Raw genomic sequence first — 243,793 nt, forward strand, 5'->3', positions numbered from 1 at the left:
TTGAGCCTCAGGACCACAGGTAAGACCAACTTTTGTGCTGCAAGTGACCTGCCTGGTGAACTCAAGACACAGGCCCACAGGAACAGCTGAAGACCTGTAGATAGGAAAAACTACACGCCCGAAAACAGAACACTCTGTTCCCATAACTGGCTGAAAGAAAAGAGGAAAACAGGTCTACAGCACTCCAGACAGTAAGGCTTATAGGACAGTCTAGCCACTGTCAGAAATAGCAGAACAAAGTAACACTAGAGATAATCTGATGGCGAGAGGCAAGCGCAGGAACCCAAGCAACAGAAACCAAGACTACATGGCATCATCGGAGCCCAATTCTCCCATCAAAACAAACATGGAATATCCAAACACACCAGAAAAGCAAGATCTAGTTTCAAAATCATATTTGATCATGATGCTGGAGGACTTCAAGAAAGATGTGAAGAACTCCCTTAGAGAACAAGTAGAAGCCTACAGAGAGGAATCGCAAAAATGCCTGAAAGAATTCCAGGAAAAAATAAATGAACAAGTAGAAGCCCATAGAGAGGAGACACAAAAATCCCTGAAAGAATTCCAGGAAAACACAATCAAACAGTTGAAGGAATTAAAAATGGAAATAGAAGCAATCAAGAAAAAACACATGGAAACAACCCTGGATATAGAAAATGAAAAGAAGAGACAAGGAGCTGTAGATACGAGGTTCACCAAGAGAATACAAGAGATGGAAGAGAGAATCTCAGGAGCAGAAGATTCCATAGAAATCATTGACTCAACTGTCAAAGATAATGTAAAGCAGAAAAAGTTACTGGTCCAAAACATACAGGAAATCCAGGACTCAATGAGAAGATCAAACCTAAGGATAATAGGTATAGAAGAGAGTGAAGACCCCCAGCTCAAAGGACCAGTAAATATCTTCAACAAAATCATAGAAGAAAACTTCCCTAACCTAAAGAAAGAGATACCCATAGGCATACAAGAAGCCCAGAGAACTACAAATAGATTGGACCAGAAAAGAAACACCTCCCATCACATAATAGTCAAAACACCAAACGCACAAAATAAAGAAAGAATATTAAAAGCAGTAAGGGAAAAAGGTCAAGTAACATATAAAGGCAGACCTATCAGAATCACACCAGACTTTTCGCCAGAAACAATGAAGGCCAGAAGATCTTGGACTGATGTCATACAGACCCTAAGAGAACACAAATGCCAGCCCAGGTTACTGTATCCTGCAAAACTCTCAATTAACATAGATGGAGAAACCAAGATATTCCATGACAAAACCAAATTTACACAATATCTTTCTACAAATCCAGCACTACAAAGGATAACAAATGGTAAAGCCCAACATAAGGAGGCAAGCTATACCCTAGAAAAAGCAAGAAACTAATCGTCTAGGCAACAAAACAAAGAGAAGAAAAGCACACAAACATAACCTCACATCCAAATATGAATATAACAGGAAGCAATAATCACTATTCCTTAATATCTCTCAATATCAATGGCCTCAACTCCCCAATAAAAAGACATAGATTAACAAACTGGATACGGAACAAGGACTCTGCATTCTGCTCCCTACAGGAAAAACACCTCAGAGACAAAGACATACACTACCTCAGAGTGAAAGGCTGGAAAACAACTTTCCAAGCAAATGGTCGGAAGAAGCAAGCTGGAGTAGCCATTCTAATATCAAATAAAATCAATTTTCAACTAAAAGTCATCAAAAAAGATAAGGAAGCACACTTCATATTCATCAAAGGAAAAATCCACCAAGATGAACTCTCAATCCTAAATATCTATGCCCCAAATACAAGGGCACCTACATACGTAAAAGAAACCTTACTGAAGCTCAAAACACACATTGCACCTCACACAAAAATAGTAGGAGATTTAAACACCCCACTCTCATCAATGGACAGATCATGGAAACAGAAATTAAACAGAGACGTAGACAGCCTAAGAGAAGTCATGAGCCAAATGGACTTAACAGATATTTATAGAACATTATATCCTAAAGCAAAAGGATATACCTTCTTCTCAGCTCCTCATGGTACTTTCTCCAAAATTGACCATATAATTGGTCAAAAAACGGGCCTCAACAGGTACAGAAAGATAGAAATAATCCCATGCGTGCTATCAGACCACCACGGTCTAAAACTGGTCTTCAATAACAATAAGGGAAGAATGCCCACATATACGTGGAAATTGAACAATGCTCTACTCAATGATAACCTGGTCAAGGAAGAAATAAAGAAAGAAATTAAAACTTTTTAGAATTTAATGAAAATGAAGGTACAACATACCCAAACTTATGGGACACAATGAAAGCTGTGCTAAGAGGAAAACACATAGCTCTGAGTGCCTGCAGAAAGAAACAGGAAAGAGCATATGTCAGCAGCTTGACAGCACACCTAAAAGCTCTAGAACAAAAAGAAGCAAATACACCCAGGAGGAGTAGAAGGCAGGAAATAATCAAACTCAGAGCTGAAATCAACCAAGTAGAAACAAAAAGGACCATAGAAAGAATCAACAGAACCAAAAGTTGGTTCTTTGAGAAAATCAACAAGATAGATAAACCCTTAGCCAGAGTAACGAGAGGACGCAGAGAGTGTGTCCAAATTAACAAAATCAGAAATGAAAAGGGAGACATAACTACTGATTCAGAGGAAATTCAAAAAATCATCAGATCTTACTATAAAAGCCTATATTCAACAAAACTTGAAAATCTACAGGAAGTGGAGAGTTTCCTAGACAGATACCAGGTACCAAAGTTAAATCAGGAACAGATAAAGCAGTTAAACAACCCCATAACTACTAAGGAAATAGAAGCAGTCATTGAAGGTCTCCCAACCAAAAAGAGCCCAGGTCCAGACAGGTTTAGTGCAGATTTCTATCAAACCTTCATAGAAGACCTCATACCAATATTATCCAAACTATTCCACAAAATTGAAACAGATGGATCACTACCGAATTCCTTCTACGAAGCCACAATGACTCTTATACCTAAACTACACAAAGACCCAACAAAGAAAGAGAACTTCAGACCAATTTCCCTTATGAATATCGACGCAAAAATACTCAATAAAATTCTGGCAAACCGAATCCAAGAGCATATCAAAACAATCATCCACCATGATCAACTAGGCTTCATCCCAGGCATGCAGGGATGGTTTAATATACGGAAAATCATCAACGTGATCCATTATATAAACAAACTGAAATAACAAAACCACATGATCATTTCATTAGATGCTGAGAAAGCATTTGACAAAATTCAACACCCCTTCATGATAAAAGTCCTGGAAAGAATAGGAATTCAAGGCCCATACCTAAATATAGTAAAAGCCATATACAGCAAACCAGTTGCTAACATTAAACTAAATGGAGAGAAACTTGAAGCAATCCCACTAAAATCAGGGACTAGACAAGGCTGCCCACTCTCTCCCTACTCATTCAGTATAGTTCTTGAAGTTCTAGCCAGAGCAATCAGACAACAAAAGGAGGTCAAGGGGATACAGATCGGAAAAGAAAAAGTCAAAATATCACTATTTGCAGATGAAATGATAGTATATTCACGTGATCCCAAAAGTTCCACCAGAGAACTACTAAAGCGTATAAACAACTTCAGCAAAGTAGCTGGGTATAAAATTAACTCAAATAAATCAGTAGCCTTCCTCTACACAAAAGAGAAACAAGCCGAGAAAGAAATTAGGGAAACGACACCCTTCATAATAGACCCAAATAATATAAAGTACCTCAGGTGACTTTAACAAAGCAAGTAAAAGATCTGTACAATAAGAACTTCAAGACACTGAAGAAAGAAATTGAAGAAGACCTCAGAAAATGGAAAGATCTCCCATGCTCATGGATTGGCAGGATTAATATAGTAAAGATGGCCATTGTACCAAAAGTGATCTACAGATTCAATGCCATCCCCATCAAAATACCAATCCAATTCTTCAAAGAGTTAGACAGAACAATTTGCAAATTCATCTGGAATAACAAAAAACCCAGGATAGCTCTGACTATCCTCAACAATAAAAGGACTTCAGGGGGAATCACTATCCCTGAACTCAAGCAGTATTACAGAGCAATAGTGATAAAAACTGCATGGTATTGGTACAGAGACAGACAGATAGACCAATGGAATAGAAGTGAAGACCCAGAAATGAACCCACACAGCTATGCTCACTTGATTTTTGACAAAGGAGCCAAAACCATCCAATGGAAAAAAGATAGCATTTTCAGCAAATGGTGCTGGTTCAACTGGAGGTCAACATGTAGAAGAATGCAGATCAATCCATGTTTATCACCCTGTACAAAGCTTAAGTCCAAGTGGATCAAGGACCTCCACATCAAACCAGACACACTCAAACTAATAGAAGAAAAACTAGGGAAATATCTGGATCACATGGGCACTGGAAAAAATTTCCTGAACAAAACACCAATGGCTTATGCTCTAAGATCAAGAATCGACAAATGGGATCTCATAAAACTGCAAAGCTTCTGTAAGGCAAAGGACACTGTGGTTAGGACAAAACGGCAACCGAGAGATTGGGAAAAGATCTTTACCAATCCTACAACAGATAGAAGCCTTATATCCAAAATATACAAAGAACTCAAGAAGTTAGACCGCAGGGAGACAAATAACCCTATTTAAACATGGTGTTCAGAGCTAAACAAAGAATTCACAGTTGAGGAATGCCGAATGGCTGAGAAACACCTAAAGAAATGTTCAACATCTTTAGTCATAAGGGAAATGCAAATCAAAACAACCCTGAGATTTCACCTCACACCAGTGAGAATGGCTAAGATCAAAAACTCAGGTGACAGCAGATGCTGGCGAGGATGCGGAGAAAGAGGAACACTCCTCCATTGTTGGTGGGATTGCAGACTGGTACAACCATTCTGGAAATCAGTCTGGAGGTTCCTCAGAAAATTGGACATTGAACTGCCTGAGGATCCAGCTATACCTCTCTTGGGCATATACCCAAAAGATGCCTCAACATATAAAAAAGACACGTGCCCCACTATGTTCATCGCAGCCTTATTTATAATAGCCAGAAGCTGGAAAGAACCCAGATGCCCTTCAACAGAGGAATGGATACAGAAAATGTGGTACATCTACACAATGGAATATTACTCAGCTATCAAAAACAACGAGTTTATGAAATTCGTAGGCAAATGGTTGGAACTGGAAAATATCATCCTGAGTGAGCTAACCCAATCACAGAAAACATACATGGTATGCACTCATTGATAAGTGGCTATTAGCCCAAATGCTTGAATTACCCTAGATGCCTAGAACAAATGAAACTCAAGACAGATGATCAAAATGTGAATGCTTCACTCCTTCTTTAAAAGGGGAACAAGAATACACTTGGCAGGGAAGAGAGAGGCAAAGATTAAAACAGAGACTGAAAGAACACCCATTCAGAGCCTGCCCCACATGTGGCCCATACATATACAGCCACCCAATTAGACAAGATGGATGAAGCAAAGAAGTGCAGACCGACAGGATCCGGATGTAGATCGTTCCTGAGAGACACAGCCAGAATACAGCAAATACAGAGGCGAATGCCAGCAGCAAACCACTGAACTGAGAATAGGACCCCCGTTGAAGGAATCAGAGAAAGAACTGGAAGAGCTTGAGGGGCCTCGATACCCCATATGAACAACAATGCCAAGCAACCAGAGCTTCCAGGGACTAAGCCACTACCTAAAGACTATACATGGACTGACCTTGGACTCTGACCTCATAGGTATCAATGAATATCCTAGTAATAGCACCAGTGGAAGGGCTAAGATTGAACCCCCAGTGAACTAGACTGTTGGGGGGAGGGCGTCATTGGGGGGCGGTTGGGACGGGAACCCCCATAAGGAAGGGAAGGGGGTAGGGGGATGTTTGCCCGGAAACCGGGAAAGGGAATAACACTCGAAATGTATATAAGAAATACTCAAGTTAATAAAAAAATTTAATTATCACACAAACACTTATAATAAAACATGAGATATGTGAAATATTACTGGAGCACAGAAGTATTCACTTCTCCTTCTTCTTCTTCTTCTTCTTCTTCTTCTTCTTCTTCTTCTTCTTCTTCTTCTTCTTCTTCTTCTTCTTCTTCTTCTTCTTCTTTGAAAGAACAAGGATGCTAAACTGGTAAAATCATTCTGGAAATCAGTCTAAAGATTCCTCAGAAAATTGGATATTCTACTACCTGAGGACCCAGCTATACCTCTCCTGGTCATATACCCACACGATGCTCCAACATACAACAAAGACCATTCTCCAGTATGGTCATGGTAGCCATATTTATAAAAGCCAGAAGCTGGAAAGAATTCAGATGCCCTTCAAAAGAGAAATGGATACAGAAAATATGGTACATCTACACAATGGAGTATTACTCAGCTATCAAGAACAATAGGCAAATGGAATGAACTAGAAAATATCATCCCGAAGCACGCGCGCGCGCACCCACCCACCCACCCACCCCACCCCCCCCACACACACACAGAAAACAAACATACTAGGGATGCACTCATTGATAAGTGGCTATTAGCTCAAAAGCTCGAATTACCCAAAATAAAATCCACAGACCAAATGAAGCTCAAGAAGAAGGCCAACCAAGGGGGCAGATGCTTCACTCTTTCTTAAAACAGGGAACAAAAATATTCATGAGAGGGGATAAGCAGGCAAAGTTTGTAGCAAAGACTGAAGGAACAGCTGCTCAGAGCCTGCCCCACATGGGTATACAGCCACAGATAGATAGATAGATAGATAGATAGATAGATAGATAGATAGATAGATAGATAGATAGATAGATAGATAGACAGATAGGTAGATAGATAGGTAGATAGATATACAGATACAGATACAGATATAGATAGATATAGATGAAGATTAATGAGGCTAAGAAGTGCTGACAGGAGCCTGATATAGTTATCTCTTGAAGTCACAGCCAGAGAATGTCAAATACAGAGGCAAATGCTAGCAGCAAACCATTGCATTGAGAATGGGATCTGTGTTGGAGGAATTAAAGAACAGATTGAAAGAGCTGAAAGGGGTTGCAACCCATAAGAACAGCAATGCCAACGAACCAGAGCTTCCAAGGCCTAAACTACCCAAATACTATATACATGTACTGACCCATGGCTCCAGCTGCATATGTAGCACAGGAAGGACTTGTTGGGCAAAAATGGAAGGAGAATCCTTTGGTCCTGTAAGGCTGGAATCCCCAGTGTAGAGGTATGTGGAAAAGGGGGTTGATTGAAGAGGGGGAAACCCTTATGGAATAAGGGGAGGGGGTGGGAAAACTGGAAAAGGGAATAACATTTGAAATGAAAATTTTAAAAATCCAATAAGAGAAATAAGAAAGAAAGAACAGGGAAATGAGTGGTGTATTCGATAGATATGCTTTGTAGGCGTTTTGTTAGTCATATGTAACCATTGAACACACAGCTCTGTTTGCCCTCTTATAACTCTTTGTCAATAAAATATGTTGAAATGTATTACTTCAAGTTCAAAGACAAACTGCAGCCTCACTGGTAGCATTTTTTCCCTAATGACCACATGTTCTTCACATCAGCTTAGACTCTCGCTATCGTTGTCATATGAGAAGCTTTTTATTCACCTTGTTCTATCTTCAGCTTCCAGCAGTTGAATGTTCAAATGGCTATACCTTATTGGTTTTGTTATAGTTGTATATAATTTATTCATTTTTTTACTTTTTCTTTTATTGGATATTTTTATTTGCATTTCAAATGTTATCCCTTTCTGGGTATCCCTTCGATAAATCAGCTATCTCCCCCTGTTTCTATGTGGGTGCTCCCTTACCTATCCACCCACTCTTTCCCACCTCCCCACCCTGACATTCCCAAGCACTGTGGCATCTAGCCTTCATAGGACCAAGGGCCTCTCCTTCCATTGATGCTTGAAAAGGCCATCCTCTGCTACATACACTGCTGGAGCTATAGGTCCATCCCTGTGTACTCTGGGAATGGTGATTTACTCCCTGAGAGATCTGAGTGGTCTTGTTGGTTGATATTGTTGTTATTCTTTTGAGGTTGCAAACCCCTTCAGCTCCTTCAGTCCAGTCTCTCTCTCCTCTATATTCATAACTTTTAATTGTGACATTCTTAACTCTAGAATCAGTTACAAGTAACATATATATTCTCTTTGCTCAAGCATCACAACACTCAGCGCTTATTACATTTAATGACATTATCTAATATCGCAGGTACAATCATGACTAAATGCTATGAAGAACATGGTCAGGTTTAGAATAAACCTTTAAATCATAACATGGAAACCTATTCCGTCATTGTGACATAGCAAGAATGGTAAATAAGAAATTCTGGTTATCAATCAAATGGGAAACTAAAGTGAATACAGTCAAAGTTACCATTTAATTCCACTCTGAGTGAGGAAAATAATCCAAAAAAAATTAATTAACAAAAAGATTGTAGAATCTCTAAGAATGAATTTGTAAAAATTAAAAGATAAGCAATAAGTAAAATTTAATGACCCAATAAGTCATAAGAATTCTAAACTTGAAAAATACATAATTGTACTGTATTTAATTGTCCCAATATTGATATGGTACAGTTGAATATGGCATTTTTCTTCCCAGCGTAGAAAGTATGAAGAGGAAAAAAAATGCAACAATGACAACATCACCTTCATGGTGAAATTCTTCAGTGATTATGTAATAACATCTACTGATATTAAAGACAAAAGCAAAGACATATTTGAGAATCTGCAAGATCCAGAATATAAAAATCCAGGTGAAAATCCCATTATTACATGAGTCTGCTTGATGCAGAACACACAGTGTGCAGTACATATTTGCTTGGTTCATGTTTTTGTGACCATGTATATTTTGAGTTTGTTGATGATTCAATCTGTCACAATAAACATTCCAAAGGATTGGGAATCCCATTTTGAATTTTGAAACTATCCCTTCCCTTGGACTCTGCTGCTGAGGCCCTCTATTCACATGAAAAACAAGTTGACAAATATTTTTGTTCATATTCTTCACTAGCCAAATGCAATATGACTTCAGCAAAGACTACAAACAACAAGGACTCAGGGTTGTTTTCTCCTGGGATGAATTGACTAAACAGATGAATCAAGAAACTTTTAATATGAAAAACAATTTAAGCAGATCCCTACAGTTTATATTAGAGGAAAGCAACTCAGTGAAAAAGGAAAAGGCTAAAAAGAAATCATTGGCGGTACAAACTCTCAAATTAATGTTTTGGAGAGCTTTTGGTGGCAACTAACAAGTGTTAGCTATGGGAAACAACTTTCAAGCCATTTAGAGAATATGCATTCATATAGTTTATCCCAACATTTACTACTTATAGTCCAATAAAGGGGCTTTATCTCTAATATCTGTAAATTTTACACAATAAAAATTATGAGAACTCTCAAGGTAAGAATCATTATTACAATGTCCAGTTCCTTTGAATTTAACAACTTTAAACAAAGTATTTCGGTACTCTTTCCTATCTTGTTGAGTCCAAAGTTCTGTAGGGGTTTTGTGTCAAATGAACATGATGAACAGTGGATTTAAAGTTTATACTTACAAGGAAATCAAAGAAAATTTTAGTTGTGGGGTTTGAGAGTATGATTTTATTATCAGAACTTCACTGATTAATATTAAGCTCTGGACTTATGAAGTTTACAGTTAATCTAGATTTCAAACCCATCAATGACCTGAGAGGTATACATTTAACCTGAATAAGCATGGTGTGCATACCAAGGAGCTTCTGTGTTAAATAAAATGACAGAGATTTACTGGCTTCTTAGAAGAGTCAACCAAAGTTTATCCATAAAAGTGGGAACATCCATCTTTAACACCCAAGCCCAGAAGTTCTGGGAGACGTAACCTTGAAGCAGAAAGTTTGGAAGTACATCCTATATTGTCTAGGAAACATCAGGCAATGACTACCCAGTAGGGGACATAGTGCATAAGAAGAGAGACCACTTAACTGACAATGAGAATAGACACAATGAAGAAACCAATACAATCACTCCATAGGTTAAAGGAAAAGGACTCATTCAAATTTGACAAAGCTGTCTTCTAGAAGATAGTTAAGAAGTCCTAGTAGCCAGTATTAACCTTCACATGGCAATAGATACCAATCTTATATTACTGGAAGACACACAAGTTTCTCTTCCCTGAGATGAGGAAAATTACTCCCTATTTAGCAAGCAGGTACCTTACTCAAACTTCTGATGGATTGGGGCTTTTGTATAAATCACTGTCCTTGTGAAAGGAATGTCTTGGGAACCAAAAAACTTATGTTGTTACCTATCTAAATTATTTAACAGCTTGGTAATATGCACTTCGCAAATACATAAGTAGTTAGACATACATCTTAAGTTAATTATTGTTAATCAAATTAGATCTTTATAACATTACATTTTCAATTTTCTTCCAAAAAATCCTTACCAATCTAAGATATTCCAGACTTTTCTCACTGTTTTTATTCTAAAAAGAGATACAATATTCTTCACTGCTTTTCCTTTTCACAAATCCCCAGTTTTGTGACCTAACACTAGACAGAAGAGAAAGAAGAGAGGATACAGAGAAAGAGATCCTTGAATATATTTTTTTTCTTTCATCCCTGAGCATTAACAACCTGCAACTAACCTTCCTATATGACCAAAAACTGACAACAGCAACCTTCCAACCCACCTCTCAAAGGAAAGAGAGAATTGTTCTCTATAGAAAGCTTCATTTTGTGTGGCAGCAACAACATGTTTAGAGACTGTACTGGCTTGTTTAGTGTGTCAACTTGACACAAGCTGGAGTTATCGCAGAGAAAGGAGTTTCAATTGAGAAAATGCTTCCATAAGTCCCAGCATTAATGCATTTTCTCAACTAGTATTCTTGGGGGGAGGACCCATCCCATTGTGGGTGGTGCAGTTCATGTGTTCATATTCTATAAGAGAGCAAGCTGAGCAAGCCAGGGAAAGCAAGCCAGTAACTAGCATCTCTCCATGGCCTCTGCAAAACCTCCTGCCTCCTACCCTATGTGACTTCTAGTCCTGACTTCATATGTTAATTTACAATGTGGAAGTGTGAGCAGAATAAACCCTTTTCTTCCCATCTTGCTTCTTTCTTGTGATGTTTGTGCAGGAATAGAAACCTGGATTAAGAGAAATTGTTCCAGGAATGGGGTATTCCTGTGACTGGAAGGACTTTGGAATGTTGAGCTAAAGAGCCCCTGGGATGTTCTGTAGGAGCTTGAAAGAATGTGAATTTTGGGACTTTTGGAAAGAAATGGAATGCTTTAAATGGGGTTTAATGGGCTATCCTAGTAGGATTACAGAAGACTATGTTACTGAGAGTTTTGAACTGTACAGACCTGGCACAGGAGGTTTCAGTGAAAAAGAATTTAAGTATGAGGCCTACAGACAGTTTTATGGTATTTTGGGGAAAAATGTGGCTGCTTTTCACCATTGTCCAAACAGTGTGCCTAGGTTAAGGTGAAGAGATTTAGATTAATTGCTTTGAAGAAGGAAGTCTCAACATTGAACTGCCTGAGGATCCAGCTATATGTCTCTTGGGCATATACCCAAAAGATGCCCCAACATATAAAACAGACATGTGCTCCACTATGTTCATAGCAGCCTTATTTATAATAGCCAGAAGCTGGAAAGAACCCAGATGCCCTTCAACAGAGGAATGGATAGAGAAAATATGGTACATCTACACAATGGAATATTACTTGGCTATCAAAAACAATGACTTTATGAAATTCGTAGGCAAATGGTTGGAACTGGAAAATATCATCCTGAGTGAGGTAACCCAATCACAGAAAAACACACATGGTATGCACTGATTGATAAGTGGCTATTAGCCCAAATGCTTGAATTACCCTAGACGCCTAGAACACATGAAACTCAAGACGGATGATCAAAATGCGAATGCTCCACTCCTTCTTTAAAAGGGGAACAAGAATACCCTTGGCAGGGAATAGAGAGGCAAAGATTAAAACAGAGACTGAAGGAACACCCATTCAGAGCCTGCCCCACATGTGGCCCATACATATACAGCCACCCAATTAGACAAGATGAATGAAACAAAGAAGTGCAGGCAGACAGGAGCTGGATGTAGATCTCTTCTGAGAGACACAGCCAGAATACAGCAAATACAGAGGCAAATGCCAGCAGCAAAGCACTGAACTGAGAACAGGACCCCCATTGAAGGAATCAGAGAAAGAACTGGAAAGCTTGAAGGGGCTCGAGACCCCATATGAACAACAATGCCAAGCAACCAGAGCTTCCAGGGACTAAGCCACTACCTAAAGACTATACATGGATTGACCCTGGACTCTGACCTCATAGGTAGCATTGAATATCCTAGTAAGATCACCAGTGTAAGGGGAAGCCCTGGGTCCTGCAAAGACTGAACCCCCAGTGAACATGATTATTGGGGGGAGGGCGGCAATGGGGGGAGGATGGGGAGGGGAACACCCATAAAGAAGGGGGGGGGTTAGGGGGATGTTGGCCCGTAAACTGGGAAAGGGAATGACACTCGAAATGTAAATAAGAAATACTCAAGTCAATAAAAAAAATAAAAAAAATAAAAAAGAAAAAAAAGATTTAGGAGGTATGGCTTGCAAAAAAAAAAAAAAGAAGTATGCTGCTTGGGAGATGGCTTTGAGATTAAATTGCTTCCCCTTCTTTCCAGTGTGTTCTTCTGCTTCGGCTTTTTTGACAATGTGAGTTCTCAGCATCCTGCTATTCCGTAGCCACTCCTGTCTCTTACCCCAGCATTTATTCAATGCAATGAGCTCTTATAACCCTGGAACCCTAAACCAAAATAAACTCTTCTCTATCTTGTTTTTGGTCAGCGAGTTTTATCAAAGCAAGAGTAAAGCAAGTCATGCATGGATTCACTAGCATTTTTTACTGGGTTGAATGTGCTATTTCTAACCAGATCTGTTTTTTCTGTCCAGCACCATTATATCAACAATGTATCCCAATATTGAGAAATATCGTTCTCCACTACAGCGGTCCAATGGTCATCAATAATTTTAGTGATGCTGATTAATAAAGTTTGTGTCATTGATGATAAATAAAATAAAAAAAAAGTCTCAAAACAGCCTGATGCAAATTCTGATGTGTGGTTACTAAAATTCACTTTTTTTTTGAGTTAGAAAGGGTTCTTATTTCTAATTATTGAATTTATGTAATGATATAATTAAATGTATATAATTTTTATGAGTAGATTTGATAGAAATTTATTTGAGGGGATATTCGTTATAGGCCTTTTGGCTTTTCTATTTTTCTATTTTCATTTTTTATTAGATATATTTCTTTACTTACATTTCAAACATTATCAACTTTCCCGGTTTCCAGTCCATTATTCCCCATTCAGTCCTCCTAACCCAGATGGGTATTCCACCTATACACACCCTTAATGCCCCCACCCCCAAATTCCACTACCCTCGGTGTACAACCTTGGCAGGACCAAGGGCTTCCCTATCAACTGGTGCCCCAACAAGGCTATTCTCTGCAACATATGAAATTGGAGCCCTGAGTCAGTCCATGTATAACTTTCAGTAGTGGTTTAGTCCCTGTAAGCCCTGGTTGGTTGGCATTATTGTTCTTTTTTTTCTTTTATCTTTATTAACTTGAGTATTTCTTATTTACATTTCGATTGTTATTCCCTTTCCTGGTTTCCAGAACAACATCACCCTAACCCTTCCCTCTCCCCTTCTATATAGGTGTTTCCCTTCCCATCCTCACACCATTACCGCCCTTCCCCCAACAAATCACGTTCACTGGGGGTTCAGTCTTGGCAGGACCAAGAGCTTCCCCTTCCACTGGTGCTCTTACTAGGCTATTCATTGCTACCTATGAGGTTGGAGCCCAGGGTCAGTACAGATACAGTCTTTGGGTAGTGGCATAGTCCCTGGAAGATCTGGTTGGTTGGCATTGTTGTTTATATGGTGTCTCGAGCCCCTTCAAGCTCTTCCAGTCCTTTCTCTGATTCCTAAAACAGGGGTCTCGTTGTCAGTTCAGTGGGTTGCTGCTGGCATTCGCCTCTGTATTTTCTGTACTCTGGCTGTGTCTCGCAGGAGAGACCTACATCCGGTTCCTGTCGGCCTGCACTTCTTTGCTTCATTCATCTAACCTAATTGGGTGGCTGTATATGTATGGGCCACATGTGGGGCAGGCTCTGAATGGGTGTTCCTACTACCTCTGTTCTAAACTTTGCCTTCCTATTCCCTCCCAAGGGCATTCTTGTTCCCTCTTTTAAAGAAGGAGTGAAGCATTCACATTTTGATCATCCGTCTTGAGTTTCATGTGTTCTATGCATCTAGGGCAATTCAAGCATTTGGGCTAATAGCCACTTATCAATGAGTGCATACCATGTGTGTTTTTCTGTGATTGGGTTACCTCACTCAGGATGATATTTTCCAGTTCCATCCGTTTGCCTATGAATTTCATAAAGTCATTGTTTTTGATATCTGAGTAATATTCCATTGTATAGATGTACCACATTTTCTCTATCCATTCCTCTGTTGAAGGGCATCTGGGTTCTTTCCAGCTTCTGGCTATTATAAATAAGAATGTTATGAACATAGTGGACCATGTGTCTTTGTTATATGTTGGGGCATCTTTTGAATACATGCCCAAGAGTGATATAGCTGGGTCCTCAGGTAGTTCAATGTCCAACTTTCTGAAGAACCTCCAACTGATATCCAGAATGGTTGTACCAGTCTGCAATCCCACCAACAATGGAGGAGAATCCCTCTTTCTCCACATCCTCACCAGCATCTGCTGTCCCCTGAGATTTTGATCTTAGCCATTCTCACTGGGGTGAGGTGAAAGCTCAGGGTTGTTTTGATTTGCATTTCCCTTATGACATTTCTTTAGCTTGTTTCTCAGCCATACGGCATTCCTCAGCTATGAATTCTTTGTTTAGCTCTGAAACCGATTTTTTTAAAAGGGTTATTTGTCTCCCTGTGGTATAACTTCTTGTGTTCTTTGTTTATTTTGGATATAACCCCTCTATATGTTGTAGGATTGGTACAGATCTTTTCCCAATCTATTGCTTGCCATTTTGTACTAACAAGAGTGTGCTTTGCCTTAAAGAAGCTTTGCAGTTTTTTGAGATTCCATTGGTCAATACTTGATCTTAGAGCATAAGCCATTGATGTTTTGTTCAGGAAATTTTTTCCAGTGCCCATGTGTTTGAGATGCTTCCCCACCTTTTTTCTATTAGTTTGAGTATATGTGGTTTAATGTGGAGGTCCTGGATCCACTTGGACTTAAGCATTGTACAGAGTGATAAGCATGGATCGATCTGCATTCTTCTACAGGTTGAGGTCCAGTTGAACCAGGACCATTTGCTGAAAATGTTATCTTTTTTACATTGGATGATTTTGGCACCTTTATCAAAAATCAAGTGACTGTAGGTGTGTTGGTTCATTTCTGGTTCTTCAATTCTATTCCACTGGTCTGTCTATCTGTCTCTGCACCAATAACATGCAGTTTTTATCACTATTGCTCTGTTATACTGCTTGAGTTCACGGATAGTGATTCCCCTTGAAGACTTTTGTTGTTGAGGATAGTTTTACACTATCCTGGGTTTTTTGTTATTCCAGACGAATTTGCAAATTGTTCTGTCTAGCTTGCTGAAGAATTGGATTGGTGTTTTGATGGGGATTGCATTGAATCTGTAGATCGCTTTTGGTAAAATGGCCATTTTTACTATATTAAACCTGCCAATCCATGAGCATGGGAGATCTTTCCATCTTCTGAGGTCTTCTTCAATTTCTTTCTTCAGAGTCTTGAAGTTCTTTTTGTACAGATCTTTTACTTGCTTGGTTAAAGTCACATCGAGGATTTTTATATTTTTTGGGACTCTTATGAAGAGTGTCATTTCCCTAATTTCTTTCTCAGCTTGTTTCTCTTTTGTGTAGAGGAAGGCTACTGATTTATTTGAGTAAATTTTATACCCAACAACTTTGCTGAAGTTGTTTATCAGGTTCAGTAGTTCTCTGGTGGAACTTTTGGGATCACGTAAATATACTATCATATCTTCTGCAAATAGTGATATTTTGACTTATTCTTTTCCAATCTGTATCCCTTTGATCTCCTTTTGTTTTGCTCTGGCTAGAACTTCAAGAACTATATTGAATAAGTAGAGAGAGAGTGGACAGCCTTGTCTAGTCCTTGATTTTAGTGGGATTGCTTCAAGTTTCTCTCCATTTAGTTTAATGTTAGCGACTGGTTTGCTGTATATGGCTTTTACTATGTTTAGGTATGGGCCTTGAATTCCTATTCTTTCCAGGACTTTTATCATGAAGGGGTGTTGAATTTTGTCAAATGCTTTCTCAGCATCTAATGAAAAGATCATGAGGTTTGTTCTTTCAGTTTGTTTATATAATGGATCACGTTGATGATTTTCCGTTTATTAAACCATCCCTGCATGGCTGGAATGAAGCCTACTTGATCATGGTGGATGATTGTTGTGATCTGCTCTTGGATTCGGTTTGCCATAATTTTATAGAGTAATTTTGTGTTGATATTCATAAGGGAAATTGGTCTGAAGTTCTCTTTCTTTCTTTCTTTCTTTTTTTTTTATTAACTTGAGTATTTCTTATATACATTTCAAGTGTTATTCCCTTTCCCGGTTTCCGGGCAAACATCCCCCTCCCCCCTCCCCTTCCTTATGGGTGTTCCCCTCCCAACCCTCCCCCCATTGCCGCCCTCCCCCCATAGTCTAGTTCACTGGGGGTTCAGACTTAGCAGGACCCAGGGCTTCCCCTTCCACTGGTGCTCTTACTAGGATATTCATTGCTACCTATGGGGTCAGAGTCCAGGGTCAGTCCATGTATAGTATTTAGGTAGTGGCTTAGTCCCTGGAAGCTCTGGTTGCTTGACATTGTTGTACTTTTGGGGTCTCGAGCCCCTTCAAGCTCTTCCAGTTCTTTCTCTGATTCCTTCAACGGGGGACTTATTCTCAGTTCAGTGGTTTGCTGCTGGCATTCGCCTCTGTATTTGCTGTATTCTGGCTGTGTCTCTCAGGAGCGATCTACATCCGGCTCCTGTCGGTCTACACTTCTTTGCTTCATCCATCTTGTCTAATTGGGTGGCTGTATATGTATGGGCCACATGTGGGGCAGGCTCTGAATGGGTGTTCCTTCAGTCTCTGTTTTAATCTTTGCCTCTCCCTTCCCTGCCAAGGGTATTCTTTTTCCTCATTTAAAGAAGGAGTGAAGCATTCGCATTTTGATCATCCGTCTTGAGATTCGTTTGTTCTAGGGATCTAGGGTAATTCAAGCATTTGGGCTAAAAGCCACTTATCAATGAGTGCATACCATGTATGTCTTTCTGTGATTGGGTTAGCTCACTCAGGATGATATTTTCCAGTTCCAACCATTTGCCTACGAATTTCATAAACTCGTTGTTTTTGATAGCTGAGTAATATTCCATTGTGTAGATGTACCACATTTTCTGTATCCATTCCTCTGTTGAAGGGCATCTGGGTTCTTTCCAGTTTCTGGCTATTATAAATAAGGCTGCGATGAACATAGTGGAGCACGTGTCTTTTTATATGTTGAGGCATCTTTTGGGTATATGCCCAAGAGAGGTATAGCTGGATCCTCAGGCAGTTCAATGTCCAATTTTCTGAGGAACCTCCAGACTGATTTCCAGAATGGTTTTACCAGTCTGCAATCCCACCAACAATGGAGGAGTGTTCCTCTTTCTCCACATCCTTGCCAGCATCTGCTGTCACCTGAGTTTTTGATCTTAGCCATTCTCACTGGTGTGAGGTGAAATCTCAGGGTTGTTTTGATTTGCATTTCCCTTATGACTAAAGATGTTGAACATTTCTTTAGGTGTTTCTCAGCCATTCGGCATTCCTCAGCTGTGAATTCTTTGTTTAGCTCTGAACCCCATTTTTTAATAGGGTTATTTGTTTCCCTGCGGTCTAACTTCTTGAGTTCTTTGTATATTTTGGATATAAGGCCTCTATCTGTTGTAGGATTGGTAAAGATCTTTTCCCAATCTGTTGGTTGCCGTTTTGTCCTAACCACCGTGTCCTTTGCCTTACAGAAGCTTTGCAGTTTTATGAGATCCCATTTGTCGATTCTTGATCTTAGAGCATAAGCCATTGGTGTTTTGTTCAGGAAATTTTTTCCAGTGCCAATGTGTTCCAGATGCTTCCCTAGTTTTTCTTCTATTAGTTTGAGTGTGTCTGGTTTGATGAGGAGGTCCTTGATCCACTTGGACTTAAGCTTTGTACAGGGTGATAAAGATGGATCGATCTGCATTCTTCTACATGTTGACCTCCAGTTGAACCAGCACCATTTGCTGAAAATGCTATCTTTTTTCCATTGGACGGTTTTGGCTCCTTTGTCAAAAATCAAGTAACCATAGGTGTGTGGGTTCATTTCTGAGTCTTCAATTCTATTCCATTGGTCTATCTGTCTGTCTCTGTACCAATACCATGTAGTTTTTATCACTATTGGTCTGTAATACTGCTTGAGTTCAGGGATAATGATTCCCCCTGAAGTCCTTTCATTGTTGAGGATAGCTTTAGCTATCGTGGGTTTTTTGTTATCCCAGATGAATTTGCAAATTGTTCTGTCTAACTCTTTGAAGAATTGGATTGGTATTTTGATGGGGATTGCATTGAATCTGTAGATTGCTTTTGGTTAAATGGCCATTTTTACTATATTAATCCTGTAATCCATGAGCATGGGAGATCTTTCCATCTTCTGAGGTCTTCTTCAATTTCTTTCCTCAGTGTCTTGAAGTTCTTATTGTACAGATCTTTTACTTGCTTGGTTATAGTCACACCGAGGTACTTTATATTATTTGGGTCTATTATGAAGGGTGTCGTTTCCCTAATTTCTTTCTCGGCTTGTTTCTCTTTTGTATAGAGGAAGGCAACTGATTTATTTGAGTTAATTTTATACCCAGCCACTTTGCTGAAGTTGTTTATCAGCTTTAGTAGTTCTCTGGTGGAACTTTTGGGATCACTTAAATATACTATCATGTCATCTGCAAATAGTGATATTTTGACTTCTTCTTTTCCGATCTGTATCCCCTTGATCTCCTTTTGTTGTCTGATTGCTCTGGCTAGAACTTCAAGAACTATATTGAATAAGTAGGGAGAGAGTGGGCAGCCTTGTCTAGTCCCTGATTTTAGTGGGATTGCTTCAAGTTTCTCTCCATTTAGTTTAATGTTAGCAACTGGTTTGCTGTATATGGCTTTTACTATGTTTAGGTATGGGCCTTGAATTCCTATTCTTTCCAGGACTTTTATCATGAAGGGGTGTTGAATTTTGTCAAATGCTTTCTCAGCATCTAATGAAATGATCATGTGGTTCTGTTCTTTCAGTTTGTTTATATGATGGATCACGTTGATGGTTTTCCGTATATTAATCCATCCCTGCATGCATGGGATGAAGCCTACTTGATCATGGTGGATGATTGTTTTGATGTGCTCTTGAATTCGGTTTGCCAGAATTTTATTGAGTATTTTTGCGTCGATATTCATAAGGGAAATTGGTCTGAAGTTCTCTTTCTTTGTTGTGTCTTTGTGTGGTTTAGGTATAAGAGTAATTGTGGCTTCGTAGAAGGAATTCGGTAGTGCTTCATCTGTTTCAATTTTGTGGAATAGTTTGGATAATATTGGTATGAGGTCTTCTATGAAGGTTTGATAGAATTCTGCACTAAACCCGTCTGGACCTGGGCTCTTTTTGGTTGGGAGACCTTTAATGACTGCTTCTATTTCCTTAGGAGTTATGGGGTTGTTTAACTGCTTTATCTCTTCCTGATTTAACTTCGATACCTGGTATCTGTCTAGGAAATTGTCCATTTCCTGAAGATTTTCAAGTTTTGTTGAATATAGGTTTTTATAGTAAGATCTGATGATTTTTTGAATATCCTCTGAATCTGTAGTTATGTCTCCCTTTTCATTTCTGATTTTGTTAATTTGGACGCACTCTCTGTGTCCTCTCGTTAGTCTGGCTAAGGGTTTATCTATCTTGTTGATTTTCTCAAAGAACCAACTTTTGGTTCTGTTGATTCTTTCTATGGTCCTTTTTGTTTCTACTTGGTTGATTTCAGCTCTGAGTTTGATTATTTCCTGCCTTCTACTCCTCCTGGGTGTATTTGCTTCTTTTTGTTCTAGAGCTTTTAGGTGTGCTGTCAAGCTGCTGACATATGCTCTTTCTTGTTTCTTTCTGCAGGCACTCAGCGCTATGAGTTTTCCTCTTAGCACAGCTTTCATTGTGTCCCATAAGTTTGGGTATGTTGTATCTTCATTTTCATTAAATTCTAAAAAGTTTTTAATTTCTTTCTTTATTTCTTCCTTGGCCAGGTTATCATTGAGTAGAGCATTGTTCAATTTCCACGTATATGTGGGCATTCTTCCCTGATTGTTATTGAAGACCAGTTTTAGGCCGTGGTGGTCCGATAGCACGCTTGGGATTATTTCTATCTTTCTGTACCTGTTGAGGCCCGTTTTTTGACCAATTATATGGTCAATTTTGGAGAAAGTACCATGAGGAGCTGAGAATAAGGTATATCCTTTTGCTTTAGGATAGAATGTTCTATAAATATCTGTTAAGTCCATTTGGCTCATGACTTCTCTTAGTCTGTCGACATCACTGTTTAATTTCTGTTTCCATGATCTGTCCATTGATGAGAGTGGGGTGTTGAAATCTCCCACTATTATTGTGTGAGGTGCAATGTGTGTTTTGAGCTTTAGTAAGGTTTCTTTTACATATGTAGGTGCCCTTGTATTTGGGGCATAGATATTTAGGATTGAGAGTTCATCTTGGTGGATTTTTCCTTTGATGAACATGAAGTGTCCTTCCTTATCTTTTTTGATGACTTTTAGTTGGAAATTGATTTTATTTGATATTAGAATGGCTACTCCAGCTTGCTTCTTCTGACCATTTGCTTGGAAAGTTGTTTTCCAGCCTTTCACTCTGAGGTAGTGTCTGTCTTTGTCTCTGAGGTGTGTTTCCTGTAGGCAGCAGAATGCAGGGTCCTCGTTGCGTATCCAGTTTGTTAATCTATGTCTTTTTATTGGGGAGTTGAGGCCATTGATATTGAGAGATATTAAGGAATAGTGATTATTGCTTCCAGTTATATTCATATTTGGATGTGAGGTTATGTTTGTGTGCTTTCATTCTCTTTGTTTTGTTGCCAAGACGATTAGTTTCTTGCTTCTTCTAGGGTATAGCTTGCCAAGTTCTCTTTCTTTGTTGGGTCTTTGTGTGGTTTAGATATAAGAGTAATTGTGGCTTCATAGAAGGAATTCGGTAGTGCTACAACTGTTTCAATTTTGTTGAATAGTTTGGATAGTATTGGTATGAGGTCTTCTATGAAGGTCTGATAGAATTCTGCACTAACCCTAAGTGGACCTGGGCTCTTTTTGTTGGTAGACCTTTAATGACTGCTTCTATTTCTTTAGGAGTTATGGGGTTGTTTGACTGGTTTATCTGTCCCTGATTTAACTTCAGTACCTGGTATCTGTCTAGGAAATTGTCCATTTCCTGCAGATTTTCAAGTTTTGTTGAATATAGGCTTTTATACTAAGATCTGATGATTTTTTGAATTTCCTCTGATTTTGTAGGTATGTCTCCCTTTTCATTTTTGATTTTGTTAATTTGGACACACTCTCTGTGTCCTCCCATTAGTCTGGCTAAAGGTTTATCTATCTTGTTGATTTTCTCAAAGAACCACCTTTTGGTTCTGTTGATTCTTTCTGTTGTCCTTTTTGTTTCTACTTGGTTGATTTTGTCTCAGAGTTTGATTATTTCCTGCCTTCTACTCCTCCTGGGTGTATTTGCTTCTTTTTGTTCTAGAGCTTTTAGGTGTGCTGTCAAGCTGCTGACATATGCTCTTTCCTGTTTCTTTCTGCAGGCACTCAGAGCTATGAGTTTTCCTCTTAGCACAACTTACGGTGTGTCCCATAAGTTTGTGTATGTTGCACCTTCATTTTCATTAAATTCTAAGAAGTCTTTATTTTCCTTCCTTATTTCTTCCTTGACCAGGTTATCGTTGAGTAGAGCATTGTTCAACTTCCACGTATATGTGGACGTTCTTCCCTTATTGTTATTGAAGACCAGCTTTAGGCCGTGGTAGTCTGATAGCATGCATGGGATTATTTCTATGTTTCTGTACCTGTTGAGGCCCGTTTTTTGACCAATTATTTGGTCAATTTTGGAGAAAGTACAATGAGGTTCTGAGAAGAATGTATATCCTTTTGCTTTAGGATAGAATGTTCTATAAATATCTGGTAAGTCCATTTGGTTCATGACTTCTCTTAGTCTGTCTTTGTCTCTGTTTAATTTCTGTTTCTATGATCTGTCCATTGTTGAGTGTGGGGTGTTGAAATCTCCTACTATTATTGTGTGAGGGGCAATGTGTGTTTTGAGCTTTAGTAAGGTTTCTTTTACGTATGTAGGTGCCCTTGTATTTGGGGCATAGATATTTAGGATTGAGAGTTCATCGTGGTGGATTTTTCCTTTGATGAACATGAAGTGTCCTTCCTTATCTTTTTTGATGACTTTTAGTTGAAAATTGACTTTATTTGATATTAGAATGGCTACTCCAGCTTGCTTCTTCCGACCATTTGCTTGGAAAGTTGTTTTCCAGCATTTCACTCTGAGGTAGTGTCTGTCTTTGTCTCTGAGGTGTGTTTCCTGTAGGCAGCAGAATGCAGGGTCCTCGTTGCGTATCCAGTTTGGTAATCTATGTCTTTTTATTGGGGAGTTGAGGCCATTGATATTGAGAGATATTAAGGAATAGTGATTATTGCTTCCTGTTATATTCATATTTGGATGTGAGGTTATGTTTGTGTGCTTTTCTTCTCTTTGTTTTGTTGCCTAGACGATTAGTTTCTTGCTTTTTCTAGGGTGTAGCTTGCCTCCTTATGTTGGGCTTTACCATTTATTATCCTTTGCATTGCTGGATTTGTAGAAAGATATTTGTAAATTTGGTTTTGTCATGGAATATCTTGATTTCTCCATCTATGTTAATTTAGAGTTTTGCAGGATACAGTAACCTGGGCCCGCATTTGTGTTCTCTTAGGGTCTGTATTACATCTGTCCAGGATCTCCTGTCTTTCATAGTTTCTGGCGAAAAGTCTGGTGTGATTCTGATAGGTCTGACTTTATATGTCACTTGAACTTTTTCCCTTACTGCTTTTAATATTCTTTCTTTATTTTGTGCATTTGGTGTTTTGACTATTATGTGACAGGAGGTGTTTCTTTTCTGGTCCAATTTATTTGGAGTTCTGTAGGCTTCTTGTATGCTTATGGATATCTCTTTCTTTAGGTTAGGGAAGTTTTCTTCTATGATTTTGTTGAAGATGTTTACTGGTCCTTTGAGTTGGGAGTCATCACTCTCTTCTATACCTATTATCCTTAGGTTTGATGTTCTAATTGAGTCCTGGATTTCCTGTATGTTTTGGACCAGTAGCTTTTTCTGGTTTACATTATCCTTGACAGTTGGGTCGATGATTTCTATGGAATCTTCTGCTCCTGAGATTCTCTCTTCTATATCTTGTATTCTGTTGGTGAAGTTTATATCTACAGCTCCTTGTCTCTCCTTTTGGTTTTCTATATCCAGGTTTGTTTCCATGTGTTCTTTCTTGATTGCTTCTATTTCCATTTTTAATTCTTTCAACTGTTTGATTGTGTTTCCTGGAATTCTTTCAGGGATTTTTGTGATTCCTCTCTGTAGGCTTCCACTTGTTTATTTATTTTTTCCTGTGTTTCTCTAAGAGAGTTCTTCATGTCTTTCTTGAAGTCCTCCAGCATCATGATCAAATATGATTTTGAAACTAGATCTTGCTTTTCTGGTGTGTTTGGATATTCCGTGTTTGCTTTGTTGGGAGAATTGGGGTCCAATGATGCCATGTAGTCTTGGTTTCTGTTGTTTCGGTTCCTGAGCTTGCCTCTTGCCATCAGACTATCTCTAGTGTTACTTTGTTCTGCTATTCCTGACAGTGGCTAGACTGTCCTATAAGCCTATGTGTCAGCAGTGCTGTAGACCTGTTTTCCTGTTTTCTTTCAGCCAGTTTTGGGAACAGAGAGTTCTGCTTTCGGGCATGTAGTTTTTCCTATCTACAGGTCTTTAGCTGTTCCTGTGGGCCTGTGTCTTGAGTTCACCAGGCAGGTCACTTGGAGCAGGAAGGTTTGTCTTACCTGTGGTCCCGAGGTTCAAGTTTGCTCGTGGGGTGTTGCTTTTGAGTTCTCCGAGGCTGTAGCAACCAGGAAGATCTCACCGCCGTTTCCGGGAGCTTCCGTGTACCAGGGTTCCAGATGGTGTTTGGTGTTTTCCTCTGGAATCAGTAATGTGTGCAGAGTGTAGTCTCTTCTGGTTTCCCAGGCATGTCTGCCTCTTTGAAGGTTTAGCTCTCCTTCCCACAGGATTTGGGTGCAGAGAACTGTTTATCTGTTCGGTCCCTTCAGGTTCGGGTGGTGTCTCAGACGCAGGGGACCTGCTCCTCCTGGCTTTTATCTCCAGGAACCCAGAGGCCATATACAGTTTCCTCTTGGGCCAGGGATGTGGGCAGGGTTGTGCAGTGTTGATGGTCTCTTCTGCTTTGCAGTCTCAGGAGTGCCCACCTGTCAGGGCGGTGAGCTCTCTCTCCCACAGGGTTTGGGAGCAGTGAGCTGCTGTGGGCAGGGATCCAAGTGTTTGGGAATCCTGGTAAAAACCAGAAGTGTCCGGTCCTAGAGGAATTTTGCCTCTGTGTGTCCTGAGTTCACCAGGCAGGTCGCTTGGAGCAGGAAGGTTTGTCTTACCTGTGGTCCTGAGGTCAGGTTTGCTCATGGGGTGTTGCTTATGAGCTCTTCGTGGGGGCAGCAACCAGGAAGATATGTACCGCCCTTTCTGGGAGCTTCTGTGCACCAGGGTTCCAGATGGCGTTTGGTGTTTTCCTCTGAAATCAGTAATATGGGCAGAGTGTAGTCTCTTCTGGTTTCCCAGGTGTGTCTGCCTCTCTGAAGGTTTAGTTCTCCCTCCCACAGGATTTGGGTGCAGAGAACTGTTTATCTGGTTGGTCCGTTCAGGTTCCGGAGGTGTCTCAGACACAGGGGACCTGCTGCTCTTGGCCCTTATCTCCAGGAACCCAGAGGCAGCATATAGTTTCCTCTGGGGCCAGGGATGTGGGCAGGGGTCGGCAGTGTTGGTGGTCTCTTCTGCTCTGCAGTCTCCTAATTGTACATTCTTATAACTACCTTGATTCATATTGTGTCAGATAAGAATCTGCTTACATGGGATTATTAAATGAGAAGATTCACAACAGCAAGTAATATTTTTGTTTTAAAGAAATATTTGAAAAGCAAGCAATATTTTTTTAAAGAAATATTTGAAAAGCAGTGGTCATAAGGGAGGTAAGAAGACAGCTGTGTGTATTCACAAATAAAGACTATGTCTAGATTGCAAGGATTTTGTGTAGTTGTACAGGTATATATATATATATATATATATATATATATATATATATATATATATATATATGTACATATATATATATATATATAGAGAGAGAGAGAGAGAGGTAGGGAGAGAGAGGATTTCAGGAGATTCCAATTTCAATTAACAATACATTTTTTGTATGAGGAGGACCTTAATAGAATTCTCCAGGCAAAACTCATCATGTAGAAATCAAATAACACAATACTTTATATGATATAATGTTCTAGCTGGTAATCCTTATTGTCACTGATACACTTACTATAGGATAAGTTTGGAGAGACACAAAGTATTAAGATTATCAAACGCACAAACGTGCGTGCGCGCGTGCACACACACTCACCACACACACACACACACACACACACACACAGAGAGAGAGAGAGAGAGAGAGAGAGAGAGAGAGAGAGAGAGAGAATTTCTTTTATTTTTTAAACCTATGGTGTTGTCAGTAGTTGAGCAAATTCTTGTGTGGTGTTCAGGCTTTAAACTCTGTGCTGGCTAGTTTCTTATCAATTTGAGACAAGATAAGACCACCTGGAAAAAAATCTTAATCAGGCTTATACCATTATCAGATTAGCTTTTGGGTAAGACAGATGCATTCTCTTTTTGAATGTGAGAATTCCCAAACAACAGTGATATATGCTCAGGGCAGGGTTATATAAGAAACCAGCAGAGAAAACCAGGAATTTTAATTCAGTAATCAGTGTTTGTCCATTGCTTCTGACATCGAGATTAATATATCAAAGAGATTACTTGGCAGAATAAGACTGGGATATTTGCCCTATATGCAACAAGTGAAAGATGTCCAAATAAAGAGCACAATACCACGATATGGGAGAGTTTGGTGCTGTGTAACTGATCTATAAGGAAACACAGTAACACAAACCAGCAGTGTGCATTTTGAGTGAACTGTCTCTGCTCCTAACACAACCACTCCTTTTCTGGAGATCACTTTCAGTTTTAAAACACCCTTTCTTTATTTTCTCTAATCTCATATCTTTGCTACAATTCTTCCCCCTTGTATTAAAAAACAAATAAACTGGTGGCTTTATAACACAGGTAATCAGAAATCTTTTAATTACAATTACCAATCTACAACATATTTAATAAAAATGAATTGAATCAGAATGGTGCCAGTAGAGATGCTTGTGTTAATGTGGAAAGCCATTAAGGGCAACTAAGAAATGCTAAGAGCTGCAAAAATTATTCTTCCCAGGAAGGACACTTTAAATTTTTTTTTCAGTACCAAATTGTTCAGTCCAGAAAGCACATATTCAACCCACAATATATAGATTGAGCAGGTTAGCAGGTTGTAATTGGGAATATATATATATATATATATATATATATATACATATATATATATATATAATGTAATAACAATGAAAATAGAGACATGATATTTAAAAACAACATTTGGTAATGTCAAATGTTTTGGAGTTAAGAAGTGGAAAGTTTAAATGATGTTTACATTATAATCTCAAAATGAAAGACATTAATACATAATTAACACCATAATTACCAGAAGTGTTTAACTAACAAGTGCCACCTTGTTCCCATTTATCATTTTCTAATGCAATTTCATATATTAATACAGTATAATGTAGAACAATTCACACACATGTAAAATGTTCCAACAAAAAGAATTTTTTGATTTCATATACTGTATGCTATCATAGCTTGGCTTGCTATATTTATTTCTTGCTATCACTAATAGATTTTTAGTATTAGAAAGGTAGTACACACATAAAGGTGTAAAGAGAGAACTGCCTCCAAAAATCACCCTTTGACACCATTCTATGCACAGTATGCGTTACCCACACCAATTTTGTCTTTCTATGTCTTTGTTTCTCTCTCTGTCTGGTCTCCATCCCTCTCCCTTCCCCTCCCTCTCTCCTTCTCCCTTTTCATCCCCTCTCTTTCCATATGTGTGTCTCTCACACAATAAGACATAAATGAATAACTAAGTAATTAATGAATGAAAGATTTGTTATATCCAATAAACAATAAAAGCAATGTTTCTGGCTTTCACATTTGGACTTGACTGTTACAGAAAAGAGTGACATGTAATGTATGAGTTCAGAGTCTTCTGGCATAGTATATTATATTAAATATCAAAGACTGTACCTTTATGATGTTTGGCCACCTCATCTAAGTATTACAGTAACTGGCTTACAAACAACAGAAATTCTCCCAGTTTAGAAATTTGTTTTCTGAAACTAAAAGAACATTGAGTAATGGGGAGGAATTTTGCGTGTTATAGGATAATCTTCTGAGATATTTTAAGGGTGGTTCTTCCCAGCTATACATTGCTTCTTGTCATGGCAGAGTCTAGGATGATAAAAAATTCTGACATCCATTTTCAAATATTCATTCTACTCATGAAACATTCCTCAAGACAGCATTACTGAGTCCCAAAATTATTAAAAAGTGTGAAACAAGCAGAAATTTTACATAGCATCTTTTATGTGCTAGGTGCTCCTCGAAAAGTTATAAATACAAAAACTCAGCATATCCCAGACAATGGAATGTGATAAAGATTCTAACTCTCTTATCTGACTGCTGATAACAATGTCAAATGGAAACATAAAATGAATCTCAAAAAAAGGGCAAAAATATGGTAATTGACAGTGCCATTTAATCTAGCATTCCAGGACCTAATAGGAATATTTAACACTATTTTATGTAGAAGACAGGATTCTATGTGTCCCTAAGCTGTGAAATGATTTTGATCTCTCTTAGCTAGTAGCCCATAATATTCTTTATGGAAAAGAAACAATCTTGTTACAAAAGATGAACTGGATAAAACAATCAAGCAGATAATCCTGAGACCTGAGAATGATGCAGTGAGTAGTTAAAAAGAGAGCAAGAAAAAAGAGGCAATGAGAGACAACATAAAAAAGGAGGGGAGAAATTCAAATTTAAAAGTAAGCCTTGTGAAGATATTCTACATAGAATGTGGATGTTTTGTCTTGGGATGTGATAAACGTGGTAGAATTCTTAGAAATTTTTACATGATATGGTTGGATACCATGGATGAATGTTTATCACCACTTGAACTGGGAGTCGTGAAACATTTCTTTAACCCCATCATTCAGAAGACAGATATTAAGATGACCCAGAAATTCAGGATCATCCCAGGATAAATAGTAAGACTGAGGTTGGCCTAGGCACGAGATCCCAGTTTAAAAGTAAAGCAAACAGACATCTCCCTATTACAAATATTTCTGACGGATTTTCTTAATAAAATGGCCTAGAATTATTTCCATGAAACAGAAATTGATGAAAAAATGTACTTTTTCTCTGCTTTTGAGTCTCATTTCAGAACTCACACGCTTGTTTACACTGAATGTTTTGGTCAGATAATAAACATCATATTTCCATTTTTAATATTTATTTTCATTATGTATTTGTGGTGTGTGTGGGGGGGGAGGTTATGGTGCTATTTTTAACAGGCAGATGGGTACATGAGGTTATCTTTATGTCAAGTTACTGGAAGTTGTGAACTGCCACACATACGGGGCTTTGAACATATGGATATTCTACAAGATCAGGAACAACTCTAAACTGCTGAGCCATCTCTTCATTCCCCTTTATCCTATTTTAGCTAGGGCAAAAAATGAAGCACAGTTGTGGGAAAATGACTTAGTGTTAAAGAGTACTTTCTATTTTTTTCAGAGAAACTAAGTGCAGTTTTCAGCTCTCAAACCAGACAAGTCAAAATTGCCTATAACATCAGATCCAGCGTATCAGACACTTTCCTGTTGTTGAAGTCATGGTTCTAATAAGCCCATATAAAACACGTAATCCAGATATTTTATTTAAAATTCAATGCCTAGACTGGGTGTATCTGAGGATTTTTTACTTATTGCATGGCTATAAAGCCCCTTTTTGTTTCCTGTGTTTCCTGGTTGTGCAGTTTTAGTCCGCTGCAGCTTCCTCCTCTATATCCATCCTCTCTCTCTCACTGCCTACACCCTCCCTTTAAACTCAGAATATTCCCTCCAGTATATAAGCATAGCGATTTCTTCACCAATTAAATTGAGGAGAAGATTCATATGTCATTACTTGAGTATGCTCATCAAGGGCAACCATTTCTTGAGAAGCCAGTCTACCTATAGGATACAAGCAGCAGTATCAGACCAACCAAATATACCTTTTTCATCTGCTGCCATATATATATATATATATATATATACACACACACACACACACACACACACACACACACGTGTGTGTGTGTGTATGTTTATGTGTATGTTTATGTGTATACATACAGTCAATGTAAAGGAGCTCATTTTCTCTCATGTGGTTGGGTGAGATAAAAGAAACTAGGCGTACTAAATTTTAGTAAGATAGTTGACAGGTCTGTTGGTTTGTTCAGAATTTTATTATGATAGCTGGAGTGTGAGTATGTGTGCATATTTTTTTATTTGTGTGTGTGTGTGTGTGTGTGTGTGTGCATTTCCAAGATAACAAACATACGTTTGTTAAGTGTAGAAACCATGCAAAACATATTAGGAATACCATATCCATACAGACTGGTGGACATAGAGTTATATCAACCAACAGAGGCATACTGTGATACAACCTGTCACCTGCTGTTTTACTGTGCTTACAAGCTCTGGAACAAAAGAAGGAAATACACCCCGTAGGTGTCAAAAGAAGGAATTAATCAAACTCAGAGCTGAAGTCAACCAAGTAGAAACAAAAAGGACCATAGAAAGAATCAACAGAACCAAAAGTTGGTTCTTTGAGAAAATCAACAAGATAGATAAACCCTTAGCCAGACTAATGGGAGGACACAGAGAGTGCATCCAAATTAACAAAATCAGAAATGAAAAGGGAGACATAACTACAGAATCAGAGGAAATTAAAAAATCATCAGATCCTACTACAAAAACCTATTTTCAAGAAAGCTTGAAAATCTGCAGGAAATGGACAATTTCCTAGACAGATACCAGGTACAGATGTTAAATCAGGAACAGATAAACCATTTAAACAACCTCATAAATCCTAAAGAATTAGAAGCAGTCATTAAAGTTCTCCCAAACAAAAAGAGCCCAGTTCCAGACGGGTTTAGCGCAGAATTCTATCAGACCTTCATAGAAGACCTCAAACCAATACTATGCAAACTATTCCACAAAATTGAAACAGATGGAGCACTACCGAATTTCTTCTATGAAGCCACAATTACTCTTTTACCTAAAGCACACAAAGACCCAACAAAGAAAGAAAACTTCAGACCAATTTCCCTTATGAATATCGACACAAAAATACTCAATAAATTCTGGCAAACCAAATCCAAGAGCAGATCAAAACAATCATTCACCATCATCAAGTAGGCTTCATCCCAGGCATGCAGGGATGGTTTAATATATGGAAAACCATCAATGTGATCCATTATATAAACAAACTGAAAGAACAAAACCACATGATCATTTCATTAGATGCTGAGAAAGCATTTGACAAAATTCAACACCCCTTCATGATAAAAGTCCTGGAAAGAATAGGAATTCAAGGCCCATACCTAAACATAGTAAAAGCCATATACAGCAAACTAGTAGCTAACATTAAACTAAATGGAGAGAAACTTGAAGCAATCCCATTAAAATCAGGGACTATACAAGGCTGGCCACTCTCTCTCTACTTATTCAATATAGTTCTTGAAATTCTGGCCAGGGCAATCAGACCACAAAGGGAGATCAAGTTGATCACATTGGAAAAGAAGAAGTCAAAATATCACTATTGCAGATGATATGATAATATATTTAAGTGATCCCAAAAGATCCAACAGAGAACTACTAAAGCTGATAAACAATTTCAGCAAAGTGGCTGGGTATAAAATTAACTCAAATAAATCAATAGCCTTCCTCTACACCAAAGAGAAACAAGCTGAGAAAGAAATAAAGGAAAAGACACCACACATAATAGTCCCAAATAATATAAAATACCTCGATGTGACTTTAACCAAGCAAGTAAAAAATCTGTGCAATAAGAACTTCAAGTCTCTGAAGAAAGAAATTGAAGAAGACCTCAGATGATGGAAAGATCTCCCATGCTCATGGATTGGCAGGATTAATATAGTAAAAATGTCCATTTTACCACAAGCAAACTACAGATCCCCATCAAAATACCAATCCAATTCTTAAAAGAGTTAGACAGAACAATTTGCAAATTCATCTGGAATAACAAAAAACCCTGGATAGCTAAATCTATCCTCAACAATAAAAGGACTTCAGGGGGAATCACTATCCCTGAACTGAAGCAGCATTACAGAGCAATAGTGATAAAAACTGCATGGTTTTGGTACAGAGTCAGACAGGTAGACGAATGGAACAGAATTGAAGACCCAGAAATGAACCCACACACCTATGGTCACTTGATTTTTGACAAAGGAGCCAAAACCATCCAATGGAAAAAAGATAGCATTTTCAGCAAATGGTGCTGGTTCAACTGGAGGTCAACATGTAGAAGATTGCAGAGCGATCCATGCTTATCACCCTGTACAAAGCTTAAGTCCAAGTGGATCATGGACCTCCATATCAAACCAGATACACTCAAACTAATAGAAGAGAAATTAGGGCAGCATCTCAAACACAGGGGCACTGGAAAAAATTTCCTGAACAAAACACCAATGGCTTATGCTCTAAGATCAAGAATCGACAAATGGGATCTCATAAAACTGCAAAGCTTCTGTAAGGCAAAGGGCACTGTGGTTAGCACAAAACGGCAACCAACAGATTGGGAAAAGATCTTCACCAATCCTACAACAGATAGAGGCCTTATATCCAAAATATACAAAGAACTCAAGAAGTTAGACCACAGGGAGACAAATAACCCTATTAAAAATGGGGTTCAGAGCTAAACAAAGAATCACAGCTGAGGAATGCCAAATGGCTGAGAAACACCTAAAGAAATGTTCAACATCTTTAGTCATAAGGGAAATGCAAATCAAAACAACCCTGAGATTTCACCTCACACCAGTGAGAATGGCTAAGATCAAAAACTCAGGTGACAATAAATGCTGGTGAGGATGTGGGAAAAGAGGATCACTCCTCATTGTTGGTGGGATTGCGGACTGGTACAAGCTTTGTGGAAATCAGTCTGGAGTTCCTTAGAAAATTGGACATTGAACTACTTGAGGACCCAGCTATACCTCTCTTGGGCATACACCCAAACGATGCCCCAACATATAACAAAGACACATGCTTTACTATATTCATAGCAGCCTTATTTATAATAGCCAGAAGCTGTAAAGGACTGGAAAATATCATCCTGAGTGAGGTAAGCCAATCACAGAAAAACACACATGGTATGCACTCATTGGTAAGTGGTATTAGCCCAAATGCTTGAATTGCTCTAGATGCACAGAACACATGAAACTCAAGATGGATGATCAAAATGCGAATGCTTCACTCCTTCTTTAAAAGGGGAACAAGAATACCCTTGGGAGGGAATAGGGAGGCAAAGATTAATACAGGGGCAGAAGGAACACCCATTCAGAGCCTGCCGCACATGTGTCCCATACATATACAGCCACCGAATTAGACAAGGTGGATGAAGTAAATAATTGCAGACCGAAAGGAACCAGATGTAGACCTCTCCTGAGAGCCAGAGCCAGAATACAGCAAATACATCGGCGAATGCCATTAGCAAACCACTGAACTGAGAACGGGACCCCTGTTTTAGGAATCAGAGAAAGGACTGGAAGAGCTTGAAGGGGCTGGAGACCCCATATGAATAACAATGCCAACCAACCAGAGCTTCCAGGGACTAAGCCACCACCCAAAGAATATACATGGACAGACCCTGGGCTCCAACGTCATAGGTAGCAATCAATAGTGTAGTAAGATCTCCAGTGGAAGTGGAAGCCCTAGGTCCTGGTAAGACTGAACCTCCAGTGAACGTGATTGTTGGGGTGAGGATGGTAATAGGTGGAGGTTGGGGAAGGGAACACCCATATAGAAGGGGAGGGGAAGGGTTAAGGAGATGTTGGCCGGAAACCGGGAATGGGAATAACAATCGAAATGTAAATAAGAAATACTCAAGTTAATAAAGAAAAAAAAAAGAGCACTTAAAGACAAAAAAAAAAAAATGAAAACTTAGTTATCAAGTTCATCTACAAAGTTAATTCATATGAAAATTTCACGTTGTTTGCTTTGTCCAAATTGACAATATTTAAAATTTTCCTACTTAAATTATAAATTAAATAGACCAGGTAATATTTTATAAAAGATTTTGTAACTTCCGTACTTTCTAATAATAAACTTACTTACAAATAGCAAAAAAAATTACTTGAATAGGAAAAAAAAAGTGAAATCTATTACAATGAGCTACCCCTAAAATACAAAAAGAGTTGATAAGTGGGTTAATAAAGAGTGAAAATGAATTAATAGTAAGTTAATAATAAGCAAACATTGTTTGGTCTCACAATATTTAAGGCTTCATTCTGTTTAAACCTTCAATAGTGTGTACTATTGCAAAATTCAATGAATAACTTTAAAAATTGTGTAAAAATTTCATTGTTGATATTAAGTTTTCAAGATATTAAAGGTAAAATTTTTTGGAGAATAAAGGAGAGAAAAAAAACCCCTGAGTTCCTGAGTACAAAAGCACTCCAATCCCTAAAGAGGAAAATGCAAGCTCTGTAATTGAAATTCCACCAATCTGACCTTAGAAACAAATGTCCACCCCGAAAATGTCTTCCCTCCAAGAAATGGAAAATAAACTTTTCCTTCTGCTTATTTTCCTGTTGATTCTTTCCTGAGTAGAAGTAGCCACTCTCCTGGAAAGTTCCCTTCTAATAAATGTCTTGTGTGTGTTTTGTAGTCTCTCTTGTAGTAGTGTTAACGCCACTTGCAACCTATTAATCACCTCTGCACAGACTCACCTGTATTGTTCACTGATTGTTCAGCACCCCATCAACCAGAGACAATTAGGTAAATTTTCCCCAAGCTTCACTGGGTCAGCAGATGTGGCTAATAATTATCTGGCACCCCTCTACTATTCTTGGGCTAAAAGGTTCCCACAGTCGCGGTCTTTAAGACTAAGGCTGAAACTCGATATTTGACCCAATCCTCCCACCCTTGGAGCTAAATTGCCGAAATTTCCCTAGGGCCAACTGGGCTATTGTAATCCGTCCTTCACTCATACCCTACATTCACTTTAGAGCTGCCTATAAATTCCACAGATCCTCTAGACCCCTGTGAATTTTTAGACCTTATATCCTAAAATTTTTCTATGGAGAGAACTTGTTCCGTTTTTGTCCTTGCTTACTTTGTTCTAGTAAATTCCTGTTAATAGGTCAGAAGTCTTTGTGATGTTAAGACCTCAATGTCCTCATAGCAGCTATTGAATAATGTTCTACCTAACTGTGTTGGTGAATGTTGCTTGTGTATCTCTCCTGGGCCGAACTCATGGCTCCCAAATGTAGCCTAATCCATTGTATTATTAGACACTATTCCTCACCATTCATTAATTTTTCTAAGGAAAATATTGCTAGCACTCCACATCCATCTCTTTATTATCATAGTCTGCTTTAATTGCTCAGGAATATGCTTTGTGGACACACTGTATTCTGAAGATTGAAGAAATTCATTAATCCTTAGTACTACCATGCCCACACTCTCCAAATATTCACAATGCCTAAATTTATCTGCTACACATAAATATACAGTTGTCTATCCTCTGGGTGTCTGGTACTCTGTCCTTGTGTTTATTTTTCCAAATTTAGGGGTGATACCTGTTGAAGAACCTGTGCTAATTATCATTACCAGATTAAAGTGGTAGTATGATAAATGAACAATTCTGGTCATAACTTTTCTGGTAGTCCTGGACATAAATGCTGATATTACCATTGGAAGATAATGACTGATTATTTCTCTAATTATTTCCCATATGGTTATGTCTCAGGTCATCCATGATTTCCAAATGGTGAGTCTGACCACCCTTACCTTCCAAGGTCAAATAGAGTCACTGATCATAGCAGTATTAAAATGTCAGCAATGATTAGATTTACTAACAACTGAGAAACCTGTCTATTTCTTAGGGGAAGAATAGTGCTTCCACATTAACCAATTGAGTAAACAAGAAGACAAGATCCAATAATTCCAGGCTGATCTACTGAAATTTAAGAAATAGCTTGATGTTTCTGTCCAGTGGATTACCAAAGTCCAGTATGAAATGTGATACTACCCTTTTTAATCCCAGTATTTCTTAATACTCCCAATTGCAACCTGCATTATAAATACCTTGTCTTGGTTTCCTCATCAAATGTGTGAGGTGACAGATGGTTTCAGGCAAATAGAAAATATAAAAAATGAAAATTCCTAAATCTTAATAAAGTTATTAAACATCCATATAGAGCAGGCATTTAGAATTTCAAATAAACACAAGCAAAAAGCATCTCTTCCCAGAATATTACATTAAAGTCATTAACAGTACAGAATATTAAAGTAGTTAAGAGAATAGGACTAGGACATATAGGGAAACCTGTCAAAACTGCGACAAACCTTATGGCAGAGAATCTGAAATCATGATATTGGATACTGTGTGTCAAGACATGAAAGTAAGGAGCTCTCTGTCATTGTCTCTATATCCAACTAAATTACCTTTGAAAACCAGGGGAAAATACCAACACAGGAAAAAGCACTCCATGAAAAGCAAAGACATTCATTTGAAGACACTTAATAAAATCCTTCATGCAGACGATATGCTTCATTTCTTGCTGGGGAAAACATAGTAACATAGTGGTCTACATCCTTAAATTTCTAACTACATGCAACCAACACTCTGGGAAAAATGATGAAGAAAAATTAAAACCAGACCTGCCAGTCATGAAAAAAAGCTAGATAAAAATTTGAAAGCAGTTTTTTTTTATGAGATAACAAAAAGTATAAGGGAAAATATTTACTACACAAAGTTATCAAAAAATACCTTTAATGCTTCACTCCTTCTTTAAAAGGGGAACAAGAATACACATAGGAGGGGATAGGGAGGCAGAGATTAAAACAGAGACAGAAGGAACACCCATTCAGAGCCTGCCCCATACATATACAGCCACCCAATTAGACAAGATGGATGAAGCAAAGAAGTGCAGGCCAACAGGAGCCGGATGTAGATCTCTCCTGAGAGACACAGCCAGAATATGGCAAATATATAGGCAAATGCCAGCAGCAAACCACTGAACTGAGAATGGGACCCAGCTGAAGGAATCAGAGAAAGGACTGAAAGAACCCCATATGAGACCCCATATGAACAACAGTGCCAACCAACCAGAGCTTTCAGGGACTAAGCCACTACCCAAGGACTATATATGGACTGACCCTGGGCTCCAAATTCATAGGTAGCAATGAATAGTCTAGTAAGGGCACCAGCGGAAAGGGAAGCCCTTGGTTCTGCCAAGACTGGACCCCCAGTTGACGGGATTATTGAGGGGAGGGTGGTAATGGGGGTGGATGGGGAAGGGAACACCCATATAGAAGGGGAGGGGGAGGAGTTAGGGGATGTTGGCCTGGAAACCGGGATAGGGAATAACATTTGAAATGTAAGTAAGAAATACCCAATGTAATAAAGATGGAAAATTTTAATTGGTAGTTCGAGAAGCAGTAGCTGTATTAATACATTGAAAGGAAAAAATACCAATAAATTTAAATTAAAACAAACCTTCGAACCAAATTCATTCTGTTCATGAGTATGCTATTTTGCCATGATAAATTGCTGGAATTTTAACAAATTTAACATGGAAACACTAAATTTGGAATCTTAGCATATGACACTGAAGGAAAACACAGTCATTCCATTCTTTGCACTGATGTGTAAGTATGTCACATGAAGAAGAGAGAAAAGCTGGGTCTGCAGAATTAAGGATGAGGACTCAAGTGTAGAGAACAGGCTAATGATAATTTAGACCTGTATACCTATCACACTGCTAAGGCACCCAACACTGTTCAGTTTTGGACTAGTTCTTTTTTCCTGAAGCCTTACAAAAGGAGGTACATGATTCTCAGTAATGTTCACACCTATATCTTGGAGTCATAGTATGATCTGTGAAGAGAAATTCATAGTAAACATGACATTGATGTGACTATCCCCCCAAAAAGATCCATAGACTTGCCATGCTGATTAATTTGTGTTCTGTTGTTTTCTCTAACATTGTAAACACTAACAGAAAATGAGAATATAATTAATTTAATTTTGTATTAATCAATTTATTTATTAATTCAGTTTACATCATGATCACCTCTCCTGCTCTCATCCCAGGCTCTACCTCACATTTCTTCTTCCTTATCTCCTCTCTCTACCTTTGAGAAAAAGGAGTGCCCTCCACCCCCATGTAACAATTTGCCCTTTCACATCAATAAACTCCAGGAATAGGCACGTCCTCTCCCATTGAAGACAAACAAGGCTGCCCAGTTAGGGGAACAGAATCTATAAGCAGACAAGAGAGTGAGTGGCAGCCCCTGCTGTAGGTTTTGTGGCACCTGCATGAAGACCAACCTGCACATCTGCAACATATATTGTGGGCCTAGGTTCAGCTCATGTGGGCTCTTGATTTTTGGTCAGTCTCTTTGAGCCTTGAGCATCAAGGTTCGTTGACTCATTTGGTCCTCCTGTGTCCTCTGTATTCCCTCAAGGTCCCTCAATCTTTCCCTCAACAATTCCACAAGATTTTCGAAGCTCCATCTAGTGTTTGGTTGTGGCCTCTGCACCTGTTTTACCCAGCTGCTGGTTGGAACCGCTCAGAGTACAGTTATGCTAGGCTCCTCTCTACAATCATAACAGACTATCACTAATAGTGTTGGGGGTTGGTTCTGGTCTATGGGAAGAGTCTCAGTTTGGGACAGTCACAGGTGTGCCATTATTTCAGTCTCTACTCCTTTTTTTGTCCCTACACCTTCTTCCCCCCGCAGGACAAGTTTGGAGTTAAACGTTTTGTGGTGGGTTATATCATTATCCCCACAATGGTTGTCTTGCCTGACTACAGAACATAGCCATTTCTGGTGCTGTATTCTCCATTGCTAGACGTGTTATCAAAAATCACTCTCGTAGACTCCTAGGAGTCTCCCACATCTCAGGTGTCTGGAATATCCTAAAGATGCCCCCTCCCCCCAACAATTTCAATTTAGCCTCTCAGCCCAGTCTCCCTACCTGTTTCCCTTCACATCCCCTCTCCCACTTATTTCTGTTCCTCCATGTGTGACATCTAAGCTCCTTAACTCAAGCCCTTGTTACACACACACACACACACACACACACACACACACACACACACACATATTCTTTGGTTCTATTGATTGTAGCCTTGTTATCTTTTAATTTATGGAAAACATCAATTTATAAGAGAATATATTATTATTTACCCATTTCTGTGTCTGAGTTACCTCACTCAGGATCCATCCTTTTGCCTGCAAATTTCATGATGTTCTTGTTTTCAATAGCTGATTAGTATTCCACTGAGCATGAACCACTTTATCTATATTCACTCTTCAGCTGAGAGGCAAGAGGGCTTTTTTTAATTTAGGCCATTAAAAATTAAGCTACTAAGAACATATTTGAGAAACTGTCCTTGTGGTATGATAGAACATCTTTGGGTATATGCTGTGGAATTATGTAGCTGGGTTTTAATGTAGAACTAATGCCAATTTTCAGAGAAACTCCCAAATTGATTTCCAAAATGGTTGTACAAATTTGTACTCCCACCACCAATGCAGGAGCATTCACCTTGTTCCACATTTTCACTAGCATTTGCCATTGCTTGAATCTACATTAGCTACCCTGGTTGGTATAAAGTAGAATCTCAGAGTTGTTTTGATTTGTATTTCACTGATGACTAAGTATGTTGAACATTTTCTTACATGTTTCCTGAACATTAATGATACCTTTGTTGAGAAATTTTTGGCTCTTTACCTCATTTTTAATAGAACCATGTGGTTTGCTTTTTAAGTTATTTTTTAAATGTATTTCATGTGGTTTAGATATTGGCCCTCTGTTGGATGTAGGGTCTGTGAAGATGCTTTATTTTATGGGATTTTATAAACAATATTTTGATTTTTAAGATAATTTCTAAATACATTTAGTGAAGAATTATTCTTTCTATCTATAACATTCTAATTGGTGAGCTTGGAATGACAAGACAGAAAATAAACATGGTGATTGTCAACTTTTGTCATAACAACTGGTCAGTTGTGCCACCACTGGGTGGATAGGAGACTTGAACACATCAGTCCATGTTTTCCCAGTTCTTTTTCCCTGACTTTGCTTTGAATGTGAGGGAATGTTTCTTCAAGGCATGAGTTGTGCTGTGTTTGTATTTCCCCAAGTGTTACTGCAGACTTTCATATTTATGAAAATGGAATAAATCTCCAAATGAAAAGACCATCAGAATATCAAAAAAAAGTACATGTAGACCTGCTTATAAGGGTCAAGAAGACTTCATCAGTTTGAATAGATGAGGAAATGAAAACAGATATGATTGGAGAGTTTATATCAGAAGGTATACACAGGCAGTTCTTTTACTTGGTATCAGTAGAGTATTAGAAACTCCTTTTTGAATGTGCACAGAAAACACACACATGTCTCACAGGAAATGGACTTGTTTTATTTAATGAAAAAGGGAGTTAAAGGGGAGAGAATATATAAATGGGGATGAACTTGTGGCACAGGGAAAGGATGGTGATAAATTTGAAGGGGTGAACAATTAAGATAGAAGCATATGTGAAGGTATTCCCATAAAGTCTAACTGACATTACTGCCATTCTGACATTACGTGATCAGAAAAAGTTAAACAATGAGTATTCCAAGCTTGAAAAGAAATATTCCTGAGGTTTCAACCCTACCAAACACTACAAACAGCACCACATATCTGGGAGCAGGATACATGGTGTTCCCCATGCAAGAAATTCTCTGAACTTTGCCATACAGTCAACCATGAAATCATACATTCAGATAATATTATATGGACTTAGGTACTGTATAGCTTGTCATAATTTTATTATGACATGTATTACATATGTACATTATAATTTCAAAACATACAATGCATCAATTTTCTTTTCTAAATTTTTAACTATTGTTAGCTTGTCTGTGTTGTATCCTGTGTGATTATGTTTACATGTCCCAGAGAAGGTCAATCCATAGGCTTAACAGGTATATAGTGTACAATTAGCGTCTACTTATGACTCTATTATAGGGAAGAGAATTCAAACCTCATCCAGAGAGTCTCCAAAATAAAAAATAAAGGACAAAAGAATTTAAGTAGATTTTCATTGAGATGAATATGAGTCTAGAATTTGTCATGCCTGACACAAACTTATTACTCTGGATTCAGGAAGGAGAAACTGTATGGACAGTTTCCTGAAGGAAAGATCTTAGTAATAGCTTTTGTGGTGTTTGTGTACAAATCTGGCTTATTGGTTGTTCTAAGGCTGAAACATGGCCAGGAGCTTTCAGAGCAAAGGAGGAATTTAAAACAATCTTTTCTGCCTGCAGAATTGATTCATGATTCCTTTTAAGTTGTGCTACACAACAGTAAAGAATAAAAAAAGCAATGCCACAAACCAAAAAGAACACATAACAGTGTAACTGTAGTTTATCAAATTACATCAATTACTTGGTTTAGCTATTTAGGTCAAGAAAACAGAGAAACTCTCCCTCTCTTACCCATACCCTCTTTTTCTCTCTTTTGTGTGTGTGTGTGTGTGTGTGTGTGTTTGTGTGAGTATTTGTGAGTGTGAATCTCTCTCTGTGTGTGTAGGGGGGCATATCCATGTAAGTGTATGTCGGGGGCATATCCATATAAGTTCTAAGAAAAGTGTTTACAACCCTCCAATTATACATTCCTGCTAAATTTTGGACACCGGAATGTTACTTACACCAAAAAAGTAGTATATGTCATGGAAAAACATCCCAGCTGAAAAACAACATAAAAGAAGAATAGAATAAAAATTAGACCCCTGTAACCAGAGCATATGCATCCCAACCCATTGCAAAATGCTAATTAACTCCTATAGTCCAAGTGAAGTCTTGTTGAATCCTAAGCCAAAAGCACTGTCCTATCTTCTAGTTGACTTGCACATAAATATCCAACTGGAGCTGTCTGTCACCTGAGCACACAAAGATTTGCCTGTAAATATAAGGCATCTGGAGGAAAACTGTTATATGTCTGAGATTGTCTGAATTCATCTCTACACCATGAGCTGCAAATTTCTCATGAATTAGAAGATACTGATTCCTTCTGCTAAGGGGTCATGTTGTACCTGGAAAGTAACATTTAATAATATCCCAGAAATTGTCAGAAGATCATGGGTGCTATTATAACATACACTGATTGAGATGAGTATAAATGCTTTGTGATTTTTAGTGAGTGATATCTAAGGGAGAAGTGTGTACACAGGACATTCTAAAGACTGCACTGTACAATAGAGTCACTGAGAGCATGACATAGACAGAAAGCCAATACTGTAAGGTAAGTCAGTGAAAAGAGTGATCTCTACACTTAGTATCCCAGGAATCAGATTTGGCATATTTACATTAAACCACAAATTTAAGTTTCAATATGGAAGACATGGCCACTATTCTGAAGTTGTTTTTAACAATGCTGGGAAAGTCTGGAAATGTACAGCTTTCACATTCTAGTTGAAGGCCTAGGAAAGCATATTCCATTCACCATGAACCCAGAAAAATAATTTTCCTCTTTCCCTATTCTGAGTGCAAGATATCAAATGCTGAAATGTTTGAATATAGCATTTTTTAAAATCTTTTGTTTGATTTTTGTCCTACATGGCAGATGATTCCTAAACTTATGACCAGCAATAGCTAGTATTGTTTTATTTATACCTTTTCTTTATGGCTGCTCACTCATAACTTGGAATAGTCTTCAATCACATACATATGGAATATAGAAAGTTATACTTTGACATTGCTTACTTTTATTTTGCTGACATGTTCATATCATATTACTTGGAACCTGTTCTGTTTATGTTAGCATTAAGATTATTATTGCTTCTGGTCTGCTTAACTACCCAGGCCAGATCAGTGGACCTATACTCACCCACATGCTACAGCATACATGCCTCCCAGAATGGATGAAGTAACCAAAGACACAGATGGGAATATCACCCAAATATCCAAACAAGCTGGGACATCCACAGAGAGCAGTTGACATGGTGTCTCCCCTCCACCTTTCTTGATGGACTCCACATTTTTCTGATCTGCTCCTCCTCCTGCCCTAATACGGTCCCACACCCTATAGGTTGTCTGCCTCCCAGGAAATCTGAAATAACCAGAGACACAGGAGGGAGCAGCTCTAGTCAGAGACACCCAGCCTAGTTAACACTAGAAATAATCCTGATGACCAGGTGCAAGCACAGGATCATAAGTGACATAAAGCAATGCAATTTGGCACCATCAGAACCCAGTTCTTCCACCACAGCATGCCTAGGTGTGAAAACACACCTGAAAGCAAATTAATGACCTAAAATCCCTTCTCACAAAGATGATAGAGGCATTTAAAGAGGATATCTATAACTCCATTAAAGAGTGACAGGAAAACACAGCCGAACAGGTAGAAGACTTTAAAGAAGAAACAAATAAATCCTTTAAAGAAATAAAGAAAAATACAAACAGACAGATAAAGGAAATGAACAAAGCAGCAAAAGAATTGAAAATGGAAATAGAATGAAGGAAACTCAAAGGTAGAAAACCCTGGACATGAAGAACTAAGGAAAGAGATCAGCAGCTACAATAGAAGAATCATCAACACAATACGAGATGCAGAAGAGAGAATTTCAGGCATAGAAGATACCATAGAAAATATTGAAAGACCATTCAAAGAAAATGCAAAGGGCAAAAAGATCCTAACCCAAAATGTCCAGGGAATTCAGGACATTATGAAAGGATCAAACTTAAGAATATTAAGAATAGAAGAATGTGAAGAATATTGTAGTGTGAAATGAAAATATATTAGGGATATCTATTCTCCATATCTACTCAATATAGAACACAACATATTATCTATAGCAATGAGAGAGGACTGTGGGAGATCCAGTGTATATAAACTGTAAAGTGAGAGAGTTAAATTATTTTTTTACTCTCAGATGATATTATTTTATACAAAACATATAAAACCTAAATCAAATTCTAGAGCTGATGAACACTTATAAAAGAGAGATTAAAAAATAATGTTGCTTAAAAGTCAATAATTTTCCATACAAAAATGATGAACTAAAATAGAAATCAAGGAAACTGGACCATTCAAAGTAGCCTCAAAGCAAACCTTGGGATAAACCTTTCTTTGCAAATTAGAAATAAAAGTAAGGGTTGGGGATTTAGCTCAGTGGTAGAGCGCTTGCCTAGCAAGCGCAAGGCCCTGGGTTCGGTCCCCAGCTCTGAAAAAAAGAAAAGAAAAAAAAAAAGAAATAAAAATAAGATAAAATTACTGATAAAACAGAAAGAAATGTCTAACCTGCTTAATTCTTAGAGAACTGCAAAACAAAGCAACTTCATACCTCCATCTCTACCCATTAAGAGTGGCATTGAACAGGAGAAAGTATATAGGGGAGGATATGAAAAGGGAACACATATCCCTAGCTGGTGAGAGTGAAAATTTGCATAACCAGTATTGATATCAGTGTTGCAGTTCTACAAAAGTGTGGGAAGAGTACTACAACAAGATCCCAATATAATATTATCACACTTCTACCATAGGACATTGCAAACTATGACAGAAATACTTAATCATCCAGATACATTGCATCTTATATATTCATATTAACCCATAATTAGAAAAAGACTACATTTGTAGCAACTGATGAATGAAAAGTAAAAGTTAGTTACAATTATTAAATGTAATGTGTTATGTGTGTAAAAGATGAAATTACTAAGTTAATAAGTGGAATACTGGGGGTAGCTTATGTAGACTATCATATTATATACTTTTCAATTTGTATCCTGTGGATCTTCTCCTCTTTTGGTTTAATTGCTCTAGCTAGAACTTAGAGTACTATATTGAATAGATAGGGAGAGAGTGTGCAACCTTGTCTTTTCCTATATTTTTAGGATTGCTTCTACTTTCTCTCCATTTAACTAATTTTGACTGTTGATTTGCTATTTATGGCTTTTATTATGTTTAGTTATGTGACAATAACTCCTGATGTCTCCAAGATATTTAATATATTTAAAATGAAGGAGCATTGTATTTTGTCAAAGGTTTTACTGCATCTAATGAGATGACCATGTGTCTTTTTCCCTTAAGTTTGTTTTATAGTTTATGATGCTGATGAATTTCATATATTAAACCATCCCTGTATCTCAGGGATGAAGCCTACTTGATTGTGCTGAATGATGTTTTGATGTGTTCCTAGATTCACTTTGTGAGAATTTTATTGAGAATTTTTGCATCAATATTCATAAGTGAAATTGACCTGAAGTTTTCTTTCTTTGTTGTTTATTTGTGTGGTTTAGGTATCAGAGTAACTATAACTTCATAGAAAGAATTATTATTGCTTCAACTTATATTTTGTGGAATAATTTGAGGAGTATTAGTATTAGCTCTTCTTTGAAAGTCTGCACTAAAGTCATCTAAACAGGGACTTTTGTTGGTTCTGAGCTTTTTGTTTTGTTTATTTTGTTTTCCTCCTTCTCTGCTCTTTTATTCTTAATCATTTTATTCATTTGTATTTTAAATGATAGACCCTTCCTGGTTTCCTGTCCACAAACGTATACCACAACCTCCCTCTTCCTTCTGCCGTTTGTCTAGGAGAGGGCTTCCTCACCCACTCACCATTCTGCCTTATTGCTCTAGCATCCCCCTACTTTGCAGCACCAATCCTCAACAGAACCAAGGGTGTCTCCTCCCATTGATGCCAGATAATTTCATCCTCTGCTACACATGTAGCTGGAAACATGAATCCCTTCATGTATACTCTTTGGTTGTTTAGTCCCTGGGAGCTGTGGGTGGTCAGTTAGTTGATATTGTTCTTCTAATGATGGTTGCAACCCCTTTCAGCTTCTTTCACTCCTTCCTTCATATCCTTGAAGTCTTCCCCTAGATCTCAGACCTTTTTAATGACTTTTTTTATCTCATTAGGAATTACAGGACTGTTTAGATAGTTTACCTGATCTTGGTTTAACTTTTGTCCATAGTATCTGTCCAGAAAATCATCCATTTCATCTAGATTTTCCAGTTTTGTAGAATATAGGCTTTTTTCTTTTTCTTTTTTTAAAGGAAGAATCAATTAAATAGTCTATTAAAGGAATAATAGTCCTCCCATGGCATATCTTATCTTCACTTGGATAAGACTTTCTGCCTCAAAGCCAGATTATTAACAGTCCCACCTGATTCAACTCTTTATAATAATTTTTATTATTATTTGAGTTTCTTTAAACTGGATATATTTATTTATTATATTTCAAATGTTATTCAATTCCCCGGCTTCGTGTCCATAAGCACCCTATGCCCTCTGACACCCCCACAAGTGTTTTCCCCCATACATCCCCCCTTATATGTGTGTGTGTGTGTGTGTGTGTGTGTGTGTGTGTGCGTGCAAGGGCATCCACATTTGTAAACAAATGTTAATAAAGCTCAAAACAAACATTTAACCTCACACAATATTTGTGGGAGACTTCAATATTTTATTCATTTGTATTTTGTGTGTTTTAGTGGGTGCAATTGTTTTCCGTATCAGGATGAGAGAGGCCTTGTAAAAAGAGTAAGGAAATCTTTTTATAGTTTGCATTTTTCAGAATAATATTGTGAATATGGGCATTATTTGTTGTTTGGAGTTATAGTGGAGTCCTGGGATGATGTAACTATATGGTGCCATTAGTTGGTTCGGAAAATATTGATTTTTTTTTTGGAGGGGTGTTCCAACTCTTCATTGCTTTGATGCTTTCTATTTTTCTTTACACTTCATTTTGTTTAGTTGTTAGTTTGATTATTTCTTGCTATCTTTTAATTTTATGTGTTATTTCTTCATATTGGTCTAGAGTTTGCAATGCTTTCAGTAAGGTATGAATATGAGATCTTTTGACATTCTGTATTTGTGTATTCAATATAACGAACTGCTTCTTGGAATTGCCTTGATGTTTTCTCTGATGCTTGAATATTGTTTGCCTAATCTAATTCTAAGTACTTCTCAATTTCCTTCTTGTTGTGTGTCTTGATAAAGGTTTTATAAAGTAATGACTTGTTCAGCTTGACTTAACATTAATACCTTCAACTGTTTTTGCCTTGTTAAAATCCACCTTTAATTCATGGTGGTCAAATTGGATACAGGACATATTTTAAAACTCTTATATAAGTTAAGGTTTATTTGTGTATGTATTCAATATTTAATATTACTCACTCAGCTTCTACGATAAATATATTCTGTTCTTTTGGAAAGAAATGTTTCATAGTTATTTCCTATGTACATTTGCTTTGTGATATTATTTAACTTTGGTTTCTTTCAGTTTATTTTTTTTCTAAATGACCTGCACATTGATATGAGTGGGAAGTTGAAGCCACCAACTATTGCTTTGTGAGAATCATCATGTGATTTTACCAATATTAATGTTTTTATAAACTTATGTGCCCTAGTTATATAGTGCATAAATATTAAGACTTATAATGTCCTCTTAGGAGATTTCTCCTTGAATGAATATGTAAAATATTTTTGATTTCTGTTTTATCAGTTATTAAAATAGGTAAACTTGCCTGATTCTTGGCTTCCTTTGTTTGGTATATCATTTACACTTAAGTGGTGTATATCCTTGTAGGTGTTATGTGACATTTAAATGTAGTAGAAAAATGAATCTAATTTTCTAATAAGGTATTTAGTCTGTGTATTTACTGAGTTTTTGGAAAAAATTACACTGACAATTCTCATTGAGAAGAGTTTATTATGTAGTTTTTGTTATTTGTTGTTATGGTTTGCAATTTCCTTCTTTTGTTTTTATTTATTCTTCTGGTAATGCACATTTTTTGTATCTTCCTGTTCATGATTAACCTCTTCAGAGTGATGATTTCCTTCTAGAAATAATCTATAGAGCAGTACTGGTAGGTAGGTATTCAGTAAATTATACTTTATCTGGAATATCTTCTATGTCTATTGTTATTGGAAGTTCTGTTGGGTATTTTAGTCTGAGTTAGGATCTGAGTTTCTAAAACTTTGGATGAAGTCTATTCTGACTTTCAAAACCTCCAGTGAAAAATCAGGTATTATTTGGGCCTGCTTTTATAAATTCCTCATCAATTTTTCTTTGAAGGTATTAGTAACCACTTTTACTCTGTTGTTCTCTGTATTTAGAATTTTGATTATATATTATATGGGTTTTCTTATCTGGTCCTGTCCACGTGGTGTTTTACCATGATAGCCATTGATGTCTCTATGATGTTGAGTTTTTATTATTTTGTTGTTACTTTTTTTTCTTTTGGTTGTGGCAATGACCTGTGATTCTTCACTTTCTTCTAATTCTAGCACTGACAGATTAAATTATTTCTTCATATCACATTGTTTGTGAAAATTTGGTTACATTTTGGCAGGTTAACATTTCTTTTGACCGATGTGTCAATTTTTACTATACTGTTTTAATACCTTAGATTCTTTCTTGCATGTCTTGTAGTTTTTTATTTTAATTACAGCTATGATTTTTTTGATATCTTAATTTTTTTAAGTTCGATTTTATTTCATATCAAGTTTTCTTTAGTGAATTTATTTCTACTTTTACATCTTAAATTGCTTTTGTTTTTACATTAAGTCGTCTTTGTTTCTTCAATTTTCCTTAAGGAAATTATATTTGTCCTTATTTTGATCCTTAAACATAATAATTGCTATATTGTATTCTTCATCATATGCTTCATTTATACTGAACTTCTCATGTCATGCATATTGTCCTTAATGTTGTAGTTGTTAAAATACAATGAAAGGAAAATAAATAAAAAGAAACAGACCCACACATCAATAAGTCTAGTGTAATGACTTTTTTATTCATTTATTATTTATATTTAATCACTTTAAGTCCATATTACTGCCCTCCTGCCATTCATGCAGTCCCACAGTCCTTCCTGCTATACCCCCTCTCCTTCTCCAGTGAGAGAGTGAAGGACCCCTTGGCTATCCTCCCAACCTGGTATACCAAATCTCTGTTTGGGTGTGGGCATCATCTCCAACAGAGGCCAGACAAGACAGCGCAGCTAGAAGAATATATCCTACAGATAGGCAAAAACCTTTTTGATTGCCCTTCTTCACTTCTTTTAAAACCTTATGAAGACTAAGCTGGAGGTATGCTACATGTGTGCAGGGGTCTATGTCCAGACCAGTATGTTCTTTGATTGTTGGTCCTGTCTATGAAATCTCCAAGGATCCAGGTTAGTTTACTCTGTTCATCTTCCTGTGGAGTTTCTATTCCCTGAAGTGTCCTAAAGAGTTTCTGAGTTCTATGCACTGTTTAGCTGTGGGTGTCTTGATCTGAGTCAGCTGCTGGGTAGAGCTACAAGCACAACAGAGTATCGTTAATAGTATCTGGGATTGGTGTTCACACATTAGATGGGACTCTAGTAGGGTTGATTACTGCTTGGCCATTTCCTCAGTCGCTACTCCATCCCTTATCCATGCATTTTGTGTAGAGAGTATAAATTTTGTTGATTTTTTTCTTTTTTTAAAACTTTATTGGATACATTTTTATTTATTTTTTTAATTTTTATTGTATATTTCTTTACTTGCATCTCAAAGGTTATTCCCCTTCCCAGTTTCCTGTCCATAAGCCCCCATTCCCTCTCCTCCCACTCCCCCATATGGGTATTCCTCATATACATCCCCCTTACTTCCCTCCCCATATTCCCCTGCACTGGGGGTCCAACCTTCACAAAACTAAGGGCTTTCCCTTCCACTGGTCGCACCCGATCTTGACTGATATTTTTTATTCACATTTCAAATTGTATTCCCTTTCCTGGTTTCTGGGCCATAAGCCCCTTATCCTTTCCCCCTTCCCTTCTTCTGGAAGGGCGTTCCACTACCCTTCCACACCCTCTAACCACTACCTGACATTCCCCTACACTGGGGGTCCAACCTTGGCAGGAACAAAGGGCTTGTCCTTCCTTTGGTGCACAACAAGGCCATCCTCTGCTACATATGCAGCTGGAGCCATGGGTCAGTCCATGTACAGTATTTCGGTAGTGGTTTAGTCCCTGAGAGCTTTGGTTGGTTGGCATTGTTGTTCTTATGGGATTGTAATCCCTTCCTTTTTTTTTTTTTATTAACTTGAGTATTTCTTATATACATTTCAAGTGTTATTCCCTTTCCCAGTATCCGGGCAAACATCCCCCTCCCACCTCCCCTTCCTTATGGGTGTTCCCCTCCCAACCCTCCCCCCATTGCCGCCCTCCCCCCATAGTCTAGTTCACTGGGCGTTCAGTCTTAGCAGGACCCAGGGCTTCCCCTTCCACTGGTGCTCTTACTAGGATATTCATTGCTACCTATGGGGTCAGAGTCCAGGGTCAGTCCATGTATAGTCTTTAGGTAGTGGCTTAGTCCCTGGAAGCTCTGGTTGTTTGGCATTGTTGTACATATGGGGTATCGAGCCCCTTCGAGCTCTTCCAGTTCTTTCTCTGATTCTTACAACGGGGGTCCTATTCTCAGTTCAGTGGTTTGCTGCTGGCATTCACCTCTGTATTTGCTGTATTCTAGCTGTGTCTCTCAGGAGCAATCTACATCCGGCTCCTGTCGGTCTGCACTTCTTTGCTTCATCCATCTTGTCTAATTGGGTGGCTGTATATGTATGGGCCACATGTGGGGCAGGCTCTGAATGGGTGTTCCTTCAGTCTCTGTTTTAATCTTTGCCTCTCCCTTCCCTGCCAAGGGTATTCTTTTTCCTCATTTAAAGAAGGAGTGAAGCATTCACCTTTTGATCATCCGTCTTGAGTTTCGTTTGTTCTAGGGATCTAGGGTAATTCAAGCATTTGGGCTAATAGCCACTTATCAAAGAGTGCATACCATGTATGTCTTTCTGTGATTGGGTTAGCTCACTCAGGATGATATTTTCCAGTTCCAACCATTTGCCTACGAATTTCATAAACTCGTTGTTTTTGATAGCTGAGTAATATTCCATTGTGTAGATGTACCACATTTTCTGTATCCATTCCTCTGTTGAAGGGCATCTGGGTTCTTTCCATCTTCTGGCTATTATAAATAAGGCTGCGTTGAACATAGTGGAGCACGTGTCTCTTTTATATGTTGAGGCATCTTTTGGGTATATGCCCAAGAGAGGTATAGCTGGATCCTCAGGCAGTTCAATGTCCAATTTTCTGAGGAACCTCCAGACTGATTTCCAGAATGGTTTTACCAGTCTGCAATCCCACCAACAATGGAGGAGTGTTCCTCTTTCTCCACATCCTCGCCAGCATCTGCTGTCACCTGAGTTTTTGATCTTAGCCATTCTCACTAGTGTGAGGTGAAATCTCAGGGTTGTTTTGATTTGCATTTCCCTTATGAATAAAGATGTTGAACATTTCTTTAGGTGTTTCTCAGCCATTTGGCATTCCTCAGCTGTGAATTCTTTGTTTAGCTCTGAACCCCATTTTTTAATAGGGTTATTTGTTTCCCTGCGGTCTAACTTCTTGAGTTCTTTGTATATTTTGGATATAAGGCCTCTATCTGTTGTAGGATTGGTAAAGATCTTTTCCCAATCTGTTGGTTGCCGTTTTTTCCTAACCACAGTGTCCTTTGCCTTACAGAAGCTTTGCAGTTTTATGAGATCCCATTTGTCGATTCTTGATCTTAGAGCATAAGCCATTGGTGTTTTGTTCAGGAAATTTTTTCCAGTGCCCATGTGTTCCAGATGCTTCCCTAGTTTTTCTTCTATTAGTTTGAGTGTGTCTGCTTTGATGTGGAGGTCCTTGATCCACTTGAACTTAAGCTTTGTACAGGGTGATAAGGATGGATCAATCTGTATTCTTCTACATGTTGCCCTCCAGTTGAACCAGCACCATTTGCTGAAAATGCTATCTTTTTCCATTGGATGGTTTTGACTCCTTTGTCAAAAATCAAGTGACCATAGGTGTGTGGGTTCATTTCTGGGTCTTCAATTCTATTCCATTGGTCTATCTGTCTGTCTCTGTACCAATACCATGCAGTTTTTATCACTATTGCTCTGTAATACTGCTTGAGTTCAGGGATAGTGATTCCCCCTGAAGTCCTTTTATTGTTGAGGATAGCTTTAGCTATCCTGGGTTTTTTGTTATTCCAGATGAATTTGCAAATTGTTCTGTCTAACTCTTTGAAGAATTGGATTGGTATTTTGATGGGGATTGCATTGAATCTGTAGATTGCTTTTGGTAAAATGGCCATTTTTCTATATTAATCCTGCCAATCAATGAGCATGGGAGATCTTGCCATCTTCTGAGGTCTTCTTCAATTTCTTTCCTCAGTGTCTTGAAGTTCTTATTGTACAGATCTTTTACTTTCTTGGTTAAAGTCACACCGAGGTACTTTATATTATTTGGGTCTATTATGAAGGGTGTCGTTTCCCTAATTTCTTTCTTGGCTTGTTTCTCTTTTGTATAGAGGAAGGCAACTGATTTATTTGAGTTAATTTTATACCCAGCCACTTTGCTGAAGTTGTTTATCAGCTTTAGTAGTTCTCTGGTGGAACTTTTGGGATCACTTAAATATACTATCATGTCATCTGCATATAGTGATATTTTGACCTCTTCTTTTCTGATCTGTATCCCCTTGATCTCCTTTTGTTGTCTGATTGCTCTGGCTAGAACTTCAAGAACTATATTGAATAAGTAGGGAGAGAGTGGGCAGCCTTGTCTAGTCCCTGATTTTAGTGGGATTGCTTCAAGTTTCTCTCCATTTAGTTTAATGTTAGCAACTGGTTTGCTGTATATGGCTTTTACTATGTTTAGGTATGGGCCTTGAATTCCTATTCTTTCCAGGACTTTTATCATGAAGGGGTGTTGAATTTTGTCAAATGCTTTCTCAGCATCTAATAAAAAGATCATGTGGTTCTGTTCTTTCAGTTTGTTTATATAATGGATCACGTTGATGGTTTTCCGTATATTAAACCATCCCTGCATGACTGGGATGAAGCCTACTTGATCATGGTGGATGATTGTTTTGATGTGCTCTTGGATTCGGTTTGCCAGAATTTTATTGAGTATTTTTGCGTCGATATTCATAAGGGAAATTGGTCTGAAGTTCTCTTTCTTTGTTGTGTCTTTGTGTGGTTTAGGTATAAGAGTAATTGTGGCTTTGTAGAAGGAATTCGGTAGTGCTCCATCTGTTTCAATTTTGTGGAATAGTTTGGATAATATTGGTATGAGGTCTTCTATGAAGGTTTGATAGAATTCTGCACTAAACCCGTCTGGACCTGGGCTCTTTTTGGTTGGGAGACCTTTAATGACTCCTTCTATTTCCTTAGGAGTTATGGGGTTGTTTAACTGGTTTATCTGTTCCTGATTTAACTTCGATACCTGGTATCTGTCTAGGAAATTGTCCATTTCCTGAAGATTTTCAAATTTTGTTGTATATAGGTTTTTATAGTAAGATCTGATGATTTTTTGAATTTCCTCTGAATCTGTAGTTATGTCTCCCTTTTCATTTCTGATTTTGTTAATTTGGACACACTCTCTGCGTCCTCTCGTTACTCTGGCTAAGGGTTTATCTATCTTGTTGATTTTCTCAAAGAACCAACTTTTGGTTTTGTTGATTCTTAATATGGTCCTTTTTGTTTCTACTTGGTTGATTTCAGCTCTGAGTTTGATTATTTCCTGCCTTCTACTCCTCCTGGGTGTATTTGCTTCTTTTTGTTCTAGAGCTTTTAGGTGTGGTGTCAAGCTGCTGACATATGCTCTTTCCTGTTTCTTTCTGCAGGCACTCAGCGCTATGAGTTTTCCTCTTAGCACAGCTTTCATTGTTTCCCATAAGTTTGGGTATGTTGTACCTTCATTTTCATTAAATTCTAAAAAGTTTTTAATTTCTTTTTTTATTTCTTCCTTTACCAGGTTATCATTAAGTAGAGCATTGTTCAATTTCCACGTATATGTGGGCATTCTTCCCTTATTGTTATTGAAGACCAGTTTTAGGCCGTGGTGGTCCGATAGCACGCATGGGATGATTTCTATCTTTCTGTACCTCTTGAGGCCCGTTTTTTGACCAATTATATGGTCAATTTTGGAGAAAGTACCATGAGGAGCTGAGAAGAAGGTATATCCTTTTGCTTTAGGATAGAATGTTTTATAAATATCCGTTAAGTCCATTTGGCTCATGACTTCTCTTAGTCTGTCGACATCACTGTTTAATTTCTGTTTCCATGATCTGTACATTGATGAGAGTGGGGTGTTGAAATCTCCCACTATTATTGTGTGAGGTGCAATGTGTGTTTTGAGCTTTAGTAAGGTTTCTTTTATGTATGTAGGTGTAGATATTTCGGATTGAGAGTTCATCTTGGTGGATTTTTCCTCTGATGAATATGAAGTGTCCTTCCTTATCTTTTTTGATGACTTTTAGTTGGAAATTGATTTTATTTGATATTAGAATGGCTACTCCAGCTTGCTTCTTCTGACCATTTGCTTGGAAACTTGTTTTCCAGCCTTTCACTCTGAGGTAGTGTCTGTCTTTGTCTCTGAGGTGTGTTTCCTGTATGCAGCAGAATGCAGGGTCCTCGTTGCATATCCAGTTTGTTAATCTATATCTTTTTATTGGGGAGTTGAGGCCATTGATATTGAGAGATATTAAGGAATAGTAATTATTGCTTCCCGTTATATTCATATTTGGATGTGAGGTTATGTTTGTGTGCTTTCATTCTTTGTTTTGTTGCCAAGACGATTAGTTTCTTGCTTCTTCTAGGGTATAGCTTGCCTCCTTATGTTGGGCTTTACCATTTATTATCCTTTGTAGTGCTGGATTTGTAGAAAGATATTGTGTAAATTTGGTTTTGTCATGGAATATCTTGGTTTCTCCATCAATGTTAATTGAGAGTTTTGCTGGATACAGTAACCTGGGCTGGCATTTGTGTTCTCTTAGGGTCTGTATGACATCAGTCCAGGATCTTCTGGCCTTCATAGTTTTTTGGCGAGAAGTCTGGTGTGATACTGATAGGTCTGCCTTTATATGTTACTTGACCTTTTTCCCTTACTGCTTTTAATATTCTTTCTTTATTTTGTGTGTTTGGTCTTTTGACAATTATGTGACGGGAGGTGTTTCTTTTCTGGTCCAATCTATTTGGAGTTCTGTAGGCTTCTTGTATGCCTATGGGTATCTCTTTTTTTAGGTTAGGGAAGTTTTCTTCTATGATTTTGTTGAAGATATTTACTGGTCCTTTGAGCTGGGAGTCTTCACTCTCTTCTATACCTATTATCCTTAGGTTTGATCTTCTCATTGAGTCCTGGATTTCCTGTATGTTTTGGACCAGTATCTTTTTCCGCTTTACATTATCTTTGACAGTTGAGTCAATGATTTCTATGGAATCTTCTGCTCCTGAGATTCTCTCTTCCATCTCTTGCATTCTGTTGGTGAAGCTTGTATCTACAGCTCCTTGTCTCTTCTTTTGGTTTTCTATATCCAGGGTTGTTTCCATGTGTTCTTTCTTGATTGCTTCTATTTCCATTTTTAATTCCTTCAATTGTTTGATTGTGTTTTCCTGGAATTCTTTCAGGGATTTTTGTGTCTCCTCTCTATGGGCTTCTACTTGTTTATTTATGTTTTCCTGGAATTCTTTCAGGGATTTTTGTGTCTCCTCTCTATGGGCTTCTACTTGTTTATTTATGTTTTCCGGGAATTCTTTCAGGGATTTTTGTATCTCCTCTCTATGGGCTTCTACTTGTTTATTTATGTTTTCCTGGAATTCTTTCAGGCATTTTTGCGATTCCTCTCTGTAGGCTTCTACTTGTTCTCTAAGGGAGTTCTTTACGTCTTTCTTGAAGTCCTCCAGCATCATGATCAAAAATGATTTTGAGAGAGCTGCTCCGCGGGTGTGGGACTTCCGGTAAACACAGAACGTGCCCGGTCCTAGAGGAATTCTGTTGCCGTGTGTCCCAAGCTCACCACAGCCTGCATTTCTTTGCTTCATCCATCTTGTCTAATTGGTAGGATGTATATGTATGGGCCACATGTGGGGCAGGCTCTGAATGGCTGTTCTTTCTGCCTCTGTTCTAAACTTTGCCTCCCTATTCCCTGCCAAGGGGTTTCTTTTTCCCCTTTAAAGGAGTGAAGCATTCACATTTTGGTCATCCTTCTTGAGTTTCAAGTGTTCTGTGCATCTAGCTTTATTCTAGTATTTGGGCTAATAGCCACTCATTAAGGAGTGCACACCATGTGTGTTTTTCTGTGATTGTCTTACCTCACTCAGGATGATATTTCCAGTTCCATCCATTTGCCTATGAATTTCAGGAAGTCATTGTTTTTGATAGCTGAATAATATTCCATTGTACCATATTTTCTGTATCCATTCCTCTGTTGAAGGGCATCTGGATTCTTTCCAGCTTCTGGCTATTATAAATAAGGTTGCTATGAACATAGTGCAGCTGTGTCTTTGATATATGTTGGGGCACCTTTTGGTTATATGCCCAAGAGAGGTATACCTCGGTCCTCGGGTAGTGCACTGTCCAATTTTCTGAGGAAATTTCAGAATGATTTCCACAAAGCTTGTACCAGTCTGCAATCCCACCAACAATGAAGGAGTGATCCTCTTTCCCACATCCTCGCCAGCATTTGCTGTCACCTGAGTTTTTGATCTTAGCCATTCTCACTGGTGTGAGGTGAAATCTCAGGGTTGTTTTGATTTGCATTTCCCTTATGACTAAAAATGTTGAACATTTCTTTAGGTGTTTCTTAGCCATTCGGCATTCCTCAGCTGTGAATTCTTTGTTTAGCTTTGAACCCCATTATTAATAGGATTATTTGTCTCCCTGTGGTCTAACTTCTTGAGTTCTTTGTATACTTTGGATATAGGCCCTCTATCTGTTGTAGGATTTGTAAAGATCTTTTCCCAATCTGTTGGTTGCCATTTTGTCTTAACAACAGTGTCCTTTGCCTTACGGAACCTTTGCAGTTTTATGAGATCCCATTTGTCGATTCTTATTCTTAGATCATAAGCCATTGGTGTTTTGTTCAGGAAATTTTTTTCCAGTGCCCATGTGTTCGAGATGCTGCCCTAGTTTTTCTTCTATTAGTTTGAGTGTATCTGGTTTGATGTGGAGGTCTTTGATCCACTTGGATTTAAGCTTTGTACAGGGTGATAAGCATGGATCAATCTGCATTCTTCTACATGTTGACCTCCAGTTGAACCAGCACCATTTGCTGAAAAGGCTATCTTTTTTCCATTGGATGGTTTTGGCTCCTTTGTCAAAAACAGGTGACCATAGGTGTATGGGTACATTTCTGGGTCTTCAGTTCTATTTCACTGTTCTATCTGTCTGACTCTGTACCAATACCATGCAGTTTCTACCACTATTGCTCTGTAATACTGCTTGAACTCAGGGATAGTGAATCTCCCAGAAGTCCTTTTATTGCTAAGTATAGTTTTAGCTATCCTGGATTTTTTCTTATTCCACAGAAATTTGAAAATTGTTCTCTCTACCTCTCTGAAGAATTGGAATGGTATTTCTATGGGTATTGCATTGAATCTGTAGATCGCTTTTGGTAAAAATGGCCATTTTTACAATATTAATCTTGTCAATCCGAGAGCAGGGGAGATTTTTCCAACTTCTGAGGACTTCTTCACTTTCTTTCTTCAGAGGCTTGAAGTTCTTATCATACAAATATTTTACTTGCTTGGTTAAAGTCACACATGGGTATTTTATATTAATTGGGACTATTATGAAAGGTGTCATTTCCCTGATTTCGTTCTCGGCTTGTTTCTCTTTAGTGTACAGGAAGGCTACTGATTTATTTGAGTTAATTTTATACCCAGCCAATTTGCTGAAGGTGTTTATCAGGTTTAGTAGTTCTCTGGTGGAACTTTTGGGATCACTTAAATATACTATCATGTTATCTGCAAATAGTGATATTTTGACTTCTTCTTTTCCGATCTATATCCCCTTGATCTCCTTTTGTTGTCTGATTGCTCTGGCTAGAACTTCAAGAACTATATTGAATAAGTAGGGAGAGAGTGGGCAACCTTGTCTAGTCCCTGATTTTAGTGGGATTGCTTCAAGTTTCTCTCCATTTAGTTTAATGTTAGCAACTGGTTTGCTGTATATGGCTTTTACTATGTTTAGGTATGGGCCTTGAATTCCTATTCTTTCCAGGACTTTTATCATGAAGGGGTGTTGAATTTTGTCAAATGCTTTCTCAGCATCTAATGAAATAATCAGGTGGTTTTGTTCTTTCAGTTTGTTTATATAATGGATCACGTTGATGGCTTTCCGTTTATTAAACCATCCCTGCATGCCTGGGATGAAGCCTACTTGATCGTGGTGAATGCTTGTTTTGATGTGCTCTTGGATTCGGTTTGCCCGAATTTTATTGAGTAGTTTTGCGTCGATATTCATAAGGGAAATTGGTCTGAAGTTCTCTTTCTTTGTTGGATCTTTGTGTGCTTTAGGTAAAAGAATAATTGTGGCCTCGAAGAAGGAATTCAGTCGCACTCCATCTGTTTCAATTTGGTGGAATAGTTTGCATAGTATTGGTATTATGTCTTCTATGAAGGTCTGATATAATTCTGAACTGAACCTGTCTGGACCTAGGCTCTTTTTGGTTGGGAGACCTTTAATGACTATTTCTATTTCGTTAGGAGTTATGGGGTTGTTTAAATGGATTATCTGTTCCTGATTTAACTTTGGCACCTGGTGTCTGGCTAGGAACTTGTCCATTTCCTCCAAATTTTCAAGTTTTGTTGAATATAGGCTTTTGTAGTAGGATCTGATGATTTTTTGAATTTCCTCTGATTCTGTAGTTATGTCTCCCTTTTCATTTCTGATTTTGTTAATTTGGACACACTCTCTGTGTCCTCTCGTTAGTCTGGCTAAGGGTTTATCTATCTTGTTGATTTTCTCAAAGAACCAACTTTTGGTTCTGTTGACTCTTTCTATGGTCCTTTTTGTTTCTACTTGTTTGATTTCAGCTCTGAGTTTCATTACTGCCTTCTGCTCCTCCTGGGTGTATTTGCTTCTTTTGTTATAGAGCTTTTAGGTTTGCTGTCAAGCTGCTGATATATGCTCTCTGCTGTTTCTTTCTGCAGGCACTCAGAGCTATGAATTTTCCTTGTAGCACAGCTTTCATTGCGTTCCATAAGTATGGTATGTTGTACCTTCATTTTCTTTAAATTCTAAGAAGTCTTTAATTTCTTTCCTTATTTCTTCCTTGACCAGGTTATCATTGAGTACAGTATTGTTCATCTTTATTGTACATGTGGGCATTCTTCCCTTATTGTTATTGAAGACCAGCTTTAGCCCATGGTGGTCCGATAGGACACATGGATTATTTCTATCTTTCTGTATCTTTTGAGACCTATTTTATGATCAATTATATGGTCAATTTTCGAGAAAGTACAATGAGGAGCTGAGAAGAAGGTATATCCTCTTGCTTTAGGATAGAATGTTCTATAAATATCTGTTAAGTCCATTTGGCTCATGACTTCTCTTAGTCTGTCTACGTCTCTGTTTAATTTCTGTTTCTTGATCTGTCCATTGATGAGAGTGGGGTGTTGAAATCTCCTACTATTATTGTGTGAGGAGCAAAGTGTGCTTTGAGCTTTAGTAAGGTTTCTTTTATGTGTGTAGTTGCCCTTGTATTTGGGGCATAGATATTTAGGATTGAGAGTTCATCTTGGTGGATTTTTTCTGTGATGAATATGAAGTGTCCTTCCTTATCTTTTTTGATGACTTTTAGTTGAAAATAGATTTTATTCGATATTAGAATGGATACTCTAGCTTGCTTCTTCATTTGCTTAGAAATTTGTTTTCCAGCCTTTCAATTGAGTAGTGTCTGTCTTTGTCTCTGAGGTGTGTTTCCTGTAGGCAGCAGAATGCAGGGTCCTCATTGTGTATCTTGTTTGTTAATCTATGTCTTTTTATTGGGGAGTTGAGACCATTGATGCTGAGAGATATTAAGGAATAGTGATTATTGCTTCCTGTTGCATTCATATTTGGATGTGAGATTATGTTTCTGTGCTTTTCTTCTCTTTGTTTTTTTGACAAGACAATTAGTTTCTTGCTTTTTCTAGGGTGTAGCTTGCCTCCTTATGTTGGGCTTTACCATTTATTATCCTTTGTAGCGCTGGATTTGTAGAAAGATATTGTGTAAATTTGGTTTTGTCATGGAATATATTGGTTCTCCATCTATGTTAATTGAGAGTTTTGCAGAATACAGTAACCTGGGCTAGGATTTGTGTTCTCTTAGGTTCTGTATGACATCTGTCCAGGATCTTCTGGCTTTCATAGTCTCTGGTGAGAAGTATGGTGTGATTCTGATAGGTCTGCCTTTATATGTTACTTGATATCTTTCCCTTACTGCTTTTAATATTTTTTCTTTGTTTTGTGCATTTGGTGTTTTGACTATTATGTGACCGGAGGAGTTTCTTTTCTGGTCCAATCTATTTGGAGTTCTGTAGGCTTCTTGTATGTTTATGGCATCTCTTTCTTTAGGTTAGGGAAATTTTTTCTTTGATTTTGTTGAAGTTTTTTTTTGTTGTTGTTGTTTACTGGTCCTTTGAGCTGGAAGTCTTCACAGTCTTCTATACCTATTATCATTAGGTTTGAACTTCTCATTGAGTCCTGGATTTCCTGTATGTTTTGGACCAGTAGCTTTTTCTGTTTTACATTTTCTTTGACCGTTCTGTCAATGATTTCTATGGAATCTTCTGCTCCAGGGATTCTCTCTTCTATCTCTTGTATTCTGTTTGTGAGGCTTGTATCTATGGCTCCTTGTCTCTTCCTTTGGTTTTCTATATCCAGGGTTGTTTCCCTGTGGTTTTTCTTTATTGTTTCTATTTCAATTTTTATCTCCTTCACCTGTTTGATTATGTTTTCCTGGAATTCTTTCACGGATTTTTGTGATTCCTCTCTGTAGGCTTCTACTTGTTTAGCTATGTTTTCCTGCGTTTCTCTAAGGGAGTTCTTCATGTCTTTCTTGAAGTGCTCCACCATCATGATCAAATGTGATTTTAAATCTAGATCTTGCTTTTCTGGTGTGTTTGGATATTCGGTGTTTTCCTTTGGTGGGAGAATTGGGCTCTACTGATGCCATGTAGTCTTGGTTTCTGTTGCTTGGGTTCCTGTGCCTGCCTCTCACCATCAGGTTGTCTCTAGTTTACCTTGTTCTGCTATTTCTGACAGTGGCTAGACCTTCCTATTGGCCTGTGTGTCAGGAGTGCTGTAGACCTGTTTTCCTGTTTTCTTTCAGCCAGTTATAGGAACAGAGTGTTTTGCTTTTGGGCGTGTAGTCTTTCCTGTCTACTGGTCTCCAGCTGTTTCTGTGGGCCTGTGTCCTGAATCCACCAGGCAAGTCGCTTGGAGCAAAAATGTTGACCTTACCTGTGGTCCCTAGGTTGAAGTTCCTCATGGGGGGCTGCTTTTGAGCTCTTGGTGAGGGTAGCAACCAGGTGGGTTTGTGCTGCCTTTTCCCAGTGTCCTGGTGCACAGGGGTTCCGGATGGTGTTAGGTGTTTTTCTCTGGAGTCAGAAATGTTGGCATAGTGTAGTCTCTTCTGGCTTCCCAGGCGGGTCTGCCCCTTTGAAGATTTAGCTCTCCCTCCCACGGGATTTGGGTGCAGAGAACTGTTGTCCGATTCCCTTCAGGTCCGGGCGGTGTCTGGACTGCCTCTACCACACCTTTTTTTTTCTTTTTTCTTTTTTTTTTTTTTCGGAGCTGAGGACCAAAACCCAGGCCCTTGCGGTTACTAGGCAAGTGCTCTACCACTGAGCTAAATCCCCAACACCAGAGTTTTTTTTTTTTTTTTTAGATTTATTCATTTATTGTATATAAGTACACTGTAGCTGTCTTCAGATACACCAGAAGAGGGCATCTGATCTCTTTACAGATGGTTGTGAGCCACCACGTGGTTGCTGGGAATTGAACTCAGGACCTCTGGAAGAGTAGTCAGGTGCTCTTAACCGCTGAGCCATCTCTCCAGCCCTCTACCACACCTTAAATGATAAGAAAATATCAATACTCCTCAAATTATTAATCAAAATCCAAACAGAATAATCATTGACAAAATTATTTTATAAAGTCACAGGCACCCATATACTTAAATCATGCAAAGACAACAAGAACGAGAATGTTAGACAAATATCCCTCATGAGCATTGATGTAAAAATACTCAGTATATAAGTCCAACTGTATCAAGGACCTCCACATCAAACCAGATACACTCAAACTAATAGAACAAAAAGTGCAGAAGCATCTCGAACACATGGGCACTGGCGAAAATTTCCTGAACAAACATCAATGGCTTATGCTCTAAGATCAAGAATAGACAAATGGGATCTCATAAAACTGCAAAGCTTCTGTAAGGCAAACAACACTGTGGTTAGGAAAAAACGACAACCAACAGATTGGGAAAAGATCTTTACCAATCCTACAACAGATAGAGGACTTAAATCCAAAATATACAAAGAACTCAAGAAGTTAGACCACAGGGAGACAAATAACCGTATTAAAAAATGGAGTTCAGAGCTAAACAAAGAATTCACAGCTGAGGAATGCCAAATGGCTGAGAAACACCTAAGGAAATGTTCAACATCTTTAGTCATAAGGGAAATGCAAATCAAAACAACCCTGAGATTTCACCTCACACCAGTGAGAATGGCTAAGATCAAAAACTCAGGTGACAGTAAATGCTGGTGAGGATGTGGGAAAAGAGGATCACTCCTTCATTGTTGGTGGGATTGCAGACTGGTACAAGCTTTGTGGAAATCAGTCTGGAGGTTCCTCAGAAAATTGGACATTGAGCTACTTGAGGATCCAGCTATACCTCTCTTGGGCATATACCCAAAAGATGCCCCAACATATAACAAAGATACATGCTCCACTATGTTCATAGCAGCCTTATGTATAATAGCCAGAAGCTGGAAAGAACCCAGATGCCCTTCAACAGAGGAATGGATACAGAAAATGTGGTACAACTACACAATGGAATATTACTCAGCTATTAAAAACAATGAGTTTATGAAATTCATAGGCAAATGGATGGATCCGGAAAATATCCTGAGTGAGGTAAGCCAATCACAGAAAAACACACACGGTATGCACTCATTGATAATGCTTGAATTGCTCTAGATGCACAGAACACATGAAACTCAGGACGGATGATCAAAATGCGAATGTTTCACTCCTTCTTTAAAATGGGAACAAGAATACCCTTGGCAGGAAATAGGGAGGCAAAGATTAAAACAGAGGCAGAAGGAACACCCATTCAGAGCCTGCCCCACATGTGGCCCATACATATACAGCCACCCAATTAGGTTAGATGGATGAAGCAAAGAAATGCATGCCGACAGAAACCGGATGTAGATCTCTCCTGAGAGACACAGCCAGAATACAGCAAATACATTGGCAAATGCCAGCAGCAAACCACTGATCTGAGAACTGGACTCCCGTTGAAGGAATCAGAGAAAGTACTGAAAAAGCTTGAAGGGGCTTGAGACCCCATATAAACAACAATGCCAACCAACCAGAGCTTCCAGGGACTAAGCCACTACCCAAAGACTATACATGGACTGTCCCTGGACTCCAACCTCATAGGTAGCAATGAATAGCCTAGTAAGAGCACCAGTGGAAGGGGTAGCCCTTGGTCTTGCCAAGACTGAATCCCCAGTGAACATGATTGTTGCGGGGAGTGCGGTAATGGGAGGGTGGGGAAGGGAACACCCATATAGAAGAGGTTGGGGAGGGGTTAGGGGGATGTTGGCCCTGAAACCAGGAAAGGGAATAATAATCGAAATGTAAATAAGAAATACTCAAGTTAATAAAGATAAAAAATACTCAGTATAATATATAGAAACATAATTCAAGAACATATAAAAACGTTCAGTCAGCATGATCAAATAGATTTAATCTTAGAGATGTAGGGATGGGTCTACATGCAAAATCTGACAATATAATTTATCATATCAAAAAAACTAAAAGAAAAACACATGACCATCTCATGAGCTACTGGAATTTTTTTGACAAAATTCGTCACTCCTTCATTATAAAAGCCTTGATACAATCAGGGATACAATTCACATACTTAAACACAATAAATTTAATATAAGGCAAGCTGATAGCCAACATCAAATTAAATGAAGAGAAACTTAAATCCATTCTACTTAAATTAGGGGCAGGACAAGTCTTTTTGCCCTTTTTTTCTTTTCTTTCTTTTTATTAATTTGTTTAATTTAACTGTAATAAAATACGTTTTCAATTAATCTAGTAATTTATTCAATTGACATCCTGATCCCGAGTACCTCCCTCATCTCCTTCTAGTCATATTCTCAGTGCCCTCTCCCAATTTCCAACTCCCCTTTTCCTTTTAAGATGAAAGACCTACCATCAGTATCAATCCTCCAGGCTATATTAAGTGGTTTAAAGCCTAATTACATCCTCTAATATTTTGCCTGACAAGGTAGCTAAGATAGGAAAAAGGTATTCAAAGGGAGGCAAAAGGGTCAGGGGCATCCTCTGCTTCAATTTTTAGAAAACCCACTTGGAAACCAACCTGCATATCTGCTATAAAATTGTGGGTACTTAGGTGTAACACATCCATGCTTTTTGACTGATGATTCAGTCTCTATGAGTACCCATGAAGCTAGGTTACTTAACTCTTCATGTGTTCTTATCCTTTCCTAAACCTCCTTTGGTTCACTCAATCTTTTATCCCAACCTTCAGTGAAATACCTCAAGCTATGACTATTGCTTGCTTGTGGGTGTCTGCAACTGTTTCGATCAGGTGCTGTATGAAGCTTCTATAGGATGACGTTTAAACTGGGCTCTTGCATGGCAGCATAGCATTTTCATAAATAGACAGCATAGCATTTTCATAATTTTCAGGAATTAGGGCATGCACATGTGATGTAAATTGGGGCAGTCATTAGTTGGCCATCCCTGAAATCTCTGTTCCATCTTTATCACTGCCCATCTTGTAGGCAGGAAAATTACTTTTGTTAAAAGTTTTGTGATTGGGTTTGTGTCCCCTGCCCTCCACTAAAAGTTCTGTATGGCTAGAGGAGATGGTCATAGCACCTTTTATATTACATGCAGCTAGGAGTCTCAGCTAGACTCATCATATAGACTTCCAAACAAGGTCTCTGGCTTGTCCAGAGATGCCCCTCCCATGAATGTCTTTTCTCTTAGCATTTACAGCCACCCTTCTTCTCTCCCTGTACTTGATTTCCTTCTTGTTACCCTCCCCACTTCTTTTCTCACACAGATTTCTCCCTCCATCTTCCTCAGGTGTCTATTTTATTTGAATTTCATAGCAAAATCCAAGTGTCTATAATTAGGCCCTCCTTGTTGTGACTAGATTGTTACATGTTTATCTTGTACTTAGTGGTTAATGTCCATTTACATATGACTATATACCATGAGTGTATTTTTGGGGTTGGGTTATCTTACTCAGAATAATATAGTTTAGTTATATCCCTTTGTGTGAAAAATCTAGGAGGCCCATTTTTGGAATAGCTGAGTAGTATTAATTTTTGTAAATACACTATCATTTTTTAAATCTGCTTTTTTTTGGTTGAGGGACATCTAGTTTGCTTCCAGATCCTGGGTCTTATGAATAACCTCCTATGAACACTGTTGAACAAGTGTCCTTGTGTTAGTGTAGAACATCATTTAGTTGCATGCCAGTAATGATGTAGCTTAGTCTTGAGATAAAGTTATCCACAATTTTCAATTGATTTCCAAAGTGGCTAAGTTTGTATTCCCTGAAGCAATTGAAGAGTGGACTACATAAATGCTGAGCAACTGAGAGAGGATCTCTAGAACAACACTAATGTTGAGATAAGAACAAAACCTGAAAAGCTTGTCCTGAGATTGGTAATAGTAGGAGTGCTTCTTCTTTGCTCTGAGTCTCAAAGTCCCAGGGCATGTAAGCCTTATTACCATTACCTCCATACCTTCAATAGTCATGTAGCCAGGTGGCCAAATTACATACTAAACTTTCTATATTCTTATAAGAATGTTTCCAGCATGCACCTGGAATGCCTCCTAATTAAAATGAAGAATTCACTGCACCTTATCAACAGACGATATTATATAACCAGCTTCAAAATTCCTTCCCATTCCTTCCCATTTTGAGATATTTATATTTCTCTTGTTCTCCCAATGAATTCAGTTGCTTGCCTGAAAAAAGAAAAAAAATTCCAGAGAAGACTATTTCTCTTGCAATCACACTGATTGAGATCCTGCTAAACGTCCCACTAATCTAAGCTTAATGCCTTCTAGGCCAGCCTAGTGTACAACAGTGCCTGGATATACCAAAAGGAAAAGTAGAATTTGTCTAGACACTAGTATGTAACATGGTTTCAACTTGACCTCTGATTTGAGAAGGAAAAAGAAAAAAGGAAAGAAAAAAATAATACCAAATTATTACTGAGACTATGGAGTGCTCACAAAATGGACCTATCATGACTGCCCTCTCTAAGATCCAAAAAGGAGCTGAAAGAGTTAGGTGCAGATATGTGCACCCTACCAATGAACAGAAGCTGCTGCCCCCTGTGGTTGAATTAGGGAAAAGTTAGAAGCCAAAGAGGAAGGCAACCCTGTAGGAGGACCAGCAGTCTCAACCTGGACCCTTGAGATCTCTCAGACATTGGATCACCAACCAGGCAGGATACACCAGCTGATATGAGGACCTGATACATATAAGGCAGAGGACTGCTGGGTCTGAATTCAGTCAGAGAAGATACCCCTAACAATCAAGAGTCTGGAGGCCCCATGAAGTTTAGAAGTCTGGTAGGGTGGGTGGGGTGGGTAGGGTGGGTGGGGTGGGAACATCCGATAGATGGGGAGGTGAGGAGGCATGGGATGTAGAACAGTTGGAGAGTAGACGAGAAGTAGAATAAAGTCTGGAGTGTAAGAGAAAAAATTTAATGATGATGATGATGATGATGATGATGATGATGATGATGATAATAATAATAGTAAGGAAACAAACTTAAAAGGTATTAACAGAATCTTTCATCCAACTGCAATAGGATATAACTTCTTCACAGCCCTTAATCCAACCATCTTGAAAACTGAAACATATAATGTGTCACAAAGCAAGCCTCAACAGATACAAGAAGACTAAAATAGTCTCTTGAATTCTATAATACCACCATGGATTAAGGCTGGAGTGCAATAGCAGAAACAACAGAAAGCCTAAAGAATCATGTCAATTGAAGAAACCTTTACACAGTTATTGCCAATCTGAATACCAGGCACTATCTGAGGGGATCTTTGCCTGGAGAAGCCAAAGAGATGTGTTGGGAGCAATCCCCTTGAAGCCTTCCATTATTGATGTTATTATTATGGTTAGCATTAAGTATGACTGTGTTCATGAAAAATCCCCAGCCAGCTGCAGAAGACTAATACAAATCTGGTGGCCAAGATGAATAATAATATCTCTTGCTGAGAAATACATCTGACATCAAGATGCCCAATGTGATGACCTGTAACCTTTCTGAAAAAACGATATCCTGCTGACTAATAGATATGACAAACCTGTGACCTTTCTGACATCCTGTCAATATCAGCCTATTCCCTGACTGCACGAATATTGTGTCCTTGACCTGACCTGCATAAATGTTTCTTACTTCCCCCTACCTTTGTTACCCCTGTTATGGTATAAATTCAGCCTTGGAGAAAAATATAACTGTTGCCTTGATCAGACTCTTGTCTTGGCATCCTTCTTCATGTCCCCATTCTCTTCCAGGTAGCCTCAGCAACCCCGTCGTTGACAGAGTTGCAGCATTAGGAGGGGGAGCTAGAGGAACGAGGGCTGCAGTGTCTCTTCCAGGCCCCCAGATGCCCTAAAGTCAGTGGCAGGTGGTGGGATACAGAGCACAGAGAGGAGACAAGATTGCTGCCCCAGAGTTGTTTGCGGATGTCAGTATGCAGCAGGTGGCTAGGAGCTAAGGAAGTGACCACCAAGCAGCAATTGGCTGCAGTAGGGTCTAGTAGCTACCAGAAATTAATGCTTTTAAAGAGAATACTTTTCTCATCGGGTGTTACAGCTCAATAAAATAGGCACTCTCAGATGGTCTTTGATGAAATAAGGACACTTTATTCCTTGCAGAAAGGATCTTATATACATTTGGGTGGGTTGGGGTATAACGGTTGATGCTTTCTACTGACTTGGTCTGATATGATAGGGATGTCACATCTGCATGTAGAAATGCTTCTGGAGTTGCCCCTACACGACTGATTATCATAGTTCTCTCCATGGGTGTTGTGGTCACATGTTTGAGAACAGGAACCTAGTAGGCAGTGTATTTAAACTCCTACCATCTCAATTATATGAATTGCCACTGATGCTGAATCCATTCAACCTTACCAGGTTTTCTGTCCAGAGTCACAATCCACTGCCACACAAATGATAAATTGTCAGGAAGGAAATAAAAAAATAAGTTAAATTTTCTAGAATTCAATAAACCTGATGGCACAACATACACAAATATGTGTGCCACAATAAAAGCAGTTTTAAGAGGAAAGTTCATAGCACTATGGGCCTTCATAAAGAAATTGGAGAGTCCTCACACTAACAACTTAACAGCATGTACTGGCTGGTTTTATGTGCCAACTTGACACAAGCTGAAGTTATCACAGAGAAAGGTGCCTCATTTGAGAAAATGCCTCCATGAGACACAGTTGTAAGGCATTTTCTCAACTAGAGATCAAGTGGCAAAGACAAGCCTATTGGGAGTGGTGCCATTTCTGGGATGGTAGTCTTGGGTTCTATATGAGAGCAAGCTGAACAAGTCAGGGAAAGCAAGCCAGTAAGAAACATCCCTTCATGGCCTATGCATCAGCTCCTACTTCCTGACCTGCTTGAGTTCCAGTCCTGACTTCCTTTGCTAATGAACAGCAACACAGAAGTATAAGCAAAATAAACCCTTTTCCTTCCCAATTTGCTTCTTGGTCATGATGTTTGGGCAGGATTAAAAACTCTGACTAAGACATAGCACATCTGAAAACTCTAGAACAAAGTGAAGCGTATACACTAAGGAGAAGTAGGTGCTGGGAAACAGTCAAATTCCATGCTGAAAACTATTGACTATACCCAAGAGAATACAAAGAATCAACAAAATCAAGAGTTTGTTGTTTTCAGAAAATCAACAAGATAGACAAACCCTTAGCCAAACTAATTAAAATGTACAGAGACTATATCCAAATTAACAAAATACAAAATTAAAAGGAAGACATGAAAATAGAAACAAGAAAATTAAAATAAAATACAACCAAGATCAGGTAAGCTATCTAAACAGACCTATAAACCTTATGGCAATGAAAGCAGTTAGTAAGTCTCCCAACCAAAAAAAAAATCCCAAAAGAAGATGGTTTTAGTCTAGAATTTTACCCAACTTTCAAAGAAGAACTAGTATCAATACTTCGCACACTAGTCCAGTAAACAGAATAAAATAAACAAAAATAAAAACATTGCTAACATCATTTTATGAGATGATAATCACCCTTATACCTAAGTCACACAAATAATAAAGAAAGAAAAATTCAGGCAAATTTCTGTTATGAACAACAATGCAAAAATACTCAATAAAATTTTCACAAAACTGAGTCCAAGGATAAAAAAAAATATCATTCACCATATTAAGTAGGCATCATCCCAGGGATGCAGAGTATATGAAAATCCATCAGCATCATCTGCTATATAAAAAAATTGAAAAAAATCAAATGATCATCTCATTACACATTGAAAAAAGTCTTTGGAAAAAATCTAACCCAATTTCATGTTAAAATACTTGGTGTTATCAAGTATAAAATGTACATTTCTAAACATAATAAAAGCAATATACAGCAAGTCAATAACCAACATCAGATTAAATGGAGCGAAAAATCTGCCAATTCCACTAAAATTATGGATGATAAAAGGGTGATCACTCTTTCCCCATCTATTCAGTAAAACAAGAAAAGAAGATCAAGGTGAAATAAATTTGAACATAAGAAGTTGAAGTATTGCTATTTGATACTGATGATTGTATGCATAAATTACCCCAAAATTCTTCCAGAAATTTCCTCCAGCTGATAAACTCCTTCAGTAAAGTGGCTGGTTAAAAAATAATTAAAGAAATTTGTAGTCATCATTTATATGGAGAAAAAATGGGCTGAGATAAAAATTAGGGAAACAAACCCCTTTACAACAATAGCCACACATAATTTAAAATATCTTGTTAGAATTCTGTCCAAGTATTTAGCAGTATCAAAAGAATATCAAGTTCCTGAAGAAAGAAATTGAAGAAGATATCATAAGATGGAAATGTCTACTATGCTTATGGATCAGTAGAATTAAAATAATGAAAACAGCCATTTTACCCAAAACAAATTACAGATGCAATGCAATTCCCATCAAATTCTAATGGAGTTCTTTACAGACCTTGCCTACACAATCTTCAAATTCATATGGAAAAAAGAAATGACTAGAAAATATTATCCTGAGTAAGTTAACTTGGAACTAAAAGAATATGCATGATATGTACTCATTTACAAGTGAATATTATCCATAAAGTATAGGATATATAAGACACTCTTCATAAACTACAGGAAGCTAAACAAGAAGGAAATCCCAAGCAAGGAGCTTGGATTTCACTTAGTAGGGGGAATAAAATTGTCATAGAATGGAGATGGAGGAAAGGACCTGGGAGGGAGAAGGGATGGAGAGAGGAATGAGGGCGATCAAGTTCAAGGTCAGATGTGGAGAGAGACTGGTGGCATGTACAGAGGGACGGGAAAGGAAATCTATAGCTAGCAGTGTTTCAGTATGAGATTCTGTCTATGATGTGCCACAGCCTTGAGATTTGAGAGGCTTCCAGGAGTTAACACATGTGACCTTATGTGAGATAAATACCAGTGGAAATATGTCCCTTCCTGCAGGACAGTCAATGAGGGTCCAGAGGGTACCTGGAAGAGAATGGGAGACAAGAGACATGAAGAAGGACACCAAGACAAGAGTCTCATCAAGGTGACAAGTTTAATACTAGCCGGCTCTGGTTATATACAGTAGCAAGGCAGGGGGAGGAGGAAGTCTTCAGGGGACTGGGAGACCTTGATGTACTAGCCAATAGTGTAGTTGGCTCACTCCTCTGGGATGTTGGCCTAGGATGTGTAGGAAGTTGGCCCCTTGCAGAAGGTCACAATCTGTAGGAAATTGCCTCTTAGCAAAAGGTCACAAGCCCTAGATCTGTAGGGATCTATAGGAAGCTGGCTTTTTTGAAAAGGTCATGATTCCTAGGTCTGTATGAATCTAGCTCCCAACAAAAGGTCTGGAACCTCCACTTGGCAAACGTATTGGACCACCAGATTTGTACCAGCACTTCTGGCAAGCCTTGTTACTGAGCACTGCTGACCACCAGATTGGTATTGGCACTTTAACTAGAACATTGGGTTTTTTTCCACTGAGCTTGTCCTTTAGGTGAACTTTCATATGTTCTTTTTCTGTCCTAATTAGCTCAATGTTGGGGTCTCAGGCAAGTCGGCTCCCCACAGAAATATGGAACCTGAAGAAGACACCTGCTATAGCGAGGTAGGACCCCCCCCATGCCAGTAGAGGGATAAGGACACAAAATAGCCTACAATTTTTTGTCCCAATGTTTGTGCTGTCAACAATTTATGCATGGACAATGATGGAACAGAGACTCAAGGAATGGCCAACATGAGAATCTTTCCATGAGCAAGCACTATAAATAATACTTTGTTATGATTGCAGAAAGAAGCCTAGCATAACTTTGCTCTGAGAAGATCCACTCAGATGACTGAAACAAATGCAGAGACCTAGAATCAAAAACTGGACATAGCTTGGAGATTCTTAAGTGTAGGGAAAAGAATGAGGGCACTGAAGGGGTTCGGATTTTCACAGGAAGACAACAGAGTGGACTAAGCTTGACTCTTGGTGGATCTCAGAACTGAGCCAAAAACCAAACAGGGAATGAACCAAGGTCCCAGCACAGATTTAGCAAATGTGTAACTCAGTCTACATGTGAGTCTCCTAACAACTAGAATGAGGCCTGTCCCTAAAACTTTTATCCCTCTTAAGAATCTATTCTACCCCATCCTCTGTTTCATCACAGCAGTCTAAAAGAACTAACCCTGGGTTTGCCTCAGAGGTAAAGGCCAAAGAGAATGCTGATCATTTCTAAAATGTTATTCCTTGTCCCAGCAAACACTTCCTAGTTTTATAACTAACACCAGTATACACCTGCTTGCTCAGCCCAGAATCCAGGAATAATGTTGGATTCATCGTTTAGTCTTTCATGTTACAGTCAGTCCACTAACAGGTTCTACTCCACGATCAAGGTACATCTAATCTATGGTCATCATCTTTACAGCCCCATGTCTTGACCCTCCAGTTGCCACCCGTCCCCCAGCAAACACAAATAGACGTCCCTCCTGTTTCCTCCCACAGTCTTCTTGATGTTACTCCAGCACCTTTCCTTATAGCTTAGGATGAAATCCAATGTCTATTTTGATTTACAGCACCATACAGCATGGGCTTTCCCACCTCCTCCCTACAGATCATCCACGTGCTCACCTCCTCCCACACACATAGGTCTCTTCATTCCTAAAATCCTCAAGATGGCTCTCACTTCAGAATTTCCTATCCCCTTTACACAGAAGGCTCTTCCCCAAATGCTTTGACTCTTCGCTCAGATACCACTACCTTGTGGAGGCCTTTGCCAAGCCGACCTGTGATAGGCAAAACTTGTGAGCAAAGAAGTGTGGACAAAAGGGTATTCTGTGAGACACACCGTGACACATTACAGCTTACACAATGAGATTCTCTCTCTCTCTCTCTGTTGGTGGGGAGAGGTTGCAAGGGTGGAGGGCAGATACCAAGGGAGGGGGCCATGAGTGGGATTGGAATGCATGATGTGAAATTCACACAGAACCAATAAAAAGGTTTTTTAAAGACCAAAAAAAAAAAAAAAAGAATCTATTCTACAACTGGGTTCCCTTGTTTGGCCTCACTGTGAGAGGAAATTCTCACCAACCCTGCTGACCTGGTTGTGAAGAGGGGACCATGAGTCAGGGCAACAATCTGGATATAATATCAGTAAATAAATAACATAATGAAAAAAATAACAGGAGACACAAGTCATTCACTCAGATACAGAACTCAGTTGTATTTTGATATTTTTTGGTCTTCTAAAATTTATCACCCTGCTACATGTTATTACCCTCAAAATGATACTTTTTTTTAATGTTACAAAATAACAATTGTGAAATTTTGAGTGCTTACAAATATAGAAAGATTAAAAATGAATGGTTTAAATATCCGTTTGTGTCTCCTTTTCGATTAAGAAAGCAAAATTTCCAATAATTTACAGAGCTATGTATTTTTGATGATAATAGGACTTCAGCAATCTTTGTGCCTAATATAGCTGTCTCTTAAGAGGCATAACAGAGCATGTCAAATACTGAGGCAAATCCTAGCAGCAAACCATTGAACTGAGAACATAGTCCCCAGTGGAGGAATTAGAAAATGAACTGAAGGATCAGAAAGGGATTACACAGAGAGAGAGACCTCACCGCCTGGTCAGGTGGGCACTCCTGAGGCTGCAGAGCTGAAGAGACCACCAACACTGCTCACCCCTGCCCACATCCCTGGCCCAAGAGGAAACTGTATAAGGCCTCTGGGCTCCCGTGGGGGAGGGCCCAGGAGCAGCAGGACCCCTGCCTGAGACACCGCCTGAACCTGAAGGAAACAGACTGGATAAACAGTTCTCTGCACCCAAATCCCATGGGAGGGAGAGCTAAACCCTCAGAGAGGCAGACACGCCTGGGAAACCAGAAGAGACTGCACTCTGCATACACATCTCGGACGCCAGAGGAAAACGCCAAAGGCCATCTGGAACCCTGGTGCACTGAAGCTCCCGGAAACGGCGGCACAGGTCTTCCTGGTTGCTGCTGCTGCAGAGAGCCCGAGGGCAGCACCCCACTAGCGAACTTGAGCCTCGGGACCACAGGTAAGACCAACTTTTCTGCTGCAAGAAAGCTGCCTGGTGAGCTTGGGACACACGGAAGCAGAATTCCTCTAGGACCGGGCACGTTCTGTGTTTACCAGAGGTCCCACACCCGCGGATCCCGGCCCACAGCAGCTCTCTGCTCCCAGACCCCGTGAGAGAGAGAGACCTCACCGCCTGGTCAGGTGGGCACTCGTGAGGCTGAAGAGTGGAAGAGACCACCAACACTGCTCACCCCTGCCCACATCCCTGGCCCAAGAGGAAACTGTATAAGGCCTCTGGGCTCCCGTGGGGGAGGGCCCAGGAGCGGCAGGACCCCTGCCTGAGACACCACCGGAACCTGAAGGAAACAGACCTGATAAACAGTTCTCTGCACCCAAATCCCGTGGGAGGGAGAGCTAAACCTTCAGGGAGGCAGACAAGCCTGGGAAACCAGAAGAGACTGCTCTCTGCACACACATCTCGGACACCAGAGGAAAAAGCCAAAGACCATCTGGAACCCTGGTGCACTGAAGCTCCCGGAAACGGCGGCACAGGTCTTCCTGGTTGCTGCCGCTACAGAGAGCACGTGGGCAGCACCCCACGAGCGAACTTGAGCCTCGGGACCACAGGTAAGACCAAATTTTCTGCTGCAAGAAAGCTGCCTGGTGAACTCAAGATACAGGCCCACAGGAACAGCTGAAGACCTGTAGAGAGGAAAAACTACACGCCCGAAAGCAGGACACTCTGTCCCCATAACTGACTGAAAGAGAGGAAAACAGGTCTACAGCACTTCTGACACACAGGCTTATAGGACAGTCTAGCCACTGTCAGAAATAGCAGAACAAAGTAACACTAGAGATAATCTGATGGCAAGAGGCAAGCACAGGAACACAAGCAACAGAAACCAAGACTACATGGCTCCATCAGAGCCCAATTCTCCCATCAAAACAAACATGGAATATCCAAACACACCAGAAAAGCAATATCCAGTTTCAAAATCATTTTTGATCATGATGCTGGAGGACTTCAAGAAAGACGTAAAGAACTCCCTTAGAGAACAAGTAGAAGCCTACAGAGAGGAATCGCAAAAATGCCTGAAAGAATTCCAGGAAAACATAAATAAACAAGTAGAAGCCCATAGAGAGGAGACACAAAAATCCCTGAAAGAATTCCCGGAAAACATAAATAAACAAGTAGAAGCCCATAGAGAGGAGACACAAAATCCCTGAAAGAATTCCAGGAAAACATAAATAAACAAGTAGAAGCCCATAGAGAGGAGTCACAAAAATCCCTGAAAGAATTCCAGGAAAACAAAATCAAAGAGTTGAAGGAATTAAAAATGGAAATAGAAGCAATCAAGAAAGAACACATGGAAACAACCCTGGATATAGAAAACCAAAAGAAGAGACAAGGAGCTGTAGATACAAGCTTCACCAACAGAATGCAAGAGATGGAAGAGAGAATCTCAGGAGCAGAAGATTCCATAGAAATCATTGACTCAACTGTCAAAGATAATGTAAAGCGGAAAAAGATACTGGTCCAAAACATACAGGAAATCCAGGACTCAATGTGAAGATCAAACCTAAGGATAATAGGTATAGAAGAGAGTGAAGACTCCCAGCTCAAAGGACCAGTAAATATCTTCAACAAAATCATAGAAGAAAACTTCCCTAACCTAAAAAAAGAGATACCCATAGGCATACAAGAAGCCTACAGAACTCCAAATAGATTGGACCAGAAAAGAAACACCTCCCGTCACATAATTGTCAAAACACCAAACGCACAAAATAAAGAAAGAATATTAAAAGCAGTAAGGGAAAAAGGTCAAGTAACATATAAAGGCAGACCTATCAGAATCACACCAGACTTCTCGCCAGAAACTATGAAGGCCAGAAGATCCTGGACTGATGTCATACAGACCCTAAGAGAACACAAATGCCAGCCCAGGTTACTGTATCCAGCAAAACTCTCAATTAACATTGATGGAGAACCAAGATATTCCATGACAAAACCAAATTTACACAATATCTTTCTACAAATCCAGCACTACAAAGGATAATAAATGGTAAAGCCCAACATAAGGAGGCAAGCTATACCCTAGAAGAAGCAAAAACTAATCGTCTTGGCAACAAAACAAAGAGAATGAAATCACACAAACATAACCTCACATCCAAATATGAATATAACTGGAAGCAATAATCACTATTCCTTAATATCTCTCAATATCAATGGCCTCAACCCCCCAATAAAAAGACATAGATTAACAAACTGGATACGCAACGAGGACCCTGCATTCTGCTGCCTACAGGAAACACACCTCAGAGACAAAGACAGACACTACCTCAGAGTGAAAGGCTGGAAAACAACTTTCCAAGCAAATGGTCAGAAGAAGCAAGCTGGAGTAGCCATTCTAATATCAAATAAAATCAATTTCCAACTAAAAGTCATCAAAAAAGATAAGGAAGGACACTTCATATTCATCAAAGGAAAAATCCACCAAGATGAACTCTCAATCCTAAATATCTATGCCCCAAATGCAAGGGCACCTACATACGTAAAAGAAACCTTACTAAAGCTCAAAACACACATTGCACCTCACACAATAATAGTGGGAGATTTCAACACCCCACTCTCATCAATGGACAGATCATGGAAACAGAAATTAAACAGTGATGTCGACAGACTAAGAGAAGTCATGAGCCAAACGGACTTAACAGATATTTATAGAACATTCTATCCTAAAGCAAAAGGTTATACCTTCTTCTCAGCTCCTCATGGTACTTTCTGCAAAATTGACCTTATAATTGGTCAAAAAACGGGACTCAACAGGTACAGAAAGATAGAAATAATCCCATGCGTGCTATCGGACCACCACGGCCTAAAACTGGTCTTCAATAACAATAAGGGAAGAATGCCCACATATACGTGGAAATTGAACAATGCTCTACTCAATGATAACCTGGTCAAGGAAGAAATAAAGAAAGAAATTAAAAACTTTTTAGAATTTAATGAAAATGAAGGTACAACATACCCAAACTTATGTGACACAATGAAAGCAGTGCTAAGAGGAAAACTCATAGCGCTGAGTGCCTGCAGAAAGAAACAGGAAAAAGCATATGTCAGCAGCTTGACAGCACACCTAAAAGCTCTAGAACAAAAAGAAGCAAATACACCCAGGAGGAGTAGAAGGCAGGAAATAATCAAACTCAGAGCTGAAATCAACCAAGTAGAAACAAAAAGGACCATAGAAAGAATCAACAGAACCAAAAGTTGGTTCTTTGAGAAAATCAACAAGATAGATAAACCCTTAGCCAGACTAACGAGAGGACACAGAGAGTGCGTCCAAATTAACAAAATCAGAAATGAAAAGGGAGACATAACTACAGATTCAGAGGAAATTCAAAAAATCATAAGATCTTACTATAAAAACCTATATTCAACAAAACTTGAAAATCTTCAGGAAATGGACAATTTCCTAGACAGATACCAGGTATCGAAGTTAAATCAGGAACAGATAAACCAGTTAAACAACCCCATAACTCCTAAGGAAATAGAAGCAGTCATTAAAGGTCTCCCAACCAAAAAGAGCCCAGGTCCAGACGGGTTTAGTGCAGAATTCTATCAAACCTTCGTAGAAGACCTCATACCAATATTATCCAAACTATTCCACAAAATTGAAACAGATGGAGCACTACCAAATTCCTTCTACAAAGCCACAATTACTCTTATACCTAAACCACACAAAGACACAACAAAGAAAGAGAACTTCAGGCCAATTTCCCTTATGAATATCGACGCAAAAATATTCAATAAAATTCTGGCAAACCGAATTCAAGAGCACATCAAAACAATCATCTACCATGATCAAGTAGGCTTCATCCCAGGCATGCAGGGATGGTTTAATATACGGAAAACCATCAACGTGATCCATTATATAAACAAACTGAAAGAACAGAACCACATGATCATTTCATTAGATGCTGAGAAAGCATTTGACAAAATTCAACACCCCTTCATGATAAAAGTCCTGGAAAGAATAGGAATTCAAGGCCCATACCTAAACATAGTAAAAGCCATATACAGCAAACCAGTTGCTAACATTAAACTAAATGGAGAGAAACTTGAAGCAATCCCACTAAAATCAGGGACTAGACAAGGCTGCCCACTCTCTCCCTACTTATTCAATATAGTTCTTGAAGTTCTAGCCAGAGCAATCAGACAACAAAAGGAGATCAAGGGGATACAGATCGGAAAAGAAGAGGTCAAAATATCACTATTTGCAGATGACATGATAGTATATTTAAGTGATCCCAAATGTTCCACCAGAGAACTACTAAAGCTGATAAACAACTTCAGCAAAGTGCCTGGGTATAAAATTAACTCAAATAAATCAGTTGCCTTCCTCTATACAAAAGAGAAACTAGCCGAGAAAAAAATTAGGGAAACGACACCCTTCATAATAGACCCAAATAATATAAAGTACCTCGGTGTGACTTTAACCAAGCAAGTAAAAGATCTGTACAATAAGAACTTCAAGACACTGAGGAAAGAAATTGAAGAAGACCTCAGAAGATGGCAAGATCTCCCATGCTCATTGATTGGCAGGATTAATATAGTAAAAATGGCCAGTTTACCAAAAGCGATCTACAGATTCAATGCAATCCCCATCAAAATACCAATCCAATTCTTCAAAGAGTTAGACAGAACAATTTGCAAATTCATCTGGAATAACAAAAAACCCAGGATAGCTAAAGTTATCCTCAACAATAAAAGGACTTAAGGGGAATCACTATCCCTAAACTCAAGCAGTATTACAGAGCAATAGTGATAAAAACTGCATGGTATTGGTACAGAGACAGACAGATAGACCAATGGAATAGAATTGAAGACCCAGAAATGAACCCACACACCTATGGTCACTTGATTTTTGACAAAGGAGCCAAAACCATCAAATGAAAAAAAGATAGCATTTTCAGCAAATGGTGCTGGTTCAACTGGAGGGCAACATGTAGAAGAATGCAGATCAATCCATCCTTATCACCCTGTACAAAGCTTAAGTCCGAGTGGATCAAGGACCTCCACATCAAACCAGACACACTCAAACTAATTGAAGAAAAACTAGGGAAGCATCTGGAACACATGGGCACTGGAAAAAATTTCCTGAACAAAACACCAATGGCTTATGCTCTAAGATCAAGAATCGACAAATGGGATCTCATAAAACTGCAAAGCTTCTGTAAGGCAAAGGGCACTGTGGTTAGCACAAAACGGCAACCAACAGATTGGGAAAAGATCTTCACCAATCCTACAACAGATAGAGGCCTTATATCCAAAATATACAAAGAACTCAAGAAGTTAGACCACAGGGAGACAAATAACCCTATTAAAAATGGGGTTCAGAGCTAAACAAAGAATCACAGCTGAGGAATGCCAAATGGCTGAGAAACACCTAAAGAAATGTTCAACATCTTTAGTCATAAGGGAAATGCAAATCAAAACAACCCTGAGATTTCACCTCACACCAGTGAGAATGGCTAAGATCAAAAACTTAGGTGACAGCAGATGCTGGCGAGGATGTGGAGAAAGAGGAACACTCCTCCATTGTTGGTGGGATTGCAGACTGGTAAAACCATTCTGGAAATCAGTTTGGAGGTTCCTCAGAAAATTGGACATTGAACTGCCTGAGGATCCAGCTATACCTCTCTTGGGCATATACCCAAAAGATGCCTCAACATATAAAAGAGACACGTGCTCCACTATGTTCATCGCAGCCTTATTTATAATAGCCAGAAACTGGAAAGAACCCAGATGCCCTTCAACAGAGGAATGGATACAGAAAATGTGGTACATCTACACAATGGAATATTACTCAGCTATCAAAAACAACGACTTTATGAAATTCGTAGGCAAATGGTTGGAACTGGAAAATATCATCCTGAGTGAGCTAACCCAATCACAGAAAGACATACATGGTATGCACTCATTGATAAGTGGCTATTAGCCCAAATGCTTGAATTACCCTAGACCCCTAGAACAAACGAAACTCAAGACGGATGATCAAAAGGTGAATGCTTCACTCCTTCTTTAAATGAGGAAAAAGAATACCCTTGGCAGGGAAGGGAGAGGCAAAGATTAAAACAGAGATTGAAGGAACACCCATTCAGAGCCTGCCCCACATGTGGCCCATACATATACAGCCACGAAATTAGGCAAGATGGATGAAGCAAAGAAGTGCAGACCGACAGGAGCCGGATGTAGATCGCTCCTGAGGGATACAGCCAGAATACAGCAAATACAGAGGCGAATGCCAGCAGCAAACCACTGAACTGCGAATAGGACCCCCGTTGAAGGAATCAGAGAAAGAACTGGAAGAGCTTGAAGGGGCTCGAGACCCCATATGTACAACAATGCCAAGCAACCAGAGCTTCCAGGGACTAAGCCACTACCTAAAGACTATACATGGACTGACCCTGGACTCTGACCCCATAGGTAGCAATGAATATCCTAGTAAGAGCACCAGTGGAAGGGGAAGCCCTGGGTCCTGCTAAGAGTGAACCCCCAGTGAACTAGACTATGGGGGGAGGGCAGCAATGGGGGGAGGGTTGGGAGGGGAACACCCATAAGGAAGGGGAGGGGGGAGGGGGATGTTTGCCCGGAAACCGGGAAAGGGAATAACACTTGAAATGTATATAAGAAATACTCAAGTTAATAAAAAAAAAATCAAAAAAAAAAAAAAAAAGAAATGCAGGCTGACAGGAACTGGATGTAGATCTCTCCTGAGAGACATGTGCAGAATACAGCAAATACATAGACAAATGCCAGCAGCAATCCACTGAACTGAGATCAGGACCCCTATTGAAGGAATCAGAGAAACGTCTGGTAATGCTTGAAGGGGCTTGAGACCTCATATAAACAACAATGCCAACCAATCAGAGCTTCCAGATACTAAGCCACTACCCAAAGACTAAACATGGAGTGACCCTGGACTCCATCCTCATCTGTAGCAATGAATAGCGTAGTAAGAGCCCCAGTGGAAGAGGAAGCCCTTGTTCCTGCCAAGACTGGACCCCCAGTGAAGGTGATTGTTGGGTGTAGGGTGGTAATGGGGAGAGGATGGGGAGGGGAAGCTCATTTGGAAGGGGAGGGGGAGGGGCTAGGGGGATATTGGCCGGGAAACCGGGAAGGGGAATAATAATTGAAATGTAAATAAATACTCAATTAATAAAGATTAAAAAAAGATATACAAAAAATAAAGTGTGGTTGATTTCTATGTTAATACCACGTGGCCCTAAGGAAGTGTGTTTGTGTGTGTGTGTGTGTGTGTGTGTGTGTGTGTGTGTGGTCTTTCATGATGACTTCTCTCCTTCCTTTTCCTAAATATATAAAGTTTTATTTAGGTTGCTTATTTGATCTTGATTTAATTTTGGTAAATAGTATACATCTTGAAAATACTACATTGCTTTTAGATTTCCTCTTTTTGGGGAGTCGGCTAAAGGTTTCTTTATGTAAGGCTGAAAGGTTCTTCGGATTTCTTTTATGTCTGTTATGTCCCCCTTTCATGTCTAATTTTGTTAATTAGGATAGTCTCTCTGTACTTTTTATTTAGTTGGCTAAGGTTTTGTGTATGTTCATGATTTTTTTCAAAGAACCATCTTCTTGTTTCATTGGTTTGTTTTGTTTTGTTTTGTTTTTTGTATTTTGTCCTCTTAAGTTGATAACTTGTTTTCTCATTAATTCCTTTCTGCTTGTCCTTAGTGTTATGAACTTTACTCTTTACCTTGCTTTTACAGAGTTTCCTAAGTTTGGGAGTGTTTTACATTCCTTTTCATTACATTCTAGAGAGTCTTTACTTTTTGTGTTTATTTATTTCTTAATCTAGTGGTCATTTAGTAGAGAGTTTTTAAGTTTGGATGTGTTTGTAGTTATTCTAATGTTTCTGTTGTTGAGATCCAACTGTAATCATGATCTGATAAGATGCAATGTGTTATTTCAATGTTCTTGTATCTATTAAGGCTTGCTTTGTGACTAAAAATATCTTCACGTTTGGAGAATCTTCTCTGAGGGGTTGAGAAGAAGTTATGTTCTTTGGTGCTTCAGTGAAAGGATCTTTAGTTATATTTTCTGTCCACTTGAGATACAATCTCTGTTAGTACCATTAATTTTCTGTTTATTGTTTGTCAGGGTGGCCTGTCAATTGGAGAGAACTGGTTGTTGCAATCTCCAACTGTTAATCTTCAGGGATGATGTGAAACTTAAGCTTTAGTAGTGTTTCTTTTACAATGTTAGTGTTTTTACATTTGGTTCTATCTATTCAGAATTGTGATTTCATCTAGGTGGATACTTACTCTGATGAGTATGAAGTGTTGTTTCCCATCTCTTGTGATTAATTTTGATGGAAATGTATTTTGGGAAATATTAGCATGGCTGCATCTATTTGGTTCTTTGGTTTCTTTGAATGGAAAATATTTTTCCAGCCCTTTACTCTGGGGAAATGTGCGCCATTGATATTTAGTTATGTTTCTTGAATGCAGCAGAATGATGAATCCTGCTTTACAATCCATTGTTATTCTCTTTTTTATTGAGCAGTTTGGGCAACTGGGGTTGAGAAATATTAATGACATGTGATTTTTAAATCTTGTTACATTCATGCCAATATTGGTAGAGTAAATTTGAGTGTGTGTGTGTGTGTGTGTGTGTGTGTGTGTGTGTGTTTGTGTGTTTTTCACTTCTCTTTTTTTTGGTGCTGTGCAATTATATATGTATTTGGTGGAGTTAAACTTGGGATGGAGTTTTCCTTCCACTATCATCTTTGTGTGTTGATTACTGGAGGAATATTATTTAAATTTTGTTTTGTTATCAAATATCTGGATTCTCTGTCATGGTGATTAAAAGATTTCCAGGGTATGGTAGCCTAGAATGACATTTGTGGTCTCCTAGAATCTGAAAAACATCTGTTCAGGACCATTCCTTCTGATTTTTGAAGTCTTTCAAAAGAAATTATATGAAATTATTTAAAAATTTTTAATTGTCTCAATTATTTACCTTGCAAATATTATCCCTACATTCTCCATTCCCCCAACAAGAGTTTTTCACTTCCTCTTCTTTACCTCTGAGAGAGTGCTCCCCACTACAGCCCCCTACCCTCTCACCTTCCTCACCTATCCACACTCAGCTCACTCACCTCTTAGTCTTCTTTCCCAGGCTCATCCTCTCTCATTGAGACTAGACAAAATAGTCCTCTGCTACATGTTTTCCAGGGGCCATGGGCTAGCCCATATGTTTTCTTTGGTTGTAGGCTTAGTATCTGGGAGTTCTTATGGTTTCAGGTTAGATGACACTGTTGGTCTTCCTATGGGTTGTCTTCCCCTTCAGCTCTGTCAATTCCTTTCCTTACTCTTGCTTAGGGGTCCCTGACCTCAGTTTAATGGTTAGCCATAAACATCTGAATTTGCCTCAGTTAGCTGTGGCTTGAGTTTCTCAGAGGACAGTCATGCTAATCTCCTGTCTTCAAGCACAACATGGTATCAGTAATAGTGCCAAGTTTGGTGACTGCCCATGGGATAAATCTCAAGTTTGGCTAGTCACTGAATGGCCTTTCCTTCGATCCCTGTTCCACTTTTGTCTCTTTATTTTCTTTAGTCAGGAACAATTTTGCGTTAAAATTTTTGAAGGTAGGTTGGTGACTTCTTCCCTCCACTGGGGACCCTGTACAACAACTTTAGGTTGTCTTTTCAGTTTCCATCTCCTCACTGTTGGGAATATCAGTTGAGGTTATCACCATTGAGTCTTGGTAGACTTTCATCTTCCAGTTCTCTGGGATTTCCTAGAGGTTTCCCCTGTCCCCATCCCATTCAGCTGCATATCTCCAGGCATTCTCCTGATGCCCCTGGAGTTTTCTCCTGTCTCCACCCACACCTGATCTTGTCCCTCAGGTCCCTCCATTCCTTTGCTTCCCATGATTATTTACTTCCCCTTCTTAATGTGATTGAAGCATTCTCACTTGGGTGTTTCTTCTTGTTAATCTTCGTAAAGTCTGTGGTTTGGAAATTTTTCTTCAATGATTTTGTTTATACTATGTTCTGTGCCCTAGAGTTGAAATGCTTCTCCTTCTTCTACTCTTATTACTCTTAGGTTTTGTTTTTTCAAAGTGGCACAGTTTTCTGTATGTTTTGTGTATCTTTATAGATTTAATTTTTTTTGAGCAATGTAACAATTTCTTCAATTGTTTCTTCTATACCTTTGACTTTCTCTGCATTCTCCTGTGTTCTATTGGTGACACTTTCCTATTGGAGTTCCTGTTGATCTAATTAGATGTTCCATTTTCAGTATTCTCTCACATACTGTTTTCTTTATTGCTTTTATTTCCATTGCAGGTCTTGAACTATTTTAGTAATTTCATTCACAGGATTGGCTATTTTTCATTCATTACTTTATCCATTTTGTGTTTAAAACTATCAATCATATGAGATTAGTTTTAAGGTAATTTTTCTAATTTCTCAGCTCCTTTAATAGGATAGCTTTGCTCTTCTGATTCCACCTGACTTGCTTGGCTGCTGTTAAATGTGTTCTTATGCTCCCCTGTAGTGAACTGGGTTTAAGGTTATAGATTTATGTGCTCTTTTCTGAGTTTATCTAGGTAGGTATTTTTTGCAAGTTTTATCTGGGTTTCTATTTCTTCTGTCTCTGTCTGTGTCTTTGTGTCTCTGTTTCTCTGTTTCTCTGTTTCTCTGTTTCTCTGTTTCTCTCTCTCTCTCTCTCTCTCTCTCTCTCTCTCTCTCTCTCTCTCTCTCTCTCTCCCCTTTTGCCTGACAATCCTGGGCTTGTGGTTACCACTGTGTCTCCAGGTCCAGTATGGTACTTCATATGGGATTTATTTATTTATCTTTTTATTTTTAGTTTACATGCCCTCTCAATGCTGCCTCTGGGTTCCATAGGTTTGGTGTATCCTCCTGGAATACATAGGGTTTCTGATAAAGATGTAAGCAAAATATGGAGCTCAAGTGATAGGGGTTCACCTTAGGACTGTTGAGTGTACATTGAAGGTGAGCTGTTGTGTAGAGAACAGAGTTTTACCTTGGGTTTCTGGTGTTGATGAGGCTTATGGGAAAGCAATTGGAATTGTCAACTTAAATATAAAGTCCAGGTAATAGATAGCAGTTTCTGGTTGTTTTGTGTAGTTCAAGGTAAGATTGCTTACAAAAGGCATTTACCTGTGGTCTATAGTGTAAGCCTGGCCTCCAGAAAAGCACCTAGTTTTGTGGGCTGAAACAAGGAGTCCAAGAATTAGAACCCATTAATTCATTTTAACACTTTAACAAAAATTTCATTGTGTAAATATATTGCATTTTATTTTTTATTCAAATATTTATGAATATCTACTCTGGCCCTCATTTGTTTATTCATAAGTAGAAATATTATAGCAACATACATTATCCAATTTATGTAGTTGGATAAGAGTCCTTTGGATATATACCCAGAAATTATAAAGCTGGTGATCCTGTTTTATATTTTTAGGACATCCCACACAGATTTCTTCAGAGATTCTTTAGTTATTTAGGTCATAAAGAGCAAATAAGTGTTCTTCTTTTCAAAAAACCTACTATTCATGTTTTTATTGGATTATATGATATATTAAAATGCTTTTTAATTCACTTTTATTTAATAGCTATATATGTTGGGTAGACAAAAATATCTATTGACCTTTGTGTTTCTTCTTTTGAGACTGTCTTATTATTTAATTAGACCATTTATTGACTGGCAAGCTTGTTTATAAGGTGTTTGCTTGTATATTTCATTATACATTCTTGATATCCAACACTGTCTTGGATATACTTTGCAATGATTTTCTCCAATACCATTTACTGCTTGGTCTCCTTGAGAACAGTTTCTTGTGCTGCAAAGAAACTCACTTCATATAGTCTCAATTGTTGATGGTTTGAAAATTTTGATATCTTCATTGTAGAATTTATTTTTAATTCAAGGGCACTTTATTTGTTTTCTTCTCAAATTTTCAATGTTACAGGTTTTGAATGAATTCCTGTAATACAATTAGAATTTTTGTAGGTATTGTGCAAGAGATACACCAGTGATTTCATTCTGCAGGTGGATGAACAGTTGCCAGTTACTGTAGAACAGAGACGTTCCAGCACTGTCTCTTCCTTATTTCTTCATAAAAACATGGTGACTGGATCTGCTCACAAGTATTTTGGGATAGGGTCTCTCAATGAAAGTTTGCTTAGTTAGCAATTCCCTGGTAGACACGTGGTACAATATTGAACAGTGGAGAATTTATCTAGTTTGGAGACGAGGAGCAGAGTCCCTGAATTCCAGAAAACTATATTTCTCAAGAATATATCTTAAGAATTAGAGCAGGAGGAACTGTGGATAATTAAGTTAGTAATTCTTTGTGAAATCCTTAAAGGATGTAGAGATAAAATGAGGTGTTTAAAAGCTCTACTTGGAACTCTGGGTCACATAGATGTTCTAGAAATTTTATCCTGGAAGCAGGGATGATATCATAGAATCCCAAACATGATCTAGAAGAAAAGGGCTCTTATCAGTGACAGGATGTATGATTCTTTTCATAATCTGTTGAACTCCTTTCGTAACTCTGGAAGAAAATGTGTGCTGCTGAACAAAGTTGGTATTTTTTGATTAGTCTCTGGGACAGAAAATTCTATAGAAAAATATTTGCTTGTACCATGAATATTGCATCCATGCCAGACATCTGAAGACTCAGAAAGAAACAGTGAACAGATCTTTAAGAAAAGATACAGGAATCCTAGATGAAGTACTTGTTCTCTGACTTGCTGTTGACAGAATCTGTGGTATTTCTAAGTCAAATGAGCCATGTAGAGGTGCAAAATCTATGCCTACATCATACTTACATTTCATTCTGCATAAATCTCCATGATATGTCTTTTTGACTGTGTGCACAGGACACACTTAGAAGTTAATTGACAATGATGTTGATACTAGTATCTTCCTAGATGCTTATATGGGCTCTGTGGGTAGAACCCAACTTTTCCAACTTTCATATTAAGGACCTCAACTGATGGAACACATCCAGAGCATTCATGTTACATTATTGGATAGGTTACTGTGCATGCAGCTCTTGTCCTGAAAAGCCTTATGACATTGAACTCCAAACAATTGAAAAAGGAACTAACAAATCAAGCACTATAGACAGATAATGATTGCTGCTGACTGTTCTTATTCAGTACTACAGACAAAGGAAATAAATGGCCATGAATGGCAAAAATACAGAAAAGTGATGAGAAAAAGAAAGCGAAGAATTTCAGAATTGCAAGCAATGTTTCTGTCAAATCACTTTTGAATGTGACAGAAATTGACACCACTTAAAAAATTATATTGTTCAAGGGGAGGTCCCAAGGCCTGGCACTATGACAGAAGTTACAGAGTTCTCACAAAATGGACCTATCATGCCTATCTTCTGAAAGACCCAAAAAGCAGCTGAAAGAGTCAGATGCAGATATTTAGACCCAAGCAATGGGCAGAAGCTGCTGACCCTGGTGGTTGAATTAGGGAAAAACTGAAAGAAGAAAATGATGATGAGGGTAACGCTGTAGAAGGAACAGCAATCTAGATTAACCTGGACTCCTGAGATATCTCAGATACTGGACCACCAACCAGACAGCATACACCAGCTGGTATGAGGCCCCCAACATGTATGCAGCAGAGGACTGCTGGGTCTGGGTTTAGTCAGAGAAGATGCACCTAACTCTGGGAGTGACAGGAAGTCAAGAGGTCTGGTGGGGTGTGGGCTGTGGGGGTGGGGATATCCTTATAGAGACAAGGGATAGGGAGGAGGTATGGAATAAGGAACATTCAGAGGGTAGACTAAGAGGGGGATAAATTCTGGAGTGTAAAATAAGATATAAAAATTAAAATATAATCATATTAAATATAGGGTCATTAGCAAATGCCCTATGATGGTAGACCACCACACATTGAATGCTCAAGAAAGTAAAAATCCACTTTCTTAAAAGAAGAGTGTAAGAACTAAATGATGATTAAAGGCTAACTTTCTTGGGAAAAGTAATGAAGAATATATTTTTATGGATTGTCACAAACAATCCACAGCAAATTTAGTGCACAACATCAGGCATGGTTTGAATTGCCAGAAGTTTTGGAAAGAATTTCATCAAGGTGGTAGTCGACAGTAGTAAATGAGGTCATATTGAGAGGAATATGGATGGTAAATCAGGATATCTGAGTGATACTCTTTCAGGTAATATGTGTGAAATATATATGCCTAAAAGTGTTCTTGATAGACATGCCATGTAGGCAATGTTCATCTGAGGAAAACAGTATGTAAGAATGAATATTGATCATGAGAGATGTACTATTTTATGTAATAAAGGGGATAATTAGGGATGTGAAATGAAGCCTCTCTTTGCTAGTTTTATATGCCCTGATACGTGCTGTATTTTCTGCCCTTAAGTCATCATTGTCTCCAACATTTGTCACTATTTAAAATTATATAGAAATTTTGAGAGATTAGACTGTTGGTTGGAAGTGAAATCATTAGTCATAAACCTTTGACACTTTAAATACTCTTGGTTGTATCGTATATTATCTACTCACTTATTCCTTATTATTTGAGGAGTAGAAATACTCTCATTACTGTGATCCTGCTATTATTTGGTTTTGGCCATAATAGACTTAAATCTACCTAAAACCATTGAAAAATAATACTCCAAATAATACTTATTTCTTTTAAGTGTTTCATCTAAGAACCATTCTCACAACCAAGACTATAGTAAGTAATGAAAATATAGAACAATTAATTCATTCTTGGGAAACTCATTTGAACCTCCATTGATATAGTAACTGAATTTTATTACAATAATGATATAATTATACAGAATATACATATATATATATACATATATATATTTGTGTGTGTGTTTGTATATTTTCCAACTTAGCGTTCAAACAACATTTTAGTGTCAAAGAATTAGTAACTTTATCTCTCAGCTATATGTCTTATGCTCCAATATATCAATAGGGGGAACACAAAAAAAGAGATAAATGGTAGTGTGTGATATATAAATAATATAAAAGAGATTGATAAAATAGGTATTAAATATATTGGACAATTATGTAGGTGACAGATATTAATATATATTTTCTTGTCTCTCTCCATATATATATGCATATATATTTGTATATATATATATATTTCTCAGCATTCTTTAGGGTTTTTTGTAGTTCTTAGAGTAGGGTAAATGCCTCATGAGCTGTTGCCATTGACATCAGCATGCATATATTGCTGCTCTTCTTGAGGTCATGTTTAAGCAGTCATGCTGGTAAGATGTTATAGGTATTTATGGGTAGTTACTTGCAGACCAGAATCATTATACCTCAGCAAATTCCTTTATTAAATGGCTTTTAAAGTTTTCTGTCTTCTTTTTGCCAATCAACCCTCAGCATTTGGTTGGTAACCTGTGAGTTTCAACTGATCTCCACAATACTGGATTTTGATTGAGTTTGGATCACTTTAATAACTTCTATCTGTTGCAAAGAGAAGTTTCCTTGATGAAGGCTGGGACAAGAATTATGTTTGTTTATGAGCATAACTATTTAGAATGTTTACGGGATATGTTGTGAAAAGGTCCAACACCAGTGGTTGAGATATTCCAGAGAGGAGGTAAGGATTAGACAAATAAGTAGTGAGTCAGGCAACGTGGTCAATAGAATCTTGTAACTTTCTATGACTGGCAGTCATAGTGCTTTTTATTCATATAGATCTTAGTTAGCAGGGATAAAATAAGGTTTTAAATAGCATAGGTGATATATTTTCTCTCATAAGATATGTGATTTAACTTCTTCTTCATCATATACACACCACCAGTAATAAACCATGACAAAACAGTTATCCTTTACAGAGATGTATGGGGTTATAGATTTTGTCATCATTAATAATAGATAGAACAGAGATATCTTTTTTAAAACTTTTTTCTCATCCCCAAAGTTGAAATTTTAAGGACCTAGAAGCATATTTTGCCAAAGCAAGACAATCCATCAACAGGCTGGCAACTCTTGCAGTTTCAAGTTTATGAGACCAAAAATCTCTGAGAATGCCTGGGATGATGACATATCCCAATCAACTGTTATTGGTCAGAAATCCAATTGTCATTAAGATCAAGACAAATTTACAAGCCAAAGGTGCTACACTTTTTATTCAATCTCTGATATAATGATATATGATGCTTAAATTTTATATCTTAATAGAATTTATTTGTATGCCTAATTTCTGTGTTCTTTTGTTCCTTGCTCAACAGATACCACAGTGACCCTGTACAAGCAACCATTTCTAAGAAAGAGGAGTTGTGATACTTCTTTCCTTCATCATTCTTTCACTGCATTATTTGTTCCTTGGTAAAGCCCTATTAAGGGCAGAGATAATTCTAATAAATTTACATTTGTTGCTGTATTTTTTTCCTTGAGGAACATAGCATATGTGGCCCCCAATCCGCTAAGTGTACAGGAGTATATACTAGAAGAACCTTGTAATAAGATCTGCTGCCAACTCATCTAGCACAAAATATCTTAATGATTTTTTAAAAGTTTTCTTTGTTCTGATTATCTTGTCTCTTTGTAAATACAGGGGCAGAACTTCCAAAAATATCCTGGAGACAGACCCTCATAGGGAGAATTCTGGTATCTTCATGTGTACAGATAATGACATTTTTCTAAAAGCAGGAGGGGAAATATCCTCAGGACAGACCTGCAGAACATTATAAAAAGTATTCTGAAAAGAAGTCATAATTGATACATCAGAAATTTCCCATCCTTCCAATATCCTCATGTTTTAGAAATATTAATTTTTCCCCAAACCTGCAATACCAGGAGATCAAGATAAAATTTTGAAGAGAATATAAGGGTAATTTTAACATGCAATTCAGATTTGCTGGATCTTTGTTAAAAAAATATGCTGGTTTTATGACATTTGCTGTTCCTATAAGATATCACTGTACCAATATTCTTTCAGTTTACTGGTAATTGTGTACTTCTTTCCAAGACCCAATACATTTAAAAGGAGGGGCACCAAGGCCAGATAATCTTACTGATGCTATTATGTTCTTATATAAAGGAGCCTAGCCTGGCTGCCCTCTGAGAGGCCGTATCAACATCTGCCCCAATGGGCAGGGCAGTCAGAGGAGGTTGGGAACTACCTAGGAGAGAATGGAGGACAAGAGACACGAAGAAGGACTCCAAGACAGGAGTCTGATCAAGCCGACCAATTTTATTTTTTCCCAAGACTGAATTTAGCAGGGGTAATAGAGGGAGGCGGGAAAAATTTACACAAGCCAAGGACACTGTGCTCTTGTTGTCAGGTAATCAGCTGACGTCAACAGGATGTTGGTTTCTCAGAAATGTTACAAGTTTATCATATCATTAGGCAACCTGACCACCATATTTGTATTAGCATCTGCAGCTGACTGGGGATTTTCCATTGTCCTGACCTCTTAATGAACCCAGTCATCATATTTTCATTTTAGCACCTTTCCATTTTATCTTATTTAACTCTAACTATAATGTTAACATAAATAATGGAGGGTTTTAAAAGCATAGCTCCCAACAAACATCTGAATGAAGAAGATGTAGTTACTTATACCCAACTATTGGACTGAAGTTGGGGATCCCTATGGTTGAATTAAGTCAAGGATTGAAGAAGCTAAAGGAGAGGGCAACCCCAAAGGAAGACCTGTACTCTCAACTAACCTTGACCCATGGGATATCCCAGAGACTGAGTTACCAGCCAGGCTGGTCTGAGGCCTCTGGTACATTTATAGCAGGGGATTGTCTGGTCTGAACCTCAGTGGGAAAAGATGCATCTAATTCTTGATAGACTTGGGGCCCTAGGGTACAAGAAAACCTAAGGGGGCATGAAGGGGGTCATTCTTTCAGAGGTAAGGCTGAGGACGAATAGGATGAGAAAGTATGGGAGGGGGAACTGGGAAAAGGGCAATGGCTAGAATGTTACAAATAAAAAAATAAAAAAATGATATTCCAATTCTGTTTCTAATTCAGGTAGAGAAAAACTATCTATCAAATTCAAAGGCAAATAAAAAAAGTGAAAAGAAAGTTTATATCAAAGAAAGACACAGAAATTCAACATGTTCCAATATGACACCACCAATTTGTAGACTAGAAACAGTGGAGGCTTGGAAAGTAGATGTGGTTTTCAAAACTAGAAAACAAAACAAAACAAAAAGGCTCTCATACAAGAACATTGTAATACAATTGGATAAAGAAAATAACCTAACAGAATTTAATGCACATTATAATTTTAGAGCACATTCTTAGAAAAATATATGGAATGCAATAAAACCTTTATAAAGCTATTAACATGAAAGTTAATTTGTTTTTGGAACTATGTTTTAAAAGACTTGTTTCTTCTAGAATTCATTTTGTCTCTGATATAATTAAATGTATTCTCATCTGGTGTGAAACAGATAATGTAACACTTAGGGGCAAATGTGAAGCAAAGGAGTGCTGTGCTGGAAGCCAAGATAAAGAATATTTCTGTAGCAACCATGAATTTTCCCATAGTGCTATGGTAGACGGGAAGAAAGGTGATCCAGACACAAAAGAACACCAGCAAGCTGAATGACAGAAATTTGGATTCGTTGAATGTATGAGGCAGAATTCTAGACAAAAAGGCCATGGTATAACCCCCAAGTGCCAAGAGGCAGAGTTATTCCAGCGTACAGTGGAAGGCAACAGATGAACGCTGGTTACAAAATATGACGATGTGCCCATGTTCAGTATGAAAATATTTGTTGATAAATGGAGGAGAGTTTGCCATCCTTATTCCACAAAAAATCCCCACTTGGATTAGGGTGCAGATAGGAATGATGTAGTTTGGGGCTATCGATTTCATTAGCCACCTTATCATTCTCACTGGAAAAGTGGCCTTGAATGCAATGACCACAGTAATAGCTTTGGCTAACACAGTGGCAAGAGCCACAGTGAATACAACTCAAAATATGATCTGCTGCAGGATGCAGGTGTCTTTGTTTGGCTGGCCAATGAAAGTCAAAGAAAAAAGAAAACTGAAAGTAACTACGATAAGCAAAATGGAACTGAGAGTTTGGTTATTGGTTTCACAATAGGAGTATCTCTGTATTTCACAAAAATGCCAATAACAAAGGCTGTGAGTGTAGATAAACACAGAGCTATGCTGGCAAGAGTCATCCCCAAGGGATCTTGATAGGCCAGAAAGCTCACAGCTTTCTGGAGGCAATGGGTCTTCTCCGTACTTGCGAAATGACTTTCTGGACACTTCAGACACTGATCCACATCTGGTCAGAAATATAGGATATCATGAGACTATTAATTCAGGCTGGATTGATGCTTTATTTCTGAGACATTGTTTAATACCTGCACTCTTACTGATGTTACTTTTCTTTGCTCTCTCAGAGACAAAGTAATAAGCACATTGTTGTATCCAATTGCATATTCATAAGTAACCCTCCTTTCTTATATATTTCTTTTCATATTTATGTTCACATAAAATGTTTTGATCCAATCCATCTCTCTTTTCTATTGTTAATGTTTATTCCTTCCCTCATTTTTTCCTCCCAACATAGTGTGTTCTCTGTCTATCTCTGTCTGTCTTTGTCGCTCTCTGTATTTCTCTCTCTCTCTCTCTCTCTCTCTCTCTCTCTCTTACTAGTGGATATATTGCTGGGTATGGCTTCAGTTGGACAACAGACATTCAGGGTCTACACTGTTAAAGAAATGTGATGCTTCCCTTTGTATTGCAAGTACTTCCAGGAACTTCTTCAATAATCCATGTTCATTACAGTTATTTAAATTGAACTAGCCTAATGGTATTCCTCTCTTACAAATTTTCTCTGCCTCTCCTGAGATTGGTATATACCTTTTGGAAGTAACTAGAATAGTAAGTTATATTGAATAAATGTACCCAGATATGACCTCATAAATAAAATAGGCTTTTTTAATTATACATGCAAAACTTATTACAGAGACAGTATTTTTGCAGTACTTTTTAATTAATGCTTTTTAAAAAATATATATGAGTCTTAAATTCACTTTTCTTCTTAAAATTCTTTGTTTTGTTTTTAATTGTTTTTATTCTCTGCTGGAGTTTATTCAAGAGAGCCTATTCCATTACATTTAATATCACATTAGTAAAAGCTCAAAAAGCACTCAATATAATGATTTCATCACATTTTAGAAAAGGAGCTTTTTCAAATGAATAGGAAATTATTACATGATTTGAAAGACTTTAGAAAACAGTTTTATCATTCTATGCTCTTCTAATTTTGTAAAAATGATGATTAACATAAAATATATATGCCAAGACTTGTGCGTCACATTATCACTAGCTCCAAATGTCTCTAAAGTCCTTATGTGAATTGATCAATAGACTTTAAATTTTATTTTACTAATATCAATTTACTTTAATAATATTATATCTCAACTTTTAAAAAGTATTACTTTAATGTATATTTGTTAATCAGCAATATTTTTAAGTATGCAGTGCTTTGCATTTCTTTGAGCTGTGTAATGATGTACAGTAGAGTTATTAAACACAACTCCTGTCTGATTTGGTCTTTTTGAGTGATACACTGTTATTATCTATACACAGAATACATTCCCAAACTGACTTGGTAACACACATGACTACATATATACACACACAACCCAAAAATGATACATAAATATGTGTGTATTTGTATAGATTTGTGTATTTATATGAATATTTAGTCACATTATTTACTATATGTATAATACATATGCATTTTTGGCTAAAGGTTGATAGTAAGATTTACTATTAAAGAATGATGGTATTTATAAAAGACAGTGTAGAAACTTCATAATAATCAGGAACCTACGAAAACTAAAGAATCAGTATTATCCAAAAACTTCATGACACTTCTACATACAAACTTATGGCTGTGACAGCATATACATGATAGGTACAAGCTCATGTATGACAAATAATCATAATGGATGGAAGATTAACATGAAGTCTCACCTTTACCTGAGGAGCTATAATAATTTATTTTTTGGTAAAAATGGGAGAATCAATATTCTTCATAATTGTGACCAATAGAAAGTATAGGTTTCTATAGTTCAGGTATCACATTCAAACATATATGTAGGACAAATTGGAGAGAAAAAATTAAAAATTAGTAGAGAAAAGAAAACTTAAAATAAGTGAAGAGGTAGAGTTGTGGTCCTTATGATTTTGTGGACATGAATATTATCAAATATAACATATTGGATTATGACAAAAATAAATAGAATTTGAAATTTTTCCATATTAATACAAACAAGACTTAGTTTTACTAGATATAGAAACACAGAATGCTAATTTGTGTGTGTGTGTTGAAAATGCCATAAATTTGCTCATTATATATTCTTCTTGGTCCAGATTATAAATTCCATAACATCTCTTAAAACTTGGTACATTTCTATATTAAAGACTGTTCATGATGCCTTGAGATTATAGTTGCAAATAATATTTTTACTACATATAGCTGGGGAACACGAAAGGAATCTTACACATTAAGAAAATGTAAATATTCAATTAGAGTAGAAAGTAAATATAATGGAGAAATCACACATTTGGGTCCTTGTATTGAAATGGGATAGATTTATTTATTTCATATATGTGCATACACTGTCACTGTCTTCAGAAACACAAGAAGACAGCATTGGATGTCCATTAGGAATGGTTGTGAGCCAACAGATGGTTGCTGGGAATTGAACTCAGGACTTCTGGAAGAGCTCTCAGTGCTCTTAACCACTGAACCATCTCTCCAGCCTCTTAAAAGCAATATACAGAAAACCAGTAACAAACATCAAACCAAATGAAGAAAACCTTGAAGCAATACTACTAAAATCAGGGACTAGACAATGCTGCCCATTCTCTTACTACTTATTCAATATAGAACTCAAAGTCCTAGTGAAAGGAATCAAACAACAAAAGGAGGTCAAAGAATACAAACTGAAAAGGAAGAAGTCAAAATATCACTAGCGGAAGATGATATGATAGTATCTGACCACCACGGCCTAAAGCTGGTCTTCAATAACAATAAGGAAAGAATGCCCACATATACATGGAAATTGAACAATGCTCTACTCAGCGATAACCTGGTCAAGGACGGAATAAAGAAAGAAATTAAAGACGTTTTAGAATTTAATGAAAATGAAGGTACAACATACCCAAACATATGGGACACAATGAAAGCTGTGCTAAGAGGAAAACTCAGAGCTCTGAGTGCCTGCAGAAAGAAAGGGGAAAGAGCATATGTCACCAGCTTGACAGCACACCTAAAAGCTCTAGAACAAAAAGAAGCAAATACACCCAGGAGGAGTAGAAGGCAGGAAATAATCAAACTCACAGCTGAAATCAAACAAGTAGAAATAAAAAGGACAATAGAAAGAATCAACAGAACCAAAAGTTGGTTCTTTGAGAAAATCAACAAGATAGATAAACCCTTAGCCAGACTAATGAGAAGACACTGAGAGTGTGTCCAAATTAACAAAATCAGAAATGAAAAGGGAGACATAAGTATAGATTCATAGGAAATTCAAAAAATCATCAGATCTTACTATAAAAGCCTATATTCAACAAAACTTGAAAATCTGCAGGAAATGGACAATTTCCTAGACAGATACAAGGTACCGAAGTTAAATCAGGAACAGATAAAGCAGTTAAACAACCCCAAAACTCCTAAGGAAATAGAAGCAGTCATTAAAGGTCTCCCAACCAAAAAGAGCTCAGGTCCAGACGGGTTTAGTGCAGAATTCTATCAAACCTTCATAGAAGAACTCATACCAATATTATCCAAACTATTCCACAAAATTGAAACAGATGGAGCACTACCAAATTCCTTCTATGAAGCCACAATTCCTCTTATACCTAAACCACACAAAGACCCAACAAAGAAAGAAAACTTCAGACCAATTTCCCTTATGAATATCGACACAAAAATACTCAAAAAAAATTCTGGCAAACTGAATCCTAGAGCACATCAAAACAATCATCCACCATGATCAAGTAGGCTTCATCCCAGGCATGCAGGGATGGTTTAAACGGAAAACCAACAACGTGACCCATTACATAAACAAACTGAAAGAACAAAACCACAGGATCATTTCATTAGACGCTGAGAAAGCATTTGAGAAAATTCAACACCCCTTCATGATAAAAGTCCTGGAAAGAATAGGAATTCAAGGCCCATACCTAAACATAGTAAAAGCCATATACAGCAAACCAGTTGCTAACATTAAACTAAATGGAGAGAAACTTGAAGCAATCCCACTAAAATCAGGAACTAGACAAGGCTGCCCACTGTCTCCCTACTTATTCAATATAGTTCTTGAAGTTCTAGCCAGAGCAATCAGACAACAAAAGGAGGTCAAGGGAATATAGATTGGAAAAGAAGAAGTCAAAATATCACTATTTGCAGATGATATGATAGTATATTTAAGTGATCCCAAAATAACATAAAGTACCTTGGTGTGACTTTAACCAAGCAAGTAAAAGATCTGTACAATAAGAACTTCAAGACTCTGAAGGAAGAAATTGAAGAAGACCTCAGAAGATGGAAAGATCTCCCATGCTCATGGATTGGCAGGATTAATAGAGTAAAAATCGCCATTTTACCAAAAATGATCTACAGATTCAGTGCAATCCCCATCAAAATACCAATCCATTTCTCCAAAGAGTTAGACAGAACAGTTTGCAAATTCATCTGGAATAACAAAAAACCCAGGATAGCTAAAACTATCCTCAACAATAAAAGGACTTCAGGGGGAATCACTATATCTGAACTCAAGCAGTATTACAGAGCAATAGTGATAAAAACTGCATGATATTGGTACAGAGACAGACAGATAGACCAATGGAATAGAATTGAAGACCCAGAAATGAACCCACACACCTATGGGCACTTGATTTTTGACAAAGGAGCCAAAACCATCCAATGGAAAAAAGATAGCATTTTCAGCAAATGGTGCTGATTCAACTGCATGCCAACATGTAGAAGAATGTAGATCGAAATCAGTCTGGAGGTTCCTCAGAAAATTGGACATTGAACTGCCTGAGGATCCAGCTATACCTCTCTTGGGCATATACCCAAAAGATGCCTCAACATATAAAAGAGACACGTGCTCCACTATGTTCATTGCAGCCTTATTTATAATAGCCAGAAACTGGAAAGAACCCAGATGCCCTTCAACAGAGGATTGGATACAGAAAATGTGGTACATCTACACAATGGAATATTACTCAGCTATCAAAAACAACGAGTTTATGAAATTCGTAGGCAAATGGTTGGAACTGGAAAATATCATCCTGAGTGAGCTAACCCAATCACAGAAAGACATACATGGTATGCACTCATTGATAAGTGGCTTTTAGCCCAAATGCTTGAATTACCCTAGATCCCTAGAACAAACGAAACTCAAGACGGATGATCAAAATGTGAATGCTTCACTCCTTCGTTAAATGAGGAAAAAGAATACCCTTGGCAGGGAAGGGAGAGGCAAAGATTAAAACAGAGACTGAAGGAACACCCATTCAGAGCCTGCCCCACATGTGGCCCATACATATACAGCCACCCAATTAGACAAGATGGATGAAGCAAAGAAGTGCAGACCGACAGGAGCCGGATGTAGATCGCTCCTGAGAGACACAGCCAGAATACAGCAAATACAGAGGCGAATGCCAGCAGCAAACCACTGAACTGAGAATAAGTCCCCCGTTGAAGGAATCAGAGAAAGAACTGGAAGAGCTTGAAGGGGCTCGAGACCCCAAAAGTACAACAATGTCAAGCAACCAGAGCTTCCAGGGACTAAGCCACTACCTAAAGACTATACATGGACTGACCCTGGACTCTGACCCCATAGGTAGCAATGGATATCCTAGTAAGAGCACCAGTGGAAGGGAAGCCCTGGGTCCTGCTAAGTCTGAACCCCCAGTGAACTAGACTATGGGGGGAGGGCGGCAATGGGGGGAGGGTTGGGAGGGGAACACCCATAAGGAAGGGGAGGGGGGAGGGGGATGTTTGCCCAGAAACCGGGAAAGGGAATAACACTTGAAATGTATATAAGAAATACTCAAGTTAATAAAAAAAATAAATAAATAACAAAAAAAAAAAAGAATGCAGATCGATCCATGCTTATCACCCTGTACAAAGCTTAAGTCCAAGTGGATCAAGGACCTCCACATCAAACCAGATACACTCAACCTAAGAGATGAAAAACTAGGGCAGCATCTCGAACACATGGGCACTGGAAAAAATTTCCTAAACAAAACACCAATGGCTTATGCTCTAAGATCAAGAATTGACAAATGGGATCTCATAAAACTGCAAAGCTTCTGTACGGCAAAGGACACTGTGGTTAGGACAAAATGGCAACCAACAGATTGGGAAAAGATCTTTACCGATTCTACAACAGATAGAGGCCTTTTATCCAAAATATACAAAGAACTCAAGCAGTTAGACTGAAGGGAGACAAATAACCCTATTAAAAAATGGGGTTCAGAACTAAACACAGAATTCACTGCTGAGGAAGGCCGAATGGTGAGAAACACCCAAAGAAATGTTCAACATCTTTAGTCATAAGGGAAATGCAAATTAAAACAACCCTGAGATTTCACCTCACACCAGTGAGAATGGCTAAGATCAAAAACTCAGGTGACAGCAAATGCTGGTGAGGATGTGGAGAAAGAGGAACTCTCCTCCATTGTTAGTGGGATTGAAGACTGGTACAACCATTCTGGAAATCAGTCTGGAGGTTCCTCAGAAAATTGGACATTGAACTGCCTGAGGATCCAGCTATACCTCTCTTGGGCATATACCCAAAAGATGCCTCAACATATAAAAGAGACACGTGCTCCACTATGTTCATAACAGCCTTATTTATAATAGCCAGAAGCTGGAAAGAACCCAGATGCCCTTCAACAGAGGAATGGATACAGAAAACGTGGTACATCTACACAATGGAATATTACTCAGCTATCAAAAACAACGACTTTATTAAATTTGTAGGCAAATGTTTGGAACTGGAAAATATCATCCTGAGTGAGGTAATCCAATCACAGAAAAATACACATGGTATGCACTCATTGATAAGTGGTATTAGCCCAAATGCTTGAATTACCCTAGATGCCTTGAATACATGAAACTCTAGACGGATGCTCAAAATGTGAATGCTTCACTCCTTCTTTAAAAGGGGAACAAGAATACACTTGGCAGGGAATAGAGAGGCAAAGATTAAAACAGAGACAGAAGGAACACCCATTCGAGCCTGCCCCACATGTGGCCCATACATATACAGCCACCCAATTAGACAAGATGGATGACGCAAAGAAGTGCAGGCAGACAGGAGCTGGATGTAGATCTCTCCTGAGAGATACAGCCAGAATACAGCAAATACAGAGGCGAATGCCAGCAGCAAACCACCGAACTGAGAACAGGACCCTCATTGAAGGAATCAGAGAAAGAACTGGAAAGCTTGAAGGGGCTCGAGACCCCATGTGAACAACAATGCCAAGCAACCAGAGCTTCCAGGGACTAAGCCACTACCTAAAGACTATACATGGACTGAACCTGGACTCTGACCTCATAGGTAGCACTGAATATCCTAGTAAAATCACCAGTGTAAGGGGAAGCCCTGGGTCCTGCTAACACTGAACCTTCAGTGAACATGATTGTTGGAGGGAGGGCGACAATGGGGGGAGGATGGGGAGAGAAACACCCATAAAGAAGGGAGGGGGAGGGGTTAGGGGGATGTTGGCCCAGAAACCAGGAAAGGAAATAACATTCGAAAAGTAAATAAGAAGTACTCAAGTTAATAATAAAAAAAAGAAAAAAGAAAAAAAAACCAAAAAAAAAAAAGTCCATCTTGCCAAAAGCAATGTAAATATTGAATGCAATCCCTATCAAAATTCCAATTCAATTCTACATTGAGTTAGATTGAGCAATTGGCAAATTCATTTGGAATAAAAAAAGCTCAGGAAAAGGAAAACTATCCTCAACAATAAAAAAACTAGGGGAATTACCATCCCTGACCTCAAGCAATATTACAGAGTAATACTGATTAAAAAAACTGTATTATATTTGAATAGAAACAGCCAGGAAGATCAGTGGAATAGAATCGAAGACCCAGAAATGAACCCACACAACTATGGGTTCATTGATGAAGCTGCTAAAACCATCAAGGGGGGAAAAGACAGCATTTTCAACAGATGATCCTTGTTCAACTTGACTTCAGTATATAGAAGAATGCAAATCAATCCATTCTTATCACCCTGTACAAAGCTAAAAAACAAGTGGGTCAAAGACCTCCACATAAAATCAGATACACTCAAACTAATAGAAGAAAAAGTGGGGAAGAGCCTCGAAAACAGTGGCACTGGGCAAAATTTCCTGAACAGAACACCAAATAGCTTATGCTCTGAGATCAAGAATTGACTAATGGGACCTCCTAAAATTGCAAAGCATCTGTAAGGCAAAGGACACTGTCATTATGACAAAATGGCAACCAACAGATTGGAAAAAGATCTTTACAATCCTACATCCAATAAAGGGTTTATATTCAATACATACAAAGAACACAAGAAAGTAGACTTCTGAGAACCAAATATCCCTATTAAAAAGTGTGGTACAGATCTAAAGAATTTTCAACTGAGTAATTGCAAATGGCTGAGAAGCACCTAAAGAAATGTTCAACATCCTTAGTCATCAGGGAAATGCAAATCAAAACAACCCTAAGATTCCATGTCACACCACAGAATGGCTAAGATCAAAAACTCTGGTGACCACAGATGCTGGCGAAGATGTGGCGACAGAGGGACTCCATTGTTGGTGGGATTACAAGCTGGTGTGACCACTCTGGGCATAAGTCTGTAGTTTCCTGAAAATTAGACATAGTACTAACTGCAGACCCAGCTATACCACTCCTGGGCATATACCCACAAAGATGCTCTAACATATAACTAGTATGCATGCTCCATTATGTTCATAGCAGTCTTATTTATAATAGCCAGAAGCTGGAAAGAACCCAGATGCCTTTCATCAGAGGAACGGATACAGGAAATGTGGTAAATCTAATACAATGGAGTACTATTCACCTATTAAAAACAATTACTTCATGGAATTCATGAAGTAACCAATTCACAGGAAACCACCTATGGTATGCACTTATTGATAAGTGGATATGTACCCAATAGCTCAGATTACCTTAGATACAATCCACAGATCACATGAACCTCAAGAAGGAGGATGAACAAAGTGCAGATATTTCAGTCCTTCTTAGAAGGGGGAGCAAAATTATTCATAGGAGATATGGAGACAAATTTTGGGGCAGAGACTGACGAAATGGCCATTCAGAGCCTGCCCCATCTGGAGATCCAGCCCTCATAACTACAGCTACCAAATCCTGACAATATTCCTGATGCCAAGAAGTGCATGATGTCAGGAGCCTGATATAGCTGTCTCCTGAAAAGATCTGCCCAAGCAAGCAAAACACAGAGGCGAATGCTAACAGCAAACCACTGAACTGAGGACTGGGTCCCTATTGGAGGAGGTAGAGAAAGAATTAAAGGAAATCCTAGTGTTTGCAACCCCATAAGAACAACAATTCCAACCAACCATAGCTCCCAGGGACTAAATCACCATCCAAAGAGTACACGTGGACAGACCCATGGCTCCAGTTACATATGTAGCAGAGGATGGCCTTTTGGGGCACCAATGGGAGGACAAGCCCTTGGTTTTGACAAAGCTGGACCCCACAGTATAGGGGAATGACAGGGTGGGGAGGAAAGAAGGGGTGGTTCATTGTGTGATGGAACACCCTCGTAGAAGAAAGAGGTGGGGTATGGGGTAGGGACTTTATGAAAAAGGTTGGAAAAAAGGTATAACATTTGAAATGTAAGTTAAAAATCAAATAAAGATAGAAAAAAAAGAATTTATAAAGAAAAAAGAAATGAGATAGAAATTAATGTAGTTAAGTTTACAACTGCTAGAGCATTAAATTAATAATTATTCATTATCCAAGTTCACTTAAGAATGTTAGAATATCACTTCTTTGTAGTGTTTTGTATTAAAACACTAGATATTGAACTTAAGGCAAGTTAGGTGACATTCTTGAAATATTGTATCCTAATATCTTCTGCATAAAAAATTTTAGGTATTATGCAAGGATCAAATACATTCATCTGCTATACCTTGGACGTCTTTGGCTAATTTTTCAGCTTTTTAAAATTAGTTACTTTACTTATTTACATTTCAGAACTCATCCTTTATTCTCATCCCCCCTTCCACAATTCCCCTTCCCATTTCTCCTCCCCTTTGCTCCTCAGAGGATGCTCTTCCTGGTATCCCCCTTCCCTGGGATCTCATGTCTTTATTAGTCACATCCTTGCCCACTGAGGCCAGACAAGGCAGTTCTCTGCTATACATGAGTGTTGGTGTAGAATCAGATCAGTGCCTGTATGCTCCCTCATTTTAGGCTCAGTCTCTGGGAACTCCTAGGCTTCAGAATCTGTTGAGACAGCTGGTTTTCTATTACTGTGGGCTAGTAATCCCGTTCCTCCACTTGAGGCCCTCTCTATTATCTGTAGGTGGTTTCTTCATTTTCCCTCTTCCTCTTGGTGCATTTTGGCTAAGGTCATCCCTTTTGAGCCCTGGAGTATCTCATATCCTGGGATTCTGGGACTTTTTAGATGGTCCACCAGTTCCCATCCCCAGAATCTGCATATTTCCATTCATTCTCCTGTACCTCTGGGCTTGTCTCATATTTCCCAACTTGAGAACTAGGTTTCTGAAACCTAGTTCTGCTCCCCATTTTTCCTCTCCTTCCCCTCTTCCACCCAGATCTCTTCCTCAATATGCCTCCTGTGATCATTTTTCTCACTCTTTGAAGTGGGTTTGAAGCATTGTCACTTGGGTGTTTTCTCCTCTTAAACTTCTTAAAGTCTGTGGGTTGATAAACTTGTTACAGCTTGGTTATTCTGTACTGTTTATCTAATTATCAGTGAGTACATCCCATGCATGTTTTTATGTCTGGGTTACCGAACTCAGGATGATTATTTTCTAGTTCCATCTATTTGTATGCCAAATTCATGATATCCTCATTTTTAATAGTTGGATAGTATTCTATTGTGTAAATAGCCTAAATTTTTAGTACCCATATTTTGGTGGAGGGACATCTGAGTTGTTTCTAGCTTCTGGCTGCTACCACTAAGGGTGCTAGGAATGTAGTGGAGCATGTGCCTTTTTGATGTGGTGGAGCATCTATTGGGTATATGCCCAGGAGTGGTATTAGCTGGTTCTTTAGGTAGAACTATTTCCAGTTTTCTGAGAAAATTCCAGATTGATTTCCACAGTGGTTGTCACAGTATACAATCACACCAAAAACGAAGGAGTGTTGTTCTGCCTTCATATCCTCATTAGCAAGTGATGTCACTTGAGGTTTTGATCTCAGACATTCTCTTGGTGTAAGGTGAAATCTCAGGGTCGTTTTGATTTGCATATTCCTAATGACTAGGGACTTTGAACATTTCATTAGTTACTTCTTGGTCATTCAAGATTCCTCTGTTAAGATTCTCTGTTTAGATCCCTATCCCATTTTTAATTAGTTTATTTGGTTTTTGGGGATTCTAACTGCTTTAGATTTTAAATATTTTGTAGGTTGTCAATTTGTTCTTTTTAATATTTATTTTATTTTATTTTATCTTATTTTATCTGAAAGGAGCTTTTAAGTTTCATGACATTCCATTAAACAACTGTTGATTTTATAGCCTGAGACATTGGTTTTCTGTTTAGGAAAATTTTTCCTGTGCCAACATGCTCAAAGCTACTTCCCATTTTCTCTTCTATTAGTTTCAGTATATATATATATATATATATATATATATATATATATATATATATATATATATATATATATGTTGAGGTCCTTGATCCACTTGGAATTAAGCTTTGCATAAGTTAGTAAATGTGCATCAATTTGCATTCTTCTACATGCAGACCACCATTTAGACCAGACCAGATTTTTTTTTTCGGAGCTGAGGACTGAACCCAGGGCCTTGTACTTGCTAGGCAAGCACTCTACCACTGAGCTAAATCCCCAACCCCCAGACCAGATTTTTGACTTGCTTGGTAAGAGTTACACCAAGATATTTTATACTATTCGTGGTTCTTGTGAGGGGAGTTGGTTCCCTAATTTCTTTCTCAGCCTGTTTATCTGTTGTGTAAAGGAAAACTACTGGTTTGTTTGAGTTAATTTTATATCCAGCCACTTTACTGAAGTTGTTTATCAGCTGATCTCTGGGAAAAATTCGAGGTCACTTATGTATACTATCATATCTGCAAATAGTGATAGACTGCCTTCTTCCTTTCCAGTTTGTATCCCCTTGATCTCCTTTTGTTGTGTTATTTCTCTTTATTGAACTTCGAGTACTTTATTGAATAGATAGGGAGATAGGGTCCACCCTGGCTTATGCTTGTTTCTTAGTGGGATTGCTTATAGTTTCTGTCCATTTAATTTGACCTTTTCTATTGGTTTGCTATATATTGCTTTTTATTAGGTTTAAGTATGTGCCAAAATTTCCTCATCTATCCACAACTTTTAACATGAAGTCATGTTGTATTTTGACAAATGCTTTCTCATCATCTAATGAGAAGATCATGTGATTTTCTTTTCATTTTGTTTATTTACATTGTATATTACAAATGAATTTTTTCTATTTTTTGATTCTTGGAAGGAAGCATTCTTGTTCACAGAGACTAATTTTTTCTGTGCTTTTGGAATCATTTTCAGAAAATTTATAAACTATTCTTGCATCAATATTCATAACTGAATTTGTATTGAAATTCTCATTCTTTGTTGTATATTGTTTGGTTTAGGTTTCAGAGTAACTGTGGTTCCATAGAATACATCAGCTAGTGTTCCTTTGTTTCTATTTTGTGGAATAGTTTGAACAGTATTGGTAATAACTCTTCATTGAAAATCTGGTAAAGTTATATATTGAAACCATTAGTTCTGGGCACTTTTATTGGTTGGGAGGGTTTTTATGACTGCTTTTATTTTCTTAGGGTTTGGGAACTGTTTAGATATTTTACCTGATCTTGATTTACCTTTTGTACATGGTATCTTTCTAGAAAAGTCACCCATTTCATCTAAATTTTTCAGTTTAGTGGAGGATAAAATTTTATAGTAAGATCTGATGATTTTTTTGAATTTCCTCAGTTTCTGTTATTATGTCTCACTTTTTCTTTCTGACTCTGTTAATTTGAATACAGTCTCTGTGTCTTTTAATTAGTTTGTCTAAGGTTTATTTTGGCTAAGTATTAGGTGACTTTCCTGAATATCCTAATATTTTCAGCATATAAATCTCTTGGAGTTATTTAAGGATCTAATATGTACAGTTGTTGTATCTTGGATGTGTTTGGATGTTTTTTGACTTTTAAGTTTTTCCTAACATTTAACCAAGTTTAAAGGATGTACTTTAATAAGTACTGAAGTATTCAAGACTGTTTTTCAGTAGGAGGTCTTATGTATCTGGAAGTCAGAAGATATGACATTGAAGGGGATCATGAAACCACATATACCATTTCAGTTTTATGCCAGTTGCAGTTATTGTGTTTAAATTCTAAATATAATCCAAACTGTACATGAAAAGGAGAACTGTTTAAGTGAATAAAGGTACTACATTGAAAAAATTCTTTAAGGCTGTAAAATGATATCCAAAATCATGCCTTGCAGATCAATGTTTACCAAATATCCCACTGTATAGAATGCAGTCACAATTGCAATAACAAGGAAGGTTAGAGTACATCTTTCAAAAGGAAAAAATATATCTCCTCAGGGGGACCAATTTTTATTTAGTTAAATGCAAGCTATTAAGAATTGGGAATGGTCTCATAGGCAGCAATGAATATTCTGGTAAGATCACCAGTGGAAGGGGAAGCCCTTGGTCCTGCTAAGACTGAACCCCCAGTGAGCGTGATTGTTGGGGGGAGGGCGGCAATGGGGAGAGGGTGGGAGGGGAACACCCATCAAGAAGGGGAGGGGGAGGGATTAGGGGGATGTTTGCCCCAAAACCAGGAAAGAGAATAACACTCGAAATGTAAATAAGAAATACTCAAGTTAATAATAATAATAAAAAAAAAGAATTGGGAATGGTGAAATAAGAAACTTTTACTAAGAAGTGTTAGAGGAAATTATTATGACAGTTTCCAGTCTAATCACCCAAGTCATGTTGTACAGTTTCATTGGTTCAGATTCTGTGTATTACTATGATGCATTGTTTATCACATTCAAACTGACAGTAAAACTTTACTAGCTCGTACTTAATTGAACATATCTAACCTTTAAGAAAATATTGCTCCATGTTTCACAATAAAATTATAGTGGAAGTTAATGAATTTCACTCTGATTTTATTATTCAATACAAATAAAATTCAGCATATTTAAAGCAATTCATCATGGAATTCAGCAATGGCAGTTTTAAATAACTGATATAAAATTTGATTTCTTATTGGAATGGCAAATTTTTATTTTGTTTTTATTTATCTGTCTATTTCTCATTCTCCACCTATCTATCATCTATCTATCTATCTATCTATCTATCTATCTATCTATCTATCTATCTATCTGCACACATGCTTATCATATGTGTATGTACCTGTGGGTCATTTCTATAACTTTAATTCATGTGTTAGATATTTATTTTTAAAAGGAAAAAAATTTGAAATGTGTGTCTCATAGCAGAGTATTGGCTCATAGTTGCAAACTCATCAATTTATGCAATACTATTGGAAGCATATCATTAATTACAAGAGTTGAGAATTGAAAGATTATGTGTTCCTTTCATACACATTTTCTGTGTTCTGAAATATAAAAATGTAAAAAAAACAAAACTCACTACACAAACACAAGCACAACATTTACTCTGATATTTGAATTGTGACACACGTGGATCTATTTTATTTTAAAAAATCAAATGTAGCATACATATACAGCTGCATAAAATAGAAAAATACAATAAATAATAATCACAACAATGTCAGTGGTAATGACAGTAGCTATCATGTCTTGATTATTATCAGCAGATACTTTATAAGTAAAGGATTCTAAAGCATTTAAGGAGTTATGAGGTTACACTATCTTAGTTACTATTCTTTTGTTATGAAAGGACAACATGAACCAAGCTTATAAAAATTATTTATTTGGGGTGTTTATACTTTTAGAGTATTTTTCCATTTCTTTCATAGTAATGGAAGCAGCCAGGACTCGAGTACTACGTGAATTCTGTCATACTAATTTGAAGGCAAGATGTAAAGAGACCGGTCAGTTGTCACTTGTATATTTTAAATGTCAAAACTTGCCCATAATGACAAACCTCACCCTAAAAGACTACACACCCTAACATTTCCATAAAATGCCATTAACAGTGTAAAACATTTTGTAAAAACCTTGCCTAAGAGAGAGCAGAGGTTAACAAAGTCTGGCGATGACTACAGAAAATGGTGTTTTCTTAATACATAATGTAGATGGACCAATGTATTCATAATACATGAGACAATGCACTAGATGTCAGTAACTTAAGTTAGACAAAATTATAGCATAGAAAATGGAGGTATTTGTGAAGAAACATACCCAGAAAATTAGATATTGACAGTTGATAGCTATTTGTAGGAGTGTCTGTTTTCTTTATTAGCATTCAACACCTACCTTGTTGGTTGACAACCTACAAGTGACATCCATATACCCAAGTGTAAATGAGTATCACAGACTATATTAAATATGTTAATTACAAAATTTTTGGTATATATGGAAGAGGGTAGTAAATCTATCAGAAGTCTGAGAGTGCTGACTATGATAAAAATACATTCTATGAAATTATCAAACACCAAAACATTTAGAAAAATATGAAATGAAAAATGAAAGACTCTACAGTCAGAAAGGGAACAGTCATCAGAAAGACATCATAATGCTTCCTGTCTGAAAGAAATACAGGGATGGAAATGGAGAAGAGACTGGAGAAAAGAAGGTCCAGGACCCACCCAAAGTGGGATCCAACTCAAGGGGGGGTCCCAAGACATGATACCATTAGTGAAGCTATGATGTCCCGCGCTTCGTCTCGGCAGCAGGAACGACGTGGCACACACAGGATCCTACTGCAGAAAAGCTTTAATGCGTCTTGAGAGGGAGAGCATAAGCTTACAATGCGGAGACGCCGAGTGAGGAATAACCGTCCCTTATATAGGAAACTATCCTCGCCTAGGACGTGTCACTCTCTGACTGGTCGCTGCCAATTATGCCAGATGACGTACCAAAACGTACGTGTCCCTTTGAGTAGGGAAGTTACCAGGCGCCTGCGTATTGCCCTTTTTACTAGGTGCGTTCTGCCGGATGCCGGTGCCATCTTGTAATGGAGTTTGTGAGGACAGCTCCTCACATATGTGAGGACAGCTCCTCGGACAGCTCCTCACATCTGTGAGGACAGCTCCTCGGACAGCTCCTCACACTATGGGGCATTCACAAAAAGATACCTACCATGACTGTACTCCAAAAGACCCAACAAGCAACTAAAAGAGTCAGATGCAGATTTGTGCACCCTACCAATGAACAGAAGCTGCTGAACCCTCTGGTTGAGTTAGGGAAAAGCTGGGGGAATCTGAGGAGGGCAACCCTGTAGGAGGACCAGCACTCTCAATTATCCTGGACCACTGAGATCTCTTAGACACTGGATCACCAACCAGGCAATATACACCAACTGAGATGAGGCCTCCAACACATATACAGCAGAGGACTCCTGGGTCTGGATTCAGTTAGAGAAGATGCATCTAACCCTCAAAAGACTGGAGGCCCCCAGAAGTTTGGAGGTCTTGTGGGGTGGGTGGGTTGGGCACATTCTTGTGCAGACTGGGGTATGTGGGGAATACAGGGATTGGGAAAGAGGTATGGAATGTGGAACTCTTGGGGGGTGGACTGGGAGGTGAATAAAATCTGGATTGTAAAAATAATTAAATATGAATGAATTAATTAAAACAGAAAGAAACACAAAATTTCTTGTAATTGGGGACAACCTAAACTAAAATTTCAATACCAAATTAAATGTTACAGCAAATCTCATACAACAGAATGCTGACATTACAATAAAGTAGAAAGGATATTACCTTTCTCAGAAAACATGATTTCGTCCCCATTTTCATATGATTGCATTTGTACTTGCTGATGTCTCATCTCATGGAGACTGTGAGCCACAGCATACACAGCATTGTATATGCTGATACTCTCATCACTCATGAACACAACAAATATGTGACGAGGCAATACATCCAAAGATACATTGAATTGACAGTTGTTCAAAAGTTGACAATCAATATCTGAAAATGAGCACGTGAAAACAAAGTCCACAACTTAGGAAGATAAATATCTTCTGGGTATTTGTATGGATTAACTGTTTGAACAAAATTAGTAAACTCAATTCTTACTGTATAATAGTGTGTAAAAATAAGGCTCCCAAAGAATGAGTCTAACATGAAATAATCAGCAATAACATGGGGTTCAATATTTTTGACCCAGACTTGCCATGTCAATAACCTTTGCCCAATATTTCTCATTAGACCTTCTAGAGAATCAATGTCACCATAAATAATATTGACATTTGTCTCATCCATATTTTTCCAGGATTTGTTAAAATGTGAAATCCAAGTGGCAGGGATCCTTTTCACAAAAGCTATGCAGACTCCTTTTCTCTCTATCTCATTTCTGAAATCTGATAGAACTGTATTGCCTTTGTGGTCATCTGGGAGAATGAGACCAACCCAGGACAACCTAAAATGAACCACCAAAGAGACAATGCCAAGTGAATGAGATGAGGTCATGAGGACCATTTGGTAGAGAGAAGAATACTGATTTTGGTCACTCAAAATATGATCATATGGGCCAAAGGAAAGCTGAAACAAATTGAGAAAGAAGAGGAAAAGTAATGATATCAAGCAATATTTCTTTCCCTAATCAAAAGATGAGAATAAGAAAAAGATATTTTCCCTAATTTTAAAAGAAGATTGCACTTCCAGAATTTTACAAAAATCATTGGCTAGCCTGTTAGTTTCAAGTACCTACCTGTCTTCATTTCACCATATGTTCTCCTGCAAGCAGGAGAAATGTGGGTTGATCTCCATGTGTTTGAGTACATGCTTTGATGTTTGAATAATTCAAGTATCTCTTTTTTAATTTTAAAGACATATAAAACATCGACAAAGCACTCCTAATTCCCAGTTGCTAAACTCCAGGTTTTCTCACCTGGGGAAATTTAAAGAGTTGAAATAATGTGCCCATTTGGGCAGATGTAGTCCATGATGTTCCTGTGAGTGCAGCAGTAAAATGCTTTTATTCACATTTGTAATTAGGTAAAACATATCTCTCCATGTACTGTGAGCCAAATACAGACATTCATAAGTGTGTCCTTCTCAGTGAATCTGACATTGTAGAAATAAAATCCAAGAGATATATTGGATAAAAGATTGGGGTTTCCATTGATCTCCTCAATCACAAATATCAGAGCCAGAATATACTGGTAGTTCTTGAAATTATACTTGTGGAAATGGCATAAAATGCACAAAAGAAATGTTACCTTTACCTCATATGCTTGTATGTTTGTATAGCAAACTTTGTTCATCTATTTTCTATGAAATATATAATTTAATTTCTTCACCATGAGTATTTGGAACTAGATTGGGGAAATGTATTAGAATTAGAAAAGATAATCTAGAATTACCATTCTCTAATTGCACTTGTGTAAAGCATAATTTATTTATCTTTTATAAGCAGGTCTAATGAAAACTGTCTACAAATTAGGAATTATTTTCATTCATAATAGGAGATCTGCTGGAATGTAATAGGAGTTCTTGGATTTCTGGTGGTTCCACAGAAAATTGAAATAGTTCTATCTGAAGTTCCAGCTATAACACTCCTGGGATGCAATACAATATGATAAGGGCACATGCTTCACTATGTTCATAAAAGTCGTATTTGTAATAGATAGAAAATAGAAGCAGCCAGATGTCCCTTAACCAAAGAATGTATATAAAAAATGTGGTCATTTACACAATGAAATACTATTCAGCAAGAGCATCATGAATTTTGCAGGCAAGTGGATGGTACTAGAAAATATCATCCTGAGTGAGGTAACCCAGACTCAAAAGGACATTCCTGGCATGTACTAATAAGTGGATATTAACCTAAAATACAGGAAAGCCCATGATAAACCCCACCAACCCTGAGAATTTAAACAGGAAATAAGGCTCAAAGGAGGATGCTTCAATCCTACAAAGGAGAAGGAACAAAATAATCATGGGAGACAGAATGAGGGATGAACATGGTGGTTGATGAGAGGGGGGAGGGGATACAATTAGGTAAGCATGGAAATAAAAGAGAAGCCCAGAAAGCCAGGAGAATGAATGCAAATGGGGACTTGCAGGTATTCAGGAGTATTGGAAAAATACTACTAATGATGCTATGTCATGCTTACAGACAGGAGCCTGGCATGGCTATCTTATGAGATATTTGACCAGCAGCTGACTGAGACAGATACAGATACAGCCAAGCACTTTTCTGAGGTAGTGACCCTTATGAAAGATTTTGGGGAACAAATGAAGAAACTGAAGCAGATGGCAACTTTGTAGGAACACTAATACTGTTAACTAACAAGATTTCCTAGGAGCTCCCAGAGACTAAAATACAAACTAAAGAACATAAATGGGCTGGTCTGAGAATATTCATATATATGTACTAGAGGACTGCCTTATGTGTCCTAACCCTGTAAAGAACTGAGACTCCAGGGAGGGGAGATTCCAGGGGATACCATCTCTGAGGCAAATATGGTGCAACATTAAGGAAAGAACTGTGTGAAGGGAGATGAGGAGGGGACATTTGGTATTTAAATACATAAAATAATATTTAAAAAATTAATTTTATACCTAGCCACTTTGCTGAAGTTGTTTATCAGCTTTAGTAGTTCTCTGATGGAACTTTTGGGAAATTTAAATATACTAATATACTAAATATCAACTGCAAATATTGATATTTTGACTTCTTTTCCAATCTGTATCCCTTTAATCTCTTTTTGTTGTCTGATTGTTCTGGCTAGAACTTCAAGAACTATATTGAATAAGTAGGGAGAGAGTGGCAACCTTGTGTAGTCCCTGATTTTAGTGGGATTGCTTCAAGTTTCTCTCCATTTAGTTTAATGTTAGCTACTGGTTTGCTGAATATGGCTTTTACTATGTTTAGGTATGGGCCTTGAATTCCTATTCTTTCCAGGACTTTTATCATGAAGGGGTGTTGAATTTTGTCAAATGCTTTCTCAGCATCTAAGGAAATGATCATATGGTTTTTATCTTTCAGTTTGTTTATATAATGGATAACATTGATGGTTTTCGGTATATTAAACCATCCCTGCATGCCTGGGATGAAGCCTACTTGATCGTGGTGAATGATTGTTTTGATGTGCTCTTGGATTCGGTTTGCCAGATTTTATTGAGTATTTTTGCGTTGATATTCATAAGGGAAATTGTTCTGAAGTTCTCTTTCTTTGTTGGGTCTTTGTGTGGTTTAGGTATAAGAGTAATTGTGGCTTCATAGAAGGAATTCGGCAGTGCTCCATCTGTTTCAATTTTGTGGAATAGCTTGGATAGTATTTGTATGAGGTCTTCTATGAAGGTCTGATAGAATTCTGCACTAAACCTGTCTGGACCTGGGATCGTTTTGGTTGGGAGACCTTTAATGACTGCTTCTATTTCTTTAGGAGTTATGGGGTTGTTTAAATGGTTTATCTGTTCCTGATTTAACTTCAGTACGTGGTATCTGTTTAGGAAATTGTCCATTTACAACAAAGTGGCTGGATATAAAATTAATTCAAATAAATCAGTAGCATTTGTCTACACTAAAGGGAAACAAGCCGAGAAAGAAATTAGGGAAACAACACCCTCCATAATAGACCCAAATAATATAAAATACCATGGTGTGACTTTATCCAAGCAAGTGAAAGATCTGTATGATAAGAACTTCAAGCCTTTGAAGAAAGAAATTGAAGAAGATCTCAGAAGATGGAAAGATCTCCCATGCTCATGATTGGTAGGATTAATATAGTAAAAATGGCCATTTTACAAAAGGAAGCGTACAGATTCAATGCAATCCCCATGAAATTCCAATCCAATTTTTCATAGAGTTTGACAGAACAATTTGCAAATTCATCTGGAATAAGAAAAAACCCAGGATAGGTAAAACTATACTCAAAAATAAAAGGACTTCCGGGGGGAATCACTATCCCTGAAGTCAAGCAGTATTACAGAGCAACAGTGAAAAAAAACTGCATTGTAATGGTACAGAGACAGACAGATAGACCAGTGGAATAGAATTAAAGGCCCACAAATGAATCCACACACCTGTGATTACTTAATTTTTGACAAAGTAGCCAAAACCATCCAGTGAAAAAAGATAGCATTTTCAGCAAATGATGGTGGTTCAACTGGAGGTCAACATGTAGAAGAGTGCATATAGATCTATGCTTATCACCCTGTAAAAAGCTTAAGTCCAAGTGGATCAAGGACTGCCACATCAAACCAAATACACTCAAACTAATAGAAGAAAAGTTAGGGAAGCATCTCAAACACATGGGCACTGGAGACAATTTCCTGAACAAAACACCAATGGCTTATGCTCTAAGATCAAGAATCGACAAATGGGATCTCATAAAACTGCAAAGCTTCTGTAAGGCACAGGACACTGTTGTTAGGACAAAACAGCAACCATCAGATTGGGAAAAGATCTTTACCAATCCTACAACAGATAGAGGCCTTATAGCCAAAATACACAAGGAACTCAAGAAGTTAGACCGCAGGGAGACAAATAACACTCTTAAAAATGAGGTTCAGAGCCAAACAAAGAATTCACAGCTGAGGAATGCCGAATGGCTGAGAAACACCTAAAGAAATGTTCAACATCTTTTGTCATAAGGGAAATGCAAATCAAAACAACCCTGAGATTTCACCTCACACCAGTGAGAATGGCTAAGATGAAAAACTCAGGTGACAGCAGATGCTGGCGAGGATGTGGGCAAAGAGGAACACTTCTCCATTGCTGGTGAGACTGGAAACTGGTAAAACCAATCTGGAAATCAGTGTGGAGGTTACCCCGAAAATTGGACATTGATCTACCTGAGGACCCAGCTATACCTCTCTTGGGCATATACCCAAAAGATGTCCCAACATATAAAAAAGACACGTGTTCCATTATGTTCATAGCAGCCTTATTTATAATAGCCAGAAGCTGGAAAGAACCCAGATGCCCTTCAACAGAGGAATGGATACAGAAAGTATAGTACGTCTACACAATGCAATATTGTTCATCTATCAAACACAATGATTTTATGAAATTCATAGGCAAATGTTTGGAAATGAAAAATATCATCTTGAGTGAGGTAATCCAACCACAGAAAAATACACATGGTATGTACCTATTGATATGTGGATATTAGCCCAAATGCTTGAATTACCCTAGATACACAGAACACGTGAAAATCAAGAAAGATAACCAAAATGAAAATGCTTCACTCCTTCTTTAAAAGGGGAACAAGAATACCCTTGGGATGGGATAGGAAGCAAAGTTTAGAACATAGGCAGAAGGAACAACCATTCAGAGCCTGCCCCACATATGGCCCATACATATACAGCCACCAAAGTAGATAAGATGGATGAAGCAAAGAAATGCAGGCTGACAGGGACCTGATGTAGATCTCTCCTCAGAGACACAGTCAAAATACAGCTAATACATAGCCAAATGGAATCATTAAACCACTGAACTGAGAACGGAACCCCCATTGAAGGAATCTTAGAAAGGACTGAAAGAGCTTGAAGGGCCTTGAGACCCCATAGGAACAACAATACCAACCAACCAGAACTTCCAGGGACTAAGCCACTACTCAAAGAGTATACATGGACTGACCCTGGACTCCAACTGTATACATATCAATGAATAGCCTAGTAGGAGAACTAATGGAAGGGGAAGTCCTTGGTCCTGCCAAGACTGAACCCCCAGTGAACGTGGTGATTGTTGGTGGGAGGGCGGTAATGAGGGGAGGATGGGGAGGAAAACACCTGTAAAGAAGGTGACAGGGAGGGGTGAGGGGGATGTTGGCCCAGAAACCAGGAAGGGGAATAACTATCGAAATAGAAATAAGAAATACTCAAGTCAATAAAGGTGAAAAAAAAAGTTGCAAGCCAAAGTGGGGGAACATCAAACATATTTGATGTGTCCAACATCACTTCCCCTTCCTGTGTCATGAGGCATCACTGCAGTGTTGACTGAATGCACAACATGGGAACTTTGCCCTGTTCACATAGTCATGCCATGGAACACAGAGCACTGCTAAGACTCTCGTGGTCAGTTTATGTTAAGAATTCTAGGTATATCTGAGGCACAAGTTTTTCTACTCTTAGAACAATGATATAATCATAGAAAATATAACTTAACTGCTTCATCTTCTACTATCATTTTTCAGAACATTATGCATCAAGTTAGCATCTCTTTGTATTGTTTTATAACATTTGAATTTACAAATTATGTCTGAGGTTTTTTTACTTGAGTTTCATAAAATCACTCAGTGAATTTGGGTTTGGGTGAAGAACAGAATTTTCAGCAATTCTCAAATGGTCCTAAATATATTTCTACCATTTTGTATTACATGTAAATTGCTACATAAAACATTGTTCTCAGCACTGATAAAAAATATAATTATAAATTAAAAAATTAAAAAGAAGTTTGAAGAAGAACAGTGGAAAGATGCTAATAATCAGATGTTCTGAATAATGTCAGGGAAAAACATGATTTCTCAATATGACAGGAGCATTATACTTATAATTTCATTGAAAAAAAAAACCTACAATCATCTGAGTATGCTCTAATGATACAAAACACCAGCATGAATAATTGAGGTAGACACAAAATCAAACCTCTGGCTGAGAAATATTATATTTAGCTAGAGATTGCTGCTGTAAAGAGACATAATATTCATGGTTGTTCTCAAAAAGGAAAACACTTAATTGAAGGCTAGCTCATGATTTAAAAGATTTAACTTAACATTGTCATGGTAAGATGCATAGAAGTATACAGACAGAAAAGTAATTCAACATGGACCTGAGAGGTCTGCTTCTTAACCAATGGCACCAAAATGGGAATCCGAGAGACATTGGACAGACCTGAGTTTTCTAGACATTTAATCCTGCAAACACAGTGACAGATTTCCTCTAGTATATCCACACCTACATCAACAAGGCTACACCTACTAATAGTGACTCACTCTGGGCAAGACTTTTAAACACAATACTCTATTGGGGTCATTCCTGTCCAAACCACTGCATTCAATACCTTGACTCTCATATGCTTGTAGTGATACAGAATTCAAAGTAAATTTAGTCCAACTTCAAAAGTTCCCATGGTCTAAAACACCCTCGAATTTATTTAAAGTCCAAAGATCAAAGTTTTTTCTGAGATTCATGCAATTTCTTATATATTATTCCCTATAAAATCAAATTACAAAAGTAGATCACTTACTTCCAATGTAGAATGGCACACAGTATACATTACCATTACAAATTAGAAGAAAGAAAAGATAGCAAGAAATACCAGATCAAAAAATTAAAAACAAACAAACAAAAAACAAAAACAAAAACAAGCTGAGTAAACTCCAAACTCTGCATTGTCATGGTATTGGGACCATCTAGGAGATGCTACAGGCTAGCAGATGATCTTTCAGAGATCTCTCTTTATGGAGCGCCAATGAATCAGCTCTTTCGGGGGGGCCTGAATGACAAATCTCAGGATTGGATTTTTGCAACAGATACGACTTTCCTTTCTTTAAAAAAGTAATCTTATGATCTCTTGTACAGGGCGGGCATATTTTTTATAGATCAATGAATTTGCACCATCTTGTTATATGATGATTTTTAAATTCTTAATAATTCTACAAGAATTTCTAAAATTATACTGGTAAATATTCAGCCCTTTGTAATTATGATTTCATATTAGAGGTCCCTCTGATATGAAAGCTGCAATTGGAACTCCACCAATCTTCACATTGCAGGAGTAAATTGCTTCTGATACAGAAAGCAGGCATTTATAACATTTGTTTAGGTTGTAAAACAACTAGCTAAAGATCATGAACTGAGAATGAAGGATTTATTTTAGGTGCAAGGACAGAAAATAAAATATTGACAGGGTTTATATATGCAAAACTTCCATGTTAACTTAGATATAAGTATTATGTTTTTATATTCTCAATGGAGCTGTGGTGCTAGTCAGAGATAATGAACCTAGATATCTAACCTTAATAGAAACACATGTAAAGTCTGTGTTGTAAACTTCTTATTCAATTATTATTTGAATTTATGTTTAAACTTGTGGTGAAACTTTGAAATAAATAAAATGTCAGCATGTATTCTGAGAAAATGAGAACTGAGAATAACAAGAATAAATTAGCAAATAGACTCCTAGGTCCCGCCTCCCGCCCCCGTCCCTTACTTTTTCTTAGAAATCATGATTAGACCCTCATTTCAAAGTGACTTTTATTTTTTCCTGTGAATGGCTTTCTCTAGCTAACAAGGAGTTAAACAAACTCCTAACCTTGGGGCACTGTATGCAGATGAACTGTGGAAAAAGAACAAAGGACTGTTTTACTTAATCCCCTGCTGTTTAGCAACAGGGAAAGCTAGGTGCTTTGAATCTCAAAATACTAAAAAAAAGATTTTAGAATTTTAGAAGCCATCAGTTTCAGCACCCAGTATAGTTGGTGCACTTAAAGGCCAGGGATCATCTGTTTTCTGACCTAAGTCCAGTACTGTGTACCACTTCAGCCCATTATAGGCCAGTCAATCTCCCAGCAGGATGGCAACATGGTTCTCAGGTCACTAATTCATTTCATTTTTATTGACTGCTAAACACAGCTTTCTCTTGGGCTCCATTCCATTTTGGCAATGCTCCTTGGCAAGCAGGCCAGAGATCAATCACCTTCAACATTATGAGATCTCCAAGGCAATGCAGGGTTGTCCTTTGGAACTTATAATGGCTTCTCTGAGTCTCCATTCATGAACATCCCTTTTACACTCCTGGATTCAAAAACTTTTCTGAGCCACAAAAAAGAAAGAAAGAAATGAAGGAAGGAAAGGAAGAAAGAAAGAAAGGAAGAAAGAAAGAAAGAAAGAAAGAAAGAAAGAAAGAAAGAAAGATATCATAATCTCTTCCTTCTATCCCTTGACTCTAATTTCAGGACCACATGGCTTAAAATGGTACCCCATGTATTCAATTAAATATTGATCAGCATTAATTTTATTGTTTGCTTTGTTTTTGTTGTTTTTACTGCAGTGTTTTTCTGACTACATTTGTATATCCTGAACCTCAATCTGTATTCCAGGATGTCCCTAACCTGAGAGATGCAAGAGCAGGAATTAAAGTTATAAACCCCCATACCCAGCTCTAAGTTTTCCTCTAATCCATTTATACAAGTTGGTAGCTTAACTAGGTAGAATCTTGCCCTGAGGTCCCAACTTTCTTTATTCCATTTAACACAGTGCTTTCAGTTAATCACTTTATTTATTTGAACATAGGATTTAGCTGCATTCCATTTCTTAGTCTGTACATTTTGTGATTTTCTTCCTTAACTTTCTATTCTTCATTTTAAATCTTCATAAGAGTGAACATTAATAAACAGACAACAGAGTCAATACCAGGTTGTGTTTAGATTTCTTCCAGCAAAGGGGATTAATTTATAACTATTCACTTTAGATTCAGTCAGATTCTTTTGTTTTAAGACCAAAAAGTGGCAACATTCATTGACAAAATATCACAAGAACAGTCTCTTGGAAACATGAACATTAGTCTCCTGTGAAACCAGTTTTTGCAGGAATTCAAAGTTCAAGTCACACTAAACCCCACTTTTTTCATTTTCCTTTTAGAATGGTTTATTAACCAACACTTCAAGCATTTAAATGTTTTCCTAAACCAAATTCAATATCAATATATCTCTAAACAAACAAACACATAAAGGGAGAGAGAGCTCACCGCCGAGACAGGTGGGCACTCCTGAGACTGCAGAGGTGAAGAGACCACCAACACTGTCCACACCTGCCCACATCCCTGGCCCAAGAGGAAACTGTATACAGTCTCTGGGTTCCCTTGGATAAGGCACAGGAGCAGAAATTTCGCTGCGTCTGAGACACCACCGGAACCTGAAGGGACCGACCGGATAAACAGTTCTCTGCACCCAAATCCTATGGGAGGGAGAGCTAAACCTTCAGAGAGGCAGACACGCCTGGGAAACCAGAAGAGACTGCACTCTGCACACATCTCTGACGCCAGAGGAAAACACCAAACCCCATCTGGAACCCTGGTGCACGGAAGCTCCCAGAAAGGGCGGCACAGATCTTCCTGGTTGCTGCAGCCTCGGAGAGCTCAAAAGCAACACCCCATGAGCAAACTTGAGCCACAGGACCGCAGGTAAGACCAACTTTTCTGCTGCAAGTGACCTGCCTGGTGAACTCAAGACACAGGCCTACAGGAACAGCTGAAGACCTGTAGATAGGAAAAACTACATGCCCGAAAGCAGAACACTCTGTCCCCATAATGGGCTGAAAGAAAACAGGAAAACAGGTCTACAGCACTCCTGACACACAGGCTTATAGGACAGTCTAGCCACTGTCAGAAATAGCAGAACAAAGTAACACTAGAGATAATCTGATGGCGAAAGGCAAGCGCAGGAACCCAAGCAACAGGAACCAAGACTACATGGCATCATCGGAGCCCAAATCTCCGACCAAACAAACACAGAATATCCAAACACACCAGAAAAGCAAGATCTAGTTTCAAAATCATATTTGATCATGATGCTGGAGGACTTCAAGAAAGACATGAAGAACTCCCTTAGAGAAACACAGGAAAACATAAATAAACAAGTAGAAGCCTACAGAGAGGAGACACAAAAATCCCTGAAAGTATTCCAGGAAAACACAATGAGACAGGTGAAGGAATTAAAAATGGAAAAAGAACCGATAACGAAAGCACAACGGGAGACAACTCTGGATATAGAAAACCAAAGGATGAGACAAGGAGCCATAGATACAAGCATCACCAACAGAATACAAGAGATAGAAGAGAGAATCTCACGAGCAGAAGATTCCACAGAAACCATCAACTCAACTGTCAAAGATAAGGTAAAGCAGAAAAAGCTACTGGTCCAAAACATACAGGAAATCCAGGACTCAATGAGAAGATCAAACCTAAGGATAATAGGTATAGAGGAGAGTGAAGACTCCCAGCTCAAAGGACCAGTAAATATCTTCAAGAAAATCATAGAAGCAAACTTCCCTAGCCTAAAAAAAGAGATACCCATAGGCTTCAAGAAGCCTACAGAACTCCAAATAGATAAGACCAGAAAAGAAACACCTCCTGACACATAATAGTCAAAACACCAAATGCACAAAGTAAAGAAAAAATATTAAAAGCAGTAAGGGAAAAAGGTCAAGTAACATATAAAGGCAGACCTATCAGAATCACACCAGACTTTTCGCCAGAGACTATGAAAGCCAGAAGATCCAGGACAGATGTCATACAGAGAACACATACAGATGTCTAAGAGAACACAAATGCCAGCCCAGGTTACTGTATCCTGCAAAACTCTCAATTAACATAGATGGAGAAACCAAGATATTCCATGACAAAACCAAATTTACACAATATCTTTCTACAAATCCAGCGCTGCAAAGTATAATAAATGGTAAAGCCCAATATAAGGAGGCAAGCTATACCCTAGAAAAAGCAAGAAACTAATCGTCTTGGCAAGAAAACAAAGAGAAGAAAAGCACACAAACATAACCTCATATCCAAATATGAATATAACTGGAAGCAATAATCACTATTCCTTAATATCTCTCAACATCAATGGCCTCAACTCCCCAATAAAAAGACATAGATTAACAAACTGGATACGCACCGAGGACCCTGCATTCTGCTGCCTACAGGAAATAAACCTCAGAAACAAAGGGTGGAAAACGACTTTCCAAGCAAATGGTTGGAAGAAGCAAGCTGGAGTAGCCATTCTAATATCAAATAAAATCAATTTTCAACATCAAAAAAGATAAGGAAGGACACTTTATATTCATCAAAGGAAAAATCCAGCAAGAAGAACTCTCAATCCTAAATATCTATGCCCCAAATACAAGGGCACCTACATACATAAAAGAAACCTTACTAAAGCTCAAAACACACATTGCCCCTCACACAATAATAGTAGGAAATTTCAACACCCCACTCTCATCAATGGATAGATCATGGAAACAGAAATTAAACAGAGATGTAGACAGACTAAGGGAAGTCATGAACCAAATGGACTTAACAGATATTTATAGAACATTCTATCCTAAAGCAAAAGGATATACCTTCTTCTCAGATCCTCATGGTACATTCTCCAAAATTGACCATATAACTGGTCAAAAAATGGGTCTCAACAGGTACAGAAAGATAGAAATAGTCCCATGCGTACTATCAGACCACCACGGCCTAAAGCTGGTCTTCAATAACAATAAGGGAAGAATGCCCTCATATATGTGGAAGTTGAACAATGCTCTACTCAATGATAACCTGGTCAAGGAAGAAATAAAGAAAGAAATTAAAAACTTTTTAGAATTTAATGAAAATGAATGTACAACATACCCAAACTTATGGGACACAATGAAAGCTGTGCTAAGAGGAAAACTCATAGCTCTGAGTGCCTGCAGTAAGAAAGAGGAAAGAGCATATGTCATCAGCTTGACAGCACACCTAAAAGCTCTAGAACAAAAAGATGCAAATACACCCAGGAGGAGTAGAAGGCAGGAAATAATCAAATTCAGAGCTGAAATCAAAAAAGTAGAAGCAAAAGGGACCATAGAAAGAATCAACAGAAACAAAAGTTGGTTTTTTGAGAAAATCAACAAGATAGATAAACCCTTAGCCAGACTAACGAGAGGACACAGAGAGTGTGTCCAAATTAACAAAATCAGAAATGAAAAGGAAGACATAAGTATAGATTCATAGGAAATTCAAAAAATCATCAGATCTTACTATAATAACCTATATTCAACAAAACTTGAAAATCTTCAGGAAATGGACAATTTCCTAGACAGATACCAGGTATCGAAGTTAAATCAGGAACAGATAAACCAGTTAAACAAACCCAGAATTCCTAATGAAATAGAAGCAGTCATTAAAGGTTTCCCAACCAAAAAGAGCCCAGGTCCAGACGGGTTTAGTGCAGAATTTTATCAGACCTTCATAGAAGACCTCATACCAATATTATCCAAACTATTCCACAAAATTGAAACAGATGGAGCACTACCGAATTCCTTCTATGAATACACAATTACTCTTATACCTAAACCACACAAAGACCCAACAAAGAAAGAAACCTCAGACCATAAAGCAAATGACACAATTGGTAGGACAGAACGGCAACCAACAGATTGAGAAAAGATCTTTAAAAATCCAACAACTGATAGAGGCCTTATATCCAAAATATACAAAGAACTCAAGAAGTTAGACCGCAGGGAACCAAATAATCCTATTAAAAAATGGGGTTCAGAGCTAAACAAAGAATTCACAGCTGAGGAATGCCAAATGGCTGAGAAACACCTAAAGAAATGTTCAATATCTTTAGTCATAAGGGAAATGCAAATCAAAACAACCCTGAGATTTCCCCTCACACCAGTGAGAATGGCTAAGATCAAAAACACAGGGGACAACAGATGCTGGCGAGGATGTGCAGAAAGAGGAACACTCCTCCATTGTTGGTGGGATTGCACGCTGGTACAACCATTCTGGAAATCAGTCTGGAGGATCCTCAGAAAATTGGACATTGAACTGCCTGAGGATCCAGCTACACCTCTCTTGGGCATATACCCAAAAGATGCCCCAACATATAAAAAAGACACGTGCTCCACTATGTTTATTGCAGCCTTATTTATAATAGCCAGAAGCTGGAAAGAACCCAGATGCCCTTCAACAGAGGAATGGATACAGAAAATGTGGTACATCTACACAATGGAATATTACTCAGCTATCAAAAACAACGACTTTATGAAATTCGTAGGCAAATGGTTGGAACTGGAAAATATCATCCTGAGTGAGCTAACCCAATCACAGAAAGACATACATGGTATGCACTCATTGATAAGTGGCTATTAGCCCAAATGGTTGAATTACCCTAGATGCCTAGAACAAATGAAACTCAAGACGGATGATCAAAATGTGAATGCTTCACTCCTTCTTTAAAAGGGGAACAAGAATACCCTTGGCAGGGAAGAGAGAGGCAAAGATTAAAACAGAGACTGAAGGAACACCCATTCAGAGCCTGCCCCACATGTGGCCCATACATATACAGCCACCCAATTAGACAAGATGGATGAAGCAAAGAATTGCAGACCGACAGGAGCCGGATGTAGATCGCTCCTGAGAGACACAGCCAATACAGAGGCGAATGCCAGCAGCAAACCACTGAACTGAGAATAGGACCCCCGTTGAAGGAATCAGAGAAAGAACTGGAAGAGCTTGAAGGGGCTGGAGACCCCATATGTACAACAATGCCAAGCAACCAGAACTTCCAGGGACTAAGCCACTACCTAAAGACTATACATGGACTGACCCTGGACTCTGACCTCATAGGTAGCAATGAATATCCTAGTAAGAGCACCAGTGGAAGGGGAAGCCCTGGGTCCTGCTAAGACTGAACCCCCAGCGAACTAGACTGGTGGGGGAGGGCGGCAATGGGGGGAGGGTTGGGAGGGGAACACCCATCCAGAAGGGGAGGGGGAGGGATTAGGGGGATGTTTGCAGAGAAACCAGGAAAGGGAATAACACTCGAAATGTATATAAGAAATACTCAAGTTAATAAAAAAAATGTGAGAGCTTGATTCATCAGTGTAGGGGTTTTCCAGGGTGGGGAGGTGTCAGGGAACGCATGGGATGTGGGGAGTTCTCTCATGTAGCCGGTGGGGGGGGGATAGGATGCACGTACTTCCAGACAGTAATCCATGAAATGGGATAATATTTGAAATATAAAGAAGGAAAATTTACAATAAAAGAAAAGAAAAAAGAAAATACAAATACACACACACACACACACACACACACACACACACACACACAAAGAAATTAGGAGTTAATTTCATCCATCTACAAAGCCAGCCTGCTCATTCCTATATACTTCACAGTTATTTCATCAGTTCAGTTCAGTAGAGCTGTGAAAAAACACAAGTCAACAACAGTGATACTACCTAGCAGAGAGAGCCAGAATTCATCCCCTACACAAGTCAAGCAGCAGGAGAGACCATGGCCAACAAGAATACCCAGAAAATTTCTTGGCTATGATTCTCTTTCAAAACAAATAACAACAAAAACACATGACCAACAAACTTTACATAGATAAACCAGCCAAGCTCAGGTCTGTAACCATTCATGGAGTCCTACTTATACCACCTCTAAACATCAGGTGTCTTTCACGGATCTTGCCTTACCTTGTGTCATGCTTAAACATGTATGTCTTTCTCAACTGACAACATTGCCAATCAGTCCAATTCCACAAAAGAAAAAAAATGTCAGAAAACCACCAGAAGACAGTTTATGTTTTCTTGCTGTAGAGTCCTGACCAATGGACCTCAACCATACAATACAAAAGAAACCAAATATGTGTGTTTTTCATGAAAAAACCTCATCACTTGTACTTTTACATGTCTGTTTTAACAGAACATCCTTTCAGCTATGTCTGCTACAGCCACACACTCCTTCACAAGACTACCCTAGCTTTTCACCTATGTTTGCTTCAACCAAATGTTACTTCATATTTATCCCAACAAAACCCCATTCAACACAATCAATTTTCCCAAGGATCTATAAGTTTGCACTTCAGGCAACAGATTTTATTTTTTTTTTCTTTTTGTCAGTGGTGGTATTTCTCATTCAAATCAACACATTATCCATCCAGGAAACCTTGACAAGGCCAGATCAATTTTCTACATTTGTAATGTATTGAATTGAATCTTGAAATTCAGAGAATTCTGGGAACTGAACCTATAATTAATGGAAAGCCTGGATGTCTGATGTGGACTATACTGCTTTAGTAACTCTTGTGTCTTTAAGGACTCACAGAAATGTAAATATTAATTTACTACATTATCCACTATCTATTCTTACTTAAGACAAAAATTATGTTCAAAATATTTTTCATCAATATTAATTGTGAATACTCTAGGACCCCTAAATAAAATTTTATTAAAAACACATCCATGACATACCTATTGTTTAAAGAAGAAAGGTGTTTTTTTTTTTGTGAAGGGTAGATACTTGCATGTAAATTCTATGATGAATAGGATCATGTTCAAAGTTTTTGTCAGTGCCAGGTTGATGCTTCCTTATTATTATTCAATTTAATTTGTAAGCAGTTTTAAATGTGGCTTCAGAATGATTTTTGGTGCAAATTATTACCACAAACATTTCAGCAGTTATTCCTGAATTTCTGAGTGATTATATTGGACCAATGTGATAACAGTGGGTGGTACTGGAATATGATAATTGATAGTAGACTAACATTTCTATAGTAGAATTAAGAGATGTTTGGAGTAGAGTAAATCACAGAAACTTCATTGCAAAATTCTCTCAAAGACCTTAATATGCTTGATATACTCTGAAATGGTTTATCTTTAGGGGTCATGAGAATTTAATTGTTTGGAGCTACTTCAAACAATTTAGAATGTCTCTTTGGAGACAATCACATGAATTAAATGATGAGCTTTGGTAGTTAGCTATCAAAAAACATCCCTGGAAAGTTATTGTCTCCCAAAACAAGGGGTATCTTTGCCACAGAAGATGTAATGAAACTGCAGTTTTTAAGTGGGATGAGGTCATAAAATATTGTCCTTCAGCTTAGAGTTGAAATGTTCCTCTCTTGCTAATGCTGGATTTCTGAAACTTGAGGACATCATAAAGTACTCACTGAGCTGAAGTTTTGGCACAAAGAATGAGTCAGGTGAGCAGTTTTTATTTTCTGTATGTACATCTAAGAAGGAAAGTCTGAGTAAAGATTTTACATGGAAAATTTAATTCTGAAATTGGAAACATATACAATGCAAACCTTGACTTCACAGATTCTATAAGTATCTTGCATTTTATTTTTTCCAAAATCCTGATTAATTATCTGTGTGATATATTAAGAATTTAGTAAATATAAGCATGTAAATATCAATTAATAATAATTCAATTTTCTCATATGTTTGTGTATGTGTGTGTGTGTGTGTGTGTGTGTGTGTGTGTGTGTGTGACTGCCTATGTTCAAATACAGAAGTAATCGTGAACATTGTGTGTGTGTTTAGGGACAACTGCCCTTTTTCTTCTGGTCAATTTTATATTTTAATAATATTATCCTTATACATTTTAGACAAAGTTTTAACTCTCTGGAACTTTCTGAATATTCTAAGCTGACCTGTCAGGGAGACCTGTTGTTCTTCTTTACTTTCTATTCTAGTACTTAGGTGAAGAGTCCTCTTTTGTGCTGAATTGTAGAGGTTCAACTCAGGCCATTACATGTCCAAGGCCAAGAATTCACCAACTTAACCATTTCATAACGTAAAATTATTTTAATTTCTAGGCTATATTTTTCCATAAAATATTAGATTTTCCATGTAATGTCTAGGAATTCATCCCACATATTGAGAACATGAGACAACAGGACAACAGAAAGTTAGAGTCCAAATCATATAGTAAGAAAATTTATTCAGTCCTTAAAAGCAATACAAATATGAAATTTCTTTATTAGCTTTTTCATAATTATGCATTATGTCACTAAAATAATTGGCGCTGTCATTGTTACATGTTCTATTTTAGGGACATGCATTCCTATATACGTTAATCCATAAATGATGCAATCACTGCTGCTCTATACTGTACTGTTTCTAAGTGTATTCATGATGTATAACACATATTTTGTTTGTATTTGCTTGATATACATTTCTTGTATTTCATTTACAATGCTTCAGTGTACAGTATCATTGGAGAAAAAGCTGAAGCTCTGTCCTGTTAAATATTATGTGGGAATTTCTAAGTTATAAGCTACAAATAGCATTATAATTTTCTGGTATATAAACCAGGAAAGTACAATGATTGGCATGAATATTATATACTTTCTGTTATATAGATGTTTCAAGGTAAATATTCTTGGTTGAATATGATAACTATTTTCTGGTTGGGAGATGAATGCTTTATTTTAATCCCTAAGAAAGAAGAATATAAACCATTTACTGAAATTTTTGGTCAGCAATATAGGTGGAAGTACATGAGAAAAACGTAAGTAATGTTGATCATAATGACCTCCTGAATCAAATGCCTAATTGCAAGGTTATCATAAAATAGTCATAACAGCTTTTGAAATAAAATTACAGTTGAGAGAGTGTTATTTTATTTTGAAGCAAAGTCATGTTTGTCATTTCCTGGAACAAGCAGGATAAAAATATTTGCAGTTAAGACTACAAGTGAGGCATAAATCAATTCTTTAAAGAGACAGGTTTATCATAAAGAAGAGTAAACTCGGTTTGTCTTTACAATAAGATGTCTTTGAAGACTAAGATGGAGGAAGAGTGATTCTGCATTCCCAGTTTTTCTTATATGTCCTCCTGAAATTTTTGATATGGTCTCAGAATTCTTTAAATGGGAAGGGATAAAAACTTGTAATTCATAAAAGGAGGCATGTATAAATTTTGATGGCTTGGCTAGAATAAGAAGAACATACTATTTTAATCTTTGTATAAAAATAGGTAATATATTTAGTTATATTATCCATTTGCCAGAGAGTTTTGTTTTGCTTTGGTTTGGTTTGGTTTGGTTTTGTATTGTATATAATATTCTAGCAGTTTGTTGAGAACCAATGGTGATGCTTTCTCCTTCACTGTCTTGGTCTCTAAATAGTATACTAGGCAATATTAGGGAGAAATAAAAACTATATGGCTTTCATCAGAAGCATTTGGTTTGCTATCCCATTTGAATAGACTGAGAATATTTACATCAATGATACTCAATTACATCAGTTTTTACAAAGTTGGGGGTTTCTGGTGTAGGAATCCTAACTGGGGCTGGCATAGTATAGAGCATCTTTGTAGAAATTACTTCATTTCTATCAACTGTGTAGAATTTGTTGATGAAAGAAAAAAACTAGAGGTAGAAGTTAAATTTAAAATTTTAAAAAGGAAATTCTTATAATTGGAGTATTCCACACAAGAAAGCAGAATAAAGAGTCCAAGTGCTAATTTGTAGTCAATTTGAAAGCTGGGGGGTAAGAGGATCCAAAGTTTAGAAATTATTTTACTCCCTGAAGTTTATATTACCATTTTTGGAAACTACATTGAAATTCTTGATGTACAAAAGGCTTCTATGTATTATCTGAAGATCAGCTAGAATAAATTCATAGTTTTGAGGCATAACAAAAGTATGGTTTTGTTGAAAAAGTCTGAAAATTGTTTTGTCTCTGTCCAGAGAGATGAACATATAAATGGAGTAGAGATGATTTTAGAATGATGTTTATCACGTATAAATTTTAATTCAAAGACTACTAGAAAAAATTTAACCTACTGAGTTTAGTAGTTCTCTGGTGGAGCTTTTGGGATCACTTAAATAAACTATCATATCATCTGCAAATAGTGATATTTTGACTTCTTCTTTTCCGATCTGTATCCCCTTGACCTCCTTTTGTTGTCTGATTGCTCTGGCTAGAACTTCAAGAACTATATTGAATAAGTAGGGAGACAGTGGGCAGCCTTGTCTAGTCCCTGATTTTAGTGGGATTGCTTCAAGTTTCTCTCCATTTAGTGTAATGTTAGCAACTGGTTTGCTGTATATGGCTTTTACTATGTTTAGGTATGGGCCTTGAATTCCTATTCTTTCCAGGACTTTTATCATGAAGGGGTGTTGAATTTTGTCAAATGCTTTCTCAGCATCTAATGAAATGATCATGTGGTTTTGTTCTTTCAGTTTGTTTACATAATGGATCACGTTGATGGTTTTCCGTATATTAAACCATCCCTGCATGCCTGGGATGAAGCCTACTTGATCATGGTGGATGATTGTTTTGATGTGCTCTTGGACTCGGTTTGCCAGAATTTTATTGAGTATTTTTGCGTCGATATTCATAAGGGAAATTGGTCTGAAGTTCTCTTTCTTTGTTGGGTCTTTGTTGGGTTTAGGTATAAAAGTAATTGTGGCTTCATAGAAGGAATTCGGGAGTGATCCATCTGTTTCAATTTTGTGGAATAGTTTGGATAATATTGGTATGAGGTCTTCTATGAATGTTTGATAGAATTCTGCACTAAACCCATCTGGACCTGGGCTCTTTTTGGTTGGGAGACCTTTAATGACTGCTTCTATTTCCTTAGGAGTTATGGGGTTGTTTAACTGGATTATCTGTTCCTGTTTTAACTTCGGAACCTGGTATTTGTCTAGGAAATTGTCCATTTCCTGAAGATTTTCAAGTTTTGTTGAATATAGGCTTTTATAGTAAGATCTGATGATTTTTTGAATTTCCTCTGAATCTGTAGTTATGTCTCCCTTTTCATTTCTGATTTTGTTAATTTGGACACACTCTCTGGGTCCTCTCGTTAGTCTGGCTAAGGGTTTATCTATCTTGTTGATTTTCTCAAAGAACCAACTTTTGATTCTGTTGATTCTTTCTAAGGTCCTTTTTGTTTCTACTTGGTTGATTTCAGCTCTGAGTTTGATTATTTCCTGCCTTCTACTCCTCCTGGGTGAATTTGCTTCTTTTTCTTCTAGAGCTTTTAGGTGTCCTGTCAAGCTGCTGACATATGCTCTTTCCTGTTTCTTTCTGCAGGCACACAGCGCTATGAGTTTTCCTCTTAGCACAGCTTTCATTGTGTCCCATAAGTTTGGGTATGTTGTACCTTCATTTTCATTAAATTCTAAAAAGTTTTTAATTTCTTTCTTTATTTCTTCCTTGACTGGGTTATCATTAAGTAGAGCATTGTTCAATTTCCACGTATATGTGGGCATTCTTCCCTTATTGTTATTGAAGACCAGTTTTAGGCCGTGGTGGTCTGATAGCACGCATTGGATTATTTCTATCTTTCTGTACCTGTTGAGGCCCGTTTTTTGACCAAGTATATGGTCAATTTTGGAGAAAGTACCATGAGGATCTGAGAAGAAGGTATATCCTTTTGCTTTAGGATAGAATGTTCTATAAATATCTGTTAAGTCCATTTGGCTCATGACTTCTCTTAGTCTGTCTACATCTCTGTTTAATTTCTGTTTCCATGATATGTCCATTGATGAGAGTGGGGTGTTGAAATCTCCCACTATTATTGTGTGAGGTGCAATGTGTGTTTTGAGCTTTAGTAAGGTTTCTTTTACGTATGTAGGTGCCCTTGTATTTGGGGCATAGATATTTAGGATTGAGAGTTCATCTTGGTGGATTTTTCCTTTGATGAATATGAAGTGTCCTTCCTTATCTTTTTTGATGACTTTTAATTGAAAATTGATTTTATTTAATATTAGAATGGCTACTCCAGCTTGCTTCTTCTGACTGTTTTCTTGGAAAGTTGTTTTCCAGCCTTTCACTCTGAGGTAGTGTCTGTCTTTGTCTCTGAGGTGTGTTTCCTGTAGGCAGCAGAATGCAGGGTCCTCGTTGCGTATCCAGTTTGTTAATCTATGTCTTTTTATTGGGGAGTTGAGGCCATTGATATTGAGAGATATTAAGGAATAGTGATTATTGCTTCTTGTTATATTCATATTTGGATGTGAGGTTATGTTTGTGTGCTTTCATTCTCTTTATTTTGTTGCCAAGACGATTAGTTTCTTGCTTCTTCTAGGTATAGCTTGCCTCCTTATGTTGGGCTTTACCCTTTATTATCCTTTGTAGTGATGGATTTGTAGAAAGATATTGTGTAAATTTGGTTTTGTCGTGGAATATCTTGGTTTCTCCATCTATGTTAATTGAGAGTTTTGCAGGATACAGTAACCTGGGCTGGCATTTGTGTTCTCTTATGACACAGTCTGTATGACATCAGTCCAGGATCTTCTGGCCTTCATAGTTTCTGGCGAAAAGTCTGGTGTGACTCTGATAGGTCTACCTTTATTTGTTACTTGACCCTTCTCCCTTACTGCTTTCAATATTCTTTCTTTATTTTGTGTGTTTGGTGTTTTGACTATTATGTGACGGGAGGTGTTTCTTTTCTGGTCCAATCTATTTGGAGTTCTGTAGGCTTCTTGTATGCCTATGGGTATCTCTTTTTTTAGGTTAGGGAAGTTTTCTTCTATGATTTTGTTGAAGATATTTACTGGTCCTTTGAGCTGGGAGTCTTCAATCTCTTCTATACCTATTATCCTTAGGTTTGATCTTCTCATTGAGTCCTGGATTTCCTGTATGTTTTGGACCAGTAGCTTTTTCCGCTTTACATTATCTTTGACAGTTGAGTCAATGATTTCTGTGGAATCTTCTGCTCCCGAGATTCTCTCTTCCATCTCTTGTATTCTGTTGGTGAAGCTTGTATCTACAGCTCCTTGTCTCTTCTTTTCATTTTCTACATCCAGGGTTGTTTCCATGTGTTCTTTCTTGAATGCTTCTATTTCCATTTTTAATTCCTTCAACTGTTTGATTGTATTTTCTTGGAATTCTTTCAGGGATTTTTGTGTCTCCTCTCTATGGGTTTCTACTTGTTTATTTATGTTTTCCTGGAATTCTTTCAGGCATTTTTGCGATTCCTCTCTGTAGGCTTCTACTTGTTCTCTAAGGGACTTCTTCACGTCTTTCTTGAAGTCCTCCAGCATCATGATCAAATATGATTTTGAAACTAGATCTTGCTTTTCTGGTGTGTTTGGATATTCCGTGTTTATTTTGGTGGGAGAATTGGGCTCTGATGATGCCATGTAGTCTTGGTTTCTGTTGCTTGGGTTCCTGCGCTTGCCTCTCGCCATCAGATTATCTCTATTGTTACTTTTTTCTGCTATTTCTGACAGTGGCTAGACTGTCCTATAAGCCTGTGTGTCAGAAGTGCTGTAGACCTGTTTTCCTGTTTTCTTTCAGCCAGTTATGGGGGCAGAGTGTTCTGCTTTCGGGCATGTAGTTTTTCCTATCTACAGGTCTTCAGCTGTTCCTGTGGGCCTGTGTCTGGAGTTCAACAGGCAGTTCACTTGCAGCAGAAAAGTTGGTCCTAACTGGGGTCCGGAGGCTCAAGTTTGCTTGTGCGGTACTGCCTAATTCCTCTCTGCGGCGGCAGCAACCGGGAAGATCTGTACAGCTCTTTATGGGAGCCTCCGTGCACCAGGGTTCCAGATGGCGTTGGGTGTTTTCCTCTGGCGTCTGGATGTGCGCAGAGTGCAGTCTCTTCTGGTTTCCCAGGCGTGTCTGCCTCTCTGAAGGTTTAGCTCTCCCTCCCACGGGATTTGGGTGCAGAGAACTGTTTATCTGGTCTGTTTCCTTCAGGTTCCGGCGGTGTCTCAGGTGCTGGGGTCCTGCCGCTCCTTGCCCCTCCCCTACGTGAACCCAGAGTCCTTATACAGTTTCCTCTTGGGCCAGGGATGTGGGCAGGGGTGGGCAGTGTTGGTGGTCTCCTCCGCTCTGCAGCCTCAGGAGTGCCCACCTGACCAGGCGGTGAGGTCTCTCTCCCACGGGGTTTGGGAGCAGAGAGCTGCTGCGGGCCGGGATCTGCCGGTGTGGGACTTCCGGTAAACACAGGAAGTGCCCGGTCCTAGAGGAATTTTGCCTCTGTGTGTCCTGAGTTCACCAGGCAGGTTTCTTGCAGGGGAAAAGTTGGTCCTACCTGTGGTTCCAAGGCTCAAGTTTGCTCGTGGGGTACCGCCTAAGTCCTCTCTGCTGCGGCAGCAACCGGGAAGATCTGCGCCGCTCTTTCCGGGAGCCTCCGTGCACCAGGGTTCCAGATGGCGTTTGGTGTTTTCCTCTGGCGTCTGGATGTGCGCAGAGTGCAGTCTCTTCTGGTTTCCCAGGTGTGTCTGCCTCTCTGAAGGTTTAGCTCTCCCTCCCACGGGATTTGGGTGCAGAGAACTGTTTATCCGGTCTTTTTCCTTCAGGTTCCGGCGGTGTCTCAGGTGGAGGGGTCCTGCCGCTCCTGGGCCCTCCCCTACGGGAACCCAGAGTCCTTATACAGATTCCTCTTGGGCCAGGGATGTGGGCAGTGGTGGGCAGTGTTGGTGGTCTCCTCCGCTCTGCAGCCTCAGGAGTGCCCACCTGACCAGGCCGTGGGGTCTCTCTCCCACGGGGTTTGGGAGCAGAGAGCTGCTTCAGGTCGGGATCCGCCGGTGTGGGACTTCCAGAGGCTATGTCTTTCTTTTTTTTTTTTTTTTTTTTTTTTTTTTTGGTTCTTTTTTTTTTCGGAGCTGGGGACCGAACCCAGGGCCTTGCGCTTCCTAGGTAAGCGCTCTACCACTGAGCTAAATCCCCAGCCCCGAGGCTATGTCTTTCTAATGGAGATGGACTCTACTCTTTCCCCAAGTTGGGCATTTCTGCTAAGATATTTCCCTTTGAATCCTGAGCCTTTATCAATTCCAAGTTCTCTGGTGAATTCTAGAGGGTTGCCCCAAATCCTACCTCTTGAAGTTGCCTGTTTTCATTCTTTCTGCTGGCCTTCAGGGCTTTGTTCTGGTTATGACTCCAAAATACTCCTTTCCCCTTTCTGTTCTCTCTCCAAGTCAAGTCCATTTCTCCCCTTTCCTCCCGTGATTGTTTACATCTTCCTCCAAGTAGGATTGAAACATACGCACTTTGGCCTGTTGGCTTGTTAACCTTCTTGAATTCTCTAGATACTGTATTACTAGATATTCTGTAGGATTTTGACTAATATCCACTTTAGGGAATATACACCTTTCATGTTCTTTTGGGTCTGAGTTCCTCACTCAAGGATGATATTTTCTAATTTCATCCATTTGCTTGCAAAACTAATGATGTCCCTGTTCTTTATAGCTCAATAGTATTCAATTGTGAAAATGAACCACATAATTGTGGTTTATCTTTATTTATCTTTATTCTTTATTTCTTTATTCTTCCTTTGTGGGACATCTGGGTTTTTTCTAGCTTTTGGCTATAACAAATAAAGCTGCTATGGATATAGTGAAGGACATACCCCTGTGGGATTGTGGAGCTTCTTTTGGGTATATGCCTAAGAGTGATATAGCTGGGTTTTAAGGTAGGTCTATGTCCAATTTTCTGAGAAACCTCCAGATTTATTTCCAAAATGGTTGTACCAGTTTGCAATCCTACCAGGAATGGAGGAGTGTTCCTCTTTCTCCACATTCCAACCAGCACATGCCATCCCCTGAATTTATGATCTTAGCCATTCTGATTGGTATAAGGTATAATCACAGGCTTGCATTTGATTTGCAATGCATTGTTTTGACTTGCATTTTCCTAATCACTAAGTACTTTGAAATTCTTTATATGCTTCTCAGACATTCTAGATTCCTCTATTGTGAATTCACTCATTTTTGGTGGTTTTTCTGCTTGTTTTGGATGCTAGCTTCTTGATGTCTTTATATATTTTGGATATTAGCTTTCTATCAGATGTAGGGTTAATGACATTTTTGGCCAACGTGTAGGTTGCCAATTTGCCCTATTGACTAAGTTCCTTGACTTAAAAATACCTTTGGATCTGCCCCAGTGTAGTGGAATCTCAGGACACAGAGGCATGAAGAAGGTTGGTTGGGAAAGGGGAACACCCTTATTAAAGAAGGGGGAGAGAAATTGGTTGGGGGATCTATGGATGGGAAACCAGGAAAGGGAATAATATTTGAAATGTAAGTAAAAATATCCAATAAAATAGCTTTTCAGTTTCATGAGATCCCATTTATCAATTCTTGATATTGGAGAGTAAGCCATTGGAGTTCTGTTTAGTAAATTTCTGCTGTGTCAATAAGTTTGAGGCTCTTTCCTACTTTCTCTTTTATTAGATTCAGGGTATCTGGTTTTATGTTGAGGTCCTTGATTCACTTGGACTTGAACTTTGTGCAAGATGACAGATATGGATCTGTTTTCCTTTTTCTACATATTGACTGCAGGTTTGATCAGTACCATTTACTGATCTTTTCTTGCATTGCATATTTTTGGTCTCTTTGTCAACAATTAAGTGTCCATAAGAGTCTGGCTGTGTTTCTAGGTCTTAAACTCTATTCCATTGATCAACTCGTCTATCTATGTAAAAATATCAAGCAGTTTTTCTGTCACTATTGCTCTGTTGTATTGCTTGAGGTCAGGAAGGGCAATCCGCTTAGAAATGTTTTTTCTATTGTTGGATATGTTATTTATTTACATTTCAAATGTTATATACCTTCTTTGTTTCCTCTCCACAAACTCCCCATACTGTCCTCCCTCCCCCATGCTTTTATGAGAGTGTGGTCTCATCCAGTCTCAAACTCCATCCTCACCTCACTAGAATTCCCCTATACTAGGGCACTGAGCCTTCACAGGACCAAGGGTCTTTCCTCCCATTGAGGCAAGATAAGGCAATCCTCTGCTACTTATGCAGCCAGAACCATAGTTCCCTCCATGTGTATTCATTGATAGGCAGTTTAGTCCCTGGTAGAACTTGAGGGTCTGATTGGCTAATATTTTTGTTCTCTCTATAGTGTTACAAACTCCTTCAGCTCCTCTAGTACTTTCCCGAACTCCTCCATTTGGGTACAAAGATTGGCTATGAGCATTTCATTCTACTGGCCACGTTCTTGCAAAACCTCCCAGGAGACAACATCCTGATGTTCCAAGACTTAACCTGAAAGGGTGTTGAATTTTTTCAAATGCTTTTTCTACATTTAATATGATGATCATTTATTTTTTTCATTGACTTTGTTTATATAGTGGTTCATGCAGTTGAATTTCCATATTTTGAATGATCCCTCCTCCATTCCTGGTATGAAGCCTACTTAATCATGTTGAATGTTCATTTTGTTGTATTCTTGGATTTAGTTAGACTCCAGAGAGCTGAATAATCCAATTAAAAATGGGGTAAAGAGCTAAGCAAAGAATTTTCACCTGAAAAAAATATTGAATAGCTGAGAAGCACCTAAAAAAATGTTCAGCATCTTTAGTCATCAGAAAATGCAAACAACAAAACCCTGAGATTCTACCTCACACTAGTCAGAGTGGCTAAGATCAAATACTCAGGTGACCTCAGATGGTGGCAAGAATGTGGAGAAAGAAGAACAGTCCTCCATTGTTTGTGGGATTGCAAACTGGTATAAACACTCTGGAAATAACTCTGGCTCCTCCTCAGAAAATTGGACATAGTACTTCCTGAGGACCAAGCTATACCACTCCTGGGTATATACCCAAAAGATGGTCCAACATATGACAAGGACACATGCATCAGTATGTTCATAGCACCCTTATTTATACTAGGAGTTGGAAGGAACCCAGATGTCCCTCAACAGAGAAATGGATAAAGAAAATGTGTTACATCTACACAAAGGAGTACTACTCAGTTTTTACAAACAAAGAAATATCTTCCTAAGTGAGGTAACCCAATCACAAAAAAAACCCCCACACATTGATAAGTGAATATTCATCCAAAAAGTCAGAGTACCGAATATACAATCCAAAGACCATATGAAACTCTAGAAGAAGGATGATCAAAGTGCAGATATTTCAGTCCTTCATAGAAGGGGAAAATATTAATTAGAGACAATATGGAGAAAAAGTTTGGATCACAGACTGAAGGAATGACCATTCAAAGCCTGGCCCACATTGGGATCCAGCCTACATACATAAAGCCACCAAACCCAGTTACTATTGGGGATGCCAAGAGGTACATGCTGACTGGAGTCTGATATTGATGTCTTCTGAGAGTCTCTGCCAGAGCATGACAAATACAGAGGTAGAATCTTGTAGCCAACCATTGAACTGAGAAAAGTGTCCTCATTGGAGGAGTTAGAGGAAGGACTGTAGGAACTAAAGTGGTTCACATCCCAATAAGGACAACAATACCAACCAACCAGAGCTCCCAGGGAATAAACCACCAACCAAAGTGTACATATGGCACACCCATGCCTCAGGAGAATATGTAGCAGAGGATGTCCTTGTTCAATACTAATGAGAAATGAAACATTTGATCTTGCCAAGGATGCACCCTTCAGTCTAGGGAATGTGAAAGCAGGGAGGTAGATAGGGGTGGCTGGTTTGGTGGGGAACACCCTCATAGAATAAGGGAGAGGGGAGATGGGATAGGGGGTTTATTGATGGGAAACTGGGAAAGGGGATAATATTTGAAATGTAAATAAATAAAAACATACCCAATAAAGTAAATTTTATTAAAAAAAAATATTTAAATCCCAGAGAACCTGAAGGGTAATTTACAATCCTCTGTCATTTCAGTTGCAGGAGAAATCCAGTGACTTCTGCTGGCCTCTGGTGGTAATGCAAGAAAACAAACATGCAGAGTTGGGAGGATATGGGTGGGATGGTTGGGGACCACCCTCATGGAGGCGGGGTTAGAGGGATAGGATAGGAAATTTCCTGATGGTAATGGGGAAGGGGGATAATATTTAAAATGTAGATAAAGAAAGGATTGAATATGAAATAAAGAAGTAAAAATAAATAATGCAAAAACCTAAACAAAAATCTCCCACTATGCCTCTGAAAAAAGAATCTATCAAATATATTGAGAAGAGTGTGGCACAAAATTATCATTATCAAGAAGAACAACAAACAAACCACCACCAACAATGATAATAAAAATATTTGTCTTGCCAAGGGTGTTGGAATTCATTATCTTTGTTCTCTAGTTATAGCTGATGCTATATTTCAAGAAAACCAGAGGCAAACAATTCTGTGTTTCTTGATTTCATTTATACTCCCTAACTGAACGTTTTTATTTCCTGAAATGTATTACAGAAATACTGCTGTGTTTCTCCTTTGTTTGTCCAACATGAGTATCTACACAGTAGTACATTATAAGGGTAACTAAATTTATGAGCACAAGGATACATTTTCATCATGAATTTGGGAAGAACAGAGTACAACACATTGTGCACATTGAGAGCACAGTTTCCTATGTGAGTCTGGCTGGCTGTGAAATGATTATGAAGCCTAAGCTGAATGAGACTTGCAGAAAACCATTGTTGCCTGATGCTTGTGCTGTTATAGGACAGAGAACCTCACATAAATACAGGAGGTTCTTATGATTGAAGGTTTAGAGGTTATATTTTTATTTATATGCACATATTAATTTATTCAACATCTTACAATGAGTTCAATGTATATATCCTTAAGAATATAGCAAATTAATTACAATAAAAGGTAAATAAATAACAAAATTTCAAATGAAAACAAACCAAACCAAACACATAAAGCAATAAAACTTCAACACAAATAAAACGTATAAGTTAAGCAGCATTCAATTGCTGCATATTTTGCACATATACTTACAGCCTGTTGCTGGCCTTGCAAACATAACAAAAAGGCAGGCAAAATGGTAATAATCTCTTCAAGATGAATGTAGACATGCCTTATTCGGGGTGGTTGGTTGTTGATGGACAATTCCTCCCAAGGTTAAGCATGAGACATGTTACAGGGGATATCTCAAGGTCTTTCAAATTTGCATGACTGAGCTCCATGAAATTAGACTGGATGACCCATCAGGACTAGCAAAAATTGTCACTCTAAGACTCCTCCTGGATGCCCAGTAGTCCTTGATGTCCTTCAGCAGTCCTCTGAAAACCTCCAAAATGACCCTTGCAGGGCCACATACTAGACAAAATAAAGGCCTTGTTACACGTAGGAAACCAAAGTAAAGGAACAAACTGGAGCCTAAGATTGCCATGGTTATTAGGACTGAAATGGCGAGTTGTTGACATTATTTGCACACTCGGTGCTCCCAGTGGACAGTTCTGTCTCTGAGAGCTGTAGTTCTGGTCTGTGAACTGTGCAAGCTTCTGTTGGAGTATTTCAGAACTAGAGGAGGAAAAAACCTGGAGGGGACCTGCCATGTCAGTTATCCAACCCAAAACAGCACTATTCAGCCAGATAACCCAGTATGACCTTTCAGCTGAGGTCATTCTCTCATGTTCAAGATCTATCTGAGCTGTTAAAAACTGCTAAAAACTGAAATGTGAACATCACATTACTCCAATCTTCCATATATATCAAGTTGCCATGTCTGAACATCAGTTCAGGAGAGAAAACCATATGAAGGCCTTCTCAGCAATCTGGCCACCACTGTTCTGATGGCTATTTTTATGCCTCAAGTGCAGGAATCTGCATGGGTTCCACCTGATAACATCTATAAATGCAAAGACCCAGAGAAACAATATCTCAAGAAGTCCATGAACACTTAAATGATATTATAATCACCAGGAGTATAAATTGGAACCACACTAAATAATTATAATTAGCCTTGTTACTCAAGAAAATGGTTGTCATTTTGTTTTTAGCCTGTGGCTTTTGTTTAATTGGTTTGGGTTATAGATTTTAGCAAATGCTGAGCTAGAATTCACTATGGAGCTAAGCAAGGTTGCCTGGAACTCACTCAGGCTAAGTGCTGAGATTATACATGAGCAGACACAACCAACAGATTCCATGTTTTTCCCTGTTTCATTGTCTTTTTTATCTTAGTAAATTTATCTTTGCATAAGTAAGAAAAAAAAAGTTAAAGTCCCACATCCTCACAATCTCCCATGCAACCAGAAAATTAAAGTAGACATCAGTGAGCAAAGTTCAACAGAAATTGTTTGCTGCTGTGTGGTCTCATCAACTATCACTTCTCCAATATCTACCTTTCTGATTTCCCAGGTCCAGACCAGAGTTAATTGGGAGTTGGACCATGATCCTGTATTCATAATATAGCTAAGACTAACAAGGATCGATAGGGAATGAAAAAGCCTCAGATCTAGTGAAACCTCAATTTTCATGTGCTCTTAAGTGCCTGAGGGAGTCCCTTAGACACTGTCCTCTGGGGCTTCTGCCTTCTTGACAAGGGTCTGTAGAAGCCATGGTAAAATGCTGCTGAACCACACAGATGTAAGAATGGAAAAATTATGTAAATCCTTTCCAAACTGATTTCATTACCTTTGGCTACCCACTTGAGCAGGTAGTATCACAATGACAAGGCTCAAAATGGGAACTGGGGGGATTTGGGGGAAGTCAGAAATCCAATAGATCTCTGAAATACTTTGATGAATAGCCTTTATGGAGAACTAGAGGGCCTGGATAGTGAAAGAGAACTGGTTATTGATTTTGGCCAACTTCTTACCTATGAGCCTGAGAAACAATGAAGGAGCTATTTCAAACATAAAAGTATATGAATGAATCCTTCCTTGTATATGGTACAATAGGCCCAAGGTAAGTAGAAGGCCTATGCACCCTTTCTTGGACAGTAGTGAGAGTTTTGTACTGTAACCTGTAATGTCCTTTTCTTTATTTTCATGGGAACAGACTTCTGAAGTCTGCATGCACAATTAATTATCTATACATTTATCATTATCTTTAATTAATCAATTTTGACTATGAACATTCAGCTAGTATCTGAAACAATCTTGAGGGAGTGGTAAAATGCTTGGAACAGTACCTGGACGAACTTGTAGCTATTTTTTGAGCATCTTTCCACACAGAAAAGGCTTCATTAAAAACAATCATGTACTGTTAAGCTTCCCTATCTGGCAGATATCAGTAAAGTCAGTTTTCCAGTCTTGACCATAGTTTCAGCCCCTCATATCTGCCCACTTCTGAAAGAAGTATCACTGTTTTAGATTTACATTACTACAAACCTGACACATTGCTTATCAAGTCTAGTTACAACATATTTAAGTGTGAGCAACTCAGTATTTTGGACCTCAGACAGGGAGCCTGGTGAAGGTTAGTTACCAGAGCCCTGCCAATATTTTCTGGAACAGTGATCCTTCCTGTGGTGTCTACCAAAAATCTTTGGGTTCAAGCTCTCCTTTTGTTCTTTGTACATTCTCAATTTTCCTAAAGTTATACTATGGAGTCTCAGGCAACCGTGGGTCACAGTATGTCAGCACAGTGTCAGTACATTCCGCTGTTCTTTGGGACAAGTCAGTGCCATATTACCCTTTGGCCTCTATGCAGACAAAAACTTGTTATCCTAAGCCCTGAAACCAAGGAACTCATGAAGGAATGCATATATTCACCAGGAAAGCTAAGAATTACTCTTTGATTTTAATGTCCTTCTGGAAGCTGTGAAGACACCTCTTTACCTTTAGATTATACCATGCACATGGGGAGTAACAAAAGGATAGTGACGTTTTTGCATGCAATGACAGGTATTCATTTTTACCTTGTATTCTGTCTCTAACTCTTGAGTATCATTTCATTTGCAGTAACCTGCCAAAGCCAATTTGTACCTGGTTCCATATTTAATGAAATTGTTAACGTCCATGTAGAGCATTGCATTTGAACCTTTCATAGGATGTACGTTGTCCATTACATCTAGACAGATTATTTAGACCATGTTGGTTTCATCATATAATCATTGATGAGCAAGTTTGTGTCAACATCAGGTAAGAGCATAGCAGGATTGATGGCAGTGGGTTTTCAATCCAGATTCCAGGATGGTTCAGGAATAGAACCTGCTATTCTTTCACACATGCAATAAAAATCCAATGTTCTTTTGTTCCTTTGAGGAGAGTCTCAACAGCATGGTGTTATATGAGTTTAAATTTCTGACCCAGAATTAATTTCTCTAATAGTGGTAGCAACCGCAGCTCTTAGAAGTGGGCCAGTCTGATGCTGCAGTGTTCATTCACTTGGAAAGGTACATTATACAGCAATTTCATGTCACTACAGTGAGTGGTTAGACACATTTCGTAGTAACATTTCTTTTATTATCATACGGATGAAAATGTTTGGAGACATATATAAGTTCTAGGATTGGATCCAAATCATCTGTCTTCAAGGCTTCAAAAATATTTTGTACACTCTCCTTCCACATTAGAGACTTAGTGAATTGATTTAACTTTATACATGGTATTTGTCTATAATTTCATATTTTTTGGTTTCCCAGTTCTGTTGAGTATAAGCTTTTCTACTGAGACATGACTTTTTGAATGTTCTCATTTTCTGTTGCTATTTTATCCTTTCCCTTACTGATTTTGTTAGTTTGGATACAATCACCAGACCTTTTAAAGTTTAAAGGTTAGTTTAAAGGTTTCTCTATCATACTGAGTTTTTCAAAAAACAAGTTCTTGGTTTTGTTGACTCTTTGTATCTTTCTCTGTGTTTCTATTTCAATGAATTCAGCATTGTGTTTGATTATTTCCTCCCTTCTACTCTTTGAGGGTTTGTTTGCTACTTTTGGAGTCTCTTAGGAGATAGCTATATCAGGCTCCTATTCGCAAGCACTACTTGTTATTTGCCATTGTGACTGGTTTTGGTGTCTGTATATCGGATGAATTTCCAGGTAGGACAGTCAATAAAGATGCTGACAGTGGTTTCAAGACTGGGGATTGGAAAAGAGCATGGGGGTTGGGGGGGAGGAGATGAAGGTGAATCGGGCAGAAACACCATGGATTAAGAGTCTAGAAAACATGGTCCTGAGTGCTGGCCAAATATATTGAAGAGCAGTCCAGATGAAACATAGAACATAGTATCTCAGGGTTATTGATAGGAAAGTAGATTCTAGTAGTATAGATGGTAGATAATTTGACGAACTTCACTGCTATTTAAGGCTTCTTATAAATATTAAGGTTGTATGAGTTTTTTATCCAGGAACTAAATACTCATAGGCAGGTTAAAAAACCTGGATTGGGATTAAATATTACTACAATAAACATCTTTAAACTTTCTGGTCATCTTGATATATATCACATATGATATGAAAGATAACAGATGACTCAGATCTGGTAACCCTTCTCTTAGACAGTAATTGAAAGGGAGAAAAAAATTTAAAACCACTTCTTATGGTATTAAAACACTATTCCTTGTCCTTACAAGGTATGTTGTTGCTTTCAGGTTTAAATATTGAAGTAATGTAACATTTATCTGTTTTTATATCAAAATTTAAAATGCCTTTCTTTATTATAAATATCTCTTCCTTTATCTTCCTTCTCTTATCTCTATGGATTCAAATCTATGCCATATCTCTCCCCAACCCATCTCTGTGATTTAAAAACATGCTTTGCATTCCACTGGGATAGGGAGAAAAGATCATTTGTATGGTCTGTGACTGAAGTATAAATGGACAAAACATGAGGATTTTGACGATTTGCTACTTTACATATCTCCAAGCTGACACTGATTTAGAGTAGTAATAAAAATTTCCTGGGTATATTATTTTATTGAAAATAATTTAAAGTTTCTACCATATGTAAAATAAAGATTATAGAAATGTGAGAAATCCTGAAAATCTACTTTGCAACTCTCTGTGAGATAACAATTTATGCACCCAGAATTTTTTGATTTGTGTGAAATTTTACTTTGATCTGAGTTACTACCACAACATTATTAAATAAGGCACATTTCTGTCTAAGGTTGACACTGTTTAAGTGTTTTCAAAAGTGCTTAGCAAAGGGGGCGACAAAAAGACTCTTATACATGAATAATTTTACTACTTATTAAAAAACTAAATTTATATATTTTAAAATTGCACCCTTTTGAATTATTTGGTTTGCTTTTTTATTTACTTTGCATTCTACTCAGTGCACCCACTTCCAGTTCACCCCTGCCCACAGTCCTTTATCTATCCCCCTCTCCTATTCTCTTCTCAGCAGCTGTTCCTCTCCACCCTAGGTATTCCCCCTATGCTAGCACTTTAAGTTTCTGTGCACCTTTTCATTCTGTGGCTACTTTTTCTGACACTGAGGCTAGGTTAGGCAGCCCAGCTAGAAGAACATATCTCATATACAGATAACAGCATTTTGTATAGCGCCATTCTCCAGTTGTTTGGGACCCATATGGAGACAAAGGTGCAAATCTAGTACATATGTTTGAGGAGGGCTAGGTACAGCTAATGTATGTTCTTTGTTTGGCGGTTCAGTTATTGAGAGTCCCAAAGATTCCGGTTTGTTGATTCTGTTGGTTTTCCTCAGGATTTCCTATCCCCTTAGGAGCTTCAACCCTTCTTCCTATTCCTCTGTAAGAGTCCCCAAGCTCCATCCAGTATTTGTCTGTGGGTGTTTGCATCTGCCTGAGTCAGTTAGTGTGTGGAGCCTCTCAGAGGACTGCCATGCTAGACATCTGTCTGCAAGCATAACAAATTATCCTTAATAGTCAGGGATTGTTGTTTACCCATGCTATGGGTCTTAAGTTGGCCTGATTAATTGTTGGCCATTCCCTCAGTCTTTGCTTCATCCCCAACCCCTGCATTTGTTGTAGACAGGATAAATTATAGGTCCAAAGTTTTCTGGATGGATTGGTGTCCATATCACTCCATTGCGGTTACTGAATGGCCACAGTGGTCAGTCTTTCTAGGCTCCATATCCCCAATACTATTAGTAACAACTAAGGACATCCACACTGATACTTGGGCACCAGCCCTAATCAAGGTCCTTGTCTCTTCCTAGAAATGACTGCTATCTCCTATTCCCAATCAGTTAAAGGTTTCCATTTATTCTCATGGCCATCTGGCCATTTTCCTTTCCCTTCCTCATGCCAGACCCCTTATGTACTCCTATGCAGTTCCCTCCCTCCATCTGCCTTCCATGACCAGTCTATCCCTTCCTCCAAGTGAGACTCAAGCAACCTTCCTTCTGCCCTCCTTCTTGTCCAGAATCCTTGGAGCTGCGGAGTGTAGCATGGGCATCCTGTATTTTATGGCTAATATCCATATACAAGGAAGTACATAGTATGCATGTCTTTTGGGGATTGGATTATCTAACACAAGATGATAGACACAATTTCCACCTATTTGTCAAAAAAATCATGATTTTTTTGTTTTTGATAGCTAAGTAATATTGCATTGCATAAATTACCACATTTTTAAGAACATTCTTTAGTTGAGGGACACTTAGGTTGTTTCCAGTTTTGGTATTGCAAATAAGGTATTATGAACATATATGAGCTGAGCAAGTATCTTTGTGGGATAATGAAGCATCTTTTGGATACATGCCCCTGAATAGTACAGCTAGATTTAAAGGTAAAACTCTTGTCAGTTTTCTGAGAAAATGTCAAATTAATGTCCAATATCATTACACAAGTTTGCACTCCCAACATAAATGGAGCAGTGTTCTCCTTGCTCCTTGCCATACGTTCTTTTTTCTTCGTCTTTATTGACTTGGATATTTCTTACTTACATTTCAATTATTCCCTTTCAAGGTTTCCTGGCCAACATCCCCCTAAACTCTCCCCCTCACCATCCTCCCCCCATTACCACCCTCCCTGCAACAATCACCACCTTCATCCCTAACCCCTGCATTTGTTGTAGACAGGATAAATTATAGGTCAAAAGTTTTCAGGATGGATTGGTGTCCCTATCACTCCACTGTGGTTACTGAATGGCCACAGTGGTCAGTCTTTCTAGGCTCAGTCTTGAGCAGGGTGTTCAGTCTTGGCAGGACCAAGGGCTGCCCCTTCCATTGGTGCTCTTACTAGGTTATTCATTGCTACGTATACAGTTGAAGACCAGGGTCAGTCCATGTATAGTCTTTGGATAGTGGCTTAGTCCCTGGAAGCTCTGGTTGGTTGGCATTGTTCATATGGGGTCTCGAGCCCCTTCAAGCTCTTTCAGTCCTTTCTAAGATTCCTTCAACGGGGGTCCCGTTCTCAGTTCAGTGATTTAATGATGGCATTCACCTATATATTTGCAGTGTTCTGGCTGTGTCTCTTAGGAGAGATCTATATCTGGTTCCTGTCACCCTGTACTTCTTTGCTTCATCCATCTTATCTAGTTTGGTGGCTGTATATGTATGGGCCACATGTGGGGCAGGCTCTGAATGCATCTTCCTTCTGCCTCTGTTCTAAACTTTGCCTCCCTATACCGTCCCAAGGATATTCTTGTTCCCCTTTTAAAGAAGGAGTAAAGCATTCTCATTTTGATCATCCTTCTTGAGTTTCATGTGTTCTGTTCATCTAAGGTAATTCGAGCATTTGGGTTAATATTCACTTATCAATGAGTTCAAACCATCTGTGGTTTTCTGTGATTGGGTTACCTCACTCAGGATGATATTTTCCACTTCCATCCATTTGCCTATGGATTTCATAAAGTCATTGATTTTGATATCTGAGTAATATTCCATTGTATAGATGTACCACATTTTCTGTATCCATTCCTCTGTTGAAGGGCATCTGGGTTCTTTCCAGCTTCTGGCTATTATAAACAAGTCTGCTATGAACAAGGTGGAGTACGTGTTTTTGTTATAGGTTGGGGCATCTTTTGGGAATATGCCCAAGAGAGGTATAGCTGCGTCCTCAGGTAGTTCAATGTCCAATTTTCTGAGGAAGCTCCTGGCTGATTTCCAGAATGTTTGTACCAGTCTGAAATCCCACCAAAAATGGAGGAGTGTTCCTCTTTCTCCGCATCCTCGCCAGCATCTGCTGTCACCTGAGTTTTTGATCTTAGCCATTCTCACAGGAGTAAGGTGAAATCTCAGGGTTGTTTTGATTTGCATTTCCCTTATGACTGAAGATGTTGAACATTTCTTTAGGTGTTGCTCAGCCATTCGGCATTCCTCAGCTGTGAATTCTTTGTTTAGCTCTGAACCCCATTTTAATAGGGTTATTTGTCCCCCTGAAGTCTAACTTCTTGAGTTCTTTGTATATTTTGGATATGAGCCCTCTATCAGTTGTAGGATGGGTAAAGATCTTTTCCCAATCTGTTGGTTGCTGTTTTGTCCTAACAAGAGTGTGCTTTCCCTTACAGAAGATTTGCAGTTTTATGAGATCCCATTTGTCCATTCTTGATCTTAGAGCATAAGCCATTGGTGTTTTGTTCAGGAAATTATGCCCAGTGCAGATGTGTTCCAGATTCTTCCCCATGTTCTCTTCAAATAGTTTGAGTGTATCTGGTTTGATGTGGAGGTCCTTGATCCATTTGGACTTAAACTTTGTACAGGGTGATAAGCATGGATTGATGTGCATTCTTCTACATGCTGACCTCCAGTTGAACCAGCACCATTTGCTGAAAATGCTATCATTTTACACTGGATGGTTTTGGCTCCATTGTCAAAAATCAAGTGACCATTGGTGTGTAGGTTCATTTGTGGGTCTGCAATTCTATTCCACTGGGCTATCTGTCTGTCTCTGTACCAATATCATGTAGTTTTTATCACTATTGCTCGGTAATACTGCTTGAGTTCAGGGATAGTAATTCCCCTGGAAGTCCTTTTATTGTTGAGGATTGTTTTAGCTATCCTGGATTTTTTGTTATTCCAGATGATTTTGCAAATTGTTCCATCTAACTCTCTGATGAATTAGATTGGTATTTTGATGGGGATGGCATTGAATCTGTAGATGTCTTTTGGTAAAATGTCTCTTTTTACTATATTAATCCTGTCGACTCATGAAAATGGGAGATGTTTGCATCTTCTGAGATCTTCAATTTCTTTCTTTAGAGGCTTGAAGTTCTTATCATAAAGATCTTTCACTTGGTTGGTTAAAGTCACACCGAGGTATCTTATATTATTTGGGACTATTAGGAATGGTGTCATTTGCCTAATTTCTTTCTCGGCTTCTTTCTCTTCTGTGTAGAGGAAGGTTATTGATTTATTTGAGTTAATTTTATATCTAGTCACTTTGCTGAAGATGTTTATCAGGCTTAGTAGTTCTCTGGTGGAACTTTTGGGATCTGTTAAACATACTATCATACGATCTGCAAATAGTGATATTTTGACTTCTTCTTTTCCAATCTGTATCCCTTTGATCTCCTTTTGTTGTCTGATTGCTCTGGATAGAACTTCAAGAACTATATTGAATAAGTAGGGAGGAGTGGGCTGTCTTGTCTGGTCCCTGATTTTAGTGGGATTGCTTCAAGTTTCTCTCCATTTAGTTTAATGTTAGCAACTGGTTTGCTGTATATGTCTGTTACTATGTTTAGGTATGGGCCTTGAATTCCTATTCTTTCCAGGACTTTTTTCATGAAGGGGTGTTGAATTTTGTCAAATGCTTTCTCAGCATCTAAAGAAATGATCATGTGGTTTTTATCTTTCAGTTTGTTTATATAGTGGATTACGTTCATGGTTTTCCATATATTATACCATCCTTGCATGCCTGGGATTAAGCCTTCTTGATGATGTTGGATGATTGTTTTGATGTGCTCTTAGATTCGGTCTGTAAGAATTTTATTGAGTATCTGTACGTCAATATTAATAAGGGAAATTGTTCTGATGTTCTCTTTCTTTGTTGGGTCTTTGTGTGGTTTAGGTGTAAGAGTAATTGTGGCTTCATAGAAGGAATTCTGTAGCGCTCCATCTGTTTCAATTTTGTGGAATAGTTTGGATAGTATTGGTATGAGATCTTCTATGAAAGTCTGATAGAATTCTGCACTGAACCCATCTGCACATGGGCTGTTGTTGGTTGAGAGACCTTTAATGTCTGCTGCTATTTCTTTAGGAGCCATGGGGTTTTTTAAATGGTTTATCTGTTCCTGATATAACTTTGTTACCTGGTTTCTGTCTAGGAAATTGTCCATTTCCTCCAGATATTCAAATTTTGTAGAATATAGGCTTTTGTAGGATCTGATGATTTTGAATTTCCTCTGATTCTGTAGTTTTGTCTCCCTTTTCATTTCTGATTTTGTTAATTTTGACACAATCTCTGTGTCCTCTCTTTAGTCTGGCTAATGGTTAATCTATCTTGTTGATGTTCTGAAACAGTGAACTTTTGGTTCTGTTGTTTCTTTATATAGTCCTTTTTGTTTCTACTTGGTTGATTTCAGGTCTGAGTTCGATTATTTCCTGACTTCTACTCCTCCTGGGTAGATTTGCTTCTTTTTGTTCTAGAGCTTTTAGGTGTGCTGTCAAGCTGCTTATATGTGCTCTCTCCTGTTTCTTTCTGCAGGCACCAGAGCCTTGAGATTTCCTCTTAGCACAACTTTCATTGTGTCCCATAAGTTTGGGTATGTTGTACCTTCATTTTTATTAAATTCTAAGAAGTCTTTAATTTCTTTCTTTATTTCTTCCTTGACCTGGTTATCACTGAGTGGAGTATTGTTCCACTTCCATGTATATGTGAGCGTTCTTCCTTTACTGTTGTTGAAGACCAGCTTTAGCCTGTGGTGATCTTATAGGACGCATGGGATTATTTCTATCTTTCTGTATCTATTGAGGCCTGTTTCATGATCAATTATATGGCCAATTATAGAGAAAGTATATATTTTAAGTCCATTTGTTTTATGACTTCTCTTTGTCTGTGTCTCTGTTTAATTTCTGGTTCCATGATCTGTCAATTGATGAGAGTTGGGTGTTGAAATTTCCTAGTACTATTTTCTGAGGTGCAATGTGTGCTTTGAGCTTTAGTACGGTTTCTTTTATGTTTGTAGGTGGCCTTGTATTTGGAGACTAGATATTTAGGATTGGGAGGACATCTTGGTGGATTTTTCTTTTGATGAATGTGAAGTGTCCTTCCTTATCTCTTTTGATGACTTTTGGTTGAAAATCGATTTTGCTCGCTATTAGAATGGCTACTCCATCTTGCTTATTCAGACCATTTGCTTGGAAAGTTGTTTTCCAGCCTTTCACTCTGAGGTAGTGTCTGTCTTTGTCTCTGAGGTGTGTTTCCTGTAGGCAGCAGAATGCAGGGTCCTTTTATGCCAGGAGGAGTAGAAGGCAGGGAATAATCAAACTCAGAGCTAAAATCAACCAAGTAGAAACAAAAAGGACCATATAAAGAAACAACAGAACCAAAAGTTGGTGCTTTGAGAAAATCAATGAGATAGATAAACCATTAGCCAGACTAATGAGTGGACACAGAGAGTGTGTCCAAATTAAAAAAATCAGAAATGAAAAGGGAGACATAACTACAACAAACTGCAGAGTCTTACAGTTTGTTAATCTATGTCTTTTTATTGGAGAGTTGAGTCCATTGATGTTGAGAGATATTAAGGAATAGTGATTGTTGCTTCCTGTTATACTTGTATATGTGGATGTGAGATTATGTTTTTGTGCTTTACTTCTCTTTGTTTTGCTGCCAAGATGATTAGTTTCTTGCTTTTTCTAGGGTGTACCTTGACTCCTTGTGTTGGGCTTTACCATTTATTATTCTTTGTAGGGCTGAATTTGTAGAAATATATTGAGTAAATTTGGTTTTGTCATGGAATGTCTTGGTTTCTCCATCTATGTTAAGTTTTGCTGGATACAGTAACCTGGGCTGCATTTGTATTCTCTTAGGTTCTGTATGATATCTGTCCAAGATCTTCTGCCTTCATTGTTTCTGGTGCGAAGTCTGGTGTGATTGTGATATGTCTGCCTTTGTATGTTACTTGACCTTTTTCTCTTACTGCTTTTAATATTCTCTCTTTGTTTTCTGCATTTTGTGTTTTGACTCTTATGTGATGGGAATAGTTTTTTTCTGGTCCAGTCTATTTGGAGTTCTGTAGGCTTCTTGTATGTTTATGGGCATTTCTTTCTTTAGGTTAGGGAAGTTTTCTTCTATGATTTTGTTGAAGATATTTACTGGTCCTTTAAGCTGGGAGTCTTCACTCTCTTCTATACCTATTATCCTTAGATTTGATCTTTTCATTGAGTCCGGGACTTCCTGTATGTTTTGGACCAGTAGCTTTTTCTGTTTTACATTAACTTTGACAGTTGTGTTGATGATTTTTGTGGAATCATCTGCTCCTGAGATTCTCTCTTCTATCTCTTATATGCTGTTGGTTATGTGTGTATCTACGCCTCCTTGTCTCTTCCTTTGGTTTTCTATATCCACGGTTGTTTCCCTTTGTGCTTTCTTTATTGCTTCTATTTCGATTTTTAATTACTTCACCTGTTTGATTGTGTTTTCCTGGAATTCTTTCAGGGATTTTTGTGATTCCTCTCTCTAGGCTTCTACTTGTTTATTTATGTTTTCCTGTGTTTCTCTAAGGGAGTTCTTTATGTCTTTTTTGAAGTCCTCCATCATCATAATCAAATGTGATTTAAAATCTAGATCTTACTTTTCTATTGTGTTTGGATATTCAGTGTTTGCTTTGGTGGGAGAATTGGGCTCTGATGATGCCATGTAGTCTTGGTTTCTGTTGCTTGGGTTCCTGCACTGGTGTTACCTTGTTCTGCTTTTTCTGACAGTGGTTAGACTGTCCTATAGTCCTGTGTATCAGGAGTGCTTTGCACCTGTTTTCATGTTCTCTTTCAATCAGTTATGGGAACAGAATGTTCTGCTTTTAGTTGTATAGTTGTTCCTGTCTACTGGTCTTCAGCTGTTCCTGTGGGCGTGTGTCCTGAGTCCACCAGGGAGGTCACTTGGAGCAGAGAAGTTGGTTTTATCTATGGTCCTGGGCCTGAAGTTGCTCCTGGAGGGCTGCATATGAGCTCTCCATGACGGCAGCAATCAGAAGTGCCTGCCTCGCCTATTCTCGGTCCCCTGTGCACAGGGGTCCCAGATGGCATTAGGTGTTTTCCTCTAGAGTCAGAAATGTGGGCAAAGTGTAGTCTCTTCTGGCTTTCCAGGAGTGTCTGCCCCTCTGAAGGTTTAGGTCTCCCGCCCACGGGATTTGGGTGCAGGGTTCTGTTGCCTGGGTCCCTTCAGATCTGGGTGGTGTCTGGACTGCAGGGAACCTGCCACTTGAGTGTCCCTATCTTCCTGTTCCCAGAGGCCCTATACAATTTCTTCTTGGGCCACGGATGTGGGCAAGGTGGGTGGTATTGGTGGTATCTTCCACTCTGCAGTCTTGGGAAAAGTGGAAGTCTGGGCAGTGAGTTCTCTATCCCATGGGGTTTGGGAACAGGGAACTGTGGGCCAAAATCAGCGAGGTTTGGGTCCAGCTAAAAACTGGAAATATCTGGTCCCAGAGGAATTTTGCCTCTGTGTGTCCTGAGTCCACCATGCAGGTCACTTGGAGCAGAAAAGTTGTTCTTACCTGTGTTCCTGGGCCTGAAGTTGCTCCTGGGGGGCTGTGTTTCAGCTCTCCATGAGGACGGCAACCAGAAGGCCCTGGCTCACCTTTTCCCGGTCCCTGTGCAGAGGGGTCCATATTGCATTAGTTGTTTTCCTCTGGAGTCAGAAATGTGGGCAGAGTGTAGTGTCTTCTGGCTTCCCAGGTGTGTTTGCCCCTCTGAAGGTTTAGCTCTCCCTCCCACAGGAATTGGGTGCAGGAAGCTGTTGACTGGGTCTCTTCAAATCCGGCCAGTGTCTCTTCTTTAGTTGTTTTATTGCTCTAACTACAACTTCAAGTAATATATTGAATAAATAGGGAGAGAATAGGTAGCCTAGTCTTTGCACTGATTTAAGTAACGTTGTTTTAAATTTCTATCAGTTTAAGTTAATGTTGGCTATTAGCGTCCCCTATATTGCCTTAATTTTTTGATATGTGCTTTGTATCCCTGATCTCCATAACACTTTTAACATGAAGGGGTATTGGATTTTGTCAAAAGGTTTTCCAACATCTATAGAGCTGGTCATGTGATTTTTTCAGGCTGTTTACATGGTGGTTTATATTGATGGAATATAATATATAGAACCATCCCTGCATTTGATGTATGAAGCCAACTCGATCATGATGGATGATGATGTGGTCCTGCATTTGGTTTTTGAGTATTACACTGAGGAGTTTTACACCAAAGTTCATAAGAGAAATCAGTCTAAAGTGATCTTTCTTTGTTAAGTCTTTGTGTACATTAGGCATCAGAGTAACTATGGCTTCAGAATGATTTTGGCAGTGTTCCTCTTTTTCTATTTTGTGGAATAGTTTGAGGATTATCGGAGTTAACTTTTCTTGGAAAGTCCGGGAGAATTCTACAGCAAAACAATCTGGATCTGAGCTTTTTTGACTTTTAATGACTGCTTCTATATATTTAGGGGTTATAGGTCTTCTCATATAGTTGCCTGTTCTTGATTTAACTTTGGAAAGTGGAATCTGTCTAGAAAATTGCCAGTGTCATTATGATTTTATGGTTTTATGGAAAATAGGCCTTTCAAGTAAGACATTATGAATCTTTGAATTTCTTCAGTGTTTATTGTTATGCCTCACCTTTCATTTCTGATACTTTTTGCAAACTGTCTCTTTGTTTTTTGGTTACTTTAACTAAGGTTTGTCTATCTTGCTGCTTTTCTTGATTCTGTATATTATTTTCTTTGTTTGTAATTGATTTATTTCAGCCCTCATATTGATTATTTCTTGCCGTCTATTCCTATTTGGTGTGCTTGCATTTTCTTCTAGAGCTTTTATGCACACTTTAAAAAATTCCTAGTATGAAAACTTTGTAATTTTTTTATGGATGGACTTAGTGCTATAAATATTTCTCTTAGCACTGCCTTAATTGTTTCCCATAAACTTGTGTGATATATTGTGATTTTGTTTTCACTGAATTGTAGAAAGTCTTAATTTCTTTATTTCTTCCCTGATCCAATAATCATTGAGTAGAGTCTTTATGCTTTCTGATGTTTCTGCAGTTGTTGAAGTCTAACTTTAACTCATGGTGATTTGATAAGATACAAGGCATTGTTTCAATTTTCTTAAACTTGTTGAGAATTGCTTTGTGATTCATTATATATTTAATTTTCTAGAAGTATCCTTAAGATGCTGAGAAGAAGATATATATTTGTATGTTTCTATATTTGTGTCTCGGCAAAATATTCTATAGTTTTCTGTTAGTTCCATTTCATTTACATTGTATATTAGTTTCATTATTTCTGCTTTGTTTTTGTCTGGATGACCTGTTAATTGGTGAGAATGGAGTGTTGATGTCTTCCATTATTAATGTGTGGGGTTTGATGTGTGATTTAAGCTTTAGGAATATTTCTTTTACAAATGTGTATGCCCTTATTTATGTTTGGGGCAAGTGATCAAAATTGAGATATCATCTTGGTAGATTTTTCCTTCCATAAGTAGGAAGTGTTCACCCCTGTATTTTTTTTTTTGGTTAATTTTGGTTGAAAGGTTATTTTCTTTGATATTAGAATAGCTACTCCTACTTGTTTCTTGGCTGGTATGGAATAATTTATTTTCTGTGTTTCCTTGAACACTGCTATCATTCTTTAGTTAGAGTTTTCTTTACAGTGTTTTCTGTGGGGCTGGATTTGTATATAGATATTGTTTGAATTTGGATTTTTTGAGAAATATCTTGCTTAATCCATGTAGAATGAATTAGAATTTTGCCTCTGTGTTTTCCATGCTCTTCTAGATAGTAGAGTTTACCTTGAAAAGTCAGGTATAATTCTAATAGGTCTGCCTCTGTATGTTACCTTTCCCTTTTTTCTTGCTACTTTTAATATTCTTTCTTGTCCTATAGATTTTATGTTTTGATTATTATGTGACAGGGATATTTTCCTTTCTGACCTAGTCTAGTGTTCTATGAGCTTCTTGTATGTTTGTAGGAATCTCTTAGGTTGGGAAAGTTTCTTCTATAAACTTTTTGAAAATATCTTGTAGTCCTTGGAACTGGGACTCTTCACCTTCTTCTATTCCTAGTATTGTTAGATAAGATCTTTTCCTGGTATTACAGATTTCCTAAATGTTTCATGTCAGGAAGTTTTTAGGTTTAACATTTTCTTTGAATGATGTATCAATTGCTTTTACTGTATTTTCTACACCTGGGATTGTCTCTTCTATCTCCTGTATTCTGTTGGTGATGTTTGCATCTGTTGTTCTGTTTGCTTCCCTATGTTTTCCATCCCCAAGATTCACTCAGTTTGTGTTTTCAACATTGCTTCTGTTTCCATTTTCAGATCTTGAACATTTCTATTTATTATATTCATGCTAAGGACCAGTCTCACTCATTTCAGTGTTCTGAAGAATGATGGGATAGGACTGGTGCAAAATCAGTCTCAGACAATGATTTAGGTAGATGCATTCAGCTGACTAATTTTTGTTATGAAACTGTTCAGGGACAGCTTACAATCTCTCTCTCTCTCTCTCTCTCTCTCTCTCTCTCTCTCTCTCTCTCCTTCTCCTTCAGGTTTCTGCTTTTTTTGTTTCAATCTCTGAGCTCCCCTTAGTCTTTTATTGGTTATATACTTTCCCTTGTTATAGAATAATAAATAACCAAATGACTTTTCATTATGCTCCTCAAACCCATTATTTTATTTCTGAAAAACCCTGTGTCACTATGTCACCCAAAATCATAATGTACACACAAAGACACAGTTCATTATCTGCTACAGTAAGTTATACATTAACTTTTAAACCTCAGGGAAAAAACCTCTAAATCGCAAGTCATCTGGGCAAAATTCTGTGGTTACAGCATTAGCATGAGAACAGAAAGTTGCTAAATAGGTTGGAGTAATGTTAAAATTTTAAATTTTCTTAAATTTGCAAAATCTCTTTATTAAGCTCATCCAGGTACTATTTGTGCGATGCTTTTTAAACTCTTTTCCACATGCAATATTAATTCCCTTGCAACTTCTCCAGAACTCACTCACAGCCTGAACTTTCTTTCCTAAAGCTTTACCTAATTTCTGTAAAATGGGGGGGGGGTCAATTAACTATTTTCCAATCATTCCTGGAAGAAGAGCCTTGACTCATAATTCAAACTCTCCTATCCATCCTTCAGCTTTTTTTTCCCTCTGCATATGTCTTCCAATTTTCATCAGTAATATTTCTGGATCTAACATTCTATTATTAGACATCTCCCTGCATAGGAGCTCTCACCATTGATCACGAATCCAGTAGATACGGCTATTTTTTTCATCTGTCTTGTCGCTGGCTTTCAAGATCTATGGATATCCCCATCATAAGGACCCAATCCCCAGAGTTCCTTTCCTTTAGGATCTTCAATTCTCCTAGCTACTGAAATATCTGGTTTCTCAAAATTATTTCTTACTTCAAATATTTCCTGATACAACTTAAAATTTCCCGGAGAACAATTAAACAGTCAGATGTCATATCCAGAACACCTTGTCCTCTATGCCTGAGTTAGCTCCCTCAATGGTCAGGGCTAGACCAGTGTGTTTCTGTAGGGATCAAAGTCATTTCCTTCTCTAGCAATGCTCTTGAAAGTACCTAGCTCGAGTCTCAGGATGGCGCGCCCCAGGAAACACCGATCCCGGACGAGCCCCCAAATGAAAGAACCTAGCTCGAGTCTCAGGATGGTGCGCCCCAGGAAACACCGATCCTGGACGAGCCCCCAAATGAAAGATCCCTGAAGAGAGACCCTTACTCAAGTCTTGGGAAATAGAGAACCCCAGACACAGAGAGACCATTTTGGATGTAATAAGCAAAGGCGAGGTTTATTACGGAGATCTATTACGGAGATCTCTGGGCTGACACGTATCCTGCACAGGAGACAGAGGTGTCGACCTGGACTTTTAGAAGCAAGGCGTATTTATAGGGTGAGGAACAGGGGGTTGGGGAGAGTCAGCGCGGCTATAAGTGATTGGCTCATTTAAACATAGCTGTGAGATCACAACACAGCAGAAGAGTACGTGCTGACTGGGGCGTTCAGGATTTTAGAAGCCAGAGGCTTATCAGGGTTTGAAGGACATCTGGTTAAAGTGTGGCTCTGAGTAAGCTAGGGGAGGTGCCCTCCTGTCAAATGGTTTATGAGTCAGTCCTGATAACTTGGGCTGGTTCCTGAATTCCTTTTCTTTATCTTCATGTACTCATTTAGGAGATAAGAAGTTTGTCCAAATAGTTAAGGTGTATGTAATAGACTTTAAGATTTTAGCCAGAGAGACAGTAAAAATATAAGGTATGTCAATAAGTGAATGCTTAACAAACAAACAGGACTAAGAGACCTAGAGAGTTTAGTGAAAAGTCGAAGTGAACTTCACTGAGATAAAACCAGAAAAATATGATCACAAGTATCTCCTAGTGCTTGTAGATACCTTTCCAGGAATAGATAGAAGCTTTCCTCACCAAGCAAGAGACAGCCTCCGTAGTCAAGAAGATACTCGAAGAAGTCTTCCCCAGGTCTGGAGTGCCCAAGGTAATCTGGTCAGACAATGGCCCTACTTTCGTTGCCAAGGTAAGCCAGGTTGTGGCCAAGCATTTAGAGGTCGATTGGAAATTTTGTTGTATTTACAGACCTCAAAGTTCAAGACAGGTAGAGTAAATAAATAAAACTCTAAAAGAGACCCTGACCAAATTGACCATGGAGACTGGGGCAGACTGGGTGGCACTCCTTCCCTCTTGCTCTCTTCAGAGCAAGAAATATCCCTTCCAGATTCAGTCTAACCCCCTTTGAGATCTTATATGGGGCCTCAGATCCTCTGACTGTATTAGATGATATTATTGAACCAACATGTCATAGTTATAATGAGTTGTATGCCAGGCTAAAAGACCTACAGATGATACAGAAAGAAGTCTGGTCACAGCTGGCAGCAGCCTATGCCCCAGGGACCCCCGAGACATCTCATCAGTTCCAGGTCTTAGCCTCAGCTACATACGATGGCACCACCGTGCCTGGTGCTGCTGACTACTCTGACAGCTGTCAATTCTCAGCCCTCACCAGCCGCATACTAGCTGTTGGGGCTGAGAGCTGGGACCTAGAGGGACACTCAGCATGTTTGCCCTGGGTTCCATCGGGATAGGTGTGGGAATAGGCTTGACTCCTACAAAAAGATAGAGACACTTAACAAGGTTGGTTTGAGTCTTGGTTCACTCGGTCTCCCTAGATGACTACCGTACTCTCTGCTATGACTGGCCCATTACTAATAATTTTCTTGGTTTTAGTTTTTGGTCCCTGCATGACAAATAGGTTAATTGCTTTTGTTAAAAATTGAGTGGGTGCTGTAGAGTTGATGGTTCTGAGACAACAGTATCAGTCAGTTAAAACAACTGGTGAGACCAAATATAAGACAAGATATCAAAATTCTAAGATTAGAATTACTTAGTAGAAGAAGAGGGGAATGAAAGTAAAATTATACAGATTTAAGGTTTAAAAATAGGAAGTTAAAAGAATAAGTTTTGAAAACACGCAGATCCCGGCCCACAGCAGCTCTCTGCTCCCAAACCCCGTGGGAGAGAGACCTCACCGCCTGGTCAGGTGGGCACTCCTGAGGCTGCAGAGCGGAAGAGACCACCAACACTGCCCACCCCTGCCCACATCCCTGGCCCAAGAGGAAACTGTATAAGGCCTCTGGGTTCCTGTGGGGGAGGGCCCAGGAGTGGAAGGACCCATGCACCTGAGACATTGCCGAAACCTGAAGGGACAGACCAGATAAACAGTTCCCTGCACGCAAATCCCGTGGGAGGGAGAGCTAAACGAACAGAGAAGCAGACACACCTGGGAAACCAGAAGAGACTGCACTCTGCACACATCTCTGATGCCAGAGGAAAACACCAAACACCATCTGGAACCCTGGTGCACGGAGGCTCCCGGAAACGGCGGCGCAGATCTTCCTGGTTGCTGCCGCCACAGAGAGCTCATAGGCAGCACACCACGAGCAAACTTGAGCCTCGGGACCACAGGTAAGACCAACTTTTCTGCTGCAAGTGACCTGCCTGGTGAACACCAGACACAGGCCCACAGGAACAGCTGAAGGCCTGTAGATAGGAAAAACTACACGCCTGAAAGGAGAACACTCTGTCCCCATAACTGGCTGAAAGAAAACAGGAAACAGGTCTACAGCACTCCTGAAACACAGGCTTATAGGACAGTCTAGCCACTGTCAGAAATAGCAGAACAAAGTAACACTAGAGATAATCTGATGGCAAGAGGCAAGCACAGGAACCCAAGCAACAGAAACCAAGACTACATGGCATCATCGGAGCGCAATTCTCCCACCAAAGCAAACATGGAATATCCAAACACACCAGAAAAGCAAGATCTAGTTTCAAAATCATATTTGATCATGATGCTGGAGGACTTCAAGAAAGATGTGAAGAACTCCCTTAGAGAACAAGTAGAAGCCTACAGAGAAGAATCGCAAAAATCCCTGAAAGAATTCCAGGAAATCATAAATAAACAAGTAGAAGCCCATAGAGAGGAGTCACAAAAATCCCTGAAAAAATTCCAGGAAAACACAATCAAACAGTTAAAGGAATTAAAAATGGAAATAGAAGCAATCAAGAAAGAAAACATGGAAACAACCCTGGATATAGAAAACCAAAAGAAGAGACAAGAAGCTGTAGATACGAGGTTCACCAAGAGAATACAAGAGATGGAAGAGAGAATCTCAGGAGCAGAAGATTCCATAGAAATCATCGGCTCAACTGTCAAAGATAATGTAAAGCGGAAAAAACTACTGGTCCAAAACGTACAGGAAATCCAGGACTCAATGAGAAGATCAAACCTAAGGATAATAGGTTTAGAAGAGAGTGAAGATTCCCAGTTCAAAGGACCAGTAAATATCTTCAACAAAATCATAGAAGAAAACTTCACTAACTAAAAAAAGAGATACCCATAGGCATACAAGAAGCCTTCAGAACTCCAAATAGATTAGACCAGAAAAGAAACACCTCCTGTCACATAATAGTCAAAACACCAAACGAACAAAATAAAGAAAGAATATAAAAGCGGTAAGGGAAAAAGGTCAAGTAACATATAAAGGCAGACCTATCAGAATCACACCAGACTTTTCGCCAGAAACTATGAAAGCCAGAAGATCCTGGACAGATGTCATACAGAACCTAAAAGAACAAAAATGCCAGCCCAGGTTACTGTATCCTGCAAAACTCTCAATTAACATAGATGGAGAAACCAATATATTCCATGACAAAACCAAATTTACACAATATCTTTCTACAAATCCATCACTACAAAGGATAATAAATGATAAAGCCCAACATAAGGAGGCAAGCTATACCCTAGAATAAGCAAGAAAGTAATCGTCTAGGCAGCAAAACAAAGAGAAGAAAAGCATACAAACATAACCTCAGATCCAAATATGAATATAACAGGAAGCAATAATCACTATTCCTTAATATCTCTCAACATCAATGGCCTCAACTCCCCAATAAAAAGACATAGATTAACAAACTGGATATGCAATGAGGACCCTGCATTCTGCCTCCTACAGGGAACACACCTCAGAGACAAAGACAGATACTACCCCAGAGTGAAAGGCTGGAAAACAACTTTCCAAGCAAATGGTCAGAAGAAGGAAGCTGGAGTAGCCATTCTAATATCAAATAAAATCAATTTTCAAATAAAATTCATCAAAAAAGATAATGAAGGACACTTCATATTCATCAAAGGAAAAATCCACCAAGATGAACTCTCAATCCTAAATATCTATGCCCCCAATACAAGGGCACCTACGTACGTAAAAGAAACCTTACTAAAGCTCAAAACACACATTGCACCTCACACAATAATAGTAGGAGATTTCAACACCCCACTCTCATCAATGGACAGATCACGGAAACAGAAATTAAACAGAGACGTAGACAGACGAAGAGAAGTCATGAGCCAAATGGACTTAACAGATATTTATAGAACATTCTACCCTAAAGCAAAAGGGTATACCTTCTTCTCAGCTCCTCATGGTACTTTCTCCAAAATTGACCATATGATTGGTCAAAAAACAGGCCTCAACAGGTACAGAAAGATAGAAATAATCCCATGCGTGCTATCGGACCACCACGGCCTAAAGCTGGTCTTCAATATCAATAAGGAAAGAATGCCCACATATAAGTGGAAATTGAACAATGCTCTACTCAATGATAACCTGGTCAAGGAAGAAATAAAGAAAGAAATTAAAAACTTTTTAGAATTTAATGAAAATGAATTTACAACATACCCAAACTTATGGGACACAATGAAAGCTGTGCTAAGAGGAAATCTCATAGCTCTGAGTGCCTGCAGAAAGAAAGAGGAAAGAGCATATGTCAGCAGCTTGACAGCACACCTAAAATCTCTAGAACAAAAAGAAGCAAATACACCCAGGAGGAGTAGAAGGCAGGAAATAATCAAATTCAGAGCTGAAATCAACCAAGTAGAAGCAAAAAGGACCATAGAAAGAATCAACAGAAACAAAAGTTGGTTCTTTGAGATAATCAACAAGATAGATAAACCCTTTGCCAGACTAACGAGAGGACACAGAGAGTGTATCCAAATTAACAAAATCAGAAATGAAAAGGGAGACATAACTACAGATTCAGAGGAAATTCAAAAAATCATCAGATCTTACTATAAAAGCCTATAATCAACAAAACTTGAAAATCTGCAGGAAATGGACAATTTCCTAGAAAGATACCAGGTACCAAAGTTAAATCAGGAACAGATAAATCAGTTAAACAACCCTATAACTCCTAAGGAAATAGAAGCAGTCATTAAAGGTCTCCCAACCAAAAAGAGCCCAGGTCCAGACGGGTTTAGTGCAGAATTCTATCAGACCTTCATAGAAGACCTCGTACCAATATTATCCAAACTATTCCACAAAATTGAAACAGATGGAGCACTACCGAATTCCTTCTATGAAGGCACATTTACTCTGATACCTAAACCACACAAAGACCCAACAAAGAAAGAGAACTTCAGACCAATTTCTCTTATGAATATCGATGCAAAAATACTCAATAAAATTCTGGCAAACCGAATCCAAGAGCACATCAAAACAATCATCCACCATGATCAAATAGGCTTCATCCCAGGCACGCAGGGATATTTTAATATAAGGAAAACCATCAACGTGATCCATTATATAAACAAACTGAAAGAACAAAACCACGCGACCATTTCATTAGATGCTGAGAAAGCATTTGACAAAATTCAATACCCCTTCATGATAAAAGTCCTGGAAAGAATAGGAATTCAAGGCCCACACCTAAACATAGTAAAAGCCATATACAGCAAACCAGTTGCTAACATTAAACTAAACGACACCCTTCCTAATAGACCCAAATAATATAAAGTACCTCGGTGTGACTTTAACCAAGCAAGTAAAAGATCTGTACAATAAGAACTTCAAGACTCTGAAGAAAGAAGTTGAAGAAGTCCTCAGAAGATGGAAAGATCTCCCGTGCTCATGGATTGGCAGGATTAATATAGTAAAAATGCCCGTTTTACCAAAATCGATCTACAGATTCAATTCAATCCCCATCAAAATACCAATCCAATTCTTCAAAGAGTTAGACAGAACAATTTGCAAATTCATCTGGAATAACTAAAAACCCAGGATACCTAAAATTGTCCTCAACAATAAAAGGACTTCAGGGGGAATCACTATCCCTGAACTCAAGCAGTATTACAGAGCAATAGTGATAAAAACTGCATGGTATTGGTACAGAGAGAGACAGATAGACCAATAGAATAGAATTGAAGACCCAGAAATGAACCCACACACCTATGGGCACTTGATTTTTTACAAAGGAGCCAAAACCATCAAATGGAAAAAAAGATAGCATTTTCAGCAAATGGTGCTGGTTCAACTGGAGGTCAACATGCAGAAGAATGCAGATCAAACCTTTCTTACCACCCTGTACAAAGCTTAAGTCCAAGTGGATCAAGCACCTCCAAAAAACAAAAAAAACAAAAAAAAAAACAAAAAAAAAAAAAAACCAACCCCCCCCAAAAAAAGACAAGAAAAAAAAAAAACATGTACTTTCAATGTAATAGAAGAAAATGTGGGGAAGGGTCTTGAACACATGAGCACTGGAGAAAATTTCCTGTACTAAACACCAATGGCTTATGCTCTAACATCAGGAATCAACAAGTGGCATCTCATAAAAGTACAAAGCTTCCATAAGGCAAATGACACAATTGATAGGACAGAACGGCAACCAACAGATTGAGAAAAGATCTTTAAAAATCCAACAACTGATAGATGGCTTATATCCAAAATATACAAACAACTCAAGAAGTTAGACCACGGAGACACAAATAACCCTATTAAAAAATGGTGTTCAGGCAGATCCCGGCTCGCAGCAGCTCTCTGCTCCCAGACCCGGTGAGAGAGAGACCCAACCGACTGGTCAGGTGGGCACTCCTGAGGCTGCAGAGCGGAAGAGACCACCAACACTGCTCACCCCTGCCCACATCCCTGGCCCAAGAGGAAACTGTATAAGGCCTCTGGGCTCCCGTGGGGGAGGGCCCAGGAGCGGCAGGACCTCTGCGCCTGAGACACCGCCGGAACCTGAAAGAAACAGACCGGATAAACAGTTCTCTGCACCCAAATCCCGTGGGAGGGAGAGCTAAACCTTCAGAGAGGCAGACAAGCCTGGGAAACCAGAAGAGACTGCTCCCTGCACACACATCTCGGACGCCAGAGGAAAAAGCCAAAGACCATCTGGAACCCTGGTGCACTGAAGCTCCCAGAAGGGGCGGCACAGGTCTTCCTGGTTGCTGCCGCTGCAGAGAGCCCCTGGGCAGCACCCCACGAGCGAACCTGAGCCTCGGGACCACAGGTAAGACCAAATTTTCTGCTGCAAGAAAGCTGCCTGGTGAACTCAAGACACAGGCCCACAGGAACAGCTGAAGACTTGTAGAGAGGAAAAACTACACGCCCGAAAGCAGAACACACTGTCCCCATAACTGACTGAAAGAGAGGAAAACAGATCTACAGCACTCCTGACACAAAGGCTTATAGGTCAGTCTAGCCACTGTCAGAAATAGCAGAACAAAGTAACACTAGTGATAATCTGATGGCGAGAGGCAAGCGCAGGAACCCAAGCAACAGAAACCAAGACTGCATGCCATCATCGGAGCCCAATTCTCCCACCAAAACAAACATGGAATATCCAAACACACCAGAAAAGCAAGAACTAGTTTCAAAATCATATATGATCATGATGCTGGAGGACTTCAAGAAAGACATGAACACACTTAGGGAAACACAGGAAATCATTAATAAACAAGTAGAAGCCTACAGAGAGGAATGGCAAAAATCCCTGAAAGAATTCCAGGAAAACACCATCAAACAGTTGAAGGAATTAAAAATGGAAATAGAAGCAATCAAGAAAGAAAACATGGAAACAACCCTGGATATAGAAAACCAAAAGAAGAGAGAAGGAGCTGTAGATACAAGCTTCACCAACAGAATACAAGAGATGGAAGAGAGAATCTCAGGAGCAGAAGATTCCATAGAAATCATTGACTCAACAGTCAAAGATAATGTAAAGCGGAAAAAGCTACTGGTCCAAAACATACAGGAAATCCAGGACTCAATGAGAAGATCAAACCTAAGGATAATAGGTATAGAAGAGAGTGAAGACTCCCAGCTCAAAGGACCAGTAAATATCTTCAACAAAATCATAGAAGAAAACTTCCCTAACCTAAAAAAAGAGATACCCATAGGCATACAAGAAGCCTACAGAACTCCAAATAGATTGGACCAGAAAAGAAACACCTCCCGTCACATAATAGTCAAAACACCAAACGCACAAAATAAAGAAAGAATATTAAAAGCAGTAAGGGAAAAAGGTCAAGTGACATATAAAGGGAGACCTATCAGAATCACACCAGACTTCTCGCCAGAAACTATGAAGGCCAGAAGATCCTGGACTGATGTCATACAGACCCTAAGAGAACACAAATGCCAGTCCAGGTTACTGTATCCAGCAAAACTCTCAATTAACATTGATGGAGAAACCAAGATATTCCATGACAAAACCAAATTTACACAATATCTTTCTACAAATCCAGCACTACAAAGGATAATAAATGGTAAAGCCCAACATAAGGAGGCAAGCTATACCCTAGAAGAAGCAAGAAACTAATCGTCTTGGCAACAAAACAAAGAGAATGAAAGCACACAAACATAACCTCACATCCAAATATGAATATTTGGGAAGGGAAATAATAATCACTATTCCTTAATATCTCTCAATATCAATGGCCTCAACTCCCCAATAAAAAGACATAGATTAACAAACTGGATACGCAACGAGGACCCTGCATTCTGCTGCCTGCAGGAAACACACCTCAGAGACAAAGACAGACACTACCTCAGAGTGAAAGGCTGGAAAACAACTTTCCAAGCAAATGGTCAGAAGAAGCAAGCTGGAGTAGCCATTCTAATATCAAATAAAATCAATTTCCAACTAAAAGTCATCAAAAAAGATAAGGAAGGACACTTCATATTCATCAAAGGAAAAATCCACCAAGATGAACTCTCAATCCTAAATAACTATGCCCCAAATACAAGGGCACCTACATACGTAAAAGAAACCTTACTAAAGCTCAAAACACACATTGCACCTCACACAATAATAGTGGGAGATTTTAACACCCCACTCTCATCAATCGACAGATCATGGAAACAGAAATTAAACAGTGATGTCGACAGACTAAGAGAAGTCATGAGCCAAATGGACTTAACGGATATTTATAGAACATTCTATCCTAAAGCAAAAGGATATACCTTCTTCTCAGCTCCTCATGGTACTTTCTCCAAAATTGACCATATAATTGGTCAAAAAACGGGCCTCAACAGGTACAAAAAGATAGAAATAATCCCATGCGTGCTATCGGACCACCACGGCCTAAAACTGGACTTCAATAACAATAAGGGAAGAATGCCCACATATACGTGGAAATTGAACAATGCTCTACTCAATGATAACCTGGTCAAGGAAGAAATAAAGAAAGAAATTAAAAACTTTTTAGAATTTAATGAAAATGAAGATACAACATACTCAAACTTATGGGACACAATGAAAGCTGTGCTAAGAGGAAAACTCATAGCGCTGAGTGCCTGCAGAAAGAAACAGGAAAGAGCATATGTCAGCAGCTTGACAACACACCTAAAATCTCTAGAACAAAAAGAAGCAAATACACCCAGGAGGAGTAGAAGGCAGGAAATAATCAAACTCAGAGCTGAAATCAACCAAGTAGAAACAAAAAGGACCATAGAAAGTATCAACAGGACCAAAAGTTGGTTCTTTGAGAAAATCAACAAGATAGATAAACCCTTAGCCAGACTAACGAGAGGACACAGAGAGTGCGTCCAAATTAACAAAATCAGAAATGAAAAGGGAGACATAACTACAGATTCAGAGGAAATTCAAAAAATCATCAGATCTTACTATAAAAACCTATATTCAACAAAATTTGAAAATCTTCAGGAAATGGACAATTTCCTAGACAGATACCAGGTATCAAAGTTAAATCAGGAACAGATAAACCAGTTAAACAACCCCATAACTCCTAAGGAAATAGAAGCAGTCATTAAAGGTCTCCCAACCAAAAAGAGCCCAGGTCCAGATGGGTTTAGTGCAGAATTCTATCAAACCTTCATAGAAGACCTCATACCAATATTATCCAAACTCTTCCACAAAATTGAAACAGATGGAGCCCTACCGAATTCCTTCTACGAAGCTACAATTACTCTTATACCTAAACCACACAAAGACACAACAAAGAAAGAGAACTTCAGACCAATTTCCCTTATGAATATCGACGCAAAAATACTCAATAAAATTCTGGCAAACCGAATCCAAGAGCACATCAAAACAATCATCCACCATGATCAAGTAGGCTTCATCCCAGGCATGCAGGGATGGTTTAATATACGGAAAACCATCAACGTGATCCATTATATAAACAAACTGAAAGAACAGAACCACATGATCATTTCATTAGATGCTGAGAAAGCATTTGACAAAATTCAACACCCCTTCATGATAAAAGTCCTGGAAAGAATAGGAATTCAAGGCCCATACCTAAACATAGTAAAGGCCATATACAGCAAACCAGTTGCTAACATTAAACTAAATGGAGAGAAACTTGAAGCAATCCCACTAAAATCAGGGACTAGACAAGGCTGCCCACTCTCTCCCTACTTATTCAATATAGTTCTTGAAGTTCTAGCCAGAGCAATCAGACAACAAAAGGAGATCAAAGGGATACAGATCGGAAAAGAAGAAGTCAAAATATCACTATTTGCAGATGACATGATACTATATTTAAGTGATCCCAAAAGTTCCACCAGAGAACTACTAAAGCTGATAAACAACTTCAGCAAAGTGGCTGGGTATAAAATTAACTCAAATAAATCAGTTGCCTTCCTCTATACAAAAGAGAAACAAGCCGAGAAAGAAATTAGGGATACGACACCCTTCATAATAGACCCAAATAATATAAAGTACCTCGGTGTGACTTTAACCAAGCAAGTAAAAGATCTGTACAATAAGAACTTCAAGACACTGAGGAAAGAAATTGAAGAAGACCTCAGAAGATGGAAAGATCTCCCATGTTCATGGATTGGCAGGATTAATATAGTAAAAATGGCCATTTTACCAAAAGCAATCTCCAGATTCAATTCAATCCCCATCAAAATACCAATCCAATTCTTCAAAGAGTTAGACAGAACAATTTGCAAATTCATCTGGAATAACAAAAAACCCAGGATAGCTAAAGCTATTCTCAACAATAAAAGGACTTCAGGGGGAATCACTATCCCTGAACTCAAGCAGTATTACAGAGCAATAGTGATAAAAACTGCATGGTATTGGTACAGAGACAGACAGATAGACGAATGGAATAGAATTGAAGACCCAGAAATGAACCCACACACCTATGGTCACTTGATTTTTGACAAAGGAGCCAAAACCATCCAATGGAAAAAAGATAGCATTTTCAGCAAATGGTGCTGGTTCAACTGGAGGGCAACATGTAGAAGAATGCAGATCGATCCATGCTTATCACCCTGTACAAAGCTTAAGTCCAAGTGGATCAAGGACCTCCACATCAAACCAGACACACTCAAACTAATAGAAGAAAAACTAGGGAAGCATCGGGAACACATGGGCACTGGAAAAAATTTCCTGAACAAAACACCAATGGCTTATGCTCTAAGATCAAGAATCGACAAATGGGATCTCATAAAACTGCAAAGCTTCTGAAAGGCAAAGGACACGGTGGTTAGGACAAAACGGCAACCAACAGATTGGGAAAAGTTCTTGACCAATCCTACAACAGATAGAGGCCTTATATCCAAAATATACAAAGAACTCAAGAAGTTAGACCGCAGGGAAACAAATAACCCTATTAAAAAATGCGGTTCAGAGCTAAACATAGAATTCACAGCTGAGGAATGCCGAATGGCTGAGAAACACCTAAAGAAATGTTCAACATCTTTAGTCATAAGGGAAATGCAAATCAAAACAACCCTGAGATTTCACCTCACACCAGGGCGATTGGCTAAGATCAAAAACTCAGGTGACAGCAGATGCTGGCGAGGATGTGGAGAAAGAGGAACACTCCTCCATTGTTGGTGGGATTGCAGACTGGTAAAACCATTCTGGAAGTCAGTCTGGAGGTTCCTCAGAAAATTGGACATTGAACTGCCTGAGGATCCAGCTATACCTCTCTTGGGCATATACCCAAAAGATGCCTCAACACATAAAAGAGACACGTGCTCCACTATGTTCATCGCAGCCTTATTTATAATAGCCAGAAAATGGAAAGAACCCAGATGCCCTTCAACAGATGAATGGATACAGAAAATGTGGTACATCTACACAATGGAATATTACTCAGCTATCAAAAACAACGAGTTTATGAAATTCGTAGGCAAATGGTTGGAACTGGAAAATATCCTGAGTGAGCTAACCCAATCACAGAAAGACATACATGGTATGCACTCATTGATAAGTGGCTATTAGCCCAAATGCTTGAATTACCCTAGATCCCTAGAACAAACGAAACTCAAGATGGATGATCAAAATGTGAATGCTTCACTCCTTCTTTAAATGAGGAAAAAGAATACTCTTGGCAGGGAAGGGAGAGACAAAGATTAAAACAGAGACTGAAGGAACACCCATTCAGAGCCTGCCCCACATGTGGCCCATACATATACAGCCACCCAATTAGACAAGATGGATGAAGCAAAGAAGTGCAGCCCGACAGGAGCCGGATGTAGATCGCTCCTGAGAGACACAGCCAGAATTCAGCAAATACAGAGGCGAATGCCAGCAGCAAACCACTGAACTGAGAATAGGTCCCCCGTTGAAGGAATCAGAGAAAGAACTGCAAGAGCTTGAAAGGGCTCGAGACCCCAAAAGTACAACAATGTCAAGCAACCAGAGCTTCCAGGGACTAAGCCACTACCTAAATACTATACATGGACTGACCCTGGACTCTGACCCCATAGGTAGCAATGAATATCCTAGTAATAGCACCAGTGGAAGGGGTAGCCCTGGGTCCTGCTAAGACTGAACCCCCAGTGAACTAGACTGTGGTGGGGAGGGCGGCAATGGGGGGAGGGTTGGGAGGGGAACACCCATAAGGAAGGGGAGGGGGGAGGGGGATGTTTGCCTGGAAACCGGGAAAGGGAATAACACTCGAAATGTATATAAGAAATACTCAAGTTAATAAAAAAAAATGGTGTTCAGAGCTAAACAAAAATTCACAGCTGAGGAATGCTGAATGGCTGAGAAACACCTAAAGAAATGTTCAACATCTTTAGTCATAAGGGAAATGCAAATCAAAACAACTCTGAGATTTCACCTCACACCAGTGAGAATGGCTAAGATCAAAATCTCAGGTGACAGCAAATGCTGGCGAGGATGTGGAAAAAGAGGAACACTCCTCCATTGTTGGTGGGATTGCAGACTGGTACAACCATTCTGGAAATCAGTCTAGAGGTTCCTCAGAAAATTGGACATTGAACTACCTGAGGACCCAGCTATACCTTTCTTTGGCATATACACAAACGATGGCCAACATATAACAAAGACATATGGTCCACTATGTTCATAGCTGCCTTATTTATAATAGCCAGAAGCTGGAAAGGACCCAGATGTCCTTCAACAGTGGAATGGATACAGAAAATATGGTACATCTATACAATAGAATACTAGTCAACTACCAAAAACAATGACTTTATGAAATTCATTGACAAATGGATGGAACTGGAAAATATCATCCAGAGTGAGGTAACCCAATTACAGAATAACATACATGGTATGAACTCATTGATAAGTGGCTATTAGCCCAAATGTTCGAATTACTCTAGATGCACAGAACACGTGAAACTCTAGAAGGATGGCCAAAATGTGAATGCTTCACTCCTTCTTTAAAAGGGGAACAAGAAGGCAAAGTTTGTGGGAGCGAACACAGAGGCAAAGTTTAGAACAGAGACTGCAGGAATGCCCATTCAGAGCATGCCCCACATGTGGCCCATACATATACAGCCACCAATCTAGATAAGTTGGATGAAGCAAGGAAATGCAGGCCGACAGGAACTGGACGTAGATCTCTTCTGAGAGACACAGACTGAATACAGAAAATACATAGGCGAGTGCCATCATTAAACCACTGAACTGAGAACAGGACCCCCATTGAAGGAATGTTAGAAAGGACTGAAAGAGCTTGAAGGGCCTCGAGACCCCATATGAACAACAATGTCAACCAACCAGATCTTCCAGAAACTAAGCCACTACCCAAAGAGTATTCATGGACTGACTCTGGGCTCCAACCACATAGGTAGCAATGAATAGCGTAGTAAGAGCACCAGTGGAAGACGAAGCCCTTGGTCCTGCCAAGGCTGAACCCCCAGTGAATGTGATTGTTGGGGGGAGGGCGGCAATCGGGGGAGGATAAGGAGGGGAACACCCATAGAATAGGGAAGGGGGAGGGGTTCGGGGAATATTTGCTTGAAAACTGGGAAAGGTAATAACAATTGAAATGTAAATAAGAAATAACCAATATAATAAAGATGGAGAAAAGAAGAAAGAAAAGAGGGAAAATTGCTCACAGAAAAAGAAAGAGTTAAAAATTTATTAACTATATTACTTGTTATTCAAATTCATTTCCATTTTTTTTTCAGTCTGCCAACTGGAGGGTGCTTGTTACTTGGTTTTACCTTAAATTCAGCACTCCAAAGAGGTGTCTGAGATGAAAAGTCCAGACAGTAAACATACCATGCATAATAATTTTCCTACCCTCACCCCATGTGCATATTTTCAAGAGGATGGCCTCCACATCTTCCAGCCTGCCATCTCTCCCCACTCTTTGGGGCCTCAAGTCTCTTCAGGGTTAGGTGCATTGTCTCTCACTGAGGTGAAATCAGGCAGTACACTGATGTATATGTATTGAAGGTCTCAGATCAGTTGTGTATGCTGCCTGGTTGGTGTCTCAGTGTCTGAGAGATAGCAGGGGTCTAGGTAAGTGAAGACTGCTTGTCTTCCTATGGGGTTGCCCAACCCCTCAACTTCTAACAGCTTAAAGTGGTCCCTGACATCAGTCCTTTGGTTGAATGTAGGTTTCTGTTTCTGTCTTTGCCAGCTTACTTGTTGGGCCTACCAGAGAGCAGACATGCTAGTTTCCTGTTTGTAAGCACACCATAGTATCAGTAATAGTGTCAGTCCTTGGAGGCTCCCCTTGAGATGGATCCTAATTTGCATCTGTCACTGGACCTCCTTTCCCTCAGTGTCTTCTCCATTTTTGTCCCTTCAGTTTTAGACAGGAAAAATTCTGGGTCAGAGTTTCTGACTATGGGATGGCAACCATATCCCTCCACTTGATGTCCTGCCATTTTTCTGGCAGTGGATTCTGCAAGTTCATCCTCTCCACTGTTGGGCATTTTATCTGAGTCCCTCTCTTTGAGCCCTGAGAGTCTCTCACCTCCTAGTTTTCTGCTACAATCTACAGGTTACTCCTTCCTCAGATCTCTCAAGATAGCCTGTTTCCATTGATTCTGCTGCCCTTCAGAGATTCACCCCATCTCCTCAATACCTGAACATATTCCCTTTTTCTCATTCCCCTTCCCTCTCCTACCCAAGTCCCTTTTTACCTCTCCCTCCCATGATTGCTTTCTTCTCCCTCCCAAGTGGGGTTGAAGCATCCTCAGTTGGGCCCTTCAGCTTGCTAACATTTTTGAGGTCTGTGGATTATGTCCTGGGTATTCTGTACAATTTTGTCTAATATCCACTTATTAGTGAGTATATAAATTCATGTCTTTTGAGTCTGAGTTACCTCACTCTGCATATTTTCTAGTTCCATCCATTTGCCTGCAAAACTCATGATATCCTCATTCTTAATCCCTGAACAGCATTCCACTGTGTAAATGAACCACACTTTATGTAACCATAATTCCATTGTGGAACATCTAGGTTGTTTCCAGCTTCTGGATATCACAAATAAGGTCAGTATGAACCTAGTGGAGTACATGCATCTGTCTTTGCCTATGAGTGATATAGCTGGGATTTCTGCTAGATCTATTTCCAATATTCTGACGAACATGCAATTTATTTCCAGAGTAGTTGTATCACGGCAATCACAAGAGCAATTGAGGAGTTATCTTTTTTCTCCACTTTCTCACCAACATATGCACTCATCTGAGTTTTTGATCTTTGCCGTCATGATTGGTATAAAGTAAAATCTCAGAATCATTTTGATTTGCATTTCCCTGACCACTGAGGATTTTGAACATTTCTTTAAATGCTTCACTGCCATTCGAATCCCTCTGCTGTGAATTCTCTGTTTAGTTCTGTACCCCATTTTTGATTGACTTGTCTGGCTTTTTGGAAGTTAGCTTCTTGAATTCTCTATATATCTTGGATATTAGCCCTCTATCAGATATGGGGTTAGTGAAGTATTTTCCCCAAACTATAAGTTACAAATTTGACCCATTTTGCCTTACAGGAGCTTTTCAGTTTCATGAGGCCCCATTTATCAATTTTTGATCTTAGATCATAAGCCATTAGAGTTGGGCTTAGGAAATTCTGCCCCCTCTTCCAGGCCAATGAGTTCAAGGCTCTTTTGCACTTTCTCTTCTATTTGATTCAGTGTATCTAGCTTGATGCTGTGGTAGTTGATACACTTGGACTTGAGTTTTGTGCAAGGAGATGAATATGGGTCTATTTTCATTTTCTACATATTGACTGCCAGTTAGAACAGCACCATTTATTGAAGATGTTTTCTTTTTTTCCATTGTATATTTTTTTGCTTCCTTGTCAAAGCTTAAGTGTCAATATATTTGTGAATTTATTTCTGGGTCTTCAATTTTATTCCATTGATCAACCTGTCTATCTCTGTATCAATACCATGCTGTTCTTATCACCCTGTTGTATAGCTTAAAAGTAAGGGATAGTTATTTTCCCAGAGGTTCTTTTATGGTTAAGAATTGGTTTTGCTATCCTGAGTTTTTTGTTTTTTCCAGATGAATTTGAGAATTGCTCTTTCTGTGTCTTTGAAGAATTGTACTGGAATGTTGGATTGGGATTTTATTGAATATGTAGATTCGTTTTGGTAGGATGGCCATTTTTACTATGTTATTCCTACCAATCCATGAACATGGGAGATCTCTCCATTTTCTGAGTTCTTCAATTTTTTTCTTCAGGCACTTGAAGTACTTATCACATCTTGCATTTGCTAAGTTAGAGTTACTTCAAGGTATTTTATATTATTTGTGACTATTGTAATGAGTGTTGTTTCCCTATTTTCTTTCTCTGCCTGCTGATCATATGTATAAAGGAAGGTTCTTGTTTTGTTTGAGTTAATTTTATATCCTGTCACGTTGGTCAAGTTGTTTATCAGCTATAGAAGTTCTCTGGTAGAATATTTGGGATCACTTAGGTAAAGTATCATATCATCTGCAAATAGTGATACCTGACTTCTTCTTTGCCAATTTGTATTCCCTTGATTTCCTTTTGCTGTCTTACTGTTCTAGGTAGAGTTTCAAGTCTTTTATTGAATAGATATGTGGTGAGTGGGCACCCTTGGTTTTTTCCATGATTTCTGTGGGATTGTTTCAAGTATTTCTGCATTTATTTTTTATTGGCTGGTGGTTTTCTATATAATTCTTTTATTATTTTTATGTATAGGCCTTGGATTCCTGATCTCTCCAATACTTTTAACATGAAGGGGTGTTGTATTTTGTCAAATGCTTTTTCAGCATTTAATGAGATGACCATGTGTTTTTTTTCTTTGATTTTGTTTATATAGTGGATTATGTTATTGAATTTTCGTATACTGAACCATCCTTCCATCCCTAGGATGAAACCTACTTGAATGATGGTTTTGATGTTTTCTTGGATTTGGTTTATGAGAATTTTATTTAGTATTTTTGCATTGATATTCATAAGCAAAATTGAACTGAAGCTCTCTTTTTTGTTGGATCTTTGTGTGGTTTCAGTATCAGTGTAACTGTGGCTTCATAGAATGAATTAGGTAGTGTTCCTTCTGCTTCTACTTCATGGAATATTTTGAGGAGTGTTGGTATTAGCTCTTCTTTGAAGGTCTGGCAGAATTCTGCATTAAAGTCATCTGACCCTGGGCTATTTTAATTTGGGAGGTTTTTTAATGACTTATTTCCTTAGGGAATCTGAGCATGTTTACATAGTTTACCAGCTCTTGATTTAAATTTTAGCATGTGGTGCCTGTTAGAATATCATACATTTCATCTAGATTTTCCAATTTTGTAGAGTATAGGCTTTTGTAGCAGTATCTGATGATTTTTTGATTTTCCTCTTTTCTGTCGTTATGCCTTCCTTTTATTTTCAGATTCTGTTAATTTTGATTCTGTCTCTGGACCCTTTGATTAGTTTGGCTAGGGGTATAATCTATCTTGTTGATTTTTCTCAAAGAACCAGCTTTTGTTTTTTTTCTATTGTTCTATTTGTTTATATTTGGTTGATTTCAACCTGTATAATTTCCTGACGTCTATTCCTCTTGGGTGTGATTTCTTCTTTTAGTTCTACCAGGTATGCCATTAAGTTTCTAGTGTAGAATCTCTCCCATTTCTTTCTGAGGGTGCTTCGTGCTATGAATTTTCCTCTTAGCACTGTTTTCATTGTGTACCATAAGTTTGGTTAAGGTGTCATCATTTTCACTGAATTCCAGGAAGTCTTTAATTTCTTTCTCTATCTCTTCCCTGACCAAGTTATCATTGAGTAGAGAGTTGGTCAGTTTCCATGCATATGTGGGGTTTTTGTTATTTCTGCTATTGTTGAATTCTAGCCTTAGTCTGTAGTGATTTGATAGGATGCATTTCAATCTTCTTACATATTTTGAGGATTCTTTTGTCACTGATTGTATGGTCAATTTTGGAGAAGGTGCCATGAGGTGCTAAGAATTTTGTTTTAAAGTTAAATGTTCTATAGATATCTGTTAAATCCATTTGATTTATAACCTAGAGTTGTTTCACTGTGTTTCTGTTAATTTTCTCTTTCAATGACCTGTCCATTGGTGACAGTGGAGTGCTGACGCCTTCCAGTGTTATTGTGTGGAGTTCAATAAGTATTTTGAGTTTAGTAACATTTCTTTTACAAATGTGGGTGCCCATGCATTTGGAGCATGGATGTTCAGAATTACCACATTCTCCTGGTGGATTTTTGATGAATATGAAGAGTGCTTACCCATGTCTCTTTATAACTTTTGGATGGAAGTCTATTTTATCAGATATTAGGATGGCAAATCCTGCTTGCTTCTTGGGGCCATTTGGTTGGAACACCTTTTTCTAGCCTTGGACTTTGAGTTAGTTTCTGTCTTTGTTATTGAGGTATGTTTCTGTATGCAGCAAAATGCTGGATCCTGCAACCAATCTGTTAACTTTTGTCTTTTATTGTGGAATTCAGTACATTGATATTGAGTGATACTAAAGGCAGGTGATTGTTAGTTTCTGATATGGTTTTTGTTGTGTGTGGTATTAGGTATTATGTGTATCAGGTTTTGTTGTGAGATTATTGATACCTTGTTTTTTTCTTTGGAATGGGTACCCTACTTGTGTTAGAGATTTTCTTCTAGAATTCTCTTTTGGGCTGGACAATTACATAGATATTGTTTAAGTTTTGTTTTTCTTGGAATATTTGGGTTTCTCCATCTATGATGATTAAGGGTTTTGCTGGGTATTATAGCCTTAGTTGGCATTTGTGTTCTACTTGGGTCTTCATGACCTCTGTTCAGGTTCTTCTGGCTTTTAGTGTCTTTGTTGTAAAGTCTGGTGTAATGGCATAGGTCTGAGTTTATATGCTACTTGGATTTTTTCCCTTACACCTTTTAAGAGTCTTTTTTTTTGGTTCTGTGCATTTAGTGCTTTGATTATTATGTGACAAGTGAATTTTCGTTTTTGGTCCAATCTACTTGGCATTCTTCTATAGGCCTCTTGTATACTTAGGGCCATTTCTTTCTTTAGGTTGGGGAAATTTTTCTTCTATGATTTTGTTGAAGACACTTTCAGGTCTTTTGAGCTGCAAATCTTCACAGTCTTCTAGTCCTATAATTCATAGGTTTGTGATTTTCATTGTGTCCTGGATTTCTTGGGGTTTTTGGCTTAGGAGATTTTTAGTTTTTGAATTTTCATTGACTCTTCTTCAATATCTTCTAAGGTATCTTCTACACCTGAGATAACTTCTCCTATTTTTCTTATATTATGTTGTTGATGCTTAAAACTTTTTATTAGATATTTTGTTTACATTTCAAATGTTATCCTCTTTCATGGTATCCCATCCATAAACCCCCTATCTAAACAGCCTTCCCCTTCTTCTAAGAGGATGTTCCCCCTCCCCAATCAACTACCCATTCCACCTCCCTGCCCTGAAGTTCCCCTACACTGGGGGATCCAGCTTTGGCAGAACCAAGGGCCTTTCCTCCCACTGGTGCTCAACACACCCATCCTCTGCTACATATGCTATTGGAGCCATGGGTCTGCCCATGTGTAATCTTTCGGTAGGGGTTAAGTCCCTGAGAGCTCTGGTTGGTTTATAATTTTCTCATGAGATTGCAATCCCCTTCACATCCTTCAGTCCTTTCTCTCAATCTTCCAATGGGAACCCCATTCTAAGTTCAATGGTTTACTGCTAGCATTCGCCTCTCTATTTGTCCTGATCTGGCAGAGCCTCTCAGGAGAAAGCTATATTAGGCTCCTGTTCCCATGTACTTATCGGCATCAGCAATACTCTCTGGGTTTGGTGGCTGTATGCATATGGGATGGATCCCCAGGTGGGGTAGGAACTTAGTGGCCATTTCTTCAGTCTCTGCTCCAAACTTTGTGTCAATATCTCCTCCTATTAATAATTTAGTCCCCATTTCATGAAGCGTTGAAGCACCTGAACTTTGGTTGTCCTTTTTTTGAGCTTCATGTGGTCTGTGGATTGTATCGAGGATTTGGGCTAATATCTACTTATCAGTGAGTGCCTACATTGTCTGCTTTTCTGTGATTGGGTTACCTCACTCAGGATGATATTTTCTAGTTCCATCTATTTCATATGAATTTCATGCAGTCAATGTTTTTGATAGCTGAGTAGTACTCCATTGTGTAGATATACCACATTTTCTGTATCAATTTTTCTTTTGAAGGACATCTAGGTTCTTTCAAGCTTCTTGCTATTATACATAAGGCTGCTATGAACATAGTGGAGCATGTATCCTTGTTATGTGTTGAAGCATCTTTTGGGTATTTGCCCAGGAGTGGTATAGCTGGATCTTCAGGTAGTACTATGTCTAATTTTCTGAGGAGCCTTCAGAATGATTTCCAGAGTGATTGTACCAGCTTGCAATCCCACCAATAATGGAGGAGTGTTCTTATTTCTCCACATCCTTGCCAGCATCTGTTGTCACCTGAGTTTTTAATCTTAGTCATTCTGCATGGTGTGAGGTGGAATCTCAGTGTTATTTGTGTTTGCATTTCCCTGATGACTAAGGATGTTGAATATTTCTTTAGATACTTCTCAGTCATTCTATATTGTTCAGCTGAGAATTCTTTGTTTAGCTCTCTACACCATTTTTTAATATGTAGTCCAACTTCTTGAGATCTTCGTATATAGTAGATATTAGCCCTGTATCAGATGTAGGATTGATAAAAATCTTTTCCCAATCTGTTTCATGCTGTTTTGTCTTAAGGTCAGTGTCCTTGCCTTACAGAATATTTGTAGTTTTAGGAGATCTTATTTATGGATTCTTGATCTTAGAGCATAAGCCTTTTGTATTTTGGTCAGGAAAATTTTCCCAGTGCCCATGTGTTCAAGGTTCTCCCCATCTTTTAATTCTATCAGTTTGATTGTATCTGGTTTTATATGGAGGCCCTTGATCCACTTGGATTTGAGCTTTTTTCAAGGCAGTAGGGATGGATCAATTTGCATTCTTCCACATGCCAACCACCAGTTGAACCAGTACCATTTGTTGAAAAGGCTTCCTTTTACCCATTGGATGGTTTTAGCTCCTTTGTCAAAGATAAAGTGACCATAGGTGTGTGCGTTCATTTCTAGGTCTTTAATTCTATTAATTGATGTACTGCTTGTCTCCTTATCAGTGCCATGCAGTTTTTGTCACTAATTGCTCTCTCTATTACAGCTTGAGGTCAGGCATGCTGATTCTTCCAAAAGTTCTTCCATTGTTGAGAATAGTTTTTGTTAGCCTGTGTTGTTTTTGTTTTTGTTGTCGTTGTTATTGTTATTCTGAATAAATTTGCAAGGCTGTTTCTAACTGTATGAAGACTTTAGTTGGAATTTTGATGAGAATTGCATTGAATCTATAAATTGCTATTTGCAAAATGGCCACTTTTGCTATTAATCCTGCAAATTCATGAGCATAGGCGATCTTTCCATCTTGGGAGTTCTTCCACTTCTGACTTCAGGAACTTTAAGTTCCTGTCATAGAGGTTTTTCACTTGCTTGGATAGAGTCATACCAAGGTATTTCATATTATTTGTGACTATTGTGAAGGATGTCATTTTCCTAATTTCTTCCTCAGACTCTTTATCCTTTGAGTAGAGGAAGGCTATTGACTTGAGGTAATTTTATATCCAGCCACTTTGCTGAGGTTGTTTATCAGGTTTATGAGTTCTCTGGTGGAATTTTTGGGGTCACATGAGTATACTAATATATCATCTACAAACAGTGATAGTTTGATTATTTTTTCTTTTCCAATTCATATTCCTTTCACATATTTTTGATGTCTAATTGCTCTGGCTAGGACTTGAAGTATTATAATGAATAGGTAAGGCATGATTGGGCATCCTTTCTAGATCCTGATTTTAGTGGGATTGCTTCCAGTTTCTCTCCATTTAATTTGATGTTGGCTTCTGGTTGCCGTATATTGATTTTACTATCTTTATGTATGGGTCTTGAATTCCTGATCTTGCCAAGGCTTTTATCATGAAGTGTTGTTGAATTTTGTTAAATGTTTGCTCAGTCCCTAAAGAAATGATGGTTTTTTTCCTTTGAATTTGTTTATATAGGGGATGGTGTTGTTAGATTTCTGTGTATTGAGCCGTCCCTGCATACCTGGGATGAAATCTACTTGATGGTGATCGATGCTCCTTTTGATGTGTTCTTGGATTCGGTTTACAATAATTTTGTTTCATTTTATTCACTGATATTCATAAGGGAAATTGTTCTGAAGTCCTTTTTCTTTGTTCAGTTTTTCTTTGATTTAACTAAAAGCATAATTTTGGATTCTTAGAATGAATTGGGTAGTGTTTCTTCTGTTTCTATTTTTTTGAATAATTTAAAGAGTATTGGCACTAGGTCTTTGTTGAAGATCTGAAAGAATTCTACATTAAACCCATCTGTCTTGGGGTTTTTGCTTGATTTTTCTGGTTTTTTTTTTTTTTCTGTTGGGAGACTTCTAATCTTTTTCTCTTTGGTTGGGAATTCTTCTATTTCTTTAGGGGTTATGGTGCTGTTTAGATGGTTTATATCATCCTGATTTATCTTTGGTACCTATTACCTCTGGAGAAAAATATTCATTTCATCCAGATTTTCCAGTTTTATTTAATATAGGATTTTGTAGTGTGATCTATTAATTTTTAGAATTTCCTCAGTTTCTCTTATGTGTCCCTTTTAATTTTGGATTTTGTTAATTTGAATACTGTCTGTTTGTGCTCTGGTTAAACTTGCTAAGTGTCAATCTATTTTGTTAATTTTCTCAAAGAACCAGCCTCCAATTTATTGAATCTTTGCATAGTTCTCTTTGGTTGTACTTGGTTGATTTCAGCTTGAAGTTTGATAATTTCCTGCTTTCTACTCCTCTTGGATGTATTTGTTTCTTTTTGTTCGGGAGCTTTCAGGTTTGATGTTGTGCTGCTCGTATATGCTCTCTCCAGTTTTTGTGTTTGTTTTGTTTTTTGTTTGTTTTTTGAGGCTCTAAGGATTATGGGTTTTCCTCTTAGCACTGCTTTCATAGTGTCCCATAAGTTTGGTATGTTGTGCCTTCATTTTTATTAAATTCAAAAAGTCTTTCATTTCTTTCTTTATTTCTTTCTTGACCAAGTTATAATTTAGGAGAGCATTATTCAGCTTGAATGAGTATGTGAGCTTTCTGTTAATTTTATTGTTATTGAAGACCAGCTTTATTCCATGGTGATCTGACAGGATACATGGGATTACTTTAATCATCTTGTATCTGTTGATGCCTGTTTTGTGACTGATTATATGGTCAGTTTCAGAGAAGGTACCATAAGATGCTGAAAAGAAGGTATATTCTTTTGTTTTAGGATGAAATGTTCTATAGATCACGGTTAAATCAATTTGGTTTTAACTACCTTCTGTTAGTTTAATTGTGTCTTTACTTATGTTCTTTTCTCATGATTTATCCATTGATCAGAGTGGGGTCTTGATGTCTTCCACTATTATTGTGTGAATTGAAAAATATATTTTGAGCTTTAGTAAAGTTTATTTTATGAATGTGGGTTCCCTTTTATTTAGAGCACTGATGTTCAAAATTGAGGATTCATATTGTTAGATTTTTCTTTTGATGAATATGAAGTGTCCTTTTGTATTTACTTTTGTATTGATAAGTTTTGGTTGAAAGTAGATTATATTCAATATTGGAATACTTATGCAGCTTTTTTCTTGAGATCATTTTTTTCCAGTCTTTTCCAGCCTGAGCTAGTGTCTGTCTTTGTGACTGAGGTAAGTTTCCTGTACACAGCAAAATACTGTGTCCTGGTTATGTATCCACTAAGATAGTCCATGTCTTTTTATTAGGGGATTGAGTCTATTGATGTTAAGAGATATCAAGGAAGAGTCATTGTTACTTCCTCTTCTTCTTGTTGTTAGAGGTGGAATTATGTTTGTGTGGCTATTTTCTTTTGGACTTTTTGAAAGAAGATTACTTTCTTGCTTTTTCTAGGGAATAGTTTCCCTCTTTGTGTTGGAATTTTCCATCTATCATCCTTTTAGGTCTGCACTTGTCTGAAATTATTGTGTAAAGTCAGTTTTGTCATGGAATATCATGGTTTCTCCATCTATGGTAATTTAGAACTTTGGTGGATATAGTAGCCTGGGTTGGCATTTGTGTTTTCTTAGTGTCTACATGACATCTGCCCAGAATCTTCTGAAATTCATAGTCTGGTGAGAAGCCTAGTGTATTTCTGATAGATCTGCCTTTATATGTTACTTGATCTTTTCTCCTTACTTTTTTTAATATTCTTTTTTTTTGTTTTGTTGATTTGCTGTTTTGACTATTATATAACCAGAAGAATTTCTGTTCTGGTCCAATCTATTTGGAGTTCTGTAAGCTTGAATGTTTATGGGCATCTCTTTCTTTAGGTTAGGGAATTTTTCTTCTACAATTTTGTTGAAGATAATTACTCACCCTTTAATTTGGGAATTTTTGCACTCTTATATACCTAGTATCCTCAGGTTTATCCTGGATTTCCAGGACCTTTGTCTTAGAAAGATTTTGCATTTTGCATTTTATTGGTCTGTTGTAACAATGTTTTTTATATCTTCTGCTTCTCTTCTATCATTTGTATCCTGTTGGTGATGCTTGCATCTATGACTTGTAATGTCTTTCTTCTCTTTTCTATCTCAAAGGTTGTCTCCGTTTGTGATGCACTGTTGTTTCATTTCTATTTTTAGTTCCTGGATGATTTTATTCAATGCCTTCACCTGTTAGTTTGTGTTTACCCATATTCTTTAATGGATTTTTGTGTTTACCTTTAAGAGCTTTTACCTGTTTAACCTGTGTTCTTCTGTATTTCACTAAGGGAGTTATTTATGTCCCTCCTAAAATCCTGTATCATCTTCATCATAAGATGTGATTTTATACCAAATCTTGATTTTTGAGTATGATGGAGTATCTAGGACTTGTGTGGTAAAACTGGGTTCTGATGATTCCAAGTAACCTTGGCTTCTGTTGCTTATATTCTTTTGATTGCTTCTCACTAGCTGATTGTCTCTATTGCTACCTACCCTTGCTGTTTCTGACTGGAGCATGTCTCCTGTGTTCCTGGTTGTGTCAGAACTCCTTAGGGTCTAGCTGCCTATGGTATCCTGAAGTCCTGGTGTGACCAAGCTCCAGAGATCATGTGTGTGTCAAAGATCTTGAGAATCAAGTTTTTTTAGGGTATTGCAGGAGTGGGTTGGAAGCCAGAGTCCTGGATTTGCTCTGGACACAGGTGCAAGTTGGAAGTAACCCATGTCTCTGGCTGGGCGGGATTTGAGTTTCTCTGATTCCTGTGGGAATACCAGTTATGCTGGGTGTTGGGAATTGTGATCTTGAGTATGTCAGAGCTTCAGTGCTTCTGGTTGTGTTCAAATCTCTTGATCCTCTGTGATCCTGTGATCCTGGGTTTTTTAGAGGACCTGGGTATCAGGCTCCCTCTGAATGTTATAAGAATGGATGCAGAGCCAGCACCCTAACTCTGATCTTGTTCCAGGTTCAGACAGGAAGAGACCTGTGCCACTGGCTGGGCAGAAGTTCCTGTGTCCCTGTATTCTTGTGGACCCAGTTACTCTAGGTGTTAGGGCAGTTGTGGATTCCTCACCTGTGATCCTGAGTGTGTGAGGGCACATGGGAGTTGAGTTTTCTCTGGGTGTTTTGGGATTCGGTAAGAAGCCAGCACCCAAGGCCTTTTTTGGGGAACTGGTTTAGACTAGAAAAGCAATTTATAGTTCTACTTACTAACTTTATGTTCCATGTTACTACTAACTAATTTTTATGTTCCATGTTGACTGCTCCCTACCCCATTGAACAACCTCATGTTCCACAATCTCTCAGCCCCTTTGCATGATGGTTTTGCTTCTCTCTCCTGCCCAATCCATTGGCATAGCACATCTTGTCTTTCTTGTAGTTCCAAACAAAGGAATCCTAACTCCTGCCTCTCTTTCCTCCCCAGATATTAGGTGTTGGCATCTTTATTTACCAATTACAATTAACTGGGGCAGGCTCGTAGAACTTCATTCAGACCCTCTCATGCAAACTGTTCTGGGGGACCCAAGTAGCATTAGAATACAAACAGGTGCAGATGACCATGCTATAATCAATGCCCCCAAATAAACTTAATAATTAGGAGATCATAAGGGAGAATGCATGAATCTCACTCAGAAATGGAAAATACATTGTTAGAGGTAGATAGAAAGAGGTAACTGTTTAGGAAAGGATGTGAGAAGTAGAACTGGGGTGGCAATCAGTTATGGGGAGTGGAGGCAGGAGAGGAATGTGAGTGAGAACATAATCTATTGGCAGTATCTCTCGTGACTAGCTGGAGGTCTGGGACTGGAGAGCATACTGGGAGTCTATGGTGCTAACTTTAGCTTAGATTTTTACCACAGGTGAATATAGAGACTGAGTGACCACCTCCTATAGCAAGCAAGGCAGGAAGTCTAGAGGAATAAAGTAGACATCAATCCACCCATAAAACCTTCAACCTAAAATTGGTCTTGTGTATGAGATGTTCAGGGATAAGGATGAAGTGGAGACTAAGAGTCAACCAATAACTGCGTGAAGTTAAGAACTTCATGTGAGAGAGCGAATCTGAAACAGTTAATCACAATATGCTATGCTTGAAGACAGAATCCTAGCATGTTTCCTGAGAGCCCTCATCAAATAGTGGATGGTAGCATATACAGAGACCCACAACCAATAACAGGCAGTGCTTGAGCAGTCTTGTGGAAAAGTGCAGGATAGAAGTGAGCGAGTCAGATGTGTCAAGAATATCACGGACCCCATGGTAGAGAGACCTCACCGCCTGGTCAGGTGGGCACTCCTGAGGCTGCAGAGTGGAAGAGACCACCAACACTACCCACCACTGCCCACATCCCTGGCACAAGAGGAAACTGAATACCGCCTCTGGGTTCCTGTGGGGGAGGGCCCAGGAGCGGCAGGACCCCTGGGCCTGAGACACCCGCAGGAACCTGAAAGGACAGACAAGATAGACAGTTCTCTGCACCAAAATCCTGTGGGAGGGAGAGCTAAACCTACAGAGAGGCAGACACACCTGGGAAACCAGAAGAGACTGCACTCTGCACACATCTCTGACGCCAAAGGAAAACACCAAACGCCATATGGAACCCTGGTGCACGGAGGCTCCCGGAAATGGTGGCGCAGATCTTTCTGGTTGCTGCCACCACGGAGAGCTCGTAGGCAGCACTCCACGAGCAAACTTGATCCGCGGGACCACAGGTAAGACCAACTTTTCTGCTGCAAGTGAACTGCCTGGTGAACACCAGACACAGGCCCACAGGAACAGCTGAAGGCCTGTAGATAGGAAAAACTACACGCCCAAAAGCAGAACACTCTGTCCCCATAACTGGCTGAAAGAAAACAGGAAAACAGGTCTACAGCACTTCTGACACACAGGCTTATAGGACAGTCTAGCCACTGTCAGAAATAGCAGAACAAAGTAACACTAGAGATAATCTGATGGCAAGAGGCAAGCGCAGGAACCCAAGCAACAGAAACCAAGACTACATGGCATCATCGGAGCCCAATTCTCCCACCAAAGCAAACACGGAATATCCAAACACACCAGAAAAGCAAGATCTAGTTTCAAAATCATATTTGATCATGATGCTGGAGGACTTCAAGAAAGACGTGAAGAACTCCCTTAGAGAACAAGTAGAAGCCTACAGAGAGGAATCGCAAAAATCCCTGAAAGAATTCCAGGAAATCATAAATAAACAAGTAGAAGTCCATAGAGAGGAGTCACAAAAATCCCTGAAAAAATTCCAGGAAAACACAATCAAACAGTTGAAGGAATTAAAAATGGAAATAGAAGCAATCAAGAAAGAACACATGGAAACAACCCTGGATATAGGAAACCAAAAGAAGAGACAAGGAGCTGTAGATACGAGGTTCACGAACAAATACAAGAGATGGAAGAGAGAATCTCAGGAGCAGAAGATTCCATAGAAATCATTGACTCAACTGTCAAAGATAATGTAAAGCAGAAAAAACTACTGGTCCAAAACATACAGGAAATCCAGGACTCAATGAGAAGATCAAACCTAAGGATAATAGGTATAGAAGAGAGTGAAGACTCCCAGCTCAAAGCACCAGTAAATATCTTCAACAAAATCATAGAAGAAAACTTCCCTAACCTAAAGAAAGAGATACCCATAGGCATATAAGAAGCCCACAGAACTCCAAATAGATTGGACCAGAAAAGAAACACCTCCCATCACATAATAGTCAAAACACCAAACGCACAAAATAAAGAAAGAATATTAAAAGCAGTAAGAGAAAAGGGTCAAGTAACATATAAAGGCAGACCTATCAGAATTACACCAGACTTTTCGCCAGAGACTATGAAAGCCAGAAGATCCTGGACAGATGTCATACAGACCCTAAGAGAACACAAATGCCAGCCCAGGTTACTATATCCTGTAAACTCTCAATTAACATAGATGGAGAAACCAAGATATTCCATGACAAGACCAAATTTACACAATATCTTTCTACAAATCAAGCACTACAAAGGATAATAAATGGTAAAGCCCAACATAAGGAGGCAAGCTATACCCTAGAAGAAACAAGAAACTAATCATTTTGGCAACAAAACACAGAGAAGAAAAGCACACAAACATAACCTCACATCCAAATATGTATATAACAGGAAACAATAATCACTATTCCTTAATATCTCTCAACATCAATGGCCTCAACTCCCCAATGAAAAGACATAGATTAACAAACTGGATACGCAACGAGGACCCTGCATTCTGCTGCCTACAGGAAACACACCTCAGAGACAAAGACAGACACTAACTCAGAGTGAAAGGCAGGAAAACACCTTTCCAAGCAAATGGTCAGAAGAAGCAAGCTGGAGTAGCCATTCTAATATCAAATAAAATCAATTTACAAATAAAATTCATCAAAAAGATAAGGAAGGACACTTCATATTCACCAAAGGAAAAATCCACCAAGATGAACTCTCAATCCTAAATATCTATGCCCCAAATACAAGGGCACCTACATACGTAAAAGAAACCTTACTAAAGCTCAAAACATATTGCACCTCACACAATAATAGTAGGAGACTTCAACACCCCACTCTCATCAATGGACAGATCATGGAAACAGAAATTAAACAGAGACGTAGACAGACTAAGAGAAGTCATGAGACAAATGGACTTAACAGATATTTATAGAACATTCTACCCTAAAGCAAAAGGATATACCTTCTTCTCAGCTCCTCATGGTACTTTCTCCAAAATTGACCATATAATTGGTCAAAAAACGGGCCTCAACAGGTACAGAAAGATAGGAATAATCCCATGCTTGCTATCGGACCACGGCCTAAAACTGGTCTTCAATAACAATCAAAGAAGAATGCCCCATATACTTGGAAATTGAACAATGCTCTACTCAATGATAACCTGGTCAAGGAAGAAATAAAGAAAGAAATTAAAAACTTTTTAGAATTTAATGAAAATGAAGGTACAACATACCCAAACTTATGGGACACAATTAAAGCTGTGCTAAGAGGAAAACTCATAGCGCTGAGTGCCTGCAGAAAGAAACAGGAAAGAGCATATGTCAGCAGCTTGACAGCACACCTAAAAGCTCTAGAACAAAAAGAAGCAAATACACCCAGGAGGAGTAGAAGGCAGGAAATAATCAAACTCTGAGCTGAAATCAACCAAGTAGAAACAAAAAGGAACATAGAAAGAATCAACAGAATCAAAAGTTGGTTCTTTGAGAAAATCAACAAGATAGATAAACCCTTAGCCAGACTAACGAGAGGACACTGAGAGTGTGTCCAAATTAACAAAATCAGAAATGAAAAGGGAGGCATAACAACAGATTCAGAGGAAATTCAAAAAATCATCAGATCTTACTATAAAAACCTATATTCAACAAAACTTGAAAATCTACAGGAAATGGACAATTTCCTAGACAGATACTAGGTACCGAAGTAAAATCAGGAACAGATAAACCAGTTAAACAACCCCATAACTCCTAAGGAAATAGAAGCAGTCATTTAAGGTCTCCCAACCAAAAAGAGTCCAGGTCCAGACGGGTTTAGTGCAGAATTCTATCAAACCTTCATAGAAGACCTCATACCAATATTATCCAAACTATTCCACATAATTGAAACAGATGGATCACTCCTGAATTCCTTCTATAAAGCCACAATTATTCTTATACCTAAACCACACAAAGACACAACAAAGAAAGAGAACTTCAGACCAATTTCCCTTATGAATATCGACGCAAAAATAGTCAACAAAATTCTGGCCAACCGAATCCAAGAGCACATCAAAACAATCATCCACCATGACCAAGTAGGCTTCATCCCAGGCATGCAGGGATGGTTTAATATACGGAAAACCATCAACGTGATCCATTATATAAACAAACTGAAAGAACAAAACCACATTATCATTTAATTAGACGCTGAGAAAGCATTTGACAAAATTCAACACCCCTTCATGATAAAAGTCCTGGAAAGAATAGGAATTCAAGGCCCATACCTGAACATAGTAAAAGCCATATACAGCAAACCAGTTGCTAACATTAAACTAAATGGAGAGAAACTTGAAGCAATCCCACTAAAATCAGGGACGAGACAAGGCTGCCCACTCTCTCCCTACTTATTCAATATAGTTCTTGAAGCTCTAGCCAGAGCAATCAGACAACAAAAGGAGGTCAAGGGGATACAGATCGGAAAAGAAGAAGTCAAAATATCACTATTTGGAGATGACATGATAGTATATTTAAGTGATCCCAAAAGTTCCACCAGAGAACTACTAAAGCTGATAAACAACTTCAGCAAAGTGGCTGGGTATAAAATTAACTCAAATAAATCAGTTGCCTTCCTCTATACAAAAGAGAATCAAACCGAGAAAGAAATTAGGGAAACGACACCCTTCATAATAGACCCAAATAATATAAAGTCCCTCGGTGTGACTTTAACCAAGCAAGTAAAATATCTGTACAATAAGAACTTCAAGACACTAAAGAAGGAAATTGAAGAAGACCTCAGAAGATGTAAAGATCTCCCATGCTCATGGATTGGCAGGATTAATATAGTAAAAGTGGCCATTTTACCAAAAGCAATCTACAGATTCAATGCAATCCCCATCAAAATACCAATCCAATTCTTCAAAGAGTTAGACAGAACAATTTGCAAATTCATCGGGATTAACAAAAAACCCAGGATAGCTAAAGCTATCCTCAACAATAAAAGGACTTCAGGGGGAATCACTATACCTGAACTCAAGCAGTATTACAGAGCAATAGTGATAAAAACTGCATGGTATTAGTACAGAGAGACAGATAGACGAATGGAATAGAATTGAAGACCCAGAAATGAACCCACACACCTATGGTCACTTGATTTTTGACAAAGGAGCCAAAACCATCCAATGGAAAAAAGATAGCATTTTCAACAAATGGTGCTGGTTCAAGTGGAGGTCAACATGTAGAAGAACGCAGATCGATCCATGCTTATCACCCTGTACAAAGCTTAAGTCCAAGTGGATCAAGGACCTCCACATCAAAGCAGACACACTCAAACTAATAGAAGAAAAACTAGGGAAGCATCTGGAACACATGGGCACTGGAAAAAATTTCCTGAACAAAACACCAATGGCTTATGCTCTAAGATCAAGAATCGACAAATGGGATCTCATAAAACTGCAAAGCTTCTGTAAGGCAAAGGACACTGTGGTTAGGACAAAACGGCAACCAACAGATTGGGAAAAGATCTTTACCAATCCTACAACAGATAGAGGCCTTATATCCAAAATATACAAAGAACTCAAGAAGTTAGACCGCAGGGAAACAAATAACCCTATTAAAAATGGGGCTCAGAGCTAATAAAGAATTCACAGCTGAGGAATGCCGAATGCCTGAGAAACACCTAAAGAAATGTTCAATATCTTTAGTCATAAGAGAAATACAAATCAAAACAACCCTGAGATTTCACCTCACACCAGTGAGAATGGCTAAGATCAAAAACTCAGGGGACAACAGATGCTGGCGAGGATGTGGAGAAAGAGGAACACTCCTCCATTGTTGGTGGAATTGAAAACTGGTACAACCATTCTGGAAATCAGTCTGGAGGATCCTCAGAAAATTGGACATTGAACTGCCTGAGGATCCAGCTATACCTCTCTTGGGTATATACCCAAAAGATGCCCCACCATATAAAAAAGACACGTGCTCCACTATGTTCATCGCAGCCTTATTTAAAATAGCCAGAAGCTGGAAAGAACCCAGATGCCCTTCAACAGAGGAATGGATACAGAAAATGTTGTACATCTACACAATGGAATATTACACAGCTATCAAAAACAACGACCTTATGAAATTCGTAGGCAAGTGGTTGGAACTGGAAAACATCATCCTGAGTGAGCTAACCCAATCACAGAAAGACATACATGGTATGCACTCATTGATAAGTGGCTATTAGCCCAAATGGTTGAATTACCCTAGATGCCTAGAACAAATGAAACTCAAGACGGATGATCAAAATGTGAATGCTTCACTCCTTCTTTAAAAGGGGAACAAGAATACCCTTGGCAGGGAAGAGAGAGGCAAAGATTAAAACAGAGACTGAAGGAACACCCATTCAGAGCCTGCCCCACATGTGGCCCATACATATACAGCCACCCAATTAGACAAGATGGATGAAGCAAAGAATTGCAGACCGACAGGAGCCGGATGTAGATCGCTCCTGAGAGACAGAGCCAGAATACAGCAAATACAGAGGCGAATGCCAGCAGCAAACCACTGAACTGAGAATAGAACCCCCGTTGAAGGAATCAGAGAAAGAACTGGAAGAGCTTGAAGGGGCTCTAGACCCCATATGTACAACAATGCCAAGAAACCAGAGCTTCCAGGGACTAAGCCACTACCTAAAGACTATACATGGACTGACCCTGGACTCTGACCTCATAGGTAGCAATGAATATCCTAGTAAGAGCACCAGTGGAAGGGGAAGCCCTGGGTTCTGCTAGGACTGAACCCCGAGTGAACTAGACTGGTGGGGGGAGGGTGGCAAAGGGGGGAGGGTTGGGAGGGGAACACCCATAAGGAAGGGGAGGGGGGAGGGGGATGTTTGCCCGGAAACCGGGAAAGGGAATAACACTCGAAATGTATATAAGAAATACTCAAGTTAATAAAAAAAAAAAAAGAAAACTCATAGCGTTGAGTGCCTACAGAAAGAAACAGTAAAGAGCACATGTCAGCAGCTTGAAAGCACACCTAAAAGCTCTAGAACAAAAAGAAGCAAGTACATCCAGAAGGAGTAGAAGGCAGGAAATAATCAAACTCAGAGCTGAAATCAACCAAGTAGAAACAAAAAGGACCATAGAAAGAATCAACAGAACCAAAAGTTGGTTCTTTGAGAAAATCAACAAGATAGATAAACCCTTAGCTAATGCAAGGACTAATGAGAGGACAAAGAGAGTGTATCCAAATTAACAAAATCAGAAATGAAAAGGGAGACATAACTATAGATTCAGAGGAAATTCAAAAAATCATCAGATCTTACTATAAAAGCCTATATTCAACAAAACTTGAAAATCTGTAGGAAATCGACAATTTCCTAGACAGATACCAGGTACTGAAGTTAAATCAGGAACAGATAAACCAGTTAAACAACCCCATAACTCCTAAGGAAATAGAACCAGTCATTAAAGGTCTCCCAACAAAAAGAGCCCAGGTTCAGACTGGTTTAGTGCAGAATTCTATCAGACCTTCATAGATGACCTCGTACCAATATTATCCAAACTATTCCACATAATTGAAACAGATGGAGCACTACCGAATTCCTTCTATGAAGCCACAATTACTCTTATACCTAAACCACACAAAGACCCAACAAAGAAAGGGAACTTCAGACCAATTTTCCTTATGAATATCGACGCAAAAATACTAAATAAAATTCTGGCAGACCGAATCCAAGAGCACATCAAAACAATCATTCACCATGATCAAGTAGGCTTCTTCCCAGGCATGCAGGGATGGTTTAAATGGAAAACCATCAATGTGATCCACTATATAAAGAAACTGAAAGAACAAAACCACATGATCATTTCATTAGATGCTGAGAAAGCATTTGACAAAATTCAACACCCCTTCATGATAAAAGTCCTGGAAAGAATAGGAATTCAAGGCCCATACCTAAACATAGTAAAGGCCATATACAGCAAACCAGTTGCTAGCATTAAACTAAATGGAGAGAATCTTGAAGCAATCCCACTAAAATCAGGGACTAGACAAGGCTGCCCACTCTCTCCCTACTTATTCAATATAGTTCTTGAAGTTCTAGCCAGACCAATCAGACAACAAAAGGAGGTCAAGGGGATACAGATCGGAAAAGGAGAAGTCAAAATATCACTATTTGCAGATGATATGATAGCATATTTTAGTGATCCCAAAAGTTCCACCAGAGAACTACTAAAGCTGAAAAACAACTTCAGCGAAGTGGCTGGGTATAAAATTAACTCAAATAATTCAGTAGCCTTCCTCTACACAAAAGAGAAACAAGCTGAGAAAGAAATTAGGGAAACGACACCCTTCATCATAGACCCAAATTACATAAAGTACCTCGGTGTGACTTTAACCAAACAAGTAAAAGATTTGTACAATAAGAACTTCAAGACTCTGAAGAAAGAAATTGAAGAAGTCCACAGAAGATGGAAAGGTATTCCATGCTCATGGATTGGCAGGATTAATATAGTAAAAATGCCCATTTTACCAAAAGACATCTACAGATTCAATGCCATCCCCATCAAAATACCAATCTAATTCATCAGAGAGTTAGACAGAACAATTTGAAAAGTCATCTGGAATAACAAAAAACCCAGGATAGCTAAAACTATCCTCAAAAATAAAAGGACTTCAGGGGGAATCACTATCCCTGAACTCAAGCAGTATTACAGAGCAATAGTGATAAAAACTGCATAGTATTGGTACAGAGACAGACAGATAGACCAATGGAACAGAATTGAAGACCCAGAAATGAACCCACACACCTATGGGTACTTGATTTTTGACAAAGGAGCCAAAACCATCAAAATGAAAAAAGACAGCATTTTCAGCAAATGGTGCTGGTTCAACTGGAGGTCAACATGCAGAAGAATGCAGGTCGATCCATGCTTATCACTCTGTACAAAGCTTAAGTCCAAGTGGATCAAGGACCTCCACATCAAACCAGATACACTCAAACTAATAGAAGAAAACCTAGGGAAGCATCTGGAACACATGGGCACTGGAAAAAATTTCCTGAACAAAACACCAATGGCTTATGCTCTAAGATCAAGAATTGACAAATGGGATCTCATAAAACTGCAAAGCTTCTGTAAGGCAAAGGACACTGTGGTTAGGACAAAACGGCAACCAACAGATTGGGAAAAGATCTTTACCAATCCTACAACAGATAGAGGCCTTATATCCAAAATATACAAAGAGCTCAAGAAGTTAGACCGCAGGGAGACAAATAACCCTATTAAAAAATGCGGTTCAGAGCTGAACAAACAATTCACAGTTGAGGAATGCCGAATGGCTGAGAAACACCTAAAGAAATGTTGAACATCTTTAGTCATAAGGGAAATGCAAATCAAAACAACCCTGAGATTTCACCTCACGCCAATGAGAATGGCTAAGATCAAAAACTCAGGTGACAGCAAATGCTGGCGAGGATGCGGAGAAAGAGGAACACTCCTCCATTGTTGGTGGGATTGCAGACTGGTACAACCATTCTGGAAATCAGTCTGGAGGTTTCTCAGAAAATTGGACATTGAACTGCCTGAGGATCCAGATATACCTCTCTTTGGCATATACCCAAAGATGCCCCAACATATAAAAATAGACACGTGCTCCACTATGTTCATCCCAGCCTTATTTATAATAGCCAGAAGCTGGAAAGAACCCAGATGCCCTTCAACAGAGGAATGGATACAGAAAATGTGGTACATCTACACAATGGAATATTACTCAGCTATCAAAAACAATGACTTTATGAAATTCGTAGGCACATGGTCGGAACTGGAAAATATCACCCTGAGTGAGGTAACCCAATCACAGAAAGACACACATGGTATGCACTCATTGATAAGTGGCTATTAGCCTAAGTGCTTGAATTACCCTAGATGCCTAGAACAAATGAAACTCAAGACAGATGATCAAAATGTGAATGCTTCACTCCTTCTTTAATAGGGGAACAAGAATACCCTTGGCAGGGAAGAGAGAGGCAAAGATTAAAACAGACACAGAAGGAACACCCATTCAGAGCCTGCCCCACATGTGGCCCATGCATATACAGCCATCCAATTAGACAAAATGGATGAAGCAAAGAAGTGCAGGCCGACAGGAGCCAGATGTAGATCTCTCCTGAGAGACACAGCCAGAATACAGCAAACACAGAGGCGTATGCCAGCAGCAAACCACTGAATTGAGAATAGGACCCCCATTGGATGAATCAGAGAAAGACCTGGAAGAGCTTGAAGGAGCTCAAGTCCCCATATGTACAACAATGCCAAGCAACCAGAGTTTGCAGGGACTAAGCCACTACCTAAAGAGTATACATGGACTGAACCTGGACTCTGACCTCATAGGTAGCAATGAATATCCTAGTAAGAGCACCAGTGGAAGGGGAAGCCCTGGTCCTGCTAAGACTGAACCCCCAGTGAACTAGATTGTTGGGGGGAGGGCAACAAGGGGGGGATGGGGAGGGGAACACCCATAAAAAAGGGGAGGAGGGAGGGGGATGTTTGCCCGGAAACCGGAAAAGGGAATAACACTCGAAATGTATATAAGAAATACTCAAGTTAATAAAAAATAAAAATAAAAAAAAATAAAAATATGAGAACAAAAAATTTAAAAAAAAAGAATGTCACAAAAAGATCTATGGAGTTAACTAACTGGAAATCATGAGTGCTCAAAGAGCCTGGGCCATCAACCATGAAGGATCTGGACCTAGACTGCATCTACGTTTATGGCAAATATGCAACTAGGTCTTTAGTCTCTAACCTGTACAGCAAGAGCTATCTAGCTTTCTGTTCCTTGCTATTGGATCCCTTTCCCCCTAACTCTTCCGCCTGCTTGGGCCTTAGTTGGAGAAGATTTGTTTAGTCCTGCTGGGACTAGATGTCCCAGGGTGGGGTGCTACCCAATGGGGACTCTGGCTCTCGAAGGAGAAGGGTAGTGTAAAAGAAGGAAGGTTAAAAAAGTGAAATCCTTTTCTAATGGATTTACTTAGGTTTGTTCAGATAGTTGTTCAAGAGTGTTAACAGGGATTAAATACAAAGATGAACAAAACATTTCATCATCTAATGAAAAGAGAGCATTGATTTATATATTAAGTGTATCATGTATTTATATGCAGCTTATATTAATTAGAAACCAGCTGGGGTCATAGTTCACTTAGCATAACATACATAAAGCCTTTGGTTTGAGATGTAGCAGTGTATAAATTTGGTGTTATCATACATACTGTAATCCCAGTGGATGAGAAGTTGTGGGGATCAGAAGGTCAAGGTCATCCTCAGCTACATAAAGAATTTGAGGTCATTCTGGCCTACCTGAGACCTTGTTAACAGAAGAAAACAGAAATTTGAATAAAAATTAAAATATTCATAATACTAAGTATATCATTTAATTCAACATGAAAATATTATTCAACTTACAAAGAAACTTTGTATGTTATTTCAGAAGTCTGTTTTGTTAAATCAAATGAAACACATATTTTTTCACCTAATTATTTTATTTATTTTAGAGTGATAATTTTTCCCTTTAAAACTGAATTATACTGTTTGAAAGAGGTTCTTGGACAATAATAATATTTGCCAGGTATTTTACAAGGCAAGTTGTGCTTAAACTATATTATAATTCAGTTTGTTTCCTTCTTCAATTTGTGAAAAAATAGAGGCAAGTATAAACATAAATATTTTTGTAAATTGTTGACACATCTATTCTAGTAAATCTCTGCTATGTGATTGTCTAAGAAATTCTCATTCTGGAGCTGAAGGGATTTGTAACCCCATAAGAACAACAATAACAACCAACCAGAGCACCCAGGGACAATACCACTACCCAAAGGACAGACCTGTGGCTCCAGCAGCATATGTAGCAGAGGATGTCCTTATTGGCCACATATGGGAGGAGAAGCCCTTTGTCCTGCCAAGGGTGGACGTCCCCCTCACCCCAGTGTAGGAAAATGTCAGAGTGGGGAGGCAGGAAAGTGGATTGTTAAGGAGAGGAAACACCCTATTAGAAGAAGGGGGGAGGATTGGACAGTGTGCTTATGTCTGGGAAACCGAAAAAGGGGATAACATTTGAAATGTAAATAAAAATATCAAATAAAAAATAAAAATAAAAAAAGAAATTCTCATTCTGAGAAGTCATTATGATTAATTATTTAGAGTTATATAATATTTAGAGTTATGTAATATTTAGCTAAATTATATAGAAATAAGTGCTTACTCTGGATTACACAGAATTATCTTCATTTGGAATTGCAAGATAAAGCTAATGACATTTCTAAAGGACTGTTTCAAAATACTTGTGTTCAGGGCTGAAAAGATGGCTTAGAGTTTTAAAGCACTGTATTCTTTTTCCCAGAGGATATGGGATGAATTACCAGCACCCACATGGTAATTTCCAACCCTTTGTAACTCCAATTCCATACCATGCATGCACATGGTAAACACACACACACACACACACACACACACACACACACACACAGACAGAGAGAGACAGAGACAGAGACAGAGAGAGACAGAGAGACAGAGAGACAGAGATAGAGAGAGACAGAGAGACAGAGAGGGAGACAGAGATAGAGATGGAGACACACAGAGACAGAGAGACACACAAAAAAGTTATAGTGCTTTTATGGCAAAAGGCAGATTAAAAAATCTCTACCCCTACATAATTTTCAATGCTAAAAACTGAAAATCATTGTAACAAATTCCAGTTTCACGATTTAGCTGTCAATGATCAGCATAACTCCTTGATAAAATACCTTGCTTCATACATTTATGAACTGTTTTCTGTTTGGAATTTCTCCTAGTGAGAAGGTGAACAGCACAATCCCATTTTTTCTAATTGGCTTGAGTTTTCTGGTCTAGGCTGAAGATAGATTTTAAATGCAAGAAATTTTGTTGGTTTGCCAAGGCAGAGGAGAAATATAAAGCAAACAGATACCTTTTATTTAGCACTAGTCTTCTGGAAAAAAAACAGCTTATTTTGAGAAATCTGTGTGAATAAAAAAGCCAATGTACTTCACAAACTCCTCTCACTGTCTATGTGATACAGATTAGAAGGAAGCCATTCTCTCAGTGGCACCATCTATTCCCAAGCCTAGCATCTTCTTGGCAAGCGTAAATAGATAAATACTAATTTTTTATAAATTGGATATTTTATTTATTTACATTGCAAATGCTATCCCCTTTCTCTATTTTCCCTCTACAAACCCCTATTCCACCCCCCTTACCCAGCTGAGAGTGTTCCTCCCCACCCACACACTTCTGACTCAGCACCAGAGCATTTCTCTATACTGGGACATCAAGCCTTCACAGGACCAAGGGCCTTCCCTCCCACTTATGCTAGATAAGACCCCTCCAGCTCCTTCAGTCTTTCCCTAACACAGGGGTCGCATTGGAGTCCTTGTGATCTGTCTGACTGCTGGCTTTAATCATCTGCAACTCTTTTGTTCAGGGTCTGGCAGAGCCTCTCAGGAGACTGCTATATCGAGCTTCTTCCTGTCAATGAGAACTTCTTGGCATCAGCAATAATGTTTGGGTTTTGTGTCTGCCTGTGTGATAGATCCCCAGGTATGGCAGTCTCTGGATGGTCTTGTCTTCAGTCTCTGTTCCACTCTTTGTCCCTTTATTTTCTATAGAGAGGAGCAATTCTGGGTTAAAGTTTTGGAAATGGGTGGGTGGCCCCATCCATCAACAGGAGTGCCGTGCCTAACCTCTGGATATAGACTCGACAGGTTCTTCCATGCCTTTGTGAACTATTTCAGCTAATGTCATCCCTGTTGGGTCCTGGAAGCCTCTTGCTTTCCTGGTATCTGGGGATTTTCTGGCTGCTACCCCCGTTCCTCATCTCCCATTGTTACACACCTCTGTTCAATTTCCTGACCCTCTGTACACCTCCTCCCATACTTGATTCTGCCTCTCTTTTTCTCCTCCTGCTCCTCTGTTCCTCTGAAGTTCCTCACACCCTCTTCTTCCCTTGATTATTTTGTTTCTCCTTCTAAGTAGAACTGAAGCATCCACACTTTGGTCTTTCTTGCTCTTGAGCTTCATGATATACATTCATTTGTGCTGACAGTTTTGAACACACAATAGGAAAGTGAAAGTCTGTACCACAAGATGGAGCTAAACTGCAAGCATATGACTGTGTGGGTCATGAAAGCAAGGAGTGAACTAATTTTTATTTCGCAGTTACTGAGGATGTTGTAAAGTACAAATCCAAGTAAAACCACAATATGAATCATTTGAAGGCTACCATGGAAGAATTTTTTCCCCAGATGAGATCTATCTTTTCTTCTAAATAATATCTGTTTTTGAATTTAGTAAATAAGTACCTTAAATTATTGTATTTACTGTATACCTGCATATATGACATAAAATGCTGTGTATAAATGAACAAATACTTTATACCCATATGCATAGCATATATAAAGTATATGTGTGTGTATATACCTTATCTTTAGGTATCTAATATATATAAGGATGAATCTCTGAAAGAACTGTTACAATATCTCAAAGCAGAAATTTCCCATCATATTCTTGTCTTCTTTTTCACATCCTACTTTTGTGTATCTTCTCCCATGTCACCCTTACCTATTTATTTTTGTTTCTATTTTAATGTGAAAGCAGTTTGGCTGAAGGTAATTTTCTACATCTTATACTCCTCCTAGTTTCATCATTGACTCAGAGAAGTTTAATTAGCAACACTCAAATAGAATCGAATTGTTTTGCTATATTAAAGGAACACATAACCAAAACATTTAGAATATGGTACATAATTTATGCACTAAATACAAATTAAAATTGTTATATATTGTTGATAACCCTCATGTGTTCATTAACAAATTCTTTACTGGGTACCAGCACAGAGCACTGTGCAGAGCATTGACTAAGTAACTGTAAGACAAAAGTTACTTCTTTCCTCAACAAGTTTTGCAAATAAAGAGAGGCTTGATAAATTCTGAAGGAGATATATTTATGTATGGATCTAATACTTAAGATATGAATTATTCTTTCATAAATACTTCCCACTTGTCTTCTAGTTAAATATCCCTTTCCATTTTTATAACTCTAATAAGAGCCCTTTTGATTTCTTCTATTACAAATTCATTTGATCTCTTCACAGACTTTATGTGAAGAGATGCCCCTGCCAGCAGGGACCCAGTTATTCAGGGTCCCTTAGAGGCCTTCTACCCGTGGGTCAAATAGAAGGAGACCAAGCAAAAGTTCTGTTGTCAAGGTCTCTTTTAATGGGGCGAGGCTTACAGGTTTTAAGGCTTTCAGGTAGGGGGAGTGCCCTTTGTGAAACACAAAGGATGGAGGGAGGAGGGCATCCCAGCAGGGATAGCAGAAGGTGAAGAGGTCATTCGATGGAGATGCCAGAGTCTGGTGTTTGCTCAGGCTGAAACATCCTGTGAATGTTATCTTTCTGTGATGTAAATTCATGGGAGAGGATTTGTCCAACAATTTTAAGACTTTATGGCAGTCATTACAAGGTTGAACCTCTGTGCCCATGCAGCCAAGAGTCACATAGCCACTTTGAGCCATAGTCAGAAAGCGGCCAGGCCCAAATCCAATACGGCTCCCTACAAACAGAATGTGCCCTGTGATTTGTGTATTGCAGGCAATACCACAACTGTGTGGTTGGTGTATCAATCTTATGTTTTTACATTGTAATAACTGCTATATTGTATCAATTTGCCATTATTTACTTATTTATTCTATTAATGATAATTATTTAAGTTGCTTAAACTTTCTGGCTTTTACAAATAAAAGATGTTGTGACTATTTTTACTTCAGGCTTAGCATTTATTTATGATGGAAACACTTAAAATATATACTTTTTTTTATTATTATTAACTTGAGTATTTCTTATATACATTTCGAGTGTTATTCCCTTTCCCGGTTTCCAGGCAAACATCCCCCTCCCCCTACCCTTCCTTATGGGTGTTCCCTCCCCATCCTCCCCACATTGCCGCCCTTCCCCCAACAATCTAGTTCACTGGGGGTTCAGTTTCAGCAGGACCCAGGGCTTCCTCTTCCACTGGTGCTCTTACTAGGATATTCATTGCTACCCATGAGGTCAGAGTCCAGGGTCAGTCCATGTATAGTCTTTAGGTATTGGCTTAGTCCCTGGAAGCTCTGGTTGCTTGGCATTGTTGTAAATATGGGGTCTCGAGCCCCTTCAAGCTCTTCCAGTTCTTTCTCTGATTCCTTCAACGGGGGTCATATTCTCAGGTCAGTGGTTTGATGCTGGCATTTGCCTCTGTGTTTGCTGTATTCTGGCTGTGTCTCTCAGGAGAGATCTACATCCAGCTCCTGTCAGCCTGCACTTCTTTGCTTCATCCATCTTGTCTAATTGGATGGCTGTATATGCATGGGCCACATGTGGGGCAGGCTCTGAATGGGTGTTCCTTCTGTGTCTGTTTTAATCTTTGCCTCTCTCTTCCCTGCCAAGGGTATTCTTGTTCCCCTTTTAAAGAAGGAGTGAAGCATTCACATTTTGATCATCTGTCTTGAGTTTCATTTGTTCTAGGCATCTAGGGTAATTCAAGCATTTGGGCTAATAGCCACTTATCAATGAGTGCATAAAATGTGTGTCTTTCTGTGATTGGGTTACCTCGCTCAGGATGATATTTTCCAGTTCCAACCATTTGCCTACGAATTTCATAAAGTCATTGTTTTTGATAGCTGAGTAATATTCCATTGTGTAGATGTACCACATTTTCTGTACCCATTCCTCTGTTGAAGGGCATCTGGGTTCTTTCCAGCTTCTGGCTATTATAAATAAGGCTGGGATGAACATAGTGGAGCACGTGTCTCTTTTATATGTGGGGGCATCTTTTCGGTATATGCCCAAGAGAGCTATAGTTGGATGCTCAGGCAGTCAATGTCCAGTTTTCTGAGGAACCTCCAGACTGATTTCCAGAATGGTTGTACCAGTCTGCAATCCCACCAACAATGGAGGAGTGTTCCTCTTTCTCTACATCCTCGCCAGCATCTGCTGTCACCTGAGTTTTTAATCTTAGCCATTCTCACTGGTGTGAGGTGAAATCTCAGGGTTGTTTTGATTTGCATTTCCCTTATGACTGAAGATGTTGAACATGTCTTTAGGTGTTTCTCAGCCATTCGGCATTCCTCATCTGTGAATTGTTTGTTTTGCTCTGAACCCCATTTTTTAATAGGGTTATTTGTCTCCCTGCTGTCTAACTTCTTGAGTTCTTTGTATATTTTAGATATAAGGCCTCTCTATCTGTTGTAGGATTGGTAAAGATCTTTTCCCAATCTGTTGGTTGTCGTTTTGTCCTAACCACAGTGTCCTTTGCCTTACAGAAGCTTTGCAGTTTTATGAGATCCCATTTGTCGATTCTTGATCTTAGAGCATAAGCCATTGGTGTTTTGTTTAGGAATTTTTTTCCAGCGCCCATGTGTTCCAGATGCTTCCCTAGTTTTTCTTCTATTAGTTCGAGTGTATCTGGTTTGATTTGGAGGTCCTTGATCCACTTGGACTTATGCTTTGTACAGGGTGATAAGCATGGATCGATCTTCAGTCTTCTGCATGTTGACCTCCAGTTGAACCAGCACCATTTGCTGAAAATGCTATCTTTTTTCCATTTGATGGTTTTGGCTCCTTTGTAAAAAATCAAGTGCCCATAGGTGTGTGGGTTCATTTCTGGGTCTTCAATTCTATTCTATTGGTCTATCTGTCTGTCTCTGTACCAATACCATGCAATTTTTATCACTATTGCTCTGTAATACTGCTTGAGTTCAGGGATAGTGATTCCCCCTGAAGACCTTTTATTGTTGAGGATAGTTTTAGCTATCCTGGATTTTTTGTTATTCCAGATGAATTTGCAAATTGTTCTGTCTAACTCTTTGAAGAATTGGATTGGTATTTTGATGGGGATTGAATTGAATCTGTAGATGGCTTTTGGTAAAATGGCCATTTTTACTATATTAATCCTGCCAATCCATGAGCATGGGAGATCTTGCCATTTTCTGAGGTCTTCTTCAATTTCTTTCTTCAGAGTCTTGAAGTTCTTATTGTACAGATATTTTACTTGCTTGGTTAAAGTCACACCGAGGTACTTTATATTATTTGGGTCTTTCTCGGCTTGCTTCTCTTTTGTGTAGAGAAAGGTACTGATTTATTTGAGTTAATTTTATACCCAGCCACTTTGCTGAAGTTGTTTATCAGCTTTAGTAGTTCTCTGGTGGAACTTTTGGGATCACTTAAATATACTATCATATCATCTGCAAATAGTGATATTTTGACTTCTTCCTTACCAATCTGTATCCCCTTGATTTCCTTTTGTTGTCTGATTGCTCTGGCTAGAACTTCAAGAACTATATTGAATAAGTAGGGAGAGAGTTGGCAGCCTTGTCTAGTCCCTGATTTTAGTGGGATTGCTTCAAGTTTCTCTCCATTTAGTTTAATGTTAGCAACTGGTTTGCTGTATATGGCTTTTACTATGTTTAGGTATGGGCCTGGAATTCCTATTCTTTCCAGGACTTTTATCATGAAGGGGTGTTGAATTTTGTCAAATGCTTTCTCAGCATCTAATGAAATGATCATGTGGTTTTGTTCTTCAGTTTGTTTATATAATGAATCACGTTGATGGTTTTCCGTATATTAAACCATCCCTGCGTGCCTGGGATGAAGCCTATTTGATCATGGTGGATGATTGTTTTGATGTGCTCTTGGATTCGGTTTGTCAGAATTTATTGAGTATTTTTGCGTCGATATTCATAAGGGAAATTGGTCTGAAGTTCCCTTTCTTGGTTGTGTCTTTGTGTGGTTTAGGTATAAGAGTAATTGTAGCTTCGTAGAAGGAATTCGGTAGTGCTCCATCTTTTTCAATTTTGTGGAATAGTTTGGATAATATTGGTATGAGGTCTTCTATGAAGGTCTGATAGAATTCTGCACTAAACCCATCTGGACCTGGGCTCTTTTTGGTTGGGAGACCTTTAATGACTGCTTCTATTTCCTTAGGAATTCTGGGTTTGTTTAACTGGTTTATCTGTTCCTGATTTAACTTCGGTACCTGTTATCTGTCTAGGAAATTGTCCATTTCCTGCAGATTTTCAAGTTTTGTTGAATATAGGCTTTTATAGTAAGATCTGATGATTTTTTTAATTTCCTCTGAATCTGTAGTTATGTCTCCCTTTTCATTTCTGATTTTGTTAATTTGGACACACTCTCTGTGTCCTCTCATTAGTCTGGCTAAGGGTTTATCTATCTTGTTGATTTTCTCAAAGAACCAACTTTTGGTTCTGTTGATTCTTTCTATGGTCCTTTTTGTTTCTACTTGTTTGATTTCTGCTCTGAGTTTGATTATTTCCTGCCTTCTACTCCTCCTGGGTGTATTTGCTTCTTTTTGTTCTAGAGCTTTTAGGTGTGCTGTCAAGCTGCTGATATGTGCTCTTTCCTGTTTCTTTCTGCAGGCACTCAGCGCTATGAGTTTTCCCAAAGCTTTCATTGTGTCCCATAAGTTTGGGTATGTTGTACCTTCATTTTCATTAAATTCTAAAAAGTCTTTAATTTCTTTCTTTATTTCTTCCTTCACCAGGTTATCATTGAGTAGAGCATTGTGCAACTTCCACGTATATGTTGGCATTCTTCCATTATTGTTATTGAAGATCAGTTTTAGGCCGTGGTGGTCTGATAGCACGCATGGGATTATTTCTATCTTTCTGTACCTGTTGAGGCCTGTTTTTTGACCAATTATATGGTCAATTTTGGAGAAAGTACCATGAGGAGCTGAGAAGAAGGTATATCCTTTTGCTTTAGGATAGAATGTTCTATAAATATCTGTTAAGTCCATTTGGCTCATGACTTCTCTTAGTCTGTCTACGTCTCTGTTTAATTTCTTTTTCCATGATCTGTCCATTGATGAGAGTGGGGTGCTGAAATCTCCTACTATTATTGTGTGAGGTGCAATGTGTGTTTTGAGCTTTAGTAAGGTTTTTTTGATGTATGTAGGTGCCCTTATATTTGGGGCATAGATATTTAGGATTGAGAGTTCATCTTGGTGGATTTTTCCTTTGATGAATATGAAGTGTCCTTCCTTATCTTTTTTGATGAAATTTAGTTGAAAATTGATTTTATTTGGTATTAGAATGGCTACTCCAGCTTGCTTCTTCCGACCATTTGCTTGGAAAGTTGTTTTCCAGCCTTTCACTCTGTCTTTGTCTCTGCAGTGTCTGTCTTTGTCTCTGAGGTGTGTTTCCAGTAGGCAGCAGAATGCAGGGTCCTCGTTGCTTATCCAGTTTGTTAACCTATGCCTTTTATTGAGGAGTTGAGGCCATTGATGTTGAGAGATATTAAGGAATAGTGATTATTGCTTCCTATTATATTCATATTTAGATAAGAGGTTATGTTTATGTGCTTTTCTTCTCTTGGTTTTGTTGCCAAGACGATTAGTTTCTTGTTTCTTCTAGGGTATAGCTTGCCTCCTTATGTTGGGCTTTACTATTTATTATCCTTTGTAGTGATGGATTTGTAGAAAGATATTGTGTAAATTTGGTTTTGTCATGGAATATCTTGGTTTCTCCATCTATGTTAATTGAGAGTTTTGCAGGATACAGTAACCTGGGCAGGCATTTGTGTTCTCTTAGGGTCTGTATGACATCTGCCCAGGATCTTCTGGCTTTCATAGTTTCTGGGGAAAAGTCTGGTGTGATTCTGTTAGTTCTGCCTTTATATGTTACTTGACCTTTTTCCCTTACTGCTTTTAATATTCTTTCTTTATTTTGTGCGTCTGGTGTTTTGACTATTATGTGACGGGAGGTGTTTCTTTTCTGGTCCAATCTATTTGGAGTTCTGTATGCTTCTTGTATGCCTATGGGTATCTCTTTTTTTAGGTTAGGGAAGTTTTCTTCTATGATTTTGTTGAAGATATTTACTGGTCCTTTGAGCTGGGAGTCTTCACTCTCTTCTATACCTATTATCCTTAGGTTTGGTCTTCTCATTGAGTCCTGGATTTCCTGTATGTTTTGGACCAGTAGCTTTTTCTGCTTTACATTATCTTTGACAGTTGAGTCAATGATTTCTATGGAATCTTCTGCTCCTGAGATTCTCTCTTCCATCTCTTGTATTCTGTTGGTGAGGCTTGTATCTACAGCTCCTTGTCTCTTCTTTTGGTTTTCTATATCCAGGGTTGTTTCCATGTGTTCTTTCTTGATTGCTTCTATTTCCATTTTTAATTCCTTCAACTGTTTGATTGTGTTTTCCAGGAATTCTTTCAGGGATTTTTGTGACTCCTCTCTATGGGCTTCTACTTGTTTATTTATGTTTTCCTGGAATTCTTTCAGGGATTTTTGCAATTCCTCTCTATAGGCTTCTACTTGTTTATTAATGTTTTCCTGTGTTTCTCTAAGGGAGTTCTTCATGTCTTTCTTGAAGTCCTCCAGCATCATGATCATATATGATTTTGAAACTAGATCTTGCTTTTCTGGTGTGTTTGGATATTCCATGTTTGTTTTGGTGGGAGAATTGGGCTCCGATGTTGCCATGTAGTCTTGGTTTCTGTTGCTTGGGTTCCTGCACTTGCCTCTCACCATCAGATTATCTCTAGTGTTACTTTGTTCTGCTATTTCTGACAGTGGCTAGACTGTTCTATAAGCCTGTGTGTCAGGAGTGCTGTAGACCTGTTTTCCTGTTTTCTTTCAGCCAGTTATGGGGACAGAGTGTTCTGCTTTCGGGCATGTAGTTTTTCCTATCTACAGGTCTTCATCTGTTCCTGTGGGCCTGTGTCTGGAGTTCACCAGGCAGGTCACTTGCAGCAGAAAAGTGGGTCTTACCTGTGGTCCCGAGGCTCAAGTTTGCTCGTGCGTTGTTGCTTATGAACTCTCCACGGCGGCAGCAACCAGGAAGATCTGCGCCGCCCTTCCTGGGAGCTTCCATGCACCAGGGTTCCAGATGGCCTTTGGTGTTTTCCTCTGGCGTCAGAGATATGTGCAGAGTGCAGTCTCTTCTGGTTTCCCAGGCATGTCTGCCTCTCTGAAGGTTTAGCTCTCCCTCCCACAGGATTTGGGTGCAGCGAACTGTTTATCCGGTAGGTTCCTTCAGGTCTAAAATATTTACTCTTATATAATGTTCATGTGTATAATAAGTTGTAATTAGTAATAGTCACCATGCATACAAAAAAACCTTTGAATTTATTCTCGTAGTCTACTGAAAAATTTTGTCCTTTCTGGTCCTTTAGAAACTAACTTGATTCTATGATTCTATGAAGTATTTAGTTCAGTAGATAGATAAAATAAAACTACTTATCTTTAGGTATCTAATGTATCTCATGTAACAAAAATTGTACTTCAGTTACCCATGAAGTCACAAATACCCAGATTTAATTCTTTTGTAAGGACAGTAAAGTAGTCCATTGTTTTTGTATATAACATTTTCTTTACTCACAAATTCAGTGTTAGTTCAATATCTAGCTTCTCTTAAGGTCCAAATGTAGTAATTTTGTGAATGTGAGTTTAACCCTCACTCTATGACATTTAGATTCTGAGTAAATGACACAGAGATATCATATTTTATTAACTATATGGTGGAACAATGCTGGTCATGTTTTGAGCTAATCTAACTTGGCTTGTCTATGAATAGCCAGATAAATGCCCCATTACTTGCCATCTGAGCCTTGCTCTCTTCTACCTGTGTCCTCGGGGGAGTTTCTCTTGGCCACATGTTCATGGTCCCATCCTCATTGTCCAACCTGACTCATGGAGACTTCCTTCTTCTCCTCTCCTTTGTCCTTTCTTTCACCTCATGGTCCCTATTTGAAATTTCCTTACTTAATTTGCAGTCTTCTTCCCTTCCCTGTCCAGACACAGGCCATAGCTTTATATTTACCAGTCAGGATTTATTGGGGAGTATTCCTTATTGATACAATGCCCATGTCCACACTGTAACCTAATTCTAATCAACCTCGAGATACAGAACTGAGCATCAGAATACACAGCACACAAGGCTAACCCTAACATCTCCCATTTTAGTCTAATAAAAGACTCTTTTTCTTATAATAATAAACTACATATAATAAAAACAATTTGAAACAGCTATGAAAACTATCATGTAAGAATTATATTTGCAATGTATAATCCATTATATTTTCTATCATGGTGAGTTTAGAATTCTGTAGAGAAAACTTTTTTAAATAATAAATTGTACTACCAATCTAAAAGTGACTTCTTATACCTAAAAACCTTTTTCTAAAAAAATCCTAAACAACTTAAACTTAATTGTCATACTATACCTGTCCAGTCTTCAAAGCCGTCAGAAAATTAAGAAGGAATAAAATTGACCTAAGTATATAAGAAGAACAGAACAAGTACTTTCCAAAGCTAGAAGTGACTGTGAAATGTGGCTACCTCGACAGTCCTTTAAATTTCCTTTATATCCTTGGAGTATCCATCCTTAGCTTTCTGTCCTAGAGTATTTGATAAATCTTTTGTGATGCAAAGAATATGAGGGACAGCTTAAATAGTCTTGGCAAAGCATGGCAATGAACTATTCTACATTCTGTTTGCTCAGTTTGGACAGCAAACTGTCACCAGTTGAAGCAAGTGCAGTTCTTCCCCTGTAGTTAGTTTGAAATGTATGAAACAAACTCCATATGTATGTTCTTCAATGTTTATCATTTTTTTTTAAAGTCTAATGGGAGTGCTCTCAGGAGCTGACATATGTCATTGTAAAAATAAAGCCTTAAATATCTTTAAGTACCATGTTTTGTAGATTTCTTGAGGTTTTTTTTGAAGACCATTTATCTATAGTATATGTACATTGGCAAACATTTCTGACTTCTACCTCTTTGATCTTGAAATCAAATTTTTCCAATACACTAAACTAGTATTTGACAGGAAGATGAGTTTGACTAACACTATACTTGCATTTTTAATTATCCCAAACAAATTGTAATAGCAGCTTTCAAAAGGAGTAGAACATAAGGTTATGTTTTAAAGAATTAATTAGGCATAATAACTTAAAAGGAGTTGATATATAGTACCTTGTAACCAAATATAATCTTAATTATGTAAGTATATAAAGATCTATAACAGTTTAACCAAATATAACTTTAATTTTGTATCAATATACAAAGATCTATACTAATGTGCAATTTTCTCTAGTTATAGCTCTATAGTTCAATAATCTACCCTTTATTTTTATTATTCCTGTATTAATAGGAATTGTTATTCATTGTATGCCCCATTTTCTTGAATCTCCATCTTTAACATTACATAAGAAAGAAGCATGAAGAAAAGAAAACCAAAGAGAAACCCTTGAGTCTAACTTCCCTTATTTTGTTTTCTCCCTGACCATTAACAACATGTAACCAACTTCTAAAGTGTCAGTAAATATCTATCACTCATCAAACAACCAAAACCCATGCACTCTATATTTTTGAAAATAGGGTATCATTCTCGTCAAACTGCTTCCTTCTGACTTCCAATGTTGTTTCCTTTGTGGGGGGAAGGAAATTTTAATAATGGGCAAGTTCCAAAAAACCTAGCTTTAGCAGTTGTTGTCCTATCTATATGCTCAGAAATTTCAGGGCTTAAGGAAATTCTGACTGGAACTGTGTTTGATGGTAGACAGTCTAGATACCTGCTTTTTTTTTTCTCTTGGTTGCAGAATTTTGAGGAATCAACTATTGAGACTGACTAAAGTGGGATCACACCATATGTTTTAATAAATATGTTTTAGCAGACCTAATAGCCAACCTTCCAGGGTGGCCTCAATTCCATTGGTATGTGATTTTGTTCTTGGTTTCTTGGCTTCCTCTTTTCCATCATTAAAGTCTTGGATCCCAGAGTCTACACAGTCTTGTGGTCTACCTAAGATGAGAATATGAACTCTAATGAGATAAATAAGGTTCCCCGTTCTGAGATCTGTTTATACCTCTTATTACTACATTTTATTAAGTCATTTAACCCTTTTCTCACACTCTTAACAATTTGAACTGTTTGTGTATTCAATATGTCTTATTTTTATCCTTATTTTTTGTTTTATCCTTAAACTGGATTCTCTTTTCCTTTCTTTCACATCTCTGTCTTCAAAGTTATTCTTACATATTTGAAAACTCATCTCAGCTATTATCAAGAATCCATTTCAATCCCCTTTCTCTTAAGTTTGTGCCAGTTTCTCTGTACCCCATGTACCTCTATTATCAACATATTCTAGGGAATAATATGTGTGTGATTCCCTAAGTGTTTTGTTTTTAAATTCCATTGCTGTGATATTGACAGAAAAAGTCAAGATGTATGCTGCTCATTCTTCATGAGAACTACTTCAGTGCTTGCCATAAAATGTTCCATTTATACATTTGAATTAACATGTACACATGGTTTTTTAATTTATTTTTATTATGGCCAGAAAACAATTTTATTTTTCCTGAATGAAACTACTTTCCCTATGCTCAGACAATAATCATAGTAGGCAAAATTATCACTAAGAAAAGAAAATGAATTCTCCATTGATATATATTCTTGTCTCAATAGGAAACCACTCCCTATAATACATACATGGAACTAACATTTTTAATAAAAAGAACATTTTATTTACCACAGGAATATATCTTCTATTTTTACATGGTCTTACATTCAAGCATGAAACTACCATTACTTTCCCCAAACTGTCAATTTTTCCAACAGTAATGTATCTATGTCACATGTTTGAAGCAGAGGATCAATAACTTAAAAAACGTTTGGGAGAAGAATGTACATCAGTCAAATTTTGGAACTTGCTACCATCAAATAACAGCTTCACTACTGGTTCTATACTCCAGTGATGTTGAATGACAATGTCAGCTTTCATATATATATATATATATATATATATATATATATATATATATATATCACACGTAGGTTGAAAATGGCCCATTTGTCACCTATTTCTATTTAATCTTGCTGGGTTGTATGGGTGTGTAAATTAACTTTTGTTATTTTACAAAATAAAGTATTGCTTTCTTTGTTGTTCCTAATGTCAATCTCACCACAAAAAGAAACAGCATATAGTAAGACTGTTTATTGCAGAAATAGGATGACAAATAGAATAGAGAACAATTAGGGAAGAAATTTTGCGAAAATGTGCTACTAAAGAACTCTGAAGCTCTGTACCAAAATCCCAAGTGGGAGAGAGCTGGACTCTCAGAAGTACAGACAATCCCGAGAGCTCAGGGGAGACCTTCACATCTGCTCACATTCCTGGCCCAAGAGGAACCTGCCTAGTGCCCTCTGAATACAGGAACATAGAATCAGTCAGGGACAGGACCCATCTGGTTTCTGCCTAAGCCCAGAGCTGAAAGACAGGCACATGGAGCACAGACACACCTGAGAACAGAGGTAGGATCAACTCTTCGACTCCAAGCATCATGACAGGAGACTTCAAGACACCCAAACACAGGAGCAGCTCTCTGTTCCCATATTTGGCTGAAAGCAAACAGGCTTACAGGAGGGTCAAGCTACTGTTAGAGATAGCAAGACAAGCAAATACAAGGGAAAAACCTGATGGCAGGAGGCAAGCACAGGAAACAAAGCAACAGAAACCAAGAATACATGGCATCATCAGAGCCCAGTTCTCCCACCATAGCAAGTGCTGGGTATTCAAACACATCAAAAAAACAAGATTTGGACTTGAAATCACATCTCATGATGATAATAAAGACTTTAAGAAGGCAATGAATAACTCCCTTAAAGAAATATAGGAAAACAAAGGTAACCAATTAGAAGCCCTTAAAGACAAAACCCAAAAATCTTTAAAGAATTAGAGGAAAACACAACCAAATAGGTGAAGAAATTGAACAAAACCATCAAAGATTTAAAGGGAGACAACCTGGAGATAGAAAACCTAGGAACTAGATCAGGAGTCATAGATGCAAGCATCACCAATAGAATATAAAAGAGAGAAGAGAAGATATCAGGGGCAGAAGATACCATAGAACACCTTGACACAACCATCAAAGATAATGAAAAATGCAAAAAGCTCTTAACCCAAAATATCTAGGAAATCCAGGACAAAATGAGAAGATCAAACCTAAGGAAAATAGGTGTAGAAGAGAGAGAAGACTGTCAACTTGAAGGGCCAGTAAAAATCTTCAACAAAATTCGAGAAGAAAACTTCCCTAACATAAAGAGATGCCCATAAACATACAAGAAGCATACAGAATTCCAAATAGATTGGACTAGAAAAACAATTACTCCCATCATATGGTAGTCAAAACACCAAATACACAAAACAAAGAAAGAATATTAAAAGCAGTGAGAAAAAATGTCAAGTAACATATAAAGGCAGACCTGTCAGAATTACAACAAACATCTCAACAGAGATTATGAAAGCAGGAAGATTGTGGGCAGATGTGATACAGACCCTAAGAGAACACAACGATGGAAAAACCAAGATATTACATCTCAAAACCAAATTTAAACAGTGTGTTTGAGTAAGTCCAGCCCTACAAAGGATAATAGATGGAAAACTCCAACATAAGGAGGGAAACTTCACCCTAGAAAAAGGTAGAAAATAATCTTCTTGAAACAAAACAAAAAGAAGGGAGACACACAAACATAATTCCACCTCTAACAACAAAAAAATAACATGAAACAACAATCACCATATTTAATACTTCTTATTATCAATGGACTCAATTCATCAATAAAAAGACATAGACTGACAGAATGGATAGTAAAAGAGGATCTAGCATTTTACTGCATACAGAAAACAAACCTCAATGACAAAGATAGATACGACCTCAGAGTAAAAGGATGGAAAACAATTTTTCAAGCAAAGTGTCTGAAGAAATAAGTTGGAGTAGTCATTCTAATATCAAATAAAATTGACCACCAACCAAAAGTTACCAAAATAGACGAGGAGGGACACTTCAAAGGTGAGTCTACCAAGATAAACTCTCAATCTATGTTCCAAATGCAAAAGCACTTACATTCATAAAAGAAATCTTACTAAAGCTCAAAGCACAAATTGCTCATCACACGTTAAGAGTGGGAGATTTCAACACCCCACTCTCATTAATGGGCATGTCATGGAAAGAGAAACTAAGCAGACACATAGAGAAACTAACAGAAGTTATGAACCAAATGGATTTAACAGATATTTATAGAACATTTCATCCAAAAACAAAAGAATATACCTGTTTCTCAACACTTCATTGTACCTTCACCAAAATTGACCATTTAATAAGTCACAAAACAGGTCTCAACAGATACAAGAAGATAGAAATAATCACATGCATCCTCTCAGTTCACTGTGCACTAATGCTGGTACTCAATCAAAACAAAAATGGCAATAAAAAATTAAAGACTTTTTAGCATTTAATGAAAATGAAGGTACAACATACCCAAACTTATGGGACATAATGAAAGCAGTAAGAGGAAAAATCATAGCTCTGAGTACCTCCAAAAAGCAAAAGGGAGAGAGAATACATGAATTTCTTTACAGCACACCTAAAAGCTATAGAACAAAAAGAAGCAAATACAACAAACAGGAGTAGAAGGCAGAACTCAGGCCAGAAATCAACCAAGTAGAAACAGAAGGGACTATACAAAGAATCAACGAAAACAGTAGCTGGTTCTTTGAGAAAATCAACAAGACAGATAAACCCTTAGCCAGAATAACGAGAAGGTACAGAGACAGTTTCCAAATTAACAAAATCAGAAGTGAAAACAGAGACATAACAGAATCGGAGGAAATTCAAAAAATTATCCGATTCTACTACAAAAGCCTATATTCAAGAAAACTGGAAAATCTGTATGAAAATGGACAATTTTCTAGACACATACCAGGTACCAAAGTTAAATCAGGATCAGATAAACCATCTAACAGTCCCATTTTAATAACAGTCCCTAAATTAATAGAATCAGTTATTAAAATCTCCCAACCACAAAAAGACCCAAGACCAGGTGGATTTAGTGCAGAATTCTATCAGACCTCCATAAAAGACTTCATACCAATACTGTCCAAACTATTCCCAAAAATAGAAATGGAAAGAGTACTACTACCAAATTGTTTCTATGAAGCCACAATTACACTAAAGCACACAAAGACACAACAAAGAAAGAGAACTTCAATCCAGTTTTCGTTATGAATACTGACACTAAAATACTCAATAAAATTCTTGAAAACTGAATCCAAGAACACATCAAAAGAGTAATCCATCATGATCAATGGGCTTCATCCCAGGGATGCAGGGGTGGTTAAATATATAGAAATCCATCAACTTAATTCACTTTGTAAAATGTAAATAAAACCCATGATCATCTTGAAGGACCATGAAAAATTCAGACCCCCTAGCAAACAGTGTAGAGCCAAAAATGAACAGGCAGTTCAGTAACTGTTTCAGGAACTTGACTGACCAAAGAACTGATGATTATACCAGCCAGTTCAGAAACTCTCTCTCAGGCACTAGTTGACCATAAAGTTAGTTTACAATCTTGAAAAACAGGAAGCTTCTCCTTGTGATTTTTCACTGATGTTATCGACATTTTCCAATGATGCCATCCCTACCCCCTTGGGTTGCAGTTTCTTTCTTAAAATACCCCTTCTCCCAGCTACTCGGAGTCGAACCACTCTACCCCTGCATGGGATTCAAGTCTTGACTCCAGTGCACTGTTCCTATCAATAAACCTTGTGTGATTACAGCAAGGATGATCTCTCATGAGTTCTTGGCGGGTAGTGTCATCCTGAGACTTGAATGAGGGTCTCCCTGCTCTGGGGGTCTTTCAATCTCTTTAAATGCTAAAAAAGCATTTTAAAAAAATCAACTCCCTGTCATGTCAAAAGTCTTGAAAAGATCAGGAATTCGAGGCCCATATCTACACATAGTAAAAGCCATATACAGCAAACCAGTAGCTAATATTGAACTAAATGGAGATAAACTTGCATCAATCTCATTAAAATTAGGGACTTGACAAGGCTGCCCACTCTCTCACTACATATTCAATATAGATCTAGAAGTCCTAGCCAGAGCAATCAGACAACAACGGGAGATCAAAGGGATATAGATTGGAAAGGAAGAAGTCAAAATATCACTATTTGCAGACAATATGATTGTATACTTAAGTGATCCCAAAAGTTCCACCAGAGAACTACTAAACCTGATAAACCCCTTCAATAAAGTGGCTGGGTATAAAATTAACTCAAATAAATCAGTAACCTTCCTCTACACAAAAGAGAAAGAAGTTAAGAAAGAAACTAAAGAAATGACATTCTTCATAATAGTCCCAAATAATATAAAATACCTCGGTGTGACTTTAACCAAGCAAGTGAAAGATCTGTATGATAAGAACTTCAAGTCTCTGAAGAAAGAAATTGAGGAAGATCTCAGAAGATGGAAAGATCTCCCATGCTCATGGATTACCAGTATTAGTATAGTAAAAATGGACATTTTACAAAAATCGATCTACAGATTCAATGCAATCTCCATCAAAATACCAATCCAATTCTTCCGAGAGTTAGACAGAACAATTTGTAAATTCATCTGGAATAACAAAAATCCCAGGATAGCTAAAACAATCCTCAACTATAAAAGGAATTCTGAGGAATCACTATACCTGAACTCAAGGAGCATTACAGAGCAATAGTGATAAAAAAAAAAAAAACTGCATGGTTTTGGTGCAGAGACAGATAGATAGACCAGTGGAATAGAATTGAAGACTGAGAAATGAACCCACACACCTATGGTCACTTGGTTTTTTGACAAAGGAGCCAAAACCATTCAATGGAAAAAAGATAGCATTTTCAGTAAATGGTGTCTGTTCAACTGGATGTCATCATGTAGAAGAATGTAGAATGATCCACTCTTATCACCCTGCATAAAGCTTAAGTGCAAGTGGATCAATGACCTCCACATCAAACCAGATACACTTAAACTAATACAAGAAAATGTGGGGAAGCATCTTGAACACAAGGGCACTTGAGAAAATTTCCTGAATAAAACACCAATGGCTTATGCTCTAAGATCAAGAATCGACAAATGGGATCTCATAAAACTGCAAAGCTTCTGTAAGGCAAAGGACACTGTTGTTAGGACAAAATGGCAATGAACAGATTGGGAAAAGATCTTTACCAATCATACAACAGATAGAGGGTTTATATCCAAAATATACAAAGAACTCAAGAAGTTAGACTGCTGGGAGACAAATATTCTTATTTAAAAATATGGGGTTCAGAGCTAAACAAAGAATTCACAGCTGAGGAATGCTGAATGGCTGAGAAACACCTAAAGAAATGTTCAACATCTTTAGTCATAAGGGAAATGCAAATCAAAACAACCCTGAGATTCCACCTCACACCAGTTAGAATGGCTAAGATCACAAACTCAGGTGGCAGCAAATGCTGGCAAGGATGTGGAGAAAGAGGAACACTCCTCCATTGTTGGTGGGATTGTAGACTGGTACAACCATTCTGGAAATCAGTCTGGAGATTCCTCAGAAAATTGGTCATTGAACTACCTGAGGACCCAGATATACCTCTGTTGGTCATATACCCAAAAGGTGCCCCAACATATAACAAAGACACGTGTTCCACTATGTTCATAGCAGCCTTATTTATAATAGCCAGAAGCTGGAAAGAACCCAGATGTCCTTCAACAGAGGAATGGATAGAGAAAATGTGGTACATCTACACAATGGAATACTAGCCAACTACCAAAAACAATGACTTTATTAAATTCATAGGCAAATGGATGGAGCTGGAAAATATCATCGTGAGTGAGGTAACCCAATCACAGAAAAACACACATGGTATACGCTCATTGATAAGTGGCTATTAGCCCAAATGCTTGAATTGCCCTAGATGCACAGAACACATGAAATTCAAGAAGGATGACCAAAATGCGAATGCTTCACTCCTTCTTTAAAAGGGGAACAAGAATACCCTTGGCAGGGAATAGGGAGGCAATGTATAGAACAGAAGCAGAAGGAACACCAATTCAGAGCTTGCCCCACATGTGCCCTATACACATACAGCCACCAAAATAGATAAGATGGATAAAGCAAAAAGTGCAGGCCGACAGGAACCATATGTAAATCTCTCCCGAGACACACACCCAGAATACAACAAATACATAGTCAAATGCCAGCAGCAATCCACTGAACCGAGAACGGGACCCCCATTGAAGGAATCAGAGAAAGGACTGGAAGAGTTTGAAGGGGCTCGAGACCCCATATGAACAACAATTCCAACCAACCAGAGCTTCCAGGGACTAAACCACTTCGCAAAGACTATACATGGTCTGACCCTGGGCTCCAACCTCATAGGTAGCAATGAATAGCCTAGTAAGAGCACCAGTGGAAGGGGAAGCCCTTGGTCCTGCCAAGACTGAACTGAACCCCGCAGTGAACATGATTGTTGGGGGGAGGGTGGTAATGGGGGGAGGATGGGGAGGGGACACTCCTGTAGAAGGGGAGGGGGACTGGTTGGGTGTTGTTGGCCTGGAAACCAGGAAATGGAATAACAATTGAAATGTAAATAAGAAATACCTAAATTAATAAAGATGGAGAGAAAAAAAAAGAACTTAAGAGTGTATAGAGCCCTTTTTGGGCTACTTGCTTTTAAACTCTTGATGGGAATTTGATATTATCAGGACAAAAGAAAGAAGCCCAGGGCAGGAGTTTGGCTTGGGATTGGGCTCAGGAAATGGCCTTTTATTATAAACACTTACATTTGAGTTAATGCAAAGCTCAGAGCAGGTTCAGGTTAAGCAACTGAGGCCGTCCTTTTGTCTTGCTCATCCTGACCAGCCCCTAGAAAGGTATTGACAATGTCTTGATTATTACCTTTTGTTCCTTAACTCAGAACTTATCTTACCATTCTTTATGTATTTAAAGTGGAATAAATGCAGATTGGAAAGTAAAATATCTATTTCTAGGTCAGAACTGGCTGGAGTCATGTTAAATGTTGATTATTTGTCTTTTTTTCTTTTCAATCCTCACTTCTACCCTGGGGTACCTATTGACTGACTCTGCTGGGTTTGTCATTCAAGTCTCTGAAGAAAGAAATTGATGAAGATCTCAGACGATGGAAAGACCTCCCATGATCATGGATTGACAGGATTAATATTAGGAAAAATGACCATTTTGCTAAAAGCAATTTACAGAGTCAGTGCAGTCTCCATCAAAATTCCAATTCAATTCTTCATAGAGTTAGAAAGATTGATTTGCAAATTCATGTGGAATTACAAAATGCCAAGACCTACAGGGGGTTCAGCAGAGACCTGAGATGGGATTGAAAGAATGGGGGACAAGAGGTGCAAAGGTGAGCAAGTAGTTGTCTGATCATGCTCTTGAACTTTATTTCAGGGCAGTGGCTTCTAAAGGCAAGCAAGTGAGAAGGTCACACAGGGCCCAAGACCAATCCATCACCATCCATCCCCACCTTCTCATTGTTCCTTTGGTTTCTGTGACTGCAAATTTCAGATGTACTGATAAGAACAGATAACTGGCTAGGTTTTCCAGAAACATGGGCTATAAAAGTGGGCCTGAAACATTCCTGAGAACATTCCTGAAATAGAGGGTTTATAAGAGGTCTTGGCTCCTGGCAAGAAAAAAATCCAGGATTTTGAAAATTATCCTCAACAATAAAAGAACTTCTATGGAAATCATCATCCCTGAATTCAAGCAGTATTACAGAGCAATAGTGATAAAAACTGCATAGTACTGGTACAGAATGGCAGGCAGATCAATGGAATAGAATTGAAGACCCAGAAATGAACAACACAGCTAACATCACTTGATCTCTGACAGAGAATCTAAAATCCTCCAGTGGAAAAGAGATAGCATTTTAAACAAATGGTGCTGTTTCAACTGGAGATCAGCATGTAGAAGAATGCAAATCAACCCATTCTTATTGCCCTGTAAAAAGCTTAAGTCCAAGTGGACTACATAAAACCAAATACAATCAAACTAATGGAAGAAAAATTGGGGAAGAACCTTGAACACATGATGGGAAAATTTCCTGACCAAAACACTAATGACTTATGCACTAAATAAGGAATCGACAAATGAGACCTCATAAAACTTGAAAGCTTCTGTAAGACAGAAGACAATGTCATTAGGACAAAATAGCAGCATGTTGGTTGAGGGAAAAGATCTTTATCTGAAAGGAAAATTATACAGATTTAAGGTTTAAAAATATGAAGTTAAAAGAGTATGTTTCAAAATTCACAACCTCAGGACTAAACACTGTGAAAAGCAAGTCCAGGCAGCCCCGCCCTGCCGCTAGAACTAACAGACCATAAAAGGAAAAGAATGCAGAACAGACCAGGAGTACCGGATCTGACTCACAGTCCACCTGGCAGGAAGAGATAAGCCCCCAGCCCCCGACATCCACAACGTCCCAAACCTGCCAATGTGTGTAGCTATACCTTATTACCTCATCATGTGAAATAGCCAATCATATGTGAACATGTCTATGTGCCTCGTTTGAATCCACCAATCCCCGTAACTATGCATCTGCTTCTGTATGCCCGCTTCTGCTTCCCCAATCCCTATAAAAGCCCCATGCTGGAGCTGCTGGGCGCGCAAGTCCTCCGAAGAGACTGTGTGCCCGCAGGTACCTGTGTTTTCCAATAAACCCTCGTGCTGATTGCATCCGAGTGGACTCGGCTCGGTCATTGGGCACTTGGGACTCCTCCTGAGGGAAAGGTCCTCTCCGGGGGTCTTTCATATCAATCCTATATCCTATAGAGAGCTAATATCCAATATATACAAACAACTTAATAAGTTCGACTCCAGAGAGCCTAATAATCTTATCAAACGTGGGGTACAGAGCTTTAAAAAGAATTCTCAATGGAGGAATATCTAATGGCTGAGAAGTGCCTAAAGAAATATTTAACATCCTTACTCATCAGGGAAATGCTAATCCAAACAATCCTGAGACTCTACTTCATGCCAGTCAGAATGGCTAAGATCAGAAATTCAGGTGATCAGATGCTGGCGAGAATGTGGAGAAAGAGGAATACTCCTCCATTGTTGGTGGAATTGTAAACTAGTACAACCAGTCTGGAAATCAGCTGGAGGTTCCTCAGAATATTGGATATTGCACTACCTGAGAACCCAATTATACCACTCCTGGGCATATACCCAAATGATGTTACAACACACAACAAAGACACATGCTCCACTATTTTCATACCAACCTTTTTGTAATAGTCACAAGCTGGAAAGTGTGGAATGTGTGGATCAAGCAGACTAAAACTATCTTAGAAAACATCAGGTGCCTACGGCTTCCCAAAACCACCAGGTGCCTAGGACTTCCTGCTGGGAACCAAGCATCAAGCAGACAAAAGCTATCTTAGAATACTCAAGTATTTGAAACTTCCTGCTAGGGAGCTCCACAAGAATTTGCTGAGTAAACACCCCATTCTAGAAGTATCATAACCACAATAGGGACAGAATCCTCCACCACCCACTCTACAGAGTCAAAGATATCTCCCTGACAGAGCATGAATGTATGTCATACTTACTAGCCAATAGATTTAAAGGTCAATATATTTAGCCAATAAGTTTAAACTGTAACCTTGCTGATGTAATTTGTACCCCTAAAACGGTATGAAGTGTATTTGCCTTTGCTCCTGGGGTTGCCTCTGCCCTGATTGCAGAACGACCCTAGTGCATTGGACTAGTAAAACTTCTTGTTTATTATATTTGTCTCAATCTCTGAGTGGGATATCTGGGACACAGGTCTCAGTGAGCTTTTCTCGAGTCTTACATTTTGGTGCATGGGCCGGAAAATCTTCTTACTCATGGAATGAGTGACCGAAAATGGAGGAAAAGCTGCAGCAGGTACCGTCATTGTCTTAGTCTGTGTCTTGTAGTGAGCCATATTGGATTTGGGCCTGGCTGCTTTGTAACTGTATGGCCACAGTTAAGAAGTCATGGGATTGTTGGACAGAGGCCTCTCCCATGTATTTATGGCACAGGAAGAAAAGACCAAGTAGTAAACACCCGGTGTCTCCACTGCATGACCCCTGCTGAGCCCGGCTGATGCATGTGGAACCAACACACCTGGAGCACACCTGGGTGGTGGTCAATTTACTTCTGCCTTTTGCTTCCTCAGCCTTTATCCTTGAAATTTAGGCTGGTTTTCTCGAATTTCTCCCTAATTAATTCAGATCTCGTAGTCGGTCTTTTGTTACTGAAGTCACGAGCCAGGTAGTCATAAGCCAGGGTTTCCCACTGTGCTTCCCAGATATTTTCTACCTGGAGACTTGGGTATATAAGTGGTGAACAAAGCTACAGGAGACTCTTCTGCTCTCCTTCCTCTCTCTCTCTCTGACTCTTTCTCTCTGACTCTCTTCTGCTCTTCCTCTTCCTCTCTCTTCCTCTTCCTCTCTCTCTCTCTCTCTCTCTCTCTCTCTCTCTCTTCTTCTTCTTCTTCTTCTTCTTCTTCTTCTTCTTCTTCTTCTTCTTCTTCTTCTTCTTCTTCTTCTTCTTCTTCTTCTTCTCTTCCTCTCCTGGCTTGATACAATAACCTGTGTATGTGTGTGTGTGTGTGTGTGTGTGTGTTTCTTTCATCCCACAGGCTTTTGCCCGATTCTCAGTACCGTGTCGGTGCTGGTGCCGACATGTCTGACTTGTCTAAATATATGTCTAGTTTTTCTGAATCTGTGCGAACTCTGGGGAAGAGGTGGGAGGCCGCTGCGCCATCTGGGAGTTGGAACCGGTACTGAGGTTGTCTTTCTCTCTGAATCTGTGCGGCCATTGGGGCAGCAGTGGCAGCCTCTGTCCTGTTTGGAAGGGCCCAACTTCACTCAGAAGCAGTGACTGGGAGGCCACTGTGGAGCTTTCTGGTTTGGTCTGGTCTGGAGAGAGTCAGGAGGACTCCACTCCTTTTAGAACCTGTTAGTGTGTGTACTCACTAAAATCATGGCAGGGGTGTATCAGTCTTGAATTTTCTGTTTTTCTGTTTGCATGTGTATTCGTGACACTTGTGGCAGGACTGTATCGGTCTTGTACCTTATTTGCTTGTGTGTGGACTTGGACTGATGATATTTTTGGACAGCATGGGACAGACTGTAGCAACTTCCTTGAATATGACTCTTAAACATTGGGTAGAAGTGAAGTCTAGGGCCCACAATATCTCAGTAGAAGTGAAAGAGCATAAATGGGGACTCTTTGTGCTTCAGAGTGGCCTTCCTTTGAGGTTGGGTGGCCAGTCATGGGCTCTTTTTCCTCGACTCTTATTCAATTGTTCAAACAATATTTTGGGGGGGCAAGTCCTTAAAGTCACCCAGATCAAATCCCATATAGTCTGGTCTGGGAAGATTTGGTATGTAACCCTCCCCCATTGGTAAGGTGTCTGTTTTCACTGTCACAGGACCAAGCCAAGAAGAACGTCCTCATGGACACTGAAGCTGACCTTCTTCTCCTGGACCCCCTTCCTCCCTATCCTCCTAGTTTCCAGTCTCGACAGGTCCAGCCACCAAATCCCTGGCACCATCGGCTGCAGGCTCTTCGGCCCCACCAGATGAGAGAAAAGGGACAGAAAGTCTGCTTTTAGGACCAGAGGGACCTGAACAAGGGACTTGAAGCAGGAGAATGATGGCACCGGACCAGACAAACATCTTGCTGCTCCTAGCCTATGGCCCCCCTGTCAATCAGGGCCTCCAACCTCCTCAGTATTGGCCGTGTCCAGCAGACAACTTATAAAACTGGAAGACCCACAACCCTTCTTTTTCTGAGAATCCTCAGAATCCAACTAACCTCATTGAAATCTCCTCTTTTCCCATCAACCCTCCTGGGAAGACTGCCAACAACTTTTACTGGTTCTGTTCACCACTGAGGAGAAACAGTGTATTCTCCTTGAGGCCAGGAAAAATGTCCCTGGGGCAGAGGGGTGACCCTCCCTTCTACTGGCAGATATTGATGCGTGTTTTCCACTGACCAGGCCAGACACGCCTGAAGGTAGGGAGCATCTGAAAGTCTTTTGTCAGGCTCTGCTGGCACGTCTCAGAAGGGCGGCGAAATGCCCCACAAATTTGACAAAGGTGAGAGAGGTGGTCCAGGGACTGGACAAGTCTCCCTCAGATTTCTTAGAAAGGCTCATGGAGGCTTTCCGCCAGTTCACTCCTTATGATCCCAGCAGTGAGGAGCATAAGGCTACGGTTACGCTTGCTTTTATTGATCAGTCGAGCTGAGATATCAGGAAAAAGCTACAGATAAGATATAAGGAAGGGATACAAGAAAAGTCTTTGAGAGATCTAGTGCAAGTTGCTGAGAGAGTATTTCATAACTGAGAAACAGAAGAGGAAAAAGAAGACAGGAAACACAGAGAGCAGGAAGCTAGAGAATTAAGGAGAGAAAAGAGGCAGAAAAAAAATCTTCACAGAATCTTGGGCACAGTAGTTAGAGAATCTAGAGTGGGGACTCAATTATTCGTGGGGGTCAAGGGGGACCCATACCTGAGGGAGAATGGGTGAGAAAGAGGAGCGAGACCAAGCAGAGTCCTTGTCAAGGTCTGTTTACTGAGAGGAATGTACAGCATTTAAAGCTCTGAAGCAGGAATTGAAGCTTAGGGCGGGAGTCGGGGGGCGGAGGAGGAGTACTGGGAAGTGCCCAAGATGAATCATAGAACCACAGATATCCTCCTTAGACAAAGAGGCAACAGTCTTCCGGGGACATGTTCTTTCTTTGAAAATGTCAAGTCCTTCTCAGGAATCTGTTCAGGGCAGGGCTCTAGCTTTGCCCAGTCCGGCAGTCCAGTCCCAGTCCCCAACATCTCCCCCTTTCCTTAACTCTCAGTGGGAGGAAGGTCTGGGCTATATGGTGTGCATCCACGACCAGCACCTATTAGGAGTCGGTGAAGCCTCATGTCTTAGGCTACACAGGTTGCCCCCATGTCTCGCACTCTCACTTAGGTTTCATTATTTCCAACAGGGTGGAAGTAGTGGTCTGAGATAGACCAGACGTACCTCACAGAGTGCCCAGCTCAGCCATGGTGAGCCACTCTTGAAGTTAGGACTGCACCCCAATGGCTAGGAATGATCTTATGCTTTAACACAACGTTCTGGGCTATACGTGTGTGTTTTGTGAGAGTGGGTGACCCAGTTCATGGATCTGGCACTCTCACTTAGGTTCCATTATTTCTGCCAGGGTGGAAGTAGTCGTCTGAGATAGACCAGACATGCCTCACAGAGTGCCCAGCTCGGCCATGGCGAGCCACTCTTGCAGTTAGGACTGCACCCGAATGGCTAGTAACAATCTTATGCTTTAACACAACGTTCTGGGCTATACGTGTGTGTTTTGTGAGAGTGGGCAACCCAGATGGTGGACCCGTGTTAATCCCATTGTAAAGTTATTTCACAGCAGTGAGGTGTGTGCCTGGTATGTGGCACCATAATATCCCCGTCATTGATGCTTCCACCAGCGACTGATTTTCCAGCCTGAGTTATAGGCTGTATTTAGGGTGGAGAAGTCGAGGCCAGTCACGGGCAACCAAAGGAGAGTACCACACTCCCCAGTTGTCTCAGCCTCCTCATAATGGAGGTGGTGGTAATGGAATGAGACCTGCTTGGTATCTGAATCTACTTGGGCCTTGATAAAATCAGTTAACTTTCTAAGCACCCATGGACCAAAGGAGACGAGCAGCAGGAGTCCTATAAAGGGACCCAGGATACTGGGTAGAAGAGTGGTGAGCGGGGGAGAAGCAGAAAACCAATTTTTATACCAGGCTTCACTCTTTTCTCTTTCTCTATATCTCTTTTGTAGATTTTCTCTAACTTTTGTAGGCTGTTTTCTACTAATCCTGTCTTATCAGCATAAAAGCAACACTCCTCCTCGAGGGCCGCACAGAGCACTCCCTGTTGGAGAAAGAGAAGATCTAATCCTCTTCTATTTTATAGAACAACCTCAGCCAAGGAAGCGCCTGAATCTTTAAGATAGATTATTCCTTGTTGAATATCACTGATGTCCCTGTCTATGGCGGCACTGAGCTGATGATAACTATGTTGGGAGGTGATCACGGAGGCAACCCTGGTTCCTGTCCCCACAGCTGACAGGCCTAGCAGTACTGCAAGAGTCACGGCAGTGATGGGTTCTCTCTTCGTATGTGTGGAGGTGCCTCTTTTCCAGAACTGCAGGAACTCAAGATTGGGACAGGGAACTTGTGCAGCGGTGTTGGAGTTGGCAGACACCACATCTCTGGCACCATTAAGAATCACCCAGGTATAGTTGAAGATCTAGTGAGGTGATGTAGCAAGGGCAGATGTGATGATGCTTCCAAGGATCCAGATGAATGGGAACATGGTCAGCATGGTCTGTAATTCAGCATAGTTAGACTTTTCCTCAGGGTTGTCCCTGGGTGGGTTAAAGGTCTTAAGGCTCTCGGGTAGTCAACAGGCACCCCCAGTCTTTGAATCATAAATGCAGGCTGATCCACACCCCTAAATGAGGACTGGATCAGGACCATACCATTGGGATGCTAACGGGTCCTTCCATAGGACTCATGCATAATCATAAGTATGGGGTGCCACAGGTGGTCTGCTGCAGTTTTTCCATCCTTGTCCATGACAATGTAGTTAAGGACAAAGAGTGCATGATTTATTAATTTTTTGTGATTACTGGCGAGGGGGAATAATATTCCCCCATTTGACTCTAATTTATGGATCATATTTTTAAGGGTTTGGTGAGCTCTTTCAACTAAACCCTGTCCCTGAGGATTATAAGGAATGCCCGTGACATGTTTAATTCCGAGTTGGGAACAAAAGTCTTTAAAGTTGGAACTAGTATATCCAGGTCCATTATCTGTATTAACAATCTTAGGCTGAGGTAAAACTGTGAGGCAAACCAGAGAAGTATTAAAGCTGATAAACAACTTCAGCAAAGTGGCTGGGTATAAAATTAACTCAAATAAATCAGTAGCCTTCATTTACACAAAAGAGAAACAAGCCGAGAAAAAAATTAGGGAAACGACACCATTCATAATAGACCCAAATAATATAAAGTACCTCGGTGTGACTTTAACCAAGCAAGTAAAAGATCTGTACAATAAGAACTTCAAGACACTGAAGAAAGAAACTGAAGAAGACCTCAGAAGATGGAAAGATCTCCCATGCTCATGGATTGGCAGGATTAATATAGTAAAAATGGCCATTTTACCAAAAGCGATCTACAGATTCAATGCAATCCCCATCAAAATACCAATCCAATTCTTCAAAGAGTTAGACAGAACGATTTGCAAATTCATCTGGAATAACAAAAAACCCAGGATAGCTAAAACTATCCTCAACAATAAAAGGACTTCAGGGGGAATCACTATCCCTGAACTCAAGCAGTATTACAGAGCAATAGTGATAAAAACTGCATGGTATTGGTACAGAGACAGACAGATAGACCAATGGAATAGAATTGAAGACCCAGAAATGAACCCACACACCTATGGTCACTTGATTTTTGACAAAGGAGCCAAAACCATCCAATGGAAAAAAGATAGCATTTTCAGCAAATGGTGCTGGTTCAACTGGAGGTCAACATGTAGAAGAATGCAGATTGATCCATGCTTATCACCCTGTACAAAGCTTAAGTCCAAGTGGATCAAGGACCTCCACATCAAACCTGATACACTCAAACTAATAGAAGAAAAACTAGGGAAGCATCTGGAACACATGGGCACTGGAAAAAATTTCCTGAACAAAACACCAATGGCTTATGCTCTAAGATCAAGAATCGACAAATGGGATCTCATAAAACTGCAAAGCTTCTGTAAGGCAAAGGACACTGTGCTTAGGACAAATCGGCAACCAACAGACTGGGAAAAGATCTTTACCAATCCTACAATAGATAGAGGGCTTATATCCAAAATATACAAAAAACTCAAGAAGTTAGACCACAGGGAAACAAATAATCCTATTAAAAAATGGGGTTCAGAGCTAAACAAAGAATTCATAGCTGAGGAATGCCGAATGGCTGAGAAACACCTAAAGAAATGTTCAACATCTTTAGTCGTAAGGGAAATGCAAATCAAAACAACCCTGAGATTTCACCTCACACCAGTGAGAATGGCTAAGATCAAAAACTCAGGTGACAGCAGATGCTGGCGAGGATGTGGAGAAAGAGGAACACTCCTCCATTGTTGGTGGGATTGCAGACTGGTACAACCATTCTGGAAATCAGTCTGGAGGTTCCTCAGAAAATTGGACATTGACTGCCTGAGGATCCAGCTATACCTCTCTTGGGCATATACCCAAAAGATGCCCCAACATATAAAAAAGACACGTGCTCCACTATGTTCATCGCAGCCTTATTTATAATAGCCAGAAGCTGGAAAGAACCCAGATGCCCTTCAACAGATGAATGGATACAGAAAATGTGGTACATCTACACAATGGAATATTACTCAGCTATCAAAAACAATGGCTTTATGAAATTCGTAGGCAAATGGTTGGAACTGGAAAATATCATCCTGAGTGAGCTAACCCAAACACAGAAAGACATACATGGTATGCAATCACTGATAAGTGGCTATTAGCCCAAATGCTTGAATTACCTGTGGGGAACACCCATAAGGAAGGGGAGGGGGGAGGGGAATGTTTGCCCGGAAACCAAAGAATTATTATTAAGTATTATTAAGTATTAAATAAATTAAAAAAAACAAAAAAACAAAAATATTAGACCTTATAAAAAATCAAAAAAAAAAAAAAAAAGAATACTGGTTGCTTTTCCAGAGATCCTGAGTTCAATTCCCAGCAACCACATGGTGGCTCACAACCATCTGTAAATGGATTCGATGCCCTCTTCTGCTGTGTCTGAAGACAGTGACTGTGTACTCATATAAATAAAATAAATAAATCTTTAAAAAAGAAAAAAAAACTGTGAGGCAAGCCAGAACATGACTTATAACATGTTTGGTGGCCTCCCCTATCTGCAGGGATGTATAGATAAAGCCGCTAAGGGTATCAATGATAACATGAATATATTTTAATTTACCAAAGGAGGGAAGATGGGTGACATCCACTTGCCAGAGCTCTCCAGGAACCAGCCCACGGGGGTTGACCCCTAGGTGGGGGTCAGGCAGTAGGGTCACGCAGCCTTTGCAATTACGGACTATTTGGCTAGCCTGTTCACAGGTGATCTTATATTTAATCCTAATGCAATAATGTGCTATAAGTCATGTGCTTTTTGGGCAAGTGTAAAGGGCTTAGAGAAGGCCTCCTGGGTCAAGGCCACAAGTCGGGTGAGGTGATCAATGACATCATTACCATCAACCAAGGGGCCTAGCAATCCGGTGTGTGCTAGGATATGTGCCAAAAGAAGGGGCAAGAACGCCTTTGAATATACTTTTGTAAGGTGGCAAACAGGGGGGCAGCATTGGTGGTAGGACAAATATAGGGCACTGTTTCTAACATGGGGTAGAAAACGCAAGATATGAGCTATCTGTATACAGGTTAAAGGGTGCATCGGGCAGGGCACAAAAACTGCGAGGATGACTTGAAGCTCTACCAGCTGAGTGGAATCTAAAGGGATAGAGAACTTTTGTATTTGCCCATCAATGGAAAATGTGACTTGTCCATTAGATGAGCCGATTGTAAAGACAAGGTGGACTCCCAACATAGGGTGATCACCTGTTACCTTTGGAAAGACCACTGGGACTGTAATTTTGTGAAAAAACTGTATTAACTTATCTGAGGGGTAATGATTATCTATCTTACCCTGAAAGGCAATGCAGCCAATTGTCTATTCGTCTACATGTTGACGAAGTCAAAAGACCTGGGAGGGGATATAGGGTAAGATTAAAGCATCGGAGTCCCTTCCAAAGAGCTTACGGGACTGTTCTCTTCCAAGATGTATGAATTGTGCCACCAGCAAGGGATAGGTGGGAAGGACCCTAGTTGAGGAGGTGGGTAAATGTATCCATTAAAGAGGATATTGCTGCCAAAAAACTGCTGTTGGGGAGAAGGGGGTAGGAAGGACATCATTGGAAAATGTCGAGAATACCAGTGAAAAATCACAAGTAGGAGCTTCCTGTTTCTCAAGATTGTTTAACTTTATGGTCTGCTAGTTCCTGGGAGAAGCTTCCTGCTTCTCAAGATTGTTCTCTAAGGTTTTATTTAACTTTATGGTCAGCTAGTCACTGGGAGAGAGTTGCCGAACCCGCGGATGTAATTACCCATTCTATAGTCCTAGGAGAAGCTTCCTGGAACAAGCAATTCCTGGGCCTAACCAGTTTTTTTCTTCTACTCTGAATTTTGTCTGGTGGGGTAGGGGTAACCTTAAAACTTCTACCTTTCATTCCCCACTTCTTCTAGTGGCTAGTTCTAATCATAGAACTAAATTAAAACATGATATTATTGATGTAACATCAAAATCTGAACAGCACTTACTCTTTCTCTAATGAAGGTAACTAGTTTATTTAACACACGTGGACTTATAATCAGAAACAAAAGCAAAATTAAGAAGGGTCCCATAAGGGAAGATATCAGAGTAGTCATCTAAGCAGATCTACTAAACCAGCTCTCAAACCATCCCTGATGGTCTCTGTCTCTCTGTCTTTTGTCTAACCCTTTTTTAAGTTTACTCTTGGAGTCTTTAATTAGTCCTGAATGGTTTACATAAAAGCAACATTCTTCTTTTAGTGTAGTACACAGACCTCCTTCTTTAAGGAATATCAGGTCTAATCTCTTATTCTGAAGGACTACCTCTGAGAGGGAGGTTAGGGATTCTTGGAGGTCAGCTAAAAAGTCTTTTTACTCTTTCTATATCTAAGTCAATGGCAGATCTGAATTCTCCCTGTGTTGCAGGGCAAGAGCAGATGTCCTTGTAGCTGCCCTTGCAGCACCTAGACTCAGCCTTAAGATAGCCATAAGTAATTCTCAACTCTCTTTTCTGTCTTACTAAGTCTTTAGCATCAGGATTCCAATCTGGACACTATCTGAACCTACACACAAAAGACATGACTGCCTTTTAGAACTTCTGAACTTATACAGATTGTGATCCCTGAGGCACTGTCCCAAGAAGTGTTAGGAGTACTAACATAGGCAATGTTACATCATTTGCAATTGAAATCAAGCCTATCCCCACACCTATCCCGATGGAACCCAGGGCATACATGAAATTCCTGTTTCTTTTTTTTTCTTTTTCTTTTTTTTTTCTTATTAACTTGAGTATTTCTTATATACATTTCGAGTGTGTTCCCTTTCCTGGTTTCCAGGCAAACATCCTCCTCCCCACTCCCCTTCTTTATGGGTGTTCCCCTCCCCATCCTCCCCCCATTGCCGCCCTCCCCCCAACAATCTAGTTCACTGGGGGTTCAGTCTTAGCAGGACCCAGGGCTTCCGCTTCCACTGGTGCTCTTACTAGGATATTCACTGCTACCTATGAGGTCAGAGTCCAGGGTCAGTCCATGATTAGTCTTTAGGTAGTGGCTTAGTCCCTGGAAGCTCTGGTTGCTTGGCATTATTATACATATGGGGTCTCAAGCCCCTTCAAGCGCTTCCATTTCTTTCTCTGATTCCTTCAACGGGGGTCCTATTCTCAGTTCAGTGGTTTGCTGCTGGCATTCGCCTCTGTGTTTGCTGTATTCTGGCTGTGTCTCTCAGGAGCAAACTACATCCGGCACCTGTCGGCCTGCACTTCTTTCCTTCATCCATCTAAACTAGTTTGGTGGCTGTATATGTATGGGCCACATGTGGGGCAGGCTCTGAATGGGTGTTCCTTCTGCCTCTCTTCTAAAGTTTTTTGCCTTCCTATTCCCTGCCAAGGGTATTCTTGTTCCCTTATTAAAAAAGGAGTGAAGCATTCACATTTTGGTCATCCTTCTTGAGTTTCATGCATTCTGTGCATCTAGGGTAATTCAAGCATTTGGGCTAATAGCCACTTATCAATGAGTGCATACCATGTATGTTTTTTTGTGATTGGGTTATCTCACTCAGGATGATATTTTCCAGTTCCCTCCATTTGCCTATGAATTTCATAAAGTCATTGTTTTTGACAGCTGAGTAATATTCCATTGTGTAGATGTACCACATTTTCTGTATCCATTCCTCTGTTGAAGGGCATCTGGGTTCTTTCCAGCTTCTGGCTATTATAAATAAGGCTGCGATGAACATGGTGGAGCATGTGTCTTTTTAATATGTTGGGGCATCTTTTGGGTATATGCCCAAGAGAGGTATAGCTGGACCCTCAGGCAGTTCAATGTACAGTTTTCTGAGGAACCTCCAGACTGATTTCCAGAATGGTTGTACCAGTCTGCAATCCCACCAACAATGGAGGAGTGTTCTTCTTTCTCCACATCCTCGCCAGCATCTGCTGTCACCTGAGTTTTTGATCTTAGCCATTCTCACTGGCATGAGGTGAAATTAGGGTTGTTTTGATTTGCATTTCCCTTATGACTAAAGATGTTGAACATTTCTTTAGGAGTTTCTCAGCTCTTCAGCTTTCCTCAGCTGTGAATTCTTTGTTTAGCTCTGAACCCCATTTTTAATAGAGTTATTTGTCTCCCTGCTATCTAACATCTTGAGTTCTTTGTATATTTTGGATACAAGGCCTCTATCTGTTGTAGGATTGGGAAAGATCTTTTCCAAATCTGTTGGTTGTCGTTTTGTCCTAACCACAGTGTCCTTTGCCTTACAGAAGCTTTGTAGTTTTATGAAATCCCATTTGCCGATTCTTGATCTTAGAGCATAAGCCATTGGTGTTTTGTTCAGGAAATTTTTTCCAGGGCCCATGTGTTCCAGTTGCTGCCCTACTTTTCTTCTATTAGTTTGAGTGTATCAGGTTTGATGTGGAGGTCCTTGATCCACTTGGACTTAAGCTTTGTACTGGGTGATAAGCATGGTTCAATCTGAATTCTTCTACATGTTGACCTTCAGTTGAACCAGCACCATTTGCTAAAAATGCTATCTTTTTTCCATTTGATGGTTTTGGCTCCTTAGTCAAAAATCAAGTGCCCATAGGTGTGTGGGTTCATTTCTGGGTCTTCAATCCTGTTCCATTGGTCTATCTGTCTGTTTCTGCACCAATACCATGCAGTTTTTATCACTATTGCTCTGTAATACTGCTTGAGTTCAGGGATAGTGATTCCCCCTGAAGTCCTTTTATTGTTGAGGATAGTTTTAGCTATCCTGGGTTTTTGTTATTCCAGATGAATTTGCAAATTGTTCTGTCTAACTCTTTGAAGAATTGGATTGGTATTTTGATGGGGATTGCATTGAATCTGTAGATTGATTTTGGTAAAATGGCCATTGTTACTATATTAATCCTGCCAATCCATGAGCATGGAAGACCTTTCCATCTTCTGAGGTCTTCTTCAATTTCTATCTTCAGAGTCATGAAGTTCTTATTGTACAAATCTTTTACTTGCTTGGTTAAAGTCACACCGAGGTTCTTTATATTATTTGGGTCTATTATGAATGGTGTCGTTTCCCTAATTTCTTTCTCGGCTTGTTTCTCTTTTGTGTAGAGGAAGGGTACTGATTTATTTGAGTTAATTTTATACCCAGCCACTTTGCTGAAGTTGTTTATCAGCTTTAGTAGTTCTCTGGTGGAACTTTTGGGATCACTTAAATATACTATCATATCATCTCCAAATAGTGATATTTTGACTTCTCCTTTTCCGATCTGTATCCCCTTGACCTCCATTTGTTGTCTGATTGCTCTGGCCAGAACTTCAAGAACTATATTGAATAAGTAGGGAGAGAGTGGGCAACCTTGTCTAGTTCCTGATTTTAGTGGGATTGCTTCAAGTTTCTCTCCATTTAGTGTAATGTTAGCAACTGGTTTGCGGTATATGGCTTTTACTATGTGTAGGTATGGGCCTTGAATTCCTATTCTTTCCAGGACTTTTATCATTAAGGGGTGTTGAATTTTGTCAAATGCTTTCTCAGCATCTAATGAAATGATCATGTGGTTTTGTTCTTTCAGTTTGTTTATATAATGGATCACGTTGATGGTTTTCCGTATGTTAAACCATCCCTGCATGCCTGGGATGAAGGCTACGTTATCATGGTGGATGAATGTTTTGATGTGCTCTTGGATTCCGTTTGCCAGAATTTTATTGAGTATTTTTGCGTCGATATTCATAAGGGAAATTGGTCTGAAGTTATCTTTCTTTGTTGGGTCTCTGTGTGGTTTAGGTATAAGAGTAATTGTGGCTTCATAGAAGTAATTCGGGTAGTGCTCCATCTGTTTCAATTTTGTGGAATAGTTTAGATAATATTGGCATGAGGTCTTCTATGAAGTTTTGATAGAATTCTGCACTAAACCCGTCTGGACCTGGGCTCTTTTTGGTTGGGAGACCTTTAATGACTGCTTCTTTTTCCTTAGGAGTTATGGGGTGGTTTAACTGGTTTATCTGTTCGTGATTTAACTTCAGTACCTGGTATCTGTCTAGGAAATTGTCCATTTCCTGCAGATTTTCAAGTTTTGTTTTATATAGGCTTTTATAGTAAGATCTGATGATTTTTTGAATTTCCTCTGAATCTGTTGTTATGTCTCCCTTTTCATTTCTGATTTTGTTAATTTGGACACACTCTGTGTCCTCTCCTTAGTCTGGCTAAGCGTTTATCTATCTTGTTGATTTTCTCAAAGAACCAACTTTTGGTTCTGTTGATTCTTTCTATGGACCTTTTTGTTTCTACTTGGTTGATTTCAGCTCTGAGTTTGATTATTTCCTGCCTTCTACTCCTCCTGGGTGTATTTGCTTCTTTTTGTTCTAGAGATTTTAGGTGTGCTTTCAAGGTGGTGACATATGCTTTTTCCCCTTTCTTTCTGCAGGCACTCAGAGCTCTGAGTTTTCCTCTTAGCACAGCTTTCATTGTTTCCCATAAGTTTGGGTATGTTGTACCTTCATTTTCATTAAATTCTAAAAAGGTTTTAATTTCTTTCTTTATTTCTTCCTTGACCAGGTTATCATTGAGTAGAGCATTGTTCAATTTCCACGTATATGTGGGCATTCTTCCCTTATTGTTATTGAAGACCAGTTTTAGGCCGTGGTGGTCTGATAGCACGCATGGGATTATTTCTATCTTCCTGTACCTGTTGAGGCCCATTTTTTGACCAATTATATGGTCAATTTTGGAGAAAGTACCATGACGAGCTGAGAAGAAGGTATATCCTTTTACTTTAGGATAGAATGTTCTATAAATATCTGTTAAGTCCATTTGGCTCATGACTTCTCTTAGTCTGTCTACATCTCTGTTTAATTTCTGTTTCCATGATCTGTCCATTCATGAGAGTGGGGTGTTGAAATCTCCTACTATAATTGTGTGAGGTGCAATGTGTGTTTTGAGCTTTAGTAAGGTTTCTTTTATGTATGTAGTTGCCCTTGTATTTGGGGCATAGATATTTAGGATTGAGAGTTCATCTTGGAGGATTTTTCCTTTGATGAATATAAAGTGTCCTTCCTTATCTTTTTTGATGACTTTTAGTTGAAAATTAATTTTTTTGATATTAGAATGGCTACTCCAGCTTGCTTCTTCTGACCATTTCCTTGGAAAGTTTTTTTACATCCTTTCACTCTGAGGTAGTGTCTGTCTTTGTCTCTGACGTGTGTTTCCTGTAGGCAGCAGAATGCCGGGTCCTCGTTGCATATCCAGTTTGTTAATCTATGTCTTTTTATTGGGGAGTTGACTCCATTGATGTTGAGAGATATTAAAAAATAGTGATTATTGTTTCCTGTTATATTCATAGTTGGATATGAGGTTATGTTTGTGTGCTTTTCTTCTCTTTGTTTTGTTGCCAAGATGATTAGTTTCTTGCTTCTACCAGGGTATTGCTCGCATCCCCCCCCCCTTTTTTAAAATTTTTTTTTCATTAACTTGAGTATTTCTTATATACATTTCGAGTGTTATTCCCTTTCCCGGTTTCTGGGCAAACATAACCCTCCCCTCTCCCCTCCCTTTTGGGTGTTCACCTCCCAACCCTCCCCTCATTGCCGCCCTCCCCCTAACAGTCTAGTTCACTGGGGGTTCAGTCTTAGCAGGACCCAAAGCTTCCCCTTCCACTGGTGCTCTTACTAGGATATTCATTGCTACCTATAAGGTCAGAGTCCATGGTCAGTCCATGTATAGTCTTTAGGTAGTGGCTTAGTCCCTGGAAGCTCTGGATGCTTGGCATTGTTGTACATATGAGGACTCGAGCCCCTTCAAGCTCTTCCAGTTCTTTCTCTGATTCCTTCAACGGGGGTCCTATTCTCAGTTCAGTGGTTTGCTGCTGGCATTCGCCTCTGTATTTGCTGTATTCTGGCTGTTTTTCTAAGGAGCGATTTACATCCGGCTCCTGTCGGTCTTCACTTCTTTGCTTCATCCATCTTGTCTATATGTGTGGCTGTATACGTATGGGCCACATGTGGGGCAGGCCCTGAATGGGTGTTCCTTCTGTCTCTGTTTTAATCTTTGCCTCTCTCTTCCCTGCCAAGGGTATTCTTGTTCCCCTTTTAAAGAAGGAGTCAAGCATTCACATTTTGATCATCCATCTTGAGTTTCATGTGTTGTAGGCATCTAGGGTAATTCAAGCATTTGGGCTAATAGCCACTTATCAATGAGTGCATAAAATGTGTGTCTTTCTGTGATTGGGTTACCTCACTCAGGATGATATTTTCCAGTTCCAACCATTTGCCTACGAATTTCATAAAGCCATTGTTTTTGATAGCTGAGTAATATTCCATTGTGTAGATGTACCACATTTTCTGTATCCATTCCTCTGTTGAAGGGCATCTGGGTTCTTTCCAGCTTCTGGCTATTATAAATAAGGCTGCGATGAACATAGTGGAGCACGTGTCTTTTTTATATGTTGGTGCATCTTTTGGGTATATGCCCAAGAGAGGTATAGCTGGATCCTCAGGCAGTTCAATGTCCAATTTTCTGAGGAACCTCCAGACTGATTTCCAGAATGGTTGTACCAGTCTGCAATCCCACCAACAATGGAGGAGTGTTCCTCTTTCTCCACATCCTCGCCAGCATCTGTTGTCCCCTGAGTTTTTGATCTTAGCCATTCTCACTGGCATGAGGTGAAATCAGGGTTGTTTTGATTTGCATTTCCCTTATGACTAAAGATGTTGAACATTTCTTTAGGTGTTTCTCAGCCATTCGGCATTCCTCAGCTGTGAATTGTTTGTTTAGCTCTGAACCCCATTTTTAATAGGGTTATTTGTCTCCCTGCGGTCTAACTTCTTGAGCTCTTTGTATATTTTGGATATAAGGCCTCTATCTGTTGTAGGATTGGTAAAGATCTTTTCCCAATCTGTTGGTTGTCGTTTTATCTTAACCACAGTGTCCTTTGCCTTACAGAAGCTTTGCAGTTTTAGGAGATGCCATTTGTCGAATCTTGATCTTAGAGCATAAGTCATTGGTGTTTTGTTCAGGAAATTTTTTCCAGTGCCCATGTGTTCCAGATGCTTTCCTTGTTTTTCTTCCATTAGTTTGAGTGTGTCTGGTTTGATGTGGAGGTCCTTGATCCACTTGGACTTAAGCTTTGTACAGGGTGATAAGCACGGATCGATCTGCATTCTTCTACATGTTGACCTCCAGTTGAATCAGCACCATTTGCTGAAAATGCTATCTTTTTTTCCATTGGATGGTTTTGGCTCCTTTGTCAATAATCAATTGACCATAGGTGTGTGGGTTCATTTCTTGGTCTTCAATTCTATTCCATTGGTCTATCTGTCTGTCTCTGTACCAATACCATGCAGTTTTTATCACTATTGCTCTGTAATACTGCTTGAGTTCAGGGATAGTGATTCCCCCTGAAGACCTTTTATTGTTGAGGATAGTTTTAGCTATCCTGGGTTTTTTGTTATTCCAGATTAATTTGCAAATTGTTCTGTCTAACTCTTTGAAGAATTGGATTGGTATTTTGATGGGGATTGAATTGAATCTGTAGATCGATTTTGGTAAAATGGCCATTTTTACTATATTAATCCTGCCAATCCATGAGCATGGAAGACCTTTCCATATTCTGAGGTCTTCTTCAATTTCTTTCTTCAGTGTCTTGAAGTTCTTATTGTACAAATCTTTTACTTGCTTGGTTAAAGTCACACCGAGGTACTTTATATTATTTGGGTCTATTATGAATGGTGTCGTTTCCCTAATTTCTTTCTCGGCTCGATTCTCTTTTGTGTAGAGGAAAGCAACTGATTTATTTGAGTTAATTTGATACCCAGCCACTTTGCTGAAGTTGTTTATCAGCTTTAGTAGTTCTCTGGGGGAACTTTTGGGATCACTTAAATATACTATCATATCATCTGCAAATAGTGATATTTTGACTTCTTTTCCAATCTATATCCCCTTGACCTCCTTTTGTTGTCTGATTGCTCTGGCCAGAACTTCAAGAACTATATTGAATAAGTAGGGAGATAGTGGGCAGCCTTGTCTAGTCCCTGATTTTAGTGGGATTGCTTCAAGTTTCTCTCCATTTAGTGTAATGTTAGCAACTGTTTTGCTGTATATGGCTTTTACTATGTTTAGGTATGGGCCTTGAATTCCTATTCTTTCCAGGACTTTTATCATAAAGGGGTGTTGAATTTTGTCAAATACTTTCTCAGCATCTAATGAAATGATCATGTGGTTTTGTTCTTCCGTTTGTTTATATAATGGATCACGTTGATGGTTTTCCGTATGTTAAACCATCCCTGCATGCCTGGGATGAAGCCTACATGATCATGGTGGATGATTGTTTTGATGTGCTCTTGGATTCCGTTTGCCAGAATTTTATTGAGTATTTTTGCGTCGATATTCATAAGGGAAATTGGTCTGAAGTTCTCTTTCTTTATTGTGTCTTTGTGTGGTTTAGGTATAAGAGTAATTGTGGCTTCATAGAAGGAATTCGGTAGTGCTCCATCTGTTTCAATTTTGTGGAATAGTTTGGATAATATTGGCATGAGGTCTTCTATGAAGGTCTGATAGAATTCTGCACTAAACCCGTCTGGACCTGGGCTCTTTTTGGTTGGGAGACCTTTAATGACTGCTTCTATTTCCTTAGGAGTTATGGGGTGGTTTAACTGGTTTATCTGTTCGTGATTTAACTTCAGTACCTGGTATCTGTCTAGGAAATTGTCCATTTCCTGCAGATATTCAAGTTTTGTTTTATATAGGCTTTTATAGTAAGATCTGATGATTTTTTTGAATTTCCTCTGAATCTGTAGTTATGTCTCCCTTTTCATTTCTGATTTTGTTAATTTGGACACACTCTCTTTGTCCTCTCATTAGTCTGGCTAAGCGTTTATCTATCTTGTTGATTTTCTCAAAGAACCAACTTTTGGTTCTGTTGATTCTCTCTATGGACCTTTTTGTTTCTACTTGGTTGATTTCAGCTCTGAATTTGATTATTTCCTGCCTTCTACTCCTCCTGGGTGTATTTGCTTCTTTTTGTTCTAGAGCTTTTAGGTGTGCTGTCAAGCTGCTGACATATGCTCTTTCCTGTTTCTTTCTGCAGGCACTCAGAGCTATGAGTTTTCCTCTTAGCACAGCTTTCATTGTGTCCCATAAGTTTGGGTATGTTGTACCTTCATTTTCATTAAATTCTAAAAAGTTTTTAATTTCTTTCTTTATTTCTTCCTTGTCCAGTTTATCATTGAGTAGAGCATTGTTCAATTTCCATGTATATGTGGGCATTCTTCCCTTATTGTTATTGAAGACCAGTTTTAGGCCGTGGTGGTCTGATAGCATGCATGGGATTGTTTCTATCTTTCTGTAATACAGCAAATACATAGGCGAATGCCATCATTAAACCACTGAACTGAGAACAGGACTCCTCTTGAAGGAATTAGAGAAAGGACTGAAAGAGCTTGACCATGCTTAAGAACCCATATGAACAACAGTGCCAATCAACCAGAGCTTCCAGCGACTAAGCCACTACCCAAAGAGCTGACCCAAGGATCCAACCTCATAGGTAGCAATGAATAACCTAGTAAGAGCCCAGAAAATTTCTATGCAACTCTAGGTATAAAAATATGCAAAACATGTGAAAGAATGAAATGTTTATTGATAAAAATATTAATAACATTTTAAATTAGGAGGAAAGGCATTGAGATTAACAGCATTTTTGTGAGTTTTTAGGAAGAGAGAGCAAGTTTAGAAGGAGAATGAAGAGTGGACTAACTTAGAAACTATAGTTAATATAAAAAACTAGGAGAGCAATTTGCAGAATGCAGAGCAGAAAAGGAAATAGAGAAGCTGCAGAGAACAGAAGGAGCAGGCAGTTTTCTCCTTACCCTGGGCCAAAACATGTGTTTTCTTACTAACAAGGCAGTCTTAATCTTCTTAGAGGAACAATGCTTTCTTCTTATAAATTTAGGCTTAATTCATTTAGCATTAAAAGGTAGGCACTTTCTTTCTCTATGCAATAAAAATTCGAGCTATAAAAACTAAAAGAACGTTGAAAACTCTTGACCCTATCCTAGAAACAATTAACTTTATAATTATTCATTACATAGCAACTTGGAAATATTTAGTCCATGTTAATTAAGGAAAATTAAGTAGCAAGCAAGGTTTGTACTGAGACAGAACAACTTGAGTGTTTTCATTTGGTGGCTTGAATGTTACTTGGAGTTTTAGATACATTAGTTATCTTGATAAAGTATTTGGAAGGACCAATTCCTTCCCAGTTGCATCTTTCTGGGGCACAGCTGTCAGAGGTGAAATTTTCATGGTCTCCTTTTTTGTTTGGCACTGGATTCACCCTTTGGTCCCCAGGAGAGAAGTGGGTTGCCAAAATCATCCTGTTTCCTAGCAGAGGCCTCTGAGGACACAAGCTTAAATATCTTGAAACCCAGCCCCACCAATCCTTTTGTGGTTTGCCCTGGAGTTATTTGTATTTTGATGCTAATTCCACTGCCCTAAGGACAGTTGTCTAGTCACTTTAGCAGGAATCAGGTGACTTCACCAAAACCTTCTGCACATTGAATTTGTAAAATTCAGGTGGGGGCAGGCACACGATAGAAGGAGACCTGTCATTGGAGGAAAAGGAAGCATGGGCAGGAGAGAAGTTTGAAGGAAGAGAAGGAGACTGGAATAGAGAGAAGAGATGGGAGGGGGAGGGAATGAAGTCATGGCAGGTGACGTGAAGATTCTGCTCTGTGTATTTACAGATTGTTAATAATGTTCTTAAGGGATGGATGGTACTGGGCTTTGTATGTTTAGGTGGACAATTATATCTCACTAATAAGGTTATTGTGTTGTGTGTTCTTTCATGTATCTGTTTGAGTGTAGAAAAGTGTGTCAGGGCAGGAGACACTGTGACACCACAGTGCAGGACCTAGCAGGGTAAAAGACAACCGTACCTTCTTATTTTTTATATTTTACAACAACAGCTAGCAAATCAACTTGTGGGCAAGAGTCCACTAGTAATCCTAAGACTTGAGAGAAAGTTTTTAGTTTCTAAGAGGAGACCAGCACCATGTTAAGTCATGTGATATCTCAAGGGTGAGAATTCAAACAAAGAAACAGGAAAGTAGCTTGGGCTGGCAGGCTATAGGTCCTCTGTTGTGTAATAAGTAATGACAGATCAGAGAGTTAGAGATTAAAAGCTGTTTTTGTTTTTGTTTTTGTTTTTTTTAAAGAAAGTTGTTTAGAAAATCTTTCAGGATACTAATATTCACTCTAATATGGGCTCCATGGGAATTTCGGGTTGAAATCCCATTTAGACTAGCTACTTCTTAATGTCAGGTATTTTAAAAAGGTGATTAAGTTTGTTCTTAGAAAGAAGAGAGTAAAGAGATTACCTGAATCATGTGGTGATTTTCACCCACGGTTCAGAACTTAAATAGGGAAAATTTAGTCACTAACTGCAGGTAGAGAGTTGTGATAAATGTCTGTAACACTGGGCAGAGTGAAAGCAGAGATATATTATAGAAGTTACTAAGGTTAAATAAAAATCTGTGGCTCTGGGTAGAAAGCTTAACAGATGGATATATTCTGGACTAAAGTCCTGGCTTGATACATTGCTTATTGGTATTAGAATTGATAGAAGGTGTTTAACTTTGTTTTAAGGAGCATATAGAGATTACACAAATCACGTGGGGTTTTTCATTCATGGTTTGGAACTTAGGGAAAAATTAGTCACTGACTCCAAGTAGATTATTGTGATATTTACAAGTAATTAAAGTTAAATAAAAATCTGTGGCTCTGGGTAGAGAGCTTAACAGATGGATATATTTTGGGCTAAAGTCCTAGTTTGATATGTTGCTTATTGATATTGGAATTGATAGAAGGCATTTGGTTCGTTTTATGAATTACCCCACTAAAGGCCATATGGCTCAGTGATGCCGGCTAACAAGGGTTTGTGGTTACTTTTGATATTTACCACAACAGGAAGCTCAGATTCTCTTAATGTGGGCTCCATGGGAATTTTGGGTTCATTTCCTGATATCATAGAGTACAAAAGCCTATCAGGCTCATTGTTTAGCTTACTTCCTTTTTAAAAAATTGTTTAATCTTCATAATGGGTGTGACTTTGAGTTTTATGGTTATATTATTACTCTGGGAGAGAGTGTAAAATACAAGCTTTCCTGGTTACAGACTAAGAAACACAGTATTTTGGGAGAAAGATTTTGTCTTTGTGTTTTTAAAAAGTGTGATTAGGCTCTGGAAACCTCAGAGCATCATACTGATCAGATTTGATAGTGGTAGACCTCCTGAAAAAAAATGATTCAGGAGAATCAAACAAAAAGATATCTCAATTCTAAACTTTTGTCTTGAGAGTTATATTTTAGAGTGCACCTACTTAGATTCCTGGTCTCAAGGACTTTCAGCTGGGTCCAGTCAGGACACGTTGACTAAAGAATTTGTTTCATTCTTCCCACCCCTTACCCCAAGGATATCTCAACGCCCATGTACAACTTGAAGAAGTTATGGAGGAGTCATTGCCCCAATTCCCTGGACTTTTGGGGGGCTGAAAGCGGATATTTTAAAGTTGTATTTATGAGAAATTTAGAAATGGTTGTAATTTAACAGAGAGGAATCAGCTAGATTGAGTTATACAGTCATAATCTGATTTAGTAACTACACTAAAATCATCTTTGCTTTGGTATAGAATTTATTTGACAAAGTTTAAAAGTACAAGGTTTAGAGCCAGTCCTTCTAATGATGTCATTACAAATTTCTGAGTTTATTACACATGTGAGTTAAGGGCCAAATAGCAAATTTATGGCTCTGAGTTTGTGAGAGTACTTTCAAGATAATATTAAGATATAAAGACAACAGTTAAGATAGTCTTATATAGATAAATGGTTCTAAAAAACATCAGAAATCCACAAAATTTGAGATTAAAGTTATTTATCTTTTGTTGAGACATATTTGCTCCTAACAGTTCCTCTTTGTTGGATTTAATGAAGAAAATGAACATCTCTACCTACAGATGAGGCAATACTTTGTGGCTAGGCAGCAACTGGACAAAACTTCCTGTTTCATCTGCAGACTAATACTGTCCAGAAAAGGACAAATCATACAGAATAGTTGACTGATAAGCTCTGACAAAACAGAGTCATCAGCCCTTCAAAAATCTGTGGGCTAAAAGGCTGAAGACTTGCGCTCACATGTTGCTAACAGATGACTGTGCTAGTGGAGATTTGTCTTTGCAACCTCTTATTTCTGGAAGCCGTGTTAGTCTTCCTATATGTGTAGTTATTGGGTCATTCAAAGATTTCTGATGTGGGTGAAGACTGGTAGTTTTGTAAACAACCCAAGCTGTTTAGCATTGAGAAGGATAATAAATTTGAAAGAGTGTTTTTTTAGATGGTGTACAAACTCAAACCAGGATATAAGTCAGGTATAGAATTATAGTCTTTTAGCATAGGTGACACAAGGTACTTTAGGTAATGGATAAAATTAATGGATGGGGTGTTATGTGTATCGCATGTTTTATAAATTGTAGAATGGTAATAATTGATATATTTTAACTGGACAAAAAGGGGGAAATGTGGTTTGCCATGGAGTTATTTGTATTTTGATCCTAATTCCACTGCCCCAAGGACAGCTATCTAGTCACATATTCAGGAATCAGGTGACTTCACCAGAACCTTCTCCCCACTGAATTTGTAAAATCCAGGCTGGGGGGGGGGCAGGTACAGGATAGAAGGAGGCATGTCATTGGAGGAGAAGGAAGGATGGGTGGGAGAGAAGTTTGAAGGAAGAGGATGAGACTGATCTGTTTCAGGAGAAGAGACAGGAGGGAGAGGGCAAGAAGCCATGGCAGGTGACGTTAAGATTCCATGCTGTACCTTTGCAGGTTGTTATAAATGTTTTTAAGGGATGGATGTGTACCAGGCTTTGTATGTTTAGGTGGGCAATTATATCTTATCAATTGGGTCAAAGGTTATTGTGTTGTGTGTTCTTTAATGTGTAGATTTAAGTGTAATGGAGTGTGGGGCGGCTGGTCTGGGCTACCACTGAGTTGGGATGTGTGTTTCTGGCATGGAAACTTGCCTTGGGAACTAGATAGGTAGAGAGATTGCTGATGGCTCAGAGAGAAAGAGGCCTTCAGCAGTGTGATATACGATGGAGCAAAGTGGGTGAGAGGCTTTGCTGACTGGGAATTAAGATATCTAGCAGATATCTTGGGGCACTGCAGTGCCGGACCTAAGTGGGGACAAAGGACAACTGTACTTTTTTTATTTTTTATATTTTACAACAACACAACCTCTTCCCATTTATGTCTGTTTAGGGGCACAGCCAGCAGAGTTATGTCCTCCAAACTTAGTTGTCTGGCCCATGGATCCCATTGGCTTCCTGAGAAGTTCTACTGTTATAATGATCATCCAACAGCAAAAAGAGATGGTTATTCAAGAAAATCAATAAGAGAGACCCTTCGTCATTGGCCAATTGACAGAGTGATGTGGTTCCTTCTGGATAGAAACACCTTTGCTGAGTTTTGATTTGTGTTTGATTAGATCAACCTATTGCTGCTAATTCTTGTGAACTGAACAGCACAGCTGATATCCTGACAAAGCAGATTAGATTCACTCCAAAGAACTATATCTAAACAGGAATATATCTTCTTTTATTCCATTATCCTTTTCTTTTACTACCTCTGGTGGGTGATGAACTAGAAAGGAGGTTAAAGCATTTAAGTACACTTATTAAAATAGGTTTTGAAAAATATAAGCCTACGCCAGATAATATAATTAAAAATTTGGTACATTTTGTATGCCTTTGACCTCCTTTTGCTGTCTAATTACTCTCACAAGAACTTCAAGTACTGTATTGGAAAAAGAGGGAGAGAGTGGGCAGCCTTGTCTAGTCCCTAATTTTAGTGGGATTGATTCAAGTTTCTCTCCATTTAATTTGATGTTGGCTATTGATTTGCTGTATATTGCTTTTATTATGTTTAGGTATGTGCTTTGAATTCCTGATCTTTCTGAGAGGTTTAACATGAATTTTGTGAAATGCTTTTTCAGCACCTAATGAGATGATCATGTGATTGTTTTATGTGAGTTTGTTTCTGTACTGGATTACATTGATGGATTTCTGTATATTGAACCATCCCTGCATACCTAAGATGAAGCCTATTTGATCATGGTGAATGATCATGGTGATGTGTTCTTTGATTTGGTTTGCAAGAATTTTATTGAGGAACTTTGCATTGACATTCATAAGGAAAATTGGCCTGAAGTTCTTGTTCTTTGTGGGGTTTTTGTATGGTTTATGTATCAGCATAATTGTGGCTTCATGGAATGAATTAGGTAGTGTTCCCTCTGTTTCTATTTTGTAGAATAGTTTGAAGAGTATTGGTCTTTGGTCTTCTTTGAAGTTCTGTAGAATTCTTCACTAATGACTCAGGCACTTAGAGCAACTATAGGCAAATGGGACCTCATAAAATTGAAAAGCTTCTGTAAGGCAAAGGGCACTGTCAACAGGACAAAATGGCAACATACAGATTGGGAAAAGAACTTTATAAACCCTACATCCCATAGAGGGCTAATATCCAACATACATAAAGAACTCAAGAGGTTAGACCCCAGAAAAAC

At 38.7% G+C, this 243,793-nt stretch overlaps 1 pseudogene; it reads right to left on the reverse strand.

Annotated features, from left to right (window-relative positions):
- Positions 1–91,943: 91,943 nt before the first annotated feature.
- On the reverse strand, positions 91,944–220,603 carry Vmn2r116l-ps31 (vomeronasal 2, receptor 116 like, pseudogene 31; annotated as a pseudogene).
- Positions 220,604–243,793: the final 23,190 nt, after the last annotated feature.

This window comes from Rattus norvegicus, chromosome 8 (genome assembly GCF_021556685.1).
Source record: "Rattus norvegicus strain SHRSP/BbbUtx chromosome 8, alternate assembly SHRSP_T2T, whole genome shotgun sequence".
NCBI classification, from domain to species: domain Eukaryota; kingdom Metazoa; phylum Chordata; class Mammalia; order Rodentia; family Muridae; genus Rattus; species Rattus norvegicus.